This window comes from Pseudophryne corroboree, chromosome 3, assembly GCF_028390025.1.
Source record: "Pseudophryne corroboree isolate aPseCor3 chromosome 3, aPseCor3.hap2, whole genome shotgun sequence".
NCBI lineage: Eukaryota > Metazoa > Chordata > Amphibia > Anura > Myobatrachidae > Pseudophryne > Pseudophryne corroboree.
In genome coordinates this window covers 523438459-523726816 of record NC_086446.1, presented here as the reverse complement: position 1 = coordinate 523726816, position 288358 = coordinate 523438459, and the positions used below count along the sequence as shown (strand labels likewise).

At 47.2% G+C, this 288358-nt stretch overlaps 2 protein-coding genes and 1 pseudogene across 2 annotated transcripts in view; 2 read left to right on the top strand and 1 right to left on the bottom strand.

The window, feature by feature from the left end:
* Positions 1–430, bottom strand: part of TSPAN10 (tetraspanin 10) — an 84047-nt gene extending 83617 nt beyond the window's left edge. The window contains exon 1 of the mRNA XM_063963656.1: positions 193–430. Within this exon, the coding sequence (XP_063819726.1) occupies positions 193–294 (102 nt within the window). The 5' untranslated portion in view covers positions 295–430. The remainder of the gene's footprint in view (positions 1–192) is intronic.
* A 50283-nt stretch (positions 431–50713) lies between these two features.
* On the top strand, positions 50714–285002 carry NPLOC4 (NPL4 homolog, ubiquitin recognition factor). Its single transcript, XM_063961125.1, has 17 exons — positions 50714–50946; positions 85454–85534; positions 92668–92780; positions 116506–116688; positions 117751–117799; positions 117883–117977; positions 125152–125275; positions 126385–126564; positions 147948–148034; positions 148866–148937; positions 149023–149149; positions 168739–168899; positions 218842–218913; positions 226377–226472; positions 226981–227097; positions 243927–244029; positions 282800–285002. The coding sequence occupies exons 1-17, from the start codon at positions 50932–50934 to the stop codon at positions 282958–282960; spliced, it is 1836 nt and encodes a 611-aa protein (XP_063817195.1). The 5' UTR covers positions 50714–50931; the 3' UTR covers positions 282961–285002.
* LOC134897996 (5S ribosomal RNA) lies at positions 138013–138130 on the top strand (annotated as a pseudogene).
* Positions 285003–288358: the final 3356 nt, after the last annotated feature.

The window sequence follows — 288358 nt, the reverse complement described above, 5'->3', positions numbered from 1 at the left end:
TTTCCTCCTATGCTCACCGCTTTGTAGTTTTTGAAGGGCAAGAAAGAAACAAAAATACCACACTAAAATGCACAACAAAAATAAAGCTGCCCAGCATAGTACAACATGCAAAAGCAGCCAGCATATTCACCAAATTAAATAAAATGAGTAAATAATGGTTAAATCAATGGATTTTCTCCTGGTAAGAATTACCTTGGGTAGTAAGTGGCTTGACTCATCATGTTCCTCTGTATTCCTCTTAAACCGAGAAAAAGAGTAAAGTTTTTGGAAAAGTTTACATATTTTTGCACCCATCTTCTTGAGCCAAACAGTGTATTGTGAAAAGAAACGTATTAAACAGTAACTGTTCTAATGTTTCTCCCACCCCATCTCCCTGCAGTGCAATCAGCAGACTGGAGATCAGCCCCTCATCATGTGAGTGCTCTCTTTCTAAAACGGCACAATTAAGCTCAGTTTGTTAACCCCTAATGTCCTGGTTTAGATTATGTAATGGTAAACTAGGACACAGGATACATAATCTAGTGATGAGCGGATTCGGTTTTACTCGGTTCTCAAAACCGAATCTTATTGGCTCACTGATGTCACGTGTATAATCACCATCATCCTTTTTTGAAGACACTCTAACGGTAACCCAAAGGTTCTCAAGGCGGTCCTCAAGGCACCCCACCGGTCCAGGTTTTAGGTACAGTATATCCCAGATGGTTAAATCAAATTGACTAAAGTGCTAATGAAGTCACCTGTGGCCAAGTATGGATAAACTTAAAACCTGGACCGTTGGGGTGCCTTGAGGACAGAGTTTAAGAAACCTCTGCTCTAACCTGTATCATTTATTTGTTGGCCATTTGGCCCCACCAAAAATAACTGCTGTAGCCTGAACAAAATGATCTAACCAAAAATGGTTGCTGCAGGCCATGGCTCATGTAGCACAGTGGTCCTATAAAATTATCAAAGTATAAATCTTAGGTTAAATATCTGTCCTCAGATTTATAGATTGAGAGTGCTGATGAGGATTGATGAAAGAATATGTAAATTAAGAGTGAGAAAATGCTAATGGAGGTGCACCATACTTGCCTACCTGACCCTCTCCATGAGGGAGAAAATGCTCTGTTCCTGGACTTTCCTGGTAATGTATGATTGCCATCACCTGTGGTGAGCTAGTTAATTGATAAGAAAGGTGTTTCACCACAGGTGATGGCAATCATACATTACCAGGAAAGTCCAGGAACAGAGCATTTTCTCCCTCATGGAGAGGGTCAGGTAGGCAAGTATGAGGTGCACATTTTTAATATGAACTTACTTAATATATAGCCCCCATAGTCTTTCTAGTACATAATGCATTTCTTTCACATATACAACTTACGGGCCCTACACACTTAAAGATTATCTGTCCAATTGGCTGATTGGAAAGAATATCTGGCAATGTCTGGGAGCAAATTAAAATTGACTATTTGCTCTTAAATACTGGAAAACAGACAAAAATGGACTTTCAGACAAATTGGTTAAGCTTGTTTCATTTAACCAATTTATCTGAAGAACTGTTTTTGTCAATTTTCTTGATTTTGGGAGCAAATGTTTGATTCTCATTTGCTCCCAGGCATGGGTCCTAATTCAGATCTGATCGCAGCGGCAAATTTGTTAGCTAATGGGCAAAACCATGTGCACTGCAGGGGGGGGGCAGATATAACATGTCCAGAGAAAGTTAGATTTCGGTGGGTTATTTTGTTTCTGTGCAGGGTAAATACTGGCTGCTTTATTTTTACACTGCAAATGTTATATCTGCCCTCCCCTGCAGTGCACATGGTTTTGCCCATTAGCTAGCAAATTTTCTGCTGCGATCAGATCTGAATTAGGCCCATTGCCAGATTTCCTTTCCAATCAGCCAGATTGGACAGATAATCTTTAAGGGGTATGTTCAATTGAAGTCGAAAGCTGCCATCTGTCGAAAAGACGTCAGTTTTCGACTTTTTTATGTCGGAAGGGGTTCCGCCCTGTTCAATCTAACCCCAAATTATTTGACAAGTTGAGGAATTCGACTTATCAAAAAGCACGTGGATCGGCGGAATAGCTGCCGATCCACGTGCTTGTGTCGAAAATGTTTGGCCCCCTTTTCGACCATCTCAATTCGACTTTAAAAAAAGACGAATTGAGAACCGGGAGCAGAGACGGGGGAGAGCCACGGGCAGACGGGGGAGAGCAGGGCCAGAAGATGTATCACAGCCGCCGCTCACAGCAGCGTCCACCCAGCTCCAGCAAGCGACACCTCGCTAGCTGGAGCCGGGTGGAAGCTGCCGTGAGCGGTGGCTGTGATGCGGGAGCAGAGACGGGGGGGAGCAGCTCTACAGCAGCAGCAGCATAGCCGGAGGATGTGTCACAGCCGCCACTCACAGCAGCGCCCAACCGGCTCCAGCAAGCGAGGTCTCTTTTGCTGGAGCCGGGTGGACGCTGCTGTGAGCGGCGGCTGTGATACATCCTCCAGCTACGCTGTTGTAGCACTGCTCTCCCCCGTCTGCCGCGGCTCTCCCCCATCTCATCTGCTGCATCTCAATTGGACTTTTTTTAAAGTCGAATTGAGATTGTATTAAATAGCCAAGGTCGGATCCATTTCAACAAATGAATGTCGGAATGGATCCGACTTCAATTGAATATACCCCTAAGCGTGTAGGGCCCTTTAGGGGTATAGAATATTTAAAATAAACCCAAGGAGGAGGTGATAGGTACAAAAAGCGATGTAGAATGAAGCTTATCGGGTCTTCACGGTTACTACTCTATTTCTGATGGGATTAAATAAGAATATAAAGGTGAATATCTGTCAGACTCATTTCCATAATTTGTCTCTGTTTATCTCTCTCAGCCAATTATCTATGCTGTATGACCATAAGTCTTTCCTTGTGCTTGTGGATCAATTGTTTGATGCTATAATGATGTGGATGGGAGACATTGGGAACAAGAAACTGTAAAGTGGTCTTCCTATCTTAGATGAATATTTTGTTGCTTCATAATATTTGTTCATTCAAATATGATCTTTATATATTCAGATATAATCTATAAACTCTCTCTCTCTTTATGTGTAACAGCAGTGAAGTAGTCAGGTTTTAAGACTCTGTGATAGTGTAGGACCTGCATGAAGGTGGGGTACCTTGAAAATCGGTATGCAGGCTTCCGTGCATTGGCCAATCCACCAACTAAACCCCCATCATTTATTTATTGAATTGTTGAGGATAAGTGAGTTTACTTTGGTGAGTGCTGGGTTCTTTGTTTGTATTTATTAGAGCGATGTGGTCATGGGCTACATGCACCCCGCCCTGTGAGTGGTAAGTACAGCTGTGTACCCCGCTTTTGTGGTGGAGAGTGCTGTGTTACATGCACCCCACCCTGTGAGTGGTAAGTGCATAGCTGTGCCCCGCTTCTGGTGTGGTGAGTGCTGTGGTTTTTTCTCTGTGTGTATATATATATATATATATATATATATATATACATATATATATATACATATACACACTGCTCAAAAAAATAAAGGGAACACTAAAATAACACATCCTAGATCTGAATGAATGAAATATTCTTATTAAATACTTTGTTCTTTACATAGTTGAATGTGCTGACAACAAAATCACACAAAATTATCAATGGAGATCAAATTTATTAACCCATGGAAGTCTGGATTTGGAGTCACCCTCAAAATTAAAGTGGAAAAACACACTACAGGCTGATCCAACTTTGATGTAATGTCCTTAAAACAAGTCAAAATGATGCTCAGTAGTGTCTGTGGCCTCCACGTGCCTGTATGACCTCCCTACAACCCACACAAGTGGCTCAGGTAGTGCAGCTCATCCAGGATGGCACATCAATGTGAGCTGTGGCAAGAAGGTTTGCTGTGTCTGTCAGCGTAGTGTCCAGAGCATGGAAGCGCTACCAGGAGACAGGCCAGTACATCAGGAGATGTGGAGGAGGCCGTAGGAGGGCAACAACCCTGCAGCAGGACCGCTACCTCCGCGTTTGTGCAAGGAGGAACAGGAGGAGCACTGCCAGAGCCCTGCAAAATGACCTCCAGCAAGCTACAAATGTGCATGTGTCTACTCAAACGATCAGAAACAGACTCCATGAGGGTGGTATGAGGGCCCGACGTCCACAGGTGGGAGTTGTGCTTACAGCCCAACACCGTGCAGGACGTTTGGCATTTGCCAGAGAACACCAAGATGGGCAATTTCGCCACTGGCGCCCTGTGCTCTTCACAGATGAAAGCAGGTTCTCACTGAGCACATGTGATAGACGTGACAGAGTCTGGAGACGCCAAGGAGAATGTTCTGCTGCTTGCAACATCCTCCAACATGACCGGTTTAACAGTGGGTCAGTAATGGTGTGGGGTGGCATTTCTTTGGGGGGCCGCACAGCCCTCCATGTGCTCGCCAGAGGTAGCCTGGCTGCCATTAGGTACCGAGATGAGATCCTCAGACCCCTTCTGAGACCATATGCTGGTGCGGTTGGCCCTGGGTTCCTCCTAATGCAAGACAATGCTAGACCTCATGTGGCTGGAGTGTGTCAGCAGTTCCTGCAAGACGAAGGCATTGATGCTATGGACTGGCCCGCCCGTTCCCCAGACCTGAATCCAATTGAGCACATCTGGAACATCATGTCTCGCTCCACCCACCAATGCCACGTTGCACGACAGACTGTCCAGGAGTTGGCGGATGCTTTAGTCCAGGTCTGGGAGGAGATCCCTCAGGAGACCATCCGCCACCTCATCAGGAGCATGCCCAGGCGTTGTAGGGAGGTCATACAGGCACGAGGAGGCCACAGACACTACTGAGCCTCATTTTGACTTGTTTTAAGGACATTACATCAAAGTTGGATCAGCCTGTAGTGTGTTTTTCCACTTTAATTTTGAGTGTGACTCCAAATCCAGACCTCCATGGGTTATTAAATTTGGTTTCCATTGACAATTTTTGTGTGATTTTGTTGTCAGCACATGTAAAGAACAAAGTATTTAATAAGAATATTTCATTCATTCAGATCTAGGATGTGTTATTTTAGTGTTCCATATATTTTTTTGAGCAGTGTATATATATATATATATATATATATATATATATATATATATGTACAGTGGCTGTGTAAAAAAAAACATGGGATAATATATGAAAATTATTGTTATTTGTGTAGTAAATTAACAAAATGAATAATATAGCAATCAGTTACTAAAAAAAATAAATCTCCATTGGATTACTAAAATAATCAGTAATAGTAAATGTAATTAATATGTTGTAAAATTTTAAATGTATATGATAAAGTTATATATTTTGTATCAGTAAATGTGATTTTAGGGCTAGATTCAATTAGCCACATAAATTACAGTGCGATGAAAAGTGCTAGTAGCCTCGGACTTTTATGCCCAGAGCTAGTGCTTTATAAGCCCATTTTCCTTGCATGGTAAATCTGTGGCTAATGCACGTTAACTCATATATCCTGGGATAAGAGCCTAAGGGGGTCATTCCGACCCATTCGCACCGCAGCGGTTCTTTGCTGCGGTGCGAATGGGTCGAGACTGCGCATGCGTGCCGTGCGCATTGCGCAAGCGCGTCATTGCCAGTCTCTGGGCAACGGGTCTGGGACTCCAGGTCGACAACAAAAAGGTCAACACACCTTAGGTCGATGCCAATTGGTCGACACACCTTAGGTCAACATGGACAAAAAGTCGACATGGACAAAAGGTCGACAAGAACAAGGTCGACATGGAAAAAGGTCGACATGAGTTTTTTAAGTTTTTTGGGTGTCGTTTTCTTCGTAGAGTGACCGCGAACCCCAATTAGTGCACCGCGTCCACTCGCATGGCTCGCTTCGCTCGCCATGCTTTGGGCATGGTGCCTTCGTTTCGCTCGGCACAGATTACCGTTCCAATCGTAGTCCACGTGGATCATTAAGTATGAAAAAGTTCCAAAAAAGAAAGAAATTGTGAAAAACTCACGTCGACCTTGTTCCTGACGACCTTTTGTCCATGTCGACCTTTTGTCCATGTTGACCTAAGGTGTGTCGACCAATTGGCGTCGACCTAAGGTGTGTCAACCTTTTTGTTGTCGACCAGGAGTCCGGATACCCTGGGGGGTCTGGGACTCCAGGACGACAACAAAAAGGTCGACACACCTTAGGTTGATGCCGATTGGTCGACACACCTTAGGTCGACATGGACAGAAGGTCGACATGGACAAAAGGTCGACAGGAACAAGGTCGACATGGAAAAAGGTCGACATGAGTTTTTAAAGTTTTTTTTTGGTGTCGTTTTCTTCGTAGAGTGACCGGGAACCCCAATTAGTGCACCGCGTTCGCTCGCCATGCTTCGGGCATGGTGCCTTCGCTCCGCTTCGCTCGGCACAGATTACTGTTCCAATCGTAGTCCACGTGGATTGTTAAGTATGAAAAAGTTCCAAAAAAGAAAAAAATTGTGAAAAACTCATGTCGACCCTTTTCCATGTCGACCTTGTTCATGTCTACCTTTTGTCCATGTCGACCTAAGGTGTGTCGACCAATTGGCGTCGACCTAAGGTGTGCCGACCTTTTTGTTGTCGGCCTGGAGTCCGGATACCCTGGGCAACGATGCTGCGAACTAGGAAAGCAAGAGGACTGGCAGGAGGAAGGCGTGTCGGAGCGTCAACTGACCGTTTTCCGGGAGTAGTCCAGCGAACGCAGGCGTGTCCAGGCGTTTTGAGGGCGGATGTCTTACGTCAAATCCAGGACCTGCATCGCCGGATCTGTCACAAATGGTAAGTAGGTATAGGGCTGGTCTTGTTTTGCTATAAACATTTTTAGCATAGCAGGGCTGCACAAGTGTTCGCAGCCCTGCTATGCTAAAATACACTCCCTCATAGGCGGCGTCAGGTTGATCACACGAGCAGCAAAAAATTGCTACGTGCGATCAACTCGGAATGACCCCCTAATTCAGACTTGATCGTAGTAGCAACTTTGTTAGCAGATGGGCAAAACTGCAGGGGGGGACAGATATAACATTTGTAGAGGGAGTTAGATTTGGGTGGGTTATATTGTTTCTGTGCAGGGTAAATACTGGCTGCTTTATTTTTAGACTGCAATTTAGACTTCAGTTTTAACACACCACACCCAAATCTAACTATCTCTGCACATGTTATATCTGCCCCCCCCTGCAGTGCACATGGTTTTGCCCAGTACTTAAAGTGGTCCAAGAGAGGTGGTGGAACTCACACCCCTCCCAACGGCGCCCATGTAATAAAGGTAACAAAGGGCGTGGTCTCGCAAAAGGGGTGGGGTCTCAAAAAAAGAAATGGTCGTGGTCACAGAATAGTAATAATGCCCACAGTAGTAGCACCCAAGTGGAAATTTTGAAGTGGGGGTATGGAAAAGTGAAAAAGGGGGCGTGTCCACTCAAAAGGCGGCGTGTCCTTCCGTGTAGTTTACCACACCTTATACACATTATTCACCACAATAGTAGGACCCCTTGCTGGTGCCCCTTTCATATTATACCACACAGTATGAGCCAAAATTCCCATTATACCACACATTATGAGCAGAAATTCACATTATACACAACAGTATGAGCCAAAATTCCCATTATAGCACACGGTATGAGCCAAAATTCACATTATAGCACACAGAATGAGCCGAAATTCACATTATAGCACACAGCATGAGCCGAAATTCACATTATAGCACAAGGTATGAGCCAAAATTCACATTATAGCAAACAGTATTACCCAAAATTCACATTATAGCACACGGTATGACACGAAATTCATGATATAGCACACGGTGTGAGCCGAAATTCACATTATAGAGTGACAGAGGGACAGGGAGAGTGACAGCAGGGACAGGGAGAGCGACAGCAGGGACAGGGAGAGTGACATAGCGAGGGACAGCAAGGGCATGCAGTAGGGACTAGGGAGAGAGAAAGGCAGCAGGGTAAGATTACCTGTTTAGCAGCGGCGGTGGTCTGCAGCGTGGTGGATGAGTAGGCTGTCGTAGGCGTGGGGTGGAGGAGGCTGTGGGCCTCGGAGATAGTGCGGAGGAGGAGGCTGTGAACGTGCAGAGGTCCGAGGGCAGGGCGGCAGAGGAGGCTGAGGGCGGCTGCAGCGGATCTGGGACCAGGTTGGCTTTATTATCCCTGCCTCCGCATCGAGCTCCTGTGACCACGGTGCTAATATTTCAAAACTGCCGCGGACCGGCAACCAATCAGCGACAGATTTGAACTAGTAGCGCCGCAGTCACAGGAGCTCAATGCGGCGTCAGGGATAATAAAGCCGGCCTGGTCCCAGATCCGCTGCAGCTGGGAGTCTGGAACTAGAGCTTCCAGTGCGGCGGCGATGGTAGGGACGGAGGGTGGACCGGGAGCTCAGCTTCTTTGTCGGCCCTGCAGTGCTTGAAGAAGTGCCGGTATACCATATCGTTGTATACCGGCCCACTTCGAGCACTGGTAGCACGCCGTAATACACAAACAGTAATGCCCAAAGCAGTAGCACCCCTTATACAATGCCCACAGTAGTAGTGCCCCTTATGCAATGCCCGCAATAGTAGTGCCTCTTATGAAGTGCCCCCTTTACAATGCCCTCATTAGTAGTGCACCACATCAGTAATGCCCTTAATGGTAATGCCCCTGTGTAGTATTGCCCCCAGTAGTAATGTTGCCTGTAGAAATGCCCCCAGTTGTATAGACCCCTGTAGTTTAGCCCCAGTAGTTATGCCCCCACTGGTAATGCCCCTGCAGTTATAACCCCAGTAGCTTACCCCCCCCCCTTTAGTTTAGCCTCCCAGTGGTAATGCCCCCAGTAGTTTAGCCCTCATGTAGTTTACCCCATGTAGTTTAGCCCCTATGGGGTATATTTACTAAGGTCCCGATTTTGACCGAGATGCCGTTTTTTCATCAAAGTGTCATCTCGGTAATTTACTAAGCAAAAATCACGGCAGTGATGAGGGCATTCGTAATATTTTGGAAGTCCTAGGAAAAAATCACGAATCAATACACCATCGGTCAAATACGCCTGCAATTTGCTAGAAATCGGGAATTTACTAAAAAGTGCAAAACACAAACACTGCCGACAATAGCCAAACACTGCCGTGATAAAATACAAATCGTGAAAAAGTGCTAAAAAAAAACAGACCTGCTTTTTTATCCCGTGTTTGTATAGGCATGCACGGATCCATGAGATCCGTGCATGTTTTTCAGTGGGAACGGGGGGAAATGTTATACATTTTCTGGAAAAAAATTGCGTGGGGTCCCCCCTCCTAAGGCAAACCAGCCTCGGGCTCTTTGAGCCGATCCTGGTTGCAGAAATATGGGGAAAAAATGGACAGGGGTTCCCCCATATTTAAGCAACCAGCATCGGGCTCTGCGCATGGTCCTGGTTCCAAAAATACGGGGGACAAAAAGAGTAGGGGTCCCCCGTATTTTTGAAACCAGCACCGGGCTCCACTAGCTGGACAGATAATGCCACAGCCGGGGGTCACTTTTATACAGTGCCTTGCGGCCGTGGCATCAAATATCCAACTAGTCACCCCTGGCCAGGGCACCCTGGGGGAGTGGGGACCCCTTCAATAAGGGGGCCCCCCCCCCAGCCACCCAAGGGCCAGGGGTGAAGCCCGAGGCTGTCCCCCCCATCCAATAGGCTGCGGATGGGGGGCTGATAGCCTTTGTGAAAAGTGATTGATATTGTTTTTAGTAGCAGTACTACAAGGCCCAGCAAGCCTCCCCCGCAAGCTGGTACTTGGAGAACCACAAGTACCAGCATGCGGCGGAAAAACGGGGCCGCTGGTACCTGTAGTACTACTACTAAAAAAATACCCCAATAAAGACAACACACACACACACACACACCTTGAAAGTATAACTTTAATACATCCATCCACACCTCCATATACACATACTTACCTTATGTTCCCACGCAGGTCGGTCCTCTTCTCCAGTAGAATCCATGGTGTACCTGTAGAAAAAATTATACTCACATAATCCAGTGTTTTCGGCTCCTCTGTAAATCCTTTTGTAATCCACGTACTTGAAAAAATAAAAAAACGGATACCCGACCACGAACTGAAAGGGGACCCATGTTTTCACATGGGTCCCCTTTCCCCGAATGCCAGAAACCCACTCTGACTGATGTCTAAGTGGGTTTCTTCAGCCAATCAGGGAGCGCTACGTTGTGACACCCTCCTGATCGGCTGTGTGCCCCTGTACTGTATGACAGGCGGCACACGGCAGTGTTACAATGTAGCGCCTATGCGCTCCATTGTAACTAATGGTGGGAACTTTGAGGTCAGCGGTGAGGTCACTTTCGGTCAACCGCTGACCTGAAAGTTCCCACCATTGGTTACAATGGAGCGCATAGGCGCTACATTGTAACACTGCCGTGTGCCGCCTGTCAGACAGTACAGGAGCACACAGACGATCAGGAGGGTGCCACAACGTAGCGCTCCCTGATTGGCTGAAGAAACCCACTTAGACATCAGTCAGAGTGGGTTTCTGGCATTCGGGGAAAGGGGACCCATGTGAAAACATGGGTCCCCTTTCAGTTCGTGGTCGGGTATCCGTTTTTTTATTTTTTCAAGTACGTGGATTACAAAAGGATTTACCGAGGAGCCGAAAACACTGAATTATGTGAGTATAATTTTTTCTACAGGTACACCATGGATTCTACTGGAGAAGAGGACCGACCTGCGTGGGAACATAAGGTAAGTATGTGTATATGGAGGTGTGGATGGATGTATTAAAGTTATACTTTCAAGGTGTGTGTGTGTGTGTTGTCTTTATTGGGGTATTTTTTCAGTAGTAGTACTACAGGTACCAGCGGCCCCGTTTTTCCGCCGCATGCTGGTACTTGTGGTTCTCCAAGTACCAGCTTGCGGGGGAGGCTTGCTGGGCCTTGTAGTACTGCTACTAAAAACAATATCAATCACTTTTCACAAAGGCTATCAGCCCCCCATCCGCAGCCTATTGGATGGGGGGGACAGCCTCGGGCTTCACCCCTGGCCCTTGGGTGGCTGGGGGGGGACCCCTTGATTGAAGGGGTCCCCACTCCCCCAGGGTACCCCGGCCAGGGGTGACTAGTTGGATATTTGATGCCACGGCCGCAAGGCACTGTATAAAAGTGACCCCCGGCTGTGGCATTATCTGTCCAGCTAGTGGAGCCCGGTGCTGGTTTCAAAAATACGGGGGACCCCTACTCTTTTTGTCCCCGGTATTTCTCTGACGTCCTAGTGGATGCTGGGAACTCCGTAAGGACCATGGGGAATAGCGGCTCCGCAGGAGACAGGGCACATCTAAAGAAAGCTTTAGGATCACCTGGTGTGCACTGGCTCCTCCCCCCATGACCCTCCTCCAAGCCTCAGTTAGATTTCTGTGCCCGACGAGAAGGGTGCACACTAGGGGCTCTCCTGAGCTCTTTGTGAAAGTTTTAGTTTAGGTTTATTATTTTCAGTGAGACCTGCTGGCAACAGGCTCACTGCATCGAGGGACTAAGGGGAGAAGAAGCGAACTCACCTGCGTGCAGAGTGGATTGGGCTTCTTAGGCTACTGGACATTAGCTCCAGAGGGACGATCACAGGTTCAGCCTGGATGGGTCACCGGAGCCGCGCCGCCGGCCCCCTTACAGAGCCAGAAGAGCGAAGAGGTCCGGAAAAATCGGCGGCAGAAGACTTTCCTGTCTTCAGATAAAGGTAGGCGCACAGCACCGCAGCTGTGCGCCATTGCTCTCAGCACACTTCACACTCCGGTCACTGAGGGTGCAGGGCGCTGGAGGGGCAGCGCCCTGAGACGCAATAAATCGTTAGAAAACCTTTTATGGCTAAAATAAATGCATCACATATAACTCCTGGGCTATATGGATGCATTTAACCCCTGCCAAAACATACAAGAAAACGGATGATAAGGACGCCGAGAAAGGGGCGGAGCCTATCTCCTCAGCACACTGGCGCCATTTTCCCTCACAGCTCAGTTGGAGGGAAGCTCCCTGGCTCTCCCCTGCAGTCACTACACTACAGAAAGGGGTTAAAAAAGAGAGGGGGGCACAAATTAGGCGCAGTATAAACAATACAGCAGCTATAAAGGGAAAAACACTTATATAAGGTTATCCCTGTATATATATAGCGCTCTGGTGTGTGCTGGCAAACTCTCCCTCTGTCTCCCCAAAGGGCTAGTGGGGTCCTGTCCTCTATCAGAGCATTCCCTGTGTGTGTGCTGTGTGTCGGTACGTTTGTGTCGACATGTATGAGGAGAAAAATGATGAGGAGACGGAGTAGAGTGTCTGTAATAGTGTTGTCACCCCCTGGGGGGTCGACACCTGAGTGGATGTACTGTGGAAATTGCGTGACAGTGTCAGCTTTGTATAAAAGACAGTGGTTGACATGAGACAGCCGGCTACTCAGCTTGTGCATGTCCAGATGTCTCATATAGGGGCTCTAAAGCGCCCGTTACCTCAGATACAGACGCCGACACGGATACTGACTCCTGTGTCGACGGTGAAGAGACAACCGTGATTTCCAAATAGGGCCACACATTGCATGATTGAGGCAATGAAAAAAGTTTACACTTTTCTGATAATATGAATACCACCAAAAAAAAAGGGGTATTATGTTGGTGAGGAAAAACTTCCTGTAGTTTTCCTGAATCTGAGAAATAAAATGCGTGGGTTTCCCCCCGATAACAATTGATAATTTCTAAAAAGTTATTGGCAGTATACCTTTTCCCGCCAGAGGTTAGGGTGCGTTGGGAAACACCCCCTAGGGGGGATAAGGCGCTCACACGCTTGTAAGAACAAGGGCTCTACCCTCTCTTGAGATGGCCGCCCTTAAGGATCCTGCTGATAGAAAGCAGGAGGGTATCCTAAAATGTATTTACACACATACTGGTGTTATACTGCGACCAGCAATCGCCTCAGCCTGGATGTGCAGTGCTGGGTTGGCGTGGTCGGATTCCCTGACTGGAAATATGATATCCTAGATAAGGACAGTATATTATTGCCTATAGAGCAATTAAAAGATGCATTTCTATATATGCATGATGCACAGCGGAATATTTGCCGACTGGCATCAAGTATAAGTGCGTTGTCCAATTATACCAGTAAAGTGGTCAGGTGATGCGGATTCCAAACGGCATTTGGAAGTATTGCCTTAAAAGAGGGGATGTACCCCAGGTCGCCTCTCAAAATAAGACGCCGTATTATCAGGCGCAGGCCTGGTTGGCAAGCGGACAAAAGGGTTCCTCTTTTCTGCTCGTGACAGAGGGAGAGGAAAATGGCTGCAGAGATCAGCCAGTTCCAAGGAACAGAAACTCTTTTCCGCCTCTGCCAAGCCCTCAGTATGACGCTAGGGCTTTACAAGTTCAGGCACGGTGGGGTCCCGTTCTCAATGAATTTCAGTGCGCAGTGGGCTCACTCGCAAGTAGACCCCTGGATCCTTCTGGTAATATTTCAGGGGTACAAATTGGAATTCGAGACGTATCCCCCTCGCCGTTTCCAAAGGTCTGTTTTACCGACGTCTCCCGCTGACAGGGAGGCAGTTTTGGAAACCATTCACAAGCTGTATTCCCAGCAGGTGATAATCAAGGTACCCCTCCTGCAACAGGGAACGGGGTATTATTCCACACTATTGTGGTACCGAAGCCAGACGGCTCGGTGAGACCGATTTTAAAATCTAAAATCTAAAATCTTTGAACACTTGCATACAGAGGTTCAAATTCAAAATTGAGTCACTCAGAGCAGTGATTGCAAACCTGGAAGAAGGGGACTACATGATGTCTCGGGACATCAAGGATGCTTACCTTCATGTCAAAATTTACCCTTCTCACCAAGGGTATTTCAGGTTATGGTACAGAACTGTCACTATCAGTTCGGACGCTGCCGTAGGGATGGTCCACGGCACCCCGGGTCTTTACTGAAGTAATGACCGTAATGATGATATTCCTTCGAAGGAAGGGAATTTTAGTTATCCGTTACTTGGACGATTCCCTGATAAGGGTAAGATCCAGGGAACAGTTGGAGATGGTGTAGCACTATATCAGGTAGTGTTGCGGCAGCACGATTGGATTCTCAATATTCCAAAATCGCAGCTGGTTCCGACGACTTGTCTTCTGTTCCTAGGGATGATCCTGGACACAGTCCAGAAAGGGAGTTATCCGAGCTAGTCAGGAACCTCCTAAAACCGAACCAAGTCTCAGTGCATCAATGCACAAGGGTTCTGGGTAAAAATGGTGGCTTCCTACGAAGCAATCCCATTCGGCAGATTCCACGCAAGACTTTCCAGTGGAACCTACTGGACAAATGGTCCGGGTCGCATCTTCAGATGCTTCAGCGGATAACCCTGTCACCGGGGACAAGGGTATCCCTCCTGTGGTGGTTGCAGAGTGCTCATCTTCTAGAGGGCCGCAGATTCGGCATTCGGGACTGGGTCCTGGTGGCCACGGATGCCAGCCTGCGAGGCTGGGGAGCAGTCACACAGGGAAGAAATTTCCAGGGCTTATGGTCAAGCCTGGAGACATCTCTTCATATAAACATTCTGGAACTAAGGGCCATTTACAATGCCCTAAGTCAAGCGAAATCCCTGCTTCAGGGTCAGGCGGTATTGATCCAATCGGACAACATCACGTCAGTCGCCCACGTAAACAGACAGGGCGGCACGGGAAGCAGGGGGGCAATGGCAGAAGCTGCAAGGATTCTTCGCTGGGCGGAAAATCATGTGATAGCACTGTCAGCAGTGTTCATTCCGGGAGTGGACAACTGGGAAGCAGACTTCCTCAGCAGACACGACCTTCACCCGGGAGAGTGGGGACTTCACCCAGAAGTCTTCCACCTGATTGTAAACCGTTGGGAAAAACCAAAGGTGGACATAATGGCGTCCCGTCTAAACAAAAAACTAGACAGATATTGCGCCAGGTCGGGGGACCCTCAGGCAATAGCGGTGGACGCTCTGGTAACACCGTGGGTGTACCAGTCAGTGTATGTGTTCCCTCCTCTGCCTCTCATACCAAAAGTACTGAGAATCATAGGAAGGAGAGGAGTAAGAACTATACTCGTGGTTCCGGATTGGCCAAGAAGGACTTGGTATCCGGAACTTCAAGAGATGCTCACGGACGAACCGTGGCCTCTACCTCTAAGAAAGGACCTGCTCCAGCAGGGGCCTTGTCTGTTCCAAGACTTACCGCGGCTGCGTTTGACGGCTTGGCGGTTGAACTCCGGATCCTGAAGGAAAAAGGCATTCCAGATGAAGTCATCCCTACCCTGGTCAAGGCCAGGAAGGACGTAACCGCAAAACATTATCACCGCATTTGGCGAAAATATGTTGCGTGGTGGGAGGCCAAGAAGGCCCCTACAGAGGAATTTCAACTGGGTCGTTTCCTCCATTTCCTGCAAACAGGACTGTCTATGGGCCTAACATTAGGGTCCATTAAGGTTCAAATTTCGGCCCTGTCGATTTTCTTCCAAAAGGAACTGGCTTCAGTGCCTGAAGTTCAGACATTTGTAAAAGGGGTACTGCATATACAGCCTCCTTTTGTGCCTCCAGTGGCACCTTGGGATCTCAATGTTGTGTTGAGTTTCCTAAAGTCACATTGGTTTGAACCACTCACCACTGTGGACTTAAAATATCTCACATGGAAGGTGACGATGCTGTTAGCCCTGGCTTCAGCCAGGCGTGTGTCAGAATTGGCGGCTTTATCATATAAAAGCCCTTATTTAATATTTCATTCTGACAGGGCAGAATTGAGGACTTGTCCTCAATTTCTACCTAAGGTGGTTTCTGCATTTCACATGAAGCAACCTATTGTGGTACCTGCGGCTGCTAAGGACTTGGAGGATTCCAAGTTGCTTGACGTGGTCGGGGCCCTGAAAATATATGTTTCCAGGACGGCTGGAGTCAGAAAATCTGACTCGCTGTTTATCCTGTATGCACCCAACAAACTGGGTGCTCCTGCTTCTAAGCAGACGATTGCTCGTTGGATTTGTAGTACAATTCAGCTTGCACATTCTGTGGCAGGCCTGCCACAGCCAAAAATCTTAAAATGCCCACTCCACAAGGAAGGTGGGCTCATCTTGGGCAGCTGCCCGAGGGGTCTCGGCTTTACAACTTTGCCGAGCAGTTACTTGGTCAGGAGCAAATACGTTTGTAAACTTCTACAAATTTGATACCCTGGCTGAGGAGGACCTGGAGTTCTCTCATTCGGTGCTGCAGAGTCATCCGCACTCTCCCGCCCGTTTGGGAGCTTTGGTATAATCCCCATGGTCCTTACGGAGTTCCCAGCATCCACTAGGACGTCAGAGAAAATAAGAATTTACTCACCGGTAAATCTATTTCTCGTAGTCCGTAGTGGATGCTGGGCGCCCATCCCAAGTGCGGATTGTCTGCAATACTGGTACATAATTATTGTTACCAAAAAATTCGGGTTATTGTTGTAGTGAGCCATCTTTTATAGAGGCTTCTCTATTATCATGCTGTTAACTGGGTTCAGATCACAAGTTGTACAGTGTGATTGGTGTGGCTGGTATGAGTCTTACCCGGGATTCAAAATCCTTCCTTATTGTGTACGCTCGTCCGGGCACAGTATCCTAACTGAGGCTTGGAGGAGGGTCATGGGGGGAGGAGCCAGTGCACACCAGGTGATCCTAAAGCTTTCTTTAGATGTGCCCTGTCTCCTGCGGAGCCGCTATTCCCCATGGTCCTTACGGAGTTCCCAGCATCCACTACGGACTACGAGAAATAGAATTATCGGTAAGTAAATTCTTATTTTTTGGAACCAGGACCAGGCGCAGAGCCCGATGCTGGTTGCTTAAATATGGGGGAACCCCTGTCCATTTTTTTCCCATATTTCTGCAACCAGGATCGGCTCAAAGAGCCCGAGGCTGGTTTGCCTTAGGAGGGGGGACCCCACGCAATTTTTTTTTTACATTTAAACTTTATTTTTTTGTTAAACAAAGTGCACAATGAAGCCCTGTACGGATCTCTCAGATCCAGCCGAGATTCATTGTATTAAAGTCGGCAGTGTTTTACAAGTCACTCACGTAAAACACTGCCAAAAAAAACGAATGACATCGACATCGGAAAACCCGAAAATGCAGAATACGGCAGCTTAGTAAATTAGTCGTAATCAATTCAAAAAGTTGCATATTTACACTTTCGATGTCATTCGTGATTGAACTTTGACCTCAAACGAGAAAACACGAATCTTAGTAAATTGACCCCTATGTATTTGCCCCCAGTAGATAGCCCCCATTAGTAATGCCCGCCTGTAGTTTGCCCCCCTGTAGTTATGCCCCCACTAGTTTAGCTCCTGTAGTTATGCCCCCTTGTAGTTTAGCCCCCAGTAGTGATGCCCCAAGTAGTAATGCCGCCAGTAGTTTAGCCCCCCCTGTAGTTTGCACCCTTGCAGTAATGCCCCCAGTAGTTTGCCCCTTTGTAGCTTGCCCCCTTGTAGTTTGCCCCAGTAGTAAAGCCCCCCAGTAGTAATGCCCCAGTAGTTTGCCCCTTTGTAGTTTGCCCCCAGCAGCTTGCCCCCAAGTAAAAGCGCCGCTAGTACACATATGGGAGGGGGGGGGACACCATACTCACCAGGTCCCGCTCCCGCCGCAGTCCTCTCGGCGTCCACTCCTCGGCACTATGAGTGAGACGTCAAGACGTCTCTTCCATAGCATGCACTGACAGAGCCGGAAGCTGGAGTTCAGTAGTGAGCTCCTGCCTCCGGTTGACACTGTGGAGAGGGAGCTGGGCACCCGCTGGTAACACAATCTCAGCGGGCGCCCGGCATCTCCCTGCAGTGCCGGGACATCAGGTTAGGTGAGCCAGAGGAGGGGGAACTGTGTTCCGTCTCCAGGTGGAACTGACGGAACGCAGTTCCGCCCCGTTCTGGCTCACTTTAACCCTTGCTTTTGCCCATCTGCTAACAAAGTTGCTGCTACGATCAGGTCTGAATTAGGCCCTAAGTACCCTAGCTGCAGGCTAACTTGTTTGCAGCATCCACGATAAGGGCAATTAATGCTGATTTCTGTTCAACCTCCCTCAGGAGGGAGACTTGTAACTTAGATAAATAAATGCTTATCCTTTTTTAAATAACCTGACTCCTGTGTCAGTCTCCATATTTAATACACTGTATTTCAGAACCTGGTTGCTTGAGTTTTTCAACCGACAACACCCTTCCAGTCTAGATTTTCAGTATTGCAATGGTAGTTTATACAAATCTATACAAAAGAGTTCAGAAGGGATTCATTTAGTTTCCCGACTGTCAGGTATCCTGACCGCTGAATACCAATGCTGGAATCCCGCCAGTCGGCAATGCCGCCAGCCGGAATACTGGCGCTACAGGACTATTCCCACTCGTGAGTGTCCACGACACCCATAGAATGGGAATAGATCCTGGGGCGAGCGCAGCGAGCCACCGAGCCCGCACCGTGGCGAGTGCAGTAAGCCCGCAAGGGGACTCTTTGTGCTCGCCCCACTGCCGGCATACTGGCGACCGGGATGCCGCTGTCGGTATATATACAGCCGGCATCCCGGCCTCCAGTAAATCATACTGAATCCGTTCAGAGACCCTTTTGCATCAGAGACAATTGGGTTAATGTATCAAGCAGTGAAAAGAGTGGATAAGCGGACCAGTGGAGTAGTTGAACATAGCAACCAGTGAGCATATACAAGAGAAATGTTTCCTCAAAGCTTGGTTGCTATGGGTAACTTCTCCACTGATCCACTTCTCAGCTTTTTTCACTGCATCAACCCCTAGGTCCCTGAATGACAACTTGATTTACAGTCAGCAAGACAAATGACACAGTGCAATTATTCCTGTTGATGGTGAGAGTATAAGTTGATAGCTAGGGTATTATATTTCAATTAACATAAATTTGCATGGGTACTGGCAGGGGTGTATCTAGTGGTCTGAGTGCCTCTGGCAAAGTAAGGAACTGGCACCCCCCACCTCCCCCACCCAGGGACACAGAGGGGGGAGTTACAGGGAGGCTGAGGTCAGGGACACTGAGGGAGAATTACAGGGAGGGTGCGGGTAGGGACAATGAGGTGGAGGGCTTACATGGAGGCTGAGGTCAGGGACACAGAGAGACAATTACAGGAAGGGTGTGGGCAGGGACACTGAGGGGGAATTACAGGAGTGTGCGGGCAGGGACACTGAAGGGGAATTACGGGGAGGGTACAGGCAGGGACACTGAGGTGGAATTACAGGAGGGTGTGGGCAAAGACACCGAGCGGGGAGTCACAGGGAGACGGAGGTTAGGGACACTAAGCGGAATTACAGGGAGGGTTTGGGTAGGGAAAATGAGAGGGAGAGGCTACAGGGAGGCTGAGGTCAGGGACACTGAGGGGCAATTACATGGAGGGTGCAGGAAGGGATACCGAGAGGGAATTACAGGAGTGTGTGGGCAGCCGGGACACTGAGGGGTGAGTCACAGGGAAGCTGAGGTCAGGAACACTGAGGGAGAATTACAGGGAGGGTGCAGGCAGGGACACTGAGGAGGAATTACAAGGGGTGTGCAAGCAGAGACATTGAGATGGAATTATGGGGAGGGTGCAGGCAGGGACACTGAGGAGCAGTGCCATAACTAGACATTTTAGTGCTGTGTGCAAGAAACAGGCTCAGCGCCCCCCCCCCCCCCCCCCATATTTAAAATAGGGCCAGTGCACGCTGTAGGTGTGCGCCAATACTATTGGGGTGTGGCTTTATGTGGAAGGGGCGTTGCCACAAAATAATACCAATTCATATTATGCTGCACAGTGGTTTCCATTAATCAAATGACGCCACTTACACACATTACGTCAGGTAGAGCCCCATTTTACACATTACTCCAGGTAGAGCCCCTATTACACATTACGGCAGGTAGGGCTCCCTTTTACACATTACGGCAGGCAGAGCTCCCTTTTACAGGTTACGGCAGGCAGAGCTCCCTTTTACACGTTACGGCAGGAAGAGCTCCCTTTACATGTTACAGCATGCAGAGCTTCCTTTTACACGTTACGTCAAGCAGAGCTCCCTTTTACACATTACGGCAGGCAGAGCTCTCTTTTACATATTACGTGCCGGTTCTCTGTCCTCAGTGTTCTCGGCCCACACCTAGCTATGGCCCTGTACAAAAATCATGAGAACTCTGAGGTAGGCAATGTCTGCTCTTCATCTATGGTGGAACCACAAGTCCAAGCATGCTCTATCATGTAATGTCTGTCAGGGCATGATGGGACTTGAGGTTCCACAGCATCAGGACACAGGCACTTCTCTCCTCTCACCTTTATAAGGGCCGGCATGAAGAGTTCCCACCACTTGCTGCTGTTCTGCTCACCCAGTTGTAGTTGTGTGACTGCTGCATGATACTGATCTCATGGGACACTGTCAATCCGTTGCCTGGAGACCAGGCCGCTCACTGACAAGCACAGGCTGCGGCAGAGGGGCTGCTTAGGTGCAGTACAGGATCTCGCTGGCCGCTCACTGCAGCTGTGTGTCGTTGTAGATATAGAGATTTTCAGCCAGCATGTCCCCTGGGAGTACAGGTCTACAGGAGTGCAGAAGATCAGCACTGTAACCTCCAGGCAGGAGGGGGAGGACATGACTGCCGGGTTGCTGTTGTATGCACTGCATTGTAACTCTGGCAGGAGCGGGTGCGAGGTGAGGGGAGGATTGGGCACTACAGTAACCCGCAGCTCACTTTAACATACGCTGGTGGCGGTGGCGGAGGGGATCGGGCAGTATTGCCGTAGCTCATTTTAACCTATGGTGAAGGGAGGGGGGGGGGGGGGGAATGAGTGGTCTGGCTGTACTGTAAGCTCTGGTTTCCGAGGGTGGGGGCAGGGCTTTACTGCCCGCGGCTGCACTTTAACTACCACAGGCTTACATTGCATTGCAGAACTGCGGGTGTTACCAGCGGTACTGCGCGCACAGTGTATGTACGCTGTGTGCCAGGCACCGCCGACACACACCTAGTTACGGCCCTGCTGAGGAGAAATTTCGAGGAGGAGTGTGCGGGCAGGGACACTGAGATGGAATTACGGGGATGGTGCAGGCAGGGACACTGAGGAGGAATTACAAGGAGGGTGCGGGCAGGGACACTGAGGAGGAATTACAAGGAGGGTGCGGGCAGGGACACTGAGATGGAATTACGGGGATGGTGCAGGCAGGGACACTGAGGAGGAATTACAAGGAGGGTGCGGGCAGGGACACTGAGATGTAATTACGGGGAGGGTGCAGACAGGGACAGTGAGGAGGAATTACGAGGAGGGTGCTGGCAGGGACACTGAGATGGAATTACTGGGGGATGCAGGCTGGGAGACTGAGGGAGAATCATGAGGAGTGTGCAGGCAGGGACACTGAGGGGGAATTATGGTTAGGGTGCGGATAGGGACACTGAGAGGGAATTACGGTTAGGGTGCTGGTAGGGACACTGAGAGGGAATTACGGGGAGGGTGCGGGCAGGGATACTGAGGGGGAATTACAGGAGTGTATGGGCAGGGTCACTGAGGGGGCAGTTACAGATATGGGCCCTCATTCCGAGTTGTTCGCTCGTTCTTTTTCATCGCATCGCAGCGACTTTCCGCAAACTGCGCATGCGCAATGTTTGCACTGCGGCTGCGCCAAGTAAATTTGCTAAGAAGTTTGGTATTTTACTCACGGCATTACGAGGTTTTTTCTTCGTTCTGGTGATCGTTGTGTGATTGACAGGAAGTGGGTGTTTCTGGGCGGAAACTGGCCGTTTTATGGGAGTGTGTGAAAAAATGCTGCCGTTTCTTGGAAAAACGCGGGAGTGGCTGGAGAAACGGGGGAGTGTCTGGGCGAACGCTGGGTGTGTTTGTGACGTCAAACCAGGAACGAAACTGACTGAACTGATCGCAGTGGCAGAGTAAGTGTCGAGCTACTCAGAAACTGCTTAGAAATTTTTATTCGCAATTTTGAGAATCTTTCGTTCGCAATTTTGCTAAGCTAAGATTCACTCGCAGTAGGCGGCGGCTTAGCGTGTGCAATGCTGCTAAAAGCAGCTTGCGAGCGAACAACTCGGAATGAGGGCCATGGTGTGGGCAGTGACACTAAGGGGGAATTACAAGGAGGGTGCGGACAGGGACACCGAGGGGATATATGCACACATACACACAGTTAAAAACCCCTCTCTAGGTGTGATTGCACTACATGTCCCAGCAAATCCAATTGACAAGGTGTGCTGGGACTCGTAGTCTCAACACAGCCGGACAGGCAGTCACTGGTCTAGATACCTCTCCATACAGAGCTCTTTGTACCCTGTGACCCAGACTGCCAGGATAGACCATGCAGTGCAGCTACGGTACCGCAGAAAATGTACAGGTATGTTCATGCTGCACTGCTGACTGGTGCTGATTGTAGTGGCTGGTGTTCAGTGACAGACCGTGTGGGACCAATGAGAAGGGGAGCGGATGAGGAAAAGGAGGTGCCTCGCCCCTCCACATACCTGGAAGTGCCCCGCTCCCCGGCTATATTCACCATCTGTGACTGTAGTCACAGAGAGTGTCAGAGTGCAATATGCTTCTGGGAGTCCGGCAGTGGATGAGCACCACTAAGGGATGTACTCAGTGAGAACTACTATGTCATTCTACCCCCTGGCGCGGGTGGCACTGCCGGGTGGAGCCCCTCTCTTGGCCGGCGCCCCTGGCAAGTGCCATCCTGGCCAATAGGAAGATACACCCCTGGGTACTGGTGAGGCCTTATACACTCTAGCAGGGGTTAAAGTGGGCCGGAACAGGGTGAACTGCATTGCGTCACCTGTAATTGTTGGTGAAACCCGTTCTGCCTCCACCCGCCCACCTTGCCTGGTCACAGCAATTAAGTATATACTGCGTCTGGCACCTCAAACACCTGCCCCATACCCGGCTGTTACTGTGCGCCCCCGGCACCTTGCCCTATAGTGTAGACCATAGCAGGCACCTCACATACACAGAAGAAGGAGGAAGATGACAGGTGTTGTGAGCAGTACCTTTGGCCAGCCGGTCACTTCTCTGCTTCGCAGCTGTCTCAGACCCAGCTACCCACCATGGCTAACTACATCAATGTACTGCCCGGCTCTCCATGTATCTGACATAGCTGGAGAGCGGCTATCAGAGGGGGACATCGCCATGCGTCTGCTGCAGGAGTTCCAACCGAACTGAAAGTCCCCAACCAGGTGTGGGCTGTGCATGGGGATTTGAGGTGTGTATGTGGGGGGACAGGGGAAGTAGGGTGTGTGTGGTGGGGGCCGAGGGGTATGGATTATATGTATGTGATAAGGGTGTGTGTGTGGTGGGTAGTGGGTTATGGAGTATATGGGGGGATATTGGGAGTAGGGGGTCTAGCATTATGCGTAAGGGGCGCTATGCTACTGCTGTTGCCATTATGTGTAGGAGGCACTATGCTACTTCTGTGGGCATTATGTGTGAGGAGCAATACGCTACTGCTGTGGACATTATGTGTAAGGGGCACTACTACTGTGGGCAATATGTGTATAAGCAGCACTACTGTGAGCAATATGTATAAGGGGGCACTACTATCATAGGCATTGTGTATATGCAAGACTACACTGTGGGCATTCTTTGAATTGGGTGCTCTATTGTATGGTCATGCATCTTCATTGTGAGACCACACCTTCAGTGCGCACCGTTCCTTTCTAAATTTTGGGAGGTAGAGGTACATATTTAAATTTGCTGGAGGCACCAAACAAACCTAGGGGGAAAGGGGAGGGGGGTGTCAGGGAGTCAGGGGAAATTAGATGAGTTCTACCACCTCTCCAGGACTAGTTTAAGCTTGCACTTAGGGTTACAAGTATTATGATACTTTTGCCCAATTCGAATACTTAATTTGCAAGATGTATCAAGATCTTCAGGGTTCTCAAATTTGGCAAATTAATTCTTCACTTGCTCAGAAACAACATTAGATAACAGTTTACACTGGACCCAGACACCCAGGAGGGGAGAGAGAGAAGCTGGTATCCCTGGGTCACTTACACTCTCCCCCCTTGTATCTCTGCTCTGGTCAGGAAGCTCCATCGGCAGCTTGTGAAACTTGATACTCCTGTGCAGCGGCGTTTCAAGAGAGGAAGGGACCCGCGTGCAACCTCCGTCGTGGGCTCCCTCCTCTTCGGCAGCAGTAGACTCTGGCACCTCCAGTGTGCATGCGCAAATCACTCGGAAATGGCCATTTTCCAGGTGATCTGTGCCAGCACAGCAGGGCCTCCATCGCCGGACTCTGGAGGGGTAAGTATATTGTGCAGTATGTGCGGTGTGGGCCCCCCTGGACCCAGGGGCCCATGTGCACCTCACACACTGCACCCATTATAGAAACGCCTATGTTCCTGTGTCTCTGCCTGCTCACACTCTGGCTGCCTGGGTCTTCTGCAGCCCCAGAGGCAGTGCTAGGGATGTCATTGTGCTCCAGCCAGGGGGCCCCCGGACAGAGAGGTGCCCAGGGTACAGTCAGGGCCAGTTCTAGACCTTGTGGCGCCCAGTGCGAAAGCTTCCTATGGCGCCCCCCCAGGTAAAACAGAGTTGGCGCGTGCCAGGGGCGTGGCTTCTTCATAGGGAAGGGGCATGGCCACAGTTATCTCCTTGTACTTGTGCCCCCCCTGTAGCTGTACCCACAGTAGATTTGACCCCAGTAGATTTGCCCCCAGTAGTTGTGCCCCAGCAGCTGTGCCCTCTGTAGCAGTGCCCCCAATAGTTGTGAGCCCAGTAGCTGTGCCCCCAGTAGTTGTGACCCCTGTAGCTGTGCCCCCAGTAGCTGTGTCCACAGTAGCTGTGCCCCCTGTAGCAGTGCCCCCTGTAGCTGTGCCCCCAGTAGTTGTGCCCCCAGTAGTTGGCTCACAGTAGCTTTGCACCCGTTGCAGTGCCCCCAGTAGCTGTGCACCAGTAGCTGTGCCCCCAGTAGATGAGGTCTTTCCCATAGTAGCGTCGCACAGACACTAGGGGTCAATTAAGACCTCTAGTGTTTGTCACTGGAGCCGGCTGCAGCAGGTGCCCACACAGCACGCGGCGCTCGCTGCAGCTGGAGAGCGGGGGGGGCTGAGGTGGGTTGACGGGATCAGGAGTAGCGGCTCTTGCCACGGCGGCGGCGGCGCCCTCGCCGCAGCAGCGCCACGGGCAAAAAGCCTGCTTGCCCATGACAAGAGCCGCTACTGGGTACAGTATCCCCTGTGCCCCCCTCTTAATCTGGCTATGTGTAGGTGGCATTTGAAAAGAAACGTGGCATTAATTAAAGCAGCTTTTGTATTGGCGACGATACCCCTGAACTTTGAAGTTATACATAGACATAACAATTGTGCATTATTAGAATTTTATTTTACAGCTTCCTGCAAATTAGCTATTTATGCTTGCTGAGTGAGCGGTTCCGCCATCATACTTTGATAATTGCAACCATACTCTTTTATTGTGTTTCAATGCACTTAACGGACTTACTCCCATGGACTCCATTTTTAGGACAGATTATTCTGTCAATGGTCTGGAGTCAGAATTAAAAAGTCTAAAGGCCCATATACACGGGAGAGATGTCCCGCCGCTCAGCACAGCGCGATGTGTGCTGAGCGATGCGGGGAAGGACGGGGGGCCGCTCATTTCCAGCGGTGAAATGAGCGACGTGCTAGATTGGCCCGCATGCAGGCTCAATCTAGCACCAGCGATAGCGATGCGCGGCTGTGGGGGGTACACACGAGTGATCTGTGCTTAAAAATTAAATCTAAGCAATCTAGTCAGATTGCTTAGATTTTAAGCATGGATCTCTCCGTGAGTACCCCCTTTTACAGTTGGAAAGAAGATAGTTAAAGATAGACTTACCACACTATCCCTTTAAACTAGGACACCAATGAATTATACAGGTTCTGTGGTTGGCTGACTTGAAACCTGCATTTAATCTACTTTTAATCAGCCACACAACCTGTGTAAATACTGAGCGTCACAGTTTAAAGGGATAGTATGGTAAACCTAGTTAAAGATAGCTTAAAGATAGCACCAGATAGCACTAGTTAAAGATAGTACCAGAACATTGGGGGTAAATCAAAGTTGATTGCAGCAGCAAATTTGTTAGCAGTTGGGCAAAACCATGTGGGTCATTCCGAGTTGAACGCTCGCTAGCAACTTTTTGCCGCGCTGCAATCAGATAGTCGCCGCCTATGGGAGAGTGTATTTTCGCTTTGCAAGTGTGAGAACGCCTTTGCAGCCGAGCGGTACAAAAACAGTTTGTGCAGTTTCTGATTAGCTCTGGACTTACTCAGCCGCTGCGATCACTCCAGTCTTTTTGGTCCCGGAATTGATGTCAGACACCCGCCATGCTAATGCTTGGACACGCCTGCATTTTCCCAAACACTCCCAGAAAATGGTCAGTTGACACCCATAAACGCCCTCTTTCTGTCAATCACCTTGCGATCGACTGTGTGAATGGATTCTTCATTAAATCCATCACCCAGCACCGATCCTCTTTGTGCCCGTACGACACGCCTGCGCATTGCGGTACATACGCATGCGTAGTTTTGCCGAGTTTTAACCTGATTGCAGTGCTGTAAAAAGTTGCTAGCAAGCGATCAACTCAGAATGACCCCTATGTGCACTGCAGGTGTGGCAGATATAACATTTGCAGAGAGAGTTAGATTTGGGTGGGTTATTTTGTTTCTGTGCAGGGTAAATACTGGCTGCTTTATTTTTACACTGCAATTTATATTTCAGTTTGAACACCCCCTCCCAAATCTAACTCTCTCTGCACATGTTATATCTGCCCCCCCCCCCTGCACTGCACTGCACATGGGGGGGTCATTCCGAGTTGTTCGCTCGCTAGCTGCTTTTAGCAGCATTGCACACGCTAAGCCGCCGCCCTCTGGGAGTGTATCTTAGCTTAGCAGAATTGCGAATGAAAAATTAGCAGAATTGTGAATAGAAATTTCTTAGCAGTTTCTGAGTAGCTCCAGACCTACTCACAGATTGCGATCAGCTCAGGCCGTTTCGTTCCTGGTTTGACGTCACACACACACCCAGCGTTCGGCCAGCCACTCCCCCGTTTCTCAAGACACTCCCGCGTTTTTGCCTGACACGCCTGCGTTTTTCCGCACACTCCCTGAAAACGGTCAGTTTCCGCCCAGAAACACCCACTTCCTGTCAATCACACTCCGATCACTTCAACGATGAAAAGTCTTCGTTCAGACGTGAGTAAATCTACTAAGTTTTGTGCTAAAATACTTAGCGCATGCACACTGCGTATCATGCGCATGCACATTTTTGCCTTAATCGGCAACGAGCGATCAACTCGGAATGACCCCCATGGTTTTGCCCAACTGCTAACAAATTTGCTGCTGCAATCAACTCTGAATTAGGCCCATAGAATGGTCAGATGCAGCTCAGCTGGGTTCATTTCACAGTAAGGTAGGTCAGTATTGACAGAGGTTGAAGCACAAGAATATTGAGGATAGGCCAATACATGTAAAGTGAATAACTGAAGATAGATGCAGGGAACAGCAGTACTTGGATAAATGGGCAGGAGTACAATAATTTGGAAAAGAGGAAGTGACAGGACCTGGTTTATATAGGAACAAGACAGGGGGTGGAACATGCTAGGACATCAGAGAAGCAGTAGAACTGAGCTGGAGTCATGGGACAAACAATGGGGGTCATTCCGACCCGATCACACGCTGCAGTTTTTTTGCAGCAGTGTGATCGGGTCTGCAGCCTCAATGCACAGGCACGTCGCTGTCCGGTGATGGGAAATGCTGGGCAGCGTAGGACCTTACGAAGAAAGCGATCGCAGCGGCGATCGCAAGGTGATTGACAGCAAGAAGGCGTTTCTGGGTGGCAACTGACCGTTTTCTGGGAGTGCCGTGGAAAATGCAGGCGTGTCCAGGCGTTTGCAGCGCGAGTGTCTGACATCAAGTCTGGGACCTGACTGCTTGAAGTGATCACAGTGGCTGAGTAAGTTCAGCTATACAGCGAAACGTGCACGTCAGCGTTTCAGCGGCTTGCCACACTCCCTAATTTATTTACAATGGTGTAGAATTTATTTAGATAGAAAGTTTTTATAGACCCTCGCTGACACCCTCTTATATTGAGGTTATTACAATAAAGTCTTAGTGTCAGGAGTGGCCTCTACAGAGTAACACTAAGAGTGAGAAGAGCAAACATATGTGACCTACCCTGATATGGCTCAATGAATGAATGATGTTATTAATTAACATATATGGTGTTATTACTAGCAACAGTATGGTGCGGTTACTGTGAATTTTATAAATAAATGTGCTGTACCTATGACATTGCTTGGTAACAGAATTACCTATTCTTCTAGATCTATCTGCTGCATTTGACACTGTAGACCACTCTCTTCTCATACAGACACTACAATCCCTAGGTCTTAAAGACACAGCCCTTTCTTGGTTCCTATCGTACCTATCTAATCGCTCCTTCAGTGTTCGCTTCTCTGAATCTACCTCCTCTTCGCTACCTCTTTCAGTTGGAGTACCGCAAGGCTCAGTCTTGGGTCCTCTGCTTTTCTCTATCTATACCTCATCTCTTGGTAAACTAATCAGCTCTTTTGGTTTTCAGTATCATCTGTACGCAGATGATACTCAAATCTACCTATCCTCCCCTGACTTGTCCCTATCTGTACTGGACCGTGTCACTGAATGCCTTTCTGCCATCTCATCCTGGATGACATCTCGCCACCTCAAACTTAATATTTCAAAGACAGAGTTAATTATATTTCCACCGGCCAATAGTAGGTACCAACCTGATATCTCTATCACTGTTAAAAACTCTACTATCTACCCTACCCCACAAGCTCGCTGCCTAGGTGTCATCCTTGACTCTGATCTGTCCTTTATTCCCCACATTCAATCTGTCTCAAAATCATGTTACATGCATCTAAAAAACATATCCAAAATACGACCATACCTTACACAAGACACTGCTAAAACTCTAATCCACGCTCTCATTATCTCCCGCATTGATTATTGCAATAGTCTCCTAACTGGTCTTCCCAAAACAAGACTCTCACCACTACAATCCATTCTGAATGCAGCGGCGAGGCTTATCTTCCTCGCTAGACGTTCATCGTCTGCAGATCCACTCTGTCAGTCCCTCCATTGGTTACCTGTACTCTACCGCATTCAATATAAAATACTTTTACTCACACACAAGGCCATTAACCAAACTACACCAATGTACATCACTTCGCTTATCACAAAATATCTCCCAACCCGACCTCTGCACTCTTCACAAGACCTGCGTCTCTCATCCACACTCATTACTCGCTCCCACTCACGACTGCAGGACTTTCATCGGGCTGCACCCACCCTGTGGAATGCCCTACCACGCACAATAAGACTCTCCTCTAGTCTCCAAACCTTCAAGCGTTCCCTCAAAACTCACCTCTTTAGGCAAGCGTATCAAATTCCTGAACCGCCCACATAACTTTCATAAACCTTCCTATCAAATTACATCCACTCTGTACAGTCCACACATATCCTCACATGTCTTCTCATTCTATGCAATAGATAGCACCTTTCCTTGTGTACATATGCCTATTTCCCTATAGATTGTAAGCTTGCGAGCAGGGCCTTCCTAACTCTATGACTGTTATCACCCAGTTTGTTATTGTTATTTCAAATTGTAAAGCGCAACGGAATTTGCTGCGCTATATAAGAAACTGTTAATAAATAAATAAATAATAAATTAATCCAGTACTGTCAGTAGCTGATCAGCAGCAGCTGTAAATGAATGCTGCGCTCTGTTTAGTAACTGAATACATACAAATCAGCAATCCAACATATATCTTCCAGCTATTAAGTATAAACCAGTAATACACAAGTGAAGTGAACTGTGTAATAGAATATCGATACATTGTATGAATACACAGCACAGGTGTAGCTAGAAGGAGAATATTAATGTAGCAACACTGTCTCCATACTTACTACTGCAAGAACAGGCTGTCACAATATTTAAACAGCTCTGTATGAAAAGTATAGCAGTAGAGTATTACTGGAAATTGAATATCAGTAACCACACATGAATTATGGATTTATCACATATGCAATACAAAGGCTGCAAGATAACTGTGTGATACATCCCTCCAGTACTGTTTACCTTTTTTGAGTGGGTATTAACCCATGGTTTTTCTGATTAAAGTCAATGATACATAATGTGAGGTGAATGTGGAGAATTTAACAAAACAACAAAAACTTGCATATTGTATAAATAAAATAACACACTGTATTTGCAGGAGCAATTTATTGTGATAAATGATTCTTCATGCTATATTTCCACAACACCATATAAGAGCTTGATAGAACCAGAGGTCTGGCCACTCAATTTATTCCAGACTCTCAGTGTCTCCACAAGTATTTCTAATAGCACACCTTGTGGGAGTCATTAGTGGAAGCACCGCTTTTTAAATCTACCCACATTTATTCTATTTCCTTTCACTTATTTGTTTGTATATGTCCAATTTTTAACCTCTATGTTTTGCTGTGTAATCCCCAGATAAATGGGGCATTTTAGAAGGCATAAGCATTAAAAGCTAAGTTTTATTTAGTCAATATGGTTTAAATGATAATTTGTGCGCCCAACTAAGCAAACACTTTTTGGTTCTCCCTTTTTTCTGCTTTGAATTAGAGTTGCAACAGGGCTGCACCCCCACATAGTCAGATCTACCAGTAGATTTACAACAAGTGTATTGGGGTCCGTATGTAAGATAAGATCTTATTAGTCCACAGATATTCTAAGTGTGCAGATACAATTTCTCTTTCCTAATAAGTTCAGAGCTACGCAGAAACTGCACAAAAACTTTTTGCACAGCTCCACTGCACAAGCGATCGCACACTTGCTATGCTAAACTACACTCCCCCATAGGCGGCGACTATCTGATCGCACGGCTGCAAAAAACTGCCACTGTGCGATCAACTCGGAATGACCCCAAAGGAGCTGTCCAACAACTACAATAGTTCTATCAGCAGAGCAACAGATTTAGGGCATAATTCAGCATGAGACGCATCTACGATGCAGTCGCATGCTGAAGCCCTTGTGCAGTGTGTGCACGTGCAGGAGCTGCACTGCGTATGCAACAGCATTTCACTTATGTGAACGCAGGCAGAGGTTTTCGCGGGGTGGGTGTCAATGTGGCGTTGGGGGGGGGGAATTCCTGTCCGGACCGTCGCTGCAACTCGAAACATGGAGGCCCCCCATCATGCGAGCGCTCGCACATTAGCGAGCACAACTATTCATGCTGAATTAGGCCCTGAATCCACTTATATTTATTTTCCTTCCTTACTTAAACGGGTGGTCTTCTGTATGCCGGCGGTCGGGCTCCCGGCGCTCAGTATACCGGCGCCGGGAGCCCGACAGCCGGCATACCGACACTTATTTTCCCTCGTGGGGGTCCATGACCCCCATAGAGGGAGAATAAAATAGTGTGGCGCGCCCGTAGCGTGGCGAGCGCAGCGAGCCCGCAAGGGGCTCATTTGCGCTCGCCACGCTGTCGGTAAGCCGGCGGTCGGGCTCCCGGCGCCGGGATGCTGGTCGTCGGGAGCCCGACCGCCGGCCAGCCGTAGTGAACCCACTTAAACAACCATCTGACCCATAAACAATATTACTGTGTGACAGGATCATATATCCCCACAAAGCATTTTTCCATTGTAATTTGTTCTGCAGCAAAATGTACTATGTGGCATTTAACCTATAATGTATTAAATGTTGAGAAAGAGTGTGTCCTCTGTCTCTATCCAGCAGCACCAGAGCCCCAGAGGTGAGACCTCTGACCAGTGTGCGCTACTGCATCTTCAGCTCCATTCTCCATAGAGAGAGGATGTATTCCCTGAGAGTCTCCATAACAGAGACAGTGTTACAGAGGTCAGTGACTCTGCAAGATTTATTACACCACAATCAGAGCTGAGCTGGCATTAGGCATAGGCAAACTAGGCAATTGCCTAGGGCATTTGATATACCTAGGGGCACAAGCAGCTTCTGCTGATTAAAATGATATGCGGCATGCCTATATTCTGTGTGTGACTGCGGCTGTTTCTGCATACAAAATGAAACGTTACAGTGTATTCCTGGAAATAACTGTAACGTAGCATTTCGTATGCAGATACATCCACAGTCACACACAGAATATAGGCATGCTTCATATCATTTTAAACAGCAGAAGCTGCTTGTCATCCTAGCCACATAGCAATGCAAATAAGATGCATTTTTTATCAAAAAGGGTGCCCGACGTTAGCAGAGCTGCCTGCTGACCCATGCCAGGAAACTCCTGCTTCATGACATATTGAGGCAAGATGTATGTGGACACATCTGATTCCAAGCAGAGGCAGAGGTCACAGTGTCAGCGGCCAGGTGAGTGCTGTGTATGGTAGGGTTGGTTGTGCAGTAGTGTTCCGCATATGTGTGATGGGACTATGTGTGTCATTATGTGTATAAGGGAATTAATAATGTGCAGCTTAATATGTAAGGTGCATTATGTTTATAAGGACATTAGTAATGTGTGTCATATGTGTAAGGAGCATTACTGTGTGGTATTATGTGTATAAAGGCATTACTCATGTGTGGCATTATGTGTATAAAGTGCTCTACTGTGTGGCGTAACATATACAGGAGAAAGGGCACTACAGTGTGGTCTAATATGAATAAAGAGCAATATGGTGTGGTGTAATGTGAATAAGGAGCAATTCAGTGTGATGTAATGTGAATAAGGAGCACAACTGTGAGGAGTAACGTTTATAAGTTTAAGTGGTACTACTGTGTAATGTAGCGTGAAGAAGGGACACTATCGCATGATATAATGTGAATAAAGTTGCAATACGGTGTGACGTAATTTGAATTGGGGTACTATTGTGTAGCCATGCTCCTTCCCGGCAAGAACATACTCCTTTTTGAGCTGTGTGCCGAATGTCCGCACTGCTCCTATTTAAAATATAGGGGGTAGGAACACCAAAATGAGCGCTGCTATGGGTGAGGGGTGATGGTTCTGGGAAAGAGACGCAGGGTCAGAGGCAGAACTAGCAGCAATGCTAGGGGACACCAGCTAAAATCTTGCCTAGGGCATCATATTGGTTAGGGTCGGCTCTGACCACAATCACTATAAAGCTGTCCACTATCACCACCATTGTATGCATACACGCAGGTGTGTGCTACCGTTTGTCCACACACCACCTGTGTTGCCCCATACATTCCTATCTGGATCGGGTACATCCATTATAAGGGGGGAATCCAATTACCCACAGTCAGCGACCGCAGGTAATTGTTGCACCCGGAGCTATCAGGGATTAGCCAATCATCCTCGGCTTATAAGCATACATGTCTACATTTTGGCTGCCTCCTCCGGGAGGAGGCAGCCAGGACGGCAAAGTGGGGGGTGGCTGATGCATGAGGGGGCGTGTCATGGACCAGTGACGCAAAATAGGGGCGGTCCTGGGGCGTTGCAGCGGAATCATGTCATCGCGGCCCCGCTCCCACTACACAATGCTGAGATTACCGGCATCCGAATCCCCGCCGGACAGCATCAACTGTGGGAGACTGCAGGGGACTTTTGTGGCCTCGGGTAGGGGGTCCAGCAGGGAGACTTCCGCTCTTCCGGGATTTTCGGGAGCCTACCGGCCACACCGGGAGAGTGGGCAAGTATGCTTATAAGGGATTATGGGGGTCATTCTGACCCGATCGCATGCTGCATTTTATCGCAGTGGCGCGATTGGGTCAGAACTGCACATGCCAGACGGCCGGCAGAGGCGGTCGCTGGGCCACGGGGGGGGGGGTGGGGGGGCGGCGATATCCTTGTGCCTGTCAGTGTGAATGATCGCAGCTATGCTAAATTTAGCACAGCTACGTTCATCTCGGAATGACCCCCTACGTTTCTCCTGCCTCAGGAGAAACAAGCCCAGTTTCGGCTGAAAGTGGTCTGTTTCTACCTAAAACAAACAGGTTTCGCTGAACATGTGTGTTTTCGGTAGAAAAGGTATTTCTGCGGGGTACATTGGTTTCCACAGGGAAACATTGGGGTGTAGGGATGGCTCTTGATCCAGGCACCAACAGGCTAAAGCTTTAGACCGTGCCAGGATGCATTGGGGCCTCCTCCATAACCCCGCCTCCAGGTACTGTGAGCTCAGTTACGAGTTGGTGCCTGCAGAAGCAGGTCCCTTAACAGTGGGACTGCACTGGGCAGCCCTGAAAAAGCTTTTAGAAGACTTCAAGGGCCGTTGCACTTAAATGTCAGGGTGACATTCTGTGCTGTGGCTCCGTCATCTCCCCAGCAGCGTCCGCATACTCCCGCTGGCTCTGTTCCCAGGTACTTGCGGCGGAGACGCTCCGGCTCTAAGCACACGGTCGCAGATGCTCTCCTGGTTCGCGTGGCTGCTACTGAAGAGGGTACCCCCGCCATTAAATCACGTTCCGGTCACAGTCTAAGTAGACGGATTGCGACGCTGGCATGGACACTGTAACAGAGCAGGGACCCCACTATATCCACCAGGGCATAGGAGTACAGGTCAGGTGTACTAATGCCCACTTTATTAACCTGTAGCCCCTCTCCCAGCTCTGCGCACCATCTACTGCTGGTGTTCCCAACCTGGAGCTGCCTCACACTCTCTCTCACTCCCTGACTGAGACGCTGGACGCCATCTTCTATGATTAGCTGCGACTGGTCTCCGGGACTGCAGGGCAAGGTCTCCTCTGTAAATCTGCCTGTACATCAGTGCCGTGATTTTACAGACACTTAAGCATTCTACATGTCGTTATTAAGACAGTGTTAGTTAAGAACAAGTGTACCTATACCAGAATATATTGTACGAGTATTCTGATATATACATCTGGTCTTAGACCGCGCATTGTTATATATATACATATACTAGTCCAGTGCAGTTTTATTGTCTTACTAAAATAATTATCTGCATTGTCACTGTGACTGTCAGTGTATCCGGTGTATCCAAGCTTTAGCTATCACTGTATTCTGTATCCTAAGGGACTAGGTGCATCATGGTCGTATATATAGTGTTTCACAGTATTTACCATCAAGTGTATTCTACTGTGTACTCAGTCACATAATACTGGATTTATTCGCTGGTGTTGTGTACTGTGTGCGCAGTCACATAGTACCAGATTTAGACGCTGGTGTTATGTACTGTGTAAGCGTCACATACTAGGGGATTTATTCGCTGGTAATGTACTCTGGCTGTATCGTACTCATGCGCTCTGCGGTTACATTCACTAAAATGTCTAACACAAAGGGTGGGAAATCCACGGATGTTCCTATATCATCCAGCGTTTGCGCCAGGGATTTGCCTGAGGGGGAAGATTTGTATGAAGGTCTGTGTACTGTGTGTCATACATCTCCCAGTAAGTCTGCAGCTCCTGTAACCAATCAGAAGCCACCTCGAGCGGCGTTCTCAACTATGCTCAATACGCTTGTGACACGCCTCATGCCCCCTATGGGACCTCCTGTGCCATTGCAGCCACATATTGTCCCTATGGTAAATCCGCCTTGGGTGGATAGTTTATCTACCCAGTTGCAGCAATTGAATCAATCTATGGTTAGACATAAACCTACCCCAACCCACTCTCGTGTCAAGGGGTCATCTAAGCGAGCTACCTCCTCCTCACAATCCACTAATCTCTCAGAAGATTCTTCTGATGAGGATGGGGAGTATACTGACCCGTCAGACACTGATACAGCTGCTTCTGATGAGGAATCTACTATTCAGATTGATGTCCCTGATTTAGTGGTTGCTATTAAGCAGATCCTACAGATCACTGATGATGATGTTGGAGATAAGACTCCTGTATTAACTCCTTTCAGTTGTCTGCTCGATACCTTTACCAATGCATTGGGAGCTCACAAAGAAAACACGACACAAGGTATGTTCAACAGAATGAGACTAAAGCTTGTTTATTTGTCCAGGGGTTATATAGACATATACAGGAATTTATCGCACATCACATAAGTGTCATTTCTAAGTAATAAGAAGACAGCAGACATATATGTTTCTAGTAATTTCTCTCTGGCCTTGCTGTCCCTTGGGAATCAGCCTTGGGAGCCAGTGTGTAGACACTGTCTCAAAATATCACAACATGTTACAGGAGATTAGCTTGACCTTGAATTTCACGAGAACTATTCTCTAACTAAATGAAATGGAATGTCAGCATTACTTATAAATTCTTAGCAAAAGCATTTCTACTTACACACAGAGAAATAGCTACTGTTATACAAAATGGCTGCTTAGCATAATGCTGTCTCTCTCAATGATGAGTCCACAACAGTTTCTAAGAAACCTGATAAGCGTCAGAAGGTAACTAAAACATTATAACCGCATTCTGACCATTTAGTAGACATACGTCAAGAACCCTGGTCTTCCCCAGGAAAGAAATTCTCCCTATCTAAAAAGATGGTAGCTCGTTATCCTCTCCCTTCTGAGTTGTGTAACAAGTGGGAAAATTCACCGCCGGTTGATTCTCATGTCACCCGTCTTGTGGTGTCATCTACTCTGCCTGTCACCACTGTCACCTCATTGAAGGAACCGACAGATAAGCGTGTGGAGGGATGCCTGAAGCCTATTTATTCCCTTACAGATGCTGTACATAGACCCACTATAGCAGCCTCTTGGGCTGCAAAAGGAATTGAAGCATGGGTTCAGGCATCAGAGGAAGAGCTGCCTCAGGATATATCTGACATTGCCAGACAGTACCTGTCTCACATTACCACCGCCGCCTATTACATTAAGGAGGTGTCCCTTGAGGCAGGAGTGTTAGCGGCCAAGGCATCAACTACGTCCCTCCTGGCTCGCCGGATTCTGTGGTTGAGGTCGTGGAAGGTGGGCCTGGACTCCAAAAAGACCTTGGAGGTACTCCCTTTTAAGGGGGGCATTCTATTCGGGGGAAGACCTCAATAAGATTGTGACTAACTTAGCGGTTGCTAAGACTGCATTTCTCCCGAATACTAATCCTTCTGCACAGAAGGCAAAAGGTACCACTTTTTGCTCCTTTCGTCCTCAACGGAAAGCAAAAGGTCAGGCATTACCGAAAACAAACTCATGCTCCCAAAACCACCAAGCCCAAGGCAAAGCAATCCTGGGCCGCCCATCAGCCTGCTGCATGATGGAGCGGGCCTCCCCCTGGGGGATCCCAGGGTGGGAGGCCGACTTCTGCGATTCAGCCAGGTCTGGTTAAAGACCATTTCAGACACATGGGTGCGAGAAGTTGTCTCTCACGGCTACGCAGTCTCTTTCAAGAGACGTCCCCCTCGCCAGTTCTGCACAGCGGTTATTTCTTTGGATCGTTGAAGGCGCAAGCTCTACAACTGGTTGTGTGTTCTCTCCTGGATACAGGAGTGGTAGTGCCAGTACCTCTGTCCTAGAGAGGCAGAGGAAACTATTCAACCCTGTTTCTAGTCCCGAAACCCAATGGGTCTTTCCGGCCTATACTCAACCTCAAATCACTGAACAAGTTTGTGAGAGTATCCAAATTCCATATAGAAACACTGCACTCAATTGTTCTGTCCATGGAACCCAGAGACTTTATGGTATCTCTGGATATACAAGATGCTTACCTGCATATACATATTGCCATATCGCATCAGCAATATCTGCGGTTTGCTATTGGCAACCTTCACTATCAATTCCAGGCTCTGCCATTTGGACTGGCCATGGCCCCTCGGAACTTCACCAAGATTATGGCTGTGATGACGGCTCATCTCTGTCGCCAGGGAGTCAAGATCCTGCCGTATCTGGATGACTTGCTGATTCTGGCGAACTCCCATGATGTCCTCCTCAGTCATCTACAACTGACGGTAAACTTCCTACAAGCCCACAGGTGGCTCATCAACTGGAAGAAGTCCTCGCTGGTCCCTGCTCGGAGCATGGTGCACCTAAGGGCACTGCTGGACACACACAGTCAATGGCTGTTTCTGACTCCAGAGAAGGTCCTGAAACTTCAGGACAGGATCAGATACTTCCTCTCTCGCCCAAGAGAGTCGATGCACTTGGCGATGCAAGTACTAGGCCTCATGGTGTCGGCGTTCAACATAGTAGAGTACGCTCAATTTCATTCCTGCCCTCTGCAGAGGTTAATCCTTTCCAAGTGGGATGGCCTACCTCATCGGATCAGGTTTCACATGATCTCCTTAACTCCGGAGGTTCGTCTGTCGCTGACCTGAGGGCTACAGGAACAGCAGCTGAGCAGGGGCCATCCCTTCTGGATCCCCAACTGGGTCCTACTGACTACGGATGCCGGTCTGAGGGATTGGGGCGTGGTGTTGGAGCAACACTTTTTCCAGGGATCAAGGAGGAATCACTCCTCCCGATAAACATTCTGGAATTGCAGGCAGTGTTCAATGCTTTGTCTCTCACCTTGCCTCTGATACAGAACAGGCCTGATTAGGTACGGTCAGACAACGCCACCATGGTGGCGTACATAAACCATCAAGGCGGCACTCGAAGCCGCATGGCAATGGTGGAAGTGTCAAAAATCCTTAGTTGGGCAGAACATCATCTGTCAGCAATATCAGCAGTGTTCATTCCGGGAGTCCTCAACTGGGAAGCTGATTTCCTTAGTTGTCAGGACGTGCACGCCGGAGAGTGGAGTCTTCATCCGGAAGTCTTTCAACTCCTAGTGGACAAGTGGGGCCTACCAGATGTACACCTGATGGCACAATCACAAAGTTCCGGTCTTCGGATCAAGAACCAGGGATCCTCAAGCAGCGTTCGTGGACGCACTGGCAATTCCATGGAACTTTCGGCTGCCATATGTGTTCCCTCCAGTGTCACTCCTGCCCAGGGTACTGCATAAGTTCAAACAAGAAGGATGAATACTACTTCTAATCGCTCTAGCATGGCCAAGATGGCATTGGTTCTCGGACCTACAGGATCTGTCGTTAGCGCGTCCTCTTCTTCTTCCTCAATGCCCAGACCTCCTCGTTCAGGGCCCTTGTGTCTACCCGGACCTGGCCAGACCGGCTTTGACGGCGTGGCTCTTGAAGCTTCACTCCTGAGGGCCAAAGGATTGTCCGAGGCGGTTATCCAAACTATACTGAAGGCCTGCAAACCGGCATCTGCGCGGTTATATTACAGGGTCTAGAATTCTTGCTTCACCTGGTGTGCTCCTAAGAATTACGATGCATACAAATTCAGTACTTCCAGACTTCTGGCTTTTTTACAACAAGGCCTGGATTTAGGCCTTCGTCTGACCTCCCTCAAGGTTCATATCTCTGCCTTGTCGGTGTGGTTTCAGAGAAAATTTGCCTCTATTCCTGACGTTCATACTTTCACTCAGGGTGTTTACGGATTCAGCCTCCCTATGTCCCTCATGTGGCTCCATGGGATTTGTCTGTTGTCCTGAATGCCCTGCAAGAGTCTCCATTTGAACCTCTTGGGTCAGTGGACCTTAAATGGCTTACTGTCAAGGTCCTGTTCCTATTGGCTATTGCCTCTGCTAGGAGGGTGTCAGACCTAGGTCTATCAGGAGGTCAGATACACTTTTTGTACTTTTTGGCTTTCACAAACGTGGCTGGCCTGCGAATAAGCAATCCTTGGCCAGACGGATTAGAATGGTGATTGCACAAGCCAATGCGCAGGCTTTTCTCCCAGCTCTTGCTGCTATTAAAGTCTATTCTACTCAGTCTGTTGGACTTTCTTGGGCAGCCTGCCGAGGCGCGTCCGCTGAACAATTTGCAAGGCGGCTACATGGTTCTCAGTGAACACGTTCATTAGGTTCTATGCCTTTGATACTTCCGCCTCCCAGGATGCTTCCTTTGGATGCCGGGTTCTCATACCCGCTACGGCGTGTCCCCTCCCATGAGGAACTGCTTTAGGACATCTCCGACGTTTCTCTGTGGAAACCAATGTACCCCGCTGCAGAAAAGGAGATTTATGGTAGACTTACCATTGTTAAATCTCTTTCTGCGAGGTACTGTACATTGGTTCCACAGGGCGCCCACTCAGACGCACCTAGCTTCTATGGGTTTGTATGGCATTAGCAGCTAGTCCCTTCTCCTGTTGTGAGAATGTGGTTCTATGTGACTAACATCTACCTTCTCTTTTACCTGCTCCTTCATTAGACTGGTTAACGAAACTGAACTCACAATGCCTGGAGGCGGGGTTATGGAGGAAGCCCCAATGCATCCTGGGACAGTCTAATGCTTTACCCTGTTGGTGCCTGGATCAAGATCCATCTCTCTACACCCCAGTGTTTTCCTGTGGAACCAATGTACCTCGCAGAAAAAGATTTAACAATGGAAAGTCTACCATAAATCTCTTTTTTCAGGCAGCCAAACTGGATTGCACAAAAAAAAAAAAGACAGGAGAAACTTCGGGAAACATTGTGAGAAACGTCCTTTATTCACTCCTGATGTTTATTCTCCTTTAATTGAATTCCCCCTTATATGTGCCTTGTGTACCTTTTGTACATTCCTGCTGCATTAACCCTGGGTCATCCTGCAAACCTGCTCTGCTTGATTAGTAAACCAAAGACCTGGTTAAGTTATCTATCTTGTGGAATGACCTCGATCACACAATGCTGACACCTATAATATCTATAGGGTTTACCAATTAAATGCCTCATTTCATATATACTATACAGTAGTTAATTTAAGGTGTGGCTGGGTGTATTTGAATTGTGGATCAGTGGTATGGTCACATTTTGTTACATTATTTATTACTTGTCATGTTGGGTGAGCCCAGTGGCGTCACAGGCTGGGTGCGGGGAATGAGGCCGCATCCAGGTGTCACCCTCGGTAGGGGTGACACCAAAGTGCCAGCTATTCTGCAGTGGCAAGAGCCATGTGCTGCAGTGTTATATTCTCTTGCAGCAACCGGCTTCTGTCACAGAAGAAGAACCTGCACTACACACAGCCCAGTCTTCGGGGGCAGCCAGCATCTCCTGGGGATGCTGGACATGCCCCCAGAGTGACTGAACGGAGAGCCACATCCCTTTTTCGGGCAGCCATCCATGCCACAAGCACGTGGAGAGTAATGCAGAGTTCGCAAACCAGCAGATTACAGGAAAACCAAAACAAACAACAAGAAGAACGACTACTGTGAACACTTCTGTTCAAACAAGAGCCATATGGGGTGTATAAATAAATCCATCTATAGGTAGCATAGGCTTGTAAAGAATGATGAATACTACGTATTTCCCCTATTGATAATGGGGGTAATTCAGAGTTGATCATAGCAGTAAATTTGATAGCAGATGAGCAAAACCATGTGCACTGCGGGGGGGGGGGGGGGCAGATAAAACATGTGTAGAGAGAGTTAGATTTGGGAGGGTTATATTGTTTCTGTGCAGGGTAAATACAGTAGCGTATCTTGCTACGGGCCCGCAGGATTTTTGCCCGGGGCGCCACCTTCCAGAGGGCGCCGCTGCCGTGGCAAGATCCGCTACTGGTGGTGCCCCTGGGTGCTGTCCGGTGCACGATGACTGCATCGGGCACCACACGGCATTGTGGGACCGGCACATAGATGCTAGGGGTCATAATTGACCTCTAGTGTCTATGCTGTGCTATGGGAGAGACGTCATGACATCTATCCCATAGATCCGAGGAGCGGCGCCGGCGGCCGGAGACGGAGGACAGTAGCGGTCGGGAAGCAGGAGCGGGGATTGTGAGTATTTATTTATTTATTTTTTCTTTTTGGTGATCAGCGCTATTGGGGGAGCAGTACAGGGGGCACAGTACTGGGGGTACAACTGCTGAGGGCTCAGCTACAGGGGGCATAACTGACCACGCCTCTTTTCCAAAGCTGCGCCCCTATATTTTCGCCCTGGGCGCCACAAGGCCTAGATCCGGCCCTGGGTAAATACCGGCTGCTTTATTTTTACACTGCAATTTAGATTTTAGTTTGAACACACCCCACCCAAATCTAACTCTCTCTGCACTTGTTATATCTGCCCCCCCCCCCCCCCCTGCAGTGCACATGGTTTTGCCCATCTGCTAACAAATTTGCTGCTAAGATCTGAATAAGGCCCAGTGTCCATCTCTATGCACCTGAATTTCAGACTAGCTGGTCATAGGCACAGTAAACAATTTAATGTAACTCTGCATCTTTATTTTTTCAAGTGCCTATTTATTTTTATCACATTAATGTCAGTCTTCCTTATCTCTGGTCCAGACCCCCAGCTCACAGCCCTGCTCAATCCTGAACTTGATAATGAAAACCCAGCACAGAATTTACAATCGGATTACAAGAGGGGATTTAGGGCCTAATACAGACCTGATCACAGCAGCAAAATTGTTCTCTAATGGGCAAACCCATGTGCACTGCAGGGGGGCAGATATAACATGTACAGAGAAATTTAGATTTTATTTTGTTTCTGTGCAGGGTAAATGCTGCCTGCTTTATTTTTACACTGCAACTTAGATTTCAGTTTAAATACACTCCATCAAAAATCACTCTGCACGTTATAGTTTGCCCCACCTGCACTGCACATGGGGGGGTCATTCCGAGTTGATCGCTCGCTGCCGATTGTCGCAGCGCAGCAATCAGTTAAAAAAACTGCAAAACTGAGCATGCATATGCACCGCAATGCGCACGCGCGTTGTACGGTACAAACAGCATCGTTGCTGTGCAATGCTTCTAGCGACGAATCCATTCGCACAGCCGATCGCGAGGAGATTGACAGGAAGTGGGCATTTATGGGTGTCAACTGACCATTTTCTGGGTGTGGTAGGGAAAACGCAGGCGTTTGCAGGGTGAGTGTCTGACGTCAATTCCGGGACCTCTGTCGCTAGGATCATTGCACAGGATAAGTAACTTCTGGGCTGGTCTTGTTTTGCACAAAATGTGTTTGTACCGCTCCGCTGCACATGCGATCTCACACTTGCAAAGCGAAAATACACTCCCCCGTGGGCGGCGACTATGCGTTTGCACGGCTGCAAAAAGTAGCTAGCGAGCGATCAACTTGGAATGAGGGCCATGGTTTTGCCCATTAGTGAACAAGTTTGCTACTGCGATCAGGTCTGAATTAGGCCCTTAGCAGAATCTTACCAATCACAAAAACATTTGTAGATGTTCTCTAGAATGTTAATTCCTTTCAATTGTTCAGTGCTGATAGCACTGTCCAGAATGGAGTGTGATAATATTTAACTGTCAGGTTTTGGCAGAGCCGGCCCTAACCAATATGATGCCCTAGGCAAGATTTTGGCTGGTGCCCCCTAGCACCACCGTTGGTTCCACCTCTGACCTTGCACCTCTTTCCCAGCTCCATCACCCCTCACTCATATCAGTCCTTATTTTGGTGTTTGTACCCCTATATTTTAAATAGGAACAGTTCGCACATTTGGCGCACAGCCCAAAAAGGGGTGTGTTTTTGCTGGCAAGGGGCATGGCCACACAATAGTAACCCCAATTCCAATTACACCACACAGTACTGCAACTTTATTCACATTTGATCATACGATAGTGTCCATAATTCATATTAGATCCCACAGTAGTATCACTTTACCTAATAAACTTTACTCCTCACAGTACAGCCCCTTATTCACATTACATCACACTGAATTGATCCTTATTCACATTACACCACACCATATTGCTCTTTATTCACATTAGACGACACAGTAGTGCCCTTTCTATATGCAACGCCACATAGTAGAGCACCTTATACACATAATGCCACACATTAGTAATGCATTTATACACATAATACCACATAGTAATGCCCCTTACACATGACACACATTATTAATGTCCTTATAAACATAATGCGCCTTATACATTATGACAACCTTTATTAATGCCCTTATACACATAATGTCTCTTACACATATGCCGCACATTATTAATGCCCTTATACACATGACACACATACTGCCCCTTACACATATTTTGCACATTATTAATGCATTTTTACATGACACACATAATGCCCCTTACACATATTCCAAACACTACTGCACAACCAACCCACTCACACACACACACACACACACACACACACACACACACACACACACACACACACACACACACACACACACAGCACTAACACTGCCACTAACACTGTAATCCTCTACTTGGATACAGATGTGTCTCCATAAATCTGTCCTCAATGCGAACGTCTGGCACATTTTTTTAATGAAGATGCATCTTATTTGCATTGCTATGTGGCTAGGATGCACAAGCAGCTTCTGCTGATTAAAATGATATGCAGCATGCCTATATACTGTGTGAGACTGTGGCTGTATCTGCATATGAAATGTTACACACAGAATATAGGCATGCCACATATCATTTTAATCAGTAGAAGCTGCTGATGCCCCATGGCATATCAAATGCCCTAGGCAATTGCCTAGTTTGCCTATGCCTATGGCCGGCTCTGGGTATCGGCAAAGACCAAGTAAATAATATGTATATACAGTATATTACATATTATTTACTTGGGCAGCTATGCTTATTTCTATTTTCTACACCAAAGATAATGAGGCTGTACGTGACATTGATATCACTTTCAGACAGAACAGTCTGAATGTCCCGGCAATTACTCGGCATTTCAATGCCGGGTCGTTTTGCCGGGACCTGCCTGACCCCCCCTTTCACACAGACATGCAAATTACTGGGTCGAGAATTTTGACTGGGTAATTTGCAGATCGACACGGGTATTTTGTCTGTTTGAAAGGGTCAACCCGTGTCGAAATTCCTGGGAATTACAACACGGGTCAACCCTTTCACACAGAAAAAGGACCCGCGTGTTTCATAAACTTACCGGGTGGAACTGCTTCACCCGGTAATTTCTGTTTCTGTCTGAAAGGGGTATAAGGTGGTATAATGAGTTTGTAGATGATGGAATGCGGCTGTTACGATAGCTATGTAATTACATATCATAAACCAAGTATATGTCCTCTGAGTAATCCCACAAATTATTTATATTTAAGATGAATTTACAAGGCCCCGATGAAGCTAATGTGATACATGCACGTGGGCGTTTCAGAGCGGCACCAGTTCGCCAGCTCACTTACTATGTGTCTATACTAAAAATAACGTGTGTGCAATTCTTTATTTTACTTATGTAATTTACAATACGGAGTGCAATATATGGAACACGATTGATAGTCAGGGTTGTGGATGGGATAGGCGCTCATTGGAATAGTGCATACATGGTAACATCCGCTTAATAGCGGGACCTTCATGTAAAGCAAAAGGTAGAGCCATTATCCTAGCACACCAGCACGAGCATACCCTTCTGAATCAAACCAGCTCATTATATAGATATACCCCAGGGACGTGCACCTGCCTCACCCCACCGCACGTCACTGATATACCCTAACACAGGCTGGGGAAATTTTGTGCAACAAATGTACACAGTGAATAGCTTATACTTACTTAATAGGAAAAGCTCATGTGGTGGAGCTGTATTTTTGACACGCAAGTGCGAGTACCTCTTGCAGGATACTTTATCAGGGCCGTCTTAACAGCAGTGTAGGACCCTGGGTACAGTAATGCACTGGGCCCCCTACCCATCCTCCAGCGGTATGGATGGGGGGTGCTATCAGCGTCAGCTTTGATGTCCCGCGGGTGGTAGGGACTTCAAAGATAGAACATCTTCCGCTCAGCATGTAGGACCTGGAGCTGTAATTTATGATAATTACTCCTTTACTGCACAGATGGGACTAAACTGTAGAAAGGGGCATTGGGCTGAAAGAAGAAGCCCTGGTACATGACTTCCAGGGTGGTAGGGGTGTTTAATACGTAGGGGAGGGGTGGATAGTGGAGTGGGCTTAATATTTATCATTTTCCAGTGGGAGGGCAGCTTGCTTGACTGCAGATATCTCAAGTTTCTGTAAATATATTATACCTTTCAGAAGGTTCTGGGGACTTGGGGATCAGAGTTCAGGAGCCAGAGCAATCCACCAACGAAAATCTAAAACTGCATATTAGGCGTGTGGAGCTGGAGCAGGGACCAGCTGCTTGAATGCTGATATCTCTAGTTCTGGACAAGCCGCCAATGTCCACCAAAAGGAGAGCGTCACAGCGTTTGGCGTGTACAGTCAGAAAAACTCTAAGTCAGAAAGAACCTGAGATATCTGGCTGGGAAGAGCAATTAATAGGCTTGGATGGGGACCACTGTTTTGAAGTCAGATATCTCTGGTTCCCCAGGGCCGATTTTCAAAAATCTGGTATCCCTGGAAAGAGGGGACCCTCAGCTATCAGCCTAGGGCCCTTATACTCCTGGGGCCCTTGGGCAAGAGCCCATTGAGCCCTTACGAAAAGACGGCCCTGTACTTTATGTAATAAACAGACACAGGGCTAATCCATGGCTGTCTAATAGAGGAAACAGAAACTTGCAGCTCCAGTTACAACTGTTGCAACTTTTAGGACAGTATCATAACAGCTACATTGGTAAGATTAAATATGAGCCGCAATTGCCACATTATATGAGATAACAATTGGGGTTTTAAACTGGCTCATTACATAGATATACTCCAACACAGGCTGGGGAGATTTTGTACAATAAATGTATACAGTGAATAGCTTGCACTTATTTAATAGAAAAAAGCTAATGTGGTAGAGCTGTATTTTTGACGCGTAAATGCGAGTATCTCCTGCAGGATTGTATTAGCAAATCACACAGATTTACCATGATGCCTGCTTGGAATACTTTTTGTAATAAACAGACGCAGGGATCAATTTATTGACTGACTGACATAAAAATCTGCAATTCCAGTTATAACTATTGCAACCTTTAAGATAGTATCATAGTAGCTACATTGGTAAGGACTAATATGAGCCGCTATTGCCACATTATATGAGACAGCAATTGAATACTAAGACGTATTGATGGCAAATCTGCGGCATGGTCAGCATTGATGTGTCATAGTATGCCCTCACCATAAGTACCAATAGCCTTCACAAAAGCGTAGCATTATTAAACCTACTGTATTCCTATATACCCCATATAATATAAGTACATCTTTCAGACCGTATTAGCAGTGTACATAGATCTAGCCGGACATCTGCCTGGAGTACTCCAGGCAACAAACAGACATAGTAAAAAGTCTATGGGGTATATGCAATTGCGGTCGAATTCCCGAAAATGTCTAAAAACGGGACATTTTCGCCCAAAAAATAATAATTCGACAATGCAATTCAGTACTTTCCGTCAAAAAAACGGACTTTCCAAATTTGACTTTTTGAAATTCGACATTTGTCAAATTCGACATTTCTGCAATGGTACAAATGCGTCAATTCGACAAAAGTATATTCAATTGAAGTTTGTAAGGTCGACAACAGTGCTTTTAGACAGTAAATTCGGCATTTTCAATCCGCTGGCGGAATCTAATAAAAATTTTTAAAAACATGTTTTTTTTTGGTGTTTTTTTTATTGGTAATAGCATATCTATTTATATTAGAAGGGATTAGGTACTTGGTTTGTCTATTTTGGAGGCACAAGTATTATTTATATATTTTTAAAAATATTTTTTTAAATGGAATGTTAAAAATCAGAAAAAAAATTGCGTGGGGTCCCCCCTCCTAAGCATAACCAGCCTCGGGCTCTTCGAGCCGGTCCTGGTTCTAAAAACCCGGGGGGAAAACTGACAGGGGATCCCCCGTATTTTTAAAACCAGCACCGGGCTCTGCGCCTGGTGCTGGTGCAAAAAATACGGGGGACAAAAAGTGTAGGGGTCCCCCGTATTTTTTACACCAGCATCGGGCTCCACTAGCTGGACAGATAATGCCACAGCCGGGGGTCACTTTTATACAGCGCCCTGCGGCTGTGGCATTAAATATCCAACTAGTCACCCCTGGCCGGGGTACCCTGGGGGAGTGGGGACCCCTTCAATCAAGGGGTCCTCCCCCAGCCACCCAAGGGCCAGGGGTGAAGCCCGAGGCTGTCCCCCCAATCCAAAGGCTGCGGATGGGGGGCTGATAGCCTTGAGAAAATTGAATGAATATTGTTTTTTCCAGTAGTACTACAAGTCCCAGCAAGCCTCCCCCGCAAGCTGGTACTTGGAGAACCACAAGTACCAGCATGCGGGAGAAAGATGGGCCCGCTGGTACCTGTAGTTCTACTGGAAAAAAAATACCCACACAGTGCCAGGTATACAGATATCCCCACAGTGCCAGGTATACAGATGCCCCCACAGTGCCAGGTATACAAATGCCCCTCACAGTGCCAGTTATACAGATGCCCCCACAGTGCCAGGTATACAAATGCCCCCCACAGTGCCAGGTATACAAATGCCCCCCCCCCACAGTGCCAGGTATACAGATGCCCCCACAGTGCCAGGTATACAGATGTCCCCACAGTGCCAGGTATACAGTGCCAGGTATACAGATGCCCCCACAGTGCCAGGTATACAGATGCCCCCACAGTGACAGGTATACAAATGCCCCTCACAGTCCTAGTTATACAGATACCCCCACAGTGCCAGGTATACAAATGCCCCCACAGTGCCAGGTATACAGATGCCCTCCCCTCCGTGCTGCTTACCATGGGACACGGAGGAGAGCGCGGCTGTCGGGTGGGAGCGGCGTCGTGTAGTACTTCAAACCAGCCGCCGGTTCGAGAGCCAATCAGAGCTCGCGGACCGGCAGCCGCGGCTCCTGATTGGCTGCCGGTCCTCGAGCTCTGATTGGCTCACGGACCGCGGCTGGGTGGCCGCCGCTCCCACCCGACAGCCGCGCTCTCCTCCCTGTTCTGACAGCTGAGACACGCTGCCGCCGGACTGAGCGGCAGCGTGTCTCACTGACACAAGCTGGTGGGTCGGACCAAACGGCTTCGGCCCGCGGGCCGGAGGTTCCCCACCCCTGCCTTAAAGGAATTCCTGCTAAAGTCTTGGTGACAGATACCGCATGACACATTCAGGGTTCTTGTTGAGTCTATGCCTTGACGAGTCAGAGCTGTTTTGGTGGCATGAGGGGGACCGACACAATATTAGACAGGTGGTTTTAATAATGGCTGATCGGTGTATACCCTTAATACAGGATGTAGTTATGTAACTGAGGGTCAGGAGACCGACGGTCACATAACCTCTCCCTGCATCCCGAATACTGACAATACAGTCGACATGCTGACTACAAGGGATTATTCCTTTGCGCTCCCCCCCGCCGGCATTCTGCGGCTGGGATACCGGTAACGGGATGCTGACCGCCAGGATCCCACCCGCCAGTAATGCTGCCCCAACGCCTTATTACGTACCACCAGGTGCGTGCCTGCCATGCCTAGTGCCCGCCCCCAAAAAAGAGCGTTCATCTCATTGCTTATCAAATACTACAAACATGACTTAATTGCATGTGACAAAAAAAAAAAAAAAAAAAAAAGAATTATTAGCTTGTCAGGGTAGTAAATACCACACATAAGTATCCTTTATTTTGCGCTGCTGTGTCAGTAAAGCTATGGTCAGTATACTGTATACTGCATATAGTAATATGCCTGACAGGAAGTCCTGCTGAGGGGGCTCACATGCCCTGTGTACAGTAGATACACATACCCTCCAACTGTACCTTTTTGGCAGGTACAGTACCTTTTTTTATGGTCTGTACCGATTTTTGGCTCTCCAAACTTCCATTGAAATTATAGGAAAAACCCTTTACCCGTGGCCATGCCCCCTTTTCGAATTTGTACTGATTTTTGGGGGTCATTTTGACCTAATCGCACGCTGCCGTTTTTTGCAGCACAGCGATCAGGTTACTACTGTGCATCCACGGCAATGCGCAGGCGCGTCGTACGGCTACAAAGCGGATCGTTGCTGGCCGATAAATTTAACGAAGAATCTATTCACACAGCCGATCGCAAGAAGATTGACAGGAAGAAGGCGTTTATGGGTGTCAACTGACCGTTTTCTGGGAGTGGTTGGAAAAACGCAGGTGTGTCCAAGCCATACTTACCTACTCTCCCGGAAGCTGCGGGAGGCTCCCGTTTTTTTGGGGAGCCCCCCGCACCCCCGGAAGAGTGGGCAGGTCTCCCGCATCCTGCTCGCACCCTAGTGATGCGAGCAGGATGAGAGATAACCTCCCGCATTCGCGGGTCCGTCGGGTGGAGAAGGGGTTAAAATGACGCAAATCGCGTCATTTTAGCCCCGCCCCCTTCCCGCGGACCCGCGACATTTCCTGATGCGGGGCGCGGTGCTTAGTGATGTCACAGTCCGCCCCCGCCCCCCGAAGACACCAGCTGCGTCTCCTCTCCAGGCTTCTCCCGGAGAGGAGAATTAAAATGTAGGTAAGTATGGTCCAAGCGTTTGCAGGGCGGTTGTTTGACATCCAATTCTGGGACCGGACACGCTGAAGTGATCGCAAGGGCTGAGTAAGTTCTGAGCTACTCAGAAACTGCACAAACTATTTTTGTACCGCTCGGCTGCCAATGTGATTGCACACTTGCACAGCAAATATACACTCCCCACTGGAACGGCGACTATGCGTTTGCATGGCTGCAAAACGTAGCTAGCGAGCGATCAATGTTGGAGTGTATGGATATATGGGGGTAATTCTGAGTTGATCGCAGCTTCAAGTTTGTTAGCAATTGGGCAAAACCATGTGCACTGCAGGGGAGGCAGATATAACATGTGCAGAGAGAGTTAGATTTGGGTGGGGTGTGTTCAATCTGCAATCTAAATTGCAGTGTAAAAATAAATCACCCAGTATTTACCCTGCATAGAAACAAAATAACCCACCCAAATCTAACTCTCTCTGCAAATGCTATATCTGCCCCCCCTGCAGTGCACATGGTTTTGCCCAACTGTTAACAAATTTCCTGCTGCTATCATTTTGGAATTACCCCCTATGTTGGAGTGTAAAATGTTGGAGTGTATGGATACATGGTATGTTTTCTCGCAAAGCTCATAACTTCCATCAAGTCCCTGTTCTGTGACGCTCTGGTAATGTGAGTGAGTGAGAGAAACGACGACTGGTGTTTGCAGATGCGGAAGCATTTTGCTGCGGACTGTCCCGGCGGAACCTTACCTCAGTCACAATTCCGGGGGAAGCATTTTGTTGTGACACCAGTACTCCCGGACCGGCCGGGTGCAGACGTCAGAGGCCGGGATTCTGACAGAGTAGCCCGGCAACCGGGAACATGGCGGAAAGTATTGTAAGTAGTTAGAGGAGCCGGTGTCCGGGACAGAGGCCAGAACTCGGGGTGCGGGTGACTAGGCCCCGGCAGCCCTGCAGGCCCTGTGTACATATGTGTGTCACTGTCATGTATCCCAGTGTCTCACACAGTGCTGTGTCATGTTTGTCTATACCTGTCACTGTGTCATGTATAGCTTGCTGGGTCTTCTTATATTCTATCTATCTATCTATCTATCTATCTATCTATCTATCTATCTATCTTTAGGTGTAGGTATTGCTGTGTCATGTCTGCGATACATGTTGTTCTGTGTCATGTATATCTACATGTATGTAATTGCTGTGTCACATTTACATGTGTCTGTCATACTGTATATCTCGGTGTGTGTGTTGCGTGCATATTTGTATAACTCATGTATTTCTGTGTCACTCATGTCAACACATGTATGTCACTATGTCATGTATAAACTTATAACATCCTGTATGATCATACTGTTGTGTTAACATACATCAGGTATGTCCAAACTGCGGCCCTCCAGCTGTTGTGAAACTACATATCCCAGCATGCCCTGACACAGTTTTGCTTTCAAAGAATGCTAAAGCTGTGTCAGGGCATGCTGGGATGTGTAGTTTCTCAACAGCTGGAGGGCCGCAGTTTGGACATGCCTGACACACATACTGTATGTCACTGTCCAATAGCAGAGAGAGTTGTATATGGTCACAAGAATATTGACAACACAAGTATAAGCACCACTGGGGATTTCCATTCCTGCTACAAGTGGTTGCTGATATCTCTATGTAAATTGGCAAGACCGTATAATGGGGTCAGGAGGTACTCTACAGGCTGGGGATTCTCATTTACCCTGATTTATAGCACAATCAGTAGAGCATCCTTAAACCACAGAGGCCTAAACTGACGGCATTTGTCATCGCTATGTTTATCAGTGTGTCAGTAATATTGTGTGTGATATAGATCACTGTCATGTCTACATAAATCTGCCAGTAGGGAGCTGTTCACCATGAAATGCCCACCTCAGTTTTTTCACTTTCTGAGCTTTGTTCCCACGAGCAGTTCTGCCACTGTGCCATGTAGATCAGAGTTTATTGTTGTGTAATGCCTATATATGGTCACTGTCCTGTATATCCTTATGTTTTGGTATTTAACATGATACTGTATCATTTCTACATAAAGTATGTTTCACTGTAGCTCAATGTGCAGAGCTATGTTACTGTTAAATGGCTTCTATTTCTGTAAGTACCAACCTGGAGCTTTTTATGTTTGCTAAAATATATTTCTGAGATGTGCCATTTGCCGCACCGATCCCGGTCCTAACATCATACTCCTGTCCAAGTTCACTGATTTGCCTCTTATAAACTTGGCTGTATACATGTCATTAGCCCTCCAAGTTGAACTTCCAGGTTATCAGAGGAATGTGACATCAGTAGAGCCTATATTTATTCTCTGTGGGGCTCAATAGGTGTGGTGTATAAGAGCGCAGAAGGGAAACTTATAGGCCCTACACACTGGCCGATTTTCAGAAAGATATGAACGATCTCGTTCATAAATGAACGAGAACTCGTTCATATCTTTCAGTGTGGAGACTCCAGCGATGAACGATGCGCGTCCCCCCCCGTCACTGCCCCCCCCGCCGCCGGGTCGCTCGTCGGCCGTATCCGCCGTCGGGCAGCTCGGCGGCGGGTCGGCCAGTGAGTAGGGCCCCTTAGTGTTATGCTGTTTTACCAGAGAAATGTAAAACCGTAAACGTATGCTGCTGTGAGAGAATACCTAGCATAGATGTCTACTGTTAATGTAGTCTGTCTCTTACCACACTGCTCGTGGGAACAAAGCTCAGATAGTGAAAAAACTGAGGTGGGCATTTCATGGTGAACAGCTCCCTACTGTAATCGCTGTTATTAGACTACGTTCACAGCAGAACTATGGGCCTAATTCAGACCTGATCGCTGTTGTGCGAATTCGCAAGGCGGCCAAACTGTGAAAGAAATCAGCGTCTTTTATTTATTGCTAGGCGTACAGAGGTTGATTGACAGGAAGCTGACGTTTGGGGGTGGTAACTAGTCGTTTTCTGGGAGTGTCAGGAAGAACGCAGGCGTGCCCAAGCATTTTCAGGGAGCGCGTGTGATGTCGGCTCTGGCCCGATCAGCCTGTTTCATTCGCACTGTAGGAGTACGCACAGGCTGGCCTACGCACAGACTGCACAAAACATTTGATGTTGACAGAGTTGCGAATGGATTTGCAGCTGACTGGCGTATACAAAGCTTTTTGCACGGCGTACGTAGATTTGCACGGGGCGGGTGTTCACTCTATCTGAGTGGCGACTATCTGAACGCAAACCCCTGCAAATTTGCAGGGGAACGATCAGGTCTGAATTAGGCCCTATATTTATTTATTTTTATTTATTTATTTATTAACAGTTTCTTATGTAGCGCAGAAAAATTCAGTTGCGCTTTACAATTGGAAATAACAATGATATAAAAAAATGGGTAATAAACATTCATAGAGGTAGGAAGGCCCTGCTCGCAAGCTTACAATCTATAGGGAAATAGCACCTATCCTTGTGTATCCATGCCTATCTATTGCATAGTTGTCCACCAGATTGTAAAGGTTCTCGGTGGGCTGTATGATATGGTCACACAGCAATGATAAACCGGGGTCGAGAGGAAGGGAAAGTGAAGAATGAGAAGACGTGAGGGTTTGTGTGGACTGTGCAGAGTGGATGCAGTTTGATAGGAAAGTTTATGAACGTTATGTGGGCGGTTCTGGAATTTGATACGCTTGCCTAGAGAGGTGAGTTTTGAGGGAATGCTTGAAGATTTGGAGACTAGAGGAGAGTCTAATTGTGCGTGTGTAGCGTATTCCACAGAGTGGGTGCAGCCCGAAGAAAGTCCTGCAATCGTGAGTGGCAGCGAGTAATGAGTGTGGATGAGAGACGCAGATCTTGTTAGAATCTTGTGCCCGGCTGAGCTGGATGCACACTAGGGGCTCTCCTGAGCTCCTAGAAAAGAAAGTATATTTTAGGTTTTTTATTTTCAGTGAGATCTGCTGGCAACAGACTCACTGCTACGAGGGACTAAGGGGAGAAGAAGCGAACCTACCTGCTTGCAGCTAGCTTGGGCTTCTTAGGCTACTGGACACCATTAGCTCCAGAGGGATCGAACACAGGGCCCGACCTCGATCGTCCGGTCCCGGAGCCGCGCCGCCGTCCCCCTTACAGAGCCAGAAGCATGAAGATGGTCCTGAAAATCGGCGGCAGAAGACTTCGGTCTTCAACAAGGTAGCGCACAGCACTGCAGCTGTGCGCCATTGCTCCTCATGCACACCTCACACTCCGGTCACTGATGGGTGCAGGGCGCTGGGGGGGGGGGGGGGCGCCGCGCCGCCCCGCCCCGCCCTGAGCAGCAATATTAACACCTTGGCTGGCAAAATAATCACAATATATAGTCCCAGAGGCTATATATGTGAAAAATACCCCTGCCAGGATCCATAAAAAAGCGGGAGAAAGTCAGCCGAAAAAGGGGCGGGGCTATCTCCCTCAGCACACTGGCGCCATTTTTCCCTCACAGCTCCGCTGGAAGCATCGCTCCCAGGCTTTCTCCTGCAGTTTCAAGACTACAAAGGGTAAAAAAGAGAGGGGGGGCACTAAATTTAGGCGCAGCAGTATATATATATATATAAGCAGCTATAAGGGAAAATCACTCAGTTATAGTGTTCATCCCTGTGTTATACGCGCTCTGGTGTGTGCTGGCATACTCTCTCTCTGTCTCCCCAAAGGGCTTTGTGGGGTCCTGTCCTCTGTCAGAGCATTCCCTGTGTGTGTGCGGTGTGTCGGTACGGCTGTGTCGACATGTTTGATGAGGAGGCTTATGTGGAGGCGGAGCAGATGCCGATAAATGTGATGTCACCCCCTGCGGGGTCGACACCTGAGTGGATGGTGCTGTGAAAGGAATTACGCGACAGTGTCGACTCCTTACATAAAAGGTTTGACGACATACCAAATATGGGACAGCCGGCTTCTCAGCCTGTGCCTGCCCAGGCGTCTCAAAAGCCATCAGGGGCTCTAAAACGCCCGCTACCTCAGATGGCAGACACAGATGTCGACACGGATACTGACTCCAGTGTCGACGACGATGAGACTATTGTAACTTCCAATAGGGCCACAAATTACATGATTGAGGCAATGAAAAATGTGTTGCACATTTCTGATGTTACCCCAGGAACCACAAAAAAGGGTATTATGTTTGGAGAGAAAAAACTACCAGTAGTTTTTCCTCCATCTGAGGAATTAAATGAAGTGTGTGAAGAAGCGTGGGCTTCCCCCGATAAGAAACTGGTAATTTCTAAAAGGTTACTAATGACGTACCCTTTCCCGCCAGAGGATAGGTCACGTTGGGAAACATCCCCTAGGGTGGATAAAGCGCTCACACGCTTGTCAAAGAAGGTGGCACTACCGTCTCCGGATACGGCCGCCCTAAAGGAGCCTGCTGATAGGAAGCAGGAGGCTATCCTGAAGTCTGTATATACACACACAGGTATTATACTGAGACCAGCTATTGCTTCAGCATGGATGTGCAGTGCTGCAGCTGCGTGGTCAGATTCCCTGTCGGAAAATATTGATACCCTAGACAGGGACACTATATTGCTAACCGTAGAGCATATTAAAGACGCAGTCTTATACATGAGAGATGCACAGAGGGATATTTGCCGGCTGGCATCTAAAATAAGTGCAATGTCCATTTCTGCCAGGAGAGGGTTATGGACTCGGCAGTGGACAGGTGATGCAGATTCTAAAAGGCACATGGAAGTTTCTCTGACGTCCTAAGTGGATGCTGGGGACTCCGTAAGGACCATGGGGAATAGCGGCTCCGCAGGAGACAGGGCACAAAAGTAAAAGCTTTAGGATCAGGTGGTGTGCACTGGCTCCTCCCCCTATGACCCTCCTCCAAGCCTCAGTTAGATCTTTGTGCCCGGCCGAGAAGGGTGCAATCTAGGTGGCTCTCCTAAAGAGCTGCTTAGAGTAAAAGTTTTGTTAGGTTTTTTATTTTCAGTGAGTCCTGCTGGCAACAGGCTCACTGCATCGAGGGACTTAGGGGAGAAGAAGTGAACTCACCTGCGTGCAGGATGGATTGGCTTCTTAGGCTACTGGACACTAGCTCCAGAGGGACGATCACAGGTACAGCCTGGATGGGTCACCGGAGCCGCGCCGCCGACCCCCTTGCAGATGCTGAAGAGAGAAGAGGTCCAGAAATCGGCGGCTGAAGACTTCCCAGTCTTCTTAAGGTAGCGCACAGCACTGCAGCTGTGCGCCATTGCTCTCAGCACACTTCACACCAACGGTCACTGAGGGTGCAGGGCGCTTGGGGGGGCGCCCTGGGCAGCAATGAAAGTACCTATGCTGGCTAAAAATACATCACATATAGCCCCTGGGGCTATATGGATGTATTTAAGCCCTGCCAGGTTGTCAGAAAAACGGGAGAAGAAGCCCACCGAAAAGGGGGCGGGGCCTATTCTCCTCAGCACACAGCGCCATTTTCCCTCACAGAACTGCTGGTGGGAAGGCTCCCAGGCTCTCCCCTGCACTGCACTACAGAAACAGGGTTATAACAGAGAGGGGGGGCATTTTTGTGGCGATATTATTACATATTAAGATGCTATAAGGGAAAACACTTATATAAGGTTGTCCCTGTAAAATTATAGCGTTTTGGTGTGTGCTGGCAAACTCTCCCTCTGTCTCCCCAAAGGGCTAGTGGGGTCCTGTCCTCAGAGCATTCCCTGTGTGTGTGCTGTGTGTCGGTACGTGTGTGTCGACATGTATGAGGACGATGTTGGTGAGGAGGCGGAGCAATTGCCTGTAATGGTGATGTCACTCTCTAGGGAGTCGACACCGGAATGGATGGCTTATTTAGGGAATTACGTGATAATGTCAACAAGCTGCAAGGTCGGTTGACGACATGAGACGGCCGGCAAACCAATTAGTACCTGTCCAGGCGTCTCAAACACCGTCAGGGGCTTTAAAACGCCCATTACCTCAGTCGGTCGACACAGACACAGACACGGACACTGACTCCAGTGTCGACGGTGAAGAAACAAACGTATTTTCCATTAGGGCCACACATGTTAAGGGCAATGAAGGAGGTGTTACATATTTCTGATACTACAAGTACCACAAAAAAGGGTATTATGTGGGGTGTGAAAAAACTGCCTGTAGTTTTTCCTGAATCAGATAAATTAAATGAAGTGTGTGATGATGCGTGGGTTTCCCCCGATAGAAAATTAAAGACGCTCACACGCTTATCAAAACAAGTGGCGTTACCGTCTCCAGATACGGCCGCCCTCAAGGAGCCAGCTAATAGGAGGCTGGAAAATATCCTAAAAAGTATATACACACATACTGGTGTTATACTGCGACCAGCGATCGCCTCAGCCTGGATGTGCAGCGCTGGGGTGGCTTGGTCGGATTCCCTGACTGAAAATATTGATACCCTTGACAGGGACAGTATTTTATTGACTATAGAGCATTTAAAGGATGCATTTCTATATATACGAGATGCACAGAGGGATATTTGCACTCTGGCATCAAGAGTAAGTGCGATGTCCATGTCTGCCAGAAGATGTTTATGGACACGACAGTGGTCAGGTGATGCAGATTCCAAACGGAACATGGAAGTATTGCCGTATAAAGGGGAGGAGTTATTTGGGGTCGGTCCATCGGACCTGGTGGCCACGGCAACAGCTGGAAAATCCACCTTTTTACCCTAAGTCACATCTCAGCAGAAAAAGACACCGTCTTTTCAGCCTCAGTCCTTTCGTCCCCATAAGGGCAAGCGGGCAAAAGGCCAGTCATATCTGCCCAGGGGTAGAGGAACGGAAGAAGACTGCAGCAGGCAGCCCCGTCCCAGGAACAGAAGCCCTCCACCGCTTCTGCCAAGTCCTCAGCATGACGCTGGGGCCGTACAAGCGGACTCAGGTGCGGTGGGGGGGGTCGTCTCAAGAGTTTCAGCGCGCAGTGGGCTCACTCGCAAGTGGACCCCTGGATCCTACAAGTAGTATCCCAGGGGTACAGATTGGAAATTCGAGACGTCTCCCCCTCGCAGGTTCCTGAAATCTGCTTTACCAACGTCTCCCTCCGACAGGGAGGCATTTTTGGAAACAATTCACAAGCGGTATTCCCAGCAGGTGATAATCAAAGTACCCCTTCTACAACAAGGAAAGGGGTATTATTCCACACTATTTGTGGTACTGAAGCCAGACGGCTCGGTGAGATCTATTCTAAATCTGAAATCTTTGAACACTTACATACAAAGGTTCAAATCAAGATGGAGTCACTCAGAGCAGTGATAGCGAACCAGGAAGAAGGGGACTATATGGTGTCCCTGGACATCAAGGATGCTTACCTCCATGTCCCAAATTGCCCTTCTCACCAAGGGTACCTCAGGTTCGTGGTACAGAACTGTCACTATCAGTTTCAGACGCTGCCGTTTGGATTGTCCACGGCACCCCGGGTCTTTACCAAGGTAATGGCCGAAATGATGATTCTTCTTCAAAGAAAAGGCGTCTTAATTATCCCTTACTTGGACGATCTCCTGATAAGGGCAAGGTCCAGAGAACAGTTGGAGGTCGGAGTAGCACTATCTCAAGTAGTTCTACCACAGCACGGGTGGATTCTAAATATTCCAAAATCGCAGCTGATTCCGACGACACGTCTGCTGTTACTAGGGATGATTCTGGACACAGTCCAGAAAAAGGTGTTTCTCCCGGAGGAGAAAGCCTGGGAGTTATCCGAGCTAGTTAGGAACCTCCTAGAACCAGGCCAAGTGTCAGTGCATCAATGCACAAGAGTCCTGGGAAAAATGGTGGCTTCTTACGAAGCGATTCCATTCGGCAGATTTCACGAAATAATTTTTCAGTGGGATCTGCTGGACGAATGGTCCGGATCGCATCTTCAGATGCATCAGCGGATAATCCTGTCTCCAAGGACAAGGGTGTCTCCTCTGTGGTGGCTGCAGAGTGCTCATCTACTAGAGGGCAGCAGATTCGGCATTCAGGACTGGGTCCTGGTGACCACGGATGCCAGCCTGAGAGGCTGGGGAGCAGTCACACAGGGAAGAAATTTCCAAGGAGTGTGGTCAAGTCTGGAGACTTCTCTCCACATAAATATACTGGAGCTAAGGGCAATTTACAATGCTCTGAGCCTAGGAAGACCTCTGCTTCAAAGTCAACCGGTGCTGATCCAGTCGGACAACATCACGGCAGTCGCCCACGTAAACAGACAGGGCGGCACAAGAAGCAGGAGGGCAATGGCAGCAAGGATTCCTCGCTGGGCGAAAAATCATGTGATAACACTGTTAGCGGTGTTCATTCCGGGAGTGGACAACTGGGAAGCAGACTTCCTCAGCAGGCACGACCTCCACCCGGGAGAGTGGAGACTTCATCTGGAAGTCTTCCACATGATTGTGAACCGTTGGGAAAGACCAAAGGTGGACATGATGGCGTCCCGTCTGAACAAAAAACTGGACAGGTATTGCGCCAGGTCAAGAGACCCTCAGGCAATAGCTGGGACGCTCTGGTAACACCGTGGGTGTACCAGTCGGTGTATGTGTTCCCTCCTCTGCCTCTCATACCCAAGGTACTGAGAATTATAAGAAGGAGAGGAGTAAGAACTATACTCGTGGCTCCGGATTGGCCAAGAAGGACTTGGTACCCGGAACTTCAAGAGATACTAAGAAGGGACTTGCTTCAGCAAGGATCATGTCTGTTCCAAGACTTACCGCGGCTGCGTTTGACGGCATGGCGGTTGAACGCCGGATCCTAAGGGAAAAAGGCATTCCGGAAGAGGTCATCCCTACCCTGGTCAGAGCCAGGAAGGAGGTGACCACACAACATTATCACCGCATTTGGCGAAAATATGTTGCATGGTGTGAGGCCAGGAAGGCCCCCACGGAGGAATTTCAACTCGGTCGATTCCTACATTTCCTGCAAACAGGAGTGTCTATGTGCCTCAAATTGGGGTCCATTAAGGTTCAAATTTCGGCCCTGTCGATTTTCTTCCAGAAAGAATTGGCTTCAGTTCCTGAAGTCCAGAAGTTTGTCAAGGGAGTACTGCATATACAACCCCCTTTTGTGCCTCCAGTGGCACTGTGGGATCTCAACGTAGTTCTGGGATTCCTCAAATCACATTGGTTTAAACCGCTCAAATCTGTGGATTTGAAATATCTCACATGGAAAGTGACCATGCTGTTGGCCCTGGCCTCGGCCAGGCGAGTGTCAGAATTGGCGGCTTTGTCTCACAAAAGCCCATATCTGATTGTCCATTCGGACAGGGCAGAGCTGCGGACTCGTCCCCAGTTTCTCCCTAAGTTGGTGTCAGCGTTTCACCTGAACCAGCTTACTGTGGTACCTGCGGATACTAGGGACTTGGAGGACTCCAAGTTGCTAGATGTTGTCAGGGCCCTGAAAATATATGTTTCCAGGACGGCTGGAGTCAGGAAAACTGACTTGCTGTTATCCTGTATGCACCCAACAAACGGGGTGCTATTGCTTCTAAGCAGACTATTGCTAGTTGGATGTGTAGTACAATTCAGCTTGCACATTCTGTGGCAGGCCTGCCACAGCCAAAATATGTAAATGCCCATTCCACAAGGAAGGTGGGCTCATCTTGGGCGGCTGCCCGAGGGGTCTCGGCTTTACAACTTGGCCGAGCTGCTACTTGGTCAGGGGCAAACACGTTTGCAAAATTCTACAAATTTGATACCCTGGCTGAGGAGGACCTGGAGTTCTCTCATTCGGTGCTGCAGAGTCATCCGCACTCTCCCGCCCGTTTGGGAGCTTTGGTATAATCCCCATGGTCCTTACGGAGTCCCCAGCATCCACTTAGGACGTCAGAGAAAATAAGAATTTACTTACCGATAATTCTATTTCTCGTAGTCCGTAGTGGATGCTGGGCGCCCATCCCAAGTGCGGATTGTCTGCAATACTCGTACATAGTTATTGTTAAACAAAAATCGGGTTATTATTGTTGTGAGCCATCTTTTCAGAGGCTCCGCTGTTATCATGCTGTTAACTGGGTTCAGATCACAGGTTGTACAGTGTGATTGGTGTGGCTGGTATGAGTCTTACCCGGGATTCAAAATCCTTCCTTATTGTGTACGCTCGTCCGGGCACAGTATCCTAACTGAGGCTTGGAGGAGGGTCATAGGGGGAGGAGCCAGTGCACACCACCTGATCCTAAAGCTTTTACTTTTGTGCCCTGTCTCCTGCGGAGCCGCTATTCCCCATGGTCCTTACGGAGTCCCCAGCATCCACTACGGACTACGAGAAATAGAATTATCGGTAAGTAAATTCTTATTTTTGCCTTATAAGCGTGAGGAGTTGTTCGGGGATGGTCTCTCGGACCTCGTTTCCACAGCAACAGCTGGGAAGTCAGCATTTTTACCCCATGTTCCCTCACAGCCAAAGAAAGCACCATATTATCTAGTGTTCACTCTAGGAATTTTTTAGGGCAGGGTGCTGATCACGGGTAGGGCACATTTTTCATTCGGGAGGGCACATTTTTCGTTCGGGAGGGCACATTTTTCAATTAGAAGGGCAAAATTAGGTACTTACTATAATGCTTGGTCCTCCCATTCCCACATGATAAAGAATGGGCAGTGCGCGCCAAAGGCGAAAATTTAGGGGCGTTGTTTTTCGTGGGGTTAGGGGCATGGCCACATAATAGTGGCAATTCACATTACACCACACAATAGTGCAGCTAATACACACTGCACCAGGTAGAACCTCCTATACACACTGCGACAGGTAGAGCACGTTATACATATTGCGCCAGGCAGAGCACATTCTACACTTTGCGCCAGGCAGAGCACGTTATACACATTGCGCCAGGTAGAGAGCACTGAGACACACTGCACCAGGTAGAGAGCACTGAGACACACTGCACCAGGTAGAGAGCACTGAGACACACTGCACCAGGTAGAGAGCACTGAGACACACTGCACCAGGTAGAGAGCACTGAGACACACTGCACCAGGTAGAGAGCACCGAGAAACATTGCACCAGGTAGAGAGCACTGAGAAACATTGCACCAGGTAGAGAGCACCGAGAAACATTGCACCAGGTAGAGAGCACTGAGAAACATTGCACCAGGTAGAGAGCACCGAGAAACATTGCACCAGGTAGAGAGCACCGAGAAACATTGCACCAGGTAGAGAGCACTGAGAAACATTGCACCAGGTAGAGAGCACTGAGAAACATTGCACCAGGTAGAGAGCACCGAGAAACATTGCACCAGGTAGAGAGCACCGAGAAACATTGCACCAGGTAGAGAGCACCGAGAAACATTGCACCAGGTAGAGAGCACCGAGAAACATTGCACCAGGTAGAGAGCACCGAGAAACATTGCACCAGGTAGAGAGCACCGAGAAACATTGCACCAGGTAGAGAGCACTGAGAAACATTGCACCAGGTAGAAAGCACTGAGACACATTGGAGGAGGAGGGGGGGGGGTAGATGGTTCCGCACACACATAAGACAAGGGGTAGTGGGGCCACACACAGGGGGTTGGGGGGGGCAGGAGGGCACAAGGTGTCACACACACGGGGGGGGGGGGGGGCGCACAAACCAGGGTGAGGGGGGTAAAGTGTGCCACGCACAAAGGCTGGGGGTAAATGGGGTCACATGCAGGGGGTGGGGGCAGGATATGGCAATGCATTAAAATACATGTTCATTACTTTGTGTGTATCTACTTACTCACACTCTGGCAGCTGAGGGTCACACTCCGGTAGATGGGTACGCTGGCCAGTGGCACTGGCTGGTGGGAGATGGGGGCTGCCCGCGGGTGTCTGGCCATGCACACAGAGAGGAGGGAGGGCTGGGTTTGCCTCGGCGGGAGAGGCAAACCCAGCCCTCCTGTCTCTCGCAGAGGAGGGGAGATGCGGCGGCTGACAACTAAGGACGGACGAGGTGGGCGGGCGGGACGGACGAGGTGGGCGGGACAGATGGGGCGGTACAGACGGGGCGGGCCGCGGAGGTCTCTGTCTCTCATGCAGGGAGACAGTGTGACTGTGATTAAGCACACTGGATTACTGCAGTAATGTGTCCGGTGGCTTGGCGGGGTCCGGCGGGCAGCAAAGTGCGGGGCGGGAGGGCGCACACAAATGGGCAGGGCGGCATTCAGGTGTCTAAAAAAGGGGCAGGGCGCAGCGCCCTGTGAAAGACACCTAGAGTGAACACTATTATCAGGTACAGTCCTTTCGGCCCCATAAGGGCAAGCAGGTTAAAGCCGCGTCTTTTCTGCCCAGAGGCAGAGGTAGAGGGAAAAAGCTGCAGCATACAGCCAGTTCCCAGGAGCAAAAGTCCTCCCCCGCTTCCTCCAAGTCCACCGCATGACGCTGGGGCTCCACAGGCGGAGCCAGGTACGGTGGGGGGCCCGTCTCAAAAACTTCAGCAATCAGTGGGCTCGCTCACGGGTGGATCCCTGGATCCTACAAGTAGTATCTCAGGGGTACAAGCTGGAATTCGAGACGTCTCCCCCCCCGCCGTTTCCTCAAATCTGCCTTGCCAACAACTCCCTCAGGCAGGGAGGCAGTGCTAGAGGCAATTCACAAGCTGTATTCCCAGCAGGTGATAGTCAAGGTGCCCCTCCTTCAACAAGGACGGGGTTACTATTCCACAATGTTTGTGGTACCGAAACCGGACGGTTCGGTGAGACCCATTTTAAATTTGAAATCCTTGAACACATATATAAAAAAATTCAAGTTCAAGATGGAATCGCTCAGGGCGGTTATTGCAAGCCTGGACGAGGGGGATTACATGGTATCACTGGACATCAAGGATGCTTACCTGCATGTCCCCATTTACCTTCCTCACCAGGAGTACCTCAGATTTGTGGTACAGGATTGTCATTACCAATTCCAGATGTTGCCATTTGGTCTATCCACGGCACCGAGGGTATTTACCAAGGTAATGGCCAAAATGATGATACTCCTTCGAAAAAAGGGAGTTTTAAGTATCCCGTACTTGGACGATCTCCTGATAAAGGCGAGGTCCAGGGAGCAGTTGTTGGTCGGGGTAGCACTATCTCGGGAGGTGCTACAACAGCACGGTTGGATTCTAAATATTCCAAAGTCACAGCTGGTCCCTACGACACGTCTACTGTTCCTGGGGATGGTTCTGGACACAGAACAGAAAAAAGTGTTTCTCCCGGAGGAGAAGGCCAAGGAGCTGTCATCTCTAGTCAGAGGCCTCCTAAAACCAAAACAGGTGTCGGTGCATCACTGCACGCGAGTCCTGGGAAAAATGGTAGCTTCCTACGAAGCAATTCCATTCGGCAGGTTCCATGCAAGAACTTTTCAGTGGGACCTGTTGGACAAGTGGTCCGGATCGCATCTTCAGATGCATCGGCTGATAACCCTGTCTCCAAGGACCAGGGTGTCTCTGCTGTGGTGGCTGCAAAGTGCTCATCTTCAAGAGGGCCGCAGATTCGGCATACAGGACTGGGTCCTGGTGACCACGGATGCCAGCCTTCGAGGCTGGGGGGCAGTCACACAGGGAAGAAACTTCCAAGGACTATGGTCAAGTCAGGAGACTTCCCTACACATAAATATTCTGGAACTGAGGGCCATTTTCAATGCCCTAAGTCAGGCAAAACCCCTGCTTCAAAACCAGCCAGTACTGATCCAGTCAGACAACATCACGGCAGTCGCCCATGTAAACCGACAGGGCGGCACAAGAAGCAGGACGGTGATGGCAGAAGCCACAAGGATTCTCCGATGGGCGGAAAATCACGTGTTAGCACTGTCAGCAGTGTTCATTCCGGGAGTGGACAACTGGGAAGCAGACTTCCTCAGCAGGCACGACCTCCACCCGGGAGAGTGGGGACTTCATCCAGAAATCTTCCAACTGATTGTAAACCGTTGGGAAAGGCCACAGGTGGACATGATGGCGTCCCGCCTAAACAAAAAGCTAGAAAGATATTGCGCCAGGTCAAGAGACCCTCAGGCGATAGCTGTGGACGCTCTAGTGACACCGTGGGTGTACCGGTCGGTTTATGTGTTCCCTCCTCTTCCTCTCATACCCAAGGTACTGAGGATAATAAGGAGAAGAGGAGTAAGAACTATACTCATTGTTCCGGATTGGCCAAGAAGAGCTTGGTACCCGGAACTTCAAGAAATGATCTCAGAGGACCCATGGCCTCTGCCGCTCAGACAGGACCTGCTGCAGCAGGGGCCCTGTCTGTTCCAAGACTTACCGCGGCTGCGTTTGACGGCATGGCGGTTGAACACCGGATCCTGAAGGAAAAGGGCATTCCGGAGGAAGTCATTCCTACGCTGATTAAAGCTAGGAAAGAAGTGACCGCAAACCATTATCACCGCATTTGGCGAAAATATGTTGCGTGGTGTGAGGCCAGGAAGGCCCCAACGGAGGAATTTCGGCTGGGCCTTTTTCTGCACTTCCTACAGTCAGGGGTGACTATGGGCCTAAAATTGGGTTCCATTAAGGTCCAGATTTCGGCTCTATCGATTTTCTTCCAGAGAGAACTGGCTTCACTACCTGAAGTTCAGACTTTTGTTAAGGGAGTGCTGCATATTCAGCCCCCTTTTGTGCCTCCAGTGGCACCTTGGGATCTCAACGTGGTATTGGATTTCCTAAAGTCACATTGGTTTGAGCCACTTAAAACCGTGGAATTAAAATATCTCACGTGGAAAGTGGTCATGCTTTTGGCCTTTGCTTCGGCCAGGCGTGTGTCAGAATTGGCGGCTTTGTCATGTAAAAGCCCTTATCTAATTTTCCATATGGATAGGGCAGAATTGAGGACTCGTCCCCAGTTTCTCCCTAAGGTGGTATCAGCCTTTCATTTGAACCAACCTATCGTGGTGCCTGCGGCTACTAAAGACTTGGAGGCTTCCAAGTTGTTGGACGTAGTCAGGGCCCTGAAAATGTATGTTTCCAGGACTGCTTGTGTCAGGAAAACTGACTCGTTGTTTATCCTGTATGCACCCAACAAGCTAGGTGCTCCTGCTTCAAAGCAGACTATTGCTCGCTGGATCTGTAGTACGATTCAGCTTGCACATTCTGCGGCTGGACTGCCGCACCCTAAATCAGTAAAAGCCCATTCCACGAGGAAGGTGGGCTCTTCTTGGGCGGCTGCCCGAGGGGTCTCGGCTCTACAACTTTGCAGAGCAGCTACTTGGTCGGGGTCAAACACATTGCTAAATTCTACAAGTTTGACACCCTGGCTGAGGAGGACCTAAAGTTTGCCCATTCGGTGCTGCAGAGTCATCCGCACTCTCCCGCCCGTTTGGGAGCTTTGGTATAATCCCCATGGTCCTTACGGAGTCCCAGCATCCACTTATGACGTCAGAGAAAATAAGATTTTACTCACCGGTAAATCTATTTCTCGTAGTCCGTAGTGGATGCTGGGCGCCCATCCCAAGTGCGGATTGTCTGCAATACTTGTATATAGTTATTGTTTAACTAAAGGGTTATTGTTGAGCCATCTGTTGAGAGGCTCAGTTATTGTTCATACTGTTAACTGGGTATAGTATCACGAGTTATACGGTGTGATTGGTGTGGCTGGTATGAGTCTTACCCGGGATTCAAAATCCTTCCTTATTGTGTCAGCTCTTCCGGGCACAGTATTCTAACTGAGGTCTGGAGGAGGGTCATAGAGGGAGGTGCCAGTGCACACCAGTTAGACCAAAAGCTTTCTTTTAGTTGTGCCCAGTCTCCTGCGGAGCCGCTATTCCCCATGGTCCTTACGGAGTCCCAGCATCCACTACGGACTACGAGAAATAGATTTACCGGTGAGTAAAATCTTATTTTTCCACCAGCTGTTTTTACCCGTGTTTTTGCATGGGGGCGCGCATCGACACGGGTTTTTAGTAGGTGGAAACGGGTCAACACGGGTTGAGTGACCCGGGAATCCTACCCTGCTATTTACCTGGGTAGAACACTGTAATGACACGGATAACGGTGCAGTGGAAACGGTCATTACACGTGTTTTCAGACCCGAGTAACGCTCTGAGACGCTGATTGGTGCTTCTGGGGCACTGGAAGATGATGTCATCCCTGGGAGACATGCTGGGCACATGCAGGCACCGCAGCAGCAAACAAACGCGGATGCACATCTATTGCAGCAGCTACAACACTACGCTGGGCACATGCAGGCATTGAGGCAGCTTGCAAACAAAACACTCTGAAGTCATGCTGGGTACATACAGATATTTTTATTGCAGCAGCTTCCAAACAAACAGACAATATACAGCAGCAGAAGCTCCAGCACAGCAACATGGCTAGCAATGCTGTGAGCAGGCCCCACCCCTCCCTTTTGGTCCTTTTGATGACATCATCTTGATGAGACAGTAAAAAGTCCATTTGTAATGACAGCAATAGGCTTTTACAGAGCTTACCCGGGTTAGGTGGAAACAGATCAGACACGGGAATAACCCGTGTCGAAGTGTAGTGGAAACGGGGTGGCCGACACGGGTTGTAGCCGTATTAAACATCCCGGATCGGACACGGTACTTAGGTGGAAAAGGGGTATAATGCTGCTTTCAGATCGCAAATGCCGGATCCCACCCGGTAAGAGAAACGTGTCCTTACCGGGTGGGATCCGGCATTTGCGCTCCTTTGCTGGCTTTCCGACCCGGCAATATACCGGGTCGGTTGCCATAGCAGCGGGGGGCGCAGCAGGGGCGGGGGTGGAGGCGGCGCTGGGAGATGAGCTCATCTCCTGCGCCGCCTCTCCCTATGCTGTGAATGGGAGCCGTGTCGCATCGGAACGGCTCCCATTCACACTGCACCTGACCCGGTATTCAACCCGGTAATAACCCTTCTTTTTTACCGGGTTGAATTACCGGGTCAGGCGACCCGCTAATTCACCAAAGGAGCTTTCACATCGCACACTGACCCGTTTCGACACGGCAATATGCCGTGTCGATACCGGGTTATTTGTGCGATGTGAAAGGGGTATAAGACGTGAGTAATTGCCTTTAGACTTTGTTGTGACCAAATCATTAACCACTTTAGTTAGTGCTGTCTCTGTGGAGACAGATCTATGTGACCTGTTTTCTGACAGATGTGAGCATGTTTTATGTAATAAACAGTGTTTCTCTAAACGTCCTAGTGGATGCTGGGGACTCCGTCAGGACCATGGGGATTAGCGGCTCCGCAGGAGACAGGGCACAAAAATAAAGCTTTAGGATCAGGTGGTGTGCACTGGCTCCTCCCCCTATGACCCTCCTCCAAGCCTCAGTTAGGTTTTTGTGCCCGTCCGAGCAGGGTGCAATCTAGGTGGCTCTCTTAAGGAGCTGCTTAGAAAAAGTTTTAGGTTTTTTATTTTCAGTGAGTCCTGCTGGCAACAGGCTCACTGCATCGAGGGACTTAGGGGAGAGAAGTTCAACTCACCTGCGTGCAGGATGGATTGGCTTCTTAGGCTACTGGACACCATTAGCTCCAGAGGGAGTCGGAACACAGGTCTCACCCTGGGGTTCGTCCCGGAGCCGCGCCGCCGACCCCCCTTGCAGATGCTGAAGATTGAAGGTCCAGAAACCGGCGGCAGAAGGCTTTTCAGTCTTCATGAAGGTAGCGCACAGCACTGCAGCTGTGCGCCATTGTTGTCACACACTTCACACCATTAGGTCACGGAGGGTGCAGGGCGCTGCTGGGGGCGCCCTGGGCAGCAATGTATAATACTTTTCTCTAACGTCCTAGTGGATGCTGGGACTCCGTCAGGACCATGGGGAATAGCGGGCTCCGCAGGAGACAGGGCACATCTAAAAAAGCTTTTAGGTCACATGGTGCGTACTGGCTCCTCCCCCTATGACCCTCCTCCAAGCCTCAGTTAGGTTTTTGTGCCCGTCCGAGAGGGTGCAATCTAGGTGGCTCTCCTAAAGAGCTGTTTAGAAAAGTTTTTTTTTAGGTTTCAATCTCAGTGATTCCTGCTGGCAACAGGATCACTGCATCGAGGGACTTAGGGGAGAGATTTCCAACTCACCTGCGTGCAGGATGGATTGGAGTCTTAGGCTACTGGACACTTAGCTCCAGAGGGAGTCGGAACACAGGTCAGCCTGGGGTTCGTCCCGGAGCCGCGCCGCCGATCCCCCTTACAGACGCTGAAGAGACGGCAGAACGGAGGTCCGGAAAGCAGGCGGCAGAAGACTCCTCAGTCTTCTTGAAGGTAGCGCACAGCACGGCAGCTGTGCGCCATTGTTGTCACACGGCTCACTGACTCAGTCACGGAGGGTGCAGGGCGCTGCTGGGGGCGCCCTGGGCAGCAATATAATTACCTTTAGTGGCAAAATAAATACATCACATATAGCCATTAAGGCTATATGTATGTATTTTAACCCAGGCCAGTTTCTTAAAAACCGGGGAAAAGCCCGCCGAAAAAGGGGCGGAGCTTATTCTCCTCAGCACTCAGCGCCATTTTCCTGCTCAGCTCCGCTGGTGAGGAAGGCTCCCAGGTCTCTCCCCTGCACTGCACTACAGAAACAGGGTAACAAAGAGAAGGGGGGCATAAATTGGCGATATTTATATATTAAGAGCGCATATATAGTAAACAACACCTTCTAGGGTTGTTTATATACATTTATAGCGCTTTTGGTGTGTGCTGGCAAACTCTCCCTCTGTCTCCCCAAAGGGCTAGGGGGTCCTGTCTTCGATTAGAGCATTCCCTGTGTGGCTGCTGTGTGTCGGTACGTGTGTGTCGACATGTATGAGGACGATGTTGGTGTGGAGGCAGAGCAATTGCCGATGATGGTAATGTCACCCCCTAGGGAGTCGACACCGGAATGGATGGCTTTAGTTATGGAATTACGTGATAATGTCAGCACATTACAAAAGTCAGTTGACGAAATAAGACGCCCGGCAAACCAGTTAGTACCGGTTCAGGCGTCTCAGACACCGTCAGGGGCTGTAAAACGTCCTTTACCTCAGTCAGTCGACACGGGTACCGACACAGATGAATCTAGTGTCGACGGTGAAGAAACAAACGTATTTTCCAATAGGGCCACACGTTATATGATCACGGCAATGAAGGAGGCTTTGCAGATCTCTGATACTGCTGGTACCTCAAAAAGGGGTATTATGTGGGGGGTGAAAAAACTACCTGTATTTTTTCCAGAATCAGAGGAATTGAATGACGTGTGTGATGAAGCGTGGGTTAACCCCGATAGAAAACTGCTAATTTCCAAGAAGTTATTGGCATTATACCCTTTCCCACCAGAGGTTAGGGCGCGCTGGGAAACACCCCCTAGGGTGGATAAGGCGCTCACACGTTTATCAAAGCAAGTGGCGTTGCCGTCTCCTGATACGGCCGCCCTCAAGGATCCAGCAGATAGGAGGCTGGAAACTACACTGAAGAGTATATACACACATACTGGTGTTATACTGCGACCGGCAATAGCCTCAGCCTGGATGTGCAGTGCTGGGGTAGTGTGGTTGGATTCTCTGACTGAAAATATTGATACCCTGGATAGGGACAGTATTTTATTGACTCTAGAGCAATTAAAGGATGCTTTCCTTTATATGCGAGATGCTCAGAGGGATGTTTGTACTCTAGCATCAAGAGTAAGCGCGATGTCCATATCTGCCAGAAGAAGTTTATGGACGCGACAGTGGTCAGGTGATGCGGATTCCAAGAGGCATATGGAAGTATTGCCATATAAAGGAGAGGAATTGTTTGGGGTCGGTCTTTCGGACCTGGTGGCCACGGCAACTGCCGGCAAATCCACTTTTTTACCTCAGACCCCCTCCCAACAGAAAAAGACACCGTCTTTTCAGCCGCAGTCCTTTCGCTCCTATAAAAAGCGACCAAAAGGACAGTCTTATCTGCCGCGAGGCAGAGGAAAGGGTAAGAAAGGGCAGCAAGCAGCCCCTGCCCAGGAACAGAAGCCCGCCCCGGCTTCTACAAAGCCATCAGCATGACGCTGGGGCTTTACAAGCGGACTCAGGAACGGTGGGGGGTCGACTCAAGATTTTCAGCAATCAATGGGTTCACTCACAAGTGGACCCGTGGGTCCTGCAGATAGTATCTCAGGGTTACATGCTGGAGTTCGAAAGGTCTCCCCCTCGCCGGTTCCTAAAGTCTGCTTTACCAACGTCTCCCTCAGAAAGGACGTCGGTTTTGGAAGCCATTCACAAGCTGTATTCTCAGCAGGTGATAGTCAAGGTACCCCTCCTACAACAGGGAAAGGGGTATTATTCCACACTATTTGTGGTACCGAAACCGGACGGTTCGGTAAGGCCTATTCTAAATCTGAAATCCTTGAACCTGTACATAAAGAAATTCAAGTTCAAGATGGAGTCACTCAGAGCAGTGATAGCGAATCTGGAAGAAGGAGACTTCATGGTGTCCTTGGACATAAAAGATGCTTATCTACATGTCCCGATTTACCCCTCACACCAAGGGTATCTCAGGTTCGTGATACAAGGCTGTCATTATCAGTTTCAAACGCTGCCGTTTGGGTTGTCCACGGCCCCTCGGGTCTTTACCAAGGTAATGACCGAAATGATGGTTCTTCTACGAAGAAAAGGCGTATTAATTATCCCTTACTTGGACGATCTCCTGATAAGGGCAAAGTCCAGAGAACAGCTGGAAGTCGGTGTAGCGCTAACACAAGTAGTGCTTCAGCAACACGGGTGGATTCTAAATCTTCCAAAATCTCAATTGACCCCGACAACACATCTGCTGTTCCTGGGCATGATTCTGGACACGGTTCAGAAAAAGGTATTTCTCCCGGAAGAGAAAGCAAGGGAGTTATCCGAACTTGTCAAGAACCTCCTAAAACCAGGAACTGTGTCAGTACATCAATGCACAAGAGTCCTGGGAAAGATGGTGGCTTCGTACGAAGCGATTCCATTCGGCAGATTCCATGCACGAACATTTCAGTGGGATCTGCTGGACAAATGGTCCGGATCGCATCTGCACATGCATCAGCGGATAACACTGTCACCGAGAACAAGGTTGTCTCTCCTGTGGTGGTTGCAGACTGCCCATCTGTTAGTGGGCCGCAGATTCGGCATACAGGACTGGGTCCTGGTGACTACGGATGCCAGCCTACGAGGTTGGAGAGCAGTCACAAAGGGAAGAAACTTCCAGGGCGTGTGGTCAAACCTGGAGACGTCTCTTCACATAAATATACTGGAGCTAAGAGCGATCTACAATGCTCTAAGCCTGGCAAAATCGCTGCTTCAGGGTCAGCCGGTGTTGATCCAGTCCGACAACATCACGGCAGTCGCCCACGTAAACCGACAAGGCGGCACGAGAAGCAGGAGTGCAATGGCAGAAGCTGCAAGGATTCTGCGCTGGGCGGAGAATCATGTCGTAGCACTGTCAGCAGTGTTCATCCCGGGAGTGGACAACTGGGAAGCAGATTTCCTCAGCAGACACGACCTTCACCCGGGAGAGTGGGGACTTCATCCAGAAGTTTTCCACATGATTGTGAACCGTTGGGAAAAACCAAAGGTGGACATGATGGCGTCTCGCCTCAACAAAAAATTGGACAGGTATTGCGCCAGGTCAAGAGACCCTCAGGCAATAGCTGTGGACGCTCTGGTAACACCGTGGGTGTACCAGTCAGTGTATGTGTTCCCTCCTCTGCCTCTCATACCAAAGGTACTGAGAATTATACGGAAAAGAGGAGTAAGAACAATACTGGTAGCTCCGGACTGGCCAAGAAGAACTTGGTATCCGGAACTTCAAGAGATGCTCACGGAGGATCCGTGGCCTCTACCTCTAAGAAGGGATCTGCTTCAGCAGGGACCTTGTATGTTCCAAGACTTACCGCGGCTGCGTTTGACGGCATGGCGGTTGAACGCCGGATTCTAAAAGAGAAGGGCATTCCTGAGGAAGTTATTCCTACTTTAATTAAAGCCAGGAAAGAAGTGACCGCACAACATTATCACCGCATTTGGAGAAAATATGTTGCGTGGTGTGAGGCCAAGAAGGCTCCAACGGAAGAATTTCAATTGGGTCGATTCTTACATTTCCTGCAAGCAGGATTGTCTATGGGCCTCAAATTGGGGTCCATTAAAGTTCAAATTTCGGCCTTATCAATTTTCTTCCAGAAGGAATTGGCGTCAGTGCCTGAAGTACAAACTTTTGTCAAAGGTGTACTACATATACAACCCCCAATAGTGCCTCCAGTGGCACCGTGGGATTTGAACGTGGTTCTAAATTTTCTCAAATCTCATTGGTTTGAGCCTTTAAAATCGGTAGATTTAAAATACCTTACATGGAAGGTAACCATGCTGTTGGCCCTGGCTTCAGCCAGGAGAGTTTCGGAGTTGGCAGCTTTGTCATACAAAAGCCCATATCTGATATTCCATTCGGACAGGGCAGAATTGAGGACACGTCCTCAATTTCTCCCTAAGGTGGTTTCGGCATTTCACTTGAACCAGCCTATTGTGGTGCCTGCGGCTACTAGCGACTTGGAGGACTCCAAGTTACTGGACGTTGTCAGAGCATTAAAGATATATATTTCAAGGACAGCTGGAGTCAGAAAATCTGACTCGTTGTTTACATTGTATGCACCCAACAAGTTGGGTGCTCCTGCGTCTAAACAGACGATTGCACGTTGGATATGTAGTACAATCCAACTTGCACATTCTGTGGCAGGCCTGCCACAGCCTAAATCTGTAAAGGCCCATTCCACAAGGAAAGTGGGCTCATCCTGGGCGGCTGCCCGAGGAGTCTCGGCATTACAACTTTGCCGAGCAGCTACGTGGTCAGGGGAGAACACGTTTGTAAAATTTTACAAATTTGATACTCTGGCTAAAGAGGACCTGGAGTTCTCTCATTCGGTGCTGCAGAGTCATCCGCACTCTCCCGCCCGTTTGGGAGCTTTGGTATAATCCCCATGGTCCTGACGGAGTCCCAGCATCCACTAGGACGTTAGAGAAAATAAGAATTTACTTACCGATAATTCTATTTCTCATAGTCCGTAGTGGATGCTGGGCGCCCATCCCAAGTGCGGATTGTCTGCAATGCTTGTACATAGTTATTGTTACAAAAATCGGGTTATTACTGTTGTTGTGAGCCATCTGTTCAGAGGCTACTTCGTTTGTGTTATCATACTGTTAAATGGGTTCAGATCACAAGTTGTACGGTGTGATTGGTGTGGCTGGTATGAGTCTTACCCGGGATTCAAGATCCTTCCTTATTGTGTACGCTCGTCCGGGCACAGTACCTAACTGAGGCTTGGAGGAGGGTCATAGGGGGAGGAGCCAGTACGCACCATGTGACCTAAAAGCTTTTTTAGATGTGCCCTGTCTCCTGCGGAGCCCGCTATTCCCCATGGTCCTGACGGAGTCCCAGCATCCACTACGGACTATGAGAAATAGAATTATCGGTAAGTAAATTCTTATTTTTATGGCTAAAAAATACATCACATATAGCCCTTGAGGCTATATGGATGTATTTAACCCCTGCCAGATATCTCAAACTCCGGGAGAAAAGCCCGCCGGAATAGGGGGCGGGGCTTATTCTCCTCAGCACACAGCGCCATTTTCCTGCTCAGCTCCGCTGTGAGGAAGGCTCCCAGGACTCTCCCCTGCACTGCACTACAGAAACAGGGTAAAACAGAGAGGGGGGGCACTTTTTTTGGCGATATTTTATATATTTAAGCTGCTATAAGGATACAACACTTATATAAGGTTGTTCCCATATATATTATAGCGCTTGGGTGTGTGCTGGCAAACTCTCCCTCTGTCTCCCCAAAGGGCTAGTGGGGTCCTGTCTTCAATAGAGCATTCCCTGTGTGTCTGCTGTGTGTCGGTACGTGTGTGTCGACATGTATGAGGACGATGTTGGTGTGGAGGCAGAGCAATTGCCGATAATGTTGATGTCACCCCCCAGGGAGTCGACACCGGAATGGATGGCTTTGTTTATGGAATTACGTGATAATGTCAGCACATTACAAAAATCAGTTGACGACATGAGACGGCCGGAAAACCAGTTGGTACCTGCCCAGGCGTCTCAGACACCGTCAGGGGCTGTAAAACGCCCTTTACCTCAGTCGGTCGACACAGACCCAGACACGGACACTGAATCTAGTGTCGACGGTGAAGAAACAAACGTATTTTCAAGTAGGGCCACACGTTATATGATCACGGCAATGAAGGAGGCTTTGCATATCTCTGATACTGCAAGTACCACAAAAAGGGGTATTATGTGGGGGGTGAAAAAACTACCTGTAGTTTTTCCTGAATCAGAGGAATTGAATGATGTATGTGATGAAGCGTGGGTTAACCCAGATAGAAAAGTGCTAATTTCAAAAAAGTTATTGGCATTATACCCTTTCCCGCCAGAGGTTAGGGCGCGCTGGGAAACACCCCCTAAGGTGGATAAGGCGCTCACACGCTTATCAAAACAAGTGGCGTTACCGTCTCCTGATACGGCCGCCCTCAAGGATCCAGCTGATAGGAGGCTGGAAACTACCCTAAAAAGTATATACACACATACTGGTGTTATACTGCGACCAGCCATCGCCTCAGCCTGGATGTGCAGTGCTGGGGTGATCTGGTCGGATTCCCTGACTGAAAATATTGATAACCTGGATAGGGACAGTATTTTACAGACTTTAGAGCAATTAAAGGATGCTTTTCTTTATATGCGAGATGCTCAGAGGGATATTTGCACTCTGGCATCGAGAGTAAGTGCGATGTCCATATCTGCCAGAAGAAGTTTATGGACACGACAGTGGTCAGGTGATGCGGATTCCAAACGGCATATGGAAGTATTGCCGTATAAAGGGGAGGAATTATTTGGCGTCGGTCTATCGGATCTGGTGGCCACGGCAACGGCCGGGAAATCCACCTTTTTACCTCAGACCCCCTCCCAACAGAAAAAGACACCGTCTTTTCAGCCGCAGTCCTTTCGGTCCTATAAGAACAAGCGGGCAAAAGGACAGTCATATCTGCCCCGAGGCAGAGGAAAGGGTAAGAGAGGGCAGCAAGCAGCTCCTTCCCAGGAACAGAAGCCCTCCGCGGGTTCTGCAAAGCCCTCAGCATGACGCTGGGGCTTTACAAGCGGACTCAGAAACGGTGGGGGGTCGACTCAAGAATTTCAGCGCGCAGTGGGCTTGCTCACAGGTGGACCCCTGGATCCTGCAGATAATATCTCAGGGTTACAGGTTGGAATTCGAGAAGTCTCCCCCTCGCCGGTTCCTAAAGTCTGCTCTGCCAACGTCTCCCTCAGACAGGGCGACGGTATTGGAAGCCATTCACAAGCTGTATTCTCAGCAGGTGATAGTCAAGGTACCCCTCCTACAACAGGGAAAGGGGTATTATTCCACACTATTTGTGGTACCGAAGCCGGACGGCTCGGTAAGACCTATTCTAAATCTGAAATCTTTGAACCTGTACATACAAAAATTCAAGTTCAAGATGGAGTCACTCAGAGCAGTGATAGCGAATCTGGAAGAAGGGGACTTTATGGTGTCCCTGGACATCAAGGATGCTTACCTGCATGTCCCAATTTGCCCTTCACATCAAGGGTACCTCAGGTTCGTGGTGCAAAACTGTCATTATCAGTTTCAGACGCTGCCGTTTGGATTGTCCACGGCACCTCGGGTCTTTACCAAGGTAATGGCCGAAATGATGTTTCTTCTACGAAGAAAAGGCGTATTAATTATCCCTTACTTGGACGATCTCCTGATAAGAGCAAGGTCCAGAGAACAGCTGGAGGACGGAGTAGCACTAACCCAAGTAGTGCTGCAACAACACGGGTGGATTCTGAATTTCCCAAAATCTCAGTTGACCCCGACAACACGTCTGCTGTTCCTGGGAATGATTCTGGACACGGTTCAGAAAAAGGTGTTTCTTCCGGAGGAGAAAGCCAGGGAGTTATCCGAACTTGTCAGGAACCTCCTAAAACCAGGAAAAGTGTCTGTGCATCAATGCACAAGAGTCCTGGGAAAGATGGTGGCTTCTTACGAAGCAATCCCATTCGGCAGATTCCACGCACAAATTTTTCAGTGGGATCTGCTGGACAAATGGTCCGGATCGCATCTGCAGATGCATCAGCGGATAACCTTATCGCCACGGACAAGGGTGTCTCTTCTGTGGTGGTTGCAGAGTGCTCATCTGTTAGAGGGCCGCAGATTCGGCATACAGGACTGGGTCCTGGTGACCACGGATGCCAGTCTGAGAGGCTGGGGAGCGGTCACACAGGGAAGAAACTTCCAGGGAGTATGGTCAAGCCTGGAGATGTCTCTTCACATAAATATACTGGAGCTAAGAGCGATTTACAATGCTCTAAGCCTGGCAAAACCCCTGCTTCAGGGTCGGCCGGTGTTGATCCAGTCGGACAACATCACGGCAGTCGCCCACGTAAACAGACAGGGCGGCACAAGAAGCAGGAGAGCAATGGCAGAAGCTGCAAGGATTCTTCGCTGGGCGGAAGATCATGTGATAGCACTGTCAGCAGTGTTCATTCCGGGAGTGGACAACTGGGAAGCAGACTTCCTCAGCAGACACGATCTACACCCGGGAGAGTGGGGACTTCATCCAGAAGTCTTCCACATGATTGTGAACCGTTGGGAAAAACCAAAGGTGGATATGATGGCGTCTCGCCTCAACAAAAAACTGGACAGGTATTGCGCCAGGTCAAGAGACCCTCAGGCAATAGCTGTGGACGCTCTGGTAACACCGTGGGTGTTCCAGTCAGTGTATGTGTTTCCTCCTCTGCCTCTCATACCCAAAGTACTGAGAATTATACGGCAAAGGGGAGTAAGAACGATACTCGTGGCTCCGGATTGGCCAAGAAGAACTTGGTACCCGGAACTTCAGGAGATGCTCACGGAAAATCCGTGGCCTCTACCTCTAAGACGGGACCTGATTCAGCAGGGACCGTGTCTATTCCAAGACTTACCGCGGCTGCGTTTGACGGCGTGGCGGTTGAACGCCGAATTCTAAGGGAAAAAGGCATTCCGGAAGAGGTCATCCCTACACTGGTTAAAGCCAGGAAGGAGGTGACTGCACAACATTATCACCGCATTTGGAGAAAATATGTTGCGTGGTGCGAGGCCAGGAAGGCCCCCACGGAGGAATTTCAATTGGGTCGATTCCTACATTTCCTGCAAACAGGATTGTCTATGGGCCTCAAGTTGGGGTCCATTAAGGTTCAAATTTCGGCCCTGTCGATTTTCTTCCAGAAAGAATTGGCTTCAGTTCCTGAAGTCCAGACTTTTGTAAAAGGAGTACTACATATACAGCCCCCGATTGTGCCCCCAGTGGCTCCGTGGGACCTTAATGTAGTTTTGGATTTTCTCAAATCCCATTGGTTTGAGCCACTCAAATCGGCGGATTTGAAATATCTTACATGGAAAGTAACCATGCTACTGGCCCTGGCTTCAGCCAGGAGAGTGTCAGAATTGGCGGCTTTATCGTATAAAAGCCCATATCTGATTTTCCATTCGGACAGGGCAGAACTGCGGACGCGTCCTCATTTTCTGCCTAAGGTGGTGTCAGCGTTTCACCTGAACCAGCCTATTGTGGTGCCTGCGGCTACTAGCGATTTGGAGGATTCCAAGTTGCTGGACGTTGTCAGGGCATTGAAAATATATATTTCAAGGACGGCTGGAGTCAGAAAATCTGACTCGCTGTTTATACTGTATGCACCCAACAAGCTGGGTGCTCCTGCTTCTAAGCAGACGATTGCTCGTTGGATTTGTAGCACAATTCAACTTGCACATTCTGTGGCAGGCCTGCCACAGCCTAAATCTGTCAAGGCCCATTCCACAAGGAAGGTGGGCTCATCCTGGGCGGCTGCCCGAGCGGTCTCGGCATTACAACTCTGCCGAGCAGCTACGTGGTCGGGGGAGAACACGTTTGTAAAATTCTACAAATTTGATACCCTGGCTAAAGAGGACCTGGAGTTCTCTCATTCGGTGCTGCAGAGTCATCCGCACTCTCCCGCCCGTTTGGGAGCTTTGGTATAATCCCCATGGTCCTGACGGAGTCCCCAGCATCCACTAGGACGTTTAGAGAAAATAAGATTTTACTTACCGATAAATCTATTTCTCGTAGTCCGTAGTGGATGCTGGGCGCCCATCCTAAGTGCGGATTGTCTGCAATACTTGTACATAGTTATTGTTACAAAAAAATCGGGTTGTTCTTGTTGTGAGCCGTCTGTTCAGAGGCTCCTACGTTGTCATACTGTTAACTGGGTTCAGATCACAAGTTGTACGGTGTGATTGGTGTGGCTGGTATGAGTCTTACCCGGGATTCAAAATCCTTCCTTATTGTGTACGCTCGTCCGGGCACAGTATCCTAACTGAGGCTTGGAGGAGGGTCATAGGGGGAGGAGCCAGTGCACACCACCTGATCCTAAAGCTTTATTTTTGTGCCCTGTCTCCTGCGGAGCCGCTAATCCCCATGGTCCTGACGGAGTTCCCAGCATCCACTACGGACTACGAGAAATAGATTTATCGGTAAGTAAAATCTTATTTATACTGTATCTTTCCTTTTGCTTTGATCTCAAGTCTCCGCTCATATCTTGCTGATTTATTAGATACTATTTAGCATGAAGTTTTCTTATACCTTTTTACACGGGGAATGTTGACAGATTACATTTATTTATTAACTTCTACATATACAAACTCTTTTCTCTAACGTCCTAAGTGGATGCTGGGGACTCCGTAAGGACCATGGGGAATAGCGGCTCCGCAGGAGACTGGGCACATCTAAAGAAAGCTTTAGGACTATCTGGTGTGCACTGGCTCCTCCCCCTATGACCCTCCTCCAAGCCTCAGTTAGATCTCTGTGCCCGAACGAGAAGGGTGCACACTAGGGGCTCTCCTGAGCTTCTTAGTGAAAGTTTTAGCTTAGGTTTTTTATTTTCAGTGAGACCTGCTGGCAACAGGCTCACTGCATCGAGGGACTAAGGGGAGAAGAAGCGAACTCACCTGCGTGCAGAGTGGATTGGGCTTCTTAGGCTACTGGACATTAGCTCCAGAGGGACGATCACAGGCCCAGCCATGGATGGGTCCCAGAGCCGCGCCGCCGGCCCCCTTACAGAGCCAGAAGACAGAAGAGGTCCGGAAAATCGGCGGCAGAAGACATCCTGTCTTCACCAAGGTAGCGCACAGCTCCTCAGCACACTTCACACTTCGGTCACTGAGGGTGCAGGGCGCTAGGGGGGGGGGCGCCCTGAGCAGCAATAAAAACACCTTGGCTGGCGAAAATACATCACATATAGCCCCCAGGGCTATATGGATGAATTTTAACCCCTGCCAGAATCCATAAAAAAGCAGGAGAAAAGTCCGCGAAAAAGGGGCGGAGCCTATCTCCTCGGCACACTGGCGCCATTTTCCCTCACAGCTCAGTTGGAGGGAAGCTCCCCTGGCTCTCCCCTGCAGTCACTACACTACAGAAAGGGTTAAAAAAGAGAGGGGGGCACTAATTAGGCGCAGTATTAACAATACAGCAGCTATAAGGGGAAAAACACTTATATAAGGTTATCCCTGTATATATATAGCGCTTTGGTGTGTGCTGGCAAACTCTCCCTCTGTCTCCCCAAAGGGCTAGTGGGGTCCTGTCCTCTATCAGCATTCCCTGTGTGTGTGCTGTATGTCGGTACGTTTGTGTCGACATGTATGAGGAGAAAAATGATGTGGAGACGGAGCAGATTGCCTGTAATAGTGATGTCACCCCCTAGGGGGTCGACACCTGAGTGGATGAACTGTTGGAAGGAATTACGTGACAGTGTCAGCTCTGTATAAAAGACAGTGGTTGACATGAGACAGCCGGCTACTCAGCTTGTGCCTGTCCAGACGTCTCATAGGCCGTCAGGGGCTCTAAAGCGCCCGTTACCTCAGATGGCAGATATAGACGCCGACACGGATACTGACTCCAGTGTCGACGGTGAAGAGACAAATGTGACTTCCAGTAGGGCCACACGTTACATGATTGAGGCAATGAAAAATGTTTTACACATTTCTGATAATACGAGTACCACCAAAAAGGGGTATTATGTTCGGTGAGGAAAAACTACCTATAGTTTTCCTGAATCTGAGAAATTAAATGAGGTGTGTGATGATGCGTGGTTTTCCCCCGATAACAACTGATAATTTCTAAATTGTTATTGGCATTATATCCTTTCCCGCCAGAGGTTAGGGTGCGTTGGGAAACACCCCCTAGGGTGGATAAAAGCGCTCACACGCTTGTAAGGGCTCTACCCTCTCCTGAGATGGCCGCCCTTAAGGATCCTGCTGATAGAAAGCAGGAGGGTATCCTAAAATGTATTTACACACATACTGGTGTTATACTGCGACCAGCAATCGCCTCAGCCTGGATGTGCAGTGCTGGGTTGGCGTGGTCGGATTCCCTGACTGAAAATATTGATACCCTAGATAGGGACAGTATATTTTTGCCTATAGAGCATTTAAAAGATGCATTTCTATATATGCGTGATGCACAGCGGAATATTTGCCGACTGGCATCAAGTCTAAGTGCGTTGTCCATTTCTACCAGTAGAGGGTTATGGACACGTCAGTGGTCAGGTGATGCGTATTCCAAACGGCATTTGGAAGTATTGCCTTAATAAGGGGAGGAGTTATTTGGGGTCGGTCTTTCAGACCTGGTGGCCACGGCAACAGCTGTGAAATCCACGTTTGTACCCCAGGTCGCCTCTCAACATGAGAAGACGCCGTATTATCAGGCGCAGTCTTTTCGTGGACAAGCGGGCAAAATGTTCCTCATTTCTGCCCCGTGACAGAGGGAGAGGAAAAAGGCTGCAGAAATCAGCCAGTTCCCAGGAACAGAAACCCTCTCCCGCCTCTGCCAAGCCCTCAGTATGACGCTGGGGCTTTACAAGCAGAATCAGGCACGGTGGGGGGCCCGTCTCAATGAATTTCAGCGCGCAGTGGGCTCACTCGCAAGTAGACCCCTGGATCCTTCAGGTGATATCTCAGGGGTACAAATTAGAATTCGAGACGTCTCCCCCTCGCCGTTATCCTAAAGTCGGCTTTACCGATGTCTCCTTCTGACAGGGAGACAGTTTTGGAAGCCATTCACAAGCTGTATTCCCAGCAGGTGATAATCAAGGTACCCCTCCTGCAACAGGGAACCGGGTATTATTCCACACTGTTGTGGTACCGAAGCCGGACGGCTCGGAGAGACCGATTCTAAATCTAAAATCTTTGAACACTTACATACAGAGGTTCAAATTCAAGATTGAGTCACTCAGAGCAGTGATTGCGAACCTGGAAGAAGGGGACTACATGATGTCTCGGGACATCAAGGATGCTTACCTTCATGTCAAAATTTACCCTTCTCACCAAGGGTACCTCAGGTTTATGGTACAGAACTGTCACTATCAGTTCAGACGCTGCCGTATGGATGGTCCACGGCACCCCGGGTCTTTACCAAGGTAATGGCCGAAATGATGATATTCCTTCGAAGGAAGGGAATTTTAGTTATCCCTTACTTGGACGATTCCCTGATAAGGGTAAGATCCAGGGAACAGTTGGAGGTCGGTGTAGCACTATCTCAGGTAGTGTTGCGGCAGCACGATTGGATTCTCAATATTCCAAAATCGCAGCTGGTTCCGACGACTTGTCTTCTGTTCCTAGGGATGATCCTGGACACAGTCCAGAAAAAGGTGTTTCTCCCGGAGGGGAAAGCCAGGGAGTTATCCGAGCTAGTCAGGAACCTCCTAAAACCGAGCCAAGTCTCAGTGCATCAATGCACAAGGGTTCTGGGTAAAATGGTGGCTTCCTACGAAGCAATCCCATTCGGCAGATTCCACGCAAGAACTTTCCAGTGGGACCTGCTGGACAAATGGTCCGGGTCGCATCTTCAGATGCATCAGCGGATAACCCTGTCACCAAGGACAAGGGTGTCCCTCCTGTGGTGGTTGCAGAGTGCTCATCTTCTAGAGGGCCGCAGATTCGGCATACAGGACTGGGTCCTGGTGACCACGGATGCCAGCCTGCGAGGCTGGGGAGCAGTCACACAGGGAAGGAATATCCAGGGCTTATGGTCAAGCCTGGAGACATCACTTCACATAAATATCCTGAAGCTAAGGGCCATTTACAATGCTCTAAGCTTAGCAAGACCTCTGCTTCAAGGTCAGCCGGTGTTGATCCAGTCGGACAACATCACGGCAGTCACCCACGTAAACAGACAGGGTGGCACAAGAAGCAGGAGGGCAATGGCAGAAGCTGCAAGGATTCTTCGCTGGGCGGAAAATCATGTGATAGCACTGTCAGCAGTATTCATTCCGGGAGTGGACAACTGGGAAGCAGACTTCCTCAGCACGACCTCCACCCGGGAGAGTGGGGACTTCACCCAGAAGTCTTCCACATGATTATAAACCGTTGGGAAAAACTCGACAGGTATTGCGCCAGGTCAAGGGACCCTCAGGCAATAGCTGTAGACGCTCTGGTAACACCGTGGGTGTACCAGTCAGTGTAGGTGTTCCCTCCTCTGCCTCTCATACCCAAGGTACTGAGATTGATAAGATGGAGAGGAGTAAGCACTATATTCGTGGCTCCGGATTGGCCAAGAAGGACTTGGTAACCGGAACTTCAAGAGATGCTCACGGAGGATCCGTGGCCTCTACCTCTAAGAAGGGACCTGCTCCAACAAGGACCCTGTCTGTTCCAAGACTTACCGCGGCTGCGTTTGACGGCATGGCGGTTGAACGCCGGATCCTGAAGGAAAAAAGGCATTCCGGATGAAGTCATCCCTATCCTGATCAAAGCCAGGAAGGATGTAACCGCAAAACATTATCACCGCATTTGACGAAAATATGTTGCGTGGTGCGAGGCCAGTAAGTCCCGACGGAGGAAATTCAACTGGGTCGATTCCTACATTTCCTGCAAACAGGAGTGTCTATGGGCCTGAAATTGGGGTCCATTAAGGTTCAAATTTCGGCCCTGTCAATTTTCTTCCAAAAAGAACTAGCTTCAGTCCCTGAAGTTCAGACGTTTGTAAAAGGGGTACTGCATATACAGCCTCCTTTTTGTGCCTCCAGTGGCACTTTGGGATCTCAATGTAGTTTTTTGGGTTCCAAAAGTCACATTGGTTTGAACCACTTAAATCTGTGGAGTTAAAATATCTCACATGGAAAGTGGTCATGCTGTTGGCCCTGGCCTGGGCCAGGCGCGTGTCAGAATTGGCGGCTTTATCCTGTAAAAGCCCTTATCTGATTTTCCATTCGGACAGGGCGGAATTGAGAACTCGTCCTCAGTTTCTCCCTAAGGTGGTTTCAGCGTTTCACCTGAACCAACCTATTGTGGTGCCTGCGGCTACTAGGGACTTGGAGGACTCCAAGTTGCTAGACTTTGTCAGGGCCCTGAAAATATATGTTTCCAGGACGGCTGGAGTCAGAAAATCTGACTCGCTGTTTATCCTGTATGCACCCAACAAGCTGGGTGCTCCTGCTTCTAAGCAGACTATTGCTCGTTGGATTTGTAGTACAATTCAGCTTGCACATTCTGTGGCAGGCCTGCCACAGCCAAAAATCTGTAAATGCCCACTCCACAAGGAAGGTGGGCTCATCTTGGGCGGCTGCCCGAGGGGTCTCGGCTTTACAACTTTGCCGAGCAGCTACTTGGTCAGGAGCAAATACGTTTGTAAAATTCTACAAAATTGATACCCTGGCTGAGGAGGACCTGGAGTTCTCTCAATTGGTGCTGCAGAGTCATCTGCACTCTCCCGCCCGTTTGGGAGCTTTGGTATAATCCCCATGGTCCTTACGGAGTCCCCAGCATCCACTTAGGACGTTAGAGAAAATAAGAATTTACTTACCGATAATTCTATTTCTCGTAGTCCGTAGTGGATGCTGGGCGCCCATCCCAAGTGCGGATTGTCTGCAATACTGGTACATAGTTATTGTTACCAAAAAATCGGGTTATTGCTGTAGTGAGCCATCTTTTCTAGAGGCTCCTCTGTTATCATGCTGTTAACTGGGTTCAGATCACAAGTTGTACGGTGTGATTGGTGTGGCTGGTATGAGTCTTACCCGGGATTCAAAATCCTTCCTTATTGTGTACGCTCGTCCGGGCACAGTATCCTAACTGAGGCTTGGAGGAGGGTCATAGGGGGAGGAGCCAGTGCACACCAGATAGTCCTAAAGCTTTCTTTAGATGTGCCCAGTCTCCTGCGGCGCCGCTATTCCCCATGGTCCTTACGGAGTCCCCAGCATCCACTACGGACTACGAGAAATAGAATTATCGGTAAGTAAATTCTTATTTTTACAAAAACGCATATATAAATTAAATGTTGTATTCTAAGTTGATTTCTTTTTTATTTATGTATCTTATACGTTTTATTTTTTATCAATTCTGCATATGAACATACTCGGCCTGTGTTGCTTGCTATACTATAGGAGGATGTTACTTTGCTCATTAGCAGGCTACACACTCGTTGCATTTTCTGCTAATTCATTAATTTACTTTTTTTTTATTTTGTGAAATATGTATGACAGGTGCACTTGAAAATCATTAAATCTACAGCATAGGTCATTACTCCTGTATGTCTTTCTGTGAACTTGCATTCTACTTTCCCACAGACCGTTCGTATTCAGTCTCCGGAAGGAGTAAAGCGCGTCAGTGCAAGCAAACGTGAATCAGCAGCCACATTTCTCAAAAAGGTCTGTCTTTTGATAAAAGTAACTTGTAAAAGTGCCCATTATTGAATACAAACTGCAGCAGTGCAAGTAGTGCTTCAGAACCATTAAGCCTTAACATAGATTCACCAGTACATTATTAAAAATAGATTTAAATACTTGACATTTAAGTGGGAGAATTTTTGTGGTAGAAGTTAGTTGGTTATCTCCTTTTAAGAAGACGCATACTACAGATGACGTAAATAGCCCGACTCCAGTATAGTAATCCACCAATCCACACAGGGCATTTCAGATCCACAAGTTGGCAAACCTGTACATCACCTTCATCCAGATTATTTAAAGTTCCACCTTCCTAACATGGCAACTTTCTCCAGATGTGTTGGATTGCATAGTGGACATATATAGAAAAAATGTTATGTTAATTATTCATCTCATTAATACCATAATAATTGTTAGTCTAAATATCTCATTCTAGGTTCCGTTGTTTCTACTTAAGCTCTTTAGTAAATGTTTATGGTTAATAATAAAACAAGCTAATGGACATTTAAACCTAATATTAATTTTTAAGATAAAATACATGGAGGTAATATTTACTGTCTAACCTTAAGGTGCATAAACATTTGCCAAGAAAATGAGCGACGTTGCTCATTTTCCCCCTTCCTGAGCGATGTCGCTCATTTTCTCGGCACGTGTGTATGCCGCCAGCGGTGAATGATGTGCGGCCCCACGGATCGGCAACGACCCTCGCTTTCGGCCGTGCATGCATACTCAATCTGGATTGTCATCCAGGAGCTGCCTGCACGGCCCGGCTGCTGCATGACGTCACTGAGCGATATGAACGGTCGTATCGCTCAGTGTGTACGGCCGACCGCCTGGCTCACACTAGGCCATGTCGCTCGTAGAGCATGTCGCCTAGTGTGTATGAACCTTTACTCTGATTTTCCGCCATTTATCTAGTGTAATAGTATAGTTCTTTCTTACTCCATCACAAATGGCTTATCCCATATTTCTCTGACGTCCTAGTGGATGCTGGGAACTCCGTAAGGACCATGGGGAATAGCGGCTCCGCAGGAGACTGGGCACAACTAAAAGAAAGCTTTTAGACTACCTGGTGTGCACTGGCTCCTCCCACTATGACCCTCCTCCAAGCCTCAGTTAGATTTCTGTGCCCGGCCGAGCTGGATGCACACTAGGGGCTCTCCTGAGCTCCTAGAAAGAAAGTTTATTTTAGGTTTTTTATTTTACAGTGAGACCTGCTGGCAACAGGCTCACTGCATCGAGGGACTAAGGGGAGAAGAAGCGAACCTACCTGCTTGCAGCTAGCTTGGGCTTCTTAGGCTACTGGACACCATTAGCTCCAGAGGGATCGACCGCATGGAACTGGCCTTGGTGTTCGTTCCCGGAGCCGCGCCGCCGTCCCCCTTACAGAGCCAGAAGCAAGAAGAGGTCCGGAAAATCGGCGGCAGAAGACATCAGTCTTCACCAAGGTAGCGCACAGCACTGCAGCTGTGCGCCATTGCTCCTCATACACACTTCACACTCCGGTCACTGAGGGTGCAGGGCGCTGGGGGGCGGCGCCCTGAGCAGCAATAAAAACACCTTGGCTGGCAAATATATCACAATATATAGCCCCAGAGGCTATATATGTGATAAATACCCCTGCCAGAATCCATAAAAAAGCGGGAGAAAAGTCTGCGAAAAAGGGGCGGAGCTATCTCCCTCAGCACACTGGCGCCATTTTCAGCTGGAAGACAGCTCTCCAGGCTCTCCCCTGTAGTTTGCAGGCTCAAAGGGTTAAAAAGAGAGGGGGGGGGGCACTAAATTTAGGCGCAATATTGTATATACAAGCAGCTATTGGGAAAAATTCACTCAATATAGTGTTAATCCCTAAATTATATAGCGCTCTGGTGTGTGCTGGCATACTCTCTCTCTGTCTCCCCAAAGGGCTGTGTGGGGTCCTGTCCTCAGTCAGAGCATTCCCTGTGTGTGTGCGGTGTGTCGGTACGGCTGTGTCGACACGTTTGATGAGGAGGCTTATGTGGTGGCAGAGCAGATGCCGATAAATGTGATGTCGCCCCCTGTGGGGCCGACACCAGAGTGGATGGATAGGTGGAAGGTATAAACCGACAGTGTCAACTCCTTACATAAAAGGCTGGATGACGTAACAGCTGTGGGACAGCCGGCTTCTCAGCCGCGCCTGCCCAGGCGTCTCAAAGGCCATCAGGGGCTCAAAAACGCCCGCTCCCTCAGATGGCAGACACAGATGTCGACACGGAGTCTGACTCCAGTGTCGACGCGGTTGAGACATATACACAATCCACTAGGAACATCCGGTACATGATCCCGGCAATAAAAAATGTGTTACACATTTCTGACATTAACCCAAGTACCACTAAAAAAGGGTTTTATGTGTGGGGAGAAAAAGCAGGCAGTGTTTTGTTCCCCCATCAAATGAGTGAATGAAGTGTGAAAAAGCGCGGGTTCCCCCGATAAGAAACTGGTAATTTCTAAAAAGTTACTGATGGCGTACCCTTTCCCGCCAGAGGATAAGTTACACTGGGAGATATCCCCTAGGGTGGATAAGGCGCTCACACGTTTGTCAAAAAAGGTGGCACTGCCGTCTTAGGATACGGCCACTTTGAAGGTACCTGCTGATAAAAAGCAGGAGGCTATCCTGAAGTCTGTATTTACACACTCAGGTACTAGACTGAGACCTGCAGAGAGTGCTGCTGCAGCGTGGTCTGTGACCCTGTCAAACAGGGATACTATTTGGCGAACATAATAGCATATTAAAGACGTCGTCTTATATATGAGGGATGCACAGAGGGATATTTTGCCGGCTGGCATCCAGAATTAATGCAATGTCCATTCTGTCAGGAGGGTATTAGAGACCCGACACTGGACAGGTGATGCTGACTTTAAAAGGCACATAGAGCCTTATAGGGGTGAGGAATTGTTTGGGGATGGTCTCTGGGACCTCGTATCCACAGCAACAGCTGGGAAGAACATTTTTTACCTCAGGTTTCCTCACAGCCTAAGAAAGCACTGTATTATCAGGTACGGTCCTTTCGGCTTCAGAAAAGCAAGCGGGTAAAAGGCGCTTCCTTTCTGCACAGAGACGAGGGAAGAGGGAAAAAGCTGCACCAGTCAGCCAGTTCCCAGAATCAAAATTCTTCCCCCGCTTCCTCTGAGTCCACCGCATGACGCGGGGCTCCACAGGCGTAGCCAGTTACGGTGGGGGGCCGCCTCAAAAATTTCAGCGATCAGTGGGCTCGCTCACAGGTGGATCCCTGGATCCTTCAAGTAGTATCTCAGGGGTACAAGCTGGAATTCGAGGCGTCTCCCCCCCCCCCCGCCGTTTCCTCAAATCTGCCTTGCCGACAACTCCCTCAGGCAGGGAGGCTGTGCTAGAGGCAATTCACAAGCTGTATTCCCAGCAGGTGATAGTCAAGGTGCCCCTACTTCAACAAGGACGGGGTTACTATTCCACACTGTTTGTGGTACTGAAACCGGACAGTTCGGTGAGACCCATGTTAAATTTGAAATCCTTGAACACATACATAAAAAAATTCAAGTTCAAGATGGAATCGCTCAGGGCGGTTATTGCAAGCCTGGAGGAGGGGGATTACATGGTATCCCTGGACATCAAGGATGCTTACCTACGTGTCCCCATTTACCATCCTCACCAGGAGTACCTCAGATTTGTGGTACAGGATTGCCATTACCAATTCCAAACACTGCCGTTTGGACTGTCCACGGCACCGAGGGTCTTTACCAAGGTAATGGCAGAAATGATGATACTCCTTCGAAAAAAGGGAGTTTCAATTATCCCGTACTTGGACGATCTCCTTATAAAGGCGAGGTTCAAGGAGCAGTTGTTGGTCGGAGTAGCACTATCTCAGGAAGTGCTACAACAGCACGGATGGATTCTATACATTCCAAAGTCACAGCTGGTTCCTACCACACGCCTACTGTTCCTGGGGATGGTTCTGGACACAGAACAGAAAAAAGTATTTCTCCCGCAGGAGAAAGCCAAGGAGCTGTCATCTCTAGTCAGAGACCTCCTGAAACCAAAACAGGTATCGGTGCATCACTGCACACGAGTCCTGGGAAAAATGAGAGCTTCTTACTAAGCAGAATTCCATTCGGCAGGTTCCATGCAAGAACCTTTCAGTGGGACCTCTTGGACAAGTGGTCGGGATTGCATCTTCAGATGCATCGGCTGATAACCCTGTCTCCAACCAGGGTATCTCTACTGTGGTGGCTGCAGAGTGCTCATCTTCAAGAGGGCCGCAGATTCGGCATACAGAACTGGGTCCTGGTAACCACGGTTGCCAGCCTTCGAGGCTGGGGGGCAGTCACACAGGGAAGAAATTTCCAAGGACTTTGGTCAAGTCAGGAGTTGTCCCTACACATAAATATTCTGGAACTGAGGGCCATTTACAATGCCCTAAGTCTGGCAAGGCCTCTGCTTCAAAACCAGCCGGTACTGATCCAATCAGACAACATCACGGCAGTCGCCCTTGTAAACCGACAGGGCGGCACAAGAAGCAGGATGGCGATGGCAGAAGCCACAAGGATTCTCCGATGGGCGGAAAATCACGTCTTAGCACTGTCAGCAGTGTTCATTCCGGGAGTGGTCAACTGGGAAGCAGACTTCTTCAGCAGACACGACCTACACCCGGGAGAGTGGGGACTTCATCCAGAAGTCTTTCAACTGTTGGTAAACTGTTGGGAAAGACCACAGGTGGACATGATGGCGTCCCGCCTAAACAAAAAACTAGATATTGCGCCAGGTCAAGGGACCCTCAGGCGATAGCTGTGGACGCTCTAGTGACACCGTGGGTGTACCAGTCGGTTTATGTATTCCCTCCTCTGCCTCTCATACCAAATGTACTGAGAATAATAAGAAAACGAGGAGTAAGAACGATACTCGTGGTTCCGGATGGGCCAAGAAGAGCTTGGTACCCAGAACTTCAAGAAATGATATCAGAGGACCCATGGCCTCTACCGCTCAGACAGGATCTGCTACAGCAGGGGCCCTGTCTGTTCCAAGACTAACCGCGGCTGCGTTTGACGGCATGGCGGTTGAATTCCGGATCCTAAAGGAAAAGGGCATTCCGGAGGAAGTCATTCCTACGCTGATAAAAGCCAGGAAAGAAGTAACCGCAAACCATTATCACCGTATTTGGCGAAAATATGTTGCGTGGTGTGAGGCCAGGAAGGCCCCAACAGAGGAATTTCAGCTGGGTCGTTTTCTGCACTTCCTACAGTCAGGAGTGACTATGGGCCTAAACTTGGGTTCCATTAAGGTCCAGATTTCGGCTCTGTCGATTTTCTTCCAGAAAGAACTGGCTTCACTGCCTGGAGTTCAGACATTTGTAAAGGGAGTGCTACATATTCAGCCCCCTTTTGTGCCTCCTGTGGCACCTTGGGATCTCAACGTGGTGTTGAGTTTCCTAAAATCACATTGGTTTGAGCCACTTAAAACTGTGGATTTGAAATATCTCACGTGGAAAGTGGTCATGTTATTGGCCTTGGCTTCGGCCAGGCGTGTGTCAGAATTGGCGGCTTTGTCATGTAAAAGCCCTTATCTGATTTTCCATATGGATAGGGCAGAATTGAGGACTCGTCCCCAGTTTCTCCCTAAGGTGGTATCAGCTTTTCACTTGAACCAACCTATTGTAGTGCCTGCGGCTACTAGGGACTTGGAAGATTCCAAGTTACTGGACATAGTCAGGGCCTTAAAAAATTATATTTCCAGGACGGCTGGAGTCAGGAAAATTGACTCGCTTTTTATCCTGTAGGCACCCAACAAAATAGGTGCTCCTGCTTCTAAGCAGACTATTGCTCGCTGAATTTGTAGCACAATTCAGCTGGAGCATTCTGCGGCTGGATTGCCGCATCCTAAATCAGTAAAAGCCCATTCCACGAGGAAAGTGGGCTCATCTTGGGCGGCTGCCCGAGGGGTCTCGGCTTTACAACTTTGCCGAGCTGCAACTTGGTAAGGGGCAAACACGTTTGCAAAATTCTACAAATTTGATACCCTGGCTGAGGAGGACCTGGAGTTCTCTCATTCGGTGCTGCAGAGTCATCCGCACTCTCCCGCCCGTTTGGGAGCTTTGGTATAATCCCCATGGTCCTTACGGAGTTCCCAGCATCCACTAGGACGTCAGAGAGAATAAGAATTTACTCACCGGTAAATCTATTTCTCGTAGTCCGTAGTGGATGCTGGGCGCCCATCCCAAGTGCGGATTGTCTGCAATACTTGTATGTAGTTATTGCCTAACTAAGGGTTATTGTTGAGCCATCTGTTGAGAGGCTCAGTTATATTTCATACTGTTAACTGGGTATAGTATCACAAGTTATACGGTGTGATTGTTGTGGCTGGTATGAGTCTTACCCGGGATTCAAAATCCTTCCTTATTGTGTCAGCTCTTCCGGGCACAGTATACTAACTGAGGCTTGGAGGAGGGTCATAGTGGGAGGAGCCAGTGCACACCAGGTAGTCTAAAAGCTTTCTTTTAGTTGTGCCCAGTCTCCTGCGGAGCCGCTATTCCCCATGGTCCTTACGGAGTTCCCAGCATCCACTACGGACTACGAGAAATAGATTTACCGGTGAGTAAAATCTTATTTTTTTACTGGACTGGGCAGATATTTTTCAAAAAGCAATAAAATAAGCCCCTCCCACTATTCACTCAAACCACGCCCAAATTTGTGAAATCACACCCACAATATTGTGGGGCACTCCCACCAAAAGACTGTTGAGAGTTGGCAGATTTCATTAGCCATATACTGTTTGCATCAGTTATTTCAATTATATTATTTAGCTTAATCATAAACCTATATTCCCATTAGTTGTTATATTTGCTTTTCAAGTTTGTACAATTTGAAAGAAGACAATTTAGATTTGCTAAATGTTGATAAACAGAAGGTATGAATCGGGAAGGGTGGAGTGCGCATATATCACGTCTTTCCTTCATTCTAGGGAGTAAATGTTATTGTACAGATGTATTTTCAGTATAATGTCACATCTCATTTGTAAGAGAGTCCTATAATTTTCTTTACCAATTGGTTTACTTTAAAGGCAATTGTACAGCAATCCTACATTTTTCAAATTACTTTTTATTATTATTTCCCCCCCTGCATTATTCTAGGTAGCGAAAGAATTTGGTTTTAGGAATAATGGCTTCTCCGTCTACCTGAACAGGAATAGGACAGGAGAAATATCAGCTAGCCAAAACAAGTCACTTAATCTACTAAAGATCAAGTGAGTATATAGCTTTTTATTGTCATGTGATGAGTGTCGTCAAAAGAAACTGTATTGGTTTTCATGATATAATTAATTCATAGGGGGAATTCAAATGTTTGAAAAGTCGGTTGGGTGTCTGTTTTTTCCTGTCTATTAGGTAGGAAAAAACAGACTCCCAACTGACTTTTCAAACAATTGAATATCCCCCATAATGTCAGCGCCATTACATTCATCACAAAACCTGCATCTTACAATTATTGCTACTTGTATGTATAATAGATTGCTATAGTTCTAAGTTAATGCTTAAATTTTTTTTATATATTGGTTGCTCATCTTTTGCCCCTCATGTAATACACCCAATGCTATTACTATATGCCTGAACTCCTGTAACACATCTATACAATCAATGTGGGGAATTCAAATGTTTGAAAAGTCGGTTGGGTGTCTGTTTTTTCCTGTTTATTAAATAGGAAAAAACAGACACCCAACTGACTTTTCGAACAATTGAATATCCCCCAATAAGTTCTATTTTCATTAGGAAAACTTTGTACAGTATATTACAGATCTTAACCAGCCGCGGTGGTACTATGAAGTAGCCATATGGAGGCAGACTGAACACACTCATATTAATTACAGAGACTCTGGTTTTATCAGCTGTGTAGAAGAGCACATTCAATGTGTGCAGATGTAACATGTGAAGTAGGGCGCAGATGAGCTGTTATTTTCTTCTCCCAGCTTCAGCTCTGTGTCAGCCAAACTTCAGCTTAGGAGGGAATGTATCAAACCTTCTAGATGGCTTTTATAACGTTATAAACTTCTCCACTCTTTAAAGGCTTGATACATTCCCCTGTTAGTCCCTATCTAATTTGAATAGTGAGTCATCAAGTAGGTAGTGGAAAAGTGTACAGATCTGTGAGTAGACTGAGTAATCGCGTGGCACCGCTGACATACTTAACAATGTGATGTATGGAGAGCATGGATGCACTGCCTGTCTGCACAAAAGTGTTCCTGCCGCTCTAAGGCTATGGGGTATATGCAATTGGTGTAGAAGACTGCCGTCTGTCGAAAAGACGTCCGTTTTTGACTTTTTAAGGTCGAAACATGATTCGACCTATTCAATGCTTTTCGACAAGTCGAGGCATTCGACTTGTCGAAAACACGTGGATCGGCGGAATAGCTGCTGATCCACGTGCTTGTGTCGAAAACTGGGCCAAAACCGACAGGTTTAGGCCCCATTTCTCTAACGTCCTAAGTGGATGCTGGGGACTCCGCAAGGACCATGGGGAATAGCGGCTCCGCAGGAGACTGGGCACATCTAAAGAAAGCTTTAGGACTATCTGGTGTGCACTGGCTCCTCCCCCTATGACCCTCCTCCAAGCCTCAGTTAGATCTTTGTGCCCGAACGAGAAGGGTGCACACTAGGGGCTCTCCTGAGCTTCTTAGTGAAAGTTTTAGTTTAGGTTTTTTATTTTCAGTGAGACCTGCTGGCAACAGGCTCACTGCATCGAGGGACTAAGGGGAGAAGAAGCGAACTCACCTGCGTGCAGAGTGGATTGGGCTTCTTAGGCTACTGGACATTAGCTCCAGAGGGACGATCACAGGCCCAGCCTGGATGGGTCCCAGAGCCGCGCCGCCGGCCCCCTTACAGAGCCAGAAGGCGGAAGAGGTCCGGAAAATCGGCGGCAGAAGACGTCCTGTCTTCAACAGGGTAGCGCACAGCACTGCAGCTGTGCGCCATTGCTCTCAGCACACTTCACACTCCGGTCACTGAGGGTGCAGGGCGCTGGGGGGGAGCGCCCTGAGACGCAATAATAAACACCTTGGATGGCAAAAAAATGCATCACATATAGCTCCTGGGCTATATGGATGCATTTAACCCCTGCCAAAATACATAGAAAAACGGGAGATAAGGCCGCCGATAAGGGGGCGGAGCCTATCTCCTCAGCACACTGGCGCCATTTTCCCTCACAGCTCCGTTGGAGGGAAGCTCCCTGTCTCTCCCTGCAGTCACTACACTACAGAAAGGGTTATAAAAGAGAGGGGGGGCACTAATTACGCGCAGTATTAAAGATACAGCAGCTATAAGGGGAAAAACACTTATATAAGGTTATCCCTGTGTGTATATATATATATATATATATATATATATATATATATATATATAGCGCTCTGGTGTGTGCTGGCAAACTCTCCCTCTGTCTCCCCAAAGGGCTAGTGGGGTCCTGTCCTCTATCAGAGCATTCCCTGTGTGTGTGCTGTATGTCGGTACATTTGTGTCGACATGTATGAGGAGAAAAATGATGTGGAGACGGAGCAGATTGCCTGTAATAGTGATGTCACCCCCTAGGGGGTCGACACCTGAGTGGATGAACTGTTGGAAGGAATTACATGACAGTGTCAGCTCTGTATAAAAGACAGTGGTTGACATGAGACAGCCGGCTACTCAGCTTGTGCCTGTCCAGACGTCTCATAGGCCGTCAGGGGCTCTAAAGCGCCCGTTACCTCAGATGGCAGATATAGACGCCGACACGGATACTGACTCCAGTGTCGACGGTGAAGAGACAAATGTGACTTCCAGTAGGGCCACACGTTACATGATTGAGGCAATGAAAAATGTTTTTACACATTTCTGATAATACGAGTACCACCAAAAAGGGGTATTATTTTCGGTGAGGAAAAACTACCTATAGTTTTCCTGAATCTGAGAAATTAAATGAGGTGTGTGATGATGCGTGGTTTTCCCCCGATAACAACTGATAATTTCTAAAATGTTATTGGCATTATATCCTTTCCCGCCAGAGGTTAGGGTGCGTTGGGAAACACCCCCTAGGGTGGATTAAGCGCTCACACGCTTGTAAGGGCTCTACCCTCTCCTGAGATGGCCGCCCTTAAGGATCCTGCTGATAGAAAGCAGGAGGGTATCCTAAAATGTATTTACACACATACTGGTGTTATACTGCGACCAGCAATCGCCTCAGCCTGGATGTGCAGTGCTGGGTTGGCGTGGTCGGATTCCCTGACTGAAAATATTGATACCCTAGATAGGGACAGTATATTTTTGCCTATAGAGCATTTAAAAGATGCATTTCTTTATATGCGTGATGCACAGCGGAATATTTGCCGACTGGCATCAAGTCTAAGTGCGTTGTCCATTTCTACCAGTAGAGGGTTATGGACACGTCAGTGGTCAGGTGATGCGTATTCCAAACGGCATTTGGAAGTATTGCCTTATTAAAGGGAGGAGTTATTTGGGGTCGGTCTTTCAGACCTAGTGGCCACGGCAACAGCTGGGAAATCCACGTTTGTACCCCAGGTCGCCTCTCAACATGAGAAGACGCCGTATTATCAGGCGCAGTCTTTTCGTGGACAAGCGGGCAAAAGATTCCTCATTTCTGCCCCGTGACAGAGGGAGAGGAAAAAGGCTGCAGAAATCAGCCAGTTCCCAGGAACAGAAACCCTCTCCCGCCTCTGCCAAGCCCTCAGTATGACGCTGGGGCTTTACAAGCAGAATCAGGCACGGTGGGGGGCCCGTCTCAATGAATTTCAGCGCGCAGTGGGCTCACTCGCAAGTAGACCCCTGGATCCTTCAGGTGATATCTCAGGGGTACAAATTAGAATTCGAGACGTCTCCCCCTCGCCGTTTCCTAAAGTCGGCTTTAACGATGTCTCCTTCTGACAGGGAGACTGTTTTGGAAGCCATTTACAAGCTGTATTCCCAGCAGGTGATAACAAGGTACCCCTCCTGCAACAGGGAACACGGGGTATTATTCCACACTGTTGTGGTACCGAAGCCGGACGGCTCGGTGAGACCGATTCTAAATCTAAAATCTTTGAACACTTACATACAGAGGTTCAAATTCAAGATTGAGTCACTCAGAGCAGTGATTGCGAACCTGGAAGAAGGGGACTACATGATGTCTCGGGACATCAAGGATGCTTACCTTCATGTCAAAATTTACCCTTCTCATCAAGGGTACCTCAGGTTTATGGTACAGAACTGTCACTATCAGTTCAGACGCTGCTGTATGGATGGTCCACGGCACCCCGGGTCTTTACCAAGGTAATGGCCGAAATGATGATATTCCTTCGAAGGAAGGGAATTTTAGTTATCCTTTACTTGGACGATTCCCTGATAAGGGTAAGATCCAGGGAACAGTTGGAGGTCGGTGTAGCACTATCTCAGGTAGTGTTGCGGCAGCACGATTGGATTCTCAATATTCCAAAATCGCAGCTGGTTCCGACGACTTGTCTTCTGTTCCTAGGGATGATCCTGGACACAGTCCAGAAAAAGGTTTTTTTTCCGGAGGAGAAAGCCAGGGAGTTATCCGAGCTAGTCAGGAACCTCCTAAAACCGAGCCAAGTCTCAGTGCATCAATGCACAAGGGTTCTGGGTAAAATGGTGGCTTCCTACGAAGCAATCCCATTTGGCAGATTCCACGCAAGAACTTTCCAGTGGGACCCGCTGGACAAATGGTCCGGGTCGCATCTTCAGATGCATCAGCGGATAACCCTGTCAGCAAGAACAAGGGTGTCCCTCCTGTGGTGGTTGCAGAGTGCTCATCTTCTAGAGGGCCGCAGATTCGGCATTCAGGACTGGGTCCTGGTGACCACGGATGCCAGCCTGCGAGGCTGGGGAGCAGTCACACAGGGAAGGAATATCCAGAGCTTATGGTCAAGTCTGGAGACATCACTTCACATAAATATCCTGAAGCTAAGGGCCATTTACAATGCTCTAAGCTTAGCAAGACCTCTGCTTCAAGGTCAGCCGGTGTTGATCCAGTCGGACAACATCACTGCAGTCACCCACGTAAACAGACAGGGTGGCACAAGAAGCAGGAGGGCAATGGCAGAAGCTGCAAGGATTCTTCGCTGGGCGGAAAATCATGTGATAGCACTGTCAGCAGTATTCATTCCGGGAGTGGACAACTGGGAAGCAGACTTCCTCAGCACGACCTCCACCCGGGAGAGTGGGGACTTCACCCAGAAGTCTTCCACATGATTATAAACCGTTGGGAAAAACTCAACAGGTATTGCGCCAGGTCAAGGGACCCTCAGGCAATAGCTGTAGACGTTCTGGTAACACCGTGGGTGTACCAGTCAGTGTATGTGTTCCCTCCTCTGCCTCTCATACCCAAGGTACTGAGATTGATAAGATGGAGAGGAGTAAGCACTATATTCGTGGCTCCGGATTGGCCAAGAAGGACTTGGTAACCGGAACTTCAAGAGATGCTCACGGAGGATCTGTGGCCTCTACCTCTAAGAAGGGACCTGCTCCAGCAAGGACCCTGTCTGTTCCAAGACTTACCGCGGCTGCGTTTGACGGCATGGCGGTTGAACGCCAGATCCTGAAAAGGCATTCCGGATGAAGTCATCCCTATCCTGATCAAAGCCAGGAAGGATGTAACCGCAAAACATTATCACCGCATTTGGCGAAAATATGTTGCGTGGTGCGAGGCCAGTAAGGCCCGACGGAGGAAATTCAACTGGGTCGTTTCCTACATTTCCTGCAAACAGGAGTGTCTATGGGCCTGAAATTGGGGTCCATTAAGGTTCAAATTTCGGCCCTGTCAATTTTCTTCCAAAAAGAACTAGCTTCAGTCCCTGAAGTTCAGATTGTAAAAGGGGTACTGCATATACAGCCTCCTTTTGTGCCTTCAGTGGCACTTTGGGATCTCAAGGTAGTTTTTGGGTTCCAAAAGTCACATTTGTTTGAACCACTTAAATCTGTGGAGTTAAAATATCTCACATGGAAAGTGGTCATGCTGTTGGCCCTGGCCTGGGCCAGGCGCGTGTCAGAATTGGCGGCTTTATCCTGTAAAAGCCTTATCTGATTTTCCATTCGGACAGGGCGGAATTGAGGACTCGTCCTCAGTTTCTCCCTAAGGTGGTTTCAGCGTTTCACCTGAACCAACCTATTGTGGTGCCTGCGGCTACTAGGGACTTGGAGGACTCCAAGTTGCTAGACGTTGTCAGGGCCCTGAAAATATATGTTTCCAGGATGGCTGGAGTCAGAAAATCTGACTCGCTGTTTATCCTGTATGCACCCAACAAGCTGGGTGCTCCTGCTTCTAAGCAGACTATTGCTCGTTGGATTTGTAGTACAATTCAGCTTGCACATTCTGTGGCAGGCCTGCCACAGCCAAAAATCTGTAAATGCCCACTCCACAAGGAAGATGGGCTCATCTTGGGCGGCTGCCCGAGGGGTCTCGGCTTTACAACTTTGCCGAGCAGTTACTTGGTCAGGAGCAAATACGTTTGTAAAATTCTACAAAATTGATACCCTGGCTGAGGAGGACCTGGAGTTCTCTCATTTGGTGCTGCAGAGTCATCCGCACTCTCCCGCCCGTTTGGGAGCTTTGGTATAATCCCCATGGTCCTTACGGAGTTCCCAGCATCCACTAGGACGTTAGAGAAAATAAGAATTTACTTACCGATAATTCTATTTCTCGTAGTCCGTAGTGGATGCTGGGCGCCCATCCCAAGTGCGGATTGTCTGCAATACTGGTACATAGTTATTGTTACCAAAAAATCGGGTTATTGCTGTAGTGAGCCATCTTTTCTAGAGGCTCCTCTGTTATCATACTGTTAACTGGGTTCAGATCACAAGTTGTACGGTGTGATTGGTGTGGCTGGTATGAGTCTTACCCGGGATTCAAGATCCTTATTGTGTACGCTCGTCCGGGCACAGTATCCTAACTGAGGCTTGGAGGAGGGTCATAGGGGGAGGAGCCAGTGCACACCAGATAGTCCTAAAGCTTTCTTTAGATGTGCCCAGTCTCCTGCGGAGCCGCTATTCCCCATGGTCCTTACGGAGTCCCCAGCATCCACTACGGACTACGAGAAATAGAATTATCTTTAAGTAAATTCTTATTTTTTTACCATCTCAGTCCTACATCAGAAGATGTCGGACTGAGATGCGGACCCAGTGGAGGAGAGGGGGGGGGGGGGGCGAGCCGCAGGGAGACGGGGGGGACAGCCGGCGGGCATACAGGGGAGATCAACGCTACAGTAGCGCTGCAGCTGGATGTCACTCAGCCGCCCGACCTCACAAGCAGTATCCACCCGGCTCCAGCAAGCGTGCTGGAGCCGGGTGGAAGCTGCCGTGAGGTCGGGCGGCTGAGTGACATCCTGCTGCAGCGCTACTGTAGCGCTGATCTCCCCTGTATGCCCGCCGGCTGTCACCCGCTGGTCCCCCCGCGGCTCGTCCCTCTTCTCCTCCTCTGCGTCCCATCTCAATTCGACTTGAAAAAGTCGAATTAAGATGAGATAGAATAGGGGATGTCGGATCCATTCCGACAAACACATGTCGGAATGGATCCGACTTTAATTGAATATACCCCTATGTCACACTGAGTGGGAAGGACTGAGTGAGTAGTGGGATGGATAGTGAGATGAAGGGAACTAATGAGGAGTGAAAACTGGTGTCTGCTGCCACTGTCTATCATTAGACATTGGAATGGATTGACAGCTGAGTGGATTGGGAAAGATGGCAAGTGGTGCACCCATGAGAAAGGCCCTGGGGAGAGCGTTTCACTATGAGGAATAACATTCCCCTACTGGCTGTTGATTGAATTTAGATGTCACTACAGCCTCTACCTTTTACATGGCTACATGTTTATTCAGCGGCATACACTTAATGGCTACTATGTTAGGTACACCTGTTCTAGTATTAGGCTGGGTATAAACCTGACTGACATGTTGGCGGACCCGTCACACAGATCGAGCTGCCGATCATGGTAAGTGTACTCAATTACCGATCAGACACTTGATGTGTCATCAGGATCCCCGGCTGGGCGGGAATTTGAATTTCTGCAGCGGGATACACTGGGGTTCCAGAGGGATAACATCGGGGTGTAGAGTTGGATCTTGATCTGAGGCACCAACAGGCTAAAAGCTTTGACTGTTCCCAAGATGCACAGGGCCGCCTCCTCTATAACCCCACCTCCGTGCACATGAGCTCAGTTTGTAAGTTGGTGCCTGCAGGTCAGGCATCTAACAGGGATGGCTGCGCTGAACAGCCCTGAAAAGAGCTTTTTATGAAGAAAGAAAACTTCAAGGGCTGCAGCATAGGCATTTGAGAGTGCTATATGTTATATTTGACATATCATGCTGCGGCTCCCTCACCTCCCAGCGGCGCTGTGTACTCCCACGCCCTGGTCGCCGGGTACTTTCAGCGGAGGGCTCCGGTGATTCATTAGGGCACACACACATTGACCGCCGCTCTCTGGGATCGCGTGGCCACTTTCAGGAGGAGGTAAGTAGGTCCCCCAGGTGGAGCCCGCTGCTAATCGTGATCCGGCGCGGTCTCTAGGAGACGGACCACGCGCGTTGGCGTGGACACTGTGGCCGTGCAGGGACCCAACTAGACCACCAGGGCTTGGGCACAGGTCGGATTCTGTATACAATCCATTTTTATAAGGCCTGCAGTACCCGGTGGTGAAGTCCAGCAAGGGGATAAGGCACTGACCTGTAGCCCCACCCCCCGCCCCAGGGCGCCGTTTACTGCTATTCTTCCCGCCCTGGAGCTGCATCTCTCTGTCTCCCTCACTCCCTGTCAGCGTTTGGGCGCCATTACACACACAGCTGCGCTGATCTAGGACTGCTGGGCAAAGTCTCCTCCGTAAAGCCACCTGCATCATCAGCGCTGTGCATTTACAGGACACTTAAGTATTCTGCATGTCTTTAGACGGGTGGTCTTCAGTATGCCGGCTGTCGGGATCCCGGCGCACAGTATACCGGCGCCGGGATCCCGACAGCCGGCATACCGACACTTATTCTCCCTCGTGGGGGTCCACGACCCCCCTGGAGGGAGAATAAAATAGCGTGGCGCGCGTAGTGTGCCACCGTGCCCGCAGTGCAGCGAGCCCCCAAGGGGCTCATTTGCGTTCACCACACTGTCGGTATGCCGGCGGTTGGGCTCCCGGCGCCGGCATGCTGGTCGCCGGGATCCCGACCACCGCCATACCATACTACACCCCTTTAGACAGTGTTAGTTAAGAAAGAGTGCATTACTATAGTGATATTTTGTACAAGTACCCTGTGATATACATCCAGTTTTTACTGTGCATTGTTATATCTCTATACCTATATAGGTTTACTTAGTGGTACAGTTTGTACTTAGTATTGCTAGTCCAGTGCAGTCTTATTGTTTGCAATCATTTCTGCATTGTTTATGTGACTGAGTGTGTGCCAATAGCTGCTGTGTGGTCTCTCTTTCGTGTATCTCACACATATTGCTGTCCCTATATTCTGTACCCTAACGGAGTCTAAGTGCATCGGGCCATTCAGGTTCAGTCGGACAATGTGACGGCAGTGACGTACATAAACCGACAGGGCGGAACGAAAAGCAGAGCAGCAATGTCAGAGGTATCAAGAATCCTTCTCTTGGCAGAAAAACACGCTGTGGTGTTGTCGGCGGTTTTCATCCTGGGAGTAGACAACGGGGAAGCAGACTTCCTCTGCAGACACGACCTGCACCCGGGGAAGTGGGGCCTTCACCCGGAGGTGTTCAGGTGCTTGACACATCATTGGGGATGTCCCACAAATCGACATAATTGCCTCTCGTCTCAACAAGAAGCTCAAGCGGTATTGTTCCAGGTCGAGAGACCCACAGGCAGTGGCGGTGGAAGCTCTGACAACTCCATGGGTCTATCAGATGGTGTATTTGTTTCCTCCACTTCCGCTGATCCCAAGAATTCTGAAAAGAATAAAAAGGTAAAAAGGTTCAAGCAATTCTCATTACTCCGGACTGGCCAAAGGTCTGGTACGTGGACCTTCTGGAGATGCTCCTCGAAGATGTGTGGCCTCTACCTCTTTGCGAGGATCTTCTACAACAGGGCCCATTCGTCTATCAAGACTTAACACGGCTACGTTTGACGGCATGGAAGTTGAACGCCTGATTCTAGCCAGGAGAGGCATCCCTGACAAAGTCATCCCGACTATGATCCAAGCCAGGAATAGGGTTACGTCTAAACATTACCACCGTATTTGGAAGAAATACGTCTCTTGGTGTGAGAGCAGAAAATCTGCGGTGGAATTTCATCTGGGACGTTTCCTGCTTTTTCTGCTGTCGGGTGTGGATGTGGGCCTACGTCTGGGCTCCATAAAAGTCCAGATTTTGGCCTTGTCCATTTTCTTTCAGAAACAATTGGCTTCTCTCCCTGAGTTCCAGACATTCTTGAAAGGAGTTCTGCACATTCAACCTCCCTTTGTGCCTCCCACGACACCTTGGGATCTCAATTTGGTGCTGCAGTTCCTTCAATTGGACTAGTTTGAATCGTTACATGAGGTAGACGTAAAATATCTTACGTGGAAGACCGTCGCACTGTTGGCCTTGGCTTCAGCAAGACGTGTGTCGGAGCTGGGGTCATTGTCTCACAAGTGCCCCTATTTAATTTTCTCTATCGTCCTAGTGGATGCTGGGGTTCCTGAAAGGACCATGGGGAATAGCGGCTCCGCAGGAGACAGGGCACAAAAAGTAAAGCTTTAGTATCAGGTGGTGTGCACTGGCTCCTCCCCCTATGACCCTCCTCCAAGCCAGTTAGATTTTTGTGCCCGGCCGAGAAGGGTGCAATCTAGGTGGCTCTCCTAAAGAGCTGCTTAGAAAAGTTTAGCTTAGGTTTTTTATTTTACAGTGAGTCCTGCTGGCAACAGGATCACTGCAACGAGGGACTTAGGGGAGAAGAAGTGAACTCACCTGCGTGCAGGATGGATTGGCTTCTTGGCTACTGGACATCAGCTCCAGAGGGACGATCACAGGTACAGCCTGGATGGTCACCGGAGCCTTGCCGCCGGCCCCCTTGCAGATGCTGAAGTAAGAAGAGGTCCAGAATCGGCGGCAGAAGACTCCTCAGTCTTCTAAAGGTAGCGCACAGCACTGCAGCTGTGCGCCATTTTCCTCTCAGCACACTTCACACGGCAGTCACTGAGGGTGCAGGGCGCTGGGAGGGGGGCGCCCTGGGAGGCAAATGAAAACCTATTTTGGCTAAAAATACCTCACATATAGCCTCCGGAGGCTATATGGAGATATTTAACCCCTGCCAGAATCCGTTAAAAGCGGGAGACGAGGCCGCCGAAAAAGGGGCGGGGCCTATCTCCTCAGCACACAGCGCCATTTTCCCTCACAGAAAGGCTGGAGGGAAGGCTCCCAGGCTCTCCCCTGCACTGCACTACAGAAACAGGGTTAAAACAGAGAGGGGGGGCACTAATTTGGCGTTAGAAATATATAAAACAGATGCTATAAGGGAAAACACTTATATAAGGTTGTCCCTATATAATTATAGTGTTTTTGGTGTGTGCTGGCAAACTCTCCCTCTGTCTCTCCAAAGGGCTAGTGGGTCCTGTCCTCTATCAGAGCATTCCCTGTGTGTGTGCTGTGTGTCGGTACGTGTGTGTCGACATGTATGAGGACGATGTTGGTGAGGAGGCGGAGCAATTGCCTGTAATGGTGATGTCACTCTCTAGGGAGTCGACACCGGAATGGATGGCTTATTTAGGGAATTACGTGATAATGTCAACACGCTGCAAGGTCGGTTGACGACATGAGACGGCCGACAAACAATTAGTACCGGTCCAGACGTCTCAAAAACACCGTCAGGGGTTTTAAAACGCCCGTTTACTTTAGTCGGTCGACACAGACAGGGACACTGAATCCAGTGTCGACGGTGAATAAACAAACGTATTCCTTATTAGGGCCACACGTTAAAGGCAATGAAGGAGGTGTTACATATTTCTGATACTACAAGTACCACAAAAGAGGGTATTATGTGGGATGTGAAAAAACTACAGTAGTTTTTCCTGAATCAGATAAATTAAATAAAGTGTGTGATGATGCGTGGGTTCCCCCCGATAGAAAATTATGGGCGGTATACCCTTTCCCGCCAGAAGTTAGGGCGCGTTGGGAAACACCCCTTAGGGTGGATAAGGCGCTCACACGCTTATCAAAACAAGTGGCGGTACCGTCTATAGATAGGGCCGTCCTCAAGGACCAGCTGACAGGAGGCTGGAAAATATCATAAAAAGTATATACACACATACTGGTGTTATACTGCGACCAGCGATCGCCTCAGCCTGGATGTGCAGAGCTGGGGTGGCTTGGTCGGATTCCCTGACTAAAAATATTGATACCCTTGACAGGGACAGTATTTTATTGACTATAGAGCATTTAAAGGATGCATTTCTATATATGCGAGATGCACAGAGGGATATTTGCACTCTGGCATCAAGAGTAAATGCGATGTCCATATCTGCCAGAAGATGTTATGGACACGACAGTGGTCAGGTGATGCAGATTCCAAACGGCAAAAAGGTGTATTGCCGTATAAAGGAAGAGGAGTTTTTTGGGGTCGGTCCATCGGACCTGGTGGCCACGGCAACTGCTGGAAAATCCACCGTTTTTACCCTAAGTCACATCTCTGCAGAAAAAGACACCGTCTTTTCAACCTCAGTCTTTTCGTCCCTATAAGATCATATCTGCCCAGGGATAGAGGAAAGGGAAGAAGACTGCAGCAGGCAGCCCATTCCCAGGAACAGAAGCGCTCCACCGCTTCTGACAAGTTCTCAGCATGGCGCTGAGACCGTACAGGACCCCTGGATCCTACAAGTAGTATCCCAGGGGTACAGATTGGAATGTAGAGACGTTTCCTCTTCGCAGGCTCCTGAAGTCTGCTTTACCAAGGTCTCCCTCCGACAAGGAGGCAGTATGGGAAAAAATTCACAAGCTGTATTCCCAGCAGGTGATAATTAAATTACCCCTCCTACTACAAGGAAAAGGGGTATTATTCCACACTATATTGTGGTACTGAAGCCAGAAGGCTAGGTGAGACTTATTCTAAAAAAATTTTTGAACACTTACAAAGGTTCAAATCAAGATGGAGTCACTCAGAGCAGTGATAACGAACCAGGAAGAAGGGGACTATATAGTGTCCGGGGACATCAGGGATGCTTACCTCTATGTCCAAAATTTGCCCTTCTCACTAAGGGTACCTCAGGTTCGTGGTGCAGAACTGTCACTATCAGTTTTAGACGCTGCCGTTTGGATTGTCCACGGCACCCCGGGTCTTTACCAAGGTAATGGCCGAAATGATGATTCTTCTTCGAAGAAAAGGCGTCTTAATTATCCCTTACTTGGACGATCTCCTGATAAGGGCATAGTCCAGGGAACAGTTGGAGGTCGGAGTAGCACTATCTCGGATACTGCTACAACAGCACGGGTGGATTCTAAATATTCCAAAATCGCAGCTGATCCCGACGACACGTCTGCTGTGCCTAGGGATGATTCTGGACACAGTCCAGAAAAAGGTGTTTCTCCCGGAAGAGAAAGCCAGGGAGTTATCCGAGCTAGTCAGGAACCTCCTAAAAACAGTGCATCATTGCACAAGGGTCCTGGTAAAAATGGTGGCTTCCTACGAAGCAATTCCATTCGGCAGATTTCACGCAAGAACTTTTCAGTGGGATCTGCTGGAAAAATGGTCCGGATCGCATCTTCAGATGCATCAGCGGATAACCCTATATCCAAGGACAAGGGTGTCTCTCCTGTGGTGGTTATAGAGTGCCCATCTTCTAGAGGGCCGCAGATTTGGCATTCAGGATTGGATGCTGGTGACCACGGAGCCCAGCCCGAGAGGCTGGGGAGCAGTCACACAAGGAAAAAATTTCCAGGGAGTGTGATCAAGTCTGGAGACTTTTCTCCACATAAATATACTGGAGCTAAGGGTAAAATTATAATACTCTAAGCTTAGCAAGACCTCTGCTTCAAGGTCAGCCGGTATTGATGCAGTGGGAAAAACATCACGGCAGTCGCCCACGTAAACTGACAGGGCGACACAAGAAGCAGGAGGGCAATGGCAAAAACTGCAAGGACTTTTCGCTGGGCGGAAAATCATGTGATAGCACTGTCAGCAGTGTTTCATCCCGGGAATGGAAACTGGGAAGCAGACTTCCTCAGCAGGCACGACCTCCACCCGGGAGAGTGGAAACTTCATCGGGAAGTTTTTTCCACATGATTGTAAACCGTTGGGAAATACCAAAGGTGGACATGATGGCGTCCCGTCTGAACAAAAAACGGGACAGGTATTGCGCCAGGTCAAGAGACCCTCAGGCAATAGCTGTGGACGTTCTGGTAACACCGTGGGTGTACCAGTCGGTGTATGTGTTCCCTCCTCTGCTTCTCATACCTAAGGTGCTGAGAATTATAAGACGTAGAGGAGTAAGAACTATACTCATGGCTCCGGATTGGCCAAGAAGGACTTGGTACCCGGAACTTCAAGAGATGCTTACAGAGGTTTTATGGCCTCTGCCGCTAAGAAGGGACTTGCTTCAGCAAGTACCATGTCTGTTCCAAGACTTACCGCAGCTGCGTTTGTCGGCATGGCGGTGGAACGCCGGATCCTAAGGGAAAAAGGCATTCCGGAAGAGGTCATTCCTACCCTGGTCAAAGCCAGAAAGGAGGTGACCGCACAACATTATCACCACATGTGGCGAAAATATGTTGCGTGGTGTGAGGCCAGGAAGGCCCCACAAAGAAATTTCAACTCGGTCGTTTCCTGCATTTCCTGAAAACAGGAGTGTCTATGGGCCTCAAATTGGGGTCCATTAAGGTTCAAATTTCGGCCCTGTCGATTTTCTTCCAGAAAGAATTGGCTTCAGTTCCTGAAGTCCAGAATTTTGTCAAGGGAGTATTGCATATACAACCCCCTTTTGTGCCTCCAGTGGCACTGTGGGATCTCAACGTAGTTCTGGGATTCCTCAAATCACATTGGTTTAAAACCAGTCAAATCTGTGGATTTGAAGCATCTCACATGAAAAGTGACCATGATCTTGGCCCTGGCCTGGACCAGGCGAGTGTCAAATTGGTGGTTTTTTCTCAAAAAAGCCCATATCTGTTTGTCCATTCGGACAGGGCAGAGCTGCGGACTCGTCCCCAGTTCTCTCCCTAAGGTGGTGTCAGTGTTTCACCTGAACCAGCTTATTGTGGTGCCTTGCACCTACTAGGGACTTGGAGGACTCCAAGTTGCTAGATGTTGTCAGGGCCCTGAAAATATGTTCCAGGACGGCTGGAGTCAGGAAAACTGACTTGCTGTTATCCTGTATGCACCCAACAAACTGGGTGCTTTTGCTTCTAAGCAGACTATTGCTAGTTGGATGTGTAATACAATTCAGCTTGCACATTCTGTGGCAGGCCTGCCACAGCCAAAATATGTAAATGCCCATTCCACAAGGAAGGTGGGCTCATCTTGGGCGGCTGCCCGAGGGGTCTCGGCTTTTACAACTTTGCCGAGCGGTTATTTAGTCAGGGGCAAACACGTTTGTAAAATCCTACAAATTTGATACCCTGGCTAAGGAGGACCTGGAGTTCTCTCATTCGGTGCTGCAGAGTCATCCGCACTCTCCCGCCCGTTTGGGAGCTTTGGTATTATCCCCATGGTCCTTTCAGGAACCCCAGCATCCACTAGGACGATAGAGAAAATAAGAATTTACTTACCGATAATTCTATTTCTCGGAGTCCGTAGTGGATGCTGGGCGCCCATCCCAAGTGCGGATTATCTGCAATACTTGTACATAGTTACAAAAATCGGGTTATTATTGTTGTGAGCCATCTTTTCAGAGGCTCCGCTGTTATCATACTGTTAACTGGGTTCAGATCACAGGTTGTACAGTGTGATTGGTGTGGCTGGTATGAGTTTTACCCGGGATTCAAAATCCTTCCTTATTATGTACGCTCGTCCGGGCACAGTATCTAACTGGCTTGGAGGAGGGTCATAGGGGGAGGAGCCAGTGCACACCACCTGATACTAAAGCTTTACTTTTTGTGCCCTGTCTCCTGCGGAGCCGCTATTCCCCATGGTCCTTTCAGGAACCCCAGCATCCACTACGGACTCCGAGAAATAGAATTATCGGTAAGTAAATTCTTATTTTCCATGAGTACAGAGCTGAACCCAGGACTCGTCAACAATTTCTTCCTAAGGTGGTGTCTGCGTTTCACATCAACCAACCTATTGTGGTTCCGTTGGTTACCGACACCTCTGTTACTTCAAAGTCTTTGGATGTTGTGAGGGCTTTGAAGGTGTATGTGAAGAGAACAGCTCGTCGCAGGAAATCGGACTCGCTGTTTGTTCTTTTACGATCCCAATAAGATTGGGTGTCCTGCTTCAAAGCAGTCAATTGCCCGCTGGATCAGGCTCACTATCCAGCATGCTTATTCCATGGCAGGATTGCCGGTTCTTAAATCTGCACAGGCCCACTCGACTAGGTCGGTGGGTTCTTCTTGGGCGGTTGCCCGGTGTGTCTTGGCCTTACAGCTCTGCCGAGCAGCTACTTGGTCAGGTTCGAACACGTTTGCTAAGTTCTACGAGTTCGATACTTTGGCCTCTGATGACCTTCAGTTTGTTCAATCAGTTCTGCAGGAACCTCAGCATTCTCCCACCCGGTTTGGGAGCTTTGGTACTTCCACATGGTGCTAAATGGATCCCCAGTATCCTCTAGGACGTAAGAGAAAATAGGATTTCTCTGATGTCCTAGTGGATGCTGGGACTCCGTCAGGACCATGGGGATTAGCGGCTCCGCAGGAGACAGGGCACAAAAATAAAAGCTTTAGGACTAGGTGGTGTGCACTGGCTCCTCCCCCTATGACCCTCCTCCAAGCCTCAGTTAGGTTTTTGTGCCCGTCCGAGCAGGGTGCAATCTAGGTGGCTCTCCTAAAGAGCTGCTTAGAAAAAGTTATTAGGTTTTTTATTTTCAGTGAGTCCTGCTGGCAACAGGCTCACTGCAACGAGGGACTTAGGGGAGAAGAAGTGAACTCACCTGCGTGCAGGATGGATTGGCTTCTTAGGCTACTGGACACCATTAGCTCCAGAGGGATCGAACACAGGCCCAGCCATGGAGTCCGGTCCCGGAGCCGCGCCGCCGACCCCCTTGCAGATGCCGAAAAGTGAAGAGGTCCAGAAACCGGCGGCAGAAGACTTTTCAGTCTTCATGAGGTAGCGCACAGCACTGCAGCTGTGCGCCATTGTTGTCAGCACACTTCACACCAGCGGTCACTGAGGGTGCAGGGCGCTGGGGGGGGGGCGCCCTGGGCAGCAATGATAATACCTTGTTCTGGCTAAAAATACATCACATATAGCCCCTGGGGCTATATGGATGTATTTAACCCCTGCCAGGTCTCACAAACACCGGGAGAAGAACCCGCCGAAATAGGGGGCGGGGCCTATCTCCTCAGCACACAGCACCATTTTCCTGCACAGCTCCGCTGCGAGGAAGGCTCCCAGGACTCTCCCCTGCACTGCACTACAGAAACAGGGTAAAAAAACAGAGAGGGGGGGCACTTTTTTGGCGAAATTGATATATTAAGCTGCTATAAAGGAAACAACACTTCTGTAGGGTTGTTCCTATATATTTATAGCGCTTGGGTGTGTGCTGGCAAACTCTCCCTCTGTCTCCCCAAAGGGCTAGTGGGGTCTTGTCTTCGATAAGAGCATTCCCTGTGTGTCTGCTGTGTGTCGGTACGTGTGTGTCGACATGTATGAGGACGATGTTGGTGTGGAGGCGGAGCAATTGCCGGTAATGGTGATGTCACCCCCTAGGGAGTCGACACCGGAATGGATGCAGTTGACGACATGAGACGGCCGGCAAACCAGTTAGTACCTGTCCAGGCGTCTCAGACACCGTCAGGGGCTGTAAAACGCCCTTTACCTCAGTCGGTCGACACAGACACGGACACCGAATCTAGTGTCGACGGTGAAGAAACAAACGTATTTTCCAGTAGGGCCACACGTTATATGATCACGGCAATGAAGGAGGCTTTGCATATCTCTGATACTGCAAGTACCACAAAAAGGGGTATTATGTGGGGTCTGAAAAAACTACCTGTAGTTTTTCCTGAATCAGAGGAATTGAATGAAGTGTGTGATGAAGCGTGGGTTAACCCCGATAGAAAACTGCTAATTTCAAAGAAGTTATTGGCATTATATCCTTTCCCGCCAGAGGTTAGGGCGCGCTGGGAAACACCCCCTAGGGTGGATAAGGCACTCACACGCTTATCAAAACAAGTGGCGTTACCGTCTCCTGAAGCGGCCGCCCTCAAAGATCCAGCTGATAGGAGGCTGGAAACTACCCTGAAAAGTATATACACTCATACTGGTGTTATACTGCGACCAGCCATCGCCTCTGCATGGATGTGCAGTGCTGGGGTGGTTTGGTCTGATTCCCTGACTGAAAATATTGATACCCTGGATAGGGACAGTATTTTATTGACTATAGAGCAATTAAAGGATGCTTTTCTTTATATGCGAGATGCTCAGAGGGATATTTGCACTCTGGCATCGAGAGTAAGTGCGATGTCCATATCTGCCAGAAGAAGTTTATGGACGCGACAGTGGTCAGGTGATGCGGATTCCAAACGGCATATGGAAGTATTGCCGTATAAAGGGGAGGAATTATTTGGGGTCGGTCTATCGGATTTGGTGGCCACGGCAACAGCCGGGAAATCCACCTTTTTACCTCAGGTCCCCTCCCAACAGAAAAAGACACCGTCTTTTCAGCCGCAGTCCTTTCGTTCCTATAAGAACAAGCGGGCAAAAGGACAGTCATATCTGCCCCGAGGCAAAGGAAAGGGTAAGAGAGTGCACCAAGCAGCTCCCTCCCAGGAGCAGAAGCCCTCCCCGGCTTCTGCAAAGCCCTCAGCATGACGTTGGGGCTTTACAAGCGGACTCAGGGGCGGTGGGGGGTCGACTCAAGAATTTCAGCGCACAGTGGGCTCACTCACAGGTGGACCCCTGGATCCTGCAGGTAGTATCTCAGGGTTACAGGTTGGAATTCGAGAAGTCTCCCCCTCGCCGGTTCCTAAAGTCTGCTCTGCCAACGTCTCCCTCAGACAGGGCGACGGTATTGGAAGCCATTCACAAGCTGTATTCTCAGCAGGTGATAGTCAAAGTACCCCTCCTACAACAGGGAAAGGGGTATTATTCCACTCTATTTGTGGTACCGAAGCCGGACGGCTCGGTAAGACCTATTCTAAATCTGAAATCTTTGAACCTGTACATACAAAAATTCAAGTTCAAGATGGAGTCACTCAGAGCAGTGATAACGAATCTGGAAGAAGGGGACTTTATGGTGTCCCTGGACATCAAGGATGCTTACCTGCATGTCCCAATTTGCCCTTCACATCAAAGGTACCTCAGGTTCGTGGTGCAAAACTGTCATTATCAGTTTCAGACGCTGCCGTTTGGATTGTCCACGGCACCTCGGGTCTTTACCAAGGTAATGGCCGAAATGATGTTTCTTCTACGAAGAAAAGGCGTATTAATTATCCCTTACTTGGACGATCTCCTGATAAGGGCAAGGTCCAGAGAACAGCTGGGGGACGTAGTAGCACTAACCCAAGTAGTGCTGCAACAGCACGGGTGGATTCTGTTTTTTCCAAAATCTCAATTGACCCCGACGACACGTCTGCTGTTCCTGGGAATGATTCTGGACACGGTTCAGAAAAAGGTGTTTCTTCCGGAGGAGAAAGCCAGGGAGTTATCCGAACTTGTCAGGAACCTCCTAAAACCAGGAAAAGTGTCTGTGCATCAATGCACAAGAGTCCTGGGAAAAATGGTGGCTTCTTACGAAGCGATTCCATTCGGCAGATTCCACGCACGAACTTTTCAGTGGGATCTGCTGGACAAATGGTCCGGATCGCATCTGCAGATGCATCAGCGGATAACTTTGTCTCCACGGACAAGGGTGTCTCTTCTGTGGTGGTTGCAGAGTGCTCATCTGTTAGAGGGCCGCAGATTCGGCATACAGGACTGGGTCCTGGTGACCACGGATGCCAGTCTGAGAGGCTGGGGAGCGGTCACACAGGGAAGAAACTTCCAGGGAGTGTGGTCAAGCCTGGAGATGTCTCTTCACATAAATATACTGGAGCTAAGAGCGATTTACAATGCTCTAAGCCTGGCAAAACCCCTGCTTCAGGGTCAGCCGGTGTTGATCCAGTCGGACAACATCACGGCAGTCGCCCACGTAAACAGACAGGGCGGCACAAGAAGCAGGAGGGCAATGGCAGAAGCTGCAAGGATTCTTCGCTGGGCGGAAGATCATGTGATAGCACTGTCAGCAGTGTTCATTCCGGGAGTGGACAACTGGGAAGCGGACTTCCTCAGCAGACACGATCTACACCCGGGAGAGTGGGGACTTCATCCAGAAGTCTTCCACATGATTGTGAACCGTTGGGAAAAACCAAAGGTGGATATGATGGCGTTCCGCCTCAACAAAAAACTGGACAGGTATTGCGCCAGGTCAAGAGACCCTCAGGCAATAGCTGTGGACGCTCTGGTAACACCGTGGGTGTTCCAGTCAGTGTATGTGTTTCCTCCTCTGCCTCTCATACCAAAAGTACTGAGAATTATACGGCAAAGGGGAGTAAGAACGATACTCGTGGCTCCGGATTGGCCAAGAAGAACTTGGTACCCGGAACTTCAGGAGATGCTCACGGAAGGTCCGTGGCCTCTACCTCTAAGACGGGACCTGCTTCAGCAGGGACCGTGTCTATTCCAAGACTTACCGCGGCTGCGTTTGACGGCATGGCGGTTGAACGCCGAATTCTAAGGGAAAAAGGCATTCCGGAAGAGGTCATCCCTACCCTGGTAAAAGCCAGGAAGGAGGTGACTGCACAACATTATCACCGCATTTGGAGAAAATATGTTGAGTGGTGTGAGGCCAGGAAGGCCCCGACGGAGGAACTTCAACTGGGTCGATTCCTACATTTCCTGCAAACAGGATTGTCTATGGGCCTCAAATTAGGGTCCATTAAGGTTCAAATTTCGGCCCTGTCGATTTTCTTCCAGAAAGAATTGGCTTCAGTTTCAATCGGTGGATTTGAAATATCTTACATGGAAAGTAACCATGCTACTGGCCCTGGCTTCAGCCAGGAGAGTGTCAGAATTGGCGGCTTTATCGTATAAAAGCCCATATCTGATTTTCCATCCGGACAGGGCAGAACTGCGGAAGCGTCCTCAGTTTCTGCCTAAGGTGGTTTCAGCGTTTCACCTGAACCAGCCTATTGTGGTGCCTGCGGCTACTAGCGATTTGGAGGATTCCAAGTTGCTGGACGTTGTCAGGGCATTGAAAATATATATTTCAAGGACGGCTGGAGTCAGAAAATCTGACTCGCTGTTTATACTGTATGCACCCAACAAGCTGGGTGCTCCTGCTTCTAAGCAGACGATTGCTCGTTTGATTTGTAACACAATTCAACTTGCACATTCTGTGGCAGGCCTGCCACAGCCTAAATCTATCAAGGCCCATTCCACAAGGAAGGTGGGCTCATCTTGGGCGGCTGCCCGAGGGGTCTCGGCATTACAACTCTGCCGAGCAGCTACGTGGTCGGGGGAGAACACGTTTGTAAAATTCTACAAATTTGATACCCTGGCTAAAGAGGACCTGGAGTTCTCTCATTCGGTGCTGCAGAGTCATCCGCACTCTCCCGCCCGTTTGGGAGCTTTGGTATAATCCCCATGGTCCTGACGGAGTCCCAGCATCCACTAGGACGTCAGAGAAAATAAGATTTTACTTACCGATAAATCTATTTCTCGTAGTCCGTAGTGGATGCTGGGCGCCCATCCCAAGTGCGGATTGTCTGCAATACTTGTACATAGTTATTGTTACAAAAAAAATCGGGTTGTTATTGTTGTGAGCCGTCTGTTCAGAGGCTCCTACGTTTGTCATACTGTTAACTGGGTTCAGATCACAAGTTGTACGGTGTGATTGGTGTGGCTGGTATGAGTCTTACCCGGGATTCAAAATCCTTCCTTATTGTGTACGCTCGTCCGGGCACAGTATCCTAACTGAGGCTTGGAGGAGGGTCATAGGGGGAGGAGCCAGTGCACACCACCTAGTCCTAAAGCTTTTATTTTTGTGCCCTGTCTCCTGCGGAGCCGCTAATCCCCATGGTCCTGACGGAGTCCCAGCATCCACTACGGACTACGAGAAATAGATTTATCGGTAAGTAAAATCTTATTTTTAATTACCTACCGGTAAATCCTTTTCTCGTAGTCCATAGAGGATACTGGGCGTCCGCCCGGTGCTTCGTTCTTACTGCACTGTTACTTGGTTAAGTATTCTGGTTTGTTCAGCTGTTGCTGTTCCTGTTTCAAGTTTGGTTCGCATCGCTTTCCTCTTGTTTGTGTGTGCTGGTTCGAAATCTCACCGCTATCCTTTTATCTTTCTCTCAAAGTATGCCCGTCTCCTCTGGCACAGTTTCCTAGACTGAGTCTGGTAGGAGGGGCATAGTGTGGGCTGGCTCCTCCCTCTATAAAATTCTTAAAGTGCTCATGGCTTCTAGTGGGCCCGTATAAACTCCATGGTACTAAATGGATCCCCAGTATCCTCTACGGACTAATTCACAAAAAGAAGGGAAAGGATTGGTCTTAGGTGGCGCACAAGATAAATGACTTCATAAAATATAACTTTTAATTCATTATTTTTAAAATCTTCTACGGGCTACGAGAATAGGATTTACCAGTAAGTAATTTTAAAATCCTATTTTTTCTTTATTGTAATAAAAATACAGGTTGAGTATCCCTTATCCAAAATGCTTGGGACCAGAGTTATTTTGGATATCGGATTTTTCCGTATTTTGGAATAATTGCATACCATAAGGAGATATCATGGTGATGGGACCTAAATCTAAGCACAGAATGCATTTATGTTTCATATACACCTTATACACACAGCCTGAAGGTCATTTTAGCCAATATTTTTTATAACTTTGTGCATTAAACAAAATGTGTCTACATGCACACAATTCATTTATGTTTCATATACACCTTATACACACAGCCTGAAGGTCATTTAATACAATATATTTAATAACTTTGTGTATTAAACAAAGTTTGTGTACATTGAGCCATCAAAAAACAAAGGTTTCACTATCTCACTCAAAAAAGTTCGTATTTCGGAATATTCCGTATTTCGGAATATTTGGATATGGGATACTCAACGGGTGTAGTACGGGTGACCGGCGGTCTCCTGACCGCCGGTCACCTTACCGACGCCGGGATCCCGGCAGCATACCGACGCCGGGATCCCGGCGGGGAGGGGCGAGTGCAGCAAGCCCCTTGCGGGCTCGCTGCGCTCGCCGCGCTGCGGGCTCGGTGGCGACCTGCGGTCGCCACGGGTTCTATTCCCACTCTATGGGTGTCGTGGACACCCACGAGTGGAAATAGTCCCTGTTGGTCGGCATGCCGACCATCGGGATAGTGAGCCGTCGGGCTCACGTAGGAGGTCATGTGACTGTCGATCAGCCGACCGGCGGTCACATGACTACCACCCATACTCAACCTGTACTTAAAAATGGTTTCTAATTGTGAGCTAATGGTAAGCACTGTATAGGATTACAGGTTTCCTGGCACAGACAACATAAGAATTAGCATGACCCATGTAGAATATGAAAATGTTGGTACTTATGTATACATCCATATTGCTTTAGCTTCTTTATTCAGTTAGGTGCGAGCTGTTGTTGGTTGCGCATTTATCTGCCTATTAGGTTAGGCTTATTTTGCTTGTACACCATAGACTGCAAGCAGCATCTGCCTTCTGATACCACAGGGACCAATAAGGCAGTTTTCATGTTTGATTGAATCTACCCATTTTAATTTGGTCTATAGGAGAAAATGTCTGCTTGTTTAGCTGATGCTGCTTACTTCAGATAGTGATTAACCCATGCTGGACACACTGTGCATTTTCTCTATGCTTACTTTTGTAGACATGGCGATATGCTGTTTCTTTACCCGTCCAGCTCTGCTGGGCCATCATCTGAGGTCATGGATATATCTGCGTTGACTCAAGCTCCCAGACCTGCAAGTGCATCCCAAGTGGTGGAAGATGAAATTGACCAATATCTATACAAACAGGATGGAAAAATATACAGGAACAAAGACCCTCAGCTGTATGTACATGACTTTTATATGGGACAATCGTGTGTGTGTGTGTATGCATATAGGGGGTCATTCTGACCCGTACGCTCGCTGCGTTTTAACGCAGCAGAGCGAACGGGTCCCTGCTGTGCATGTGCCGGCGCCGCAGTACGCCGGCGCATGCCTGACGGCAGAAGGCCGTAGCAGGGATGCGATCGCCTCTGCCTGATTTACAGGCAGAGGCGATCGCTGGGTGGGAAGGGGCGTTTCGTGGGTTTGGTCCGGCCAATGCAGGCGTGGGTGGACCGAACGAGGGGGCGGGCCGCAGCGGCTGCGTGACGTCACACGCAGCCGCTGTGGGCCGGGGAGCAATGAGTAGCTCCCGGCCAGCACGCTAGAGCTGCGCTGGCCGGGAGCTACTCTTGAAGTGCAAAGGCATCACAACTGTGCGATGCCTTTGCACTTCTGTGAGGGGGGGCTGGACTGACATACGGGGCCTGTGTCTGGCCGTCCCCCCGCATGTCAGGTAAGAAGATCGTAGCTGTGCTAAATTTAGCACAGCTACGATCAACTCGGAATGACCCCCATAGTGTTTGTGTGTGTGTGTATGTATGTGTATGTATGTGTGTGTATATATATATATGTATATATATATATATATATATATATATATATATATATATATATATATATATATATATATATTATTAATCAGTTAGAAGTAAACATGAACTTTACAGCACAATAATTAGTTTCTAACAGCTGCTTTTCTTTCTAAGCTAAGTAGTAGATCCGAAAAACCAAATTCATTTTTATTTACTGAATGTATACAAAATGCATCAGTTGTTTTTCTTAGAAAGCTGTTATGTTCATAATTAAAAGGGTGGCATGCCATTATCTTGCATCACTCCTGGGCTTTAAATAGCCAGAATGTGTGTTTGGTCTCCTATGTTACATAAATGTTCTTTGCATACTGCAGATATTCAGTTGCAGTAAGTAGATACTGTATAACTAATGATCTGTTAAATACTGGGTTTATATAGGCATTTTCTGTCTACCCATCTCATTCTGATTTGTGTTGTTTCCCATTGTAGGTGTCGGCATGGGCCACTGGGTAAATGTGTGCACTGTGTCCCGTTAGAGGTAAGGACCATGAGAATGTAAGCTGTTGCTTTGTGTTACGAACGCGTATGTATATCACAGCCTCTCCTCTTATTGTATTACAGCCTTTTGATGAGGATTATCTCAACCATCTGGAGCCCCCAGTCAAACACATGTCCTTCCATGCCTACATTCGGAAACTGACAGGAGGTGCAGATAAGTAAGAGGCAACATTCCAAACACATTATATATGCTACACCGCCATCATTGAACTTAATAATATATTACTCCAAATATTTCACAACTTTTGTAACTTGCATAGTTTTTATGTGTTCTGGAATAGGAGGTCTTTTTTATGTTGGCATCCTCTTATGCTGTAGATTCACTTTCCTTCTTCAGCCATAGGGAAGACAGCGATAACACTGGGTATAGGCTGGTGAGCTGGAGTCTTGGCACCAAACAGTTAAGATTTGTATCCCAGCAGCCCAGCCTCCCTTTTCAGTTTGGTGCCTCATGAAGAAGGGCACTGTTTTTATAGGGGCTGCTTTTAATCAGCTTCTTCTTAGTTTTTTTTAAATTTTCACTTTAATTGAACTATTAGTTTACATTTACATGAGTAGGCATTGAGTCACCACCGGTGGCGCCCTCACTGCTGCTCCAATGAGTCCCAGATGCTGGGTCAGTGACCTCGGTCAGGCTGCGACACACAGTAGGGGAGCCGCAGCCGGACACATCAGGGACAGGTAAGGCGGCTTCCTACTTGCAGGTTGCAGCTGTCACCGCTGATGAGGGGGAACCCCGACTGTGCTGGCAGTGAGGGCCCAGGTTGTCTCTGCACCCCCACTAGGCCAATATGGTGATTCTTATGGTAGCAGTGCACTATACAGTGTAGAAGCCATTACCCTGGGGTCCTGGCCAGACGGGGGAGGTAGTCTTTCCCTGTTGACCCCACTGCTGCCCCCTTGGTGTATTCCCTCCTGCAAGCATCCCACCACTGGGTATTCTCCTCCCTTAACGAGACGTTGTGCAGCCATTCTAGCCCTTTGCATACCACAGCAGAGAGAAGACATGGGTTCCTCTCTCCCTGTATACCTCACTCTAGCTCAGAGATGAGGAACCTTTGGCCCTCCAGCTGTTGTAGAAGTACACATACCAGCATGCTCTGCTACAGTTTTGCTATTTGGCCATGCTAAATCTGCTACAGGGCATGCTGGGATGTGTAGTTCAACAACAGCTGGAGGGCCGCAGGTTCCCCACCCCTGCTCTATATAGTCAGCTCCTTCCTCCCCTGTTGGATTGTTGATCACTATTTGCCCATTGGTCTTTTGCATTGAATGTTTTGTATGCATGTATTTGTAAGTGTTCAGGAGTACTGTATTTATTTTCTACACTGTCTCTGCATTTTAGTGCATACTCAGTTTAGTCTGTATTCTTTCTCTCAGTTTATTATTTCTCTGACGTCCTAGTGGATGCTGGGAACTCCGTAAGGACCATGGGGAATAGCGTGCTCCGCAGGAGACTGGGCACTCTAAAAGAAAGATTAGGTACTATCTGGTGTGCACTGGCTCCTCCCTCTATGCCCCTCCTCCAGACCTCAGTTAGAATCTGTGCCCGGCCCGAGCTGGTTGCACACTAGGGGCTCTCCTGAGCTCCTAGAAAAGAAAGTATTTGTTAGGTTTTTTATTTTCAGTGAGATCTGCTGGCAACAGACTCACTGCTACGAGGGACTAAGGGGAGAAGAAGCGAACCTACCTGCTTGCAGCTAGCTTGGGCTTCTTAGGCTACTGGACACCATTAGCTCCAGAGGGATCGAACACAGGCCCAGCCTCGGTCGTCTGGTCCCGGAGCCGCGCCGCCGTCCCCCTTACAGAGCCAGAAGCAAGAAGAACGTCCTGGAAATCGGCGGCTGAAGACTCCGGTCTTCATTAAGGAAGCGCACAGCACTGCAGCTGTGCGCCATTGCTCCCTATGCACACCACATACTCTGGTCACTGATTGGTGCAGGGCGCTGGGGGGGGGCGCCCTGGGCTGCAATTAGAGTACCTTAACTATGGCAAACAACACATAATATAGCCTAATAAGCTATATATGTGTAAAAATCCCCTGCCATAATACAATTATAAGAGCGGGAGAAGTCCGCCGAAAAAGGGGCGGGGCTATCTCCCTCAGCACACTGGCGCCATTTTCTCTTCACAGTGCAGCTGGAAGACAGCTCCCCAGGCTCTCCCCTGCAGTTTCCAGGCTCAAAGGGTTAAAAAGAGAGGGGGGGCACTAAATTTAGGCGCAAACTGTATATAAAAAGCAGCTATAGGGATAAATCACTTTCTATTAGTGTAAATCCCTGATTAAATAGCGCTGTGGTGTGTGCTGGCATACTCTCTCTCTGTCTCCCCAAAGGACTTTGTGGGGTCCTGTCCTCAGTCAGAGCATTCCCTGTGTGTGTGCGGTGTGTCGGTACGGCTGTGTCGACTTGTTTGATGAGGAGGCTTATGTGGAGGCGGAGCATATGCCGATAAATGTGATGTCACCCCCTGCGGGGCCGACACCAGAGTGGGTGGATATGTGGAAGGTATTAACCGACAGTGTCAACTCCTTACATAAAAGGCTGGATGACGTAACAGCCATGGGACAGCCGGCTTCTCAGCCCGCGCCTGCCCAGGCGTCTAAAAGGCCATCAGGGGCTCAAAAACGCCCGCTACCTCAGATGGCAGACACAGATGTCGACACGGAGTCTGACTCCAGTGTCGACGAGGTTGAGACATATACACAATCCACTAGGGGCATCCGTTGCATGATTTCGGCAATGAAAAATGTGTTACACATTACTGACATTAACCCAAGTACCACTAAAAAGGGGTTTTATGTTTGGGGAGAAAAAGCAGCCAGTGTTTTGTTCCCCCATCAGATGAATTGAATGAAGTGTGTGAAGAAGCGTGGGTTTCCCCCGATAAGAAACTGGTAATTTCTAAAAAGTTACTGATGGCGTACCCTTTCCCGCCAGAGGATAGGTCACGTTGGGAGATATCCCCTAGGGTGGATAAGGCGCTCACACGTTTGTCAAAAAGGTGGTACTGCCGTCTCAGGATACGGCCACCTTGAAGGAACCTGCTGATAGAAAGCAGGAGGAAATCCTGAAGTCTGTATATACACACTCAGGTACTATACTGAGACCTGCAATTGCCTCAGCATGGAGGTGTAGTGCTGCTGCAGCGTGGTCTGATACCCTGTCAGATAATATTGTTACCCTCGACAGGGATACTATTTTGCTAACCATAGAGCATATTAAAGACGTCGTCTTATATATGAGGGATGCACAGAGGGATATTTGCCGGCTGGCATCCAAAATTAATCCAATGTCCATTTCTGCCAGGAGGGTATTATGGACCCGGCAGTGGACAGGTGATGCTGATTCTAAAAGGCACATGGAGATTCTGCCTTATAAGGGTGAGGAATTGTTTGGGAATGGTCTCTCGGACCTCGTATCCACAGCAACAGCTGGGAAGTCAAAAAATTTTTACCTCAGGTTCCCTCACAGCCTAAGAAAGCACCGTATTATCAGGTACAGTCCTTTCGGCCTCAGAAAAGCAAGCGGGTCAAAGGCGCTTCCTTTCTGCCAGAGGCAAGGGAAGAAGGAAAAAGGCTGCACCAGTCAGCCAGTTCCCAGGATCAAAAATCTTCCCCTGCTTCCTCTTAGTCCACCGCATGACGCTGGGGCTCCACAGGCTGAGCCAGGTGCGGTGGGGGCGCGTCTCCGGAACTTCAGCGACCAGTGGGCTCGCTCACAGATGGATCCCTGGGTTCTGCAAGTGGTATCACAGGGATACAAGCTGGAGTTCGGGGCGACTCCCTCTCGCCGTTACCTCAAATCAGCCTTGCCTGCTGCCCTCAGAGAAAGGGAGGTAGTACTGGCGGCAATTCACAAGCTGTATCTTCAGCAGGTGATAATCAAGGTACCCCTCCTTCAACAGGGACGGGGTTACTATTCCACAATGTTGTGGTACCGAAACCAGACGGTTCGGTGAGACCCATTCTAAATTTAAAATCCTTGAACGTTTATATAAAAAAGTTCAAGTTCAAAGTACCTCAAGGTTGTGGTACAGGACTGTCATTACCAATTCCAGACGTTGCCGTCTGGTCTGTCCACGGCACCGTGGGTATTTACCAAAGTAATGGCCAAAATGATGATGCTCCTCCGAAAGAAGGGAGTCATGATTATTCCGTACTTGGACGATCTCCTTATAAAGGCGAGGTCCAAAGAGCAGTTGCTAGTCGGCGTGGCACTATCTCAGGAAGTGCTGCATCAGCACGACTGGATTCTGAATATCCCAAAGTCGCAGCTGATTCCTGCGACGCGTCTGCTGTTCTTGGGCATGATTCTGGACACAGAACAGAAGAAGATATTTCTCCCGGAGGAGAAGGCCCAGGAATTATCATCTCTGGTCAGGGACCTCCTGAAACCAAAGCAGGTGTTGGTGCATCACTGCACGCGAGTCCTGGGAAAGATGGTAGCTTCTTACGAAGCAAGTCCCTTCGGCAGATTCCATGCAAGGATCTTCCAGTGGGATCTGTTGGACAAGTGGTCCGGATCGCATCTCCAGATGCATCGGTTAATCACCGTGTCCCCGAGGGCCAGGGTGTCTCTGCTGTGGTGGCTGCAGAGTGTTCATCTGCTCGAAGGCCGCAGATTCGGCATACAGGACTGGGTCCTGGTGACCACGGATGCAAGCCTCCGAGGTTGGGGGGAATTCACCCAGGGAAGAAACTTCCAAGGACAATGGTCAAGTCAGGAAAAACTTCCCTACACATAAATATTCTGGAACTAAGGGACATTTACAACGCCCTGAGTCAAGCAGAACCCCTGCTTCAAAACCAACCGGTTCTGATTCAGTCAGACAACATCACAGCGGTCGCCCATGTAAACTGCCAGGGCGGCACAAGAAGCAGGGTGGCAATGGCAGAAGCCACAGGGATTCTTTGATGGCGGAGAATCACGTGATAGCACTGTCAGCAGTGTTCATTCCGGGAGTGGACATCTGGGAAGCAGACTTCCTCAGCAGGCACGACCTCCACCCGGGAGAGTGGGGACTTCATCCAGAAGTCTTCCAGCTGATTGTGAACCGTTGGGAACGGCCACAGGTGGACATGATGGCGTCCCGCCTCAACAAAAAGCTAAAAAGATATTGCGCCAGGTCAAGGGACCCTCAGGCGATAGCTGTGGACGCTCTAGTGACACCGTGGGTGTACCAGTCAGTTTATGTGTTCCCTCCTCTTCCTCTCATACCCAAGGTACTGAGAATAATAAGAAGGAGAGGAGTAAGAACTATACTCATTGTTCCGGATTGGCCAAGAAGAGCTTGGTACCCAGAACTTCAACAAATGATCTCAGAGGACCCTTGGCCTCTGCAGCTCAGACAGGACCTGCTACTGCAGGGGCCCTGTCTGTTCCAAGACTTACCGCGGCTGCGTTTGACGTCAGGGCGGTTGAACACCGGATCCTAAAGGAAAAGGGCATTCCGGAGGAAGTCATTCCTACGCTGATTAAGCTAGGAAGGATGTGACCGCAAAACATTATCACCGCATATGGCGGAAATATGTTGCTTGGTGTGAGGCCTGGAAGGCCCCAACGGAGGAATTTCAGCTGGGTCGATTTCTGCACTTCCTACAGTCAGGGGTGACTATGGGCCTAAAATTGGGTTCCATTAGGTCCAGATTTTGGCTCTGTCGATTTTCTTCCAAAAAGAACTGGCTTCACTGCCTGAAGTTCAGACGTTTGTTAAAGGAGTGCTGCATATTCAGCCCCCTTTTGTGCCTCCAGTGGCACCTTGGGATCTCAACGTGGTGTTGGATTCCTAAAGTCGCATTGGTTGAGCCACTTAAAACCGTGGAGCAAAAATATCTCACGCGGAAAGTGGTCATGCTGTTGGCCTTGGCTTCGGCCAGGCGTGTATCAGAATTGGCGGCTTTGTCATGTAAAAGCCCTTATCTGATTTTTCATTTGGATAGGGCGGAATTGAGGACTCGTTCCCAATTTCTTCCTAAGGTGGTATCAGCGTTTCATTTGAACCAACCTATTGTGGTGCCTGCGGCTACTCGGGACTTGGAGGATTCCAAGTTGCTGGATGTAGTCAGGGCCCTGAACTATGTTTCCAGAATGGCTAGAGTCAGGAAAACTGATTCGCTATTTATCCTGTATGCACCCAACAAGCTGGGTGCTCCTGCTTCAAAGCAGACTATTGCTCGCTGGATCTATAGCACGATTCAACTTGCACATTCTGCGGCTGGACTGCCGCATCCTAAATCAGTAAAAGCCCATTCCACGAGGAAGGTGGGCTCTTCTTGGGCGACTGCCCGAGGGGTCTCGGCTTTACAGCTTTGCCGAGCTGCTACTTGGTCGGGTTCAAACACATTTGCAAAATTCTACAAGTTTGATACCCTGGCTGAGGAGGACCTTGAGTTTGCTCATTCGGTGCTGCAGAGTCATCCGCACTCTCCCGCCCGTTTGGGAGCTTTGGTATAATCCCCATGGTCCTTACGGAGTTCCCAGCATCCACTAGGACGTCAGAGAAAATAAGAATTTACTCACCGGTAATTCTATTTCTCGTAGTCCGTAGTGGATGCTGGGCGCCCATCCCAAGTGCGGATTGTCTGCAATACTTGTATATAGTTATTGCCTAACTAAAGGGTTATTGTTATGAGCCATCTTTTCGTGAGGCTCAGTTGTTATTCATACTGTTAACTGGGTATATTATCACGAGTTGTACGGTGTGATTGGTGTGGCTGGTATGAGTCTTACCCTGGATTCCAAATCCTTTCCTTGTAGTGTCAGCTCTTCCGGGCACAGTTTCCCTAACTGAGGTCTGGAGGAGGGGCATAGAGGGAGGAGCCAGTGCACACCAGATAGTACCTAATCTTTCTTTTAGAGTGCCCAGTCTCCTGCGGAGCCCGCTATTCCCCATGGTCCTTACGGAGTTCCCAGCATCCACTACGGACTACGAGAAATAGAATTACCGGTGAGTAAATTCTTATTTTTCCTTACCTTCTGTGTAGGGGATACTGTTTATTTGTACATTCAGTTGTCTACTTAGCTCCATTTCTTAATTTATTTGTCACACTCTAGCGTTCAGTGCACTACCCCTTACTTGCACACCTCTGTTTTTTTATAACTTTTGTCTGTAGGGGCACTATAACTGTGCCTGTCACACTAACATAAGTGCTTGCAACTATGCTTTTGGCTATCAGACATCTGGAGCAGGATTGTGCCAGGTGGCATGTAAAAAACAAAAGCTTTTTGGAACACCCGTGACATTTGTCATCAGGAGGAAAATGAAGCAACTTTGCAAAATGTTGTCATATTGCACTCTCTATATTCTTACACAGTCTCCATTTCATTTCAGGGGTAAATTTGTGGCCTTGGAAAATATCAGCTGCAAGATTAAATCTGGCTGTGAGGGGCACCCACCGTGGCCAGAGGGCATCTGTACAAAATGCCAACCTAGCGCCATCACACTTAACCGACAGGTGAAAATAGTGTCCATTCTAAATGGGAAGGAACTCTGTGGGTCTTTATGAAAATGGTGTAAAAGAATGAGTACGAAGTGGCATTTCCGAGAGTTGCTTAGTTATGATTTCGGAGTTAACATGTAAAACTCAGCATTACATTCCAGTGTGTTTTACTACTGCACTCTTAAGACAGGGTTTCCCAAATTCTGTCCTCAATGCACCCTAACAGTCCAGGTTTTAAACATATCCTTGCTTGTGCACAGATGGTATAATCAGATTGACAGAGGTTCTAAATAAGTCAACTGTGCTTAAGCATGGATATCTTTAAAACCTGGACCTGGGGGCGATTCAATTGTGTTACCCCACATCTGCCAGTAGATGGCACTTGACGCAGCAATTCAATTGTTGTTCTGTTTCGTCACAAATAGCAGCGGGTAGGACACTTTTCAGCTCGCCTCTCTCCTGAGTCTCTGTAAAAACGGTTTCTATTGCACCCAAAAACTTTCCTCATGTTTATGGTAAAAAGCTTAGTTCCCCTTCCGTCATCTGAGGTACACAGACTCCCCCGGGATGATAGGGCACATTCATGGGATGAAATATCTGTCTTCTACGTACACTAGTGCTCCCCAGTTGTAGTTCGATGAGAAAGGGATTGAAATATTTTACAGTGTGGAATACTTTGCCCTAATACCCGTCTAGCAGGTCCCACTCATATAATACGATGTAGTTTAGTTGTCTGGGGACAGTGCATAGGCTGCACTCTTACAGCCATGTGACCACACTAATTATAATGTTGAAATATTCTGTTACCTTCATTCCCCCTTTATGCTGTAAACAATTTTCATACATGGGTAGCACCATTATTCAAAATAAAGGGGGTTCTCTAATAGATTTTGAGATGAAGGAACCTGCATGATATTGACGAGTTTGATGGCTAAATTTGAGCAGCAATCAGTTATAAGGCAAAACCAGCCTGATAAACTGATTGCCGTTTTAAATTTTGAGGCAAACTCACAGAAATAACACTGGTTCCTTAATCTCTGAACCTGTTACATAATCCCCAAAGTCTCTAAAGAACATGTCGAACCTTTTCTTCTTGTGAGTAAAGTTGCTTTTCCTTACTATAGAAATATAGACATGTAGACAACATTATGTTTGAGAATCATACAATTGCTGACCGCTTCTTGGACTTCTGGCGCAAGACTGGAAACCAACGCATTGGCTACTTGTATGGGCGCTACACCGAACACAAGGACATCCCTCTGGGCATCCGGGCAGAGGTTTCCGCTATCTACGAACCTCCACAGGTAGGATAATAATTTGCACTAAATCTGTGAATACATTATCAAGGGTTACAAGTCATTTTATATATATATATATATATATATAATTTCACCTTTGTTTGGGAGGGGGGGGGGGGGGGGAGGTACTCTGTTTCATTTGTCGTGTTTATCATGTTTAAGCCCAGATTTATCTGGCCTTGGAGAGTGATACATTGCATGGAGATAAAATACCAGAAAACCAGCTCCTAATTGTCATGTTACAGGCTGTGTTTGACAACAGTTAGGAGTTGATTGGCTGGTACTTTGTCACCGTGCAATGTATCACTCTCCAAGGCTTGATAACTCTGGGCCTTAATTTCACTACCTTGAACTGTTGAACTCCCAGTGTACATACATACACGCAGGGGCTCTTTTAGAGCTAAGGTAAATCCAGCTAACAGGTGCAAAACCATGTTGCTCAACTCAGAATGTGTAGAGTAAATATAAAAGTTGAGGACAGATTTAGAGTTGGGTGGGGGAATATTAGCTCAACTCAGCATAAAAAATGAACAGGTCCAATATTTATTTAAAAGCAGGCAATACTTTCCGTCCATGTAAAAGAAATGAAAAAGGAAAAAGTTGCATTTGCTAAATATTGAATTTATATTTTCCAAATAACTTATTTTCCTTGGATACTCTATGGTAGCCACAAAGAATGGATTAACTCCTAACTCAGGTAAGTGGAGACGGATAAGAAAAGGGACACACCTGCAGCATATAGCGGAACTCCTCCTTTCCCTCTGTGTCTTTGAAAACCTTTCAAGCTTCCTACAAAAAGAAGAAACAAACAAACCTGGCAACAAGGAGGAGGCATAGTACGCATGGAGTATTCAAGAAAAAGAAATGATCAGGTAAATAGAACACCCAGAATCCCCTTCACTCCATTGTAGCCACAACGAATGGAATGTACAAAAGCTTATCCCAAAGAATAGACAACAATGACATATAATTTAAGCAGTGGCCTGGAGTCTCTACCGAACATCCCTCAGCAGACTATGCCAGATCCAACATTACTGTGCTAGATCTTGAAATGAAAATCTGGTAATGGATGAGAGCAAATGGCAATCAACCATTTGTTCCCAAACACTGGAAAATGGGCAGAATTGGTTAAATCTGTGACTTAACCAATTTGTATGAACATCACTTTTTTTTTTTTTGTCTGTTTTTCCAGTGTTTGGGAGCAAATGGTTGTAGAGTAATATTCAGATCCTATTGTGGAACAAATGATCGGTATAAGGCCTAATCCTCCTCAACTCCTAAAATAAACGTGCAACCAATTCATTGGAAGCAATTCTTGAGTCAAGAAGCTAAGATCTGATACTTGCACCGTAAGCATGGTAGTAGCAAACCTCTTATCAAGGCCTTTCTTGTTGATAATAGGGATCGAAACACTATTGGGATCAAAAACTTTCTGTCCACTCCAGACCAGGATAGATTTCCACACTCTATTAGCTGCACGACAAAGGGGGTCATTCTGACCTGATCGCTCGCTGCAGTTCATCGCAGCGATCAGGTCAGAACTGCGCATGTGCGCTGGCGCATGGCTGACAGCCGACGGCTGTCATTGCCTAGCGATCGCCTCTGCCCGATTGACAAGCAGAGGAGGTCGCTGGGCGGGAGGAGGGCGGCATTTGGCCGCCGTTTTGTGGGCGTGGTCTGGCCAACGCAGGTGTGGCCGGGCCGTTTGGGCTGCAGCGGCTGCGTGACGTCACACGCAGCCGCTGCGACCCGGGCAGCCGCAGGAGCTGCGCTGGCTGGCAGTTACTCTTCAAGTACAAAAGCATTGCCGCCGTGCGATGCATTTGTACTTGTGCGGGGGGAGGAAGGCGGCCTGACATGTGGTGTGGACTAGCCCTGTGCTGGGCGTCCCCCTTCATGTCAGTGTAAGTAATCGTAGATGTGCTAAATAAAGCACAGCTACGATCAGGTCGGAATGACCCCCAAAGTCCTGTTCCTGGCCTCTATGGATTTCTCCAAAAGATCGCTGTACCTCAACAGTGACCGTTCAACAGTGACCGTTCAACTGCCACACCATCAAAGCTAGTTGATCTGGCATGGGGTAAACAAGCCAAATGATCCTCTTTGAGAGGTGGAGACCGTAGCTGACTCTCTGGAACATCTGTCAAGCCACCATGAACCACAGTTGATGGGCCAGAAGAAGTGCAGTTTTGCCTTCCTTATGTTACTAAAGAGATGAGGAACTGGTGGAAAACTTACCCCAGCTTGAACCTCCAGGGAGAGGTTAGAGTCTCCACTGCTAGTGACCTGGAGTCCCATGGGTGTATTTACGAAGAGTCGGGTTGTAAAACCCGACAAGCGTGAAACGTGTTTATGCACGATTTTTAAAAGCACAATGCTTTTACTAGCAAGACACGGCTAGTAAAAACATATATTCACCTGCTTAGCGCTGCACCGTAGGGAGGCTACAACTTACAACTCTGAAGAGCACTTGTGGGAGCCCAAAGTAAAGTAAACCCACAATACAAACAAAATACCCTCCTAATTCAGGTGGAAGACACGAATAGAAAAGTCACAGAAGAGAAAGAGGAGACTGGCTGTTTGTTGCAGGTGAACCCCCCCCCCCCCCCCCCCGGCCCCCCTCTCAACTAAGCTAGGAATTAACTTGTTCTTTGTGGCTACTATTTAGTGAAGAGTAAACAGGATTTCTCTGACGTCCTAGTGGATGCTGGGAACTCCGTAAGGACCATGGGGAATAGCGGCTCCGCAGGAGACTGGGCACAAAAAGAAAGCTTTAGTACTACCTGGTGTGCACTGGCTCCTCCCCCTATGACCCTCCTCCAAGCCTCAGTTAGATTTTTGTGCCCGACCGAGCAGGGTGCAATCTAGGGGGCTCTCCTGAGCTTCTTAGATAAAAGTTAGTTTTAGGTTTTTTATTTTCAGTGAGACCTGCTGGCAACAGGCTCACTGCATCGAGGGACTAAGGGGAGAAGAAGCAAACCTACCTGCTTGCAGCCAGCTTGGGCTTCTTAGGCTACTGGACACCATTAGCTCCAGAGGGATCGAACACAGGCCCAGCCTCGGAGTCCGGTCCCAGAGCCGCGCCGCCGGCCCCCTTACAGAGCCAGAAGCAAGAAGAGGTCCGGAAAATCGGCGGCAGAAGACATCAGTCTTCATCAAGGTAGCGCACAGCACTGCAGCTGTGCGCCATTGCTCCTCATGCACACCTCACACTGCGGTCACTGATGGGTGCAGGGCGCTGGGGGGGGGCGCCCTGAGCAGCAATATTAACACCTTGGCTGGCAAAAATACATCACATATAACCCCCAGGGCTATATGGATGTACATTAACCCCTGCCAGAATCCATAAAAATGCGGGAGAAAAGTCCGCGAAAAAGGGGCGGAGCTATCTCCTCAGCACACTGGCGCCATTTTTCCCTCACAGCTCCGTTGGAGGGAAGCTCCCTGGCTCTCCCCTGCAGTTAATGCACTACAGAAAGGGTTAAAAAGAGAGGGGGGGCACAATTTAGGCGCAGTATACATATATATATGCAGCTATAAGGGAAAACACTTTTTATAGGTGCTATCCCTGTGATATATAGTGCCCTGGTGTGTGCTGGCATACGCTCCCTCTGTCTCCCCAAAGGGCTTTGTGGGGTCCTGTCCTCTATCAGAGCATTCCCTGTGTGTGTGCTGTGTCGGTACGGCTGTGTCGACAGGTATGTGGAGGATAATGAGGTGGAGGCGGAGCGAATGCCTGTAAATATGTTGTCACCCCCTGCGGGGTCGACACCGGTGTGGTTGAACTTATGGAAAGATTACGTGAAAGTGTCAACTCCTTACATAAAAGGTCGACGACACAGAACAGCCGGCTACTCAGCTTGTGCCTGTTCCAGCGTCTCAAATGTCATGGGGGGCTCTAAAATCGCCCGCTACCTCAGATAACAGACACAGATGTCGACACGGATACTGACTCCATTGTCGACGTCGATGAGACTGGTGTACCCTCCAAATAGGTCCACCCGTTACAGAATTGAGGCAATGAAAAATGTATTACACATTTATGATTATACCCCAGGTACCACATAAAAGGGTATTGTGTTTGGTGAGAGAAAACTATTAGTAGTTTTTCCTGCATCTGAGAAATTAAATGAGGTGTGTGAGGAAGAGTGGTCTTCCCCCGGTAAGAAATTGATAATTTCTAAAACGGTTATTGGCAGCGTACCCTTTCCCGCCAGAGGATAGGTCACGCGGGGAAACACCCCATAGGGTAGATACAGCGCTTACACGCTTATCAGAAAAGGTGGCACTACCGTCTCCGGATACGGCCGCCCTGAAGGGACCTGCTGATAGAAAGCAGGAGGTTACCCTATAAGATATAGTCACACACTAGGGCATTATATTGCGACCAGCCGTTGCTTCGGCATGGATGTGCAGTGCTCCCGCTGCGTGGTCAGATTCCCTGTCGGAAAATAACTATGGATAGGGACAATATTTTGCTGAAAATAGAGCATATAAAAGACGTGGTCTTATACATACGTGATGCACAGAGGGATATTTGCCGGCTGGCATCAAAAATAAGCGCTAAGTCCATTGCCGCCAGACGGGGGTTATGGACTTGGCAATGGTCAGGCGATGCCGACTCGAATCGGCACATGGAAGTTGCCCTATAAGGGGGTAAAACTGTTTGGGGATGGTTTTTCAGACCTCTTTTCCACAGCTACTGTTGGGAAATCGATTTTTTTGCCACAGGCTACCCCACAACAAAAGAAAGCAACGTATCATCAAGTACAGTCCTTTCGGCCCCAGAAAAGCAAGAGGGCTAGAGGCTCATCCTTTCTGCCGAGAGGCAAAGGTAGAGGAAAAAGCTGCAACACACAGCTAGTTCCCAAGAGCAGAAATCCTCCCTGCGTCCGGTAGGTCCACAGCATGGTGCGGGGGCTGCTCAGGCGGACCCGGGTACGGTGGGGGCCCGTCTCAGAAATTTCAGCGGACAGTGGGCTCTCTCACATGGATCCCTGGGTCCTTCAAGTAGTATCTCAGGGGTACAGGCTGGAGTTCGAGACGTTCTTCCCCCCGCCGTTTCCTAAAATCTGCCTTACCGGCACCTCCCTCTGCCAGGGAAGACGGTGTTGGTGGATATTCAACACTATAATCACAACAAGTGATTGTCAAGGTGCCCCTCCTTCAGCAAGGAAGGGGTTACTATTCCACAGTGGTTGTGGTACCGAAACGTTTCGGTGAGACCCATCTTGAAATTAAAATACTTGAACTTTTATATCAGAAGTTTCAAGTTCAAGATGGAATCGCTCAGGGCGGATATTACGAGCCTGGACGAGGGGGATTACAGGGTCTCCCTGGACATCAAGGATGCATACCTGCTTGTCCCCATTTACCCTCCTCACCAGGAGTACCTCAGATATGTGGTACAGGACTGTCACTATCAGTTCCAGACGTGGCCGGTGGAGTTGTCCACGGTGTCACGAACCGGTCTCTTACCTTTGCGGGTTCTGGGGTTCATCCGTTGCCAGTGCGGTTGCTCGCGGTGCTGTGCGCCCGTGTGAGGACGCGGCGTGATCAGTGGCACAGGTAATGCAGAGTCTGGGAACTGTGAGTGCGGGGACCAAATGGCCTAAGGCACTGCGGTGTGTCTGCTGTATAGGAGGTGGCCATGTTGGAGACCAAATAGCTAATACAGAGCACTTGTGAAAACACCTGTGGGCAGGTGTAAGCCAATCCCGTGCTTGTGCTGCCTTTAAGTAGGCTGGGATTATGTTACTCTGGGCCAGTGCTTTGTTGTATCAACGCTGTGCTCTAGCTCTGAGCTCTCTCCGTGCATTCCTGTGTGATTCCCGTGGTCCAGATATCGCCTCCGTTCCCAGAGGTTCGTCTGCAGCCTTCACTGCTGAAAGATCCACCAGCTCCCCGCTGTGCTGTCAGTTAAATGCACACCTACTGGAAGTAGTTGGATTCCCAGAGTCTTGCATGAGGTTACCTTGTCTGCCTACCATACAAAGTTTGGAGGATTCCATTACCCTCAGCTGTTCATTTGTTCTACTCTGCATTTAACCCGTTCACCACCTTGTCATCTCCTACAGTTTTCACAGTGATCTCCGGAACCCGCAAGTAACCCAATTCAGTACTTTTATTTTCTATGTTACCATAACAAGGATAATTCTTCACAGCTTCTCAGTTAACTCTCAAAACTTCATTGCAAATCCTTACAGTTATTTCTTCATGTCTGCATTAACCAGTTAAACACATTCTGCAGTTCAGCATCAAAGCTTGTTTATATTTGGACAATTCAACATTTGTTCATCAGCTTGTTTTATATACAGTACCATGAACATTTATTTTATTTGTCTTTGAGATTTATCCTGCATATTATTTCTGCCATTCCTGCAATACTTCAGTATGATATGATGATTAACAACTTGTCATTTAACTCTTTACTGGAATTGTTAATTTCAATAAATATATGGAACGGAACTTTCTTCGTCCTCCCTGCTTTTTTCATACCCCAGCACCTACACCTGTGGTTGGTCCCGGGTTAACGGATTCACAAAAACACCCGGACCTGACACACGGCACCGAAGGTCTTTACCTAGGTAATGGCAGAAGTGATGATACTCCTTCGCAAGAAAGAAGTTTTTATTATCCCGTACTTGGACGATCTCCTGATAAAGGCGAGGTCCAAAGAACAGTTGGTAGTGGGGGTAGCACTCTCTCGGGAAGTGCTACAACAGCACGACTGGATTCTCAATATTCCAAAGTCACAGCTGGTCCCGACGACACGTCTTCTGTTCCTGGAAATGTTTCTGAACGCAGACCAGAAAAGAGTGTTTCTTCCAGTGGAAAAAGCCGAGGAGTTGTCATCTCTAGTAAGAGACATCCTATAACCAGGACAGGTGTCGGTACATCAATGCACACGAGTCCTGGGAAAAATGGTAGCTTCGTACGAAGCATAATTCCATTCGGAAGACTCCACGCAAGGACGTTCCAGTGGGACCTGTTGGACTAATGGTCCGGGTCCCATCTACAGATACAACAGCGGATAACCCTGTCAGCAAGAAACAGGGTGTCGCTGCTGTGGTGGCTGCAGAGGGCTCATCTACTAGAGGGCCGCAGATTCGGAATACAGGACTGGGTCCTGGTGACCACGGATGCCAGCCTTCGGGGCTGGGGTGCAGTCACACAGGGAAGAAATTTCCAAGGAGATTTCGCTTCACATAAATATTCTGCAGCGAAGGGCCATTTACAATGCCCTAAGCCAAGCAAGGCCCCTGCTTCAGAACCAGCCGGTACTGATCCAATCAGACGACATCACGGCGGTCGCCCATGTAAACAGACAGGGCGGCACAAGAAGCAGGATGGCGATGGCAGAAGCCACAAGGATTCTCCGATGGGCGACCTACACCCAGGAGAATGGGGACTTCATTCAGAAGTTTTCCAAATGCGGGTAAACCATTGGGAATGACCACGGGTGGACATGATGGCGTCCCGCCTCAACAAGAAGTTGAAAAGATATTGCGCCAGGTCAAGGGACCCTCAGGCGATCGCTGGGGACGCTCTAGTGACACCGTGGGTGTACCAGTCGGTTTATGTGTCTCCTCCTCTACCTCTCATACCCAAGGTACTGAGAATAATAAGAAGGCGAGGAGTGAAAACCATACTCGGGGTTACGGATTGGCCATGAAGAGCTTGGTACCCGGAACTTCAAGAGATGCTGGCAGAGGACCCTTGGCCTCTGCCGCTTAGACAAGACCTGCTGCAGCAGGGACCCTGTCTGTTCCAAGACTTACCGCGGCTGCGTTTGACGGCATGGCGGTAGAACACCGGATCCTAAAGGAAAAGGGTATTCCGAAGGAAGTCATCCCTACCCTGATCATAGCCAGGAAGGATGTCACCGCAAGACATTATCGCCGCGTTTGGCGAAAATGTATTGCTTGGTGGGAGGCCATGAAGGCCCCGACGGAGGAATTTCAACTATGTCGATTCCTGCACTTCCTGCAAGCAAGGGTGACGTTTGGGCCTCAAATTGGGGTCCATCAAGGTCCAGATTTCGGCTCTGTCGAATTTCTTCCAGAAAGAACTGGCTTCACTGCCTGAAGTTCAGACTTTGGTTAAAGGAGTACTACATATTCAGCCTCCTTTTGTGCCTCCTGTGGCACTTTTTGGATCTCAACGTGGTGTTGGATTTCCTAAAGTCGCATTGGTTGAGCCACTTAAAACCATGGAGCTAAAGTATCTCGCGTGGAAAGTGGTCATGCTGTTGGCCTTGGCCTTGGCCAGGCGTGTGTCAGAATTGGCGGCTTTGTCATGTAAAAGCCTTATCTGGTTTTCTATATGGATAGGGCAGAGTTGAGGACTCGTCCTCAGTTTCTCCCAAAGGTGGTCTCAGGTTTTCACTTGAACAAACCTATTGTGGTGCCTGCGGCTACTAGGGACTTGGAGGATTCCAAGTTGCTGGACGTAGTCAGGGCCCTGAAAATTTTATTTTTCCAGGACGGCTGGAGTCAGGAAAACTGACTCGCTGTTTATCCTGATGGCACCCAACAAGCTGGGTGCTCCTGCTTCTAAGCAGTCTATTGCGCGCTGGATTTGTAGCACTATTCAGCTGGCGCATTCTGCGGTAGGATGACCGCAGCCTAAATCAATAAAAGCCCATTCCACAAGGAAGGTGGGCTCATCTTGGGCGGCTGGCCGAGGGGTCTCGGCTTTACAACTTTGCCGAGCAGCTACTTGGTCAGGGGCAAACACGTTTGCAAAATTCTATGAATTTGATACCCTGGCTGAGGAGGACCTGGAGTTCTCTCATTCGGTGCTGCAGAGTCATCCGCACTCTCCCGCCCGTTTGGGAGCTTTGGTATAATCCCCATGGTCCTTACGGAGTTCCCAGCATCCACTAGGACGTCAGAGAAAATAAGAATTTACTTACCGATAATTCTATTTCTCGTAGTCCGTAGTGGATGCTGGGCTCCCATCCCAAGTGCGGATTGTCTGCAATACTTGTACATAGTTATTGTTAACTAATCGGGTTCTTGTTGTGAGCCATCTATTCAGAGGCTCCTCTGTTATCATGCTGTTAACTGGGTTTCATATCACAAGTTGTACGGTGTGATTGGTGTGGCTGGTATGAGTCTTACCCTGGATTCAAAATCCTTCCTTATTGTGTACGCTCGTCCGGGCACAGTATCCTAACTGAGGCTTGGAGGAAGGTCATAGGGGGAGGAGCCAGTGCACACCAGGTAGTCCTAAAGCTTTCTTTTTGTGCCCAGTCTCCTGCGGAGCCGCTATTCCCCATGGTCCTTACGGAGTTCCCAGCATCCACTACGGACTACGAGAAATAGAATTATCGGTAAGTAAATTCTTATTTTGTCTAGGTGCTAGTTTGTACCCTTTAGCTGGATTTTCTCTGGCAGGGTCCGCAGGTTATCCAGAGGATAACAATGGGATATGATGGAGATACAGCGGATTGGCACCAAACGATCACAAGCTTTCAGGCCTCCCAGGATACAACGGGCCCGTCCATATAATTCCGCCCACTGCTCAGGCAAATCAGTTTTTGTTTGGTGCGGCAGGAGCCGGACCATGGTCAGAGGGCTGCTGTTCTAGGGCAGCCATAAACTTTCTTATTTTATTTTTTACAGTCTTACTATGTTTTTGAGTGATCTTTCTTAACAGCGTCTTATACGCATATTGGAAAGAGTCGCTCCAACAACTCTCCGCAACAACGCTTACCCATGTGTACAGTGCTGTCTCTGCGGGCGTTTGTGTCGGATATACTAGCAGGTCCAGCAGACGTGACCAGGCTGTAGCCGGAGCACGGGGAGAAGGTAAGGCATCGGTTCCCCGTAGTCGGGGAATACGGACACAGCCGCACTGTATTGGAAGGAGACTACCAAACAGAAGCTGACGCGCCACCACCACGGGTGCTCCAGCGCTAAGACTTAGGGATCATAAGGCACCAGGAATAGTATGAGGCTGCGATCCCTAGGGTTGATGTCAGCGGTGGGGAGTTAGATGCTCTCCTGGTCGCCCCTCCCCCCAGTTCATGACCAGTTTCTGCGAGTCTCCCGCCGTGAACTGTTGCCTCACTTCCGTCTCGGACGCTACCATGAGGGGTCTCGGTCGCAGCATAGGCCGCTGCGTCTGTGTTCACTAAGCGCTCCCGCGAGGAGACCCGGTCGCAATACAGGCGTCTGTATGGCCGGTGCGTCTGTGTTCACTTAAAGTTCCCGAAGTGGCGGTGTACACTAGTAGCGTCTGGATCCACTCAGCGTTCGCTAACGTATTGGTCGATCTTGGAAGTGAGGTGAGTCTCCCTGTATCCCACTCTACCGAGTACGCGTTATACAGCACTAAATTTCTATCTACTTTTGTCAGTATGAATAGTTAAGTTTAAGTGCCTATTGCATATGAGTCTGTGTACATTACTGTGGTTTTCTTCGCAATGCGTCTGAATACATTAAGATCTGTATAAAACAGAATTCAATAATATGTACTCTTACATACTTTAAAATGTGTTTGTAGTTGATTATGTGCTCATATGACTAATATATAGCGTGACTGACTTCTAGTGTGATTGCTGACTTTAATATATGTTTGTCAGTTGGTCTTCTGATCCTCAATGCTGGTGCTTGGGTAGGGGTCAGATTGATATCACTTTAGAACAATAAAGTGGTTACAGTCACAAATTGTGTAGTACACTGTGAAAGTGCTGATTATTTATCATGTCTAAGAGCGGCAAAGGTGACGAGAGTACACTTAAAGTAACACCAACACTCATAGCATGTTGTCTTGCAATAACTGTATTATCCTCTCTGATCTGGTACAGGATGGTTCATGTGTAAAATGGTTTGCTTGTCAGCATAATAGATAAAACCCCTTTGGGCGAAGGAATAGGGTTCATTGTTAACCCATACAGGCAGCTCTCTACCTACGATATCCCCAACAGCTTCTCTAATAAAACAAGCTGAGAAACCAAGTGTAAATAAATCATCAACTGCACAGGCTACACAGGATGATTCATCAGACGATGAAACCTCTATATACTCTTCTTCGGCATACAAAGAACAGGTAAACATAGCTGAGTTAATGAGAGCAATAGAGGCTTTTCTGTCCTTAGAGGATTCAGCAAAGCCTGTGTTAAAAATTAAGGTACCTATGTTTAAACGTCCAAAAAAATAGGACCTCCTCATGGGGGACCCCAGCAGCTGATGAATATCAGGGAAAAAGCTTTGGGCTATACCCAATAAAGAATATAGGTTCCCAGTAAATGAGATTCCAAATATCTTTTTCCAGCTGTGGATTGTTTAAAAATGGGAAATGCCTCCTATACAGATATGCATATCAATTGATAGTGCGAAAATATATATGGCCTTTGCCGTCAACGTCAAAAGAGGGATGGTTTTCTGAAAACCATATTGTCTCTGTCTGGGGCAGTCATAAGGCCAGCCATGACTTCACCTTGCAATCTACAGCACACCACACTGGATGGGCCCAATCTAACTAGATCTTGGAAGCTAAGTAGTGTTGGGCCTGGTTAGTTCTTGGATGGGAGACCACCTTGGAATACCCGGTGCTGTAGGTACACTGGGATAAGGTGCTGGAAGACAGGTTTTTCAGCGCCTGCAAGGAAGCAAGAATCCCATATAGCTCATATGGACACTAATGTTCTAGGGCACCAGCATATTAACAATAGTTGCTCGCAGAGCAGTGTTGCTTACATACACGAAAAGCTGATTCAGAATCAAAGAAGGTTCTGGAAAATTTGCCTTTGGCTGGAAGTTTCTGTTTGGTAAGGAGTTAACAGATATTCTGGAGTCAAAATCAGACTCCAAGAAGGTCACGTTTCTTTCCATATATAACCCCAAACATAGGGGTCCGGTTTTCGGTCTTCTCGGTCATAAAGGAACATAACAGCCCAAATACAAGAAGTTTGGTAAGGCAAAGAAGCAAAGGCAACCAGAGGGCCAGCTTCCAAACCAGAGGATAAGCATGATGGTGCGGGCCTCCTTCTGGGGGAACCCAGGATAGGGGGCCAACTTCTTCAGTTTGCACAGATCTGGTAACAGCTTACAAACAGATGCCTGGGTGCAAGGAGCGGTATCTCTAGGTTATGTTTCTCTTTAAGAAGCATCCTCCTCGAAGTTTTCTGTTCCAGTCCGTCTCGGGTAGAGGCGAAGGACAGGGGCTTGCAAGAAGCAGTTCAGAAATGGCTTTGGTCAGGAATAAGCATTCCAATAACCCCTGCACAATAGGGACAGGGGGTTTTACTCCAATCGGGTTTGGGTTCAGAAGGATCCTATCACCCCAATCTCAAAATCCTAAACAAATAAGTTTGGGTACCACGGTTCACAGGGAAACGTTGCGTTCCATAGTTTTGGCATGGAGCCAGGGAATTACCGGGTATCCCTGGATAGTCAGGATATTTACCTACAGGTTCCTATAGCACTGTTCCATCACTGTTATCTCAAGGTTCACCATCCTCCAGCAACATTTTCAGTTCCAGACCTTACCCTTGGGGTTAGCCACAGCCTCCAGCGTATTTACCAAAATTATGATGATAATGGCAGCTTATCTCCGCAATACGGGGATAAGAAAATTGTCATACTTCGACCACCTTTTTTATCCTGGCACAGGAAAGGCTTCTGTGCTATCTCCAACAGACAATGACTTGTCTGCAGAGGCACTGGTGGTTCATGAATTGGGCAAAGTCATCTCGGGTTCCGTCACAACGGATGACTCACTGTGGGGCTGTACTGAATTCCAGTCTGCAGAAAATGGATTACCTCGGAACAAGATATACAAGGTACAGTCAAGTACTCAGAAATTGTTACACAGTCAAATGATATCAATTCACACAGCTATGCGACTGATGGGTTTGATGGTGTCAACATTCGACATGGTGGAGTGTGCACAATTCCACTCGACCTCAGCAGCGTCTGATTCTAGCCAGATGGAATGGAATACATCAGACAATAAAAAAACAAACTATGGTACTTTCACACAAGATAGGAAAGTCATCAGCCTGGTGGCTATAGACATCCCATCTAGACAAAGGGAGAATCTTTTGGATATCAGATGGCAGATCCTGACAAGATGCCAGTATCCAGTGTTGGGGAACAGTGTCCGGAAGATTATGGTTCCAGGGACAATGGACCATAGAAGAAAGTTGCCTGCCAATAAATCTGTTAGAACTTCGGGCCATATACATGGCACTGATTCAGGCAAAAGACACTCTTCAAGGAAGACCAGTCCAGATCCGCTCGGACAATTTAACGGCGGGGGCTTACCTCAACCATTAGGGAGGAACGCGCAGCCAAACAGCAATGAAGGAGGTAAGTCACATACTAAAGTGGGCAGAACTCAATCTTCCAGCATTGTCTGCAGTATTCATTCCGGGAGTCCTAAACTAGGAAGCGGATTTTCTCAGTTGACACGCCATTCAAGCAATTGAATGGGCTCTACACCCGCAAGTCTTTCAGACTCGGGTAGACAAGTGGGGGTTTGCCAGAGATAGATCTCATGGCGTCCCGTCTGAACAACTAAGTGCCCGCATATGGGGCAAGAACAAAGGATCCCGGAGCGATCTTTGTGGACGCATTGTCAGTGAAATGGGAGTTTCATCTGGCGTATCTATTTCCTCCGATCATCCTGCTACCAGGGTGGGGAGGAAGATAAAAGAAGCAAAGGGTGCCGTGATTCTAATAGCTCCGGCTTGGCCCAGAAGGCAATGGTACACAGATCTACAGAGAATGTCGATGGATGCTGCACTTCTACTTCCTCAACGTCCAGATCTACTAATGCAGGGTCCTTGTTATCACAGGCATCTGGATCGACTATCGTTGACGGCGTGGCTCTTGAAACCTCTATCCTGAAGTCAAGAGGATCTTGCTACAGGTAAATTCAAACATTGCACAGAGCAAGGAAACCCTCCTCAGCTCGCATTTATCACCAAATATGGCAGGCCTATATTCATGGTGCAGTGAAAGAACTATGGACCCGAAATCTTTCCAAGTTTCCTGGGTTTTAGATTTCCTTCAGGCAGGAATGGATAAGGGTTTGAAGGTGGCTTCCTTGAGAGTACAAGTATCAGCATTGACTGTAGGGTTTAAAAAAAAATTGCCAATTTACAGGATATGCGTACTTTTTCCAGGGAATGCTGCGCATTCAACCTCTTTTTGTTCCTCCTACAGTGCCTTGGGACTTGGGTCTACTCCTCAGAGCCCTTCAAGTTGCTCCGTTTGAACCACTTAATAAAGTGGATCTTAAATGGTTGACATCTAAAGTTCTCTTTCTACTGGCTATGGCGTCAGCTAGAAGAGCATCAGATTTAGGAGCGCTGTAATATTGTTCTCCTTTTCTGTTTTTTTTTTATCCAGATAAAGCAGTTCTCAGAACTAGGTCTGGGTATCTTCCTAAGGTGGTGTCTAAATTCCACCTTAATGAAGAAAATGTAGTCCCAGTTTTTAGGTATCGGGATTTTCTGCGGGAGATGCGTCGCTGGATGTAGTCAGAGCATTAAGGATCTATGTGGATCGCACAAGTGCCATCAGACAGACAGATTCTCTATTAATTTTCTACGGAATTCAGAGAGAGGATGGCCTGCTACTAAATAGACGCTGGCTAGAGGGCTTCGAATGACGATTTCGGAAGCATACTCTCAAGCGGATCTCCCTGTTCCGGCTAATGTCTCTGTTCACTCTACTCGTAAGGTAGGTCCTTCATAGGCAGCACAACATGGTGCTTCAGCAGAACAGATATGTAAGGCAGCCACATAGTCTTCCATAAACACATTCATTAGACATTATGCTTGGATACTTTTGCCTCTCATTTCGCTGAATTCGGGCGAAAGGTTCTCCTGTCCAATCAGGAGCGTCCCCACCACTAAAATTGCTTTGGGTAATCCCAATGTTATCCTGTGGATAACCTGTGGACCCTGCCGGAGAAATATACGTTATGGTAAGAACTTACCGTTGATAACGATATTTCTCTAACGTCCTAGTGGATGCTGGGAACTCCGAAAGGCCCATGGGGAATAGCGGCTCCGCAGGAGTCTGGGCACAACTAAAAGAAAGCTTTTAGACTACCTGGTGTGCACTGGCTCCTCCCACTATGACCCTCCTCCAAGCCTCAGTTAGATTTTTGTGCCCGGCCGAGCTGGATGCACACTAGGGGCTCTCCTGAGCTCTTAGAAGAAAGTATATTTTAGGTTTTTTATTTTACAGTGAGACCTGCTGGCAACAGGCTCACTGCAACGAGGGACTAAGGGGAGAAGAAGCGAACCTACCTGCTTGCAGCTAGCTTGGGCTTCTTAGGCTACTGGACACCATTAGCTCCAGAGGGACCGACCGCATGGAACTGGCCTTGGTGTTCGGTCCCGGAGCCGCGACGCCGTCCCCCTTACAGAGCCAGAAGCAAGAAGAAGTCCGGAAAATCGGCGGCATGAAGACTTCTGTCTTCTCCAAGGTAGCGCACAGCACTGCAGCTGTGCGCCATTGCTTCTCATACACACTTCACACTCCGGTCACTGAGGGTGCAGGGCGCTGGGGGGGGGGGGGGGGCGCCCTGAGCAGCAATAAAAACACCTTGGCTGGCAAAACAATCACAATATATAGCCCCAGAGGCTATATATGTGATAATTACCCCTGCCAGAATCCTTAAAAAAGCGGGAGAATAGTCCGCGAAAAAGGGGCTGAGCTATCCCCCTCAGCACACTGGCGCCATTTTTCCCTCACAGTTCCGCTGGAAGGAAGCTCCCTGGCTCTCCCCTGCAGTCTACACTACAGAAAAAGGGTAAAAAAGAGAGGGGGGGCACTAAATTTAGGCGCAGTAAATATTATAGCAGCTATAGGGGACATAATTCAGTTAGTCCCTGCAGTATATAGCGCTCTGGTGTGTGCTGGCATACTCTCTCTCTGTCTCCCCAAAGGGCTTCTGTGGGGTCCTGTCCTCTGTTTAGAGCATTCCCGGTGTGTGTGCGGTGTGTCGGTACGGCTGTGTCGACATGTTTGAGGAGGAAAATTATGTGGAGGCGGAGCAGATGCCTGTAGAAGTGGTGTCACCCCCTGCGGGGCAGACACCTGAGTGGATGGTTTTATGGAAGGAATTACGTGCAAGTGTCGACTCCTTACACAAAAAATTTGACGACATGCCAAATGCGGGACAGCCGGCTTCTCAGCTTGTGCCTGCCCAGGTGTCTCAAAGGCCATCAGGGGCTCTAAAACGCCCGCTACCTCAGATGGCAGACCCAGATGTCGACACGGATACTGATACCAGTGTCGACGACGATGAGTCTAATCTAATGTCCACTAAGGCCATTCGCTGCATGATTGAGGCAATGAAAGAGGTGTTACACATTTCAGATTTAAACCCAGGTACCACAAAAAAGGGTATTATGTTTGGGGAGAAAAAACTACCCGTAGTTTTTCCCCCATCTGAAGAATTAAATGAAGTGTGTGAAGAAGCGTGGGCTTTCCCTGATAAAAGATTGATAATCTCAAAAAAATTACTAATGGCGTTCCCTTTCCCGCCAGAGGATAGGGCACGTTGGGAAACACCTCCTAGGGTGGATAAAGCGCTCACACGTTTGTCTAAAAAGGTGGCACTTCCGTCTCCGGATACGGCCGCCCTGAAGGAGCCTGCGGATAGAAAACAGGAGGCGATCCTGAAGTCTATATATACACACACACACACAGGCATTATACTTAGGCCAGCTATTGCGTCAGCATGGATGTGCAGTGCTGCCGCTGCGTGGTCAGATTCCCTGTCAGAAAATATTGACACCCTTGACAGGGACACTATTCTGCTAACCATAGAGCATATAAAAGACTCAGTCTTATACATGAGAGATGCACAGAGGGAGATCTGCCGGCTGGCATCTAAAATAAGTGCATTGTCCATTTCTGGTAGGAGAGGCTTATGGACCCGGCAGTGGACAGGGGATGCAGATTCCAAAAGGCACATGGAAGTTTTGCCTTATAAGGGTAAGGAGTTATTCGGGGATGGTCTCTCGGACCTCGTTTCCACAGCGACAGCTGGGAAGTCAGCATTTTTACCCCATGTTCCCTCACAGCCTAAAAAAGCGCCGTTTTATCAGATACAGTCCTTTCGGACCCAGAAAAACAGGCGAGGAAAAGGCTGCCTTTCTGTCCAGAGGCAGAGGTAGGGGAAAAAGGCTGCAACAAACAGCTAGTTCCCAGGAGCAAAAGTCCTCCCCCGCTTCTTCCAAGTCCGCCGCATGACGGTGGGGCTCCACAGGCGGAGCCAGGTACGGTGGGGGGCCGCCTCCAAAATTTCAGCGATCAGTGGGCTCGCTCACAGGTGGATCCCTGGATCTTTCAAGTAGTATCTCAGGGGTACAAGCTGGAATTCGAGGCGTCTCCCCCCTGCCGTTTCCTCAAATCAGCCTTGCCAGCAACTCCCTCGGACAGGGAGGCTGTGCTAGAGGCAATTCACAAGCTGTATTCCCAGCGCGTGATAGTCAAGGTGCCCCTGCTTCAACAAGGACGGGGTTACTATTCCACACTGTTTGTGGTACCGAAACCGGACGGTTCGGTGAGACCCATTTTAAATTTGAAATCCTTGAACACATACATAAAAAAATTCAAGTTCAAGATGGAATCGCTCAGGGCGGTTATTGCAAGTCTAGACGAGGGGGATTACATGGTATCCCTGGACATCAAGGATGCTTACCTGCATGTCCCCATTTACCATCCTCACCAGGAGTACCTCAGATTTGCGGTACAGAATTGCCATTACCAATTCCAGACGCTGCCGTTTGGTCTGTCCACGGCACCGAGGGTGTTTACCAAGGTAATGGCGGAAATGATGATACTCCTTCGAAAAAAGGGAATTTTAATTATCCCATACTTGGACGATCTCCTAATAAAGGCGAGATCCAAGGAGCAGTTGTTGGTAGGAGTAGCACTATCTCAGGAGGTGCTACACCAGCACGGTTGGATTCTAAATATTCCAAAGTCACAGCTGGTTCCGACGACACGTCTACTGTTCCTGGGAATGATTCTGGACACAGTCCAGAAAAAAAAGTGTTTCTCCCAGAGGAAAAAGCCATGGAGCTGTCGTCTCTAGTCAGAAACCTCCTGAAACCAAAACAGGTGTCGGTGCATCACTGCACGCGAGTCCTGGGAAAGATGGTGGCTTCTTACGAAGCAATTCCTTTCGGCAGGTTCCATGCCAGAATCTTTCAGTGGGACCTGTTGGACCAATGGTCCGGATCGCATCTTCAGATGCATCGGCAAATAACCCTGTCTCCAAGAACCAGGGTGTCTCTGCTGTGGTGGCTGCAGAGTGCTCATCTTCTAGAGGGCCGCAGATTCGGCATACAGGACTGGGTCCTGGTGACCACGGATGCCAGCCTTCGAGGCTGGGGGGCAGTCACACAGGGAAGAAACTTCCAAGGATTATGGTCGAGTCAGGAGACTTCCCTACACATAAATATTCTAGAACTGAGGGCCATTTACAATGCCCTAAGTCAGGCAAAACCCCTGCTTCTACACCAGCCGGTACTGATCCAGTCAGACAACATCACGGCGGTCGCCCATGTAAACCGACAGGGCGGCACAAGAAGCAGGACGGCAATGGCAGAAGCCACAAGGATTCTCCGATGGGCGGAAAATCATGTGCTAGCACTGTCAGCAGTGTTCATTCCGGGAGTGGACAACTGGGAAGCAGACTTCCTCAGCAGGCACGACCTCCACCCGGGAGAGTGGGGACTTCATCCAGAAGTCTTTCAAATGATTGTAAACCAGTGGGAAAAACCACAGGTGGACATGATGGCGTCCCGCCTAAACAAAAAACTAGAGAGATATTGCGCCAGGTCAAGGGACCCTCAGGCGATAGCGGTGGACGCTCTAGTGACACCGTGGGTGTACCAGTCGGTTTATGTGTTCCCTCCTCTGCCTCTCATACCAAAGGTACTGAGAATAATAAGAAAACGAGGAGTAAGGACAATACTCGTGGTTCCGGATTGGCCAAGAAGAGCGTGGTACCCGGAACTTCAAGAGATGATCTCAGAGGACCCATGGCCTCTGCCGCTCAGACAGGACCTGCTGCAGCAGGGGCCCTGTCTGTTCCAAGACTTACCGCGGCTGCGTTTGACGGCATGGCGGTTGAACACCGGATCCTAAAGGAAAAGGGCATTCCGGAGGATGTCATTCCTACGCTGATTAAAGCCAGGAAAGATGTAACCGTAAAGCATTATCACCGCATATGGCGGAAATATGTTGCTTGGTGTGAGGCCAATAAGGCCCCAACAGAGGAATTTCAGCTGGGTCGATTTCTGCACTTCCTACAGGCAGGAGTGACTATGGGCCTAAAATTAGGCTCCATTAAGGTGCAGATATCGGCTCTGTCGATTTTCTTCCAAAAAGAACTAGCTTCACTACCTGAAGTTCAGACATTTGTAAAAGGAGTGCTGCATATTCAGCCCCCTTTTGTGCCTCCAGTGGCACCCTGGGATCTCAACGTGGTGTTGAATTTCCTAAAATCACATTGGTTTGAGCCACTAAAGACCGTGGATCTAAAATATCTCACGTGGAAAGTGGTCATGTTATTGGCCTTGGCTTCGGCCAGGCGTGTATCAGAATTGGCGGCTTTGTCATTTAAAAGCCCTCATCTGATTTTCCATATGGATAGGGCAGAATTGAGGACTCGTCCCCAGTTTCTCCCTAAGGTTGTATCAGCTTTTCACTTGAACCAACCTATTGTAGTGCCTGCGGCTACTAGCGACTTGGAGGATTCCAAGTTGCTGGACGTAGTCAGGGCCTTGAAAATTTATGTTTCCAGGACGGCTGGAGTCAGGAAAACTGACTCGCTATTTATCCTGTATGCACCCAACAAACTGGGTGCTCCTGCTTCTAAGCAGACTATTGCTCGCTGGATTTGTAGCACAATTCAGCTGGCGCATTCTGCGGCTGGACTGCCGCATCCTAAATCAGTTAAAGCCCATTCTACAAGGAAGGTGGGCTCATCTTGGGCGGCTGCCCGAGGGGTCTCGGCTTTACAACTTTGCCGAGCTGCTACTTGGTCAGGGGCAAACACGTTTGCAAAATTCTACAAATTTGATACCCTGGCTGAGGAGGACCTTGAGTTCTCTCATTCGGTGCTGCAGAGTCATCCGCACTCTCCCGCCCGTTTGGGAGCTTTGGTATAATCCCCATGGTCCTTACGGAGTCCCCAGCATCCACTAGGACGTTAGAGAAAATAAGATTTTACTCACCGGTAAATCTATTTCTCGTAGTCCGTAGTGGATGCTGGGCGCCCGTCCCAAGTGCGGATTGTCTGCAATAATTGTACATAGTTATTGTTCACTAACGGGTTATTGTTATGAGCCATCTGTTGAGAGGCTCAGTTATGTTTCATACTGTTAACTGGATATGGTATCACGTGTTATACGGTGTGATTGGTGTGGCTGGTATGAGTCTTACCCGGGATTCAAAATCCTTCCTTATTGTGTCAGCTCTTCCGGGCACAGTATTCTAACTGAGGCTTGGAGGAGGGTCATAGTGGGAGGAGCCAGTGCACACCAGGTAGTCTAAAAGCTTTCTTTTAGTTGTGCCCAGACTCCTGCGGAGCCGCTATTCCCCATGGTCCTTTCGGAGTTCCCAGCATCCACTACGGACTACGAGAAATATATTTACCGGTGAGTAAAATCTTATTTTCTCCTAAGTCCACAGGTTCCACAGGGATCCCACCCTGACGCACCTGATTTGAGGATCTTGCTACTCGCTAACCTCTTCCTTCTTGTACGGAAGGGTGTGCATGTGTGTTCTTCTCGCCTGATTAGGGTTCTACATGATGCTCCAGCCTAGATGCTTTGGAATCCAACTGATTTGCCTGAGCCAGTGGGTGGGGATATATGGACGGTCCCGTTGCATCCTGGGAGGCCAGAAAGCGTGTGATCATTTGGTGCCAATCTGCTGTCGTTTCATCATATCCCATTGTTATCCTGTGGAACCTGTGGACTTAGGAGAAATACCGTTATCAACGGTAAGTTCTTACCATAACGTATATATTTTGCCTCATTCTGGGGTCCATTTATTATTTATTGGGTTTTAGACCCAATAAATACAATTTCTCATAGCGGCTATTCATGCCACTTACAAAATCTTTACCGCCTAGATTTATTACAAATCAGGTAGGGACAGTGGCCCTGATAGGAGCCATTCGCTGTGATGTGTAAAGTAAAGTGATCACTGATTATGCTGCAGAAGCCTGTGTGGCCTACAGCGCATATGCGGTCATCAGACAACGCATGCGCGAGTGGCTATTACCAGGGAGAGATGCCGCAAAATGTGTTTCATAAATATTCCCCTCTGAGGCCTTAAGTGTACTTGCATAATCAAGCTACTTTTACTTACATTTTTTGCCTGTCATTCTCCTAGATTGGAACACAGAACAGCCTGGAGCTGCTTGATGATCCAAAGGCAAAAGCAGTGGATGAGATTGCAGCCAAGCTTGGCATAAGAAAGGCAAGGAAAAATATGTGTGTAGTGGAAAATACAACTATGGTAACATTCTGTGCAGATTATTCTGGTGGCAAAGCCTTCTATTACATTTTATTGAATCTTTGGGTGTGGTGAATACACACATTAAAATAGACACACAGGAAAGGAGTGCGATGGGTTTTGGAGCCAGTACACATTTTATAATATTTCCTGGTATTTGCTACTAAGAGTGGGTGTGTGCTTATTAAACCTTTTAACGTTGCAAAAAACTACATTGGTGTTCTTTAAAAAGTCCAACTAAAGCAATTTAAAAAGCAGAAAATGTCCAACTTGGATAAGCAATTTTAGGTTGGAACATTATTTTATCAATATACTATAGCATTATCAGGTTTGACGGTTTTTTTTTTTACTGAATTTAGTTATATATCTAGTTGGAGGGACCAGGGTTTGGAAATTTTCAGTTTGATATTTTGGCTACTGTCCCTCATGTTTTATTGTTCAGGTTTCATATCATAGTGTTCCCCTAGTATTTCATGTACTGTATTTCCAATTTTTTATGTTCATCAGTGTAGTTTTAGTTCAGTACATATGGTGAGCACCTGTTTGATATTATATTATGCATACATGTATGATGTGATATTGGTCATTATTGTAGAAATAAGGGTTGCTTTAATATTCACTCAACAGTATAAGCAGTGGATTTGGAGGCTATTTACACTACATTATATTTGCAAGAATAACCAAGTAAATTTTTATATAAAAGCTATGAATACCATGTCTTGGAAATCACAGCAGATCTTAAGTACATATGAGAACCTACTTGAGATAAACTCCGTGTCTGTTTGATTGTTTCAGCTTGGCTGGATATTCACAGATCTGGTTTCAGAAGACACCAGGAAAGGTACTGTCCGGTACAGTAGGAACAAAGTAAGTGTAAATTGAATGCTATTGTCCAGATACTATATTCATTTCTGTAATTATGCAATTTTTAGCAAGTTTCTTTCTTCCCAAGGATGCATATTTCTTGAGTTCAGAAGAATGTATCACAGCTGGTTTCTTCCAGAACCAGCACCCGAACCAATGCCGCCTCTCACCGGATGGAGACTTTGGCTCTAAATTTGTAACAGTGGTGGCCACAGGTAAGTAGAAACCTTTGGGACTGTAAAATTATCCAGACTGGGCCTTTTTTATTCTGACTTCAATCCACCTGCTTGTTCTTTTTAAAACATTAATTGAAGTTAAAATGTGTTATATTTCTGTACACAAATTATCCATATAAGGATATGCCATTTTGAGCAGGAAATAAAAATATAAATGATTTCTTACATAGCAGTGATCCATGTTGAGTGTACAGCTTCTTATGAAATTGGTCGAATACTGCAGTTTATAGTATGTGTCACCAAAACAACTGTGGTACCAGACATTGTGTTTACGTAAATAGGATTAAAATTGGGGATAGTAGAAAATAGTCAAAAGATAATTGTGCTAACAAGTGACATTAAAGTCAGAAATAATTTGGCCATTTTTGTCACCTGTATGTGTGGGCACAAAAAACAACAATCCTGTCACAGTACCCTCAGGGTGAGTGTCAAGACCCTGTACAGATTAGTTTCACCCAGAGATGAGCCACTCGGATGTTGTATCAAAATTAAATTTGCTTAGTGTCTTTTTTGAAGTCCTCTCATCATTCTCTCCATTATTTGATCAATATTTAAAAGTATGTAAGTTTTTTTTTGTTGTTAAAACAATTAGATAATCTCTACCCATGGTATCTGCATTGTTCTTTTGTCTCTAGCTACTGTATGTGACTCCAGGTTTTTATTCACTGTACATGCTTAACATGCTCAAATAATTATCAGTATTCAATCTACTTGTATGTTCCCTACAGTTTACCCAAGTTTTTTGTGGGCCTACTTATATGTTCCCTATATTTTACATAGGTTACGTTGTCCTGTCCTTTGCTTAGATTAACTTCTAAGTGAGTGGTTACTAATAACTGTGCAAAATGGGCTGTGTATGGTATCAGAGTACCTTCACTTACACATTTATTTATTTTGTTACCCAACACCTGGTGAGACATCCTGTGGTTCTATATCCGAGAACTACTTTATGTAAAATCCTTTGCTTCCCTATTACATTGAATGATATAGACCTTACCATCATAGTGCAGGAAATAACTTTTCAGTTGTGAACCAGTTAAGCCCCTTTCACATCTCCAATGCCGTATCCCACCCAGGAATTGGAAACGGGTACTTCCCGGGTGGTATCCGGCATTGGACCCTAACAGCAGGCTTACTGACCCGGCAATTTGCCGGGTTGGTTGCCATAGCGACGGGAGGCGGAGCCGGCAGCGGGGGAGGGCGGGCGAAAGTGGTGCTGGGAGATGAGCTCCTCTCTGCGTCACCTCTCCATATGTAGTGAACGTGTCCTGGGTCGCATCGACCCGGTAAACCGTTCACACTGCCACTGAACCGATATTCAACCCGGGAATAACCCTTCTTATAACCCGAGTTGAATTTCCGGGCCAGGAGACCCGGGAATTCTCCATGGCTCCTTTCACATTGCACAGTGACCCGTGTCGTTTAGCTGGGTCGATACTGGGTTATTTTTGCGATGTGAAATGGGTATTAATGAACTCTTTGCAGTGTTTCACTTGTATCGATCAGTCTGTCATAAGGTGTGCAGTATGTTACAGGCGGTATAGCCTGTGTTTTTCTTGTTTGTCACCCATGTGTCTCAAATATTAGAGCCAATCTCGCTAATCCAATGTCCTATTCAGAATTAGCACTACAAAGTTACCCCAAAATTACTTTAATGTGATTGGCAATAACATTAACTCCATGTTCATCTTGTAGCAAAGTTAGCTACACCACCATGGTTCTGTCATCCAGTGTATTATGAGGAAAAACACACTATTGCTAACAAAATCCCTCTCTGCGAACAATAACATGCTAGTGCTGGCAGATGCCTGTAACAGTCTAAGCTTTTTTAACCTACGTGCATGTTGTCATGGATATTATGCGCCAACATTATTTGCATTGGCTGTTTACCTTGCCAATTCAGGCATGTCATTAGCTTGGTGCTGGAGAATTTAAAGTGCCATGCCTATGGTAGTTGTTTCCCTGACCTCAGGTATACTGTAGTGACAGGGGAAGACCTGTATAGTGCTCCACTTTATTGGTGTCGTAGGTTGTTTAGTTACAACCGTGATATTTTTACAATTGCATAAGCTGTAAAAAAAAAAAAATATTAGTTCCAGTAAACTGAAAATTATTTGAGTTAGCTGGTGGTATTAGATGGCTGGCTTTTACTGCTAAAACATGTTAGAGCAGGGAGATTATTAGATTCACAACTATTTAAATTAGTATGTGGCATATGTAAAGTGTTATAGGTTAGGTAAACAGCACATATAGACTTATTAGGTGGCCAATAGCCATGATCATAACCTAATTCAATTTGTATGTAAAATATTCAACAGTTAATGTTAACTGATTTAAATGACAAACTTGGAACTCAAACATTTACTGACTCAAGTATGAATACCTCATTAAATATAAACATTATTTCTCTAACGTCCTAGTGGATGCTGGGGACTCCGTAAGGACCATGGGGAATAGACGGGCTCCGCAGGAGACTGGGCACTCTAAGAAAGATTTAGTACTACTGGTGTGCACTGGCTCCTCCCTCTATGCCCCTCCTCCAGACCTCAGTTAGAATCTGTGCCCGGCCAGAGCTGGGTGCTTTTAGTGAGCTCTCCTGAGCTTGCTAATAAGAAAGTATTTTAGTTAGGTTTTTTATTTTCAGAGAGCTTCTGCTGGCAACAGACTCTACGTGGGACTGAGGGGAGAGAAGCAAACCTACTAACTGCGGCTAGGTTGCGCTTGATATGGTTACTGGACACCATTAGCTCCAGAGGGTTCGAACACAGGATCTAAACCTTGTTCGTCCGTTCCCGGAGCCGCGCCGCCGTCCCCCTCGCAGAGCCAGAAGACAGAAGCCGGCAGAAGCAAGAAGACATCGAAATCGGCGGCAGAAGACTCCTGTCTTTACATGAGGTAGCGCACAGCACTGCAGATGTGCGCCATTGCTCCCACACTACCCGCACACTCCGGTCACTGTAGGGTGCAGGGCGCAGGGGGGGGCGCCCTGGGCAGCAATTATGATACCTCTTGGCAAAAAGGCACATATATACAGCTGGGCACTGTATATATGTACGAGCCCCGCCATTATTTTTACACAGAAGCGGGACAGAAGCCCGCCGCTGAGGGGGCGGGGCCTTCTTCCTCAGCACTCACCAGCGCCATTTTCTCTCCACAGCTCCACTGAAAGGAAGCTCCCCAGGCTCTCCCCTGCAGTCTCAAGGTAGAAAAAGGGTAAAAAAGAGAGGGGGGGCACATAAATTTAGGCGCATTTTTCATTATACAGCAGCTACTGGGTAAACACTAAGTTACTGTGTAATCCCTGGGTTATATAGCGCTGGGGTGTGTGCTGGCATACTCTCTCTCTGTCTCCCCAAAAGGCCTTGTTTGGGTCCTGTCCTCATTTAGAGCATCCCCTGTGTGTGTGCGGTGTGTCGGTACGTTTGTGTCAACATGTTTGACGAGGAAGGGTACGTGGAGGCAGAACAGGTGCAAATGAATGTGGTGTCGGTGCCGACACCTGATTGGATGGATATGTGGAAGGTGTTAAATGATAACGTAAACTCCTTGCATAAAAGGTTGGATAAAGCTGATGTCTTGGGACAGTCAGGGTCTCAGCCCATGTCTGATCCTACAGCTCAGAGGCCGTCAGGGTCTCAAAAGCGCCCACTATCCCAGATTGTTGACACAGATATCGACACGGATTCTGACTCCAGTGTCGATGGCGATGATGCAAAGTTGCAGCCTAAAATGGCTAAAGCCATCCGCTACATGATTATAGCAATGAAGGATGTATTGCACATATCGGAGGAAAACCCTGTCCCTGACAAGAGGGTTTATATGTTTGGGGAAAAAAGCAAGTAGTGACTTTTCCCCCTTCACATGAATTAAACGAATTATGTGAAAAAGCGTGGGATTCTCCTGATAGGAAAGTACTGATTTCCAAAAGATTACATATGGCGTATCCTTTCCCGCCAACGGACAGGTTACGCTGGGAATCCTCCCCTAGGGTAGACAAAGCGTTGACGCGCTTATCTAAGAAGGTGGCCCTGCCGTCACAGGATACGGACGCCCTAAAGGATCCTGCGGATAGGAAGCAGAAAGGTATCCTGAAGTCTGTTTATACACATTCTGGTACTTTACTGAGGCCAGCAATTGCTTCGGCCTGGATGTGTAGTGCTGTAGCAGCATGGACAGATACTCTGTCTGAGGAGATAGATACACTGGACAGGGAGACTATTTTACTGACCCTAGGACATATCAAAGACGCTGTCCTATATATGAGGGATGCCCAGAGGGACATTTGCCTGTTTGGGCTCTAGAATAAACGCAATGTCGATTTCTGCCAGAAGGGTCCTGTAGACTCGGCAATGGACAGGTGATGCCGACTCTAAAAAACACATGGAGGTTTTACCTTACAAGGGTGAGGAATTGTTTGGGGACGGTCTCTCAGACCTAGTTTCCACAGCTACGGCTGGGAAGTCAAATTTTTTACCATATATTCCCTCACAGCCAAAGAAAGCACCGTATTACCAAATGCAGTCCTTTCGTTCACAAAAAAGCAAGAAAGTCAGAGGTGCATCCTTTCTTGCCAGAGGCAGGGGTAGAGGAAAGAAGCTGCACCATGCAGCTAGTTCCCAGGAACAAAAGTCCTCCCCGGCTTCCACTAAATCCACCGCATGACGCTGGGGCTCCACAGGCGGAGCCAGGAGCGGTGGGGGCGCGTCTCCGAAATTTTAGCCATCAGTGGGTTCGCTCACGGGTGGATCCTTGGGTTATACAAATTGTGTCTCAGGGATACAAGCTGGAATTCGAAGTGACGCCACCTCACCGTTACCTAAAATCGGCCCTGCCAGCTTCCCCCATGGAAAGGGAGGTAGTGTTAGCGGCGATTCGCAAGTTATATCTCGAGCAGGTGGTAGTAAAGGTTCCCCTCCTTCAACAGGGAAGGGGTTACTATTCCACTATGTTTGTGGTACCGAAACCGGACGGTTCGGTCAGGCCCATTTTGTTTTTAAAATCCCTGAACATTTATCTGAAGAAATTCAAGTTCAAAATGGAATCGCTCAGAGCGGTCATTGCAAGCCTGGAAGAGGGGGATTTTATGGTGTCTCTGGACAGCAAGGATGCTTACTTGCATGTCCCCATTTATCCACCTCATCAGTAGTACCTCAGGTTTGTGGTATAGGACTGTCATTACCAATTCCAGACGTTGCCGTTTGGCCTGTCCACGGCACCGAGAATATTTACCAAGGTAATGGCGGAGATGATGGTGCTCCTTCGAAAGCAAGGAGTTACAATTATCCCATACTTGGATGATCTCCTCATAAAGGCGAGGTCCAGGGAGCAGTTGCTGATCAGCGTAGCACACTCTCAGGAAGTGTTGCGACAGCACGGCTGGATTCTGAATATTCCAAAGTCGCAGCTGATTCCTACGACGCGTCTGCCCTTCCTGGGCATGATTCTGGATACAGACCAGAAGGTGTTTCTCCCGGAGGAGAAGGCTCTGGAGCTCGTGACTCTGGTCAGAGACCTCCTAAAAAACTAAAACAGGTATCGGTGCATCACTGCACGCGAGTCCTGGGAAAGATGGTGGCGTCATACGAAGCCATTCCCTTCGGCAGGTTCCATGCGAGGATCTTTCAGTGGGATCTGTTGGACAAGTGGTCCAGATCGCATCTTGAGATGCATCGGCTGATCACCCTATCCCCCAGGGCCAGGGTGTCTCTTCTGTGGTGGCTGCAGAGTGCTCACCTTCTCAAGGGCCGCAGGTTCGGCATACAGGACTGGGTCCTGGTGACCACGGATGCAAACCTCCGAGGATGGGGGGCAGTCACTCAGGGAAGAAACTTCCAAGGGCTGTGGTCAAGTCAGGAGACTTGTCTGCACATCAATATCCTGGAACTAAGGGCCATATACAACGCCCTGAGTCAAGCGGAGCCTCTGCTTCGAAACCAACCAGTGCTGATTCAGTCAGACAACATCACTGCAGTGGCCCATGTAAACCGCCAGGGCGGCACAAGAAGCAGGGTGGCAATGGCGGAAGCCACCAGGATTCTTCGGTGGGCGGAGAATCACGTGCAAGCACTGTCAGCAGTGTTCATTCTGGGAATGGACAACTGGGAAGCAGACTTCCTCAGCAGACATGACCTCCACCCGGGAGAGTGGGGACTTCATCAGGAAGTCTTCACGCAGATTGCAAATCGATGGGAACTGCCACAGGTGGACATGATGGCGTCCCGCCTCAACAGAAAGCTAAAAAGGTATTGCGCCAGGTCAAGGGACCCTCAGGCGATAGCTGTGGACGCACTAGTAACACCGTGGGTGTTCCAGTCGGTCTATGTGTTTCCTCCTCTTCCTCTCATACCCAAGGTGCTGAGGATCGTAAGAAAAAGAGGAGTGAGAACAATACTCATTGTTCCGGATTGGCCAAGAAGGACTTGGTACCCGGAACTGCAAGAAATGCTCACAGAGGACCCATGGCCTCTGCCTCTCAGACAGGACCTGTTGCAACAAGGGCCCTGTCTGTTCCAAGACTTACCGCGGCTGCGTTTGACGGCATGGCGGTTGAACGCCGGATCCTAGCGGAAAAAGGCATTCCGGATGAAGTTATTCCTACGCTGATATAGGCTAGGAAGGACGTGACAGCAAAGCATTATCACCGTATATGGCGAAAATATGTTGCTTGGTGTGAGGCCAGGAAGGCCCCTACAGAGGAATTCCAGCTGGGCCGATTCCTGCACTTCCTACAGTCAGGAGTGACTATGGGCCTAAAATTAGGGTCCATAAAGGTCCAGATTTTGGCCCTATCCATTTTCTTTCAAAAAGAACTGGCTTCACTTCCTGAGGTTCAGACGTTTGTTAAGGGAGTGCTGCATATTCAGCCCCCTTTTGTGCCACCAGTGGCACCTTGGGATCCCACTGGTTTGAGCCACTTAAGACTGTGGAGCTAAAGTATCTCACATGGAAAGTGGTCATGCTGTTGGCCTTAGCTTCGGCTAGGCGTGTGTCAGAATTGGCGGCTTTGTCATGTAAAAGCCCCTATCTGGTTTTCCATATGGACAGGGCAGAATTGCGGACTCGTCCGCAATTTCTGCCAAAGGTGGTGTCATCTTTTCATTTGAACCAACCTATTGTGGTGCCTGCGGCTACTCGGGACTTGGAGGATTCTAAGTTGCTGGACGTAGTCAGGGCTTTGAAGATTTATGTAACCAGAACGGCTGGAGTCAGGAAGACTGACTCGCTGTTTATCCTGTATGCATCCATCAAGCTGGGTGCTCCTGCTTCAAAGCAAACTATTGCTCGCTGGATCTGTAACACGATTCAGCAGGCTCATTCTGCGGCTGGATTGCCGCATCCAAAATCAGTGAAAGCCCATTCCACAAGGAAGGTGGGCTCTTCTTGGGCGGCTGCCCGAGGGGTCTCGGCATTACAGCTTTGCCGAGCTGCTACTTGGTCGGGTTCAAACACATTTGCAAAATTCTACAAGTTTGATACCCTGGCTGAGGAGGACCTTGTGTTTGCCCTTTCGGTGCTGCAGAGTCATCCGCACTCTCCCGCCCGTTTGGGTGCTTTGGTATAATCCCCATGGTCCTTACGGAGTCCCCAGCATCCACTAGGACGTTAGAGAAAATAAGATTTTACTCACCGGTAAATCTATTTCTCGTAGTCCGTAGTGGATGCTGGGCGCCCGTCCCAAGTGCGGACTTTCTGTAATACGTGTATATAGTTATTGCTTAATAAAGGGTTATGTTATGTTGGCATCCATTGGTTGATGCTCTGTTGTTTGTTCATACTGTTAACTGGGTAAGTTTATCACAAGTTATACGGTGTGATTGGTGTGGCTGGTATGAGTCTTACCCTGGATTCCAAAATCCTTTCCTTGTAATGTCGGCTCTTCCGGGCACAGTTTCCTTAACTGAGGTCTGGAGGAGGGGCATAGAGGGAGGAGCCAGTGCACACCAGTAGTACTAAATCTTTCTTAGAGTGCCCAGTCTCCTGCGGAGCCCGTCTATTCCCCATGGTCCTTACGGAGTCCCCAGCATCCACTACGGACTACGAGAAATAGATTTACCGGTGAGTTAAATCTTATTTTATCATACGTCCTAGAGGATGCTGGGGTCCACTTCAATACCATGGGGTATAGACGGTTCCGCAGGAGCCATGGGCACTTTAAGACTTTTCAAGGGTGTGAACTGGCTACTCCCTCTATGCCCCTCCTCCAGACCTCAGTTTTAGAAATGTGCCCAGGCAGACTGGATGCACTCCAGAGGAGCTCTACTGAGTTTCTCTGAAAAGACTTATGTTAGGTTTTTTATTTTCAGGGAGAACTGCTGGCAACAGTCTCCCCGCTTCGTGGGACTGTTGGGGCAGAAGTAGGAACCAACTTCCTAAAGAGTTTCATGGCTCTGCTTCTGGCTGACAGGACACCATTAGCTCCTGAAGGGAACTGAACGCTAGCCGTGCCTAGATGCTCACTCCCACAGCACGCCATCACCCCCCCTCACAGAGCCAGAAGTCAGAAGACAGGTGAGTGTTAGAAGAGAGATCTTCAATCAAGGTGACGGCTAAAGGTACCTCGCGGCTGGCGGGAGCGCATCGCGCCATGTTGCCCACACATACACAGGCAGTGTGGGGGGGGGGGGGGGGATGCCCTGGCCAGCATGAAACCTATTGAAACTGGCATAAATAAGGGGCATAAGTTGCTGAGGCCAGTATAAAAAATTACCTCATAAAAGCTGAGGAGAAACACGCCATTGAAGAGTGGAGCTTCCTCCTCAGTCAGGCAGCACACTGCTCAGCGCCATTTTCTCTCCTTCCAGGCTGCAGAGAAGAACGCTGGTCCTCCTCCACTTCTGAACAAGTATCAGGGTGCAAAACGGGGGGCCACAGTGAATTTGGTGCTATATAATTGTGTGATTAACATTATAAAAGCGCTGCATGTCAGTGGGCATTTTGTGTTCACAGATATTGTGTTACTGGCGCTGGGTTGTGAACTGGCAAATCCTGTGTCCCTCTGACAGATTTTACTGTGGGTCTGTCCCCTATAAGTCCCGGAGTGTCTGTGGTGTGGTTGTCCACGTGTGTGACATGTCTGGGGCAGGGAACTCTTCCTCTGTGGGAGACATGTTAGGGACACAGAGGTGTAATATGACGCCAAAAGCCTGACTGGGTGAAAGGTTACATGATAGTGTGAATCATATCAGTAAGAGGTTGGATTGAATCTCATGCAGAAAACTGAAAATAATCTGTTGAAGATGTGATTTTTATTAGTTCTGCCTTTCATCCACAGGGACCCCTCTGGGTCACATACAAATTTGCACAAGTAGTACAAACTGATACCGACACGGACTTTGATTCCTGTGTCGACACTAGTGATTCCAGGGGAATAGGTCCTAAGTTACAAAAAGCATCCAAAACATGTTTTAGCTATAAAGGAGGTGTTAGAAGTTACGAAGCCCCCTCTTTTACCACAAGGAGAGGGTTTACTTTACTAAAGAAGTAATGTAATTTTCTCTAACGTCCTAGTGGATGCTGGGGACTCTGTAAGGACCATGGGGAATAGACGGGCTCCGCAGGAGACTGGGCACTCTAAGAAAGAATTAGGACTACTGGTGTGCACTGGCTCCTCCCTCTATGCCCCTCCTCCAGACCTCAGTTAGAATCTGTGCCCGGAAGGAGCTGGGTGCATTTTAGTGAGCTCTCCTGAGCTTGCTAATAAGAAAGCAAGAAGACATCAAAATCGGCGGCAGAAGACTCCTGTCTTCAGATAAGGTAGCGCACAGCACTGCAGCTGTGCGCCATTGCGCCCACACTAACCCACACACTCCGGGCGCAGGGGGGCGCGCCCTGGGCTGCAATTGAGTACCTCCTGGCAAATAGAGCATATATACAGCTGGGCACTGTATATATGCACGAGCCCCCTCCATTATTTTTCACAAAATCGCGGGACAGAAGCCCGCCGCTGAGGGTGCGGGGCTTCTTCCCCAGCACTCACCAGCGCCATTTTCTCTCCACAGCTCCGCTGAGAGGAAGCTCCCCAGGCTCTCCCCTGCAGAATCACGGTAGAAAGAGGGTGAAAAGAGAGGGGGGGCACATGAATTTAGCGCAAATTCACCAATACAGCAGCTACTGGGTAAACACTAAGTTACTGTGTGATTCCTGGGTCATATAGCGCTGGGGTGTGTGCTGGCATACTCTCTCTCTGTCTCTCCAAAAGGCCTTGTGGGGATTCTGTCCTCAAATAGAGCATCCCCTGTGTGTGTGGTGTGTCGGTACGATTGTGTCGACATGTTTGACGAGGAAGGCTATGTGGAAGCAGAGCAGGTGCAGTTGAATGTGGTGTCTCCGCCGACGGCGCTGACACCTGATTGGATGGATATGTGGAAGGTGTTAAATGATAATGTAAACTCCTTGCATAAAAGGTTGGATAAAGCTGAAGCCTTGGGACAGTCATGGTCTCAACCCATGCCTGATCCTACAGCGCATAGGCCGTCAGAGTCTCAGAAGCGCCCACTATCCCAAATTGTTGACACAGATATCGACACGGATTCTGACTCCAGTGTCGATGGCGATGATGCGAAGCTGCAGCCTAAAATGGCTAAAGCCATCCGATACATGATTATAGCAATGAAGGATGTATTGCACATTTCAGAGGTAAACCCTGTCCCTGACAAGAGGGTTTATATGTTTGGGGAAAAAAGGCAAGAAGTGGCTTTTCCCCCTTCACATGAGTTAAATGAGTTATGTGAAAAAGCGTGGGATTCTCCTGATAGGAAAGTGCAGATTCCCAAACGGTTACTTATGGCGTATCCTTTCCCGCCAACGGACAGGTTACGCTGGGAGTCATCCCCTAGGGTAGACAAAGCTTTGACACGCTTATCTAAGAAGGTGGCCCTGCCGTCACAGGATACGGCCTCCCTTAAGGATCCTGCGGATAGGAAGCAGGAAGGTATCCTGAAGTCTGTTTATACACATTCCGGTACCATACTGAGGCCAGCAATTGCGTCGGCCTGGATGTGTAGTGCTGTAGCAGCATGGACAGATACTCTGTCTGAGGAACTGGATACCTTGGACAAGGATACTATTTTACTGACCCTGGGGCATATAAAAGACGCTGTCCTATATATGAGGGATGCCCAGAGGGACATTTGCCTACTAGGCTCTAGAATAAATGCAATGTCAATTTCTGCCAGAAGGGTCCTGTGGACTCGGCAATGGACAGGTGATGCCGACTCAAAAAAGCACATGGAGTTTTTACCTTATAAGGGTGAGGAATTGTTTGGGGACGGTCTCTCAGACCTAGTTTCGACAGCTACGGCTGGAAAGTCAAATTTTTTGCCATATATTCCCTCACAGCCTAAGAAAGCACCGTATTACCAAATGCAGTCCTTTCGATCACAAAAAGGCGAGAAAGTCAGAGGTGCGTCCTTTCTTGCCAGAGGCAGGGGTAGAGGAAAGAAGCTGCACAATACAGATAGTTCCCAGGAACAGAAGTCCTCCCCGGCTTCCACTAAATCCACCGCATGACGCTGGGGCTCCACAGGTGGAGCCGGGAGCGGTGGGGGCGCGTCTCCGAAATTTCAGCCACCAGTGGGTTCGCTCACAGGTGGATCCCTGGGCTTTACAGATTGTGTCTCAGGGATACAAGCTGGAATTCGAAGTGATGCCCCCTCACCGTTACCTCAAATCGGCCCTGCCAACTTCCCCCATAGAAAGGGAGGTAGTGTTAGCGGCAATTCACAAGTTATATCTCCAGCAGGTGGTGGTAAAGGTTCCCCTCCTTCAACAGGGAAGGGGTTACTATTCCACAATGTTTGTGGTACCGAAACCGGACGGTTCGGTCAGACCCATTTTGAATTTAAAGTCCCTGAACATTTATCTGAAAAGGTTCAAGTTCAAGATGGAGTCGCTCAGAGTGGTCATTGCAAGCCTGGAAGAGGGGGATTTTATGGTGTCTCTGGACATAAAGGATGCTTACCTGCATGTCCCCATTTATCCACCTCATCAGGAGTACCTCAGATTTGTGGTACAGGACTGTCATTACCAATTCCAGACGTTGCCGTTTGGTCTGTCCACGGCACCGAGAATATTTACCAAGGTAATGGCGGAAATGATGGTGCTCCTACGAAGGCAAGGAGTCACAATTATCCCATACTTGGACGATCTCCAGAGAGCAGTTGCTGATCAGCGTAGCACACTCTCAGGAAGTGTTGCGACAGCACGGCTGGATTCTGAATATTCCCAAGTCGCAGCTGATTCCTACGACGCGTCTGCCCTTCCTGGGCATGATTCTGGACACGGACCAGAAGAAGGTGTTTCTCCTGGCGGAGAAGGCTCAGGAACTCGTGACTCTGGTCAGAGAACTCTTAAAACCGAAACAGGTGTCGGTGCATCACTGCACGCGAGTCCTGGGAAAGATGGTGGCATCGTACGAGGCCATTCCCTTCGGCAGGTTCCATGCGAGGACCTTTCAATGGGATCTGTTGGACAAGTGGTCCGGATCGCCTCTTTAGATGCATCGGCTGATCACCCTATCCCCCAGGGCCAGGGTGTCTCTTCTGTGGTGGCTGCAGACTGTTTTGGTTTTAATAGGCCCCTGACCAGTGTCATGAGTTCCTGAGCTTTCTCTATCGGGAGATAAACCCTTTTCTGGTCTGTGTCCAGAATCATGCCCAGGAAAGGCAGACGAGTCGTAGGAACCAACTGCGACTTTGGAATATTTAGAATCCAGCCGTGTTGCCGTAACACTTCCAGAGAACATGCTACGCTGATCAGCAACTGCTCTCTTGACCTCGCTTTTATGAGGAGATCGTCCAAGTATGGGATAATTGTGACCCCCTGCTTCCGCAGGCGCACCATATAGAGCCGCTTGTGTGAGGGAGCAATGGTGCGCTGCGCGGTACCTCAGGAAGATCTGATATCTTCTTGCTTCTACTACTCAGAGTCATCCGCACTCTCCCGCCCGTTTGGGAGCTTTAGTATAATCCCCATGGTCCTTACGGAGTCCCCAGCATCCACGAGGACGTTAGAGAAAATATGATTTTACTTACCGGTAAATCTATTTCTCGTAGTCCGTAGTGGATGCTGGGCGCCCGTCCCAAGTGCGGACTTCTTCTGCAATACTTGTATATAGCTATTGCTGCAATAAGGGCTATGTTATTGTTGCATCAGGGTTGCACTGATGCTCTGTTGTTCATACTCTTGACTGGGTAAGTTTATCACAAGTTATACGGTGTGATTGGTGTGGCTGGTATGAATCTTGCCCTGTATTTCCAGAATCCTTTCCTTGTACTGTCAGCTCTTCCGGGCACAGTTTCTCTAACTGAGGTCTGGAGGAGGGACATAGAGGGAGGAGCCAGAGCACACCAGAATCTAAATTCTTTCTTAAAGTGCCCATGTCTCCTGCGGAGCCCGTCTATTCCATGGTCCTTACGGAGACCCCAGCATCCACTACGGACTACGAGAAATAGATTTACCGGTAAGTAAAATCTTATATATATATATATATATATATATATATATATATATATATATATATATATATATATAAACACACACACACTAATCTCTGTATTGCCTGTGACTGTGTGTGCCTTTATCTGCTGTATGGTTTCACTCTCGTGTATCCCGTCTAAGGTAGCTCTCACTATATTCTGTGCCCGAAAGGACTAGGTGCATCAGTGTCCTCTAATATAGTGTACATAGTACTTATCACTATACTGATATTTTACTGTGTTACAGTCGCGTACATTGAGATTTAGTTCACAAGTTTGTGTACTTTGTCCGCAGGTTGTGTACTCTGTCTGGCTTCATTGTACTAATAGCCTGATTGTTGCTTTATTAAATAAGGTCAGTAAAACTCTGGAGGCTCCTGTAAGGTGCATGGTATGCTCCAGAGGTTTACCTGAAGGGAAGTATTGTGTGATGGTCTGTGTTCTAAATGTCCTACACATCCCAGTCAGTCTGCAGCTCCTGTAACTACATTGGATCCACAATGGGCTATGTTTACTACCCTTCTGGGGACTCTGGTGGACTGTTTAGCCCCCTTTCCCTATGGGACCTCTGGTGCCACTGCCGCCACAAATTGTCCTTATAGTAAATCCGCCTTGGGCGGAAAATTTGTCCACCCAGCTGCAGCAGTTAAATCGGTCTTTGGTTGTACATCTGGCACAGTCACTAAGTCCCCTAGATTTCAGCAGCTCCAGTTTTTTATTTTACATAGAACTTACATGACACCGGTTCGGCTGGCTAGGTTTGGGACTGACCACTCAGATGTCTGCCCTAAATGTGGTGTTGATGTAGGTTCCTTCTGGCATCTAGTGTGGGATTGTCCGTCGGTGCGGGTGTTTTGGTCTGGGATCAGGTCGATTCTGGAGGGAACAGGAATATCTGGGAACTTGTTCAACCCGCAATTTTATATTTTGGGGATGGGTGGCCCTATTTCTATGTCCAGATGGGAGAGCCTGTATGGCCACAATATATGTGCCTTGGGTAAGGTGTGCCTTGTGAGGCTATGGATGGCTCCTAATAGACCTTCACTTTCTGCATTTAAGGTCTTGGTGAATGACACTCTTTTTAAGGTCCGCTTTGTATATATGAAATATAATGCTATCTTCTATTATAGAGGGTATTCGGGTTCTAGGACTCGCTCTACCCTGGGTGAATGCCGTGCTCTGAGTACTTTATAATTGTGATTTCACTTACCACTTTTCCTTTTTTTATATATTTTTTTTTAATTTATAGGTTAGTTAGTTATATGCAAATTCTTACGTAAAAAAGTTTAATAATGGTTATTATACTGTTTACTGATTTTGCTACCTTTTCAGTATGAGAAGGAAAAAACAAGATACCAAGTATCACCCGGCGCCAATTAAATGCTCAGTATTCAATAGTAAAGTGTCTGCAGCTCTCCTATATCAAAGGGACTACTCCACCCTTCAAAAAAACAAGCACTACCAAAAAATGAATTCAGAAAGTGCTGACAGATTATATTTTAAAAATGTTTTTATTTAGCCATTTTCACTCGCTATAGTAAAATATATACTTGTAAAACAACTCTCTATGAACCATTTATACTGATTTTAAGACTAAAAACAAAGATAAAAAACAGCAATGAACAGTTTTCAATTACTTTCTATCTCAATATGGTACTTTGTATATATACACATCCTCTACCTTCACACATCACATATATGAATTTATAGAAAAGGAAACCGTTATTTATAGGAAACCAGCGTGGTGTTAATATACTTTTAGTATAGCAAGATGTTTTTTTAGCTAGAATAGCTTGCAGCATGCATTCGATGCATTGGTAACCTATTACAAATGTCCCTTAATACAGATAATACTGTGCTTGGAGAGTCTTTATCTAAAATACTATAAAGCCTTTCCTGTCAGAAAAAGCTGGTAGTTATTTTGCCAAGCAGGAAAAAGTTAATGTGCATATGTACTTAAAGCAGTTCCTTGCAGAAAGAAGCTGGTAATTATTTTGCCGAGCAGGGAGAGGTTAATATGCATATGTACTTGAAACAGTTCCTGTGCAGACTTCTATAGTAGGCAATTGTTGTTATGCATACTGTGATAGTTCTTGTGCAGAATTTATAATAAGCAATTGCTGTTGAACATGGCCATGCTATTTTTAAAATCAAATGATTTACTGCGTCCTCCCTCGGGGTAATTAGGCTTCCATTCACTCCCGGCTTTGGTGCTTCAATTCCTTGGTGTGAGCCTTATCCAGAGAAATAACGAGTCCCAATATTGGAGGTGATACAGCGGATTCCGCCAGTAAGGTCCCACCGAGAAGTCAGTTGAGACGCGTTTAACCGCCTTACAGCAACTCTGTAATTCAGCTGCTTCCTCAGTCAATGTCCGTACGGCTCTGCTCAGCTGTTTTTATTTTGAAATAATGAACATGTGCGCATGCGCCCACCATTTGCGGTCCGTGCCTCTCTTTCAGACCGTTGTATGCTGCTGCTTAGTTGCTGTCATCTAGTTTCCACAGCCGTGTAATATTAAGTTACAAAGAGATGCATTGTTAGCAGTTCACTGCACATTCCATTAATGAATCATCTACTATGTATCTCTTATAACTACAGGCACTTTTTATCTTATTGCTTAAAACTGCACTTACATCTTATATAAGTTACCGAGCATTCCAAAATCTATAGCTTCCTTTTTTTTTTTAAAAGTGTGTATATAGGTTAACATGTTTCTTTATATAAACTGAGCATAATAAACATTTTTCCATTCTTATATAAAAAAAGATATCTGCTTATCTGAAGGAGAATAGCTAACTATATATAGCATATACCAGTATGCCAAGTATATCGGCAGTGTTCATCCCGGGTGTCCTGAACTGGGAAGCTGACTACCTCAGTCGTCAGGACGTACACGCCGGAGAGTGGAGTCTTCATCCAGAAGTCTTTCAACTGCTAGTGGACAGGTGCGTCTAACGGACGTGGATCTCATGACGTCTTGACACAATCACAAGGTGTCGGTCTTCGGATCTCAGACCAGGAATCCTCCAGCAGCGTTTGTGGACGTACTGGCAGTACCATGGAATTTTCGGCTGCCTTACGTGTTCCCTCCAATGTCACTCCTGCCCAGGGTTCTACGGAAGTTCAAACAGGAAGGAGGAATACTGCTTCTAGTCGCTTCAGTGTGGCCCAGAAGGCATTGGTTCTCAGACCTGCAGGGTCTGTCAGGGCATCCTCTTCTACTTCCTCCACGACCAGACCTCCTCGTGCAGGGCTCTTGTCTCTACCCAGACCTGGCCAGACTGGCTTTGACTGCGTGGCTCTTGAAGCATCACTCTTGAGAGCCAAAGGATTTTCAGAGGCGGTTATTCAAACTATGTTGAAAGCCCGCAGACCGGCCTAGCCCCGGATTTATTAGAGGGGTTGGAATTCTTACTTCACTTGGTGTGCTGAGAATTACGATGTCCATAGATTCAGACCTTCCAGAATACTGGCTTTTCTGCAAAAAGGACTGGTCTTAGGTCTTCGTTTGGACTCCCTCAAGGTTCCTATATCTGCCTTGTCGGTTTGGTTTCAGAGAAAAATTGCCTCTATACCTGATGTTCAGATGTTAATACAGGGCGTTATTTGGATTCAGCCTCCCTATGTTCCTCCTGTGGCTCCATGGGATTTGTCTGTTGTGCTGAATGCCCTGCAAGAGTCTCCATTTGAACCTCTTGAATCAGTGGACCTTAAATGGCTCACAGCCAAGGTTCTGTTCTTGCTGGCCATTGCCTCTGCAAGACGGGTGTCGGACTTAGGCGCATTGTCCTGTCGTCCACCGTTTCTCATATTCCACCGGGATCGGGCGGTTCTACAAACTCGTCAAGGGTTATTTGCCTAAGGTGGTGTCCGGCCTTTGTCTCTTCTGATTTGTCTCCCAAAGAACATACTTTGGATGTAGTCAGGACTCTCCGTGTCCCTATTTGTACTGTTTGGTTTTCGCAAACGTGGCTGGCCTATGAATAAGCAAACCTTGACCAGATGGATTAGAATGGTGATTGCACAAGCCTATGCGCAGGCTAGACTCCCAGCTCCTGCTGCAGTTAAAGCCAATTCTACTCGGCCTGTTGGACCTTCTTGGGCGGCCCGTCGTGGCGCGTCCCCAGAACAATTGTGCAAGGCGGTTACATGGTCCTCAGTGAACACGTTCATTAGGTTCTATGCCTTTGATACTTCCGCCTCCCAGGATGCTTCCTTTGGACGCCTGGTTCTCTTGCCCGCTAGGGCGCATCCCCTGCCTTGAGGAACTGCTGTAGTACATCCCCGATGTATTCCCTGTGGAACACAGTGTACCCTGCTGCAGAAAAGGAGAGTTATGGTAGACTTACCATGGTTAACTCTCTTTCTACGAGGTACCCTGGGTTCCACAGGGCGCCCACCCTGACGCACCTAGCTTCTTTGGGTTGTATGGCATTAGCCGCTGGTACCCTCTCCTGTCGTGAGATTGTGGTTCTATGTGACTAAGATCTGCCTTCTCTTTTACCTGCTCCTGCATTGGACTGGTTAACGAAACTGAGCTCTCAGTGCCTGGAGGCGGGGTTATAGAGGAGGCCTCAATGTATCCTGGGACAGTCAAAAGCTTTGCCTGATGGTGCCTCTGGATCAAGATCTACATCCCAGATGTTTTCCCTGTGGAACACAGTGTACCTTGCAGAAAGAGAGTTTACCATGGTAAGTCTACCATAACTCTCCTTTTATATTGTGACCATGTTAGAACATGACTGTTCCCTCCTGTCAGCGCCTGGGGTGTGTGTGGATAGAGGGATTTGCTGGCTGCAGATGTTGACAGGAAGCAACAGTCCTGTCCTAACAGTGCTAATGGGAGAATACAGAAGTGATTCAGAGTCAGGAAGCACAATAACAAAAGCAAGTAACTTTGCAACTTGGCAAAACCATGCTGCACTGCAGGTGAGGGAGGTTTAAAATGCGCAGAGAGATTTAGGCAGGATGGACACTAGCATGATATGTCAAATCGGAACAACATATCGCACAGATCGTACAGTGTGTACAGTCAGTTTCACGCTCCTGCTGGTCGTTTATTATATCTGCTGGTTAGCTGTGCTGCAGGGCCAGTCAGAAGATATCGTGTACAATGTGGTGCAGTTGTATGAAGGACGGAACGAGTTATAGTTCCGTTGTTCATAGAATTGCACAGTGTGTATGGCCAACCCGACCATCACACTGATTGGTTGTTGTGCATATGTGTACCCGGCCTAAGATTTCGGAGGGGTATGTCCACATTCAGATCTAAATTGTAGTTTAAAAATAAAGCTGTCCTGCATATGTAAGCTACGAATAGTTACCGTGCATGCAAAAATAATAAATGTATCTGCACCCCTTACATAGTTTTCCACATGCAAAGTTACTTTTTACTTTGCTCTTAACTCAGAATCAGCTCCTGTGTCTGGAATACTGCCAGCCAGTAAGAGCTGTGGGAAGGGAGATTAATAGATCATTTATGTATTAAATGTTATTTACAGAGTGTATTCATTTCATCAGAAAGGTAATTGAAGCCAATTCAATTACAAGTTTGTTTAACAATGTAGTAGGACACTAGAGCCCTCAAAGGAGCCCCATATAAACTTAAGAGGAACATTCAAATTCCACACAGATGAAGCCCTAGGTATAGGAGGTTTCAGCGCTGACTATTTTGCTATTGTGCTACTCATTACTGCTTGATATACATGTTTAGATTACAAGAAGAATTTATCACTGAGAGACACGTGAGGTTTTGCAGCGTGGATGTTCTCATGCATTTGGGCAGAATGCTGTAATGTCTATTATTATTCCCCCCCAATAGTGGCTGTCCTGTGTGTATACAGTGTCCCATAAAATGTAAAGACAGCTGTGACTATTGTCTTTGTTTTCCAGGTAATTCCCTAATTTTGTCGAATACGCCCTTTTTTTCCATTTTAACTTCTTTCTTTGAGTTTCTCTGCATATGATTTTTCTCTCCATAATGGAGGCTTAGCGACATCACCCATATAGTCCTGTAATGCTTTACCTATTAGCCAATATGTCTTTTGTTTCTGTTCCCGTACCTCATTTCTGTACCTTTTTCTACCTTAGGTGGACCAGATAACCAGGTGCACTTTGAGGGTTACCAAGTGTCAAATCAGTGTATGGCACTTGTACGAGACGAGTGCCTCTTGCCATGTAAAGATGCTCCAGAGTTAGGCTATGCCAAAGAGTCAAGCAGTGAGCAATATGTCCCTGATGTCTTTTATAAGGTCAGTACTACATCCAATAGTTCTCCTGTAAAGTTGATTTAGTAGTTAATGAACAGCTGGATTGTTCAGTGTTGCCATAACTCCATAGCAGGCAGAAAAAAATATTTTAAATATTTATATGTGACCAAAACTTTATTGGTTTATCAATATCTTGTGAGCGTAGCAGAGGGGATTCAGAAGATAAGAGTTGAGAAGTGAATAGCATCTCTGATTTAAATAACAGGATGATTATACTTAAATTAACTCCTTAGCTCTGAATTCATTGGTGAAAGTGGACCATGGTGATATATAGACTGTGAGAGACATACCTCTTTTCTAAAAACCCAGGTCCGACAGGGGTAACTGAACACTGGTTTCAAGCCGCGTCACAGTGGCTTGAAACGTCATTCACACCACAGGTTGGGCCCAGGTTAGTGGCGGGTCGTCCCTCTGCTTGTTCTTGGAGATAACATCATCTCAAAGTACTGGTGAGCTGGCTTTCCATAGGCTTTTAACGGACCCAGGTCACCTGTTTACACTCCAGCCTTACCCAGGTATGACCCTGGTAGCTACCCAGGGTGGATTCCTGGGTCATTGGACATGGGTTATTTTTCAAGGACCCTTTTCCACTGAGCCACAAGCTGGGTAGACCTGGCAACAACCCTTGTTATTGCAGCAGTGGAAAGATGGAAACTCTGTAATGTACTGTGTTGAAACTCTATCCCCTTATACAGGGTGTTTCACTTGCTATAGGCCCCAAAGTTTTTCGTATAACTTTTAAAGAAATTTACATAATTTAGTGATATTTGACCGGACATACCTTGGTCTATGAGAGAGGAAGTTATAACTGTTGAAACTGTACGCCATTAGCATTTTATAAAAACCAGCAAATCAGCTCCTAGCTATCATGTTACAGGCTGTGTTTGAAAAATGACAGGAGCTGGTTGAGTGGTACTTTATCTCCGTCCACTTTATCTCTCTCCAAGGCTTATTACATAGACCCCTCAATTCATTATGCACAACCTTAAATTTTGTTTTTTGTTTTTTTTGCATTAAATGTCTTACGAATCATGACCATTTCTTTACAAAATTGGATTTTTAGCTTTGAGCATGGCACCTACACTGTCAGAAAACTCTTTTGCCTTAAGAATTATGGCTTCAAAAGTCACATATTTAAACCGGTCGCACTAATGCTTAATTATAAAACGGCCCTTGAATTAGTGACAGGTCCTACACTGAAGGCAAATGGCACAACAGACCTGTTGATATATTGATAATGTCATTGTACTATGATTGCCTTGTCCAGTCAGTCTTACCAAAAGCACCTGGACCCTTTCTCTGAGAAACTGTGGATGCATTGCCTTTGGAGGGAACAGATAAAACAGTTGAATCTGACATAGTGGCTACAAAAAATTGGTGGCTGCAGTGTTGTTTTTAAGCAGTTATTTTATTTTTTGTCTGCAAATGCATTTAGAGTCCGTGCACACAGAGTCGCAGTTGTATTTGGTGTTTCTGGATGGTTATTATTATTATCCTTTATATTATTGTTATTATTACATTTTATTTATAGGGCGCCACAAGTGTTTCGCAGCGCCGTACAAAGGACAGTACAGGGAGACAAAACTTAGCATAACAGTAAATAAATAACAAAATGGAGTGCAGGTAACAAAGAGCACCACAATTCTCAAAACATAATACAGCTTAGATGTAAGTAGCGAAGGAGTAATCATTGTACTACTTGGGGCTGGCGGCCATAGATAGAGAGGGGCCATTTACCAGCAGGAGAAAAAGCAGGTAAAGATGGTCGCTGAGTGAAATGTGTCAAGAAGTGGGCTTAGACAAGAGGAAAGAGGGCCCTGCTCTGAAGAGCGAACAATCTAGTGGGGAGGGGCAACAGACAGATGACATGAGGTGCAAGCAAGCAGGTAGAAGCCTGATGGTGGTATGCGAGCAAAGCAGAGATGTCCAAGGCATGGGGCAGGGGGATGGAGGAGCAGCCTGAGGACTAGGTTATGCATTGGAGGGGTACGCTTTGATAAATAGGTGGGTTTTCAGTGCCCGTTTGAAGCTTTGCAAGGTCGGGGAGAGTCTAATGGAGCGGGGGAGCGCATTCCACTGAAGGGGTGCAGCACGGGCAAAATCCTGAACTCGTGCATGGGAAGCAGTGACCAAGGCAGAGGAGAGGCGACGGTCATCAGCCGACCGTAGTGGGCGGGAGGGAGTATGAAGGGAGAGGAGGTTGGAGATGTAGGGAGCAGTGGAATTAGAGATGGCCTTGTATGTGAGGGTGAGGAGTTTGAAGAGGATTCTGTAGGGGAATGGGAGCCAGTGTAGATTTTGTCGAAGGGGAGTGGCAGAAGTGGAGCGGCGGGAGAGGAAGATGAGCCCAGCTGCGGAGTTGAGGACAGATTGGAGGGGAGCGATGTGGGAGCAAGTGAGGCCAGTGAGGAGCACATTGCAGTAGCCGAGACGTGAGATGACCAGTGAGTGGATGATAAGTTTAGTTGCACTCTGGGAGAGAAATGGCCTGATGCGAGCAATGTTGCGTAGCTGGAACCGACAAGATTGCGCCAGAGCTTGGATGTAGGGTGCAAAGGAGAGGGAGGAGTCAAGAGTGACGCCCATGCAGCGGAGTTGGGGAACGGGGGAGATGATAGTGTTGTCAACAGTGATAGAGATATTTGTAGGGGGTGTTGCTCTGGCTGGGGGAAAGATAATAAGTTCAGTTTTATCCATGTTGAGCTTCAGAGAGCGCTCGGACATCCAGGAGGAGATGGCAGAGAGGCAGCTGGAGACCTGAGAGAGGACAGAGGGGGACAGATCAGGAGAGGAGAGGTAGAGTTGTGTGTCATCAGCATAGAGGTAGTATTGAAGGCCAAAGGAGTTAATGAGCGCACCCAGGGAAGAGGTGTACAGGGAGAACAGAAGGGGGCCTAGGACAGAACCCTGAGGGACACCAACAGGAAGGATGGAAGGGTGTGAGGTGGTTCCGGAGGCAGACACAGAGAAGGAGCGGTTAGTGAGGTATGAGGTAAACCAGTCAAGGACTGTGCTAGAGAGGCCAACATTTTGGAGTGTGCGGAGGAGGAGAGGGTGATCCACGGTGTCAAAGGCAGCAGAGAGGTCCAGAAGGATGAGCAAAGAGAAGTGGCCCTTGGATTTGGCCGAAAGCAGGTCACTGGTGACTTTAACCAGGGCAGTCTCGGTGGAGTGGAGTGGGCGAAAGCCAGATTGTAGTGGATCAAGGGTGGAGTGGTCAGAGAGGTAGCTTGTGAGACGGCTGTAGACCAGTCGTTCAAGTAGTTTGGAGGCGAAAGGGAGAAGAGAGATGGAGCGGTAGCTAGTGAGTGATGAAGGGTCGAGGTTGGCTTTTTTGAGAATAGGGGACACCAGAGCATGTTTGAATGGTGAGGGAAAGATGCCAGTAGAGAGAGAGAGGTTAAAGAGGTGAGCAAGGTGGGAGCAGGCAGTGGGGGGGAGGGAGCGGAGAAGACGGGAGGGGAGGGGTTCCAAGTGGCAGGTTGTGGCGGGAGAGGATAAGATGAGGGAGTAGACTTCCTTGTCTGAGGTGGGACGGAAGCAGGACAGGGTGGGATAGATGGACGGGAGGGATGGTGGGAGCAGGGGGGCAGCAGAGGGGTGACGGGAGGAGATGTAATTTTGAATATCCTCAATTTTGGAGATGAAGAAGGAGGCAAAGTCAGTGGGAGTGAGGGAAGAGGGGAGGAGGAGGGGGGCGAAGGAGAGTGTTGAAAGTTTCAAAGAGTCGGCGTGGACTGGAGGACTGAGAAGAGATGAGTGTTTGGAAAAAGGATTGCTTGGCGAGAGAAAGAGCAGAGCTATAGGAGGAGAGGATAAACTTGAAATGGAGAAAGTCCGCCAGAGAGTGGGATTTCCTCCAGGAGCGTTCTGCGGACCGTGAACATTTTTGTAGGAATCGTGCAAGTTTGGTGTGCCAGGGTTGGGGTTTGGAGCGGCGGAGGGGGACAGATGAGAGGGGGGGCCACAGAGTCAAGAGCAGCAGTAAGGGAAGAGTTATAGAAGGAGGCTGCCTGGTTGGGACAAGTCATAGTGAAAAGAGGAGAGAGGAAGGACATGATAGCGGGGTTGAGGGACCCGAGATTGCGTCTGGTGATGGTGTGTCTGGGTGTGGAGCAGAGAGGGGAAGATGAGAGGGTGAAAGAAAGCAGATGGTGGTCAGAGAGAGGGAAGGAAGAGTTAGAGAAATCAGAGAGATCACATCGGTGGGTGAAGACAAGGTCAAGGAGTGGCCGAGATTGTGAGTAGAGGTGGAGGACCATTGAGAAAGTCCAAAGGAGGTGGAAAGAGCAAGAAGGTTAGAGGAAGCTGCATTAGTGATGTCGATAAGGATGTTAAAGTCACAGAGGATGATAGAGGGGAGGTCGGAGGAGAGAAAGTGGGGAAGCCAGGCAGCAAAGTTGTCAAGGAAAGGTGAACAGCGGCCAGGGGGGCGGTAGAATACTGCCACATGGAGGTGAATGGGGTAGAAGAGGCGGATAGTGTGGACCTCAAAGGTGGAGAAGGTGAGGGAGGGCTCAGGTGGGATGACACGAAAGGTGCAGTTAGGAGAGAGAAGGATGCCCACGCCTCCACCCTGGCGGCCATCAGGTCTGACCGTGTGGGTGAAGGAGAGGCCTCCGTAGGAGAGGGCAGCAGGGGAGGTGGTGTCAGAGGAGGAGAGCCAGGTTTCAGTGATGGCGAGAAGGTTAAAAGAGTGGGAGATGAAGAGGTCGTGGATAGTTGGCAACTTGTTGCAGATTGATCTAGCATTCCAGAGTGCACAGGAGAAGGGAAGGGAGGGGACGGGGGAGATGGGGATCAGGTTGGCTGGGTTCTGAATGCGTGTGGGTAGTCTGGAAATTAGGGTGGCGGGTGATCTAGCAGTGAGGATTGGTATGGGACAGGATCGAGGAGCCATAATTCCTGTTCAGTATTGTTGTTCAGAGGAATAGTATTGAATGGAGTGGCTGTAATAAAGAAAGAACAATGAGAAAGAACAATGAGAAGGGTTCCGCAGCGCCCAGTTGCAGAGTACATATGCACATAATCAAAACAGGAAAACAGCAACTTACAGTTGACAATATAGGACAAGTACAGGGTAAATAAACATAGCTACATCAGTAGATGACACTGGAATAAGTATCAAGTGGCAGAAGACTTGCGGATTTGGTGCAGTTGAAAATTATTAAAGTAAGAAAAAGGATAAGCACATGAGGGAAGAGGGCCCTGCTCGTGAGAGCTTACATTCTAAAGGGGAGGGGTAGACAGACAGGGTTGACACAGACGGGGTACATAGAGAGTGTGGAACAGAGGGTTAGGATGAGATTTGGCTGGGTTTGGTGAAAAAGTGGGTCTTGAGAGCCCGTTTGAAGTTTTGTAGAGAGGTGGAGAGTCTGAGAGGGAGAGGTAGGGACTTCCAGAGAAATGGAGCAGCACGTGAAAAATCTTGGAGGTAGGAATGGGAGGAAGTAATCAGTAGGCAGGAGAGTCAGCGTGCATTAGCAGAGCGAAGAGGACGGGTGTGAGTGTAAACGGAGATAAGGTCAGAGATGTAGATGGGAGAGGAGTGAGTGAGGGCTTTGTAAATGAGTGTGAGACACTTGAAATGGATTCTGAAAGGGAAGGGGAGGCAGTGAAGGTCTTGTAAGAGAGGAGAGGTAGACGTAGTGCGTTGGGTGAGGAAAATGAACCGAGCAGCAGCATTGAGGATAGATTGGAGTGGAGAGAGGTATTTGTCAGGAATGCCAATCAGGAGGAGATTACAGTAGTCCAGTCTGGAGATGACCAGTGAGTGGATAAGAGTCTTAGTAGCATCCTGGGTCTGAAAGGGTCTGATATTGGAAATATTTTTTAGATGAAAACGGCAGGTTTGCGAGATGTGCTGAATGTGTGGTTTGAAGAAGAGGGAGGAGTCCAGGATTACTCCCAAGACATCGCACTAGAGGAGATAGTAGTGCCATCAATAGATAATGAGATTGTAGGAGGTGAGGTTATGCGGGGTGGAGGGAAGATGATCAGCTCGGTCTTAGACATGTTAAGTTTAAGAACGCGCTGGGACATCCAAACTGAGATAGCAGAGAGACAGATGGAGATACGAGTGAGGCGCACAGAGGAGAGGTCTGGAGAGGAAAGATAGATTTGAGTGTCATCATCATAGAGATGATATTGGAAACCAAAAGAACTAATGAGCTTACCTAGTGATGACGTATAGAGAGAGAAAAGAAGAGGACCAAGGACAGAACCTTGGGGTACACCTACAGTTAGTGGAAGTGTGGAGGAGGTTGAGTCATGAGAGGAGACAGAGAATGAACGGTCAGGGAGGTAGGAAGACAGCCAAGAGAAGGGCAGTATCACGCAGACCAATGGAGTGAAGTAGTAGGAGAGGGTGGTCTACAGTGTCAAAAGCAGCAGAGAGATCAAAAAGTATAAGTATAGAGTAGTGTCCCTTAGATTTAGCAGCATGGAGGTCATTGCATACTTTTGTAAGGGCAGTTTCAGTAAAGTGGAGAGGGGACGGAAGCCAGACTGGAATGGGTCAAGCAATGAGTGTGAGGAAAGAAAGGAAGTAAGGCGGTTGTAGACAATACGCTCAAGGAGTTTGGAGGCAAAAGGTTGGAGAGAGTGTTTGGATCAAGAGTAGGTTTTTTAAGAATAGGAGAGCTGAGTGCATGCTTGAAGTAAGAGGGGACAGTACCTGATGAGAGATTGAGAAGATTGGAACAGCAGAAGGAGAAAGGTACCTTGCAATGGACTCGTGCAGCTTTCTATGGTGCACCCAGTGATTGCCTCTAAAGAAGCTCAAAGTGGGCGTCTCAGTCCTTGCACATTCAGACACACGGCTGTACACCAGGGAAGGACTTGTAGCAATATTTGCATAAAGTCACAGATGTGAGACCAGCAAAAGAGGCAGATATGGATCTGGCTGCGTGCAGCCCTGGATGAGAAATGAGGATTTGTGGTTTTTGTAAAACCAATTTTTTCCGAATCCATTTGGGGAGACTGCAATCTTATCCTTTTCTTGTTTCACTTGTTCCTCTGTGCTTGAGTACTGGTTGTTGATTCTTCCAGAGGAGGAATATAGAGGGGAGAGATTTCAGGTCAGAGTTGAATTAGTGCCAGCACTGGTGGCTCCCATACCCCCAAAAGACAGCAGTGCTCCCAACAGATTGGGTTTCTTTTAGTTAATAATCCAGATCAAAAGTCATAGTCCTAAACCGGAAATGGTGTGGCTGAACTGTACATCTAAAAAAACACTGATGACCAGATATGAAAATACACTCCTTTTACATCCTTTGAAACCATGATTTTTCCCATTCCATGTTGTTTCATAGAATTGACGGCACTCAAGAACCTCTTGGCCAATCTAGTCTGCCCCTTTTTCTGCTGCGGGCTCCACTGGGCTCCACAGGGAATGACATTGGGGGTGTAGATTAGGATCTTGATCCGAGGCACCAACAGGCTAAAAGCTTTGACTATTCCCAGAATGCATAGTGCCGCCTCCTCTATAACCCCGCCTCCGTGCACAGGAGCTCAGTTTTGTAGTTGGTGCCATGCAGTGCAGGCATACAACAGGGGGGCTGCTCCAGCAGCCCTGAGAAGAGCTTTTAAAGTGAAAAATGAAGACTTCAAGCAGAGGCACTGCTAAAACAGCATGTCTTCCTAGTACTGCTCCTTCGGTACCGAAGGCTAAGAGCACTTCCTTTCGTCTTTCAGGGAAAGCAAAGGGTCAGGCGTACCCGAAACAACAGGCTCACACTTCCAAACCCAATAAGCCCAAACCCAAACGGGCCTGGGCTGCCCGTCAGCCTGCTTCCAAGACTGACAAGCCTGCCGCATGACTGGGCGGGCCTCCCTCTGGGGGATCCCAGTGTGGGGGGCCGACTTCTAGGGTATACCCAGGTATGGTAGAAGACCACTTCCGATGCCTGGGTACGGGAAGTTGTCACTCGAGGTTACGCTGTATCCTTCAAAAATCGTCCCCCTCATCAATTTTGCCTGATAGACGTCCCTTCGGATCAAGTGAAGGCAAAAACTCTTCATTCGGTGGTACAGTCCCTCCTGGACACAGGAGTGGCAGTACAGGTGCCTCTGGCTCAGAGAGGCAAGGGGTACTATTCACCGTTGTTCCTAGTCCCGAAACCGAATGGGTCATCCCGGCCCTTTCTCAACCTCAAGTCCTTGAACAAATTTGTGAGGGTCTCCAAGTTTCGTATGGAAACTCTTCACTCTATTGTTCTGGCATTGGAACCTGGGGATTATATGGTCTCCCTGGACATACAAGATTCTTACCTGCATATTCCCATTGCAATGTCACATCAGCAATACCTGAGGTTTGCAGTTGGCAACCTCCATTACCAATTTTGGGCATTACTTTTTGGTTTGACCATGGCTCCGCGAGTCTTCACCAAGGTCATGGCCGTAATGACGGCTGTGCTCCGCCGTCAAGGGGTCAGGATCCTACTGTACCTGGACGACTTGTTGATCCTGGCAAACTCCCCAGAAATTCTCCTACGCCATCTGGATCTGACTATCCAGTTTCTGCAAGCCCACGGGTGGCTCATCAACTGGAAGAAATCTTCCCTGGTCCCTGCTCAGAGCATGGTGCACCTGGGGGCATTATTGGACACTCACAACCAGCGGTTGTTCTTGTCTCAGGAGAAAGTCCTGAAGCTTCAGGACAGGATTCGATGCTTCCTATCTCGTCCGCAAGTGTCGATACATTTGGCAGTGCAAGTGCTAGGTCTCATGGTGTCGGCTTTCGACATAGTGGAGTACGCTCAATTCCATTCCCGCCCTCTGCAGAAGCTGATTTTTGCCAAGTGGGACGGCCTGCCTCACTGGATCAGGTCTCAAATGATCTCCTTGTCTCCGGAGGTCCGTCTGTCACTGAGCTGGTGGCTGCAAGGTCAACGATTGAGCAGGGGTCGTCCCTTCTAAATCTCCAACTGGGTCCTTCTGACGACAGTGGTTGGGGTGCGGTGTTGGAGCAACACTCCCTTCAGGGTCGGTGGACCAAGAAAGGAGTCTCTCCTCCCGATAAACATTCTGGAATTGCAGGCGGTGTTCAACTCTTTGAACTTGGCCCAGCATTTAATACAGAACAGATCTGTTCAAGTACAGTCGGACAACGCCACCACGGTGGCATACATCAATCATCAAGGCAGCACTCGAAGCCGCATGGCAATGAGGGAAGTATCAAGGATTCTTCAGTGGGTGGAACGCCATCTGCCAGCCATATCTGCAGTATTCATTCCGAGGGTCCTAAACTGGGAAGCGGACTTTCTCAGTCATCAGGACGTACATGCCGGAGAGTGAAGCCTCCATCCAGAAGTGTTTCAACTCCTCATGGACAGGTCGGGCCTTCCAGATGTGGACCTGATGGCGTCTCGACACAATCACAAGGTTCCGGTTTTCGGAGCAAGGACAAGGGGTCCTCTAGCAGTGTTCATGGACGCCCTGGCAATTCCATGGAACTTTCAGCTGCCATACGTGTTTCCTCCGGTGTCACTCCTGCCCAGAGTAATAAGGAAGTTCAAGCAAGAAGGAGGATTCCTACTCTGTTCGATCCCGTGTGGCCCAGACTGCATTGGTTCTCAGACCCTCAGGGTCTCTCGATAGTGTCCTCTTCTACTTCCACAGCGCCCAGATCTCTTCATTCAGGGCCCCTGTGTATATCAGGATTTAGCCGGTTTGCTTTGACGGCGTGGCTCTTGAAGCTTCCGTCTTGAGGGACAAAGGATTTTCTGAGGCGGTCATTCAAACCATGTTGAAGGCCCGGCAACTGGCTTCTACTCTGATTTACCATAATGTCTGGAATTCTTACTTTGCTTGGTGCGCATCTAACAATCGTGACGCTTACAAGTTTAGTACGGCCAAACTTTTGGCCTTTCTACAAGGCCTTTCTAAAGTCGCCTGCACATTAATACATTGAGTATTATTTGCCATGGTAATGTGTTTGAATCTATTTTATTTTATTCTATGTTTTAATATTGACGTAATTGTGCCTCAGTGCTGAAAACATATAACTGTGTGAGGAGTAGTTAAAGCCAAAATAATATATATATATATATATATATATATATATATATATATAAATATATATATATAAATATATATAAATATATATAAAATGAATGAGAATTCCATCATGAGAATGAGGCTTGGAGAACGGACGTATGGCAGAAAGACGTCATAGTTAACTACTGCACATGCGCCTGTGGTCTGGCCCAAAACGAGTCTTGGAGAGCAGGTGCAGGAGGAAGCAGGAAAGTACCGCTATTTAAACAGAAGCACAGAGACACGCATCCTTATCGTCTCTGAGGAAGCCGCCGATGTAAGCAGTGCTGTTGACGGCGGAGAAACGTGTAAGACGACATTTCGGTCCGGTATCGGCTAATTCTTACGGCACACCTACTACACCTATTTTATGCCAGCAGCATAAATTGGACACTCCAGATATGGCACCGCAAAAGGTTTAAAAGCACCAGGAGCCGGGAGAAGTCTTTGGATGTTATTTGAGAGACTGGGTAATCAGGTGATATAAAAGCCGCTTGTGCTACACTGTGCAACACTGCCACTAACTCTGCTAAGCAAATGCTTTCTAAATTGCTTAATCAATGAATATACTAATACAGCTGGACTATCTATTTGTTCTATGTCAGTGCACTGAATCTGCAATAACTTCAACAACTTTCTGAGCTCTACTAACATCAGGACTAATGCACTTATTGAGCTGGATTAATCCGGCCACTGAGAAGCTGTTAAATTTATGGTCTAATTGTAGCTGTGTGGCTATGCAAGTACATGATCTTTTTATATAGATGGATGTGCAGTCTAATTAAATACTGGCCGGTATTGTGATTATAGTTTTTAATACAGGTTGAGTATCCCATATCCAGATATTTCGAAATACGGAATATTCCGAAATACGGACTTTTTTGAGTGAGAGTGAGATAGTGAAACCTTTGTTTTCTGATGGCTCAATGTACACAAACTTTGTTTAATACACAGTTATTTAAAATATTGTATTAAATGACCTTCAGGCTGTGTGTATAAGGTGTATATGAAACATAAATGCATTCTGTGAATGTACACACACTTTGTTTAATGCACAAAGTTATTAAAAATATTGGCTAAAATTACCTTCAGGCTGTGTGTATAAGGTGTATATGAAATATAAATGCATTCTGTGCTTAGATTTAGGTCCCATCACCATGATATCTCATTATAGTATGCAATTACAGGTTGAGTATCCCATATCCAAATATTCCGAAATACGGACTTTTTTGAACGAGAGTGAGATAGTGAAACCTTTGTTTTTTGATGACTCAATGTACACAAACTTTGTTTAATACACAAAGTTATTAAAAATATTGTATTAAATGACCTTCAGGCTGTGTGTATAACTTGTATATGAAACATAAATGAATTGTGTGAATGTAGACACACTTTGTTTAATGCACAAAGTTATAAAAAATATTGGCTAAAATTGCCTTCAGGCTATGTGTATAAGGTGTATATGTAACATAAATACATTCTGTGCTTAGATTTAGGTCCCATCACCATGATATCTCATTATGATATGCAATTATTCCAAAATACGGAAAAATCCCATATCCAAAATACGTCTGGTCCCAAGCATTTTGGATAAGGGATACTCAACCTGTATTCCAAAATACGGAAAAATCCCATATCCAAAATACCTCTGGTCCCAAGCATTTTGGATAAGGGATACTCAACCTGTATTGTTATTTTTATTAAATTTTATGTGTAAATAAATAAATTATACACATTTCCTTAAAAGCGCTGTTTTTCGTTTTTGTACTTTCTACAACAGGGCCTGGACTTGGGCCTTCGTCTGGCCTCCATCAAGGTTCATATTTCTGCCTTGTCTGTTTGGTTCCAGGGTGTGTTGCAGATTCAACCTCCCTATGTCCTGCCTGTGGCCCCTTGGTACTTGTCGGTGGTTTTGGAGGTGTTGCAAGGGTCTCCGTTTGAACCTCTTGAATCTGCAGACCTGCTATCTCTTAAGGTGTTGTTTTTGCTGGCTATTGCCTCTGCTAGACGGGTGTTGGATTTGGGTGCCTTACCTTGTAGGTCACCATATCTGATTTTTCACCGTGATCGGGCGGTTCTTAGAACACGTCCCGGGTATTTACCTCAGGTGGTGTCTTCTTTCCACCTTAATCAGGAGATTGTGGTTCCGGCCTTTGCCTCTTCTGAATTGTCTTCCAAAGAGCGGTCTTTGGATGTGGTACCGGCTCTCCGTATCTACGTGAAGAGAACTGCCTCCATCAGGAAGTCGTATTCTCTCTTTGTTCTGTTTGATTTTCACAAATGTGGCTGGCCTGCTCACAAGCAGACCCTAGCCAGATGGATTAGAATAGTGATTGCACATGCTGGCCTTCCAGCTCCTGCTACCATAAAGGCCCATTCTACTCGGTCGGTTGGACCTTCTTGGGCGGCCCGCCGTGGTGCAACCCTTGAACAATTGTGCAAGGCGGCTACGTGGTCCTCAGTGAACACGTTCATAATGCTTCCTTGGACGCCGGGTTCTTATGCCCGCTACAGTGCGTCCCCTCCCATAAGGAACTGCTTTAGGACATCCCCAATGTCATTCCCTGTGGAGCCCAGTGTACCCCGCAGCAGAAAACGAGATTTATGGTAAGAACTTACCGTTGTTTCTCTTACGTCCTAAAGGATGCTGGGGACTCCGTAAGGACCATGGGGAATAGACGGGCTCCGCAGGAGACATGGGCACTATAAAGAAACTTTAGAATGGGTGTGCACTGGCTCCTCCCTCCATGCCCCTCCTCCAGACCTCCGTTAGATCCTGTGCCCAGAGGAGACTGGGTGCTTTCAGGGGAGCTCTCCGGAGTTTCTTTGCAATAAAGAATTTTGTTAGGTTTTTTATTTTCAGGGAGTCCTACTGGCAACAGGCTCCCTGCGCTGTGGGACTGAGGAGAGAGAAGCAGACCTACTTCAGTGATAGGCTCTGCTTCTTAGGCTACTGGACACCATTAGCTTCAGAGGGATCGGAACGCAGGTCTCACCCTAGCCGTTCGTCCCTGAGCCGCGCCGCCGTCCTCCTTGCAGAGCCGGAAGATAGAAGCCGGGTGAGTATACGAAGAAAGAAGACTTCACAGGCGGCAGAAGACTTCGGATCTTCACTGAGGTAACGCGCAGCGCCATTGCTCCCACACACACACACAGGCACGGATGGGTGCAGGGCGCAGGGGGGGGCGCCCTGGGCAGCAATAATCCTCTTGGCTGGCATAAACGGTATATTCAGCTATGGCATTATAATATACAATCCCCCGCCAAATTTTTTTGTATTTTGAGCGGGACCGAAGCCCGCCGCTGAGGGGGCGGAGCTTGATCCCACAGCACTAACCAGCGCCATTTTCTCCACAGCACGCTGCTGAGAAGCTGGCTCCCCGGACTCTCCCCTGCTGAACACGGTGACAGAGGGCTTTGAAGGAGGGGGGGGGGGGGGCACATAATTTGGGCGCAGTCATATATATATATATATATATATATATATATATATTAAAAAAAGTGCTATATATATCTGGGAATTGTGTTTCCAGGGTCATTGGCGCTGGGTGTGTGCTGACACTCTCTCTCTGTCTCTCCAAAGGGCCTTGTTGGGGGAACTGTCTCCAGATTAGAGATTTCCCTGAGTGTGTGGGGTGTCGGTACGTGTGTGTCGGCATGTCTTAAGCGGAAGGCTCTTCTAAGGAGGAGGTGGAGCAAATGAGTGTGGTGTCTCCGTCGGCAACGCCGACACCTGATTGGTTGGATATGTGGAATGTTTTAAATGCAAATGTGAAATTATTACACAAAAGGTTGGACAAAGCGGAGTCCAGGGTAAATACAGGGAGTCAATCCCTGCCTTTCACTATGTCACAGGGCCCTTCTGGGTCTCAAAAGCGCCCACTATCCCAAGTAGCAGACACTGATACCGACACAGATTCTGACTCCAGTGTCGACTATGATGATGCGAGATTGCAGCCGAGATTGGCAAAAAGTATTCATTATATGATTATTGCAATAAAAGATGTGTTGCATATCACAGATGACCCCTCTGTACCTGACACGAGGGTCCACATGTTTAAGGAAAAGAAACCTGAGGTTACTTTCCCCCCTTCACATGAGCTAAATGAGTTGTTTGAAAGGGCTTGGGAAACTCCAGACAAGAAACTGCAGATTCCCAAAAGGATTCTTATGGCGTATCCTTTCCCGGCTAAGGACAGGATACGGTGTGGGAATCCTCCCCCAGGGTGGACAAAGCGCTGACGCGCTTATCCAAAAAAGTGGCGCTGCTGTCTCAAGATACCGCAACCCTCAAGGATCCTGTGGATCGCAGGCAAGAGACTACCTTGAAGTCAATTTACACACATACTGGTACATTACTCAGACCGGCGATAGCGTCGGCTTGGGTTTGTAGCGCTGTAGCAGCGTGGACAGATACCTTGTCTGCTGAAATTGATACACTGGATAAGGATACCGTCTTATTGACCTTGGGTCATATTAAGGATGCTGTCCTATATATGAGAGCTGCTCAGAGAGACGTTTGCCTACTGGGTTCCAGACCCAACGCCATGGCGATTTCTGCTAGGCGAGCCCTGTGGACCCGACAATGGACGGGTGATGCCGACTCAAAGAAGCATATGGAGGTTTTGCCTTACAAGGGTGAGGACTTATTTTGGGGAAGGTCTCACGGACTTGGTTTCCACAGCTACTGCAGGTAAATCCACTTTTTTACCTTATGTTTCCTCACAGCCAAAGAAAACGCCACATTATCAGATGCAGTCCTTTCGGTCGCATAAATCCAAGAGAGTACGGGGATCTTCCTTTCTCGCCAGAGGTAAGGGCAGAGGGAAAAAGCTGCCAACTACAGCTAGTTCCCAGGAACAGAAGTCCTCCCCGGCTTCTACAAAATCCACCGCATGACGCTGGGGCTCCGCTGAGGGAGTCCGCCCCAGTAAGGGCTCGTCTTCGACTTTTCAGCCACGTCTGGATTCAGTCACAGGTGGATCCCTGGGCAATATACATTGTTTCCCAGGGTTACAAGCTGGAATTCGAAGAGGTGCCTCCTCGCCGGTTTTTCAAATCGGCCCTACCAGCTTCTTCCCCGGAGAGGGAAGTAGTTTTAAATGCAATTCAAAAACTGTGTCTTCAACAAGTGGTGGTCAAAGTTCCCCTGCTTCAACAGGGGACGGGGTACTACTCATCCCTGTTTGTGGTCCCGAAACCGGACGGCTCGGTCAGACCCATTTTGAATTTAAAATCCTTAAACCTATACTTGAAAAGGTTCAAATTCAAGATGGAATCGCTCAGAGCGGTCATCGCCAGCCTGGAGGGGGGGTATTATATGGTGTCCCTGGACATAAAGGATGCATACCTTCATGTCCCCATATATCCTCCTCATCAGGCGTTCCTGAGATCTGCTGTAGAGGATTGTCATTACCAATTTCAGACGTTGCCGTTTGGGCTTTCCACGGCCCCGAGGATTTTCACCAAGGTAATGGCGGAAATGATGGTGCTCCTGCAAAAGCAGGGAGTCACAATTATCCCGTACTTTGACGATCTCCTAATAAAAGCGAGATCGAGAGAACAGTTAATGAACAGCGTATCATTCTCCCTGAGGGTGTTGCAGCAGCACGGCTGGATTCTCAATCTACCAAAGTCACAGTTCCAACGACCCGTTTGCCTTTCTTAGGCATGATTCTGGATACGGAACAAAAAAGGGTTTTTCTCCCGATGGAAAAGGCCCAGGAACTCCAAAACGTGGTCAGGGACCTGTTAAAGCCATTCGGCAGGTTCCATGCGAAGACTTTTCAGTGGGACCTTCTCCACAAGTGGTCCGGGTCATATCTACATATTCATCAGATGATCAGCCTGTCCCCCAGGGCCAGGGTATCTCTCTTATGGTGGCTGCAGAGTGCTCACCTTCTAGAGGGTCGCAGGTTTGGCATTCAGCACTGGGTTCTGGTGACCACGGACGCGAGCCTCTGAGGATGGGGAGCAGTCACACAGGGAAGAAACTTCCAGGGTCTGTGGTCTAGCCAGGAGGCTTGTCTACACATCAACGTACTGGAATTGAGGGCCATATACAACGGCCTACGTCAAGCGGAGAATTTTCTTCGCGACCTACCGGTTCTGATTCAGTCAGACGTCACGGCAGTGGCTCATGTAAACCGCCAAGGCGGAACAAGGAGCAGAGTGGCAATGGCGGAAGCCACCAGAATTCTTCGCTGGGCGGAAAATCATGTAAGCGCTCTGACAGCAGTCTTCATTCCGGGAGTGGACAACTGGAAAGCAGACTTCCTCAGCAGACACGATCTCCATCCAGGAGAGTGGGGACTTCATCAAGAAGTCTTTGCAGAAATAGCAAGTCAGTGGGGACTGCCTCAAATAGACATGATGGCGTCACGCCTCAACAAAAAGCTCCCGAGGTATTGTGCCAGGTCAAGGGACCCTCAGACGGTAGCAGTGGACGCCCTGGTGATTCCGTGGGTGTTTCAGTCGGTCTATGTGTTCCCTCCTCTTCCTCTCATCTCAAAAATATTGAGAATCATAAGACGAAAAGGAGTACAGGCAATTCTCATTGTTCCAGATCCGTGGCCTCTTCCTCTCAGAGAGGACCTGTTGCAACAGGGGCCCTGTCTGTTTCAAGACTTACCGCGGCTGTGTTTGACGGCATGGCGGTTGAACGCCGAATCCTAGCTGAAAAGGGCTTTCCGGATGAGGTCATTCCTACTCTGATAAGGGCTAGGAAGGAGGTGACAGCGAAACATTATCACCGTATCTGGAGGAAGTATGTGTCTTGGTGTGAGACCAAGAATGCTCCTTCGGAAGAATTCCATCTGGGCCGTTTTCTCCACTTCCTGCAGACTGGAGTGAATTTGGGCCTAAAATTAGGTTCCATTAAGGTACAGATTTTGGCCCTGTCCATTTTCTTTCAGAAGGAATTGGTTTCTCTACCAGAAGTCCAGACATTTGTGAAGGGAGTGCTGCATATCCAGCCTCCTTTTGTGCCCCCAGTGGCACCATGGGACCTTACAGTTCCTTAAGTCTCACTGGTTTGAGCCTCTTCAAACCGTGGAATTAAAGTATCTCACTTGGAAAGTGGTTATGTTGTTGGCATTGGCATCTGCAAGGCGGGTGTCTGATTTGGCGGCCTTGTCTCACAAGAGCCCCTATTTGACCTTCCATGTGGATAGAGCGGAGTTGAGGACTCGTCCTCAATTTTTGCCTAAGGTGGTTTCTTCATTTCATATGAACCAACCTATTGTGGTGCCTGTGGCTACGAGTGATTCCAAGTCCCTGGATGTAGTCAGGGCCTTAGGGATCTATGTAGCCAGGACGGCTCGAGTTAGGAAAGCAGAGGCACTGTTTGTCCTGTATGCAGCCAACAAAGTTGGCGCTCCTGCTTCGAAGCAGACTATTGCTTGCTGGATCTGTAACACGATTCAGCAGGCTCATTCTACGGCAGGATTGCCGTTAACAAATTCGGTAAAGGCCCATTCCACTAGGAAGGTGGCCTCTTCTTGGGCGGCTGCCCGAGGCGTCTCGGCTTTACAGCTTTGCCGAGCAGCTACCTGGTCAGGTTCAAACACTTTTGCAAAGTTCTATAAGTTTGATACCCTGGCAGATGAGGACCTTGCGTTTGCTCAGTCGGTGCTGCAGAGTCGTCCGCACTCTCCCGCCCGGTCTGGAGCTTTGATATAATCCCCATGGTCCTTACGGAGTTCCCAGCATCCTCTAGGACGTAAGAGAAAATAAGATTTTAAACCTACCGGTAAATCTTTTTCTCCTAGTCCGTAGAGGATACTGGACGCCCGTCCCAGTGCGGACAACATTCTGCAAGACTTGTATATAGTTATTGCTTGCATAAGGGTTATGTTACAGTTTTGTTCAGTCTTTGACTGATGCTGTTCTGTTTCATACTGTTGACTGGTTTGTATTGACAATGTCTATAATATTTGTCCTATTAAAAACACGTTAAAGGTTAAAGAACACAGTACGCAATTGGCGCAAAAAGTACCGCAAGGGTACTCCCTTAACTATACCTTAAGAAATGTACTTATACTGTAAACATTTGTGCAGTGACAATGTGTAGATGTAATGCAGTGTAACCTTGTTAGCTTAAAAGCTGTATGTGCGACTATGACGCTCTGAGAAACCTTTATGCATTTATAATAACCAATCAAATACCGGTCTAAGGTTCTAACGCCTTTAGTGAGAGAATGAACGTTCAGAAAGAATAATACAATACAAGCTATACACTACCAAAATAACATAGAATATCTAACCAAGTTACTACACATAAAATACAATAAAGACACAATTACTTTTAAAAGGGGAAGGAGAGAGAGAATGACTTATAACATTAAATAAGAGACAATATGGTTGCAGATAAAACTACACATGTTAGAGACAATCGCTGTGCAGTTAGTCAATGCTGAATACCGCATGGGATGGAAGCTAGACTCCATTTTGAGAAAACTCCCATGATTCCAAAGACTGCAACACATGGTTGAAAGGGGGAGGGGAAAACACCCGGCAGCAGCCATTTTAGATTTGCAGGTCCAAACACATGGCACTCTCTGCTACACCACAATCACATAGCAGAAGACACAAGACTCCATTTTATTCCAAAATGTCCAAGCCTCAAAACAATGCATATGATCTGATTTTACAATTCCAAACCATCTAAATCACCTTTCATAATTTCAAGCAAACACAGTATCTCAATAACCAGAGCATATGAGCTATCACAAGACCAGACCACCAGGTACCCACAAGTATCAGCCTGCCATTGCTACAAGCACATATTCAAAATTACTGCATGGTCTTATTCATGATTAACAAGATATATTATAACAAACCAGCACAATCTATTTTAAATCACCATTGGCAAACAAATACCACAAATACTATGCTACAGATTGTCTACTGTTCCAATTCATCACAGACTTCACAGAGTATCAACCCAAACACCCAACAATCACACAACTGCCCAAACCTCGTTAACCTTAAGCCATTTGTATCTCCAAACTAACTAATCTATGCCAATCATTCTACAACTACTTTACCACAAACACATATTTAAAACTATTCTATGCCAATCAGCCATGAGATATTGAGATTATGATACTTAGCCTTTTGTAAGGAGCCTGGTGATGATCCAGCCATGCTTGCTGTGTGTAAGGTAGCTGTGTGAGTAGCTACAGTATATCTGTCCTCAGAGGCCCCAAGCAAACTGACCCCGACCCCCCCAGACAGGAACTATTCTCCTGTGTGTCTGTTCCTGGGGGAGGGGTCTCTCTCTCTCTCCTTTATGATTGAGTCACTATTCTCTTTGTATATGCTGATCAGGTTCAGCCCTGAAAACTTAGTAAATGGTTGGCTTGATCATTCATTGTTCTAAAAAAAATGATCTTAGCTTTTATACATATAATCATATCTATCCGCTGCAATGTCCCACAACTTCACAACAAGCCTCAATCTAACCCACACATCAATCTGCTTGCTTCAATACCAAACATGACGGGCGCATCTGGTTCTGTTCAAATAATACACATTCATGACATCAATTCATCAGCCAATTCTAAATCTCCATGATGTCTGGTGCCCGACATTATCATAACCATGTACTGTATGAAACAAGCGCCGAATCCATCTCCGTGCCATGTCTGAGCAAATGCGTGTGTTACCATATATTGCTGTGCTCGCTGCGCATATTTGCAAGTATAGCGACTTAAATGTGTGTAGTTTGTATGTTCTCTCTATGTAATATTTTTGACTTTGACAGTATATTCCAGGTTATACGGTGTGGGCTGGTGTGAATCTTGCCCTTGGATTAACAAAATCCTTTCCTCGTACTGTCCCGTCTCCTCTGGGCACAGTTTCTCTAACTGAGGTCTGGAGGAGGGGCATAGAGGGAGGAGCCAGTGCACACCCATTCTAAAGTTTCTTTATAGTGCCCATGTCTCCTGCGGAGCCCGTCTATTCCCCATGGTCCTTACGGAGTCCCCAGCATCCTCTACGGACTAGGAGAAAAAGATTTCCCGGTAGGTTTAAAATCTTATTTTCTGCGAGGTACACTGGGCTCCACAGGGCGCCCAGCCTGACGCACTTAGCTTCTATGGGGTTGGTATGGCATTAGACGCTGACACTTTCTCCTGTCGTGAGAGTGTGGTATATGTGGCTACTAACAGTTGTCTCTTTTGCCTGCTACTGCATTGGACTGGTTAACACAAACTGAGCTCCTGTGCACGGAGGCGGCGCTATGCATTCTGGGAACTGTCAAAGCTTTTAGCCTGTTGGTGCCTCGGATCAAGATCCTTCTCTACACCCCCAATGTCATTCCCTGTGGAGCCCAGTGTACCTCGCAGAAAGAGATTTAACATTGGTAAGTTCTTACCATAAATCCTTTAGGTAATTTCAACCCTTTTTGAAATTTAGGGCCTAATTCAGAACGCGATCCAACTACAAATATTGTAATAATAAAAATAAAAAAAAGATGCGGGCGCATGCGTAGCACCCATCCTGCGCATGCGCCCGCATTTTCTGTGGGGGGGGGGCACAAAAAATGCGATCGCCTCTGCCTGTCAATCAGACAGAGGCGTTTGTGGTGGGGGAAGGGCGCAACGCTCAGTTTTCTAGATGGTGCGTTGCAGAGGCGGCCAAAAGCGGCAGTGTCGTAGAAACGGGGCATGGCTTGGGCGTGATCATGGCGGCTGTGTGACATCACACGCAGCCGCCGCGATCAGAAAAATGTCGGTGGACCTCCTAAGCTGCACCGGCGGGAGACAACCTTCATTTTTGCTTGATAGGGGGAGGGGAGGCGTCAGCATGCAGGGCGGCCTTGCCCTGCGATGGGTGGCCCCCCAGCATGCGTTCAGAAGGCAATTCTGCTATTTAGCAGAATTTGCAATCCTTACTGAATTAGGCCATTAGTTCTTTGCAAGGATATTGATATGCCTATCCCAAGCATTTTTAACTACTTTACTAGCAGGGTCAGATCACATGCGACCTTGCCGTCCTACTGTGTTCCCCAGTCTTTTATGAGGAGATCCGTTCTGCAGATGTGCATAATACAATATTTAAATATTTTTCAAAACAATGTTATGAACGATTTTGAAGGGAAAAAATCACCTGTTAAATTGCGCTACTGTTTTAAGGTGCCTATACACCAAAAGATTTATCTTCCTATCTGGCTGGTTGGAATGTAAATCTGGTAATGGATGGGAGCAAATGGTCAACTGTCATTTGCTCCCATCCATTACCAGATTTTCGTTCGAACCAGCCAGATTGGAAGATAAATCTTTAGGTGTAAAGGCACCTTAAGCCTCTACCACCTCTGATGGGAGGCTATTGTTGATACCAGATTTCAGTTATTTCAACTTGGACCTGTTGAACAGGACATAGGCGTTAGAGTCTTGAGATTCAAAATCAGCTGAAAGGTTTGAATAAAACTGTTCTCCTGTGCTCTGTTACAACTTGGGTGAATAGCTTCTCTCATTCTGTACACATTCCAGCAGAAGGCCTGCAGTGAAAAAAACATTTGAATTGATGATACTTGTATACTAGTAAAGGGACACTGGATATCTCCCTGCTGTATATACTTAATCTCCGGACACAGAGCGGTGAGGTCCTCTGGCTAAGGTCTGTCCTGATGCACTGCAGTGGGAGCTGTTGAAGGCCTGATTCCTACTCTGCACGCATGTAGGAGGTAGGAGATGCGGACAAACCTTAGAGGTTTATTAAGTTCCCAATTAACAACCCAGGAATCTGAAATGATATTGAACTACTGAGAACAGCTTTCTTGACACCTGGCCCAACCAGGCTACAGGACCTACAATAAAATTCCACAAAGTTTGCTTGCAGAGAGGAAAGTAGTCTTAGGGTGTGTACACATGGTGAGATCCTTGCTATGCCCGATTTTCACTTGCGATTTCCCTTGAACTCATTGGAGCCCAGACAGCACAGATTTTCACAAACTTTTCTTGAGATATGAACTGTGTGCGCTTACGATTTTGGCTTATGTGAGATTTTGGCTTATGTGAGATGAACTAGATAGTACACCAATCTAGCAAGGATTGACTTGCCTGCACAGTCTATCTTTTCTTGAGATGCTGACCTGGCGCGACCGCGCATCGGGATCGAATCGGGATCGCAAGGTGACTTTCATCTTGCAATCTGCACTAACTTTTCTTGCGATTTTGACTATATAGTCAAAATCGAAAGAAAATATCTCACCGTGTGTACACAACCTTAGACTAAGATTTGATGTAGATTTTGGATGTACACGTCTTTTATTTGTCTATCATCCACTAGAGGACACTGGCGTTAGACAGCTGGGATGTGAAGAATGCAGACCGGAGGTAGCGCAATGTAATAAAAAACCTAAGCACAGCTGGCTCCTTCCCCTTCACGCTCCCCATCCCTCCAGTTTGAAAAAATGTGCTGGGAGGTAGACGCACAACAAGGGAGCTCTTGCTCCATAAGAGTATTTCTCCTGCAGGGTCCACAGGGTATCCACAGGATAACATTTGGATATGATGGAGCGACAGCGGATTTGCACCAGTCGGTCAAAGCTTTTCGGCCTCCCAGCATGCAACGGACCCGTCCATATATCCCCGCCTCCTGGCTCAGGCAAATCAGTTTTCTCATACGTCCTAGAGGATGCTGGGGATGCTTCAAGAACCATGGGGTATAGACTGGATCCGCAGGAGACATGGGCACACTATAAGACTTTGAATGGGTGTGAACTGGCTCCTCCCTCTATGCCCCTCCTCCAGACTCCAGTTAGATTCTGGATTTTTGGGTTCAAGAGCCAATGCCATGGCAGTCTCTGCAAGGAGAGCGTTGTGGATACATCAATGGAATGCTGATGCTGACTCTAAGGTTTAACAGTAGGGTCTTGTTTGGCGACGGCCTCACTGACCTGGTGTCTACGGCTACCGCGGGTAAGTCGTCATTTTTACCTTATGTCTCTGCACAGCAGAAGAAATCGCCTCACTATCAGATGCAGTTCTTTCGGCCCAATAAATTAAAAAAAGGACGTGGGTCCTCCTTCCTTGCTGCGAGGGGGAGAGGACGGGGAAAAAGGTCACAGGCTGTGGCAAGTTCCCAGGAGCAGAAGTCCTCTCCGGCTTCTACCAAATCTACCGCATGACACTGGGGCTCCTCTGCGGGAGTCCGCTCCAGTGGGGGCACGTCTCAAACTCTTCAGTCAGGTCTGGGTGCACTCTGACCTGGATCCTTGGATAGTAGACATAGTAACCCAGGGGTACAAGTTAGAGTTTCAAGACGTGCCCCCTCACCGATTTTTCAAATCGGCCTTGCCAGCATCTCTTCCAGAAAGGGAGATAGTAAGCGATGCGATACTAAAGTTGTGTCAAAATCAAGTGATTGTCACGGTACCCCCGTCTCAACAAGGGGAAGGTTTTTATTCAAGCCTGTTCGTGGTCCTGAAGCCGGATGGCTCAGTCAGACCGATTCTAAACCTAAAATCCCTCAATTTCTTTCTAAAAAAATTAAAGTTCAAGATGGAGTCTCTACGACCAGTGATCTCCAGTCTGGAGGAGGGGGATTTTATGGTGTCGGTCGACATAAAAGATGCCTACTTACATGTCCCCATATATCCTCCATATCAGGCTTACCTGAGATTTGCTGTGCAGGATTGTCATTACCAATTTCAGACATTGCCGTTGGGTCTGTCCACAGCTCCGAGGATTTTCACCAAAGTAATGGCGGAAATGATGGTTCTCCTGCGCAAGCAGGGAATCACAATTATCCCGTACTTAGACGATCTCCTCATAAAGGCGAGGTCCAAGGAGCAATTGTTGAAGAATGTTGCCCTTTCATTGACTATTCTGCAACAACACGGTTGGCTCCTAAATTTGCCAAAATCACAGTTGGATCCGACAACGCGGCTGTCGTTCCAGGGTATGATTCTGGATACAGAATTGCAGAGAGTTTGTCTTCCAGTGGAAAAAGCTCTGGAAATACAGAACATGGTAAAACAGATTCTGAAACCGGCAAAGGTGTCAGTACTTCACTGCACTCGGTTGCTGGGGAAGATGGTGGCGGCCTACGAGGCCATTCCGTATGACAGATTCCATGCCAGGGTGTTTCAGTGGAACCTGCTGGACCTGTGGTCCGGGTTTCACCTGGACATGCACCGGAAAATAATTCTATCTCCCAGGACCAGAATTTCCCTTTTGTGGTGGCTGCACAGTTCTCACCTTCTGGAGGGACGCAGGTTCAGGATTCAGGATTGGATCTTGGTGACCACGGATGCAAGCCTCCGAGGCTGGGGAGCAGTCACACAGGGAAGAAACTTTCAGGGAAAGGGGTCAAGCCAGGAAGCTTGTCTACACATAAACATTCTGGAACTAAGAGCCGTCTACAACGGCATACTGCAAGCAGAACATCTTCTTCGAGGTCTGCCGGTCTTGATTCAGTCAGACAACATGACAGCAGTGGCGTACATAAACCGCCAAGGCGGAACAAAGAGCATAGCGGCGATGGCCGAGGCCACGAAGATTCTTCGCTGGGCGGAAAGACATGCCAGCGCTCTGTCAGCGGTCTTCATTCCAGGAGTGGACAACTGGGAAGCAGACTTCCTCAGCAGACATGATCTCCTTCCAGGAGAGTGGGGTCTTCATCAAGAGGTCTTTGCAGAAGTGACAAGTCGTTGGGGAGTTCCTCAAGTGGACATGATGGCGTCCCGCCTCAACAAGAAACTTCAGAGATATTGTTCCAGGTCAAGGGACCCTCAAGCGATAGCGGTGGACGCCCTAGTGACACCGTGGGTGTTCAGTCGGTCTATGTGTTCCCTCCATTTCCACTCATTCCAAAGGTGATAAAAATTATAAGAAGAACAAGGGTTCCGGCGATCCTCATTGTTCCGGATTGGCCAAAAAGGTCCTGGTATCCAGATCTTCAGGAGTTGCTCATAGAAGATCCCTGGCCTCTTCCTCTTCGGGAGGACCTGTTACAACAGGGGCCGTGCGTGTATCAGGACTTAACGCGGTTGCGTTTGACTGCATGGCGGTTGAACGCCAAATCCTAGCCCGAAAGGGTATTCCTAGTGAAGTCATTCCCACACTTCTTCAGGCTAGAAGTAACGGCAAAGCATTACCACCGTATTTGGAGAAAATATGTGTCTTGGTGTGAATCCAAGAAGGCTCCTATGGAGGAATTTCAGCTGGGGCAGTTGCTCCAATTTTTTGCAAGCAGGTGTGGATGCGGGCCTAAAGTTAGGCTCCATTAAAGTACAATTTTCGGCCTTATCTATTTTCTTTCAGAAGGAGTTGGCCTCCCTTCCAGAAGTTCAGACCTTCGTGAAAGGCGTACTACACATACATCCTCCCTTTGTGCCCCCAGTGGCACCATGGGATCTTAACGTGGTGTTGCAATTCCTGCAATCTCATTGGTTTGAACCTTTGCGTAAGGTTGAGTTAAAATTCCTTACTTGGAAAGTAGTCATGCTGTTAGCCTTGGCTTCTGCAAGGCGGGTATCTGAATTGGCGGCTTTGTCTCACAAAAGCCCCTATTTAATCTTCCATGCAGATAGAGCGGAGTTGAGAACGCGTCCGCAATTTCTGCCAAAAGTGGTTTCATCGTTTCACGTAAACCAGCCTATTGTGGTGCCAGTGGATAATGACGCCTTGGCGGAATCGAAGTCTCTCGATGTGGTCAGAGCTTTGACAATCTATGTCGCCAGAACGGCTCAGGTATGGAAAACAGAGGCTCTGTTTGTCCTGTGGGCTCCCAACAAGATTGGGGCTCCTGCTTCCAAGCAGACTATTGCACGCTGGATATGTATTACGATTCAGCAGGCTCATTCTACGGCAGGATTGCCGTTACCGAAGTCGGTGAAGGCCCATTCTACCAGGAAGGTGGGCTCTTCCTGGGCGGCTGCCTGAGGGGTCTCTGCATTACAGCTTTGCCGATCTGCTACTTGGTCAGGATCAAACACCTTTGCGGAGTTCTAACAGTTTGATACCCTGGCTGAAGAGGACCTCTTGTTTGGTCAATCGGTGTTGCAGAGTAATCCGCACTCCCCCGCCCGTTTTAGAGCTTTGGTATAAACCCCTTGGTTCATGAAGCATCCCCAGCATCCTCTAGGACGTATGAGAAAATAGGATTTTAATACCTACCGGTAAATCCTTTTCTCTTAGTCCGTAGAGGATGCTGGGCGCCCGTCCCAGTGCGGACGGTGTCTGCAGTTATTGGTTGTAGTTACGCACATGTTGTGCTGAGTTCAGTCAGTCTGTGACTGTTGTTGATCATGCCGTTGCATGCGTTGTTATTGAATGCCTTAGTTTAAAACGTTAAATAAATCCTTTTCCTCGAAATGTCCGTCTCCCTGGGCACAGTTCCTATAACTGGAGTCTGGAGGAGGGGCATAGAGGGAGGAGCCAGTTCACACCCATTCAAAGTCTTATAGTGTGCCCATGTCTCATGCGGATCCCGTCTATACCCCATGGTTCTTGAAGCATCCCCAGCATCCTCTACGGACTAAAAGAAAAGGATTTACCGGTAGGTATTAAAATCCTATTTTTTTGTTTGGTGCGGCAGGAGGTGGACCATGGTCAAAGGGCTGTTGGTTTTTAGCAGCCAGAAGCTTTTTTTATTTTTATAGTCTTACTATTTTTCTGAGTGATCTTTCTAAACAGCGTCTTATATGTACCTTAGAAAGTCGCTCCAACATCTACCCACCGGGTCACGACAACGCTTACCCACAAGTACAGTGCTGTTTCGGCGAGCATCTGTGTCGGATGTACTAGCAAGTCTAGCGGACGTTACCAGGATATGGCCAGAGCACGGGAAGAAGGTAAGGCTTAGAGGGGGAACACGGACACAGCCGCACTGTTTTGGGAGAAAACTACCGAACAGTCCCAATACAGTTAATACTGAGTTTCCTGGGCGAGAGCAGCTGACGGAAATTATGGAAGAGGCTTCGGCTACGCCCAGTAAGAAATTTAGAATTCCTAGGAAACGGAATTCCAATTATCCTCTTCCGGCTGGGAACTGTTTAAAGAGGAAGGTAGCCAAAATAGATACGCACATTATTCTACATTACCTCTGCCTTCAACATCATTAAATGATGTCACGGATAGGAGTGTAGATGGTTTTCTGAAAACCATTTTTCTCTAACGTCCTAGTGGATGCTGGGACTCCGTCAGGACCATGGGGAATAGCGGGCTCCGCAGGAGACAGGGCACATCTAAAAAAGCTTTTAGGTCACATGGTGCGTACTGGCTCCTCCCCCTATGACCCTCCTCCAAGCCTCAGTTAGGTTTTTGTGCCCGTCCGAGAGGGTGCAATCTAGGTGGCTCTCCTAAAGAGCTGTTTAGAAAAGTTTTTTTTTAGGTTTCAATCTCAGTGATTCCTGCTGGCAACAGGATCACTGCATCGAGGGACTTAGGGGAGAGATTTCCAACTCACCTGCGTGCAGGATGGATTGGAGTCTTAGGCTACTGGACACTTAGCTCCAGAGGGAGTCGGAACACAGGTCAGCCTGGGGTTCGTCCCGGAGCCGCGCCGCCGATCCCCCTTACAGACGCTGAAGAGACGGCAGAACGGAGGTCCGGAAAGCAGGCGGCAGAAGACTCCTCAGTCTTCTTGAAGGTAGCGCACAGCACGGCAGCTGTGCGCCATTGTTGTCACACGGCTCACTGACTCAGTCACGGAGGGTGCAGGGCGCTGCTGGGGGCGCCCTGGGCAGCAATATAATTACCTTTAGTGGCAAAATAAATACATCACATATAGCCATTAAGGCTATATGTATGTATTTTAACCCAGGCCAGTTTCTTAAAAACCGGGGAAAAGCCCGCCGAAAAAGGGGCGGAGCTTATTCTCCTCAGCACTCAGCGCCATTTTCCTGCTCAGCTCCGCTGGTGAGGAAGGCTCCCAGGTCTCTCCCCTGCACTGCACTACAGAAACAGGGTAACAAAGAGAAGGGGGGCATAAATTGGCGATATTTATATATTAAGAGCGCATATATAGTAAACAACACCTTCTAGGGTTGTTTATATACATTTATAGCGCTTTTGGTGTGTGCTGGCAAACTCTCCCTCTGTCTCCCCAAAGGGCTAGGGGGTCCTGTCTTCGATTAGGGCATTCCCTGTGTGGCTGCTGTGTGTCGGTACGTGTGTGTCGACATGTATGAGGACGATGTTGGTGTGGAGGCAGAGCAATTGCCGATGATGGTAATGTCACCCCCTAGGGAGTCGACACCGGAATGGATGGCTTTAGTTATGGAATTACGTGATAATGTCAGCACATTACAAAAGTCAGTTGACGAAATAAGACGCCCGGCAAACCAGTTAGTACCGGTTCAGGCGTCTCAGACACCGTCAGGGGCTGTAAAACGTCCTTTACCTCAGTCAGTCGACACGGGTACCGACACAGATGAATCTAGTGTCGACGGTGAAGAAACAAACGTATTTTCCAATAGGGCCACACGTTATATGATCACGGCAATGAAGGAGGCTTTGCAGATCTCTGATACTGCTGGTACCTCAAAAAGGGGTATTATGTGGGGGGTGAAAAAACTACCTGTATTTTTTCCAGAATCAGAGGAATTGAATGACGTGTGTGATGAAGCGTGGGTTAACCCCGATAGAAAACTGCTAATTTCCAAGAAGTTATTGGCATTATACCCTTTCCCACCAGAGGTTAGGGCGCGCTGGAAAACACCCCCTAGGGTGGATAAGGCGCTCACACGTTTATCAAAGCAAGTGGCGTTGCCGTCTCCTGATACGGCCGCCCTCAAGGATCCAGCAGATAGGAGGCTGGAAACTACACTGAAGAGTATATACACACATACTGGTGTTATACTGCGACCGGCAATAGCCTCAGCCTGGATGTGCAGTGCTGGGGTAGTGTGGTTGGATTCTCTGACTGAAAATATTGATACCCTGGATAGGGACAGTATTTTATTGACTCTAGAGCAATTAAAGGATGCTTTCCATTATATGCGAGATGCTCAGAGGGATGTTTGTACTCTAGCATCAAGAGTAAGCGCGATGTCCATATCTGCCAGAAGAAGTTTATGGACGCGACAGTGGTCAGGTGATGCGGATTCCAAGAGGCATATGGAAGTATTGCCATATAAAGGAGAGGAATTGTTTGGGGTCGGTCTTTCGGACCTGGTGGCCACGGCAACTGCCGGCAAATCCACTTTTTTACCTCAGACCCCCTCCCAACAGAAAAAGACACCGTCTTTTCAGCCGCAGTCCTTTCGCTCCTATAAAAAGCGACCAAAAGGACAGTCTTATCTGCCGCGAGGCAGAGGAAAGGGTAAGAAAGGGCAGCAAGCAGCCCCTGCCCAGGAACAGAAGCCCGCCCCGGCTTCTACAAAGCCATCAGCATGACGCTGGGGCTTTACAAGCGGACTCAGGAACGGTGGGGGGTCGACTCAAGATTTTCAGCAATCAATGGGTTCACTCACAAGTGGACCCGTGGGTCCTGCAGATAGTATCTCAGGGTTACATGCTGGAGTTCGAAAGGTCTCCCCCTCGCCGGTTCCTAAAGTCTGTTTTACCAACGTCTCCCTCAGAAAGGACGTCGGTTTTGGAAGCCATTCACAAGCTGTATTCTCAGCAGGTGATAGTCAAGGTACCCCTCCTACAACAGGGAAAGGGGTATTATTCCACACTATTTGTGGTACCGAAACCGGACGGTTCGGTAAGGCCTATTCTAAATCTGAAATCCTTGAACCTGTACATAAAGAAATTCAAGTTCAAGATGGAGTCACTCAGAGCAGTGATAGCGAATCTGGAAGAAGGAGACTTCATGGTGTCCTTGGACATAAAAGATGCTTATCTACATGTCCCGATTTACCCCTCACACCAAGGGTATCTCAGGTTCGTGATACAAGACTGTCATTATCAGTTTCAAACGCTGCCGTTTGGGTTGTCCACGGCCCCTCGGGTCTTTACCAAGGTAATGACCGAAATGATGGTTCTTCTACGAAGAAAAGGCGTATTAATTATCCCTTACTTGGACGATCTCCTGATAAGGGCAAAGTCCAGAGAACAGCTGGAAGTCGGTGTAGCGCTAACACAAGTAGTGCTTCAGCAACACGGGTGGATTCTAAATCTTCCAAAATCTCAATTGACCCCGACAACACATCTGCTGTTCCTGGGCATGATTCTGGACACGGTTCAGAAAAAGGTATTTCTCCCGGAAGAGAAAGCAAGGGAGTTATCCGAACTTGTCAAGAACCTCCTAAAACCAGGAACTGTGTCAGTACATCAATGCACAAGAGTCCTGGGAAAGATGGTGGCTTCGTACGAAGCGATTCCATTCGGCAGATTCCATGCACGAACATTTCAGTGGGATCTGCTGGACAAATGGTCCGGATCGCATCTGCACATGCATCAGCGGATAACACTGTCACCGAGAACAAGGTTATCTCTCCTGTGGTGGTTGCAGACTGCCCATCTGTTAGTGGGCCGCAGATTCGGCATACAGGACTGGGTCCTGGTGACTACGGATGCCAGCCTACGAGGTTGGGGAGCAGTCACAAAGGGAAGAAACTTCCAGGGCGTGTGGTCAAACCTGGAGACGTCTCTTCACATAAATATACTGGAGCTAAGAGCGATCTACAATGCTCTAAGCCTGGCAAAATCGCTGCTTCAGGGTCAGCCGGTGTTGATCCAGTCCGACAACATCACGGCAGTCGCCCACGTAAACCGACAAGGCGGCACGAGAAGCAGGAGTACAATGGCAGAAGCTGCAAGGATTCTGCGCTGGGCGGAGAATCATGTCGTAGCACTGTCAGCAGTGTTCATCCCGGGAGTGGACAACTGGGAAGCAGATTTCCTCAGCAGACACGACCTTCACCCGGGAGAGTGGGGACTTCATCCAGAAGTTTTCCACATGATTGTGAACCGTTGGGAAAAACCAAAGGTGGACATGATGGCGTCTCGCCTCAACAAAAAATTGGACAGGTATTGCGCCAGGTCAAGAGACCCTCAGGCAATAGCTGTGGACGCTCTGGTAACACCGTGGGTGTACCAGTCAGTGTATGTGTTCCCTCCTCTGCCTCTCATACCAAAGGTACTGAGAATTATACGGAAAAGAGGAGTAAGAACAATACTGGTAGCTCCGGACTGGCCAAGAAGAACTTGGTATCCGGAACTTCAAGAGATGCTCACGGAGGATCCGTGGCCTCTACCTCTAAGAAGGGATCTGCTTCAGCAGGGACCTTGTATGTTCCAAGACTTACCGCGGCTGCGTTTGACGGCATGGCGGTTGAACGCCGGATTCTAAAAGAGAAGGGCATTCCTGAGGAAGTTATTCCTACTTTAATTAAAGCCAGGAAAGAAGTGACCGCACAACATTATCACCGCATTTGGAGAAAATATGTTGCGTGGTGTGAGGCCAAGAAGGCTCCAACGGAAGAATTTCAATTGGGTCGATTCTTACATTTCCTGCAAGCAGGATTGTCTATGGGCCTCAAATTGGGGTCCATTAAAGTTCAAATTTCGGCCTTATCAATTTTCTTCCAGAAGGAATTGGCGTCAGTGCCTGAAGTACAAACTTTTGTCAAAGGTGTACTACATATACAACCCCCAATAGTGCCTCCAGTGGCACCGTGGGATTTGAACGTGGTTCTAAATTTTCTCAAATCTCATTGGTTTGAGCCTTTAAAATCGGTAGATTTAAAATACCTTACATGGAAGGTAACCATGCTGTTGGCCCTGGCTTCAGCCAGGAGAGTTTCGGAGTTGGCAGCTTTGTCATACAAAAGCCCATATCTGATATTCCATTCGGACAGGGCAGAATTGAGGACACGTCCTCAATTTCTCCCTAAGGTGGTTTCGGCATTTCACTTGAACCAGCCTATTGTGGTGCCTGCGGCTACTAGCGACTTGGAGGACTCCAAGTTACTGGACGTTGTCAGAGCATTAAAAATATATATTTCAAGGACAGCTGGAGTCAGAAAATCTGACTCGTTGTTTACATTGTATGCACCCAACAAGTTGGGTGCTCCTGCGTCTAAACAGACGATTGCACGTTGGATATGTAGTACAATCCAACTTGCACATTCTGTGGCAGGCCTGCCACAGCCTAAATCTGTAAAGGCCCATTCCACAAGGAAAGTGGGCTCATCCTGGGCGGCTGCCCGAGGAGTCTCGGCATTACAACTTTGCCGAGCAGCTACGTGGTCAGGGGAGAACACGTTTGTAAAATTTTACAAATTTGATACTCTGGCTAAAGAGGACCTGGAGTTCTCTCATTCGGTGCTGCAGAGTCATCCGCACTCTCCCGCCCGTTTGGGAGCTTTGGTATAATCCCCATGGTCCTGACGGAGTCCCAGCATCCACTAGGACGTTAGAGAAAATAAGAATTTACTTACCGATAATTCTATTTCTCATAGTCCGTAGTGGATGCTGGGCGCCCATCCCAAGTGCGGATTGTCTGCAATGCTTGTACATAGTTATTGTTACAAAAATCGGGTTATTACTGTTGTTGTGAGCCATCTGTTCAGAGGCTACTTCGTTTGTGTTATCATACTGTTAACTGGGTTCAGATCACAAGTTGTACGGTGTGATTGGTGTGGCTGGTATGAGTCTTACCCGGGATTCAAGATCCTTCCTTATTGTGTACGCTCGTCCGGGCACAGTACCTAACTGAGGCTTGGAGGAGGGTCATAGGGGGAGGAGCCAGTACGCACCATGTGACCTAAAAGCTTTTTTAGATGTGCCCTGTCTCCTGCGGAGCCCGCTATTCCCCATGGTCCTGACGGAGTCCCAGCATCCACTACGGACTATGAGAAATAGAATTATCGGTAAGTAAATTCTTATTTTTCCCTGTCTGGGGCAATCATAAGACCAGCCATGGATTCAGTCTGGATGGCTAAAGCTTGTGGCTGCCTGTGCGGATGCTTTGGAAGGGGAAATTTCAATGACCTCTAGAGAGCAAAAGTCCCATGTTGCACATATTAAACAGGCTGCAATATTTTTGGAAGAAGCAGCCTTGGATATGGGTACAATTGCCTCTCAAGCATCAGCCTCAGCAGTAGCCGCTCGCAGAGCAGTTTGGCTACGGACATGGAAAGCTGATTCAGAATCCAAGAAGGTTTTACCTTTTCTGGAGATATTCTTTTTGGTAAAGAGTCAACCAGTATTTTGGAGTCAGAAGCAGACTCCAAGAAAGTACAAATTCAAGCCTAAAATTCCAGCTTTTTGGCCTTTTTCGGTCTCAAGGAAAAGCAAAAGGAAAAGGTGATGGCAAACAGTCCCAATACAACAGTTCTGGTAAGACTGAAAAGCATTGGGCTACCAGAAGACCGGCTTCAAAAACAGAAGTTAAGCCGTCAGCCACATGGTGCGGGCCTCCACCTGGGGGACTCCAGGGTGGGAGGCCGACTTCTTCATTTTGCACAGATATGGCAGCAGTCTACCACAGATGCCTCGGTGCAAGAAGTGGTATCTCACGGTTATGCATTTGCTTTCAAGAAAAACCCTCCTCAAAGGATTTTTGGACCAGCTCGTCTCAGGTAGAGACGAAGGCCAGGGCTTTGCAAGAGGCAGTTCAGAAATTGCTTCAGTCAGGAGTAATCATTCCAGTTCCTCCTGCACAACGAGGACAGGGGTTTTACTCCAACCTGTTTCTAGTCCAGAAGCCAAATGGGTACTTCCGGCCCACACTCAATTTAAAAATGCTGAACAAGTACATTTGGGTGCCTCAATTTCATATGGAGAGTTTACAGTCCATCATTTTGGCCATGGAGCCAGGGGATTTTATGGTGTCCCTGGATATCCAGGATGCTTACTTACATGTTCCTATAGCCCTGTCCCATCAGCGCCATCTCAGGTTCGCTATCCTCCTACAGCATTTTCAGTTTCAGGCTTTACCATTCTGATTGGCCACAGCCCCCAGAGTACTTACCAAAATGATGGTGGTAATGGCATCTTATCTCCGCCAGCAGGGGATAAGAATTTTTCCATACTTCGATGATCTTTTAATCCTGGCACAGTCTCAGGAATTGCAACTGACAATAGAGTGTCTGCAGAAGCATTGTTAGCTCATAAATTGGGCAAAATCGTCTCTGGTCCTGTCACAAAGGATGACTCATTTGGGGGCTGTATTGGATTCGAGCCTTCAGAGAGTAACTTTACCTCTGAACAACATATCCAAAGTTCAGTTAAGGATTCAGGAGCTCCTACACAGTCGAAAGGTATCCATTCACGCAGCAGTGCGTGTGATGAGATTGATGGTGACAACATTCGACATGGTGGAGTATGCTCAGTTCTATTCAAGGCCTCTCCTAAATTTGACCGAATTTAATAAATTTTTATTGTCTGATGAAAACCAGACTGTGGTCCTTACTTTGAAAGTAAGGAGGTCATTAGCCTGGTGGCTACAGACATCCCATCTGGACAAAGGGAGTCCCTTGTGGATATCAGATTGGGAAATTCTGACAACGGATGCCAGCCTTCAAGGCTGGGGAGAAGTGTCAGGAAGGAATTGCTTCCAGGGGCACCGGACCAAGGAAGAAAGTTGCCTGCCAATAAATATATTGGATCCGAGCCATATACATGGCGTTGTTTCAGGCAAAGGACATCCTTCAGGGAAAACCAGCTCAGATCCGCTCGGACAATGCAACGGCAGTAGCGTATCTCAACCATCAGGGAGAAACTCGCAGCCAGAATGCAATGAAAGAGGTAAGTCACATGTTAAAGTGGGCAGAACTTCATCTTAAAGTCTTGTCCGCAGTGTTCGTTCCAGGAGTCCTAAACTGGGAAGCGGATTTTCTCAGTCGGCATACCATTCATGCAAACGAATGGGCTCTATATCCGGAAGGCTTCCAGATCCTGGTCGACAGATGGGGTTGCCAGAGATAGATCTCATGGCATCCAGTCAGAACCACACGGTTCCCGCATACGTATCAAGAACAAAGGATACCAAAGCAATCTTTGTGGATGCCCTGTCTGTAAGATGGGATTTTCATCTGGCCTTTGTGTTTCCTCCCATCGCCCTGTTACCCAAGGTGGTGAGAGAGGTGAAACAAGGAAAGGGTGCTGTAGTACTAGTAGCTCTGGCTTGGCCCAGAAGACATTGGTACACAAATCTGCAGAGAATGTTGATGGATGCTCTATTCCTACTCCCTCAACGTCCAGATCTACTGACTCAAGGGCCTTGCTATCACAGACATCTGGATCAACTGTCTTTGACAGCGTGGCTCTTGAGACCTCTGTCCTGAAGTCAAGAGGATTCTCACAACAGGTAATTCAAACAATGCTCAGAGCAAGGAAACCTTCCTCAGCTCGCATTTATCACCGAATATGGCAAGCCTATATTCAATGGTGCAGTGAACGGAAATTTAATCTTTGGTCTTTCAGAGTTTCCAGAGTCCCGGCATTCCTTCAGGCAGGAATGGATAAAGGGTTAAGGGGGGCTTCCTTGAGAGTGTGTCATCACTGACTGGTTCCAAAAGAAAATTGCCAACCTACAGGATGTGCGCACTTTTTTTTCCAGGGAATGCTGTGCATTCAACCTCCTTTTGTTCCTCCTACAGTGCCCTGGGACTTAAATTTAGTCCTAAAGGCCCTTCAAGTTGCCCCATTTGAACCACTTAAAAGAGTGGATCTTAAATGGTTGACAGCTAAAGTTCTCTTTCTACTGGCTATGGCTTCAGCTAGAAGAGTTTCAGATTTAGGTTGTCCTACGTCGTCCTTGATTTCTGATTTTTTTTTTATCCAGATAGAGCAGTTCTCAGAACTAATTCTTGGTATCTTCCTAAGGTGGTATCTAAATTCTACCTTAATGAAGAATTTGTAGTCCCTGCTTTTCAAGTGCCGGTCCTGTCTGTGGAAGATGCTTCGGTGGACGTAGTCCGTTCCTTAAGTATCTACTTAGCTCGTACCACTGCTTTCAGAAAGACAGATTCTCTCTTTGTTCTCTACGGTTTTCACAAGAGAGGATGACGATTTCAGAAGCATATTCTCAAGCTGAGCTCCCTGTTCCGGATAATGTCTCTGCTCACTCTACTTGTAAGGTAGGTCCATCATGGGCAGCACAACGTGGTGCTTCAGCAGAACAGATATGTAAGGCAACCACATGGTCTTCCATTAACACATTCATTAGACATTATGCCGTAGATACCTTTGCCTCTCAGGACGCTGAATTCGGGCGAAGGATTCTCCTGTCCAATCAGGAGCATCCCCACCACTAAAATTGCTTTGGGACATCCCAATGTTATCCTGTGGATAACCTGTGGACCCTGCAGTAGATATATACATTATGGTAAGAACTTACCGTTGATAATGGTATTTCTCTTAAGTCCACAGGGATCCCACCCTGACGCACCTGATTTGAGAATCCTTTTACTCACTAACCTCTTCCCTCTTGTACGGAAGGGTGTGCATGTTTGTTCTTCTTCTTGCCTGATTAGGGCTCTACATGATGCCCCTGCCTTGAGCTTTGTAAAACAACTGATTTGCCTGAGCCAGGAGGTGGGGATATATGGTCGGGCCCGTTAAATGCGGGGAGGCCGAAAATCTTTGACCGATTGGTGCAAATCCGCTGTCGCTCCCTCATATCCCAATGTTATCCTGTGGACTTAAGAGAAATACCGTTATCAACAGTAAGTTCTTACCATAATGTATAGTTTTTCTTTAAACAAATTCAGTGGCCCAATCCCGCCTCACAGAAAGGGGGTGCAGGTTCACACTAAGGTACTCATGTAGTACATGTGAGACAAAGATCCCGGTGGAAGGGATCAGCGGCTCAATCAAGAGATCTGCAGAACTGTGAGTAGTAGTGCGCGGCTCTCCCGCCGGGCGCGGATGTAGGTTAGAAGGCCGCTAGCATGGAAGGTCACCGGTAACCGCGCAGCTCAGGTCCATCTGGAGGCTGAACCCGGCGGGGCGGAGAGGTTATCAGTGTGGTGGGGAGCAGAGTGAAGCCCCATGTCGACTTGATGGCGCGCGAGCAGCGGAGGCAAGGAGAGCATCGCGGGAGGCCACCGGTAATCAGCGGAGCATTGCGCTGGCTCTGGGACTGAAATGTGAAACAGTCGGTGGTGTGAGGTTTGTAAACGTCTGGCTGGGTGTGAGAAAAAGAGCACGTGTTGGCAGCTCTGGAGTGTGCGACACATGTTTGGGTGTGGACGCCCAACCTGGGAGCAGTGGTCCATCCAGGGCATGGAAAAATGCCTTGCCAGATATTTCTAAGGAAATGGCAGAATCTCGCAAGCAACATTTAGAACGGGCTGCAGGCTTTTTAAAGACTATGGTAGAATTCCTAATTGGACTTATTCCACCTGCACAGGTAGAAAAGACTGTGCGCAAATCTGTAAAGAGGCCTCTTCCTACCCTGCAGGAAGAGTCAGAGAAGGGTCTCTTGGCGGAAGAGGGAGACTCAGTTGAGGTGGTATTTGAGGTCAGTCCTCAGGAGGAGGATTCAGAGGTTAAGGGGTTAGAATCCCTTATTGAGTCAGTAAAACAGGTCCTTGACTTCAAGTAAGAGGAGGTAAAGGAACCTGAAGTTTTTGATCTGTTTTAGCCTCAAGAGCCACAAACGACAGTATTTCCCAAAAAGTTTATGGTAAATTATCCCTTGCCTAAGGGAATCATGTCCAAATGGTAGGTACCTCCTATTGTAGATGCGTCCCTGGCTAGATAGTCACAAAAGACAATCTTACCAATACCGAACATCACTACACTGAAAGATGTGTCAGATCGTAAGTTGTATATGGCCCTTAAGTCCATCTTTGTGGCTGCTGGAGCAGTACAGAGACCTATGATTGTTAGCGCATGGGTTGATAAGCTATCGTCACTTGGGCTGGACAGATACTTCGAGCAGTGGCGGAAGACAATAATCAGGAGGAATTTTCTCGACTGGTGGAACATATCCGTGAGTCAGCCACTTATATTTGCCAAGCTACAAAAGATGCTAGCAGAATAGCATCACGAATATCAGCTTCGGCTGTATCGACCAGAAGGATTCTGAGGCTCAGAGATTGGCAGGTGGATTTAGATTCAGAGAAGGCAGTGGAAGCGATCCCCTTTGTAGGGGAAACTTTATTTGGTACATAGATGGACAAGTGGATCTCTCAGGCCATGGCGGTAAAATCTATGTTGTTGCCTACTACATATCCTAGAACCACGCCACCGGTAAGAAGGAACTACTCCAGTCCGGCTTTCACTTCATTTGTGACTCAGCCCTTTCGCGCAAGAGGTAGAGGTTTTGGTGGACAAACTCGTGAAAATAGAGGCAGAGGACGTTCCTGGTCCATAGCCCGAGAACAGGACTCTAAGCCCACTGACGGTCTGCCAGCTCATCTTGGGTCTCCCAAGGTGGGTGCACGGTTGATACGGTTTCAGGAAGCCTGGGCCGAAACCTCCCCAGAAATCTGGATCAACAATATGATCTCCCAGGGATACAAAATAGATTTTCTAACTTGGCCTCACAGTCAGTTCTTTACTACTGGCCTACCACGGTGCCCTCAGAAGGTGGGGGCATTAAACAAGGCTATTCAAACATTACTTCTGGCAGAAGTAATCATATCAGTTCCAGGTCCACAAAGAGGGACGGGTTTTTATTCAAATCTTTTTGTGTTGCCGAAACCAGATGGTTCAGTCAGACCCATACTAAATTTTAAAGTTTTAAATCAATTCCTGACTGTTTACAGATTCAAATGGAATCGATATGATTGGTCATTGCAGGCTTGGAGCATCAGGAATTCATGGTGTCAATGGACATAAAGGATGCGTACCTGCATGGTTTGCAGTGGACAAGAACCATTACCAATTCTGAGCTCTGCCGTTTGGCCTGTCATCGGCCCCGAGGATTTTCACAAAGATCATGGCAGTGATGGTAGCGAAATTGAGGTCAGTAAGGGGAACAATAATACCATATTTGGACGACCTTCAAAGCTCCGTCCCAAGAACAACTGATCTGGGATGCCCGGATCACTCACCAAATACTAATTCAACACGGTTGGTTTGTGAACTTCAAAAAATCCAACTTACAATTAACAAAGAGAGTTTAATTCCTGGGTCTCATCTTAGATACAATTCAATTGAAAGTGTTCCTTCTGGAAGACAAGATTCGAGACATCAGGGAAATTGTACGACAGGTTTTACAAAACCAGACTGTGTCCCTGCATCTTAGAATTTGGCTTCTAGGAAAGATGGTAGCATTTTTCGAGGCGATCCAATACGGCAGACTACATTCCAGACCTTTTCAGTTAGATCTGATTGCTCAAGGAGCAGGTATGCATCTACCCCTTCACCAAAGAATTCGCTTGTCCCCTCTGGCCGGGACTTCCTTAATTTGGTGGTCGATCCACAGGAACCTATTAGCGGGAAAAAAGGTTTGAAATCTGTGATTGGATAATTTTGACGATTGATGCCAGTCTCAGAGTATGGGGTGCAGTACTGGATAACCATCAGTTTCAAGGGAGATGGTCACTGTACGAGAGCAGCCTATCAATAAATGTACTGGAACTACGAGCCATCTGCAATGCATTTCTTCAGGCGGAAAATCTAGTATGAGCTCGGCACGTGAGCATGCAATTGGACAATGTGACAGCAGCGGCTTACATAAACTGTCAGGGAGGAACAAAAAGCCGCATGCCATTAAAGGAGGCTACAAAGATTCTGTCTTGGACAGAAAGGCACGACATCATCCTGTCGGCAGTCTTCATCCCAGGAGTGGACAATTGGGAGGCAGATTACCTCAACCGTAAGGATATGCACCAAGGGTAGTGGTGTCTACCCCCAATCTTCGATGCAGTGGTAAGACGGTGGGGTTTACCGCAGATAGACCTAATAGCTTCAACCGTCAGCTGCCGAGATATGTGGCCAGAAAGCGGGATCCAGCAGCAGAGGCGGTGGACGTGCTGCCGATTCACTGGACATACGAACTGGTGTACATATTTCCACCATTTCCCTTATTGCCAAGAGTGTTAAAAAAAAAAAAAGGTGAAACAGGAAAGAGCGTGGGTAATTTTGATAGCACCAGACAGACCTCGCAGAAATTTGTACTCAGACCTGAAAGGACTTCTGGCGGAAGTTCCTTGGAGACTGCTGCTGAGGTAGAATCTGCTATCACAAGGCCCATTTCTACACCCAGATCTTAACCACCTACATTGGACGGCGTGGGTCTTGAGACCAGGATACTAAGGGACAAGGGTATCCCGAAATCAGCTGTTCCTACCATGGTAGCAGCAAGAAAGACAGTTATTGCGGCACACTATTATAGGATTTGGAAGAAATACATGGACTGGTGCCAGCCTAAGGGTTGTAACCCCAGAGAATTCCGCATTACTAGATTGAGGTTTCTCCAAATTGGTTTGGATGGTGGGTTACAGTTGGGATCCCTGAAAGTGCAGGTCTCGACCATTTAAAAAATTTTCCAGCAACGTCTGGCGTCCTTACAGGAGGTTAAGACATTTTACAGGGAGTGTTGAGACTACAATCACCCTTTCGTCCCCCCACGGCTCCGTGGGATCTAAATTTGGTGTTGGACTATTTGTGATCTGACCTTTTCGAGCCTTTGGAAAGGGCAGATCTAAAATGTGTGTGCTGGAAGACAGTCTCATTAAAGGTCTCAGAATGGTCTACCAGGTCTTTGACCCGGGAGGAAAAATGAAGTCATTCAGCGAATTCAATTTAGAACTTGCTATTCCACATAATAGCATATATGCTTTAATACAGATTCAACATTTTGCCCACTCCATGGTCGGTGATGCAACATTCCCAAGATCCCTTGAAATCGATCATTTCCAGTTTTGTTAATAATAAATACAAACCCAAATTACTTTACTCAGTTTTATTAAAACACTCTTCACATAATTTGACTAATCAGCTACAGGTAATGTGGGTACAAGATATCCCCTCTATACCCCAAGCGGATGTATTATTTGAGTATTATGACACCACCCTCCTTATTGTTAGAACATCTATTCTCCAAGAGGGTCATGTTAAGACAATACACAGGGCTTATGTGTCTCAGAGTCAACGGAAGCACTATGTGGAGGAGGTATCTGGCAGATGTCCGAAATGTGATGCTTCCTCTGCGTTTGCTTTCGATAACTTGTGGAAAAATAAAAAAATACTAGTATAAACTCTTACACTATGTGAACACTACTTTTGGGTTATCTCTACCCTTGGATCCCATACCATTGCTTTTTGCCAACTTTGACAATTGGGCACTGCCAGAATCTAAGAAAACTCTAATACCTTTCCTGACAATACTGGTGATAGTGGCAAAAAAGGTTATACTCAATTCTTGGATCGTTCAGCATACCCCAACTATGGGAGAGGTAGATACTCTCTTGCTGAGATACATGTATTATGATAGGTACGAGGTGCTCTCAGAACCATATCGTCGTACCAGTCATCAGTTTTTCAGGAAGTGCTTTCGTTGAGTCGAAACCGATTGCTGAACAACATCAAATTTATGCTTTACTTAACTACCCAATCCCGCCACAGGCATAATACTTTGGTGTTAGATAGTATGATCTGAGCTATTCGGATTTTTGCCGAATGCTTATATAATGTTATACCCTGATATACTGTCTCATTTCTGCTAGGTATATGATTGAAGAAACTGTTACGGCCTATCACTGAATACACTACTCACATATTCTATTATATGTACTTTACCACCCTTTCTGTCTGAAGATCCCTTCCTGTGCTCTTCTCCAAGCCCATGTACTCAGTCACAGGCATGTTCAGGCCACAGTATATACTTATGTTACTGTGCTGTTTTTTATCATATCTTATATGATACACATTATTATGATTATTACTGTCAGTACTGATACACAGGATGTTCTTCCTCTGTTCCCCTATGTCCCTATGGCCCCCTCCTCCATCCTCCTCCCCCCCCCCCCCCCCCCCCCTTGTTTGTCTCCTTTCTCCTGGTTATTCCCCTTTATGTTCTAACTCTCCTATTATACATTGACTACTGGTGTAAGGGCAATTGATCAAGTTATATTTTAACACTGTAGATTATTATTATCCTTTATTTATATGGCGCCACAAGGGTTCCGCAGTGCCCAATTGCAGAGTACATAAATAATCAAACATAAATAATCGAACAGGAAAACAGCAACTTACAGTTGATGACAGTATAGGACAAGTACAGGGTAAATAAAAATAGTTACATCAGCAGATGACACTGGAATAAGTATCAGGTGGCAGAAGACTGCTGGATGTGGTACAGTTGAAGATTATTAAAGTAAGACAAAGGATAAGCACATGAGGGAAGAGGGCCCTGCTCGTGAGAGCTTACATTCTAAAGGGGAGGGGTAGACAGTCAGGGGTGACACAGATGGGGTACATAGAGAACGTGGAACAGAGGGTTAGGATGAGATTTGGCTGGGTTTGGTGAAGAAGTGGGTCTTAAGAGCCCGTTTGAAGTTTTGTATAGAGGTGGAGAGTCTGAGGGGGAGAGGTAGGGAATTCCAGAGAAGTGGAGCAGCACGTGAAAAATCTTGGCGGTAGGAGTGGAAGTAATCAGTAGGCAGGAGAGTCGTCGTGCATTAGCAGAGTAAAGAGGACGGGTGGGAGTGTAAAGGGAGATAAGATCAGAGATGTAGATGGGAGAGGAGTGGGTGAGGGCTTTGTAAGTAAGTGTGAGAAGCTTGAAATGGATTCTGAAAGGGAAGGGGAACCAGTGAAGGTCTAGTAAGAGAGGAGAGGTAGACGTAGTCCGTTTGGTGAGGAAAATGAGCCGGGCAGCAGCATTGAGGATAGATTGGAGTGGAAAGAGGTGTTTGTCAGGAATGCCAGTCAGGAAGAGATTACAGTAGTCCAGTCTGGAGATGACCAGTGAGTGGATAAGAGTCTTAGTGGCATCCTGGGTCAGAAAGGGTCTGATCTTGGAAATATTTTTTAGATGAAAACAGCAGGTTTGTGAGAGGTGCTGAATGTGTGGTTTGAAGGAGAGGGAGGAGTCAAGGATTACTCCAAGACAGCGCACTTGGGGGCTAGAGGAGATAGTAGTGCCATCAATAGATAATGAGATTGTAGGAGGTGAGGTTATGCGGGATAGATAAATATACACTTGTCTGTATATGTTATACATGCCAAAATTGATACTTTGTTTCTGATCTGCCACTGTGGGTGGCATCTGTTCTTTCATTATTATTTTGTCAATGTTTATGTTGAAAACCCAATAAATATATTTAAAAAAAAAAAAAATTAAGATAAATGTTTATATGTCATCCTTAGGTTCAGTTACGTGGTGAGGGACTACACTTATAAAGTCTGCACCTTAGGCATAGTCAGACCCATATAGGTAGAATGAAATATTAGTGTGAACTGCACTGAGATAAGTGTTGATTGCATATTACAGAATACACTTGTCATGTGAAACAGCAGCTTATCCATGGACCACTAGATCTCATTACTTATTAATAAAATACAGATGGAATGAAACAATCTATTAACTTTTGTTTATAAAAGCACCACAACGTACAGTGCTGAAATGTGTAAACATATAACATTGTAACAGGGTATCACACCATAAATACATTACACAATGGCAAACCGTAGCATAAGTACCAAACAATATCTCACCACAGACTGATTTGGACATATTGACAGGGGCAAGGGTAAGGAAACTAATGAAGCTAGCAGAAGTAAGCAGAGGCGAGTTGATTCAGAACTCAGTGATGCTGTACTCAACGAATGTTTGCATAGACATTGTAGATGAATAACAACTTAAAGGGAAAATCAGAATTTATATAGCGCTCTTTCTCCAATAGGACATAAGGCACTTAACAGAATTAACATAATACAGTACAGAAACAATGAAGTACAGAAAAGCTTTTCATAAAATACAATGGGCATGGAGATAGTAAAGTGACAATTATGTAAATGCATGAGTAAACAGGAGAGTCTTGAGGTTTTTTTTTTTTGTTTTTTTTTTAGGGATTCTAGAGTGCGGGGAAGAAAGCCCCGTAGAGTTAGAGCTGCATGACTAAAAGCTCAATCTCCAGATGAATTAAGGGATATTCTAGGTACTGATAAGAGTCCTTTATCTACAGATCGTAGTAATCGTGCAGGGCAGTATGGAGTCAGAAGCTGCTTCAGGTACCTAGGGCCATGGTCCTGTAGGGCTTTCAAAGTTAGTAAGCCAATCTTGAAGGCGATTTGCCATCTTACAGACAACCAGTGGACGGAGTAGAGAATGGTTGTTATGTGGCTGGAACGGGGCTGGTTGATTAATAGTCTGGCAGCTGGATTTTGTACCAGGTTTAAGCGATGCAATTTTTTTGCTGGGAGACCAAGATAGAGGGCATTGCAGCAGTCTGAGATTATACAATGCATGTATGACTTTTGGTAGATCTTCAGAGGGAATTAAGTGCTTGGTTCTGGCTATGTTCCTCAGATGAAAAATGAGGATTTGATTGTGGCAGATATCTGATGTTTAAGTGTCAAGTCACCATCCAGGACAACGCCAAAATTCCGCACGTGATCAGTGGTTTGTAATTCTGAATCCCCAAGCGTAAGTCCAGTTGGTTGGCTATGATGCAGTCTTCATCTTTGATGTTAAGGTCCTATCATAAAGAACTCTGTTTTACCAGAGTTAAGTTGCAGCCAACTGGCACCCATCCAGTCCTAGAGCTCAGCTAGACACCCATTTGAGTTTGTTACTGGGTTCTCAGTCCCCGGACAGGTACAGTTGTGTATCATCTGCATAGCAATGGTAGACCAGGACATGGCATCTGATTATTTCACCAAATGGTTGCATGTATACTGCAAAAAAGCATAGGGGATAGTATAGAACCTTGTGGAACACCACATGGCAGTGGCACTGGTGACGATGAGTGTACGCCAGACGAAACTCTCTGTGACCTGCCTGTGAGAAATGATTTGAACCAGCTAAGGACTGTGCTATCCAGTCCACAGACATTTTTTGGGTGCTCAATCAGGATCCCATATTATATATTCCTTTATTCTCCACTGGTGGGCTTATGTGTGCTATAAGGATGTGCTATAATTAATACCATTAGCATAATACTCATTGATAGACTGGACTGTTTGCACAGATAGACACTCCAATAGAACAGAATTGTTATATATGTTATGTATACAACCTGATTAATGGGTAGACACTGTGGTGATAAAAGGCATAGGGGCCCATTTATCAAGAACGCATTTGCAATGCCCAGAATCGCATTTCAGGATGCGATTTTTATGGCGGGATGTATTCTAGTACAGGGGCTCTCAAAGGAGCCAGTCCCTATGATGTGCTAGGTGTGGCTACTGACCATACATGCGCAGCAGCCATTGCCGGGGAGGGCTCCAGGGGAACCCTCTTCTAGCAAAGTTTGCAAAGTGTAGCCCATAGGCTACTGCGAGATATCTGATAGCGATAACTGTGGGGGCCAATCTCTGGAATGCATCGCTTTCCAAAGCTTGGTCAATTTAGCAGCATCACATCCCCCATGGAAACCTATGGGAGTTAAGGCTGCTGATGGTAATGGAGGGATCGAAGCAGGTATCAGATTTCTGCTGTTGCACCTCAGTAATACATTCTGGGGATACTAAATATTTACAGGTTACAAATGTTTATTGATAACTGGGCCCATGAATGAGAGACAGCAGAGCCTTCTAAAGGCCCATACACACTTGACGATGCACACGTCGTTAACGACCTCCCTTGAACTTCCCTTGAACAGCTGAGCAAACGACATGAGCATACACACTACCAACGACCAAAGACCATTCATTGTTGAAGCATCCAAGCTGAACAGTTTATTAAAATAATGAGCTGGGAACAGGGCTGGTGAACAGTGGCTTGGTCGTTGGTCGTTGGTTGTTCACACCATACACATTCAACGACGTCTCTGGTCGGTAACGACCATAGTGGAAATTGAGCATACATGCTCCACAGATAAGCAAAGGCCGCTAACGTCCCGCGGGGCCGCGCATCGGTGGTCGTCGGATGCATACACACTTGACGATATAGTGAGCGACGTCGTTGATGAGGGCTGAAATGAACGACGTCGCTCATTTTATTGTCAAGTGTGTATGGGCCTTAATACAACAATAGTGTGATATTCTCTTCTGACTATTAGAAGTGGCGCTGTGCTAAACATTGATATTGAAAGAGAAATTGAGGTTATACAATTACATATCCAGAAACATGCTTACATTTACTGAACCATCTGGAATGTCTGAACATCTGTTAATTATAAATAAACAAGTAGTACCAAGGTGTGGGGAACTATAGTCTCTAAATCACGCTCTATTTCTATTGCACGTCTATATACCTTTTTGCTTAGCTTAAGAGGATCTAGGTATAGTCTATTGTAAAGTTGTTAATGAAGATTGAATATTTTAATCTTATATGGTCTCTAGTGCATGCAAACTGTGCGTAAGCTCACTTGCTTCTCTTCTTTTAAATCTTATAATCTTATGTCTTATACTGATTGAGTTCCGCAACAGCACCCCATTAGGATAACCTCTTGAATTATACAATTAGGGCTGAGATGTGATATATTTAGAAACTTGATAAATTAGAAAATATACTGTATAACATTTGATTGGTGCAGGATTTTTCACTTTATTCAGTTAATTTTTGTATGGTATAAAGTACAGATTTATAAAACTAAAATGTTTCATTACAAATCAACCACTAGTTTCTTTATCTGGAGTACTTGTGTATATATATGTCCTGTATTTGGGAGATGTATTGGACAGAATTCCACAAATTAGAGTTTCTTTAGTAAGCATAATCCAAACCTTAGTTGGCTAGATGGTTAGTGCTCTTGCAAATACAATCATGCAACCCAACTTATATTACTGTTTGTAGCTAAAACAGTAATAACATTGGCTGCACATCTTCAAATAAAAAAATACGTACGAGTATATTTACTAATGTGCACATTTATAGAAGTGGAGATGTTGCCCATAGCAACCAATAACATTCTACTTATTTATCTAGCTTAGAAACATACAAACGTAGATTTTGGCGGCAGATAAGAACCATCTAGTCTGCCCCTTTTTGACCATATTTTTACCTCTATTGCTCTACTGTCTTAGCCTCTACCACCTCTTATGGGAGGCTATTCCACTTATCCACTACCCGTTCTGTGACTTAATTTTTCCACAAATTACTCCCTCCAATCTCAGTGCATGTCCTCATGTTATAATACTTATCTTCATTTGAAGAATGTTTCCCTCCTGTACTTTGTTAAAACCCTTGATATATTTGAAAGTTTCTATCATGTCTCCCCTTTCTCTTCTCTGCTCCAAACTATACATATTGAGATTTTTTTAGTCTTTCTAAAAAGTTTTGTGATGTAGGCCATGAAACATTTTAGTTGCCCTTCTTTGTACAGTATCTAATGTATTAATATCCTTCTGAGGATATGGCCGCCAGAACTGAACACAGTATTCTAGATGAGGCCGTACCAATGACCTATACAGTGGCATTATTACTTCTTTCTTTCTGCTGCTGATTCCTCTCCCAATGCAGCCAAGCATTTGACTTGCCTTCATCATTGTTTTGTTACATTGCTTACCTGCCTTTAAGTCACCTGAAATAATGACTCCTAGATCCCTTTCCTCCTCAGTAGTTTCCAGGATAGTGCCATTAAAACTATATTTAGACTTTGACTTTTTGAGACCCAAGTGCATGCTTTTGCATTTTTTGGCATTAAACTGTAAATGCCATGCTCTTGACCATCCCTCTAGTCTACCTAGATCCTCAGTGTTTTACCCCTCCTGGTGTGTCTACCCTGCTGCATACCTTTTATGTCATCTGTGAAAAGGCATACTTTACCTTTAATGCCATTTGCAATGTCATCAATAAAGATATTAAAAAGCACTGGTTCAAGTACAGATCCCTGGGGTACTCCACTGGTAACATTTACCTCCTGTGAATGCACTCCATTTACTACAACTCTCTGTTTTTGATACTACAACCAGGATCTTATCCATTTAACCATCTTATTATCCAATCCCAAACTTTTGAGTTTATTTAGCAGTCTGTCAAAAGCCTTACTAATGTCTAGATAAGCTATATCTAGGGCTCCACCTTTATTTATTACTTTAGTCACACAGTCAAAAAAGTCAGTAAGGTTTGTTTGACATGATCTCCCAGTGAATCCATGCTGTTTGGGATCCTGTAAATTGCTGTATTTGAGGTAATCTACAACTCTTTCTTTCAAGAGTGTTTTCATCAATTTCCCTACTACAGAGGTAAGGCTCACTGGTCTGTAGTTGTTTGCCTCTTCCTTGCTTCCACTTTTGTGCAGTGGGGCTATGTTCGCTCTTTTCCAGTCCTACTGGATTTACTCCTGTAGCTAGTGACTGGTTGAATAATTCTGTTAATGGGGCTACCAGTACACCTTTAAGCTCTCAGTATCCTTGGATGTATCCCATCTAGCCCCATTGTAAAAAAAAAAAAAAAAGTTTTGCTTCCTTTACATAGTGACTGGGCCATTTTCTCCTCAGCTTGTACCTTTGCACGTCTGATTACCTTCTTAGTCTCCTTCTGTCTAACAAGATATATATTTGTCTTCATTATTGTGTGTCTGCTTATATTTCCTGAAAACCATTTATTTTGCTTTCACAATACTTGCTGCTACTTTCGCAAACCACACTGGCTTCCTTTTCCTTGTGTTTTTCCTAACACTTTTGATACAAAGATCTGTTGCCTTTAGTATTGCACTTTTTAATGTTTCCCACCGCTCCTACACTCCAAGTTCCACCACTCTGCCAAAGATTCACTTACACATTTTCCCATTACTACAACATCAGCCTTCCTAAAATCTTAACACCTTTGTTTTTTGTATGGGATGAGTCAGCCTCTGTCTTTATGCTGGACCAGACTGCTTGATGATCACTGTATTACAGGTTTTTACCCACTTTTACATCAGGTATTTTGTCTTTATTTGTAAGTATTAAGTCTAATATTGTGTCTTTCCGAGTGGGCTCCCTCACCAATTGGTGGAGGGATGCTCCCTGCATTGAATTTAAAATGTCCCTACTTCTAGTGGAACTAGTAACAGACACCTCCCAGTTTACATCAGGAAGATTAAAGTCTCCCATGATTATTACCTCTCCCTCTAGAGTTACTAAAGTTAGATAAAATGTGATTGGTTGCTATGGACAACATCTCCACTTCTATATTACAGTTTAGTAAATATACCCCTTAAAGTGCAAAATTTTATTATAGCACAAAGTTATACCACTCAACAGTGCCTGTATTTCAGTTAAAACAGATAGCGTATGGGACATGGTTATGTCACAGATGGGTTGTACACACACAACATCGGCCTATCTTGTGTTTCTGAAGTGCCAGGTAGCCCATTAGCCCCTCTCCTCAACACAGACATTAATTCCCTTGCACACCAGTGATAGATGTGTGGCACAAGTTCATTGATTGCTTTTTATGCATAGCAGAACTGAATGGGGCATACGTCTCAAACTTTATGACATATAGGACAAAGGTGTCCTCTGTTGGGATGGAGAGACATGCAGTAGCAATCAAATCGGGAAAGTACTGACAAAATTGTAACTATTGGAGGTACACCTAGTGCTGCCTCATTAGTAGTAATCTAAAAATACTTGTCTGAGCATTGTGTTTTCCCCTCATTCTAGCACATCTTTCTGACCTCTCATATGCTGGTGCGAGGTGTATTAATGTGCTCTTCCAGATAGAAACAATATGCACTTGAAATCATGGGATGGCACTCACCAGATAATGGAAAAATGTATTCCTGGTAAAAACTATACATCACAAAAAGTGAAATAAGTCTTGTCATAAAAGGGCAAAAGTATATACATATTAGAAAGGGTTGGCCTCGCCGTAATCCACTGTTTGATTTACATTCCTTTTTGGCGCAGTGTAAATATTTTATCACAATAAATATTTTGTTCCTCATTCTGAAATTATGCTCATATTTACTTTTTCTCTGTTACAGGATATCGACAAATTTGGCAATGAAATTACCCAATTGGCACGACCTCTACCTGTAGAGTATTTGATCATTGATGTGAGTATTTGCTCTAGTAAGTGTAATATATATATATGTGTTTGTGTGTGTGTGTGTGTGTGTGTGTGTGTGTGTGTGTGTGTGTGCGCAAATGGGAGGCACTCCTGGGGACCTTCTACATCCGGTTGTAGAAGGTCCCCGAGTGCCTCCCATTTGCACACATATTTCGGCATACAGCCAGGGAAGGCACCGGGGCAGTTGAATATTCAAGCTGAGTGCCGGTCGGGTGGAGGATTTTATATATATTATATATATATATATATATATATATATATATATATATATATATATATATATATATATATAGGAAAACGTATGGTGGCACTCAGGAAGAAAGACAACACAGACAACGCTGGTGCAGTCAACGTTTCAGGGATAGCTCCCTTTTATCAAGACACGACCAGCCAACTGTGATACATAAAATATATATACATACCGGCAACCAGCTCCTCTCCAATCGCGTGGCTCAAGCCGCCTCCCCCAGACGCCGGGCAAAAACGTCATCTGCACTGGCCGGCGCCGAGAATCAACGTCGGGCAGGCAGGGGGTGCGGTCTGGTCCACACGTCAGAGCGTTGCTAGGCAACCATAAACTACAGACAGTGAGAACGAACAAGTACAAAAATATATATAATACAGACCCGAAAACCAATAAAAAACATAGAAAACACCTGAACAAAAGTTGTTGCATACCCAGTAACACGTTAGTGTAGCAGAGGTCTAAAATAATGATATTAAACAATATTAGACGGAATCATGATCCTAATGCAATGGCTATGTAAAACAGATAAGCAATGTCATTGCTTCCAGAATGGAACAATGTTCTAAGCAACATGATAACCATACACTGGATGGACGAGCTGAAAATGCTATATCCACCAGAATACAGTTAACGGTGCAGCACCATGCAAACAATGAATAAAGAAAGGGATCTATACATAATATATATCAACAAAAATGAACTACAAAAACCTGCATGCATATATGCTGGCATACTGAATATAGAGGAATTATAACAAATGTAGTGAAAAACTCGTATACGAAAAATTAGTTTTACAGAAAACAATTAAAACTCAGTGCCTCATTCAGGCCAAGTGGATGCACCGTTTGCAGGGTGTGAATCCACCATGCCTCTTTTCTTAAAAGTACTTGACCTCTGTCACCCCCCTTGTTGTTTGCAGGAACATGGTCAATCATTTTGTAGCGGATGGACGCCAAACTATGATTACAATTTTTAAAGTGTCGCGCTACTGGGAGATCGCTACCTTTACCTTCTAAGGCAGCCCGTATACTGGACCTATGCAGTGCTATTCGCTCCTTGAACTGTCTAATGCTTTTACCGACGTAAAGCAGCCCACAAGGGCACTTAATGTAGTACACAATGTATTTGCTGCTGCAGGTCAGAATGTGTTTAATGTTAAACAATTTACCAGACCTGGGATGGTTAAAGGTACTGCCCGCTTCCAGACAGCTGCAGGTAGTACATCCAGTACATCTGTAGTTGCCTGGTTGTCGAGTTAGAAAGTTAGGCAATCTATTTTGACCAAGATTAGAAATATCGTTGTGGACAACTATGTCCCTGATGTTCCGGCCCCGTCTATAAGCTGCCATGAGAGTGGTATCTTTAAAGCTAGGTAAATCTTTATCCCTAGTAATTACTGGCCATATACCCTTAGATTGGCGATTTAATGTCTTACTGGCTGTGGTATAATCTTGTGTCCAGATCATCCTGTTCTGAACATTGTCAGGATCTTTAGGAACTAAAGTATCCTGTCTCGGTGTATTAAGTGCTTTGGACATTGCCTGTTTTAAGGACTCGTGAGAATATCCTCTAGCTGTAAATTTATTTGCCATAATCATCATCTGATTTTTGGCATCCTCATCATTACTGCAAATCCTTCTAATTCTCAGAAACTGAGAAAATGGAAGACTCCATTTCATGGGTTCAGGATGATGACTGTTAGCCCTCAACAAAGTGTTGCGATCAGTGGGTTTGTAATACATGCTGGTTACTATGTTACAATTGCTGTCCACTGAGATAGCCACATCTAAATAGTGGACCGTATTGTAACTGCATTCATAGGTGAATTTGATGGCAGCATCCTTTTGATTCACATGACTCATCATGTCTTCAAAGTCCTGTTGCGTACCTGACCAGATCATCAAAATATCGTCGATGTATCGACGAAATAGGATGATGTGTTGGGAATACAACGCATTGTCAAAAAACAACTGTTTTTCTATTTCGCTCATAAATATATTCGCGAAACTGGGTGCTACACATGATCCCATGGCGCACCCAGTTCGCTGGCGAAAAATCTGTTTGTCAAACAGAAAATAATTTCTGTCTAAAGTCAATGAAAGTAGTTGAACAAAAAACTTAATATCAGGACCTGAATAATCATTGTTAGATTCTAAAAAGGTTTGCATCACAGCTAAACCCCTGTCATGGGGGATGCTGGTGTATAAATTGACTACGTCAATGGTACAAAGCAAATACTGATCTGGAAGAGGAGAAATGGATTGCAATGTTCTAATGAGAGAAGTGGTGTCCATCAGGCATAATGGTAGACTCAATATCAAAGGCTGTAAATAAAAGTCAAGATAACGGGATAAATTATAATATAATGAGTCTCTGGCAGCAATGATAGGACGCCCCGGTGGATTAACTGTGTCCTTATGAAGTTTAGGAATCGTGTAGAACGTCGGAATCTTGGGCCAAGTCTCAGTCAGGGCATCTTTAATAGCTGCTGTGATGATGTTGGCAGACACTGCTGTTGATAAAATTGAGTCCAGTTCAATTTGATATTGTGTTGTGGGATCCTTCTGCAAAATTTCATACACAGTTGTATCGTTTAATTGACGATAAGCTTCTTTTCTATAGCTGGTTAGGTCTTGGACCACGATACCGCCCCCCTTGTCTGCCGGGCGGATCGTGATGTCATCATATTTTCCAAGGTTACTGAGTGCCACTTGCTCATTCCTAGAGAGGTTATATGATCCTTTATATGGATGTGAAGATGCTTCAATGATGTAGGATTCTAGGCAACTAGAGAAACTTTTAATGCTTTTATTAGATGTTGCTGGGTTAAACAAGGACTTTTTGTAAATGGGAGTTTTTTCAGACACTGAGGTATTCCCTTGAAAGAATTCTTTAAGTTTAATACGTCTGTTCAGTTTAAACAGGTCGACTTTGTTTTTGAAGACGTCTGGGGTGCTAGTAGGAACAAAGGACAACCCTTTGTTAAGCACATTAATTTCATCTGTGGTGAGCGACCTGGTGGACAGATTGAATACTATGTTTTCTTTCTTGACGCTTTTGGCGGCTTCCCTCCTGTTTTGGCCACCACGGCGGGTTCTGGCTCTTTTGTTCGCTCGTTTTTTGAGCGTGTGTTGACTCCAGGATTGGATTTCTTTGAAGTGGATGCCGTAGCACATTCTGTGTCACTTGATGAAATCGCTGTGCTGGATTGATCAGTCTCAAGAGGGAACTTTCTAGGCGGTCGACGCTGTCTAGAATTTCTTTGTGTCCTCGGACCTTTGTTAAACACCCAGTTGTAGACCTGATTTAATTCGTAATCACGGTTCACCGTAATACGTTTGGCTTTTTTAAAGGTGACTAAGTCAGCTTGATATTTTTCAATTTGTACTGACAATTTATCTAGCCAATCAGGAGGTGCTTCTGAGTGAATTTTAGCGAGATGCGTATTTTCAAAGGTCTCAATTTTATTTTTTGTGATCTCAAGTTCTCTTCTGGACTCAGCTACCACTAATAAAATAAGATCAAAAGAGCAACGGTTGAGCACAGCTGCCCATTTGCGGCAGAATTCTGGGTTCTGACGCCCAATAGTCGGGGTGTTCCTAATGCGGAAGCCTCTTGGAATACGTTTATCCCTGAAGTAATCTGAGAGTGTTACTCCGTGTAACAAAAAGTCCACTTCCTTTTTTCTGAGTTTAGTTAACTGTGCAATGAGTGAATCAACTGATTCCTGATTAGTTGCAGCAAATGCTGAAGCTGGGAACAGAATCTGCTCTGCCTCTGTGTCGGTGTGTGTGAGAGTATCACCCTCCGGTAACACAGGAATACAAAAGCCGGGTATGTCATCAGGTGCAGACATAATAAATCACCACTATGCAAGAGATTATGTACAGTGTCAGTCCCACATTCGCTGTGTCCGAACTTAAATAAATGGAAAAATACAGCAGGTGCCTTGACTAGCAGCAACATGAAATGAAACTACTGAAATAGAAATCAAACAGATGTCTGGCACTCACGCTTGGTGAAATCAACGGGTCCTGGTGCCTAACCTCTCCGGAAGAGCATGTAGGAAAACGTATGGTGGCACTCAGGAAGAAAGACAACACAGACAACGCTGGTGCAGTCAACGTTTCAGGGATAGCTCCATTCTGGAAGCAATGACATTGCTTATCTGTTTTACATAGCCATTGCATTAGGATCATGATTCCGTCTAATATTGTTTAATATCATTATTTTAGACCTCTGCTACACTAACGTGTTACTGGGTATGCAACAACTTTTGTTCAGGTGTTTTCTATGTTTTTTATTGGTTTTCGGGTCTGTATTATATATATTTTTGTACTTGTTCGTTCTCACTGTCTGTAGTTTATGGTTGCCTAGCAACGCTCTGACGTGTGGACCAGACCGCACCCCCTGCCTGCCCGACGTTGATTCTCGGCGCCGGCCAGTGCAGATGACGTTTTTGCCCGGCGTCTGGGGGAGGCGGCTTGAGCCACGCGATTGGAGAGGAGCTGGTTGCCGGTATGTATATATATTTTATGTATCACAGTTGGCTGGTCGTGTCTTGATAAAAGGGAGCTATCCCTGAAACGTTGACTGCACCAGCGTTGTCTGTGTTGTCTTTCTTCCTGAGTGCCACCATACGTTTTCCTACATGCTCTTCCGGAGAGGTTAGGCACCAGGACCCGTTGATTTCACCAAGCGTGAGTGCCAGACATCTGTTTGATTTCTATATATATATATATATATATATATATATATATATACACTGCTCAAAAAAATAAAGGGAACACTTAAACAACACATCCTAGATCTGAATGAATGAAATATTCTTATTAAATACTTTGTTCTTTACATAGTTGAATGTGCTGACAACAAAATCACACAAAAATTATCGATGGAATCAAATTTATTAACCCATGGAGGTCTGGATTTGGAGTCACACTCAAAATTAAAGTGGAAAAACACACTGCAGGCTGATCCAACTTTGATGTAATGTCCTTAAAAAAAGTCAAAATGAGGCTCAGTAGTGTGTGTGGCCTCCACGTGCCTGTATGACCTCCCTACAACGCCTGGGCATGCTCCTGATGAGGTGGCGGATGGTCTCCTGAGGGATCTCCTCCCAGACCTGGACTAAAGCATCCAACTCCTGGACAGTCTGTGGTGCAACGTGGCGTTGGTGGATGGAGCGAGACATGATGTCCCAGATGTGCTCAATTGGATTCAGGTCTGGGGAACGGGCAGGCCAGTCCATAGCATCAATGCCTTCGTCTTGCAGGAACTGCTGACACACTCCAGCCACATGAGGTCTAGCATTGTCTTGCATTAGGAGGAACCCAGGGCCAACCGCACCAGCATATGGTCTCACAAGGGGTCTGAGAATCTCATCTCGGTACCTAATGGCGGTCAGGCTACCTCTGGCGAGCACATGGAGGGCTGTGCGGCCCCCCGAAGAAATGCCACCCCACATCATTACTGACCCACTGCCAAAACCGGTCATGCTGGAGGATGTTGCAGGCAGCAGAACGTTCTACTTGGCGTCTCCAGACTCTGTCACGTCTGTCACATGTGCTCAGGGAGAACCTGCTTTCATCTGTGAAGAGCACAGGGCGCCAGTGGCGAATTTGCCAATCTTGGTGTTTTCTGGCAAATGCCAAACGTCCTGCACGGTGTTGGGCTGTAAGCACAGCCCCCACCTGTGGACGTCGGGCCCTCATACCACCCTCATGGAGTCTGTTTCTGATCGTTTGAGTAGACACATGCACATTTGTGGCTTGCTGGAGGTCATTTTGCAGGGCTCTGGCAGTGTTCCTCCTGTTCCTCCTTGCACAAATGCGAAGGTAGCGGTCCTGCTGCTGGGTTGTTGCCCTCCTACGGCCTCCTCCACGTCTCCTGATGTACTGGCCTGTCTCCTGGTAGCGCCTCCATGCTCTGGACACTACGCTGACAGACACAGCAAACCTTCTTGCCACAGCTCACATTGATGTGCCATCCTAGATGAGCTGCACTACCTGAGCCACTTGTGTGGGTTGTAGACTCCGTCTCATGCTACCACTAGAGTGAAAGCACCGCTTTTAAAAGTGACCAAAACATCAGCCAGAAAGCATAGGAGCTGAGAAGTGGTCTGTGGTCACCACCTGCAGAACTACTCCTTTATTGGGGGTGTCTTGCTAATTGCCTATAATTTCCACCTGTTGTCTATTCCATTTGCACAACAGCATGTGAAATTGATTGTCAATCAGTGTTGCTTCGTAAGTGGACAGCTTGATTTCACAGAAGTGTGATTGACCTGGAGTTACATTGTGTTGTTTAAGTGTTCCCTTTATTTTTTTGAGCAGTGTGTGTGTGTGTGTGTGTATATATATATATGTATGTGTGTGTGTGTATATATATATATATATATATATATATATATATACACAGTTGATGGAGGATAGTTGGTAAGGAGGCAGGTAATAGTCCCACCAACCAAAGACCATTTAAATATTTGTAATATAAATAGCTAAGTACTGCATTGTACGGTAGCATTATATCATCAACACCAGATAATCAAGAATGTGATGCATTTATGTGCCTGGCGGTCAGGAGGCCACCAGTCACAATACAGACGCCGGGATCCCAGCATCTGAAAACCCCGCAGGTCGGTATGCCGACCAACAGGGACTATTCCCACTCATAGGTGTCCATGACACCCATAGAGTGAGAAAAAATTCTGTGGCAAGCCACCGAGCCCACAAGGGCTTCGATGCGCTCCCCCCACCGCCGGCCATCCAACAGCTGGGATCCCGCCGTCGGTAGTGTGACCGGCGATCATACATACCCAACCCATCAAGAACATAACACTTCACAGTGGCAAAATATTTATTTTCTATCTCTCAAGGACTTAAGCCACATTTCATACCTCTTGGACTCCTTCTGATGACTGCTGTTATCCAGAGAATGCTGTGAATAACTAGTGTAACTAGTGTTTTAAATGGTTCTAAAATATCTATTCTAAATTTTATCTTACATTATTTAAATCATAGTTACAATAAGGAGATATTTGTCTTGTATTTAACTTGCACAGGACTGGTCAAACTTAAAGCTTCTTTCCCTACCAGTGTTTCAATACTATAAGGGTAAAGGCGAGTCAGTCCCACATTATTATACTGAATAATGTCTAACTTATTCGGAGAGCTGATTGCTGATACTTGGTTCTTTTATAGATCACCACCACATTCCCAAAAGATCCAGTATATACTTTCTCCACCTCCTCTAACTTGTTTCCCATTGAAAACAGAGAAGCTCTGGGTGAGACACAGGTAAGATCAACAAGTCTGTTTAAAGGTTAACATTTAGTTTTTGATGGAATTGTGTATTAAAAGGAAAAAAAAGCACGTCTCTGCACTCCCTGGTCCTGTGTTAACACAGGGTCTGCAATGTCTGAGTGATTCATCCTCTCTCCTGTCTGGGCTTGAGTTTTTCAAACTCCTAGCACCATTGACCAGACCCCTCCTCTGTGCTCTGTCAGATGGTAGGGAAGCTCACAGGGGAGGAAACTTGACAATGCTGCAGACATCTTGAAAAAAGCCCTCCCTAGGAAGGAGAGGGTGTGATTTTTTTTTTTGGGGATCGTTACAGGTATCGTTATTATCTCCCATCATTTTACCCAACACTAACATTGTTTTGTTTTTGTTTTTTGGAAAGGGTAATCCTTTAATGTATTGTACTTCTCAATGTGTCCTTTTCTAGAATAAATTAATTATAGGTATACTACTACTAACAGAATATTCTATTTTAATTGTATTATATGTCCTCTCTAACACACAGGACTTCCACAGTTTGGCCACTTACCTTTCCCAGAACCCATCCTCCATCTTCCTTGAGATCATCTCAGATTTTCACTTACTTCTCTTCTTAGTCACCAATGAGGTGATGCCACTACAGGTAAGCTCTACTTGAACATACTGAGAGTATGGCAATGTGCAGGAGGGATACACACTGCAGAGGGAAGCTATTTTGGGTAAACAGAAAGAGGAGAACATCTGTCAGTCACAATGTACTTCATAATAAACAAATTAAAAATCTTAGATTTCCCTGTGTGCAGTATGTAGTAAGTGAAAAGTGTCAAGCACAAAGTTACGTTATTTTAACAGCAATAAATTGGTTAGTTGTGATATTTATGTATTTATTGACGGTTACCTGTATAGTGCAGCATATTCAGTTGCACTATACAATTGGGAACAAGTAGTAATAAAACAAGACTATGTAATACTGTAACACAGACATAGAGATAAGAAGGCCTGGATCGCAAGTTACCAGTCTGTAGGATATATATGACTCTTTGTTTCCAAGAGTATAAACCCTTTTGATTGCTTGTGTAAAATGAATAATTTACCCAAAGTCAAACTCCAATTCCCGTAAAAAAGATTATACATTACTGAAGAAGGATAACGTTTAGTACATCTTTACTGGAGTTGTAATTCTGCTAGTTGCAAGTGGATATATCCTCTTTGACAATCCCCAATATGAGCCCATTTTTAGATGTTTACATGCATGAGATCAGGAATAACGTCAATTGACATGTTTCTCTACTTTCTCTTACGTCCTAGAGGATGCTGGGGACTCCAAAAGGACCATGGGGTATAGACGGGATCCACAGGAGACATGGGCACACTATAAGACTTTGAATGGGTGTGAACTGGCTCCTCCCTCTATGCCCCTCCTCCAGACCTTAGTTAGATTCTGTGCCTAGAGAGACTGGACACACACTAGGGGAGCTCTCTTGATGTTTCTCTGAAAAGACTTTTAGGTTTTTTATTTTCAGGGAGACCTGCTGGCTACAGGCTCCCTGCTTCGTGGGACTGAGGGGAGAGAAGCCAGACCTACTTCTTCTCAGTTCAAAGGCTCTGCTTCTTAGGCTACTGGACACCATTAGCTCCAGAGGGTTCGATCACTTGGTGCGCCTAGCTGCTTTTTCCCGGAGCCGTGCCGTCAACCCCCTCACAGAAGCCAGAAGAAAGAACCGGGTGAGTATAAAGAAGTACAGAAGACTTCAGTGACGGCAGAAGACTTCAGTAACGAGGTACCGCGCAGCGCGCCATGCTCCCACACACAGACGGCACTTGCAGGGCGCAGGGGGGGCGCCCTGGGCAGCATGTTACTGGAGGATAAAACTGGCACAAGTATATATGTTATAAGTGCCTAGGCACTAAATTATAGCCCCCGCCAGTATAAATATTGAAATTTTGAGCGGGACTACAGCGCGCCGGTGAGGGGGCGTGGCTTAGCCCTCACAACTTACCAGTGCCATTTTCTCTTCACAGGCTACAGAGAACGCTGGCCTGGACCTCCACTCTCCTGAACAAGTAACAGGGAGCAAATTTGGGCCTATTAACCCTTTTATGAACAGCACAGACATCTGATATTTGATTTCAGTACTGAAATAGGCGCTGGGGTGTGAGCTGGTAAACTCCCTCTGTGTTTCTCTAACAGGCTTCCCTGTGGGTCTGTCCCCTATAGCCAGTGTGTTTGTGCGTGTCGGTACGTGTGTCTCGACATGTCTGAGGCTGAGTGCTCCTCCCCGGAGGAAGTTGCTGGGGGCGCAGAAAAGGAGTTGGGAGTGACTCTTTCGGCACCGCCGACTGCTGATTGGGTGAATGTGTTGTGTACATTGAATGCAAATGTGGCATTGTTGACTAAAAGACTGGATACATCCGATTCTCAGACAAAACGTGGAGAAAATCTATGGAGGACGCCTTGTCTCAGATACAGGCCCCCTCAGGGTCACAAAAGCGTTCATTTACCTAGATGGCGGATACGGATACCGACACGGACTCTGATTCCAGTGTCGACTATAGTGAGGCCAGTTTACATCCAAAATTGGTTAAGAGTATTCACTACATGATTGTGACAATTAAAGATGTTTTACATATTTCTGAAGTGCCTGCTGTTCCAGATACAAGGGTTTGTTTGTATAAAGGAAAGAAGCCTGAAGTGACGTTTCCTCCCTCCCATGAACTGAGCGCTCTTTGTGAAAAAGCTTGGGAATCTCCTGATAAAAGGTGGCAGATTCCCAAGAGAATTCTAATGGCTTATCCTGTCTTCTCTGACGATAGGGAAAAATGGGAGTTATCTCCCATTGTGGACAAGGCTCTATCACGGCTGTCCACGAAGGTGGCGCTTCCGTCTCCCGACACTGCTACCCTTAAGGACTCTGCGGATCGTAAGCAGTAAACGACCTTAAAGTCCATTTATGTCACTATGAATGCTCTGCTCAGACCTGCCGTGGCGTCAGCCTGGGTGAGTAGTGCTATTGGTAAGTGGGCTGATAACTTGGCATCTGACATGGATACCCTGGATAGGGATAACATTCTTTTGACTCTCGGTTACATCAGGGACGCTGCAGCTTACCTAAAGGATGCGGCAAGGGATATTGGCCTCTTGGGATCAAGGGCCAATGCCATGGCAGTCTCGGCCAGGAGAGCGCTGTGGATTCATCAATGGAATGCTGATGCCGACTCTAAGAAATCTAAGGAAGCTCTCCCATATAAAGGTAGTGTCTTGTTTGGTAACGGCCTCGCTGACCTGGTGTCTACGGCTACAGCGGGTAAGTCATCCTTTCTTCCTTATGTTCCTGCACAACAGAAAAAGGCACCCCATTATCAGATGCAGTCCTTTCAGCCTAATAAATGCAAAAAAGGAAGAGGGTCGTCCTTCCTTGCCTCTAAAGGTAGAGGAAGGGGAAAAAGGTCGCCTGCTGCGCCAGGCTCCCAGGACCATAAGTCCTCCCCGGCTTATGCCAAGTCCACCGCATGACGCTGGGGCTTTCCTACGGGAGTCCGTACCGGTGGGGGCGCGTCTCCAACTCTTCAGTCAGGTCTGGTTTCACTCGGGCCTGGATCCTTGGGTATTAGACATGGTGTCCCAAGGGTACAAACTGGAGTTTCAGGAGGTGCCCCCCCACCGATTTTTCAAATCAGCCTTGCCAATTTCTATCCCAGAAAGGGAAGTAGTGAGTGCTGCGATACAAAAGCTGTGTCAACAGCGTGTCATTGTCACGGTACCCCCGTCTCAACGGGGAGAAGGGTTTTATTCGAGCCTTTTTGTCGCACCAAAGCCGGACGGCTCAGTCAGACCGATCTGAACCTAAAATCCCTCAATATGTATTTGAAAACTTTCAAGTTCAAGATGGAATCTCTTCAAGCAGTGATCTCCAGTCTGGAAGGGGGGGATTTTATGGCGTCAGTCGACATAAAAGATGCCTACTTGCATGTCCCAATATATCCTCCACATCAGGCTTTCCTGAGGTTTGCGGTGCAGGATTGTCATTACCAATTTCAGACGTTGCCACGGCCCCGAGGGTCTTCACCAAAGTAATGGCGGACCTGATGGTACTCCTACGCAAGCAGGGTGTCACGATTATCCCGTACTTGGGCGATCTCCTGATAAAAGCGAGATCAAAGAAGAAGTTGCTAAGAAACGTGGCACACTCCCTGACGATTCTGCAACAACATGGTTGGATTCTAAATTTGCCAAAATCACAGTTGATTCCGACAACTCGACTGTCTTTTCTGGGCATGACTCTGGACACGGAACTGCAGAGAGTATTTCTCCCAGCGGAAAAAGCTCTGGAAATCCAGACCTTGGTCAAGGAGATTCTGAAACCGGCAAGGGTATTGATTCATCAATGCACTCGGGTGCTGGGCAAGATGGTGGCAGCTTACGAAGCCATTCCGTTTGGCAGGTTTCATGCCTGGATATTTCAGTGGGAACTGTTGGACAAGTGGTCCGGGTCTCACCTGCACATGCACCGGAAAATATGTCTATCTTCCAGGACCAGAATATCTCTCCTGTGGTGGCTTCAATGTTCTCACCTCCTAGAGGGACTTACGTTCGGGATCCAGGATTGGGTCCTGCTGACCACGGATGCAAGTCTCCGAGGCTGGGGAGCAGTCACAGAAGGAAGAAATTTCCAGGGAAAATGGTCAAGCCAGGAAGCTTGTCTGCACATAAACGTTCTGGAATTGAGAGCCATTTACAACGGCCTTCTACAAGCGGAACACTTTCTTCGAGGTCTACCTGTCCTGATTCAGTCGGACAACGTAACAGCGGTGGCGTACATAAACCGCCAGGGCGGAACAAAGAGCAGAGCGGCAATGGCGGAGGCCACAAAAGTTCTCCGCTGGGCGGAAAAGCACGTGAGTGCTCTGTCGGCGGTCTTCCTTCCGGGAGTGGACAACTGGGAAGCAGACTTCCTCAGCAGACACGATCTCCATCCAGGAGAGTGGGGTCTTCATCAAGAGGTTTTTGCAGAAGTGACAAGTCGTTGGGGAATTCCTCAAATAGACATGATGGCGTCTCGCCTCAACAAGAAGCTTCCGAGATATTGTTCCAGGTCAAGGGACCCTCAAGCCAGTGCAGTGGACGCCCTGGTAACTCCGTGGGTGTTTCAGTCGGTGTATGTGTTCCCTCCACTTCCACTCATTCCAAAAGTGTTGAGGATCATAAGAAGAACAAAGGTTCAGGCGGTACTAATTGTTCCAGATTGGCCACGGAATGCCTGGTATCCGGATCTTCAGGAATTGCTCATAGAAGATCCCTGGCCTCTTCCTCTCAGAGAGGATCTGTTACTGCAGGGGCCATGCATCTTCCAGGACTTGCTGCGTTTGACGGCGTGGAGGTTGAACGCCAAATTCTAGCTCGAAAGGGTATTCCCGGGGAAGTCATCCCCACTCTCCTTAAGGCTAGAAAGGAGGTCATGGCGAAGCATTATCACCGTATTTGGAGAAAATATGTGTCATGGTGTGAAGCCAAGAAAGCTCCTACGGAGAAGTTTCAGCTGGGTCGTTTCCTCCATTTTTTGCAGGCAGGCGTGGATGCAGGCCTGAAATTAGGTTCCATTAAAGTGCAGATTTCGGCTTTATCTATTTACTTTCAAAAATAATCAGCCGCCCTTCCAGAGGTTCAGACTTTCGTGAAGGTAGTGTTGCACATCCATCCTCCGTTTGTGCCACCCGTGGCTCCGTGGGATCTTGACGTGGTGTTACAATTTCTTATGTCTCACTGGTTTGAACCTTTGCGAAAGGTTGAGTTGCAATTTCTCACTTGGAAAGTGGTCATGCTTTTGGCCTTGGCGTCCGCAAGGCGGGTGTCGGAATTAGCGGCTTTGTCTCACAAGAGCCCCTATTTGATTTTCCATGTGGATAGAGCGGAATTGAGGAGTCGTCAGCAATTTCTGCCGAAGGTGGTTTCTTCATTTCACATAAATAAACCCATCGTGGTGCGTGTGGCTACGAATGCCGTGGCGGTGCCAAAATCTCTCGCTGTCGTAAGAGCTTTGAAAATTTATGTTGCCAGAACGGCTCAAATTAGGAAATTAGAGGCTCTGTTTGTCCTCCATGCTCCCAACAAAATTGGGGCTCCTGCTTCCAAGCAGACTATTGCACGCTGGATCTGTAATACTGTTCAGCATGCTCATTCTACGGCTGGATTGCCGTTGCCGAAGTCGGTGAAGGCCCATTCTACCAGGAAGGTGGGCTCATCTTGGGCGGCTGCCCGAGGAGTCTCGGCGCTTCAACTTTGCTGAGCAGCTACGTGGTCGGGTTCAAACACTTTTGCTAAGTTCTACAAGTTTGATACCCTGGCTGATGAGGACCTCATGTTTGCTCAATCGGTGCTGCAGAGTCGTCCGCACTCTCCCGCACGGTCTGGAGCTTTGGTATAGACCCCATGGTCCTTTTGGAGTCCCCAGCATCCTCTAGGACGTAAGAGAAAATAGGATTTTAATACCTACCAGTAAATCCTTTTCTCCTAGTCCGTAGAGGATGCTGGGCGCCCGTCCCAGTGCGGACTGTTACTTGCAGTTGTATTGCTGGTTATTGTTTTCTGTTACACGAAGGTTGTGTATCGGTTATACTCAGCTTGTTGCTGTGTTTAGTTCATACTGTTAACTGGTATTGCTTGTAAACCATGTTCTACGGTGTGTTGTGGTGTGAGCTGGTGTGTTTCTCACCTTTGGTTAACAAAAATCCTTTTCCTCGAAATGTCCGTCTCCCTGGGCACAGTTCCTATAACTGAGGTCTGGAGGAGGGGCGTAGAGGGAGGAGCCAGTTCACACCCATTCAAAGTCTTATAGTGTGCCCATGTCTCATGCGGATCCCGTCTATACCCCATGGTCCTTTTGGAGTCCCCAGCATCCTCTACGGACTAGGAGAAAAGGATTTACTGGTATGTATTAAAATCCTATTTTTTCTTCTAACTACAGTATGACCCAGCATCCGATCTATCTACCTCTACATCCTGCTGTCCCGTGCCTCCCTACCCCTCTTACATTTTGTTACAGTCGCTGTTTCAGGCCAAACTCGTCTGCATGTTGTCACTGACATTATTTTTGTCAATTGTTCATTTAGATCTGGAATATGGACTTTTAGATAAGCAACTCGCTCACATCAGTTTTCACACTTTAATGGAAATACAGTATACATCGGTTGTCATTACCAATCATGGAACACCTACTAACTGCATTTCTCCTTAGTCCTAGAGGATGCTGGGGACTCCAAAAGGACCATGGGGGTATAGACGGGATCCGCAGGAGACATGGGCACTTTAAGACTTTAAATGGGTGTGAACTGGCTCCTCCCTCTATGCCCCTCCTCCAGACCTCAGTTAGATTCTGTGCCCAGAGAGACTGGGGGCACACACTAGGGGAGCTCTCCTGAGTTTCTCTGGAAAATACTTTTTTTAGGTTTATTATTTTCAGGGAGCACTGCTGGCAACAGGCTCCCTGCTTTGTGGGACTGAGGGGAGAGAAGCAGACCTACTTCTGTGAGTTAAAGGCTCTGCTTCTTAGGCTACTGGACACCATTAGCTCCAAAGGGTCTGATCACTTGGTACAGCCTAGCTGCTCGTTCCCGGAGCCGTGCCGTCGTCCCCCTCACAGCCAGAAGAAAGAAGCCGGGTGAGTAACCGAAGTACAGAAGACTTCACTAAAGACGGCAGAAGACTTCAGTCAGAGGTACCGCGCAGTGGTCGCGCTGCGCACCATTGCTCCCACACACCAGCGGCACTACTTGGGCGCAGGGGAGGCGCCCTGGGCAGCAATAAGTCCTCAAATCAGCCTGGCAACAGTACATACAGTGCATAGGCACTGTATACTAACCCCCACCAGTATAAAAAATAGCGGGACATAAGCGTGCTGGGGCGGGGCTTTGTCCTCCCAGCTCTAATCAGCGCCATTTTATCTCCACAGTGAGCTGCAGAGACACTGGTCCTGGCCTCCTACACTTCTGTGACAAGTAACAGGGTGCTAAACGGGGGGGGGACGCAAATTTGGTGTTGTCTATTATTAAAAGCGCTGTCAGGTCGGGGATATTATATATATATATATATATGTGCTTTCAGACTGGGATAGGCGCTGGGTGTGAGCTGGCAAACTCCCTCTGTGTTTCTCTAATAGGCCTTATTGTGGGTCTGTCCCCTATAGCCCAGTGTGATAGTGGTGTCGGTACGAGTGTGTCGACATGTCTGAGGCTGAAGGCTCTTCCCAGGAGGAGGCTGGAGTAGAGACAGAACAGTGTGGGGGAGTGAATCTGTCGGCACCGCCGACTGCTGATTGAGTAAATATGTTGAGTGCGTTGAATGCAAATGTGGCTTTATTAAATAAGAGATTGGATAAATCTGAGGCTCAGAACCAAACATGGAGACAATCCATGGAAGATGCTTTATCCCAAACGCAGGCTCCCTCAGGGTCACAGAAACGGCCGTTTACCCAAATCGCAGACACTGATACTGACATGGATTCGGATTCCAGTGTCGACTATGGTGATGCCAGGTTGAATCCTAAACTGGCTAAGAGCATTCAGTACATGATTGTGGCAATAAAAGAAGTGTTACATATCACGGAAGACCCTGCTGTTCCTGAGACAAGGGTCTGTATGTTTAAAGGAAAGAAACCTACGGTAACGTTTCCTCCCTCTCATGAACTGAACACTCTTTTTGAAAAGGCTTGGGAAATTCCTGACAAAAAGTTGCAGATTCCCAAGAGAATTATTATGGCATACCCGTTTCCCTCTGAGGATAGGAAAAAGTGGGAGTCGACCCCCAACGTGGACAAGGCTCTAGCACGGCTGTCCAAGAAGGTGGCGCTTCCGTCCCCTGACACTGCGGCCCTAAAGGATCCTGCGGATCGTAAGCAGGAAACTACTTTGAAATCTATTTATGTCACTACAGGTACACTGCTCAGACCTGCAGTGGCATCAGCATGGGTGAGTAGTGCAATTTAAAAGTGGGCAGATAACTTATCATCTGACTTGGACACCCTGAATAGGGATAGCGCTCTTTTGACGCTGGGTCATATCAGGGACGCTGCAGTCTATCTAAGGGAGGCTGCGAGAGATATTGGCCTCTTGGGATCAAGGGCCAATGCCATGGCAATCTCGGCTAGGAGAGCATTATGGACTCATCAATAGAATGGTGATGCTGACTCTAAGAGGGCTGTGGAGGCGCTACCGTATAAAGGTGGTGTTTTGTTTGGTGAGGGCCTCGCGGACCTGGTATCTGCAGCTACCGCGGGTAAGTCATCTTTTCTACCGTATGTCCCTGCACAACAAAAGAAGACGCCTCCTTATCAGATGCAGTCCTTTCGGTCTAATAAATTTAAAAAAGGACGAGGGTCCTCCTTCCTTGCTGCTAGAGGTAGGGAAAGGGGTAAAAAGTCGCCGGCTGGGGCAAGCTCCCAAAAGCAGAAGTCCTCCCTGGCCGCTGCCAAATCCACATGACGCTGGGGCTCCGCTGCTGGAGTCCGCACCGGTGGGGGCACGTCTTCAACTCCAGTCAGGTCTGGGCTCGTTCGGCCCTGGATCCTTGGGTGGTAGAAATAGTGGTCCAAGGGTACAAACTGGAGTTTCAAGACGTGCCCCCTCACCGATTTTTCAAATCGGCCTTACCAGCTTCTCTTCCGGAAAGAAAAGTAGTATGCGCGGCGATACAAAAGCTGTGTCTGCAGAAAGTTATTGTCACGGTCCCCCCGTCACAGCGGGGAGAAGGTTTTTATTCAAGCCTGTTCGTGGTCCCGAAACCGGATGGCTCGGTCAGACCGATTCTGAACCTAAAATCCCTCAATTTATTTCTAAAACAATTCAAATTCAAGATGGAATCTCTCCGAGCAGTGATATCCAGTCTGGAAGGGGGGGATTTTATGGCGTCAGTCGACATACAAGATGCCTACTTACATGACCCAATATTTCCTCCACATCAGGCTTACCTGAGGTTTGCTGTTCAGGATTGTCGTTACCAGTTTCAGACGTTGCCGTTTGGTCTTTCCACGGCTCCGAGGATTTTCACTAAAGTAATGGCGGAAATGATGGTGCTCCTGCGCAAGCAGGGTGTCACAATTATCCTGTACTTGGACGATCTCCTGATAAAGGCGAGATCAAAGGAGCAGTTACTAAGAAACGTTGCGCGCTCCCTGACAGTCCTGCAACAACATGGTTGGCTCCTAAATTTGCCAAAGTCACAGTTGGTTCCAACAACGCGGCTGTCATTCTTGGGCATGATCCTAGACACGGAATTGCAGAGAGTCTTTCTCCCAGTAGAAAAAGCTCTGGAAATCGAGTACGTGGTCAAGGAGATTCTGAAACCGGCAAGAGTGTCGATTCATCAATGCACGCGGGTGCTGGGGAAGATGGTGGCAGCATACGAAGCCATTCCGTTTGGCAGGTTCCATGCCAGGGTGTTTCAGTGGTACCTGTTGGACAAGTGGTCCGGGTCTCACCTGCACATGCACCGGAAAATAAGCCTATCCTCCAGGACCAGAGTATCTCTCCTGTGGTGGCTCCACAGTTCGCACCTCCTGGAGGGACGCAGGTTCGGAATCCAGGACTGGGTCCTAGTGACTACGGATGCAAGTCTCCGAGGCTGGGGAGCAGTCACACAGGGGGAAAATTTCCAGGGAAAATGGTCAAGCCAGGAAGCTTGTCTGCACATAAACATTCTGGAATTAAGAGCCATCTGACACGGCCTTCTACAAGCAGAACATCTTCTTCGCGGTCTGCCCGTCCTGATTCAGTCGGACAACATTACAGCAGTGGAGTACATAAACCGCCAAGGTGGAACAAAGAGCAGAGCAGCGATGGCGGAGGCCACAAAAGTTCTCAGCTGGGCGGAAAAACATGCAAGCGCTCTGTCAGCGGTCTTCATTCCGGGCGTGGACAACTGGGAAGCAGACTTTCTCAGCAGACACGATCTTCATCCAGGAGAGTGTGGTCTGCATCAAGAGGTCTTTGCAGAAGTGACAAGTCATTGGGGAATTCCTCAAATAGACATGATGGCGTCTCGCCTCAACAAGAAGCTTCAGAGATATTGTTCCAGGTCGAGGGACCCTCAAGCCTGTGCAGTGGACGCACTGGTGACACCGTGGGTATTTCAGTCGGTATATGTGTTCCCTCCACTTCCACTCATTCCAAAGGTGATAAGAATCATAAGAAGAACAAGGGTTCAGGCGATACTCATTGTTCCAGATTGGCCACGGAGGGCATGGTATCCGGATCTTCAGGAATTACTCATAGGAGATCCCTGGCCTCTTCCTCTAAGAGAGGACCTATTACCGCAAGGGCCGTGCGTGTTCCAAGACTTACTGCGGTTGCGTTTGACGGTGTGGCGGTTGAACGCCAAATCCTAGCTCGGAAGGGTATTCCCAGTGAAGTCATCCCCACTCTGCTTAAAGCTAGAAAGGAAGTAACGGCGAAGCATTACCACCGTATTTGGAGAAAATATGTGTCTTGGTGTGAATCCAAGAAGGCTCCTACGGATGAGTTTCAGCTGGGTCGTTTTTTCCATTTTTTGCTAGCAGGTGTGGATGCGGGCCTAAAGTTAGGCTCCATTAAAGTGCAAATTTCGGCCTTATCGATTTTCTTTCAAAAAGAATTGGCCGTCCCTCCAGAGGTTCAGACTTTCGTGAAGGGAGTGCTGCACATCCAACCTCCATTTGTGCCCCCGGTGGCACCATGGGATCTTAACGTGGTGTTGCAGTTTCTTATGTCACACTGGTTTGAACCTTTACGAAAGGTTGAGTTAAAATTTCTCACTTGGAAAGTGGTCATGCTTTTGGCCTTGGCGTCCGCAAGGCGGGTGTCGGAGTTAGCGGCTTTGTCTCACAAGAGCCCCTATTTGATCTTCCATGAGGATAGAGCGGAATTGAGAACTCGTCAACAATTTCTACCAAAGGTGGTTTCTTCGTTTCACATAAACCAACCTATTGTGGTGCCTGTGGCTACTGAAGCCTTGGCTGTTTCAAAGTCTCTCGATGTGGTCAGAGCTTTGAAAATTTATGTAGCCAGAACGGCTCGTATTAGGAAAACAGAAGCTCTGTTTATCCTGTATGCTCCCAACAAAATTGGGGCTCCTGCTTCTAAGCAGACTATTGTGCGCTGGATCTGTGATACGATTCGGCATGCTCATTCTACGGCAGGATTGCCGTTACCAGATTCGGTGAAGGCCCACTCTACCAGAAAGGTGAGTTCATCTTGGGCGGCTGCCCGAGGAGTCTCGGCGGTTCAACTTTGCCGAGCAGCTACTTGGTCGGGTACAAACACCTTTGCTAAGTTCTACAAGTTTGATACCCTGGCTGATGTTTGCTCAATCGGTGCTGCAGAGTCATCCGCACTCTCCCGCCCAGTCTGGAGCTTTGGTATAAACCCCATGGTCCTTTTGGAGTCCCCAGCATCCTCTTGGACAAAGGAGAAAATAGGATTTTAATACCTACCGGTAAATCCTTTTCTCTTAGTCCGTAGAGGATGCTGGGCACCCGTCCCAGTGCGGACTCTATCTGCAGTACTTGTTCGATCAGCCTGTTGCTGATTTTTTGGTTCATGCTGTTAACTGGTTTTAGTTCAATGCCATGTTGTACGGTGTGTTGTGGTGTGAGCTGGTATGTATCTCACCCTTGGTTAACAAAAATCCTTTTCCTCGAAATGTCCATCTCCCTGGGCACAGTTCCTCTAACTGAGGTCTGGAGGAGGAGCATAGAGGGAGCCAGTTCACACCCATTTCAAGTCTTAAAGTGCCCATGTCTCCTGCGGATCCCGTCTATACCCCCATGGTCCTTTTGGAGTCCCCAGCATCCTCTACGGACTAAGAGAAAAGGATTTACCGGTAGGTATTAAAATCCTATTTGCACTTATGCATAGGGTAACTTACTCTAAAATATAAACACTGACTGTTAACTAGAACATAATACAATTATTATAATACTAGAGTATTAATACAGTTGTGTTAGAGTGCTAATGAAGTATTTATAACTACAGTGCAAAGTAATATTGTAAAAAGAGAAAAAATAATAATCATTGACTACAAAAAGAAATCGCAATCTTTTACAGAAACGTAGCACAAATGAAAAATGTAAAGCAATTCCGTGCTTTCTTATATCATTGTATTGACATGTGACTTACCAATTGGACAAAGCTCAGATACCTTGTTTGGTTTTGCATTTAAGATGCAGCCTTAAGACTAAAACTGATAACTTTAATTTGCACCAGAAACATGTTCATATTTTAAATCATTTAATTTACAAGATTTTGACTTAGAAGGGAGCTATGCTTATTGTAATGATAAGTTGCAAATTATTTGAGACATTCTGGGAAAATTAGGCTTATTTTGAAAAACAAAATCACGCAATGTAACTGCATGCTGGAGATTTCTGATGACCTGTATTAATTCATTTAGTCTGAGCTGTGCCATCTGTCTCCTATCCCTATTCACTAGTGGAACTTGATGTGCGCCTATATGTTGCTTGCGGCATTTTGCTATATGGTAATATTAATGCCATAGAAATGCATCTTAAGGGGTTGATTCAATTGCAAGGCACGATGCGGGGGTATAGTATATGTATATTTGTTGTCATATATTGTACCATCGCAGCAAAATCCTGGATATTTCTGCAAACTTTTATTGGAGCAACAGAAAATCTGTGTAGGTGCGATGTGAAATCACATTGTGGCATGTGATTTGTACCTAATTGAATCGACCATTAAAAGTTTTCATTAGGCAGTAGAAAGATGAGTAATGACACAATATTCTATTCTTTACTGGAGGTTAGATATCAATAATTACCTTATCCAGTATTATATGATAAGGCAAACAGTTTATGAGTAAGGAGAAATGCATATCCTTGACACTGAGGAAGCCGCCGATGCTTGGTAGTGGGCGGGGAAACGCGTCTGTCAGTACCTCCGGTCACAGACTACAGCGGACGAAAAGGTCTCAGCTGGTCGGCCGCATTATACCCTTGAGGAGGGGAGCGCTGGATGATTCATCTGCCCACGGACTCCAGATAAGGCCGAGAATACGAGCACCGTCGGGAGGGCAAAGCCTGATTTCCGTGGCGTAAGCGCAAGGTTGTATCTACTCTATATTAAGCTGATTATGAGAAATTAGCCAGGAGCAATATCACCTGCACCGTGATCAAACATAAGCATATGTATGGTATACCCACTTTTCAGTCACAAGATCGCTACATTATAGTGACTACCATGCATAAAATACCTTTGCACTAATCACTTTAAATTATGAACCAGCTGTGAACAAGGATGCACTTTATATAACATGATCAATACATGCTCCATTAATCAGATCAAACGGATATATGGACATAAGCACGTTCTAGTATGAGACTGGGAAGTTTTTGAGCAGTGCATTTGAACTTAATTGTTTCATTGTTGGACACAAGCTATCCACAGAGTATCCGGCTGATTGGAATACAATGCCAATTCTGGATATCTGAGAAATAAGGAAATATAATCAAAAAAAGTGGGACGGTCATCCCTACACATGCGTGTGCAAAGAATTAATTTGAATATAATCAGTGATTTATCTGTTTTTAGAATTTTATGTAGTTACATTGTTATTTTTATTGTATGTATATGTATTGCCGGCCGGCACGAATATTAGAGATTTTTTGAAATGTAAAATAAAATCCACTTTGGATGTGAATAGCGCTCTTTCGTTTGCATTTTTTCCTTATATAAACATATGATTAATATAACTTATGTGACTTGCCTGATTCCCCTTCTTCTGTCTGTGGCTTACCCATTGCCTTGTTCCTCTAGGTATACTAGCGAAGCAGGCAAATTGCTAAATATAGTGATAGTTGCCCATTAGGATACCTGAGTTTATAAAGCCACAGTTACATTCTATCTATAAACCTTAGACAACAAAAAAAGTTTCACCTGAATATAGTAGTTGACACGTTGTGTGACTTTATACACTTCCCCTCCATATGTTTTACATTATTTTTAATGGCAGGTTTTTGTGCGTCATACAGTGTGAAGAGGACTGTTGCACGATGTTGGCTTACCAGCTTTAGATAGGAATGATAACTCTGCTCTTTTGGATTAGGAGGAGGAGGGGAACATGTACACAGCTGTATAACACATGCATAACAGACTAGATCATTTTAAAAGTACACGGATACAGTATGAAACTTTTGGAAACAGAGGTCCACCAACAGGGTTACTACTTGGAAATGTGACAGTTGTATGCAGAGGAGTATGTCATTGAGAACGGGCTGAAGCAATTTTGGGGTTTCCTAGGTATGGAAAAGTAAATTAATAAAACACACCCTTCTCCTCTGAACTGTATTTCTGTTCTCTTGTTCTAAAAGCCACTCCCCCCAAAAAAACAAAAAAAAACAAAACCAACAACACTTTGTGTGATATACAAAATTAGAATGATGCTATATTGTCATCCTCTCATGTAGACTAGAACAAGGGACCATGGAAGTGTTATTTTTAAATTTTGGGGGATTAATAGTGTTAAATAACCTAGTTTTTGCTTTTTCCTGTGCATTCATGCCGCTTACACTAGCAAGAAAACATTTGTTCAGTTCCATGTAGATGTGTTCAGCATTCCCCAGGAGCAGATATCATACACAGATGCCTGTGTGGGGCCGGAGTCCCTCTTTAACATTTACCGTGACTAACTTGGCAGTCTGTGACACTGGCAGGAAATCAGTCCCTGTTTTATTGGCTGCCCATTGGCTGGAAATTCATATGTACACATAGAGCATGTGCAAAGCAGTTGGGATGTGCTTGTTTGCCTGGTAATCAGGACCTATAAGATTCCTGAACCATTCATCCTTATGTTTCATAGATGGTAAAAGTTAATCCATTAAACAGAATTCTGACTACCAAGTTTAAAGACTTAAGGCCCATACACATTACACGGTCGGCGGCCGCCTGTACGCACTGAGCGATATGACCGCTCATATCGCTCAGTAACGTCACGCCCCCGCCAGCCCTGCTTGAAGGTCGTGGACGACAGTCCACATCCTTCATGCATGCCCTACCGACAGCGACGATCGTTGCCGACCCGCATCGGTCGTCGCTGGCGGCATACACACTTGACGATAAAATGAGCGACGTCGCTCAAGGAGGGGGGAAATGAGCGACGTCGCTCATTTTATCATTAAGTGTGTATGGACCTTTAGGGTTGTATAGTTTCTCATTTAAATCTACTCTGTTCAGAATTAAATGACAGCTCAATATGGCAGAACTCCTCTCCCCCCTAACCGTGTGTGTGTGTGTGTGTGTGTGTGTGTGTGTGTGTGTGTGTGTGTGTGTGTGTGTCCAGAAAATCTGCATCACTGTTGACAACACCATCATCTCCATTGTTTCCCAACTCCACTACTTGGGTGTCACCTTTGACTCCGCCCTCTCTTTTGCCCCACACATTCACTCTCTGGCTCAATCCTGCCGGTACCAGCTACGCAACATCGCTCGCATCAGGCCAACCTTCTTACTAGCCTACCACGTTCCCATCTCATTCCCCCCAATGAGTTCTCAATGCTGCAGCTAGACTTATCTTCCTCTCCCGCCGTTCCACATCCTCCACTCCCCTCCGACAAAACCTGCACTGGCTCCTATTCCGCTGCAGAATTCTCTTCAAACTCCTCACCCTCACGTTCAAGGCCCTCTCTAACTCCACTGCTCCATACATCTCCAACCTCATCTTCTTACATACTCCCTCCCTTTCCAGTCGGGCAATGCCTGTCACCTCTTCTCTACCTTGCTTACTGCATCTCACGCTCAAATCCAAGATTTTGCCTGTGTGGCCCCCCTTCACTGGAACAAGCTTCCATGCTCTATCACGCTTTCCGCATAGCTTGAAACATGCACTGAAAAACCACCTGTTCATCATAGCATACCCTTCCACCACATAAACTTGTCACTAGGTCGCTTGCCCTCAGGTCCCATCCACATGCTTGCCTCAGGTCCCCATCCACATGCTCATTCCTTATGTCATCTGTCTGTCTCCCCTCTCCCTTAGATTACAAGCTCCTAGGAGCAGGGTCTTCCTCCCTACTGTTCTCACAGCCCTCTTCTCTAGCACTTCAATGAAAGCCTTCACCTACTCGGGGCCATTTAGCCCAGCATTCCTCTTGCTCGTAGCCGTCCGTCTCTTCCAGCATCTCTACTCCTGCTAGTCATGCTGTCATTATTGGAGATAGGTTCCACTATTCACCAATTACTCCCTCAATCACCTTGCTTTCCAGCCGTATTGTGTACTGAGAATTGTGGCGCTAATTGTTACCTGTGCTCTGTTTTTGTTTTGGTTACTGTAATGTAATGTTCTGTTTACTCTGTACTGTCCTACTGTTGCCGTATGTACTGTGCTGTGGACCACTTATGGTGCAATATAAAGTGTATTACTACGAATAGCTACTGTGAGGGAACATTAGAGCAATCTTTATGACTAATACACAAGTGACTCCTCTTTTTCAGGACAGTATTAGCTTGCTGTTGGAGGCCTTGAGAACCAGGAATGAAGACCTTGCTCAAACTTGGAAGAAATCAGAGCAGTGGGCTACCATCGAACAGCTGTGCAGTGAGTGCCATTTTCATCCAAATTTCGTTTACTCTTACCTACAGACAAAACTGTAACCCCACCTCCTTTCTGGCTAAGCCAATCACAATGCAAACTGGTAATAGAACAATTAAAAGTAGCCGGGCCCCTAAAAAATAAACAAAAGAAAGCTGTGTTACTCCTTGCTGTCTGAATTAGGGAAGCCTATCCCAGCTCAGCACTGCCCGGCATATTAAAAAAAAAAAAAAAAAAAACACACATGCGTCACTCACTAATTCTGAAATCCCAGGATTGGAAACTCCGATCACGTGATTCAAATCCCAATTTCAGTTAAAATGCCGATCCCGGAATTGGCCTCCCTAGACTGAATGACTTAAAAGGGGAATGTGCAAGCAAAGTTCTGGTTCCTCTCTCTTTGCTTGGTTGCCAGCGTTTTAGCCAACATAGATATCAGGAATGCTTGCTATTAAATCACAGAACACACCACAGAGGTCACTTATGGCCTTCCTTTTTTTTTTTAATCGTAAAATCAAAGCCTGTAAAAAAGAAATGACATCTATATTTGGGTTTGGTATGATTTAACAGCAGTCGGGATCTCGGTGGTAATGAGGCCGACACTGGAATCTCGAAAGCCAGAATACAGGCAACTAGTGTAGCGAGTCCCCTCCCGGGCTCCTTGCGCTCGCCACGCATCAGGCCTGGTAGCAAGCTTTGCTCACCGCACTACTATATTCCCCCTTAGTTGGAATACCGGGCTTGGGATTCCGACCGCCGGCATTTCCCTGGATCTCGACAGCTGGTAAATTAACAGCATCCTCTATATTTATAGTAGATGTTTTATTTGTCATGATGTACATTTCTGGCAGCAGCAGGGGCGGTATTTGGTACTTATAGAACTTACTGTCAGTAGACCAGTACTACTTAAGAATTTGGAATAGCTGTTTCTAGGTTCACAGGGAAATGTATTGGCAACACAGTAAGAAGTGATTAACATAAATGACTGCACCTGTCTATAAATAGATTTTCACATGGGTAGGATGGAGAAAACATTTACAGAAATGTTATTTCTCTAACGTCCTAAGTGGATGCTGGGGACTCCGTAAGGACCATGGGGATTAGCGGCTCCGCAGGAGACTGGGCACAACTATAAAGAAAGCTTTTAGACTACCTGGTGTGCACTGGCTCCTCCCACTAAGACCCTCCTCCAGACCCCAGTTAGATTCTTGTGCCCGGCCGAGCTGGATGCACACTAGGGGCTCTCCTGAGTACCTAGAAAGAAAGTATATTTAGGTTTTTTATTTTCAGTGAGATCTGCTGGCAACAGACTCACTGCAGCGAGGGACTAAGGGAGAAGAAGCGAACCTACCTAACAGGTGGTAGTTTGGGTTTCTTAGGCTACTGGACACCATTAGCTCCAGAGGGATCGACCGCAGGACCCGACCTTGGTGTTCGTTCCCGGAGCCGCGCCGCCGTCCCCCTTACAGAGCCAGAAGCACGAAGAAGGTCCGGAAAATCGGCGGCAGAAGACTTCAGTCTTCACCAAGGTAGCGCACAGCACTGCAGCTGTGTGCCATTGCTCCTCATGTACACCTCATACTTCGGTCACTGATGGGTGCAGGGCGCTGGGGGGGGGCGCCCTGAGGGCAATAAATAACACCTTGGCTGGCAAAATATACATCATATATAGTCCCAGAGGCTATGTAGATGTAAAATTACCCCTGCCAGTATCACAGAAAAAGCGGGAGAAAGTCCGCCGAAAAGGGGGCGGGGCTTCTCCCTCAGCACACTGGCACCATTTTTCCCTCACAGTTCCGCTGGAAGGAAGCTCCCTGGCTCTCCCCTGCAGTCTGAGAATACTACAGAAGGGTAAAAAAGAGAGGGGGGGCACTAAATGTAGGCGCAGTATAGATATATATATATGTAATATATATAAAAAAGCAGCTATAGGGAAAACACTCATTGATAGTGGGATCCCAGTGTTATATAGCTCTCTGGTGTGTGCTGGCATACTCTCTCTCTGTCTCCCCAAAGGGCTTTGTGGGGTCCTGTCCTCTGTCAGAGCATTCCCTGTGTGTTTGCGGTGTGTCGGTACGGCTGTGTCGACATGTTTGATGAGGAGGCTTATGTGGAGGCGGAGCAGATGCCTGTAAATGTGATGTCACCCCCTGCGGGGTCGACACCTGAGTGGATGGTGCTGTGGAAGGAATTACGTGATAGTGTCGACTACTTACATAAAAGGTTTGACGACATACCTAATGTGGGACAGCCGGCTTCTCAGCCTGTGCCTGCCCAGGCGTCTCAAAAACCATCAGGGGCTCTAAAACGCCCGCTACCTCAGATGGTTGACACATATGTCGACACGGATACTGACTCCAGTGTCGACGACGAAGAGACTAATGTAACTTCCAGTAGGGCCACACGTTACATGATTGAGGCAATGAAAAATGTGTTGCACATTTCTGATGTTAACCCCGGTGCCACAAAAAAGGGTATAATGTTTGGAGAGAAACTACCAGTAGCTTTTCCTCCATCTGAAGAGTTAAATGAAGTGTGTGAAGAAGCGTGGGCTTCCCCTGATAAAAAGATGGTAATTTCTAAGAGGTTACTACTGGCGTACCCTTTCCCGCCAGATGATAGGTCACGCTGGGAAACATCCCCTAGGGTGGATAAAGCGCTCACACGCTTGTCAAAGAAGGTGGCAATACCGTCTCCGGATACGGCCGCCCTGAAGGAATCTGCTGATAGAAAGCAGGAGGCTATCCTGAAATCTATATATACACACACAGGTGTGATACTGAGACCGGCTATAGCTTCAGCCTGGATGTGCAGCGCTGCTGCTGCGTGGTCAGATTCCCTGTCAGAAAATATAGATACCCTAGACAGGGACACTATTTTGCTGAATGTAGAGCATATAAAAGACGCACTTTTATACATGAGGGATGCACAGAGGGATATTTGCCGGCTGGCATCCAAAATTAGTGCAATGTCCATTTCTGCCAGGAGAGGGTTATGGACTCGGCAGTGGACAGGTGATGCAGATTCCAAACGACACATGGAAGTTCTGCCTTATAAGGGTGAGGAATTGTTCGTGGATGGTCTCTCGGACCTCGTTTCCACAGCAACAGCTGGGAAGTCTACATTTTTGCCCCATGTTCCCTCACAACCAAAGAAAGCACCGTATTATCAGGTACAGTCCTTTCGGCCCAATAGGGGCAAGCGGGTTAAAGGCGCGTCCTTTCTGCCCAGAGGCAGAGGTAGAGGGAAAAAGCTGCAGCATACAGCCAGTTCCCAGGAGCAAAAGTCCTCCCCTGCTTCCTCTAAGTCCACAGCACGACGCTGGGGCTCCACAGGCAGAGCCAGGTACGGTGGGGGCCCGTCTCAAGCATTTCAGCAGTCAGTGGGCTCGCTCACGGGTGGATCCCTGGATCCTTCAAATAGTATCTCAGGGGTACAAACTGGAATTCGAGACGTCTCCCCCCCCCCCCGCCGTTTCCTCAAATCTGCCTTGCCAACCACTCCCTCAGGCAGGGAGGCAGTGTTACAGGCAATTCAAAAGCTGTATTCACAACAACGAAGGGGTTACTATTCCACAATGTTTGTGGTACCGAAACCGGACGGTTCGGTGAGACCCATATTAAATTTGAAATCCTTGAACACATATATCAAAAAATGCAAGTTCAAGATGGAATCGCTCAGGGCGGTTATTGCAAGCCTGGACGAGGGAGGTTACATGGTATCGCTGGACATCAAGGATGCTTACCTACATGTCCCCATTTACCATCCTCACCAGGAGTACCTCAGGTTTGTGGTACAAGATTGTCATTACCAATTCCAGACGTTGCCGTTCGGTCTCTCCACGGCTCCGAGGGTCTTTACCAAGGTAATGTCGGAAATGATGATACTCCTTCGAAGGAAGTTAGTTTTAATTATCCCGTACTTGGACGATCTCCTGATAAAGGCGAGGTCCAGAGAGCAGTTGTTGGTAGGGGTAGCACTATCTCGGGAAGTGCTACAACAGCACGGCTGGATTCTAAACATTCCAAAGTCACAGCTGGTCCCTACGACACGCCTGCTGTTCCTAGGGATGGTTCTGGAGACAGAACAGAGAAAAGTGTTTCTCCCGGAGGAGAAGGCCAAGGAGCTGTCATCTCTAGTCAGAGGCCTCCTAAAACCAAAACAGGTGTCGGTGCATCACTGCACGCGGATCCTGGAAAAAATGGTAGCTTCCTACGAAGCGATTCCATTCGGCAGGTTTCATGCAAGAACCTTTCAGTGGGACCTGTTGGACAAGTTGTCCGGATCGCATCTTCAGATGCATCGTCTGATAACCCTGTCTCCAAGGACAAGGGTGTCTCTGCTGTGGTGGCTGCAGAGTGCTCATCTTCAAGAGGGCCGCAGATTCGGCATACAGGACTGGGTCCTGGTGATCACGGATGCCAGCCTTCGAGGCTGGGGAGCAGTCACACAGGGAAGAAACTTCCAAGGACTATGGTCAAGTCAGGAGACTTCCCTGCACATAAATATTCTGGAACTAAGGGCCATTTACAATGCCCTTAGTCAGGCAAAACCCCTGCTTCAAAACCAGCCGGTACTGATCCAGTCAGACAACATCACGGCAGTCGCCCATGTAAATCGACAGGGCGGCACGAGAAGCAGGACGGCGATGACAGAAGCCACAAGGATTCTCCGATGGGCGGAAAATCACGTGTTAGCACTGTCAGCAGTGTTCATTCCGGGAGTGGACAACTGGGAAGCAGACTTCCTCAGCAGGCACGACCTCCAACCGGGAGAGTGGGGACTTCATCCAGAAGTCTTTCAAATGATTGTAAACCGGTGGGAAAAACCACAGGTGGACATGATGGCATCCCGCCTAAACAAAAAGCTAGAAAAATATTGCGCCAGGTCAAGAGACCCGCAGGCGATAGCTGTGGACGCTCTGGTAACACCGTGGGTGTACCGATCGGTTTATGTGTTCCCTCCTCTTCCTCTCATACCAAAGGTACTGAGGATAATAAGGAGAAGAGGAGTAAGAACTATACTCATTGTTCCGGATTGGTCAAGAAGAGCGTGGTATCCGGAACTTCAAGAAATGATGTCAGAGGACCCATGGCCTCTACCGCTCAGACAGGACCTGCTGCAGCAGGGGCCCTGTCTGTTCCAAGACTTACCGCGGCTGCGTTTGACGGCATGGCGGTTGAACACCGGATCCTGAAGGAAAAGGGCATTCCGGAGGAAGTCATTCCTACGCTGATAAAAGCTAGGAAAGAAGTAACCGCGAACCATTATCACCGCATATGGCGAAAATATGTTGCGTGGTGTGAGGCCAGGAAGGCCCCAACGGAAGAATTTCAGCTGGGCCGGTCCTGCACTTCCTACAGTCAGGGGTGACTATGGGCCTTAAATTGGGTTCCATTAAGGTCCAGATTTCGGCTCTATCGATTTTCTTCCAGAGAGAATTGGCTTCACTACCTGAAGTTCAGACTTTTGTTAAGGGAGTGCTGCATATTCAGCCCCCTTTTGTGCCTCCAGTGGCACCTTGGGATCTCAACGTGGTGTTGGATTTCCTAAAGTCACATTGGTTTGAGCCACTGAAAACCGTGGATTTAAAATATCTCACGTGGAAAGTGGTCATGTTGTTGGCCTTGGCTTCGGCCAGGCGTGTTTCAGAATTGGCGGCTTTGTCATGTAAAAGCCCTTATCTGATTTTCCATATGGATAGGGCAGAATTGAGGACTCGTCCCCAGTTTCTCCCCAAAGTGGTATCAGCTTTTCATCTGAACCAACCTATCGTGGTGCCTGCGGCTACGAATGACTTGGAGGCTTCCAAGTTGTTGGATGTAGTCAGGGCCCTAAAAATTTATGTTTCCAGGAAAGCTGGAGTCAGGAAGACTGACTCGCTTTTTATCCTGTATGCGCCCAACAAGTTGGGTGCACCTGCTTCTAAGCAGACTATTGCTCGCTGGATCTGTAGTACGATTCAGCTTGCACATTCTGCGGCTGGACTGCCGCATCCTAAATCAGTAAAAGCCCATTCCACGAGGAAAGTGGGCTCTTCTTGGGCGGCTGCCCGAGGGGTCTCGGCTCTTCAACTTTGCCGAGCTGCTACTTGGTCAGGGGCAAACACGTTTGCTAAATTCTACAAATTTGATACCCTGGCTGAGGAGGACCTTGAGTTCTCTCATTCGGTGCTGCAGAGTCATCCGCACTCTCCCGCCCGTTTGGGAGCTTTGGTATAATCCCCATGGTCCTTACGGAGTCCCCAGCATCCACTTAGGACGTTAGAGAAAATAAGAATTTACTCACCGGTAATTCTATTTCTCATAGTCCGTAGTGGATGCTGGGCGCCCATCCCAAGTGCGGATTGTCTGCAATACTTGTATATAGTTATTGCTTAACTAAAGGGTTATTGTTGAGCTATCTGTTGAGAGGCTCAGTTGTTATCATGCTGTTAACTGGGTATTGTATCACGAGTTATACGGTGTGATTGGTGTGGCTGGTATGAGTCTTACCCGGGATTCAAAATCCTTCCTAATTGTGTCAGCTCTTCCGGGCACAGTATCCTAACTGAGGTCTGGAGGAGGGTCTTAGTGGGAGGAGCCAGTGCACACCAGTAGTCTAAAAGCTTTCTTTATAGTTGTGCCCAGTCTCCTGCGGAGCCGCTAATCCCCATGGTCCTTACGGAGTCCCCAGCATCCACTACGGACTATGAGAAATAGAATTACCGGTGAGTAAATTCTTATTTTAATGATAAAACGAACATCGGTCTGTATTTAAAGAGCACAAAGGCTAAAATTAGCAAACCTTTTTCTTTTATTTATGCACCTCACTAAATCTATCCATTGTACTCTGTCCAGTCCCTGACCATATGCCACCTCTAAAACATGGCAGTGCAATAAGTAGACTGAGGCTGAGTGACAGGATTGAGGTCTCCAGTAGTTCATGAATCATGTTCATGTTGGGGGATTCATATGCGAATGAATGGTGCTGTCACTTTGGGGGATTTTCAGTTGTTTGAAAAGTCAGTTGGGTGTCTGTTTTTTCCTATCTAATAGGAAAAAACAGACACCCAACCGACTTTTCAAACATTGGAATTCCCCCCACTACATGTTGCAAGCTGAGACTTTTGTTCACAAGCCTTTGCTGGGCAAATGTCCACTTTCTATATGGACCTAGGAGAGAGGAAAAAATAAAACCTTATACATGTTCCATGGCCAAGAACAAAAGTCATCAAGAGACTGCCAGCCCTTACAATGTCCACCTAAGTAAATAATAACAGAAAACAGTGGCAATGTTGTATCAGTGTCTGTGTTGTATTGTACTGATAGTAGACGACTGCCGTCAGCTGCTTTTTTATAGGGGCCAGAAAAACCCAGTTTCTCTTACGTCCTAGAGGATGCTGGGGTCCACATTAGTACCATGGGGTATAGACGGGTCCACTGGGAGCCATTGGCACTTTAAGAGTTTGAGAGTGTGGGCAGGCTACTCCCTCTATGCCCCTCCTACCAGACCCAGTTTAGAAAATGTGCCCGAAGGAGACGGTCACAGCTAGGGAAGCTCTACAGAGCTTCTTTAGTTAAAGTTTATTATAGAGTTTATTATTTAACAGGGAGGCTGCTGGCAACAGCCTACCTGCTTTGAGGGACTAAGGGGGGGAGTAGTGTTCACCCTGCGGGGTCTGAGCCACTATCTCCGCTGACAGGACACTGAGCTCCTGAGGGGATCGAACATTCCCTGCCACAGGGGATCGCTCACCCCAGCAGCATGCCGCCACCTCCTTACAGAGCCAGAAGATCAGAAGAGGCGAGATATGGCGGCACAAGGGTAGGAGCGCAGCTCTGAGCGGCTGCGCTCCGGGAAGGCTCAGCGGCACACAGTGTTGGCGCTTTGAGGGGCATCCTGAGCCAGCGTCTTATTACCCTACACTGGTCACAAACGCTAACCGGAGACTGAATCCCCAGGCTAGCATCACAGTCCTCCGTACTCAGACGCTCAACAGGGGATGGAATCCCCCCGCCGTGCGACGGAGTCCTCAGGCCAGTATAAAGATTTTGTGCGGGAAGACGCGCCATCTTCAAGGGGCGGAGCTTCTCCTCAGTGTGGACCCAGCAGCGTTCAGCGCCATTTTCGTGCCTGCAGTTCCTGTACACAGACTTTGACAGAGCTGTCCCTCCAAGCAACTCCAGCTATCCTGTGCGGTACCAGGGGGTTGTAGAAGGAGAGGGGAGGCGGTGAATTAGACCTGTGCAACTATTACATTACACAGTGGGCGCTGATAAGGGTTGTCCTTTATATATAACAGCGCTGTGAGTGGGTTGACTCTGATCTCTTTGTCTCTCTTGCCATTCTCAGGGGGGAAACTCTGTCTAACCTACCCTGTGTGTGTGGAGTGTTTGGGGTCTTCAGTTAGCTATGCCCAGGGCCTCTGTGTCATATGCAACTGAGGACATGTCCTCTCAGGATGATCTCATTCTATGTAATCAGTATTGCACTGTTGTAGGGCAGATACCAGCAAGGGAGCCGGAGTGGTTATCCTCTATCAAAACCATGATTTCTCAGATTTCTGCTAGGGTTTGCTCCGAATGAATCTGCAACTCAGGTTTTACAGAATTCTATTGCAGTTTGTTCTGCTTCTGTTACCTCAGCCCCCCCCCCCCCCCCCCCCTCTGTGGGTTCCCACAAACGTGCTCTTGCCCAGATCATGCAAGATGACACGGATACCAACGCTGACACGGCAGACAGTGATGGGGACATGCTCAGGGAGGCCGCATCTCTTGCAAAAGGGGTGCAGTTGATAATAGAGGCTATTAGAGATGTGTTGAATATTACTGACGCAACACCTGAACAGGTTGAGAAGGCTTACTTCACTGACAATAAGAGATATACAGGGAATGGGGGAAAGGGGATGTGTTCTGCACAAGCTGTTGAATTCTTAATATTTGTAGAAAAAGGCCCCAACAAATGTCCATCAGTTACATGAAATATTAATTATAGGACGTCCGGGGGTGCTACCAGAGACAAGTTATGTTATACAGGAAAAGGAAAAGAAAAAAAGAATGTCTCTTTGCTGTGCGCCAGCAAAGAGACATTCTTTTTTCTTTTCCTTCACTGACAATAAGAAAGCCACGCTAACCTTCCCTGCGTCCAAAGAATGAATACTATTTTTGAAAAAGCATGGGAAAATCCAGAGAAAAAATTCCAGGTCCCTAGGAGGGTTCTGGTTGCTTTCCCCTTCCCTGAGGAGGATAGAAAGAAATGGGAAAACCCAACCATAGTGGACGTGTTTGTATCCAGACTCTCCAAAAAGTGGTTTTACCTGTCCCAGGATCAACCGCCTTAAAGGAGTCGGCTGTTCAAGATTGATACTACGCTCAAATCCATATACACAGCTTCAGGGGAGATACTCCGTCCTACTATTGCCTGTGCATGGATTTCCAAAGCTATAGTAAAGTGGCCAGGATTTGGATACGTTAGATAAGGGTGACATTGAATTGTTTCTCCGTAACATTCATGATTCTGCAGGTTTTATGGTGGAATCCATGAAAGACCTGGGTTCAATGGCTGCAGGAATTTCTTCCATGTCCGTTTCAGCTCGTCGAGGACTGTGGCTGCGCCAGTGTCTGCAGACCTCTCCTGAATGTTACGGAGAACACGGAATCCAGGAGAGGTGTGGAGACCCTACCCTACACAGGTCAGGCTCTCTTTGGGGAAGCATTGGATGCGTGGATCTCCACGGCTACAGCGGGTAAGTCCCCTTTTCTTCCGTCAGCAGCTCCTGCTACGAAGAAACCTTTTTCTTCACCTGCATCTCTGTCCTTTCGGGTTTTTAAGACAATAAAGACCAAACCGGCCAACACCTTCTTTAGAGTGGGCCGACCAAAGTCCAAGAAACCTGCTGCGTCAGTTCCCAAGAACAGAAGCCTGCTTCAGATGCGCCAAAGTCCTCCGCATGATGGTGGACAGCGCAGCCTGGAGGTGCGGCCGGTGGGAGCGAGACTCAGACATTTCAGTCATATCTGGGTGTCGTCCGGCCTGGACCCCTGGGTACTAGATATTGTGTCCCAGGGGTACTGGCTGGAATTTCAAGATTTCCCTGCTCATCGGTTCTTCACATCGGGCTTGCCAGCTTTGCCGGCAGACAGGGCTACCCTACAGGGAGCCATCCAGAAGTTGATGGAGGCACAGGTCATTGTACCAGTCCCTCCTCCAATGCAGAACACAGGTTACTATTTGAACCTTTTCGTGGTACCGAAACCGGATGGTTCGGTCAGGCCCATTCTGAACTTAAAATCACTAAACCCCTTTCTGAGGGAGTTCAAGTTCAAAATGGAGTCTCTAAGGGCGGTGATATCAGGTTTGGAAAAGGGGAAATTCCTGGTATCCCTGGATATCAAAGATGCGTACCTCCACATTCCGATTTGGCCGCTGCATCAGGCTTATCTCCGATTCGCTCTGTTGGACTGTCATTTTCAGTTCCAGGCCCTGCCATTCGGCCTCTCCACAGCACCGAGGGTGTTCACCAAGGTGATGGCGGAAATGATGGTTCTACTCCGCAGACAGGGGGTGATCATAATTCCATATCTGGACGATCTGCTGATAAAGGCATCGTCCAAGGAGAAGCTGTTTCGGTCAATATCTCTCACGATCCAGCTTCTCAGGGAACATGGTTGGATCCTGAATATCCCAAAGTCACATTTGGAACCAACCAGGAGGTTGTCCTTTCTGGGAGTGATCCTCGACACGGAGGTGCAGAGGGTGTTTCTTCCAGAGGAAAAAACGTTGGTGATACAAACAATGGTCCAGGATGTCCTGAAGCCAGCCCAGGTGTCTGTTCATCAGTGCATTCGCCTTCTGGGGAAGATGGTGGCCTCTTAGGAGGCTCTGCAGTATGGGAGGTTTCACGCTCTGTCCTTCCAACTGGATCTCCTGGACAAGTGGTCGGGATCCCATCTACACATGCACCAGAGAATACGTCTGTCGCCAAAGGCCAGGATTTCACTCCTCTGGTGGTTGCAATTACCTCACCTTCTGGAGGGCCGAAGGTTCGGGATTCAGTACTGGATCCTTCTAACCACGGATGCAAGTCTCCGGGGCTGGTGTGCAGTCACTCAAGGGGAAACCTTCCAAAGAAGGTGGTCAAGTCTGGAAGCCGGCCTGCCGATAAACATTCTGGAACTAAAGGCCGTCTACAACGGTCTTCTCCAAGCGGCCCATCTTCTGAGAAATCAGGCCATTCAAGTACAGTCGGACAACGTAACGACAGTGGCTTACATAAATCAACAGGGCGCAACGAAGAGCAGGGCTGCAATGTCAGAGGTAACCAGAATCATCCTCTAGGCAGAAAAACACGCGTTGGCGCTGTCAGCAATCTTCATTCCGTGAGTAGACAACTGGGAAGCAGACTTCTTCAGCAGACACGATCTCCATCCAGCGGAGTGGGGTCTCCATCCGGAGGTGTTCAAGGAGGTGACAGATCTTTGGGGCGTACCCCAGATCGACATGATGGCCTATTGTCTAAACAAGAAGCTTCGGCGGTATTGTTCCATGTCGAGGGACCCGCAAGCAGTGTGCGGTGTATGTCCTAGTGACTCCGTGGGTGTTCCAGTCGGTGTGCGTGTTTCCTCCACTTCCACTCATTCCAAGAGTTCTCAAACTCATAAGGAGAACAGAAGTTCAGGCAATCCTCATTGCTCCGGACTGGCTAAGAAGGTCTTGGTAAGCGGATCTTCTAGGTCTACTGCTAGAAGAGCCGAGGCCTCTTCCTCTTCGGGAGGACCTGCTGCAGCAGGGGCCGTTCGCCTATCAAGACTTACCATGGCTACGTTTGACGGCATGGAGGTTGAACGCCAGATACTAGCTCGGAAGGGCATTCCGAACAAGGTTATTCCTACCCTGATACAGGCTAGGAAAGGAGCAACGTCTAAACATTACCATCGTATTTGGAAAAAATTCGTATCTTGGTGTGAGTCCAAGAAGTTTCCTACGGTGTAGTTTCAACTGGGACGTTTTCTCCTCTTCCTGCAAGCAGGTGTGGATATCGGCCTGAAATTAGGATCCGTAAAGGTCCATATTTCGGCCCTATCCATTTTCTTCCAGAAACAGTTGGCTGCCCTCCCTGAGGTTCAGACTTTTTTGAAGGGAGTTCTGCACATCCAACCTCCCTGTGTTCCGCCTACGGCGCTCTGGCAACTTAACGTGGTGTTGCAGTTCCTCCAGTCGGACTGGTTTGAGCCTCTACAGGAGGATGAGATCAAGTTTCTCATGTGGAAGGCTGTCACTTTGTTGGCCTTAGCTTCTGCTAGACGTGTGTCAGAGCTGGGGGCTTTGTCATGTAAAAGCCCATACTTTGTCTTCCATGAAGACAGAGCTGAGCTTCGGACACGTCGGCAGTTTCTTCCGAAGGTTGTGTTGGCATTTCATATCAACCAACCTATTGTGGTGCCAGTTGAGATTGACTCCTTAATTTCATCAAAGTCCTTAGATGTTGTATGGGCCCTAAAAATCTATGTGAGGAGAACTGCTCGTCACAGAAAATCGGACTCTCTGTTTGTCCTGTATGATCCAAAGAAAGTTGCATGTCCTGCTTCTAAACAGACGATCTCTCGCTGGATCAGGTTCACTATCCAGCATGCGTACTCTACGGAAAGCTTACCGTGTCCTACGTCTGTTAAGGCCCACTCTACTCGTAAGGTGGGTTCTTCCTGGGCGGCTGCTCAGGGTGTCTCGGCTTTGCAACTCTGCTGAGCAGGTACTTGGTCGGGGTCGAACACGTTCGCAAAGTTCTACAAGTTCGATACTTTGGCCTCTGAGGACCTTAAGTTTGGTCAATTGGTTCTGAAGGAGCCTCCGCGCTCTCCCTCCCATTCTAGGAGCTTTGGTACATCCCCATGGTACTAATGTGGACCCCAGCATCCTCTAGGACGTAAGAGAAAATAGGATTTTAATTGCCTACTGGTGAATCCTTTTCTCGTAGTCCGTAGAGGATGCTGGGCACCCGCCCAGCGCTTCGTTGTCCTGCAGTGGTTCTTTAGTTCAGTACTGCTTAGTTCTGGGTAAGTACTGTTTTGTTACTTGGTAAGTAATTCTGTTCAGCTGTTGCTGATGTTTTAAGCTAGTTAGCTTGGGTTGCCTTGTGTGTGAGCTGGTGTGAATCTCGCGACGATCTGTGTAATCCTTCTCTCAAAGATGTCAGTCTCCTCGGGCACAGTTTGTAGACTAGATCTGGTAGGAGGGGCATAGAGGGAGGAGCCAGCCCACACTCTCAAACTCTTAAAGTGCCAATGGCTCCTGGTGGACCCGTCTATACCCCATGGTACTAATGTAGACCCCAGCATCCTCTACGGACTACGAGAAAAGGAAAATCCTATTTTTAGGCAATGAAGCAGGCAGAAAGGGTTTTATATGTAAATGACAGAAAGTGATGAGGACAAATCACGCTACAAAATATACTCAGTAGGCACATTTCTTCATCTTATTGGGGATACTGGTATCATGTATAGTCCTGCCTATGGTAGTAAAAGAATTTTACTTTTTGATCTACAGTAAGGGCTCTGCCATACAGGCTCGTGCAGTATTTTATGTACTGAGGTGGTCCCCCCACACTGTCTATGGGGCTGCCTTCAGTTTGTGAACCCGACCTACCATCACAGGTAGTGACACTGGATCTAGTCCTGCCACCACCATTGGGTAGACAACATAGGACACAGCACCGACAACTGAAGACTGAGCTCCCCACTTGGAGAGAGAAGTTTTAAGATGTGATCATTACCAGCAACTGTGTAGAGCCGCTGGTCTGTACTAGGTTTTAAAAGTGATATACAGTGGAAATGTAAAATAATTTTGAGTATAGGGAAGATTCAAATGTTTGAGAAGTCAGTTGGGAGTCTGTTTTTTCCTATCTAATAGACAGGAAAAAACAGACACCCAACCGACTTTTCAAACATTTGAATTCCACCCATTGTATGGAGTCTCATCTGCCTTTATGCAGCAGTCTAACTATCTGCTGTTGGTTTTAATTTAATTTCCCTCATTAATTCTGTCATTTCTACTAAGTGAGTAATTCCAGAGCTAATTGTGGAAGTGTTGTATCTGTGTTGTTTTTATGTTCTCTCCCTCTCTCAATCCATACACAGATGGAGCTACACTAGTGCAGCTCCATTGAATACATGCACTGCCGGCGTGACTAGGCGATCCGTCCGCCTAGTCACGCTGGTAGTGCACAGAGACGCTCCCATTCTAGTGAATGGGGTGCGTGAGCATCACGGACGCACGCTCGCCCTAGAGACAGACTGAGCCATGATTAGCGTGGCTCCATCTGTATACACACACACATAGTTGAGTCACATTATTATGACCACCATCTAATAGCCAGAGTAACCGCCGCGTGGAGCACGGACAGCAGCTAGACGGGCTGGGAGTTACTCAATAAGGTGCTGGTAGGTTGGCACAGGTACATTTTGATAGTGGGCTACTGCAGTGTAGTGTGTCGGTCGGCCCTCATGCACTTTTGTAGCTGGCATTCACCTCTTACATCAATGGCACATGGTGCTCTGCAGTTTCCACGCTGGTTTTTGGTGCCATTTGTCCAGTCACGGTACACCTTCACCACAGCAGCACTCGAACAGTACACAAACTGCGCTGTTTCAGAGATACTGCCACCCTTGGCCCAAAAGCCGACAATCATCCCTTTTGCAACTCTGATAAATTGCCACTTTTACCCATGAAAGAAACGAGTTATATGTGCGCAGGTGGCCTATCACCTATACACCTTATATACCCACCAAGCCAGCGCTTGACACGTGACGTACTTCATGGGCTATGTGTTGCTGACGTCAAATGTAGGAGATGGTCATGATAATGTGACTCCACCGTGTGAGTGTGTGTATATATACATATATATATATTCTAAAAGCAGAGGAAGAATGCGATCATAGTGCAGATAAATTAATTTTATTTCACACAGGTAGGTCTGTACAGCTCACAACGACTCGTACCCTAATTTCCCACTCTGTGGGCTGAATACCACATGATATATTGTAATAGCCAAGGCAAAACCTGCAAACCGCCGTCCAAGACCAGGACTTCAGACCCGCTCCACCGGCTGAGAATATCAGCCGTGACCCGTCCCGTTTGCAGGATAGCTGTGAAGTGAATCCTGAGGAACTACTAAGGGAGCATGCGGGCTTGCATTTGAATAATTTTGGTTCACACCCTCACTTAGAATTGTGAAGTATAAGTTGATGTACTTAAAAGGAGATATTCACAGCAACCCAACTCATTGTGTATACTGATACATATTGTTGAAGTTGAATGATACCTTACCCAGTTTTGAATATTGTTTTCCACGGCATTGTCTGGATGGGACATTGAAATTTGCGAATATAGATATTTGATTATAATCCCTAATGAAGTCCTAACGGACGAAACGCATTGGGTTTCTACGAGTTTGTGGATTAGATCACACATCTGAACTCTCTGGTGGATGAATACTATCTTACCTAACAGTAGATAGCATCAAATTTCAACTCACCAGACCATTGCAAACTTATATACTATTGTTCAATAGATGTGTACGATCTATCTTGTTACGTCATGGACGTTTTTATAACAATGCTATAGTATTTATTGTTAATCTTATGAATAAACAAGAAATATTTTTTATTGTATTCTGTAATCTTTCTACTGTATTTTGGGATATTGTGGTGGTTCAGCTCCCGTGAGAATTCTTTGCTTTTCTTCACTTCTATTCTAGTACCTCTTCTGACAGGAGGTATTTCTCATTGGTTTAAGCTCATCTGGTTATAGCACAATTAGGGGTCTTAATTGTTTTTTTATATATATATATATATATATATATACACACATACAGTCAGGTCCATAAATATTGGGACATCGACACAACTCTCATATTTTGGGCTCTATACACCACCACTATGGATTTGAAATGAAACAAACAAGATGTGCTTTAACTGCAGACTTTCCGCTTTAATTTGAGGGTATTTACATCCAAATCAGGTGAACAGTGTAGGAATTACAATGGTTTCTATATGTGCCTCCCACTTTTTAAGGGACCAAAAGTAATGGGACAAACTAAACAATCCTAAATCAAACTTTCACTTTTTAATACTTTGTTGCAAATCCTTTGCAGTCAATTACAGCCTGAAGTCTGGAACGCATAGACATCACCAGACGCTGGGTTTCATCCCTGGTGATGCTCTGCCAGGCCTCTACTGCAAATGTCTTCAGTTTCTGCTTGTTCTTGGGGCATTTATCCTTCAGTTTTGTCATCATCAAGTGAAATGCATGCTCAATCAGATTCAGGTCAGGTGATTGATTTGGCCATTGCATAACCTTCAACTTATTTGACTTAAAAAAATCTCTTTGGTTGCTTTTGCAGTATGCTTCGGGTCATTGTCCATCTGCAGTGTGAAGCGCCGTCCAATGAGTTCTGAAGCATTTGACTGAATATGAGCAGATAATACTGCCCAAAACACTTTAGAATTCATCCTGCTGCTTTTGTCAGCAGTCACATTATCAATAAATACAACATGCCCACGCCATGACACTACCACCACCATGCTTCACTGATGAGGTGGTATGTTTTGGATCATGAGCAGTTCCTTACCTTCTCCATACTCTTCTCTTCCCAGCACTCTGGTATAAGTTGATCTTTGTCTCATCTGTCCATAAGATGTTGTTCCAGAACTGTAAAGGCTTATTTAGATTTTGTTTGGCAAACTCTAATCTGGTCTTCCTGCTTTTGTGGCTCACCAATGGTTTACATCTTGTGGTGAACCCTCTATATTCACTCTTGTGAAGTCTTCTCTTGATTGTTGACATTGACACATATACACCTACCTCCTGGAGAGTGTTCTTGATCTGGGCAACTGTTGTGAAGGGGTTTTTCTTCACCAGGGGAATAATTCTTCTGTCATCCACCACAGTTGTTTTCCGTGGTCTTCAGGGTCTTTTGGTGTTGCTGAACTCTCCGGTGCGTTCTTTCTTTTTAAGAATGTTCCAAACAGTTGATTTGGCCACACCTAATGTTTTTGTTATCTCTCTGATGGGTTTGTTTTCAGCCTAATGATGGCTTGCTTCACTGATAGTGGCAGCTCTTTGGATCTCATATTGAGAGTCGACAGCAACAGATTCCAAATGCAAATGTCACACCTGGAATCTACTCCAGACCTTTTACCTGCTTAATTGATGATGAAATAACGAGGGAATAGCCCACTCCTGTTAATGAAATAGCTTTTGAGCCGATTGTCCCATTACTTTTGGTCCCTTAAAAAGTGGGAGGCACATATAGAAACCATTGTAATTCCTACACTGTTCACCTGATTTGGATGTAAATACCCTCAAATTAAAGCGGAAAGTCTGCAGTTAAAGCACATCTTGTTTGTTTCATTTCAAATCCATTGTGGTGGTGTATAGAGCCCAAAATATGAGAATTGTGTCGATGTCCCAATATTTATGGACCTGTGTGTGTGTGTGTGTGTGTGTGTGTGTGTGTGTGTGTGTGTGTGTGTGTGTGTGTGTGTGTGTGTGTGTGTGTATATATATATATATATATATATACACTGCTCAAAAAAATAAAGGGAACACTAAAATAACACATCCTAGATATGAATGAATGAAATATTCTTATTAAATACTTTGTTCTTTACATAGTTCAATGTGCTGGCAACAAAATCACACAAAAATTATCAATGGAAATCAAATTTATTAACCCATGGAGGTCTGGATTTGGAGTCACACTCAAAATGAAAGTGGAAAAACACACTACAGGCTGATCCAACTTTGATGTAATGTCCTTAAAACAAGTCAAAATGGGGCTCAGTAGTGTGTGTGGCCTCCACGTGCCTGTATGACTTCCCTACAACCCACACAAGTGGCTCAGGTAGTGCAGCTCATCCAGGATGGCACATCAATGCGAGCTGTGGCAAGAAGGTTTGCTGTGTCTGTCAGCGTAGTGTCCAGAGCATGGAGGCGCTACCAGGAGACAGGCCAGTACATCAGGAGACGTGGAGGAGGCCGTAGGAGGGCAACAACCCAGCAGCAGGACCGCTACCTCCGCCTTTGTGCAAGGAGGAACAGGAGGAACACTGCCAGAGCCCTGCAAAATGACCTACAGCAAGCCACAAATGTGCATGTGTCTACTCAAACGATCAGAAACAGACTCCATGAGGGTGGTATGAGGGCCCAACGTCCACAGGTGGGTGTTGTGCTTACAGCCCAACACCATGCAGGACGTTTGGCATTTGCCAGAGAACACCAAGATTGGCAAATTCGCCACTGGCGCCCTGTGCTCTTCACAGATGAAAGCAGGTTCTCACTGAGCACGTGACAGAGTCTGGAGACGCCAAGGAGAACGTTCTGCTGCCTGCAACATCCTCCAGCATGACCGGTTTGGCAGTGGGTCAGTAATGGTGTGGGCTGGCATTTCTTTGGGGTGCCACACAGCCTTCCATGTGCTCGCCAGAGGTATCCTGACTTTCATTAGGTACCGAGATGAGATCCTCAGACCCCTTGTGAGACCATATGCTGGTGCGGTTGGCCCTGGGTTCCTCCTAATGCAAGACAATGCTAGACCTCATGTGGCTGGAGTGTGTCAGCAGTTCCTGCAAGACGAAGGCATTGATGCTATGGACTGGCCCGCCCGTTCCCCAAACCTGAATCCAATTGAGCACATCTGGGACATCATGTCTCGCTCCATCCACCAGCACCACAGACTGTCCAGGAGTTGGCTGATGCTTTAGTCCAGGTCTGGGAGGAGATCCCTCAGGAGACCATCCGCCACCTCATCAGGAGCATGCCCAGGCGTTGTAGGGAGGTCATACAGGAACATGGAGGCCACGCACACTACTGAGCCTCATTTTGACTTGTTTTAAGGACATTACATCAAAGTTGGATCAGCCTATAGTGTGTGTTTCCACTTTAATTTTGAGTGTGACTCCAAATCCAGACCTCCATGGGTTAATAAATTTGATTTCCATTGATAATTTTTGTGTGATTTTGTTGTCAGCACATTCAACTATGTAAGAACAAAGTATTTAATAAGAATATTTCATTCATTCAGATCTAGGATGTGTTATTTTAGTGTTCCCTTTATTTTTTTGAGCAGTGTATATATATGTGTGTGTGTGTGTGTGTGTGTGTGTGTGTATATATATGTGTGTGTGTGTATATATATATATATATATATATATATATATATATATATATTACAGTGTCTTGCTAAAGTATTCACCTCTCTTTGCATTTTTCATGTTTTGTTGATTCACAACCTGGAATTAAAATGGATTGTTTGAAGGTTTGCATCATTTCATTCACAGAACATGGCTACAACTTTGAAGATATATATATTTTTTTAATTGTGAAGCAATCAACAAATAGGACAAAATAACAGAAAACTTCAGCGTGCATAACTATTCACCCTCCTAAAGTCAATACTCTGTAGAGCCACCGTTTGCTGCAACTACAGCTGCAAGTCGCTTTGGATAAGTCTCTATGAGCTTGCCATATCTTGCCACTGGGATTTTTGCCCATTCCTCAGGGCAAAACTGCTCCAGCTCCTTCATGTTGGATGGTTTCCGCTTGTGAACAGCAATCTTCAAGTCTGACCACAGATTCTCATCTGGATTGAGATCTGGGCTATGACTAGGCCATTCCAACACATTTAAATGTTTCCACTTAAACCACTTGAGTGTTGCTTTAGCAGTATGCTTCAGGTCATTGTCCTGCTGGAAGGTGAACCTCCATCCAAGTCTCAAATCACAGGCAGACTGAAACAGGTTTTGCGCAAGAATATCCCTGTATTTAGTACCATCCATCTTTCCCTCGACTCGAAACAGTTTCCCAGTCCCTGCTGCTGAAAAACATCCCCACAGCATGATGCTGCCACCACCATGTTTCACCATGGGGATAGTGTTCTTGGGGTGATGAGATGTGTTGGGTTTGCACTAGACATAGTGTTTTCGGTCGTAGCCGAAAAGTCAATTGTAGTCTCATCTGACCAGAGCAGCTTCCTACATACATGTGGGGAGTCGTCCACATGCCTTTTGGCAAACTCAAAACGTGCCTTCTTATTTTTAACACTAATGTTTTTTTTCTGGCCGCTCTTCCATAAAGCCCAGCTCTATGGAGTGTACGGCTTATTGTGGTCACATGCGCAGATACACCAGTCTCTGCTGTGGAACTCTGCAGCTTTGGTCTCTGTGCTGCCTCTCTGATTAATGCCCTCCCTGCCCGGTCTGTGAGTTTTGGTGGCTGGCCCTCTCTTGGCAGGTTTGTTGTGGTACCATGTTCTTTCAATTTGAAGATGATGGATTTGATGATGCTTCGGGGGATCATCAAAGATTTGGATATTTTTTTTATAACCCAACCCTGACTTGTACTTCTCAACAACTTTGTCCCTGACTTGTTTGGAGAGCTGCTTGGTCTTCATGGTGTGATCTCTCTTGCTTAGTGGTGTTGCAGCTTCTGGGACCCTTCAGAAAAGGTGTGTTTATACTGGCAGATCATGCGACACTTAGATTGCACACAGGTGGACTTCATTTCACTAGTTATGTGACTTCTGAAGGTAATTGGTTGCACCAGAACGTTTGAGGGGCTTTATAACAAAGGGGGTGAATACATGTGCACATGCCAATTTTCAAATTTTTATTTATTTAAAAAAAAAAAATGTATATAAATTTTGCTTATTTCACTTCGCCAACTTAGACTATTTTGTGCAGATCCATCACATAAAATTCAGATATTGGCACCAAACGATCAAAAGCTTTCTGGCCTCCCAGGATGCAACGGGCCCGTACATATATCCCACCCACTGGCTCAGGCAAATCAGATGTATTCCAAAGCACAAGGCAGGAGCATCATATAGAGCCCTTATCAGGCGAGAAGAACACACATGTACACCCTTCCATGCAAGAAGGCAGAGGTTAGTGAGTAGAAGGATCCTCAAATCAGGTGCGTCAGGGTGGGATCCCTGTGGAACCTGTGGACTTAGAAGAAATACCATTATCAACGGTAAGTTCTTACCATAACGTATATTTCTCTGGCAGGGTCCACAGGTTATCCATAGGATAACAATGGGATTTCCCAAAGCAATTTAGTGGTGGGGACGCTCCTGATTGGACAGGAGAACCTTACGCCCGAATTCAGCGTCATTAGAGGCAAAAGTATCTAAGGCATAATGTCTAATGAATGTGTCAATGGAAGACCATGTGGCTGCCTTACATATCTGTTCTGCTGAAGCACCATGTTGTGCTGCCCATGAAGGACCTACCTTACGAGTAGAGTTAGCAGAGACATTAGCAGGGAGATCAGCTCGAGAATATGATTCTGAAATCGTCATTCGAAGCTGTCTTGCCAGCGTCTGTTTAGTAGCAGGCCATCCTCTCTTGTGAAATCCGTAGAGAACGAATAGAGAATCTGTCTTTCTGATGGCACTGGTACGATCCACGTAGATCCTTAATGCCTGGACTACGTCCAGCGACGCATCTCCCGCAGAAAGTCCCGATACCTGAAAAGCCGGGACTTCAATTTCTTCGTTAAGGTAGAATTTAGACACCACCTTCGGAAGATACCCAGACCTAGTTCTGAGAACTGCTTTATCTGGATAAAAAATCAGAAATGGGGAACGACATGACAGTGCTCCTAAATCTGATACTCTTCTAGGTGATGCCATAGTCACTAGAGAGAGTACTTTTGCTATCAACCACCTTGTTAAGTGGTTCAAATGGGGCAACTTGAAGGGCTTTCAGGGCTAATCATAAGTCCCACGGTACTGTAGGTGGAACCAAGGGAGGTTGAAAGCGCAGCATTCCCTGGAAAAAAGTACGCACATCCTGTATATTGGCAATTTCTCTTACGTCCTAGAGGATGCTGGGGACTCCGTAAGGACCATGGGGATAGACGGCCTCCGCAGGAGACATGGGCACTAAGAAAGAACTTTAGGTATGGGTGTGCACTGGCTCCTCCCTCTATGCCCCTCCTCCAGACCTCAGTTTATTACTGTGCCCAGAGGAGACTGGGTGCATTACAGGGAGCTCTCCTGAGTTTCCTGAAAAAGAAAGTATTTGTTAGGTTTCTTATTTTCAGGGAGCCTGTTGGCAACAGACTCCCTGCAGCGAGGGACTGAGGGGAGAGAAACAGACATACTTTAATGTTAGGCTCTGTTTCTTAGGCTACTGGACACCATTAGCTCCAGAGGGAACGGAACGCAGGTCTCACCCCGCAGTTCGTCCCAGAGCCGCGCTGCCGTCCTCCTTGCAGAGCCGGAAGATAGAAGCCGGGTGAGTATGTGAAGAAAGAAGACTTCAAAGGCGGCAGAAGACTTCGGATCTTCACTGAGGTAACGCACAGCGGTAGCGCTGTGCGCCATTGCTCCCACACAGCACACACAAACGGCAGTCACTGTAAGGGTGCAGGGCGCAGGGGGGGCGCCCTGGGCAGCAATATGGACCTCCAAAGGTGGCAATAACCTTATATACAGGCTGGGCACTGTATATAAGAGAGATCCCCCACCATGTTTTGAAATTTTAAGCGGGACCGAAGCCCACCGATGAGGGGGCGGAGCTTGTTCCTCAGCACTCGCCAGCGCCATTTTCTCCACAGCACACCGCTGAGACTAAGCTCCCCGGAATCTCCCCTGCTTAACCACGGTGAAAGAGGGTTTTAGAGAAGGGGGGGGGGCACATAATTTTGGCGCAAAATAGATATACAGCGCTATCTAGGTAAAACATAGTGTGTTGTTTTCCTGGGTCATCAGCGCTGGGTGTGTGCTGGCATACTCTCTCTCTCTCCCCAAAGGGCCTTTGTGGGGGAACTGTCTTCAGATAAGAGGTTTCCCTGAGTGTGTGGTGTGTCGGTACGTGTGTGTCGGCATGTCTGAGGTAGAAGGCTTTCCTAGTGAGGAGGTGGTGTCTCCGTCGGCAACACCGACACCTGACTGGGTGGATATGTGGAATGTTTTAAGTGCTAATGTGAATTTATTGCACAAAAGGTTGGACAACGCTGAAGCCAGGGAACAGGCAGGGAGTCAACCCCTGCCTGCCCCTATGTCGCAGGGACCTTCGGGGTCTCAAAAGCGCCCACTATCCCAAATAGTAGACACTGATACCGACACGGATTCTGACTCCAGTGTCAACTACGATGATGCAAAGTTACAGCCAAAATTGGATAAAAATATTCAATATATGATTATTGCAATAAAGGATGTACTGCATATAACTGATGAGCCCTCTGTCCCTGACACGAGGGTACACATGTTTAAGGGAAAGAAAGCTGAGGTAACCTTTCCCCCCTCTCATGAGCTTAACGAGTTATGTGAAAAAGCTTGGGAATCTCCAGACAAGAAACTGCAGATTCCCAAAAGGGTTCTTATGGCGTATCCTTTCCCGGCTCAGGACAGGATACGGTGGGAATCCTCCCCTAGGGTGGACAAAGCTTTGACACGCTTATCCAAAAAGGTAGCGTTGCCATCCCAAGATACGGCTACCCTCAGGGATCCTGGTGATCGCAAGCGGAAGGCGACTTTTAAGTCCATTTACACACATTCTGGTACTTTACTCAGACCGGCGATAGCTTCGGCATGGGTTTGTAGCGCTGTAGCAGCATGGACAGATACCTTATCGTTGGGATTGGATACCCTTGATAAGGATACCATTTTATTAACCCTGGGTCATATTAAAGATGCTGACTTATATATGAGAGATGCTCAAAGAGACATTGTCCTGCTGGGTTCTAGAGTCAACGCTATGTCGATTTCTGCTAGACGAGTCCTATGGACCCGACAATGGACAGGTGATGCCGACTCAAAGAGGCATATGGAGGTTTTGCCTTACAGGGGTGAGGAATTGTTTGGAGAAGGTCTCTCGGACCTGGTCTCCACTGCTACGGCAGGTAAATCAAATTTTTTGCCTTATATTCCCTCACAGCCTAAGAAAGCGCCACATTATCAAATGCAGTCCTTTCGGTCAAATAAAAACAAGAGAGCACGAGGATCGTCCTTTCTTGCCAGAGGTAAGGGCAGAGGGAAAAAGCTGCCAACCACAGCTAGTTCCCAGGAGAAGTCCTCCCCGGCCTCTACAAAATCCACCGCATGACGCTGGGGCTCCGCTGAGGGAGTCCGCCCCAGTGGGGGCACGTCTTCGACTTTTCAGCCACATCTGGGTTCACTCACAGGTGGATCCCTGGGCAATAGAAATTGTTTACCAGGGTTACAAGCTGGAATTCGAAGAGATGCCCCCTCGCCGGTTTTTCTAATCGGCCCTACCAGCTTCTCCCCAGAAAGGGAGATAGTTTTAAATGCAATTCAAAAATTATGTCTTCAACAGGTGGTGGTAAAAGTTCCCTTGCTTCAACAAGGGAGGGGGTATTACTCAACCCTATTTGTAGTCCCGAAACCGGACGGTTCGGTCAGACCCATTTTAAATTTAAAATCCTTGAACCTATACTTGAAAAGGTTCAAGTTCAAGATGGAATCGCTCAGAGCGGTCATCGCCAGCCTAGAAGGGGGGGATTTTATGGTATCCCTGGACATAAATGATGCATACCTTCATGTTCCCATATACCCACCTCATCAGGCGTACTTTTGAGATTTGCGGTACAGGATTGTCATTACCAATTTCAGACGTTGCCGTTTGGGCTTTCCACGGCCCCGAGGATTTTCACCAAGGTAATGGTGGAAATGATGGTGCTCCTGCGCAAGCAGGGTGTCACAATTATCCCATACTTGGACGATCTCCTAATAAAAGCGAGATCACGAGAACAGTTGTTGAACAGCGTGTCACTTTCACTAAGGGTGTTACAGCAACACAGCTGGATTCTCAATATCCCGAAGTCACAGTTGGTTCCTACAACTCGTTTGACCTTCTTAGGCATGATTCTGGATACGGACCAGAAAAGGGTTTATCTTCTGATAGAAAAGGCCCAGGAACTCGTGACTCTGGTCAGGGACCTATTGAAGCCAAAACAGGTGTCGGTGCATCACTGCACTTGAGTCCTGGGAAAGATGGTGGCATCTTACGAGGCCATTCCTTTCGGCAGGTTCCATGCGAGGACCTTCCAATGGGACCTACTGGACAAGTGGTCCGGGTCACATCTACAAATTCATCAGTTGATCACCCTGTCCCCCAGGGCCAGGGTGTCTCTCCTGTGGTGGCTGCAGAGTGCTCACCTTCTGGAGGGTCGCAGATTCGGCATTCAGGACTGGGTTCTGGTGACCACGGACGCGAGCCTCCGAGGTTGGGGAGCAGTCACACAGGGAAGAAACTTCCAAGGTCTTTGGTCAAGTCAAGAGACTTGTCTCCACATCAGCGTCCTGGAACTGAGGGCCATATACAACGCCCTTCGTCAAGCGGAGACTTTGCTTCGCGACTTACAGTTCTGATCCAGTCAGACAACATCACCGCAGTAGCTCATGTAAACCGCCAACGCGGCACAAGGAGCAGAGTGGCAATGGCGGAAGCCACCAAGATTCTTCGCTGGGCGGAAAATCATGTAGGCGCACTGTCAGCAGTGTTCATTCCGGGAGTGGACAACTGGGAAGCAGACTTCCTCAGCAGACACGATCTACATCCAGGAGAGTAGGGACTTCATCAGGAAGTCTTCGCACAGATTGCAAGTCAGTGGGGCCTGCCCCAGATAGACATGATGGCGTCCCGCTTAAACAAAAAACTACAGAGGTATTGCGCCAGGTCAAGAGACCCTCAGGCGGTGGCAGTGGACGCCCTAGTGACACCATGGGTGTTCCAGACGGTCTATAAGTTTCCTCCTCTTCCTCTCATCCCCAAGGTGTTGAGAATAATAAGAATGAGAGGAGTACAGACAATTCTCATTGTTACAGATTGGCCGCGAAGGCCCTTGTATCCGGATCTGCAAGAAATGCTCACAGACGATCCGTGGCCTCTTCCTCTAAGACAGGACCTGTTACAACAGGGGCCCTGTCTGTTCCAAGACTTACCGCGGCTGCGTTTGACGGCATGGCGGTTGAACGCCGGATCCTAGCGGAAAAGGGCATTCCGGTTGAGGTCATTCCTACTCTGATAAAGGCTAGGAAGGACGTGACAGCTAAACATTATCACCGTATATGGCGAAAATATGTTTCTTGGTGTGAGCTCAGGAATGCTCCTACAGAAGAATTCCATCTGGGACATTTCCTTCACTTCCTACAAACTGGCGTGAATTTGGGCCTAAAATTAGGCTCCATTAAGGTTCAGATTTCGGCCCTATCCATTATCTTTCAGAAGGAATTAGCTTCTCTCCCAGAAGTACAGACTTTTGTGAAGGGAGTGCTGCATATTCAGCCTCCTTTTGTACCTCCGGTGGCGCCTTGGGACCTTAACGTAGTGTTGAGTTTCCTTAATTCGCACTGGTTTGAACCACTTAAAACAGTGGAATTGAAATATCTAACTTGGAAAGTGGTCATGTTGTTAGCCTTGGCTTCGGCTAGGCGAGTGTCGGAATTGGCGGCTTTGTCTCATAAAAGCCCCTATCTGGTTTTCCATATGGATAGAGCGGAATTGCGGACCCGTCCTCAATTCTTGCCTAAGGTGGTTTCATCTTTTCACATGAACCAACCTATTGTGGTACCTGTGGCTACACAAGACTTGAAGGATTCCGAGTCCCTTGATGTGGTCAGGGCTTTGAAAATTTACGTAGCCAGAACGGCTAGGGTCAGAAAAACAGAAGCACTGTTTGTCCTGTATGCTGCCAACAAGGTTGGCGCTCCTGCTTCAAAGCAGACTATTGCTCTCTGGATCTGTAACACGATTCAGCAGGCTCATTCTACGGCTGGATTGCCGGTACCAAATTCGGTAAAGGCCCATTCCACTAGGAAGGTGGGCTCTTCTTGGGCGGCTGCCCGAGGGGTCTCGGCATTGCAATTGTGCCGAGCTGCTACTTGGTCGGGTTCAAACACCTTTGCAAAGTTCTACAAGTTTGATACCCTGGCTGAGGAGGACCTCCTGTTTGCTCAATCGGTGCTGCAGAGTCATCCGCACTCTCCCGCCCGTTTGGGAGCTTTGGTATAATCCCCATGGTCCTTACGGAGTCCCCAGCATCCTCTAGGACGTAAGAGAAAATAAGATTTTAAACCTACCTGTAAATCTTTTTCTCCTAGTCCGCAGAGGATGCTGGGCTCCCTTCCCAAGTGCGGACTACTTCTGCAAGACTTGTATATAGTTTTTGCTTACATAAGGGTTATATTACAGTTTTCATCAGTCTCGGTCTGATGCTGTGTTGTTTCATAATGTTAACTGGTTCGTATATCCATAGTTATACGGTGTGAATGGTGTGGGCTGGTATGAATCTTGCCCTTGGATTAACAAAATCCTTTCCTCGTACTGTACGTCTCCTGCGGACTACTTCTGCAAGACTTGTGTATAGTTATTGCTTGCATAAGGGTTATGTTACAGTTTTGTTCAGTCTTTGACTGATGCTGTTCTGTTTCATACTGTTGACTGGTTTGTATATTCCAGGTTATACGGTGTGGATGGTGTGGGCTGGTGTGAATCTTGCCCTTGGATTAACAAAATCCTTTCCTCGTACTGTCCGTCTCCTCTGGGCACAGTTTCTCTAACTGAGGTCTGGAGGAGGGGCATAGAGGGAGGAGCCAGTGCACACCCATACCTAAAGTTCTTTCTTAGTGCCCATGTCTCCTGCGGAGCCCGTCTATCCCCATGGTCCTTACGGAGTCCCCAGCATCCTCTACGGACTAGGAGAAAAAGGCTTACCGGTAGGTTTAAAATCTTATTTTTCTTTTGGAACGATAGTCAATGCCGATACCTGCACTCTCAAGGAAGCCACCTTCAAACCTTTATCCATTCCTGCCTGAAGGAATGTGAGGACCCTGGAAACTCTAAACCAGGCTTGTCCAACCCGCGGGCCGCATGCGGCCCAGGTCGGCTAGTAATGCGGCCCAGTGCAATTTTTTATTTTTAAAGAAATTCTATTCTAAAGTTTTCTACAGTTTCAAGTTTGGGGAGCCTTTGGGGAGCCAGCAGCACTAGACGCGGCTCTCTGTGCTTCCGGGATGCGGGCGCAGGCACATCGCGCGTGTGACGTCATGACGTCGCACGGGCACGTGCATGTAACGTCACACGCGTGCACCCGGCTAGAGAGAGCACGGAGCTGGAGGCGGGAGTCTCTGGCGTCGGCGGCCGCGGCTGAACTAGCTGAACTAGCAAATCCTGGCTAAAAAAAGTAGGTGCGTGCTGCGGGCGGCTACCTCCACACTGTGGACCACTGCTGGCTGCAGAGTACACAGCACTGAGGGGGGAGCTTAATAAATATACACTCACTGGCTCACTGACGTGACATTTTTTTTAAACCAGTATCCCACATTAATATATATATATATATATATGTGTGTGTGTATATATATATATATATATATAATATATTTGAATATATTATATATATATATATAATATATTTTATATTATATATACAGTATGTGTATATATATGTATATGTATTATACTGTATGTGTATATATGTATATGCATATATATATATATATATATATATATATACGTCCACAATTGGGGCAGCACTCCCATTAAGAAATACGTCTGCTCCGGTGCCCTCCTAGAAGCCCAAATAAGGCCCACAATATACAACCCGGTATGGCGGCACTCAGATATCAGTCACTTCTCAAGGCAGAAGTACAACGTTTCGGAGAACTTTATTCATCTGATGACGGAGTGTGAATAAAGTTCTCCGAAACGTTGTACTTCTGCCTTGAGAAGTGACTGATATCTGAGTGCCGGGTTGTGTATATATATATATATATATATATATATATATATATATATATATATATATATAAATCCAGCAGCAGCCGGCACTCCTATAAATGAAAAAATGAGGCTCAGGTGCCAGAACCAATAATAAATAAATGTCCAACAATGAACGGCACTCAGAGACAAAGATAGTTGCAAAACTTTCAGAAACAATGTCAAACATCTCACTAACTTCATTTCCAAGTAAGTTTAATATGTTAACTATGTTTTATATGGTTTTTTTGGATGATCAGGTATCGTTACTGTTATTTTATTTTATGTGCGGCCCAAACCAAATTGTCATCTTCTAATGTGGCCCAGGGAAGGTGAAAGGTTGGACACCCCTGCTCTAAACGATTTCGGGTTTATACCTCCTTCACTGCACCAATGAATATAGGCCTGCCATATTCGGTGATAAATACGCGCTAAGGAAGGTTTTCTTGCTCTGAGCATTGTTTGAATTACCTGTTGTGAGAATCCTCTTGACTTCAGGATAGAGGTTTCAAGAGCCACGCCGTCAAAGACAGTCGATCCAGATGTCTGTGATAACAGGCACCCTGCATCAGTAGATCTCGATTTTGAGGAAGCAGAAGTGGAGCGTCCATCGACCAATGCCTTCTGGGCCAAGCTGGAGCTATTCGAATCACGGCACCCTTTGCTTGCTTTATTTTCCTCACCACCCTGGGTAACAGGGTGATCGGAGGAAACAGATAAGCCAGATGAAAATACCGTTTCACCGACAAGGCGTCCACAAATATCGCTCTGGGATCCTTTGTTCTTGACCCGTATGTGGGCACTTTGTTGTTCAGACGGGATGACATGAGATCCATCTCTTGCAACCCCCATTTGTCTACTAGAGTCTGAAAGATCTCCAGGTGTAGAGCCCATTCGCTTGCTTGAATGGTATGTCGACTGAGAAAGTCCGCTTCCCAGTTTAGGACTCACAGAACGAACACTGCGGACAAGGCTGGAAGATGGAGTTCTGCCCACTTTAGTATGTGACTTACCTCCTTCATTGCTTTTTTGATGCGAGTTCCTCCCTGATGATTGAGGTACGCTACTGCCATCGCATTGTCTGAGCGGATCTGGACTGGTTTTCTCTTTGCGTGAAACAGTGCCATGTATATGGCCCGAAGTTCTAACAGGTTTATTGGCAGGCAACTTTCTTCTCTGGTCCATTGTCCCTGGAACCATAATTTTCCAGTCACTGCTCTCCAGCCCTGAAAACTGGCATCTGTTGTCAGGATCTCCCAATCTGATATCCAAAAGGGATACCCCTTGTCCAGATGGGACATCTGTAGCCACCAGGCTAATGACTTTCTTACCTTTACTGGAAGTACCATCATCTGTTTTTTTTATTGTCTGATGTACTCCATTCCATCTGGCCAGAATCAGACGCTGCAGAGGCCTCGAGTGGAATGTTGAATACTCCACCATGTCGAACATTGACACCATCAACCCCATCACTCGCATAGCTGCGTCAATGGATACCCTCTGATTGTGTAACAAGTCCTGAATCTTTGACTGTACCTTGGATATCTTGTTCCGAGGTAAAAATATTTTCTGCAGACCTAAATCCAGTACACCCCCTCAAGTGAGTCATCCGTTGTGATGGCACCAGAGAAGATTTTGCCCAATTTATGAGCCACCCGTGTCTCTGCAGACATGTTATTGTCTGTTGGAGATGGCACAGGAGCAATTCCTGTGATAGTGCTAGGATTAAAAGGTCGTTGAGGTATGGAAAAATTCTTATTCCCTGCTTGCGGAGATAAGCTGCCATAACTACCATAATCTTGGTAAATACTCTGGGGGCTGTGGTTAACCCAAAGGGTAGGGCCTGGAACTGGAAATGCTGCTGTAGGATAGCGAACCTGAGATAACACTGATGGGACATTGCTTATAGGAACATGTAGGTAAGCATCCAGAATATCCAGGGATACCATATAATCCCCTGGCTCCATGGCCAAAACTATGGAGCGTAACGTCTCCATGTGGAACCTTGGTACCCAAATATATTTGTTTAGCATTTTGAGATTGAGAATGGGCCGAAATGACCCATTTGGCTTCTGAAGAAAAAATAGGTTGGAGTGAAAACCCTGTCCCCGTTGTGCAGGAGGTACTGGAATGACTACTCCTGACTGAAGCAATTTCTGAACTGCTTCTTTCAAAGCCCTGGCCTTTGTCTCTACCCAAGACGGGCTGGTGCAGAAGTACCTTCGAGGAGGATGCTTCATGAAGGGAAACACATAACCTAGAGATACAGCTTCATGCACCCAGGCATCTGTTCTAGACTGCCGCCAGATCTGTGAAAACTGAAGAAGTCGGCCCCCTACCCTGGGGTCCCCCAGGAGGAGGCCCGCACCATCAGGCTGATGGCTTATCATAACTGGTTTGGAAGCTGGCCCTCTAGTAGCCCAATGCTTTTTTGACTTACCAAACTTATTGTATTGGGGCTGCTTACGATCACTTTTTCCCTTTGGTTTTCCTTGAGACCGAAAGGGCCGGATAACCGGACCCCTAGGTTTCGGGTTATATGTGGAATGAAACTTGACTTTCTTGGAGTCTGCTTCTGACTCCAGAATATCTGTCAATTCTTTACCAAACAGAATATTTCCAGAAAAAGGCAAAGATTCCAAAACCTTCTGAGATTCTGAATCCGCTTTCCACGTACGCAACCAAACTGCTCTACGAGCAGCTATTGTTGAGGCTGATGCCCTAGAGGCAACAGTACCCATATCTAATGCAGCTTCTTCCAAGAATACTGCAGCCTGTTTAATATGGGCTACAGTATATAGGATTTTTGCGCCCTAGAAGCTGATGAAAAATCACCTTCCATTGCATCAGCCCAGGCAGCCACTGCCTTTGCTATCCAAGCTGAAGCCGTGGCCAGCCTTATGACTGCTCCAGACAGTGAAAATATGTTTTTCAGAAAACCATCCACTCTCCTATCCGTGACATTATTTAGAGATGTCGACGGCAAAGGCAATATAGATTTTCGCATTAATCGAATCACATGCGTATCTACTTCAGGAGCCACCTCCCTTTTTGAACAGTCCCCGGCTGGAAAAAGATAATTGGAATCCCATTTTTTTGGAATTCTATATTTTTTGTTGGGTGTTACCCAAGCCTCTTCCATGATTTCCGTCAGCTGGTCTGACCCTGGAATTTCAGTCTTAACTGTTTTGGGACGTTTAAACACAGGTGCCTTGGTTTTTAACACAGGCTCTGCTGAATCTTGTAAGGATAGAATGGCCTTCATTGCTGTAATTAATTCAGCTATTCCTCTTTGTATGTCAAAGTAGAGTAAACTGAGCTTTCATCTTCCGATGAATCCTCATGTGTAGCAGATTTACTTACCATCGGTTTATCAGCTTGTTTCATTTGAGAAGCTGCTGGGGGAAATGATATGCAGTAGGTAGGGAGCTGCATGTATGGGTACCCTATTCTGGTACAGAAGCTGTAGGAATTATCCGTTCAGCTATACTGGACAAAGGTCCTCATTCCGAGTTGTTCGCTTGCTAGCTGCTTTTAGCAGCTGTGCAAACGCTAAGCCGCCGCCCTCTGGGAGCGTATCTTAGCTTAGCAGAAGTGCAAACGAAAGGATCGCAGCGCTGCTACAAAAAAAGATTGTGCAGTCTGAGTAGCTCGAGACCTACTCCTAGCTTGCGATCGCTTCAGACTATTTAGTTCCTGTTTTGACGTCACGAACACGCCCTGCGTTCGTCCAGCCACACCTACGTTTCCCCAATCACTCCTGCGTTTTTAACACCCACTTTCTGTCAATCACTCTGCGGCCAGCGGTACGGCTGAAAAGCGTCACTAGAACTTGTGTAAAACTGCATCGCCTTTTGTGAAAGTACATTGTGCGTGCGCATTGAGCCGCATGCGCAGAAGTGCCGATTTTTAGCCCGATCGCTGCGCTGCGAACAAAAGCAGCTAGCGATCAACTCGGAATGAGGGCCAAAGTCTGTGCAAACATAGCCCAAGGTGGATCCATCTGTACCTGATGTTGTACAGGCATCGGCCCTGTGTTCTGCTGAAAAGCAAAACAATTTACACACAAACCATCCTGAACCAGATCCTGAGAGGATAATACAGTTTTGCAAGACAAACATGATATGAGTGTTGCTGTAAGTGTACCTTCGTTACCTTTGCCGCTCTTAGACATGATAAATAATCAGCACTTTCGCAGTGCACTACACAATTTGTGACTGTAATCACTTTAACCCTCTAAAGTGATATCAATCTGACCCTACCCGTGCACCAGCATTGAGGATCAGAAGAAACAACTGACAAGCATATATTAAAGTCAGCAATCACACTAGCAGTCAGTCACGTTATATATTAGTCATATGAGCACATCATCAACTACAAACACTTTTTAAAGTATGTAGGCGAACATTTACTGAATCCTGTATAAACAGATCTAACATATTCAGACGCAATGCGAAGAAACCACAGTAAATTTACACAGACTCATGTGCAATAGGCACTTAACTATTCATACTGAAAAAGTAGAGATTTAGGGGGTCATTCCGAGTTGTTCGCTCGCTAGCAGATTTTAGCAGCAATGCACACGCTAGGCCACTGCCCTCTGGGAGTGTATCTTAGCATAGCAGAATTGCGTACAAAAGATTCGCAGAATTGCGAATAGAAAATTCTTAGCAGTTTCTGAGTAGCTCGAGACTTACTCCTACACTGCGATCTGCTCAGCCCGTTTCGTTCCTGGTTTGACGTCACAAACATGCCCTGCGTTTGGCCAGCCACTCCCCCGTTTCTCCAGACACTCCCGCGTTTTATCCTGGCACGCCTGCGTTTTTCCGCACGCTCCCAGAAAACGGTCAGTTTCCGCCCAGAAACACCCACTTCCTGTCAATCACACTCCGATCACTTCAACAATGAAAATTCTTTGTTCGGCCATGAGTAAATCTACTAAGTTTTGTGCTAAAATACTTAGTGCACTGCGTAGCATGTGCATGCGCATTTTTGCTTTAATCGCTCCGTTGCGAAAATCGTCAACGAGCGAACAACTCGGAATACCCCCTTAGTGCTGTATATCCCGTACTTAGTAGAGTGGGATACAGGGAGACTCACCTCACTTCCAGTGATCGATCAACACGTTGGCGAACGCTGAATGGATCCAGACGCTACTAGTGTACACTGCCGCTCCAGGAACCTATAGTGAACACAGATGCTCAGTGAAAACAGATGCACCGGTCACACAGCCGCCCATGCTGCGACAGAGTCTCCTTACGGCAACGTTCAGTGAACACAGACGCAGTGGTCACACAGCCACCTATGCTGCGTCCGGATCTCTCATGGTAGCGCTCAGTGAACACCAATGCAGTGGCCTATGCTGCGACTGAGTCCCCTCTGGTAGCGTCTGAGATGGAAGCGATGAATCAGTTCATGGTGGGAGACTTGGTGGAAACTGGTCATGAACCGGGGGTAGGGGCGACCAGGAGAGCGTCTGACTCCCCCTGCTGACATCAACCCTCGGGATCGCGGACTCATGCTTTTCCTGGTGCTTAAAATCCCTAAGGCCTAGCTCTGGTGCACCCGCGGTGGCAGCCGCGTCAGCTACTATTTGGTAGTCTCCTCCCAATACAGTGTGGCTTTGTCCGTATTCCATCTACTAAGCGGAACCGATGCCTTACCTTCTCTCCGTGCTCCAGCCATAGCCTGGTAACGTCTGCTGGACCTGCTAGTATATCCGAAACAGACGCCCGCCGAAACAGCACTGTACTCGTGGGTAAGCGTGGTCGCGACCCGGTGGAGAGTTGTTGGAGAAACTCTTTCTAAGTGTATAAGACGCTGTTTAGAAAGATCACTCCAAAAAACTAGTAAGACTATAAAAATAACATAAGAAAGCTCAGGGCTGCTAAAAAACCAGCAGCCCACTGACCATGGTCCGGCTCCTGCCGCACCAAACAAAAAACTGATTTGCCTGAGCCAGTGGGCAGAATATATGGACGGGCCCGTTGCATCTTGGGAGGCCAGAAAATTTGATCGTTTGGTGCCAATCTGCTGTCGCTCCATCATATCCCATTGTGGATAACCTGTGGACCCTGCCGGAGAAATAAAAAATTACAGGTTGTAATGTAACAAAATAGGTAAAGAGCCAAGTGGTGTTGGGGGGGTGAATTCTTTAGCAAGGTACTATATGTGTGTGTGTGTGTGTGTGTGTGTGTGTGTGTGTGTGTGTGTGTGTGTGTGTGTATATATGTATATATATATATATATATATATATATATATATATATAATGGAGAGTAGCGCCGAGGCTAGTCCTTAATGACACACACAATAAAGTTGAATGAAAAAAATTATTCGTGGTTAAATGAAAATTATTATGACACTCCCCATGAGTTAATGGGTGGCAGCTCGTGCCCAGTATATGAATAAGATATAAAAATGAAGTGCAAAAGAGCGCCTAATGGTGTTTAAAAATATTCTAAAATTAGGAATTACTATGTATCAAATTCACCGTGTGAAAAGTGCAACGTGCAGATTTAAAAAGGATTGACTTAGCTTCCTTAGGAAACTGCTTCAGTCTGATGACACTTTTGGAACATGTAAAACAGAAAGAAAAACCAACATAGTGTGTACTGTTTGAATGATATACAGTGCTCTAAGCTTTAGGGACCTTGCTAGTCCCAGTATAAATATATGAGCTGGGTGAGCAATGTTAGTTCCAATATAATGGGGCTGGACACGATTAGAAACATAAACAATATTTAATGACAAATCCGAAAGTCAATATAGGTGGCACACGTACAAAATAAAAACAAATAAACAGCTTATCTGTCCACAGTTAGAATCACAGGGGGAGCAGCTGCCCAGTCCTGTTAACATGTGCAAAATGTCCAGAAGCAAATGCAGGTATCATACGTACAAGATGAATAAATTTAAATGGCTTATCTGTCCATTCAAGGAGGTCAAGGGTGAGTCAAAAGTCCCGGTCCCGACGCGTTTCGTCCTGTAGCATAGGACTTCATCAAGGGGATACTCAGTGGGAGCACAGCAGAGTATTTATGAGATAAGTAATTAGTCACATGACTTCCAGTAAGCAGACATCACTTCCACCCTACAAAGTACCCTTCCACCCTACAGATCCTGACCTGCTGGCAAACGTCATTCAACTGTCATAGGAGCATACCCATCATTGACTGCGATAGAGCCTTCCCTGTTATCTCCCCCGTGATCTACTTTGTAGGGTGCATACCCATCATTGACTGCGATCGAGCCTTCCCAGTTATCTCCTCCGTGATCTACTTTGTAGGGTGGAAGTGGTCTGCTTGTGTGTGTGTCCTGGTGACGGGGGGCAGTACCCCGAAACGTTGATGAATAAACCACCATGATTTTTCACTAAGTACTTAGTCCAGGAGTGCCTCTGTTTCTTGGAGAGTATATATATATATATATATATATATATATATTTTCTATAGTGATAAACCAGCTGCGCCTTCAGTGTTCAGTTTGGAAACCGTAAACGTGACAATAACTCTTGTCTGAAAGTAGCAAACAAATTCACGCTACCAGACATAAGATGATGATCCGCTTGTAAAGGTATCTTTTACAGGCAGTCTTCCTCAGTAGCCTCCTCCTTCTTTACATTTCTCAGAGGTTTTACAGATCACCACATATTTGGAGGATGAAGACAATGTATAAGTAAAGTGCACTTCCACAGTAAGTTGACTTAGTGCTTACATGCATAAAAAAGTGCTTAAGTGCTTCATGTGCAAAAAAAAGGAGTATTCTAGGTTCCGGTTTGAGGTGATATTGAATTTACCAAAGACAAAAATAGAGTGAATTAGCTCTTAGTTATTGAGGTACCACTCACACTTCCTTGCAAAAGTGATGTCTGGGTGGATTCCTCACAGCTGTTCCTCGAACAGAAACCTTAAAACTAAAAAGATCTCCCCAAGGGGAACAAAAGCTTCTGATGGTGTAATATCATTTAGTTTATACATTTATTACACACAACAGGACAGAAAACAGTAAAATTAAACTCGTACAATGCTTATAGTATAAATAGGTTTATCTGTATAGCATGTAGCATAGCGGAGAGCCAGAGATCATATTCCCAACGCGTTTCTTTCCTTAGCAAATATTGGGACTTCTGCAGGGGTCAGTATTGGTAAGCCATGCACTCCCAGCAGTCCTCATAGTAAGTTGGAGGACTACAAAGGGGACTGTGTACCGAATTGCGTCCGGATATCAACACCGCGCATTATCTATCTACGTGTGTGTGTGTATATATATATATATATTTATATATATATATATATATATATATATATATATATATATATATGCACACGTAGATAGATAATATGCAGTATTACCCAGTGGACAATCTGGGGTGGGCATCCTTAGCACAGTGTGTGTGGCTGAGGGCTAAAGGTGCATACACAGTTGTCGTCTAGTGTTTACCCTCCCGGGCCAGGCGTTCGGCGGCCGCCTGTACACACTGATCGATATTACCGTTCATAACGCTCAGTGACATCACACAGCGGCCGGCTCTGCATGCAGCTCCTGGATGACAGTCCAGATGGAGCATGCATGCACTGCCGACAGCAAGGATCGTTATCGACCTGCTGGGCCGCGCATCACTCATCGCTGGCATCATACACACTTCACTTACCGAGAAAATGAACAATGTAGCTAATTTTCTCTACAAGTGTGTATTCACCTTAAGATATGCCAATATGGTGTGAATTATTGACATTGATTGGGAGGCATCTGAATGTTTGAGAATTTATTTATTTATTTTTTTGATGTGGGACTAACTGGGCTAGGATTTCTGTCGGAAACAGGCTTGAACAGCTAAACTAACAGCCGTATGGCTCTTAGGAAAACCGTAATTGTTATGGTCAATCAGCCCATCTGTAAATGTTATAATTATTTAGTTTATTTTTATACATGATAAATAGTTTATTCATGATCAAGGGATAGATGCCGAAAAACTCCTTGCCAGTTGCTTGGAGCATTTTTCAGTGGTAGAGGATGATTTGCCGGAAGACTTTCACTCATGTGCTGCAGTTCATCCAGTTCGATATACAGTATGCTGGTGATGTAATCAGTAGTGGGACTTGTTTCAGTCACAGAAATCCTCCAGACAACATGGCTTATACTATGCAGAGTACAGGGACTAATCTTGTTAGTGTATGCTGTCTCAGTAGCAGGGTGCTAAGCTCTGTGCTTTGCTGTTTTCCAATGGTAAACTGTGCCCTTTTCAAAGGCGAATTCCATACAAATGTAAAACTGGCTTCACATGGATCATATATTTCACTTGGACAGAGCAACAAACTGCATGCATTTATGCCCAGATATGATGAACCTGTTTTATACCAGATCGCACTAGGACTCATTTGTAGATAACCAAACACACACAAAGGTATAGATTTGCTTATGCTCCAAACTGTTTGTAGATTACTTTGCAGCAGTGCACACACAAATCAGTATTTGGTCAGTTTGCCAGTATCTATTCATGACTTTACAGTGTTCCCCACTAGTACACCTGCAGGAGCCCCAAAACCTGCAAAGTTTAGGTATTGCTAATGTCAACTGCGAGCTTGGCCTTATTGCGCAATATCAGTGCCCAGTCTCACTAATGCTCTTATGGCAGTGTGATTGCAAATCCTTGCTGCTATGTTCCAAAAATCTAGTGGAAACACCTGAAAAATGGGGGCTGTTCCAGTATGAAAGGCATTGGTGGAGGTCAAAACCATATAAATGCCCATGATTTTAGAATGAAATGTTCAACAAGCAGATGTGGATGTGACGTTCTGGTGTCTTAATACTTTTGCCCAAGTAGTGTAGCTGGTAGAGGTAACTTGGGGTCATACTTGTGAGATCCCTTGGTTCTACTAATTTGGATAACGTTTTGTTTGTTATTTTTAGGACTTGTCAAAAATGATATACTACTTTGTGGGAATTTGTTTTCATGTCCAGTCGGGTTGCACATTGCTTTCTCTCACTAATCTATTTCTTCTCCATCCTCAGGCACAGTTGGAGTACAGCCGTCAGAGCTTCAAGATTTTGGGGCTATAGGGGGATCCACAAATGCCGCCTCTTCATCCTCCATGTGGTCCTGTCTGCACTGCACCTTTATGAATCAAGCTGGCACAGACCAGTGTGAGATGTGTCGACTGCCTCGGACCTAACATCAGATAGCTGACCTTGGGGCCGGCGAGAGGAGTCTCCTAAAAGGGAGTTGTCCTTTGCAAGCAAGCTTCCAGCAAGCCCCACCAAATCATGTTGCTTGAAGGGAGAGAAGTCTTGGGTGTGTCCATTCTCTCTGGAAGCCAACGGTAGTTGTAGGGAACCAAAGCTTACTTACCCACCAGGAATGACACACTGAGGCAGGCCCATTCTGGGTGGGAGGGGGGTTGATAACATGTCATCTTTAACATCCTTATATTGCCTACAAGACTGTTATGAGTGGAGCTAGTACCATAACACATTGTTCCTTATCTTTTTACCCATGCAAAACTTACACCTCCTCAACTTGAAATGGAGTCTGATAAGTCAGTCATGTCTTAAAAAATATCATCATTGACCACTAAAGAGCAGCTGTTGCGCCAGTCCCTTTGTATCTTTTGGCGATATTGCACCATGTCTTGTCATTTGTCACTACTGATATCGGGAATGGTGACAGGCAAAGGCTAGTTTGGGAGATACTGTAAGCTCAGTTTTAGCCACCATTAACATGTTTTACAAGTATTATTTTCAGCTACGAATTTCACAATGAAAATAAACACAACACTTTCTGGGTGAAATGAATGTTTATTTACGCATTCCAGTAATACTGCATGTAATTTTATATATTTCAGGAGATGGGGTGGATATAAAGCATCCAGGGCTCTCAGGGGTAATCCAAATGTGCAGTACATTCAGATAAAGTATTAAGGATTCTTACATCACATTATAAAATCTCCGTACATCTGATAGACAGAGGTGACATAACTTTGCAGAGTGCCTTATTAATGCTGCTCTAGTGATTTAATGATTCCGGTTTGTTTTGCCAGCAGCTGTTAATTTAATGGGGTGGGTGTGGGCTTTTATTTTGCTTAAGCACTGTTATCTGAGAGGTGAATTTTCAACTTTTAAATGTCATTATGGAAAAAGAAGTATGACTAGATTTCTAGTTTAAACAGTATGATATAGCCACTGTCTTATTGTGTGTATTCTCTGAACATGCACATGGTACTACAGCACAGAAATGTGTGGCAGGAAATATCTCGCAGGTCACCTAGTGCAGTAGGTAAGCATTTGGTTAAGTAGTTCAGTCTTATGTGGCATGGCGGACAAACAGTGCTCACTAGTTATTTGCCCTAAAAGCTGAGAAACCTGCTTTTTCGCTGTACCCACACCTCTTATCCTATCCCTACTAAAGCCTTTTGAGAAAGAAAATAATAATAATTGTCCAAGTGCTGTATGTGGAAACTGTTACTCACACATCTTGTTTCCACTAGTAATTGGAGAGCAGCATTCTCACGTAATCATTATTAATGTTTATGCGGAGGTTGGAGGCAGGGCAGTACCTCTCGAGATTTTACTGGTATAGGAGCAGGACAGTAAGCATCCTAGATGCAATCGTTAACCAAAGTGGATGGTGCCTTATTGTCGTACAACAAATGCCAGATGTCTCCCAAGCTTTTTATAATGTTCCAACTGCCCAGGTTTATTTGTTTATCCGCTCACTTCCAGGAAGCCAGAGGCCAACAATGTGCAGTAGTCTCACTTATCATGAACCATGTTGCAAATAATTAAAAACTACCATTTTGCTTGGGTTTTCAGTAACACAAAAAACTAATCATATGTTACTGTTTGCTGTCACAGAACGCCTTTTGAACCTCAGTCTTTGCTAGGAAGAAGTCCCTCATATTGGCCAAGTTACTCATGACATATTGGCCAAGTTACTCATGACAATAGTCTATGGCAATAAGGTACCTTGGGTGCTTGGAAGCAAGATAACAAAGTGAGATGAACCTCCCTCCTGCAGTTTCCTGTTGAAGTAGGTGGTAGTGACAGGGTTAATTTATTCATCCAGCAAGATTTTGGAGTGTAGCTCTGCTTTGACTCAACCTCCTTCTCCATGATGTTTTCTCTCGCTGGGTGTTACAGAAGTGTGTGACTTGAGCCGTTGGACGGAGCTGTGTGTATTCTAGCTCTGATGGAATGAAATAAAAATGCTTGAAAAATAGATGGAATTCTTCTTGTTTTATTGCAGATGTCAATAAGCTGACTTTGCCAAGTCAAAAAGAGCATGGTCTGGCCAGCTAATCCAGATTTTTTTAAAGCCTGTTGTGTGAATTTTAATGAAAAACTCATACATGAACACACAATTTACATTTTCCCATATTATGGAAGTTACATATGAGAGAGTAGATTTATGTTACAGTATGCCTGCTACTTAACGTATTTCACTGTAGAACTACTCTTGTTTATAGTATAATAGCGAAGTATACAAGTTACATAAGCCAAAATGCAAGTGTTATATGAAGAAATAGTGATAACAGCTAAAATAATGGGGCCTATTCATGAAGCAGTGAAAAGAGTGGAGAAGTTGCATGGCAACCAATCAGTGTGAGGTAACAGTTATCAAGTTAATTCTATAAAGTTATACATAGCAGCTGACTGGTTGCTATTGGCATCTTCTCCACTGACTCACTTCTCCACTCTTTTCACTGCTTCATGAATAGACCCCAATGTCTGAAACACTTTCTGGGGACTTTTGTAAAATGAAGACATTTGAGATCACGTTATAATCACTCAACAACAAGTTTAATGTTGGTAAACTGCTCAAAGTGCAATTTTGCTATATTATCTTGAGTACAAAAGGAAGGATGTACACCAACAATATATGCGCAGTGAAATGGACTGAGCAGCCCTGCTACTTCACCAAGCGGGACAAACACATAAATCCCAAAAATTCAAGGTAGGGAGAATAAAGTGCAGCATGCATTGGCGCTCATACCATAAGATGAATCCCTTATATTAAAAGCAGATAGACTGAACCATGAATTTAAAATAAATCAAGTGCATTTATTACATGGACAGACTGGTACACATAAACAATAAAAGAATCCAAGGATGGAACCTGGAGACAGTGTCTGATATAAAGTGACTGTGCAGATGGATAAACAAACAATCTCTCACCATAGGATGGCCCTGCGGTGGGCTAGCTTAGAATAAGCAATTTGTGGTCCGGAGCTGAATTAGCTCGGCACCACCGCACAGGGCTTAAATCAGCAGGTTGGTTGTTCCAGAGATGTCACTGCTCCAAGGTCCAAAAGCAATCTTCTATCCAAATAACGCGTTTCGGTCGGTAAAGCTCCGACCTTTTTCAAGTTTTGGATAGATGTACTGGGTCCCAACAGCTATTTATACCCATGTACATGATTAGCATCACTAGCACCTGTGTTTGGAAGGCGTAGCAAACTTTCCCGGCGCTTGTTGCCGGAAGTGAAGCGCTATGCGTTCCAGCGCCGGCCGGAAGTCCCGCCACATGCGTTCCATTGCTTTGCCGGAAACCTTCTTTCAGCCGTGATGTTCTTCACTAGGCTGTATCTTTTGTATTCTCCTCATATGTGACAAGTGTAAAGGATAAACTATGTGTAATACATTATGTTGCTCAGATAATGACAAACGATAAATCCTCATAAAACAAGTCCTCGTCCACCATCTTTGTTGAGGGAAAAGGACACCTTTTTCCATATTCTCGATGGGGTTATTGCGAGATCTGCCCATATTTCTTCTTAGTCTTATGTAGCTTTCCCAGAGGAGGACCCACTCTGACCAAGCTTAGTGGTACTTAGTATTCCCACTAGTCCTTCCCTATTACCCGAGTGGGATCGCTCCTTACCGGTGAATTTTGGGCGGAATTTCATTGGAGGACAAATAGCAACATATGGATGCCCAGATATAAAAAGAAAGAAAAAGACATGATTAAAACACATATACTGATTAAAAATATAAAATGTGTAGTCATTTAATCTAAAAAACACTTTAATTCAAAGTCGGCATTGTGCCCATTAGGTTTTAAAGAGTTAAGGTCAAATATCCAACGCATCTCACTTTGCGCCAGACGTTTTTCAAGATCCCTATTTTTCCAATTGGATTTGACTTGTTGGATTCCCAAGTATTTAATAATGTTCCCTTCACATTTCTTGTGCACCTTATTAAAGTGCTCCGAGAAAGGGTGACTATCTAGGCCCTTGCGGATATTGTAGACGTGTTCCGCCATTCTGGTTTTTAAGGGCCTAGATGTTTTTCCCACATATACTAGCCCACACCTGCACTCAAGAAAGTATATAACATTTCTAGAGTTGCAGGTGATGAAGTCCCTGATTTTATATTTTTTCCCATTGACTATAAAGTCTGTAGTTTTTCGTGGGAGATCTTTTTTGTAAGTAGTCCGACACATTAAACAGGCCCCACACCTGTGTAAACCTTGGTTGCATGTCCTAGCCAGGGTCTTATCAGGTAAACTGCTCTTAACCAAATGGTCCTTCAGGGACTTAGCTTTTTTGTAAATAAACGTGGGTTTGTTGGGAATAATTTTTCCAATGACAGGGTCATCTTGCAAGATTCTCCAGTTCTGTTTGAAAATCCGCTCAATTCTTTTATGATATGCCCCATATTTGGTGACAAAAGCCCATTCATAAGGATTCCCACTCGTTTCAATGGGGACTTTTTCAGATAACAATGCCTTTCTGTCTATATTTATCACTTGTTCTTCTGCTTTTCCTAGAAGGGACTCGGGGTACCCTTTTTCCCGAAAGCGATTTCCCATCTCTTTTAGTTGAACTTCCAATATTTTCGGATCTGTACAGTTCCTTTTAAGGCGTTTGTATTGCCCGGCCGGAATATTTTCCATCCACTTATGATGGTGCTCGCTGTCTATATTGATGTAGGCATTTGAGTCTGTCGGTTTTCGATGGGTTTGTGTACAGATGTAGTTCCTCTCAATATAGATTTTTAGATCTAAAAAGACCAGCTGTTTTTTGCTCTGAGAAAAAGTTAAGTGGATGTTAAAATTGTTTTGATTTAACAATTCTAAAAAAGGGGGTAGACTTTCATCAATTCCCCTCCAAATAAAAAAAATGTCATCTATAAATCTCCACCATGACAACAGGTTCGCCCCCAGTGCTCTGGCGGTGTCCACAGTTATCATTTCCCAGTATGCCATAAACAAGTTGGCATAACTAGGGGCGAACCCGGTGCCCATGGCAGTGCCCCTGATCTGAAGATAATAGACGCCATCAAAGTAAAAATAGTTGTTAGAGAGCATTCATTATAGAATCCATTGATTTTATCCTCTCTAACAACTATTTTTACTTTGATGGCGTCTATTATCTTCAGATCAGGGGCACTGCCATTTGGAGGGGAATTGATGAAAGTCTACCCCCTTTTTTAGAATTGTTAAATCAAAACAATTTTAACATCCACTTAACTTGCGACAGGATTTCAATGGCCATGGTTTAATGGTCTGATATAATAAATGGGTTTGACTCCCTCCCTCAGGAGGAGATCATTACACTGCTGCATCATATCCAA

Coding starts and splice junctions, on each gene's coding strand:
- NPLOC4 (XM_063961125.1), top strand. Junction 85,535..92,667: donor CAGCCACATTTCTCAAAAAG/GTCTGTCTTTTG, acceptor GCATTATTCTAG/GTAGCGAAAGAATTTGGTTT. Junction 149,150..168,738: donor TGTAACAGTGGTGGCCACAG/GTAAGTAGAAAC, acceptor TTTCTACCTTAG/GTGGACCAGATAACCAGGTG.